Source organism: Scatophagus argus, chromosome 14, assembly GCF_020382885.2.
Source record: "Scatophagus argus isolate fScaArg1 chromosome 14, fScaArg1.pri, whole genome shotgun sequence".
Taxonomy (NCBI): domain Eukaryota; kingdom Metazoa; phylum Chordata; class Actinopteri; family Scatophagidae; genus Scatophagus; species Scatophagus argus.
In genome coordinates, this window is record NC_058506.1 from 2,559,504 (window position 1) to 2,834,947 (window position 275,444).

Sequence of the window (275,444 nt, forward strand, 5' to 3'; positions counted from 1 at the left end):
GGTCTTTCTTTAATTCCTAAATTTATTGTCAATTACATTTTCTTTGTCTTTGCTGTCCGTTTAATCTTCACTTTTCAACCTTTCATATTTATTGTTAACTACCTGTCTATTTTTCTTTACCTTGTGGTGTGTATATTTTGTTGGCTTTGTTTTTAATTGTTAAGCACTTTGGAAACCTGATTTTTGAAAGGTGCTATATAAATAAAGTTATTATTATTATTATTGTTATATATTATATTGTTTGTATTATTGTTATATATTATATTGTCAGTCAGTCCGCCTGCCAGTTCTGCTTCTTTTTTTTACTTGCCTGCTTCATAATGAGTGTCGTCATCTCACACTGACATTGTAGATGATTTTGAAATTATTTATGATCTTTTAACTATGATATTAACAACCTTAAACTGGTATTGTGTTATTTGCCAAGGACATAAATAAAAGAGCAGTTTTTTTGACTGAATGAACTACATCGCTTCCTGAAGCAATCTGTTCACTTCTCTGTCAGTTCAGTTGAGCTCTCGGCAAACAAAAGAGCCCTCACTCACTGAGATCCTTTCACTATGAGGGAGCCATGCATACTCAGTGATTCGGCTACTGAACATACACAGTGAACCCTGAGTGACAGACAGCCCCTGTGTCCCTCAAGTCCACCTGTCTCTCTCTCTCTGTCCATCTTGTCTTGAAGTCTTGAAGTAGAAAGAAGTACTAAATATTTTATTTAATAATTAGGTGTTATTAAATTATATGTGTTATACATAATAGGGTAGGACACAGCCACGTTCCAGTTCAGTGAGTGGGACTACACATTCAGAGCTCAGGCACTGAACGATTCGGTAGGCAAATCTTTTTCATTGGCTTATTCTGATGATTCAGTACATTGAAAAGAACTGCTTTGCTCATCACTACTGTAAGCTGAACTGACAGGAATTCAATTATGAATACAGCAGGTATCCAGATTCTTCCAAATCTGATAAATTTGTCAAAAATATCTTAGATGAATGAGCTGTTACTATTTTTTTTTCAATAAATTCAATATTGTCCCATCATTATACAAAGACAACAGCCAACTCCTGTGGAATTTCACTTTTATCTGAATATTTTGGTCCAAGAGCCCATAGGCCAGACTTTGAAACCACTCAAGGTCGGGATTGGAAGGAATAATATGTCTGTGCTTATGGTATTTGGAAATTTCACATGACAAAGCTACTTTTAACTTTGAGAACTACTCTTCTCAAGTATCTCTAGTAGTTCCATTATGAGCTTCAGCCTTTCTGAAAGTGCTCCAACTTTAGCGTGAAATAGGTTTAGTTGCTTAACAGTGTGAAGATCCATTGCAGACATAAATTCAGGCCCCAGGTGCACAGTGGTTATTCTCTGAAATTCTGTGCTGATCTGGAATATTTTATTTTGTGTCAACATAAGAGACATCAGTATCATCAGATTTAAATACCTTTTGCCAGTAGTACCAAGACAATTCGACAAAATTATTTGGAAGTAGTCCCTTACAGAGGAACAAAGACAACAGTGACCCAACATACGGACGCTATGCACTATTCAGGAAAGATTTGTCACCTTACACGCTGTGTCATCCTGACAGAAAACAGAAAACAAACCTTGATTAACGTTAATGTCAGTCTGTAGACGAATATGTAGATAATTTGTATATTGCTTCATCATGTCCCATGTCTTTACAGAAGATGAAAGGTAAATTTTATTAACAATTACATATAATAAAAAAAAAACCTTGTAGCTCATTATGCTGCAGTCATGGTTAAAAAAAATTGATTATAAAGTTTTAGTAGATTTAGTTTTACATTTTAGATAATGGTGGGGTTGCTGTAAGATCATATTGCGTTCCCAATGAAATCTTTGAACTGGGGAGATCAATAAGTAATAAAGTTATATGTTACAAAAAACTACTGTGAACTACAGCAGATGTTGAAGTGGAGTTTACAAAACGTAGTATTCTCACCTGAATTTGAGTTTTGTCCGAGAAAAAGGTTTCTCAAAAGTATTGATAATTATTCTCAATTTTCCTTATAAATTTTTCATGTAAGTCAGCAGTAGAAGTGAGATGCTGATAAAATATCCCAACAGAACTATATTTTGTTTTCCATCTCCACAAATACAGGCATCAGCAGAACTATCCTACGTGATGGGATCCCTCAAACATGTTCTTTTTACAGCTTGTTTGTTTTTTGTTTTTTTTACTAATATTGACTGAAATACAACTCAGGATACTCTAGAAAAATGAAACAATATAGGAATGACTCGTTTTTATTCATAACATGAGTAATGAAGTTAACAGAAGACCTAGCATTCATTTGGAACCAAAACACTTGAAGTGTCAGGACAAACAGCATTATGTATGTCTTTATTCCCAGACTTTCTGTCCATACTTAAGTATGAAACTTCAATGTCAATATAAATAATAACAACAATAATAATAAAATAAAAGTCCAATAAAAAAAATGGAAGCATGAAGATGTATATCGACAACATTTACATTTATTACACCTTCCCTTCCAAACGTACTGACTCTCATAACAAGGTTGGAAAAATAACTCTGTGGAAACACACTTGTTTGTTTGTTTGTTTGTTTGTTTGTTTGCCTTCCACGAGCCGCCTTTGAAACTCTTCTAGGATCCACGCCGTATTTTTCTCCATGCCTTCAAGCGTAAAGTCCCACACGTCACCTTTCCTCCGCCTCCCCTTAGCAACAGAGGCAACATGGCGGCGTCCAGTAACGCGGAGCATTCTCCCGAGATATCTAGGCCGTTAAAGATACCGAAAACCGAGGTGCCATCTCCCGAGTCGGAGGACTTGAGTGACAGCAATCAATACCACTCCAATCCCTCGACACCTAACCGCTTCTCGCCTTTGAACGTGGGCTCAGGGACCGCGGGCCGAACGGCGGCCTCATCCTCCTCCAACAGCTTCACGGCTTGCCGAGGGATGTCGTGGACTCCGTCCGAGACAAACGCCCTCATCGCGGTCTGGGGCAACGAGAGGCTGACAGAGGCGAGAATGCAGCAGCTGGAGGTCGCAGGCACCGTGTTCTCCGGTAAGGCCCCCGGTCCTGCCATGTACGAGCGTGTTTCCAGAGCCTTGTCGGAGCTGGGTTATGAGAGGACGCCGTCCCAGTGCAGGGAGAGGATGAAGGTAAATAAGGTTATGAGGACGTAACCATGGCTGTAACGTAACATATTCATCCTCCATCACCAGAAACGTCTACCTGTAGCTTTCAGACCGAGCTTGCTAACAGTAGCTGTCATTGCAGCGGATGTGGCTTGCAATGTCACATGTTAAAAACCTATGCTAAGTTGTTGACATTCGCCTAACTACAACACAATAATGACAGCTAATACTCAACTACTTAAAAGTCAGTTGTCAGTTTGTTTGAGGAATGTAAATTTGTTGTCTCTACACATCAAATGAAATAATGGCCAAGTATCGCAATATGACAGGTACGGAAGCCCCGAGGAACAGATGGGGAAAAATAAAATCTGATGATCCATTTTCACAGTCTCATCTAAATTGTTTTCTCTGCTGTATTTATGACTTAAGAAGGGGTGAAAAAAAAGAGCTTTGCAAGGATATTACACATATTACATCCTTTAAACAGGTGCAAATAAGTCAAGCGTGGAGTAGGTTTTAATGGCCCCATGTGCACCATTTTTCACATTTTGTTATATCGGCATTTTTATGTTATATCACAGTTTACAGGTAAAATGCTTACTGTCAGTTGCAGCAGTTTGGAATACAGTAATTGCATATTGACTGAAAAAAGAACATTCATAATGTGATGGGCAAAGACCACAGAAATGATGTACTATTCAGGAAATATTCACCATCATACACACTGTGTCGTTGTGACAGAAACTTTCTTTGAAGTTAATTGTTAGCGTGTAGATGAATGTGTAGATAATGTGCATACAGTATCGCTTCGTTTTGCCCCACATTTTTACGGAAGAGGAGAGAGAGATTTGTTCAATAATTGCTTATAGTAATAGCATGTAGCTCAGCATGTTACAGTCATGGAACAATATTTTCCGTGTCAATGGAAAGCCGGGTGAAGTTTCTTTGTCCACAAAACATTTCTGGAGGTCACAGCAAAACACTGCCTATTCAGATTAATTTGTAATCTCAGTGCTACTTGGATTATGTTGGCCTAACCACAGGAAGCCATTTTATTTTATCATGTTTTGAGACAAGGCCCCAGCTTCCTCAGTTGTTGAGGAGAACACTGCAATGCTGATTTGCTGGGAAGCTCCAGAAATGTGCAAAGAAAGAAGAAACTTCATCTGACTTTCCAGTTGCATGGGCTTGAGCAGATAATGACTGAATTTTCACTTTTGGGTGAACTCTTCCCTTAAATTGACACAATATCATTCCTCTTTGTCACCATGGTGATTACCAACAACAGAGTAAATCATTTATATATCATCCAATCACATGCAGACACTGCGGCGCTGCTACAGCCGTGTGAAGGAGCATGGCATCGGCAAAAGGAAGAGCAGCTACACTATTGAACAGCTGGAGAAGGTGTTTGGTCAGGGAGGCTGGGACTCCCAGAGCTGCGCCCCGGTGCTGATCAACAGCAGTGGGCTGTATCAGGAGATGGAATCTGATGGCAGCACCCTGGAAGACTTCTCCCAGGAGGACTGGTGCAACCAGGTGCTTGACTCAGCTTTCCAGGAGGGAGACATGGAAACTGGTGAGTAAGCAGAGGACCGATAGCACCGACAAACACAGAATAACAGATAAACACAGAACTAATATGTGTGTTTGTTTTCTCCCCAGAAGAAATCCAGGTGCCTAAAAACAGGGCTCTGCAGATTCAAGCAGAGCTGTCAGAACAAATCCAGTAAGTGAACTAGAACAATGGCTGACTTCATTTTGTAAATTGAATGTGTCTGAATGATTGAATGTGTCTGTAAAGTTCGTGTTGTGAAGTTGTGAATTAGCCTAGTCATTACTGTTGAGAAATCAACATTCTACAACCCTGATTCCTTAAGAGTTTGGACTCTGTGTAAAAAGCAAATAAAAACGGAATGCACACACAGACACATGCATGATCGTTTCCAGGGCCCTTTAGTCCAATAGCACCTTAAAGGATGATAAACATATACGTACAATAGAACAAAGATCTCAGCTTTAAGATCCTTATAGGAAATGTATTCCATTTTGGTAATTTTCAGCTCTGTAACCATTTACAGTGATGTTTGCCAGAGTGTATTTTTTGATACTGCCACTAGGAGCCGCCAAAGATAAAATCGAGTTTCAAGGAATCTCCACATCAGGCTTTGGTGTTCTTTTTTCTTAAAATTGTTTAAAAGATATCACAGGAGACGGCGAGATCATTTGGTAGTTTATAATTTTCACATAAGCTGATACAATCTGTTGCAGTATTGATGTACAAATATTATCAGGGGATATTCATCTTAGAACCATCTGGTGGCTCACCTAACAAAAATGAAAACCAATACACTGGGCAAAGTTAACAGAAATATTTTAAGACTAACAGCGTGCCATGTACTTTTTTTGCCTGCCGAGTCATTGCTTGTACCACACTTTCTAAAATGGACAATGTGTTGTATTAGTTTGTCATTATTATGCATTTTTTGATTCTCTGCAGAAAAAGGGACATGATGCAGACTGTGATACGTATCCTTGAGTCAGTGCAGCTGAAGTGGGAGCACTTCCAGACGTGGACTGAGTTCTCACGGATGCATCTCTCCAACAAACTGGCCATCTTTGGTGTGGGCTACAACACACGCTGGCGTGAGGACGTGCGCTACCACTATGCTGAAATCAGCTCACAGGTGCCACTAGGCAAGAGGCTTCGTGAGTACTTCAACCCAGAGAAGCCCGAGGGCCGCATCATCATGACCAAAGTTCAGAAGATGAACTGGAAGAATGTCTATTACAAGTTCCTGGACATAACCATCAGTGAGGCGCGCTGCCTTGAGCTGCACATGGAGGTGGACTGGATCCCTGTATCCCAGTCCAAAGCAGCAGGCTGCAGCAAAGGCTCATCCCACTACCTCCTTCCTGGGGACATCCCCAAGGCGTATGGACTCTACGCTATTGGCTATGAAGTGCTGTCGTCCTCTAACGACACCGCTCAGACCTCTCCCCAAGGTGACGGTGAAGACCATAGCATACCTCAGTGTGAGTCAGAGAATGGGGCACAGGCTGATGTAGAAGATGCAGGGAAAGGGGACAGGACTGGGGTTAAAGTCACTTACTGCTACCTAGGCATAGCTGAGGATAGAACTATACAGCAGTGTCTCTTCCAGCACTTTCAGGGTTCTGGCAAACACTATGCTCATGGTGAGCCCTCCGCTGTGACGCGTTTGCTGCAGGAGAACTGCCGTGCTGATGGAGGTGAAGACTCTTCTCAGCGTTTTGCCATTTACATAAAATTCATTGAGGTGGAGCTGGACTTCCTCTCAGCAGGCTCCCTGGTGGAGTGCCTCGAAACTGCTGTTGGTTATTCCTTGAAATACAACAACAAAGAAACATCGTAACTACGCTCAGTGTTTCAGGATTAAATTGACTGAAGATATAATTAACAAGCGTTACAGCCAGTGAGGCAACATGAAATGTGACCAATTCTGTCTGTTACAAAGCATGGATGTGTGCAAGAGTCTGGCATATTTTTGAGGCCTATCAAGCTCTATTCAACTGATCTTAATTATACTCTCATTAAGTCAAAGAAGAATGACTATACACAATATAGAAAGTGTATTGTGTCGAAATATGGGCTTAAGTACGGCGCTGCAGCATCCAAGAAGTATGTACTTATTATTTTAGGCTAATGTGCACTACAAAGGTTTCTGCTGCTTGTTTAGTGTAGATTAATATTGCCTCATCAGGGAGTGTGGGGTTGGCAAGGTGACTACTGCAGTATGCATCTGTCTACCTCAGTAGGATGTAGCAAACAAGGCAGCAAGGGGACCATAATATGTATTTATTCTAAAACTGCCTTTACTTTGATTGTCAGGGTCTGGACCTGAATTCACAAAGCATCTGAGAGTACGTGATGGCTGATTTATGCCTTATGTTTTGCATGTGAGACGGGGCTGCAGCTAAGGATGCTTCAATGCAAAGGAGAAAAAAAAAATCAAAGAATTAATATTTACCATAGATATTCAGATGGTACTGGTCAGTGTGGATATGTGTTTGTCCAGCAGGGAGAAAACTGGGCTCAGCACACAAAACAACACATTTCTGCTTATGTCGACTTGTAATGACATCTCTGTGCACCAAGGGCGTTGTAAATTATAGGGACGAATGAAAATATGTTTGCCATAGCTTACCATCGCTGAATCCAAATACAAAAGGTTCTGTAGTGTTTTTGCAACACTTAGAAGTCATAATAAGTATATCAGTGAACTTCTACCACCTGCTGCTGTTTGATTATCAGCTGAGAAAGCTTCAGTGTCATACCTGCTACGGTGCCTGCACTCCATCTAACCTGAGTCCCCCGCTTCAGCACAAACAAATGGAACATTTGAAACATTGCTTAAATCAGATGTTTTCAAAGTGGGTGGCAGGGGCTGCAAACATTTGTAAGGGAGGCTCAGAAAGTGGAAGTGAAAATGTATTACGTTAGTTGCCAAAACGAGATCGCGTAGGATAGCCTAAATCAGGTAATTCAGGTACACGGTAGTTTTGGGAAATGTTACATGTTTTCCCACTTGCCCAGAGTCACAGACTAATATGCCTTAGGACAGACCTTTTTATGTGTTTGGTATAGTCTGAAGTTATGTCAAACAGCAGTATTAGGCTATATTTGCTTGTTGAGCATCTGTGGCATCAGATAATATAACTAAGTTCCCATGGGCATTAAGGAAGTGAGCAAAACCGAGCAAATGTACTAAGGGGTGAAAAAAGGGGGATCTTTTTCTAATCTTTGTCTGAGAGGAGGTCCACTGTCTTAGCTATCTTGATCATCTCTTAAGCTCAGTTTCTGACTCTGTTGTATGGTCTGTTAACACTTGAATGCATATATAAATGCTTGACTAGGTTGGTGGCGTTGTTCAGGGTTTTTCCTCCCGCGCAAACAAAATCTGTTGTACACAACGCTGACGTTTGGCTTTGCTTGATATTCTGAAATACTCCAATGACAAATTTTGTGTGCCATAGTATCAGCCAATATGAGAAATCATTGATATTACTGAGTACAGATATGCAAAGCATGCTAATATGTGTTGGTGGCCAGTACTTTTGAGCATCTCTAGCTGCAGCTGTGGCGTTGGGTGTTTCATTCAACCGACACCACAGAAGTTGTGTTAATGAGTTATCAGCACCTCCCACATATGTGTATTTTAAATGCAGTCGTGCAGATACCACATAACCGTGCCAATGGTTGTGATAATGTACTTGCTTACAGGTTTAAACCAGACCAGAGCACTGATCTACAACTTCTAGTCAGGCTAAGACTATAAGCTGCAGAGGTTAACTCATCTTTGACCAACAATCAAAGTGAATTCTCTATGAACACGATACCTGAGGTTATGTGCAATGTGCCAGGAAAGGACTGTGTAGAGAAGACTCATGGATAAGTCCATATTAAATCTATGTATATGAAATCTACCTTATATATCTATAATATATATTTAAGAATATCGATGTTCTTGAGCATTCCGGCTTTAGCAGACTTGCAATGTTCATTTGTTTGGGTATACAGTATAGAAAGATAAATATGATCTTTTATATTTTGTCGGTTGACACCATGTCTTGTATGTGATTGTTTGGAAGTCACCGTCTTGTATGTTTACATGTTTGAAAACAATAAATGGGGCACTCACTGTCATTTGCCATACAGTGAAAATGGGTTTAGTCTGTTTGCTGTAGGTTTGCTAAAGTGCTGTGGAAAGCCCTTTTAAGATGTAGCATAGCATTTGGAAATATCAACATTTTGCTTTTTGACCAGTTAGAATTCCAAACTTCTTTCTCTCCCTGTATATATACCCATACACACACACATATATATGGGTTTGAAAATGTTAATGAAACTACAACTACAACTGTATAACTACAATTACATTTTGTAGTTTGTAAGTGAATTAACCTCAGATTTCACCTCTGGGATTATCTTCTTCTATCTTATCTTCTCTTAAATATCTAAAATTCTGTTTTGAATAGTCAAAAGTAAATTATTGATATGTCGCCTTGTAACTACCAAGAATTGAAATCCTACTAGCAAGAATTGAAAGTTGCATTTCACTATGGTGAGCCACTTTAACATTTAATCACCTCATGCCTAGAATTAAAAATAAATCAATTTTGACTAGTCTACATGTGAAAACATATTGATCAAAAGAGGTGGAAATGTCAGTGCAAATTAAACTGTTACCCATCAGTTCTTCTGATTAAATGTTAAAAGGACTTTCTGTGTGAGTACAGTACTGTACACTGTTAGGTGTCATATGTGCTTTTAGAAAGTCAGAAATCCTGATGAGTCTTTCATAACGTATTATATTAAAATGTGTATATTTATCTGAAAAAGTGCAGCAATTTAAAACCAATGCCAACTTAGCAATATTTAGGTGGGTGGTGTGCGTCAAAGAACATCCAGATGGCCAGAACCCAAGACCTCCCCGCAGAACATTGCATTGTAAACATATGATTAATTTTATTCACGTCACCTGTCAATAGATTTAATGTTGTGGCTGATCGGTGTATATAGAAATAATAACTTATTTCAAATGGGTAGAAATTCAGGATGTGTGTTGAGACTTGGAAGATGTAATTCACCAATGCAGCCAGGAGATGGCGATATATAGCTGATATCGAAAATCCCCACGTGGAAGAGAAGAAATGTCTTAAATTTCACTGTCAGTGATATTGTCTCTCTCCACTTCCATCACTGACACTGTGTCACATCCAAACACAGCATCACGAGACAGAAGAAATATGTCACATTATAACAAATAAGTGGAATCATTGACTCTATTCATTGAGACGCCAAGACAAAGGGAAAGGCCTCTGCTGTATACGCCATTTAATTAATAATTAATGCTCTATTTTGCCATTCATGTATCCACATTGTATGTGCACAATATTTCTGATTTAAGTATTCCATTATGCCTTGATGTCGTATTTGATAGGTCTGTTTGCCTTTGTTCACAATGAATGCTTAACATAAATCATCTACTATAATATTTATCACTCAAAACATGGGATTCATAGATCAAACATATTCTGTGTTGTTTCTGAGCTTCAGAGAGTATTAAATTTGATAAAAGCATTTTTTTTTACTTATTTTCTAGTGCAGAATGAAGAGGTGCACCTTTTGAGAAATGAATGAGCTTGCTAGGAACATGTTCTACTCCATACCCAGATTTGAAATATGAAAACATCACCTGTGGCCAAATCAAACAAAACCTGAACCGAACAAAATGTTTTTTTACTGTATCCCATATACTGTCTAAATCCCTCTGGATCTGTATACAGCACGCTCAGAAGGAAGGCAGAGGTTTGATAGAATATAATCTGAGATAATCTGATCATGAAACCAACAGAATCTGAAATTGTGGTCTTGATACTGTTTCTTCATCTGCTTTATTGTTATTCTATCACTTCCACCACACATAAATTACACATAGTTGCAATGCATTTCAGAAACAATTCAGAAATGCTTGTATTAAATAACCAAACATCTACACATGACCAGTGAAATTCCACTGCACATCCAGCCTCTGCTGCAGGGAGTGCCAGTCTGGAAAACAGTGTCAACTACATATTTATGGTTTCTTCCATTGTATATGAGACCTGAATATGAATGGAGTTCCTCAGTGTAGGACGTTACACAGATATAATAATCTAGCACCAAAAGTTTATCATATTTAGAAAAATATCTTTAATTCTAAATGTTTAATGTGCCCCCCTTGTCTTGTGTCTTTCATGAGTCATTAGATAGATAATTAATTAGCTCGAGCAGGATGCTTGACCTGCAGGTGTCAGGTTTGCTCATTATGTGACTAGACTTTGTTTTGTGTTTGAAATAGCAGCGTAGTCCAGAATCCAGTATTAACCTTTCTCAATTTATTTTTGCCGAAAAATAAAAACAGGCCTGTTTTGACAGCTTTCCCCTGAATGCTGTGGATTTCATCTAGTGGCCCAGATGCAAGTTACAACAACACAACAAAATCCTCTTCCCATAAGGCTTGGACTCTGCTTCTTTGGATTTAATCACAGGAATAACCCTTGCTCACCTCTCATAATTGAGCAGTCCTCCTGCATTAGCCTCACCCTTGTTGCTGAGGCAACTGGGCAACCTTAGAAAATGAAATAAAGGGGTTTGACCACCTCATAGAGCACAGGTCAGTCCATATTTTTACATCAAGGGGGGGTGAGCTCACCTTGGGAATTCACGTCAAGCTGAGTCCAGTCTGTTTCTCGGCTTTCAGACCCACGCCTCTTCACACATGACAGAACAGGAGCTGAAGATTTTCAAGGGGAGAGTAGGGAAAAGGATGGAGCTTTAGTTGTGTGGGTTTGGAAATAGGCTTATTGCTGAAAAAGCTTGAGCCAGGGTGTTCGAAATTGGCAAGCTGCACGTCAGTAGGATGCCTGCCTAGAATTTGATGAAACACCCTTGATCTCTGTTTTATTAAAAGGTAATTTTAGGTCAGTCGATGCCATTTGAACTGGGACGTTTATGGGACTTGAGGAAATTGACTTTGAATAAATGCATATATTTTCTGTTGCTTATGAAATGTAGGTTTGTTTGTTTAGAAAAATGCAGGCCTAGCTAACCTTCACACCTCACACCTTCTCACACTCCCGCAAAGAAACGTGATTATTCGTATATTCCTCCCACTGCCACTATGTTTGACATCGTTTTTAATCTATTTTCTGTTCTGAGGAACACTGGGGATGAACAAAATAATTGGATTTAACCCAGTAATCATATTACTCATTTTGCAGCCAATGTATCACATGCTTTTTGCTTGTGACAATTAGGCATTGTTCTTATGGTGAACTATATTTATGGTGAATTTTGTCCAAAAATTGTTCACGAAAAGTAGTTTTTACACCTGCACACAACGACGCGAACCGGAAGATAGGTGTACCTGCGTTATCAAGTTATAAAACACATGCAGAAAAATAACAGATGTCAGTCAATTTTCTTTTCACAATAAGAGCAAACGGCCAAGCAAAGCATTCAGAAAGAATACATACGTAGATACTGGCTTTTATTTTCCAGCTCGACGCCGGAACCTGTCGTTAATGTTGAGGCAGACGCGACGCCAGCTCGTTGAGGTGGCACGACTCTCTCTCTCCACTGTCGCTTTAGGTCCCTCTCTCACCCTCTCCCCCTCCTCTCTCCCCCTCCTCTCTTTCTCTCTCTCCCTCTCTCCCCCTCCTCTCTCTTTCCCTCTCTCTCTCTCTCCCCCTCTCTCTCTCTCCCCTCCCCCCCCTCTCTCTCTCTATCAGGAAAAGACACAGGATGACAACTTGCAGAGTTGTCATCCTGCAAGTGTCGATAAGGACGAAATTGCAGATGCGGCCGAGCGTTAAGAGGAGGGCAGAAGGAGTCGCGATAGATCTTGAGTGTCGAAGGTGGTGATCCAACTGACACATCACTTTATTAGCACCTCACCGCAAAGTCAGAGAAGAGGATTCCTGAGGCGGTGGGAATAGACTGCCTCCGCATTTTCTCACCTGAGGTGTCCCTTACCTTCTCAGACTAACGTCTCTGCCGGCAGATTGAAGGGGAAACCACCTGACAGACTTTGAGGAGCTTTGCCTGAGGCGAAACAGAGCTCATATATAAAGCTGGGTGAAGGACATTGACACACTGACAAGTGGAAACTGGCAACATCCACTATGGAGGTCTACACCGCTTCGAGGAAACTTGCTTTGCTTTCCTTTACCTTTCTGTTGGGGCTCTCAGGTCAGTGAACAAGTTGTTTTCACACATTTTCTTATTTAATCATTCATTGTTTTTCCTAAGATTTAACGTACATGTCAGTTATTTGTATAATAATGCACACATTGGACCTAAAATTGGATTTGTCCCAAGGTGACATCCATTCAACACTTTAGACTAATTCTGACACCGAATCTAGATTTTCTTCAATCAGCAAAGCAAAACAATGTCTCATGTGGGTGCTGTCAACAAGTGCATTTTTCTTCATTTTTAGCCAAAATATCTCCACATTCTGTTCTTCAGTGTCTGAGGTGTATTTCTCAGCTGAACAACATTGAAATCCTACAACATCCTGTTACTCATTGCAGCCTAATATCTCATGAGGAAAAAACAGAAAAAGGTCTTTTTCTGGGGGTTCTCTCTTGTATGTGTGCCAAGGGATGAAGGGGCGGATTTAAAGCTGAAACACCTGTTTGTTTTTCACAGGATTTGAAACAGGTGTGTTACACATGATTATGTCTTCCAGGGAAGAATAATCCCTTTATAGCTGTTGCAACACTGGCTCTGCCATCACTCTCTCTAGCAATGTATTAAACCCCTACTTCCACTGATAGCTGTACAGCACATGCAGCCTACTTTTCCCATCTCTTTGATTTGGAAATTGGGACACGATACAGCTGCTGGAGTATTTTGCAAATGTTTTAAGGAATGAGAAGTTTAAATGATTAATTCAGGTAAAGTGTTATCTAAGGGGGAGCGTCATTTTACACTTTGCAGGGTGAGGTCATTATGATTTGTCGTGATCGTTCAAAAGATATGTGAGTTGTTTTCTTGAGAGAAGTTTTGATTGGCTCTGACCTTTTATTCTCCATCAGCCTTTGTGACTGGAGGTCATGTAAAGGGATAACTGGCATAGAAATTCATCCTCTTTAAATAGCAGCATGGAATTTCTGTACGTATACATACATGCATGCATGTATATTCATCTGGTCATGAATTTGAATCATCATTTTATCGTCCCCTTTGTGTCAACTGAATTCTCAACATCAACAGAATCTGCACAGCGGTTGATGGCCGCCACTCTAACATTCACTTTTAACTTGGCCATAGTCTCCTTTCATGAACCACCCTGCTCTCACATGGAAGAACAGGAGATATCTGTTTAAGTTAGGCGGCTTCATCTATTTCAGGTGAGTGTGTATTAGTTCCAGCAGACAGGCTGGTGACTTTCATTTTGCCTGTGAGACATGAAAGCAAGCAGGAGCTTTACATTTTGCTTGATTTTGCTCCTGGCTCCCCGAAGCCCGTGTGTGCTTTTTTTTTTTTCTGTTGCCAAAACAATCACATGTGCTGACACAGGTAATCTCAGGCTTGCTTGTTACACCCACAGGGAGGGGTATTTACCTGAGAAATCCTACCATTTTAGACCCCTGTGATTACATTAAGGTTTGGACACCTTTAAGCCATTTCAAGGAGTGATTCGGTGCCAGAGACTAATCTGGAGTTTTAACAGCCGGCTGTGATTCAGTGTCACAGTACAACAGGACAATAGAAACTGACCTTGACCTCAGCATTTGACTCACCATCAATCGCCCTGCAGGTGTGTCCTGAAAACACTGAGTGGTCAAGATACAGAGAGGAAATGTTCATGAATAGCCTGTGGCAACAGGAAAGCTGAGCGCTCCTTGAGTCCCTGATGTAGCTGAGTGTGTTAGAGCAGGAAGTGAGCAAACGTCCTTCGACAAACAAGACCTCATTTGAGTCAAAAAATCAGAGTGGTTGAGGATATTACCACCGTCAGTGTCACCGTCAGAGTCTGATGAGTTAAGAAAAATTCTGTACGTGGAATTTCTAATTAAGAGCTTGACTTACTTTTGACAGCTTGTCTCACTTGTTTGCATACTCAGTATTTACTTGCCCATTGTCAGCTGGGATCAGCTCCAGGCCCACCTTCAACTCTCTAAACGATACATGGGTGAAGCTAGTGGATTGCTGGATATATATATATATATATATATATACCGTATATAATACATCCGCCCAGTATTTGTCATTTGTCAACTGATTATTTTGGCCGTTTTGGGAGGACAAAAGGACAAAACTGGATCACACTTTTGGAAATTGTGATTTGAATTATTCATTGTTTTCTGAAGTTATACAAACCAAACAATTAACCCCCCCGGAAGAGATGAAAACATTCGGTATTGTGAGTTCTACCTCAAGTTCACTGTTTGTTACCTTTCTTAATTGAGTTTGACACCAAATTCCTTTGCTTACTCCCAGTAGTTGTGTCTTTTTTGAATTAAGCCTTTCTTGCATCTTAGTTAACTTTGCTTCGAAATTGTATAAACCCATTAAGACTGTCTCACTAAAGTCGTGTTTGGATCAGCTAATTTGATTACATTAGCTTAGGTTCAATAGGTGGTGTGCCTAATTAAGTGCTGTATTCTAAATGATTAAATGAATTTGCCATTCTGTCCTATTCTCAGGCAAATCAAGTCACTCAAGAATCATATACATGGAGAATTTAATCCTTTTGTGATGTTATTTCACTCGTGCCAGTAAATCCTTGTCATTTCATTTAGGGTTTTATTCTGGTATCTGGTTCAGGCTCATTCATGTTATGTGGACAGCGTGATTAGGAACCCTGACATATTAGTCACTAAATTGTTCTAAGACAGGTCAAATTATATGAGCTTGTATTATTTTTACATGTCTCCAGTTCCAATAAAATGAACAGGGTGCAATAGAAAGGTCTTCTTTTTTTGTTCCTTTGACATTAGCCCCGTTTTAAGGAGTGAATGTGTATGTGTGTGTGCGTGATATGAAAATGCATTTACATGAACACATGCAGTGATCTTGAAGTTAGATGTCCCTTATCAAAGGCCATGGCAATGATGTATAAGCCATACCTTATCTCTCAGCTGGCCGTTGTGCAATCACTCTTGTATTCTGGACACACCATCTGGCAAAAGAACATCTTCATTTGTTTTCCAGGTGGGTCCCACAATGGACTTTACTTATTTAACAAGGTCAATCCATACGAGCTTCAAAGGCTCCATTGGGATAGGGGGTGGGGGTGGGCAAGCTGCACTGCCACTGCTGATTTTCAGTGATTTAGAATAGTGAATGAAAGGGTTGTAAGCATTATTTTTAGCTACATGTATTATTTTAACGAGGGGCCACTTAGGGCACTGATTCCTCACACATTATAACACAGTCCGTCTTGAAGCTTGGCATACTGACATACTCTATATATTACAATATTATAACATTGGTTTGTTTCCTGTTTCACTCCCTATTGTTGCCATGACTACATTTCAACTCAAAATATATTATATGTCCCTTAAGACTGCCAAAGAGAGGGCCATGGAATGCAGTTCACCCAACACACTGCTGTGGCCTTATCTCTAATTGCCTATTTCTTAGAATAATACCAAATGGATGTGCGGCAAAGCCCTTTTCCACTTTGAGCTGGGATTACAGCAGTTAGAAAGCTACAGTTCTCATGTATGTGTCCCCAGCAACTGGTGCAATTTTGATTTGAGGAAGAAGATTGAGGGATTTATCAGTACATACGTAATGACACAGAAATACAACAGCACACTTTTCCTCTCTGGCAAGGCAGTTGCTGTCCAATCATCAGTTCATACAAGTGTGCCAATGGCTTTTGTAATCCCATGTATTTACACCCATCGGCACTCCGTACAAGGTCCAAGAGAACAAGAACCTGAGGAGAGATTAGTGAGGGTTCAACCACAAACTGATCAGTAAAGAGAGAGCCCTCAGTGTAGGAGAGACATCATACATAGCTGAAAATTACAGTTTTGCTCAGCCATTTCAGTGTTTTTCCTCACGTCCTGTGAAACTTCCCCCTTTTGCCCTTTTGTCATGTTAAGTTTTTTCATTAATTTGCTTATATAGCCCTCCTACCTAGGAGAAAAATGACAGTCACGAAAATGACTGACAGGGGCAGCCATGGCCTAGAGGTTGGAGAAGCGGCTTGTGAACCCCCCCCCCCCCCCCCCCCCCCCCCCCCATTAGCTGGCTGGCTCAGTTTATTTACTTAATAAAGTAAATAAACTGTTGTCATTTTGCATCCTTTGTTGTCATTTTGTGTTTCCTCATAGTCATTTTATGGTTCTTTGTAGTTATTAACATCTCTTTCTCACCTTTTTGTTTCTTTGCAGTCATTTTGTGGTTCTTTCTAGTAATTGCGTTTTACTTTGTTGTCATTTTGCATCCCTTTTTGCTGATTTGGGTCAGTTTCTGTCTCTTTGTCGTCATTTTGCACCTCTTTGTGTCTCATTTTGTTGTCACCATAGCTATTTGTGTTTCTTTATGGTCATTTTTGTATCTCTTTGTGCTTGTTTGGTTGAATTTCCACCAAAAAAACAATCACTTCAAACAGAGGCTCTGGCACGTACACTGATACTTCAATCTTAGTTTGATTCCAAAAAGACTGCAATTAAGTTTGGTCCCATGTAAACACCTTAACGTAATTATATTACCTTAATTAAAATCACATTCACAGGATTAATGCTGTGATTAAAGAATCTGGAGCACTGCAGCATTAGCTGCATATTTTAAAGGCTGCTTTGACCTCTAAAGACCATACTGGGGCCAGCCATTAGAAATCTGACAAGTTGCAACTCCTGCCCCACATTCACTGAGTTACTACTATTTTTAAGTGCACACAAACATTCATATCTTTAGTCTCAACATGAGATAAACTGTGGGAAAGCAGCACTGGAGTAACAGTAATGAGTTGCTGCTTAGAAATGTATACATGTGTTGCTGTCACTTGTAAATGCACGAGAAGTAGGACTTTGTGAATTATTGTCACCGTATAGATGCTAGCAAAAATGTTTGCGTGTGCAGGCAAACTAAGACAATTAAAAGCAGTGAGAGCTATGACATGCGTGTTGGGTTGTGTGGATATGTTGCTTGTCCTTTTCCTGTACTTCCTCTGATGTCACATCTCCATCCATGGACCCAGAAGGAAAAAGGCCTCCCCTTAGGGGTCATGAGAATGGCACTGGGCGACTTTCCCAACATTCGGTCCTGGCCTGGGGACTCTTAAAGGCACAGACACACATACTTCCTTACCTCATCTTTCTATTCTTCTTCCCTCTGCCTCTCTTTTTGTCCCTCCTCATCTTCCTCTCTTGAAAATTCTGAGTCCAACATCAGCCTAAATGGGCAAAGTGACTGTATATGAGTATTTATATGTTTCCCTCATGAGTGATTGATGCCCGAGGGTCTGATAGAAATCTCTGCTGGACAGTAAAACATGTTTTGTGTATTGTTTTGCATACAGGCTTTATAAATAGAGTTATTCCCAGCTGACGGTTGCTTCTAGCAATTCACGAACAATAGTAGTTTCCCTCAATATAACATTATTTATATAAATAAATACAAGACACATCTTGTATTTATTATACATTAACCTCAATTCGGTTGGGTTTGTCCCACAGAATAATAATAGCATGTGGTGCTGAATTGCACATAATAAAAACTGCAGTGTTGGTCATATCCCAGGCTCCTAATGTAGGGCTGCTTGCTTTGACAGTACAGTGGCTAATGATTGTTTACCAAGAGAGCCACAGGAGCCTTATCAGGTGGTTCTTAAGGCCAGTCTGGTTACTTTGCTAGGTACCCCCCCCCCCCCCCCCCCCACACACACACACACACTCCCACCCTCACCTCCACCACCTGTGGACTGAGTTTAATAAGAACCATTATTAATATGTAATAATTGGTCACTAACCTGTTTCTCAGCACAGCTACTGATGTCAAGCACTGTAGATCCCAATTATATGACATACTTAATTTAACTTTTATATTTCATTGATTGATAAATTTACATTTGGTGCAGTGGTTAGCACTGTCGCCTCATAGCAAGAGGGTTTCAGGTTCGAATCCCGGTCTGGGCCCTTCTATGTGGAGTTTGCATGTTCTCCCTGTGCCTGCGTGGGTTTTCTCCGGGTACTCCGGCTTCCTCCCACAATACCAAAAACATGCACATTAGGTTAATTGGCTACTCTACATTGCCCCTAGGTGTGAGTGTGAGAGTGTGTGGTTGTCTGTCTTTGTGTGTTGGCCCTGCGATTGACTGGCGACCAGTCCAGGGTGAACCCCGCCTCTCGCCCGTAGTCAGCTGGGATAGGCTCCAGAAAAAGGATGGATGGATGGATAAATTTACTTTACCTTTGTTTAAAGCACCCATAATAATTTTTATGAGACAAATGTTGCTCACTTGTAATGATGAGCTTTTGAGAACAGGAAGAAAGCAGAAAGTAGAACATTTCTTGTAAAAAACATCCTGCTTGTTGAAAATCATTTCAAAATGTTTGCTTGTAAAAAAAATAATAGTAATACTAAAAAAAATGTCCTCAGGGAAGCACAGTTATTAATACTGGGGTTAGAAGAGTACTGATATTGCTAAAGTCTACATAGCAGTCTGGCCTCCCAGTTAGCTATGACACCACTGCTGTGAGCAAACGCAAGCTTGCTTCTAGTGCTGCTGACAGATGTTGCACGCAGAAGTCAACAACAACCTCAACCATATATCCTTCTGACCTGTGCTTCAAAAAAAAAAAAAAAAAGTTAATAAAGCTGTGGACAGACGGGAATTGAGGGCATTGGTTGAGCTTAGATAACACAGTCTTAAATTATCCTTACTTGGAGGTGCTTAGGTGGGGGTGGGGGTTAGAGCCTGATGCACTTGTGACTTCAGGGACACTGACACGATCCTGTTTTTTTTCTTTTTTTTTCTTGAAGTGTTTGGGCACTTCAGAATCAAGCTCTGCCAATAAAGTATCCATTTGTAACCTGCTGTGCTGTTTTATTTCTATTTCTGCTCCTTTTTCATTGAAAACCTATGGAAAGAAAATAATCTCATGTGTATTACAGGATACATAAATGAAAAATACAGTTTGCGAATAACTTTGGGTAGTCACAAATGCATGTTCTGACCCAGAGGCAATTTGAACGCATGTAAAACGGTTCTGCAGATGAACACATCTCCACCAACGTGCAACATTTGCATACACGAGAAGCTCCACAAAAGTGAAAATGATCAGATCTGTGAAGTTGAAGTAAAATATCTGTTCATAAAATATTAATATTTATTCAGTTTGCTATACATGTGTTCAAATAGCTTTGTATATGTGTGTAGATTAGAACATACATTTGTGAGTATCTAAAATTCTCCACATAATTATTACATCCACAAATTATTGAATCAAAAATTTGTCCCCATTAGTAAATCTTATTTTTCATTTGTAGATCATGTGATACACATTTCTGACCCTTTTGAGGCTAATGTCTCTCTTTAAAAAACTGTTCTACAATTAAAACATCCGGCTGATCATGGAAATGGATGTGACTGTGTTTTTGATTGTTGTCCTACCATATAGAGCAGCCACTAAATTTGACCTGTTGTGCCTCATGCTTATTAATATACATATAGAGCAGTTTCAATAATGGGCTTACTGTTATTGTATGTCACTGAAACCAAATGGAAAAGTTTTCATTGTATTCCCTTCCTGCTCTTACGGTTGGATGGGGGTGCTTATCCAGTGACATTGATTTGTGATGTTGTTGTGTTGAGACATGTCCATTACCTGCAAGGTTTACTTCAGAAAAAACTATTCAGTGGAGGGTATATGCTCCCTCCCCGTTTTTTTTTTTTTTTTTTAATTTCATGCAAGTAAGTGTAGCCAAATCTCTGATTCTTCAGTCAGTTCAGTTTTCTGATATGCAACTGTTATAAATGTATAAATGAGTATAAGTTGTCATAAAGCATTATAAGCTGCATCAGTTAACATACAGGTTATAATCAATCAAGAGCATCCACAAGATACCTGAACTTGTAATTCATTATAAGTCACATCTGTGATGTTTTATGAGTCTTGATATAGTACATTAGAAAGCATTATGTGTGTTTGTAATTCATGTAGTCACAAAGCATTATGAATGCATTATAATGCACTATGAATGCCTGCATAATGCACCACAGATGTGATCTTCATAGAAAGTGTTGCCAAGTGGAGTTTCTTCCCTTATCTTTGAGAAATAGAGAGAACATATGTAAGATTTGCTATTGGCATTCACTGAATCATTGTACTTTAGCAATCCTGATGCTCACATTCATGCCCCTAAATTTTTTTATTTAGATTTAGATTTAGATTTATACACTCTAGTTCTTATTTGGACAGCAGAGTCCAGCTGTTGTGAAGCAAAGCAGATTTGCAGCAGCAGGCTGTGGTGGGCAAGACACAAGTCCAGTAAATAAAGGATCTGTGTCTTTTCAGAAAGAAATTCCATATAAAAAATTCTTCATATGTTAGCTGCTCTTGGTTGCAGGTGAGGCAGGGTGCCCCCACTATAAGACACTGAAGAAAAATGGCCATGCCAAAAGCCAAGTATGCTATTCTTTTTAACACAGCAAGTGACACCTGTGTGTGGGGAAAATTTCTTTGACATTAGAAAAAGTATAATTACAGTGGCCCAGTGAAAGCCAGATGGAGTAATTGTGCATGAGGTGACACTAGCAGCAGGCAGCTATGTGGAAAAAGTCATTATAGTCATGCTATTAAGCTGAGGCTTGTGGGGCATCAGAGCTGTATTGGTGTTCTCAGCAAGGCAGAACAAATGAAGAAGTGCCTTTAGAAAGACCGTAGGAGACACAAGTAAGGTTTATGCCACTTTAGACACCACTAGAAAAACATTCTTCCTTTGATACTCTGACACTGTTAAAAATCATTCATATGTAGTATAATGCTTATTGCTCTCTTTAGAGATGTGTGGCACCAAAACCTATTTTTTTTCTATTGATTAGCTCGACTACTGCGTCATTACCTGGTCTCCCAGAAATCTATACATCAAATGTATACATCTGGCTTGTTGTACGTATATATTGTTGTGCACATTTGAGAAAGAGATTAGCACTGAGGTAGCAAGTAAAGTAGAGAGCTCTGTCTTGCTCCATCTGAGAAATGCGTTCTCATGAAAAACTGGACTGTTACACACTGTAATGAGCATGATGTGCCAAGCTTAAGGGAAGGTTGATCGAACGAAAGGCCTGGTGACACTGTAGACCCTATTTTCACCCTGTGTATGCCACATGATGGTAATTTCTGCCATGTTCATGGAGCATGCATTGACATCCGTTTGTGTATTTTGTTGTACTTGACAGCGCTAAAGTGGGAGGAAAGGTGTATTCAGGAGGATGTCAGTAATGATCAAGCAGTACAGTGCAATTTAGCGTCAAGGATTACTGAGATTTGCCCCCCTACTCAAAAAAGGCCAAGGGCACTCAGACTAAGGAGTAATCAAATAGTCTGATCTATTTTGGTGGTTTTCAAGCACAAATATCACATTCAAGTGCTTAGCAAAACTTTTTTTGAGATGATATGTCTTCAAATTACACATCTGCACCATCAGGTCAATGTAAAAGTTATTTAACAGTTATTTAACTCACAATCCAACCAGTCAAGATAGATGGCCACCCATCTAGAGCCAGGGTCTGCTCCGAGGTTTCTACCTTATAAAAGGAAGTTATTCCTCACCGCTGTCTTTTTGTAAAGTGTCATGAGATAACTTTTGTTGGGATTTGGTGCTATATATATAAATAGATTGAACTGAATAAAGTTTAATTATAAGTAAAGCTAAATGTAATTATTAGTAAATGCAACAATATAAAACAAACAGATCAGGTTTATTTAATGGACAAATACAATTCATTTCATACATCACCCACTACTCACAGATGGACTCCAAGCTGGACCAAATGCACATAAGTAGTCAAGTTAAATAAGAAAACATAAAATACAATAGATACAGTATCTTACAGTGTTGAGGCACATTAAACATGCTGCATAGAAATGGTAATTTATTTATTTAAAAAAAGATTTGGGTGTAAATCCCTTAAGCTCCCTTTGTGGAAATTCTGCCCCTCCTGCACAAGGACACTTATTTCCCCTTGGGATAAAGTCTTGTAGTGCCTCTGCTTCAGATTGTTCTTTCCATTGCAAAAGCAGTTTGCTGGCATTTAAGGAGAACAGGTGATTTCCCTATAATTTGTCATGAGCAAAGCTCTGCTGAAAATATTTTCTTGCACACTTCCAAATGCAGCAGGGGTAGGACTTTTGGCCATGAAATTATTACCCTCATCCTGAGCACTCCCTCTGTGTGCAGCAAATAGAAAATAGAGCTGCTCCCATTTGGTCTGTCACCATGTCCCAAAAACAGAGGTGTCATTCACACAGTCCAGGATCAGAGTCACCATCTGCCAGCATGATAAATGATTGTACTATTGATCCAGTCAATTTAAAAGGATCATCTCGAGGCAGTCAGTCCAAGGTGAAATACTTCTAAGGGAGAGTCCCACTCTCTTTAGATGATCAACCAGACCAACCTCGCATATAAAAGTACACCACTTTTAAGGACATTCTATGTGTTAGTTCACACATCTTTAAGGATTTCATGTGTCATTTAACTCTGTATTTATTTCATCAGTTTTAGACCTGCAGGAAAGGATGAAGCCAGATGACTTTCATGTGACCTTTGCTGTCTTATCCACACAACCTAAGTTTGGCATAAAAGCATAAAAACTACTCAGTTAGATTGAGGGCGGAAAAAAGTTTATTTACATTATGTATCTCATGTAGTTCAGTAAATTTCCTTATGTTACTTGAACTCTAGCATCTCTAGTGTCACAGGTCCTGTGTTTGTTTGACCCATTCATCATCCAGAGCTGTGGAGATGGTGAAACCAGGTTGACCAGACATTCACAGACATTAGCAATGCTTTTCATGAAGGACTGGGGTAAGCCAAGGTTTCCTGCTGTTTCAGTCCTTAGTCCTATGCCCACCAGTATGGAACAGTAGCCGCTCTATTGATCACATTATTTCACTAGCTTCTGTCTGTGATGGGTTAGAGGGCAGCACCTCCTGTCATCTCAGCACGTATTGCATTAAATGTTCTCTCTACGGCACTGCAAACCATTTCATAAAAAAAAAATGCTGTCATTATTTAATGATTGAGAGAGACTAAATTATCAGTTGAGAATATCTGTTTTTCATTCATACAGTATACCTCCTCTCCCTTTGTGCTTCTTTCCTTTTCTCACAAACATCATCCTGTGTCTTTTATCAGCATTATTACATCTTTATCTCCCCCTCCTCTTCCTGCCTGTCGTCTTCTTCTTTAACTCTTCATCCTGTTCTCCAACCTCCCTCCTCCTCTTCCTCTCCTTCATCTCATCTCTCCTGAGGGCTGCAGCTCCAGCATCTCATCAGCATCACAGTCTCGGGTCAGCCAGGAGGGTTAGAGCATGGGGGCTTTGTTACACCAGCATATATATTTGTGTGTGTGTGTTGTTGATGTCTGCACATTTTATGTATTATACATTTTCAAGTATGCATGTGCATTGTGAATATATATCTGTATGTGTCCTTCATCTTCACTCCTTGACCCCTGACTTTTATGTGTTTATTTTTCAATATTTCACATAATTTCTCCCTCTATCTCTCTTCTCTCTTCACTGGTCCTTGCCTCCCTGGGCGGTGTATGTAATTATAAGCTCTTATCTATTTTTCTGTCACACACAACTACACTCCAGAGAGAGCTCAGTTGATGTCATTATCTCCGATAATGGCTCCGAGGTGCAGCCCCCCCCCCCCAACCCTCATTCCCCCCTGCTCACCACGCTCCACCATATACAGTATAATTGCTATTTATTGAAAATATCTCCCACATTGCCACCCTTCCCTGTTTCCTCTTTTGGCTAATACACCCTCTCCCACAGACAGTGATGAGAGTGGAGATTTTAATATGCTGCTAATATGCTCCTTTTTTCAATATGCAGGGGGATCTGCGCCAACACTGTCATAATTGGATTTTGCTTTCTTCATTTTCAGTCCAAGTGACAACAGCCCTCAGAGAAAACGTGTTTTCATCAGATTAAGCACCGAAGTGCTTTTAAGAAACTCCGTCACACAAACGAGCAGTAATTTGCACAAGTCCTCCAAATTAAATGACAAAACAAGCTGTTAGTCAACGTTTGCTTGAACGACATGGAGGTGTTTAGGCGAGGACATCATTTCTCTCTGCCTTACAAGCTGTGAATCACAGTTGAAAAATATGGAGCATATCCATCCTGCCTGACACATGTGACACAGATTACTGGGAAAGTGTGCAGACCCGCTGTAAAGTTTCAGCTACAAAAGTGACTTTTTTTTAGGTTTTTATGGAAGCATCGTGGTTTGGCTTAAAATGAAGGTTGAGTGAGTACTCGGCTGAGATGAGCATCCGGTACAGATAATGTACTTTTTACGACAAGCACTAAAGTAAAATGTGTCAATATGCGTACTTATGATACATTTAAAAATCTGTAAATAGTTCTTTTACTCATGTGATCAAAAACATTCACCTGAAGCTCGTTTCTGAGGCTGCTCTTTAAAGTAGTTTGCTCATACATAATAAGTATAGCAACTTCTGATCAACTTCAGGTTTAAATTAACAACTTAAGAAACGTTAAGAACTGCCCATTCCAGTTTACGCCCTGCCCACCTCAAATATACAGATAATTTATGTTAGACATTACATAATTATTTAGATACAAACAGATTATGGTGTACTTGCTCACCCTATTTAAAACATATTGTTAAAGTTAGGGGACCTTCATGGTGGTTCATGGTTACAATCAAGGTCATGTTTTAACCAGTATTGACTGTTGGTTGGAAATGGGACAAACAGTAGTCCCCATTGTTAAAGTCTGATGTTTTGTTGATCCAGTGCAGTGAATATCTGACGCAAGCTCTATTTTCTGATTCTTCGGCCAAGAACAATGGCATATAAACTTTCACGTAACTACAACGAAGTCAGGAAAGTACACAGGAAATACTAATGTTGACAGAATGCTTTATGCTGTGTTGAATACTAGCCTCCTCCAAAATGTCAATGTTGCCATTTCTCCTCCTTCTTTCATCTCTCTTCTGGTGTATCCGTATGCAGCAGCACTACTGTACATAGGCTCTGATGTACAGTACAGCAGTAGCACAGAAAGCCCCCTTAATCTCCTCTGCACATGTGTTTGAAGAGGTGGAAGTCTTTCAAGTGAATGTTAAACAGGATCTATTAGGATTAAGTCCAGGTTTGAGGCAGTTTATTGCTGACTCTGTTTCAGAACTGGGAATGTAGAAATTCTCACCACTTGAACCACAAAGCGACAGATTTCTCTAATGTCGCACGCTGAGTCCTGCTGAGCAACTCACAAACCTGGGCCTTTTTGTTTTTAGAAAGTGCCAACAGACAGAAAGCCTTTCAGCTGAGTATCACCATTGATGTTTTGAACATTCATTAGTAACTGGTCATTATGTTCACTGATTTCCTGAGGCCAGCCGTCCGTAAGAGCCCATTAACCCCAGACATTAAGAGTAATTAGGCAAAGTGCTCACTTTTTGTGCAGATATCTTCACTCTGTGGATTGTTTATGTGGATGTGTCTATGATGTCCTGAAGGCAATTGGCAATCTACAGACGACTGACCTCTTCGAGCTCTATTTCTGTATTCCCAAGAAACTTGAATTCCTATTTGCAGTGATGTAGGTTTGAAGAAAAGGATATTAAAGGGGAAATGGATGAAACATCCGTGGTTGTGGTAGTGCTAGCAGAGATCCTGTCAAATGTTGTAGGCTACACCCACTTGCATATATATACTGTATGTACTTATGCACGCAAAGGCCTTATTAAATGTCTTCATCACACTGTCATATGAAATGAAAATCCTCATTTCGATGCAACATGTTTTTTGCCCCTCTTGGAGACCTTATACAGCAGCCACTTCATTCTTCCTTACTCTTATCATACACCCTCATACCGTTTCCACGACACTCCCGCCAATTCCCTCAATGGGAACACTTTAATCATGATGACAGATCCATATATCCCCACCCCCTCCATCCACAGGCTCACACACACACACACACACACACGCACTCATTCACTCAGTCCCTCATCTTAACACACGTCCTCCGGGAGGACAAAAGGTAAGCCTTGTCTGATCCGTAATCGTTCTCTCGAGTCCTCCCAAGTGCCTCCTCCGCCATCACGATCATCAGGAAAATAACTTTATAGATTCTGTTTAATAACAGCGTAGGCACAAACACGGAACCCACAGAGGAATACTAGTTTCTGTCTCATCTTCCCTCCTGACAACACCTGTCAGCGAGAAGACATCACACAGCGAGGCACAGGAGAAGCCATCAGAACTCCCCTTAACCACCGAAACTTGTCGCTCATCTGTCTTTTACCTCCTCCCTGTGTTAAAAATAGACCCAAGCTGTCACTTGCCGCTACATTTTTTTTTCCTATTTGTCTCCCTCTCTTTCTCCCTCTTTTACTCACTTTCTTCAGTTATTCTTAAGTCGCTGGCTACAGCAGTTTTCTTGGTCACTACAGGCCACGTGACAGAACCATTTCCTATTTCCCTCCACGTCAGTCACCGCTAATACAGTAGTATGTCTGCTTGTCAAGACAGCGTAAATACAAGATGAAAAATGACTTCAAATATGAGGCAACTGTCAGCAAAGTGTCAGCTTTAAACAAGGTCTCATGTACAGTATGATATATGAGTCATCAAGGCAACGGGAGGAGATACAAACATCACCGAAATTAGTGCTGGGGTCCATAGGGGGAAGTTCTGGGATGGCTGAAATCTGTCAGAAAAAGATGTTAGTATTGACGTTATTTCATGTTTTTTATGTAAAAGTGAACTCACTTCTACAGCATACTTGCATGTGTGGTATTGCCAGTACTATCTGTGTACACCTATGTGCTATGTGTGGTTTCCTACCTAGTACTGACGTCACTGCATGCCTTCACCTCAGCTAAAAGTTCAGAACACAACTGGCAATAGGAAATGAATGATGGGGGAAATAACATAAAACAGTATATTTGTTTAGTTCACAGTCAACCAAAATATAAGCTCTAGTTGTCATCTGTACAGCCACAGGAGCATTTATGCAGAATTGATACTCTTTTTTTTACGCCGCCTTGAACCTTTGATCCTGTAAATTCAGTGCTTTCCCATTTTGTTGAAGCAGAATATAGAAGATAAAAACAAAGGCTCATGCTCAGTACTGACAGCTTATTTAGAGATTCTTGATGGACGTTTACAGTACATGACACTAATAACATGTCAAATAAAACACCGTACTGCAACTAGTAATCAGTCCATGTGTGTTAACATTGTCTAAGATTTTAATAAACATTTACATATAAACACACTTGAAAGAGATATTTTTTTTCCTGATGTTTTGGTCTGTATATGTTTTATTTAGCGTGGACCGATGACAGCTGTGGTACATGTGCAGCTCCTTAAGAATACAAAGCTGAGAATCAAAGTGAGGAAGGAATGTCCGCTTCTTTCATGAGGAGGGACGCCGATTAGGCTGTTGTCCTTCATCGGACTTTTGTTTATGTTTCTCCATCAAAGTTTCGACCAGGAGTTACGCAATCAATTACTGGCAAAAGAAACATGCACAGTATGATAAGACTGGAGATGTGTTCACTCTGATGTGCTTGTGAAGACACCCCAGTGTGCAGATACACACTTGTACAAACCCACATACAAAGACATACACAGAATTTTAATCTTTGATTTTTATCATTAATGGATAGCTCATTTGTCTTCCCTTCAGTGTTTGATGAATGGGTTATGTAAATACGTGGTGTCTGCGCGTCCGGACAGATGCATGTAATTAATCTGAACGTGGCTTCAGACATGAACCCTTTTTAGAGCAACACAAGAGCAACACGACTCCCTGTTTTCTAGTGTACAAAGAGTTTTAGCTGCTAAAGGTGAGATTTAGGCATTTAGTCAGGTGATAATGAGAAGATGCCAACACAAGTATTCTTTTACTGCTTACTTTGCAAGGTTTGCAAAGGATTCTTGCAATGAGCTGAAAAAGTTTTTACCCTAAACAGATTAATAGGATGCATCAAATTAAAATGACACGCTATGTCTGAAATTTGTGTAGTTTCCTGAAATTACTTCAAATTTCCGTCTCGTTCGTATCCTCAGAATATCCTTTCACTGTTCCTGTCCTTGTTAGTAGATGGACTGAACCTTCAAAAGAGTAAGAATCCTATGTTTGTTCCTGTGCTCCACATTCTCATTATCAGCTGACTAAATGAGAGTGGAGTGACACTGAGTGCACTGAGGTTGATTTGTCCCAGTTTGCCTAGTTTAACTTGTACTCAGTGGGGTGATGTCAGCCTAAGGTTATGCACACCGAGGTAGTGCGTGACACCTCCAGATGCTTTTCAATAAATCATAAACCCACAGAGAAGAGAAAGGCTGGTAGTGCGATGCACAAAACACGACTACATTTAACCTTGGTATATGGCTGTACTGTCAGTGTGTTCAGGACTGGACCGGACGAGGCCAAAAGTGACCTCATTGCACCTTTTCCATTGAGTGAATAAGTTTGTCAGCAGAATCAAATTGTTTATAGGTTATTCAGCTATCATCTCACCAGAGTGTGCAGTCATGTTTGGTTTTTGCCTTTCTTTTCCCAACTCTAGCTGATTTCTTGCTTCTGTTTTTTCTTCTGTTTGTGTGCTCCCTGGTGTTTCTGAGAATAACGCACGTTGAGGATAAACGTTTCTGTGTTTGTACCTCATATGCCACCTGTGGAGGCCCACAGCACAACGTCTCATGCGAAAGGCAAGAGATGAGGTGGAACACAGTGAATGGTTCATGTTTTTGTCTCTTGATCCAGCACATGGACTTGCAGGTGGAGGTCACTCGTCATGTCGGACCATACTGGTCATTTTAATGCTGAGAGCTGCACTTCACATATCACCTTATAGGTGCAGCTGCTTGTGTTGAATTCTTGTTTGACAAAAGGATCTTTTTGCAAGGCTTTTAAATGCACCCAATGGTTTTCCTAGGCAGATGGAGTTGTCATGGAGATGATTAGAATTTGATGTGATAACAGATGGTCATACAATGGGGAGATGGCCAAAGGTGATCTCTGACATTGTCCTCCTGGATCATGCAGACTCCTACTCAGTGACCTTTGAGCCCTTCCTTGATGATGCTGAGAGCAGTTGTGGTCTGGTATTCACAGACAGTGGCCGGTTTCTGGTGCCCATTCAGTCACTTGTCCAAGAAAAATATTAAGTCTTCATAATTAAATGACAAAATACATAGAACATACCCACACACAGAAGGATTTTCTGTTTGACACCACTGTAAGCAGGACAATCTCATTTGTCTGTCCTAAAACTGTTGCAGTTCACTGTTGTAGCTCACTCTGGTTAAGGTTTGTTTGGGTGTAGGGAAATACCATAATCTGGGTAATGATACAGAACACTAAAAAAACCAAAACAGAACAGCTCTCTCGCATGTTAAAGTCCAGTGTTTTCTTGACCCATCCATCCTCCTCAATCTCACTCCTACACAGACTTTATCACTCCACTAAACGTCTTCCTCCTTTGCTCCTGACATGTAAGAGTCAGAATTCCTGTGACTGCTAGGGGGATTTCTTGCTTGAACATAAATACATGTCCTTTTGCCATCAAATGATTACAAACTGTGATGGGGAAACTCTTCATAGTTCTTTTCTTGACTGCATGGCTTTCTGTTTTATTTCGAGAAGACATGACTCCTTATTTTGAGGATACTGCACATATTACTATTAAATTCCAAAACCTATGAAGTAGGATTTTTCTTAAAGAACATTTTTGAAAATATGAAGGAATTTAAAGTCTACTTTTTCCTATGTACTGCACAATTTCCAATAAATAAGGACTTCATAAAGAACCGTGTTTTTTACCAATAGAACTTCACACTGCTCGACCAAAGATCCATACCACTTCGAAAGCCCATAGACTGAGGTACATCAAGAGTTTTGGACCTAGTTTGCAAAAAGTATCTGAAGGTGACCTCGTGGTCAAGACAGAAGAAGGATGTGACAGAAGCATCTTGGGGATGCTGAGACAGTATGCGTGAGAGTTACAAGAACACAGTGGAGACTCAGTGAGAGAGCGGCTGAAAGAGAAGGAGGCAGACAATGCGAAGAAGATAAAGAAGATTTTGTTGAGAGTCAAGGGGTGGAGGAGAGGGCATGGAAAGAGAGAGGAAGGAAGGGCGGGGAGAAAGTGGAGGGGAGCGAGTACAAACGAAGAGTGTGGTAGATAAAGCCAGATACTGAGCTGGAGATTTGGCTGTTTAATCGAGTCGGTGAGGATTAGAACCGGATTATGTAGGAATTGCGACGTAGCAGCAAATTAGCCCGGTAGCTTTAATCTGAGAGGCGGACAAAGCCAAAGTACTTGACCAGACAGCAGCGTATGTGTGTCTCTGCATGTGCGATAAGTAATAAAGTGACGTGGTTTATGATGTTTGTCACAGAGGATGCACTGACAGACACACACATGCTACACTCGGAAACAGCATCATAAGCATGACATTACAGCTTACTCTTTCAAACAAAATCTTTTTTCTGTTACACCCTCAGAAAGCCCTGTAAATGGAAGTCCTCCCTTTTTACATATGTAGCTTCAGGTTTCCACACTGTCTTTGTATTGGAGTTGCAACAGTTGGCTAATTTCACCAATTAGTTTATCAAAAGAAAATGAATGAAGCTAGTTTCATACTGTTTCAAACAGAAGTATCAAACTGTGAAGTTGGACAAAATAAGTCATTGAATGAGTGAGTTTCCAGACATATGTTGTGTGTGTGTGTGTGTGTGTTTACATGTGTTTTATATGTCCAATATTCTGTATTTTTTATAGACCATGTAATTAATCCAGCAATGAAACACACTGACAGATTAATCAATACTGAAAATAATTACTAGTTGCAATGATTAAATTAAGTCAGTTACAGCACAGTGGTTAAATTAGAGATATTGCACAGACAGAACCAGAAAACCTGTATTCTGACTTGTAATTCTAATTTACTAAAATCTGTTTATACCTTTAAAAACAGAGATGCTCCGTATAAATACCGTTTTATTTTTCCAGTACACCTTTTCTGAGTGCTTTGTTTGTGCACGCCTAAAAGAAGTGTTTTTTGGCATCTTTTCATAACCACTGAGCTATAAATACGCTGGGACAGCAGGAATTACCATCCAGTAAAGGCCTAAAATGAAGTGAGTAGTTCCAGTTCTGTGAGCAGTCCAGCCCTGATGAAACCTGATCAGAGCAGGTAGCTCAGGCACCTATGAAGGCAGAAACAGTTCAGTGAGTCCTCCATACACAGTGTAATCAGTATTGGCATGCCATGCACATATGCACAGAAGTTCACACCCGCAGTAAACACACCCTTTCATGATACACACACACACACACCTCTGTTATACTGTAGGAGGTTTGAAAAATAAAAATTGCCTGCCACTCACCTCAGCTTAACTAAGTCTGTAAATGAGGATAGATGGGGTGTAGAGGAGCGCAAAACATCTGAGTTATGACTTATTAATGCTTTAAAGATGGGTATGTGTGTGTGTGTGCAGATGTGGGGATGGGGATTACAGAGGGCATGATGAAGTTGCTTACATAAGAGCTCATTTCCAGCCTACAGTAGTACCTTGGACTGCTTTTCCCTCGTCTTAGCTTTAGCGGAGGCCCTCGCAGGCTGTGGTGGTGGCCGCCGCGTGTCCCTTTGAATCAAAGTTGCTCACTAGGACCCGGCATGTTCCTTTCCTGCCTCGGCGCCTGGCTGCACTTGCAAACAGGCTGCAGACATCGTCTTGTATTTGCACATGCCACACCACACATACTTCACCACAGGGCTTGTGGGTAGTTGTTTTCCCAAGACGATGCCAGCACAACCTATTCATCGCTCAACAAATGCTCCTGTTTGTTTGCTCTTCTCACCCATTTTTCATTTTCTGTGGTGAGGTGAGAAGTGACAAAAATTGGCAAAGCTGCAAGAGCAAAGCGAGCAGCTCTTCATTAATTCGCTTTAGCCTCCGTTAGGATGAGACCAGTGGGATGTACTGAGTGTGTCAACAGATGATGTGATGGAGGCGCTTCTCTGACCACAAATATTATGTGGTTCATTGGAATTGTTTCTCTCTATGTCAAGCCAGAGATTGTATTGCTTGTATGTCAAGCCAGAGAAATGGTTTCATCCCACAATATAAAAGGTTATTTTCCCTTTTGCATATTCGGTTTAAAATGATCAACTTAAACAAGCTCACTTGTTTATGGTCTGGTAGCAACATATCTCACAAGCAAAGACTTAATAAAGAAATATGAAATGTTTTTAAAGACAGACTGAATTTTTTTGGCAGAAGTCTGTCATTCAATGCTCACATGTCATGTGTATGTTTAGAGAATTATTGGTCACTGTAATAATTTCCCCTGTTCAAACTGGCCACAGAGTAAACCTACTGTTGTGTGATTATACTCTAAGTAATGGTATATGATATACATTGTCTCCATTCTGTGCAAAGCTGAAGTTTAGTCTAAGCTATTGTGACGCAGCTAAACGGACGTATCCCTCCGCCCCAGCTCAGCGAGGAAACACAAGGGAGTAAATTTGTGATTGTGATTTAATTCCAAGTGAAATGTGAATATGTGTATGAGATACCCCAGGGATAATATATGTAGTGTGTGTATCATGTTGGTGTTGGAGGATTCTTTTGTTGCCTTTATGTAGATACTGCGTCCAAGGTTTGTCTACTCTGGTTACACATTGATAATGCAATCAGCATATCGTCTTACCTTCATTTCACTGCTGTCATGTATACATGCTGGACACACAGCCTGCCCTGCGTTCTATTCCCCACACATCCCCACAGACATACCTGGCAGAGATCTGCTCTCTAGTGAGTGCAGTGCGGTTTTATTATTCCTGTTGACACTAGTATCAATTATCATTCAGTGGTAGCACTGTTACTTTCGGATTGCAGTTGGAGATGCGCCAGAAACACTCAAGAAGATTTTTTTTTAAATATTATCATTGACTGCATCTAAGAGAAATGAACAATGAGCACAGGGACAGAGGATAAGAACTGTTTGTATTTTTTACTGTGTGCCATGAGTGTAGCTGTCTAACAGAAAGCACAGGATCCTGTCTCCTATCTGCCATGACCAAACCTCTACCTCCCGTCTTTTGCTGCTAATATGTTTGATTAACAGTTAAACAACATGACAGGATAATTCCTGCCACCCTTGGGACCCACTGGGCAGATCAAGTGCAAACTATCACCACTCCCCATCACATAATTACAACCCCCTCTCCCAAAGGACGTCATTGGACGATCATTGTCTATGAAGGGAGACGCACAAACTACAAGCCCCCAATGGTGAATAGCTTTTTAGGTGGGACAGCAGTGTCCTGGCGAGTCCAGAGTGCTTGGTTCAGTGGAAGAAGAGTGTCTTGCATTATGCATGGTAGTTGTTATTTTCATCACATGGTGCTGTCAGGCGTCATTGTCGTTCCTGCCCCGTCAGCACAAATTGCACTGTGTTCACAGATTGTTGTTTCGGTTTCTGCTTTAACCCCCTGTCCCTCTATCCATTTTTCCCCCCTCTTAACTTTATTTCACTGTGTTATGGAAATGGAGTTAGAGGACCCAGTGGGCTCCATTAACTGGTCCTGTCTCCAGAGTGGTGTGGTTTGAGAAGGGCTCTATAAGTCGAGGCGGTTGTTGCGACAAAGCTAGCCCTCGCTGTCAGGCCACTCAGGAGAATGAGAGGGAGAAAGTGGCCCTGCACTGGAGCCCATGCATTATTTCACACAGCAAGTGACAGCCCAGCACACAGGCACAAATGCCAACAGACGCCGGGGTGTCAGCGAGAGGTGTGTGTGTGTGTGTTGATGTGTGGATGTTTGTGTGCGTGTGCATGTACACAGCCCCCTGAATGTGTGTGTGTGTTTTTCAGGCTTTATGTCATTGCTATCATGAAAGCTTCCAGCATACAGTATCCTTCGCAGCTAAATAACACAGATTAAGGCTGGACAGGATTTAGTGAAGTTGTTAGAAGAAATCTCCAAGAGCCATGTCTGGTAAAAGCTGTTGAAATGTCTCAAAGAACTCTTTAACAAAGTGTAGTGCACCTGAAAACACAAGGCAAGATGCAAGTTTAAGCCTACTCCTAATCACTCACCTCCAGTGTAGTTTGTTGTATTTTAGATTTTTGTTTATTTTCTATGAAGAGTATTTTATGATAAAAGCTTTGTTCAAAGCACTCTAGAAATGACCTTGATAGTCTGAGCTATCTGTTCCTGCATTGGTCTATAAACGTCCATTTCCTGGAAGAGTAACTCACTCATTTGAAATGGGAATATGATGCATCATTAGTTTGTAGCTGCAGTGGCAATTTACCCTGAACCTGAGGATGAAACAGCCATGTCAGTGACTTAACTAAACTAATTATTCTCCTTCTTTATTTTCTTTAATTGCTATTTAGATACTTAGTTATTAATTTCTTTATGGAGTTGCCATTGCCAATGAAAAATCCATTTGATATGTCTCACGCACAAATGTTCAAGGATAAGGTAATGTTTTAAAGTTTTATTCATGTTACATTTAATCATGTTCACTCAGTTTCCTCCTCACCCCCTGACTCTCCTGAAATCAACAGGCAACCAGATGAAATGCACTGATCCTGCATGATGGAGTAAATTTACTGATTTACTCTTGGTTTGAACATTGTTGGAAACATTTGGGATAATGTAAGTACACAGCTGAACACAATCTAAAACAAAGCTCCAGCCATTTAGATGGAAACCTGCCAAGTGGTTCCTGACCACTATACTATACCAAATAACCAAACCTGGTTTATTGGGTGTAATGAATGCTTGACTTGGACATAAGGACATACTAGCATGTACGCACTGTTCTCGTTTTGACCCTATTGTATCCAGTTCTGTCAACCTGTGTTGGTTTGATATTCAGCAGTCCTCGAGCATTATGCTGAAATTTCCATTTTTGTCTCACTATTCAATTTATTCTGTTCCTGATAAAGGCACAGGGAAATAGAAAGTGGCGAAAGAGATAAAAAAAAATGGGAGATAGAGGAAATAAAACTGAAATCACAGAGACAGAAGAAAGATGGGAGTTGTCTGTAGCACTAGGACTGCTGATTAGGCAGGAAAGACTATGTGTTTGTGTGTGTGCTTGCTCTGATGTGTGTGTATTTGCACGTGTCTGATGATATGTGTGTATTTGTGTGCTACATCCTACTTCCTCTTTCCCCTCTTGACATTCCACTTCCCGTCACAGCGGCCTGGCGCTTCCAGATAAGGCCTTTCAGTACATTCCTTCTTCCTGCCGTCCCTCTCCCCTCCATCCAACACCGATTCCAACCCACAGCGATCAATCCCACCGATAACGGTTAGCCGCCAAAATAAATACATTCTGTCTTCTCCGCATCTCAATGCAAAAGGCATGAGGGTGCTGGTAAATAACAGCGTCTATTGTAGTAGCAGGGTGGGGGGAAAAAACAAAGCTCTCCAGGAGAAGACATGATAGGTAAAGAATGACATATGGAGAAGAGAATGTGGAGTATGCTGCTCATGTCACGTCTGAGTGGCAGAGACCTCGGCTGCTCAGCAGTAGCTGATCAATATTTTGTAACCTTTTGTGGGTGATGGGTATGTGTCAGACAGTACTGAGCAGGGATTGTTAGTGTAGCCAGTGTAAGAGAGGCACCACGCCCATCCTTCCTGCAACTGGATCCTTGCTGTGGTAGCCAGAGAAGGGACAGAGGGGGTCTGAACTCATGGGGAGAGTGTGTGTGACTTTCTGTCTCCTGTTTCTGCTCATGTGCATTAGCGTACAGGTGCTTGGTAACTGGAGTCGGTCCCCATTGTCCATTGTCCTGAGGGATTCAGGGTAGTGGGGCAGGCTGCAGTACACACAAAGACTTGATTTAGAAAACAGAGGCTCGTACCTGGAAAGAAATAGTATTGAAGTCTTTTACTTCTGCTCCTGCACTGGATCAAACAGCAGCTGCTTCTCTTCTCAAACGGAGAAGTGAAGAGAGTGTTACTGTTTGGGGAAGCAACCTGTGTGATGGCTCTTCCTTTAAAGACGAGAGGACGATCATTATCTAGCGGACTACTGAAATGGATTGAGCTCACTATGCTCATTACCTGCATGTAGGACATTTCAAACCATGAAAATACTTGCCTGACATTTAAATTAGCATTTCTCTTTCCTTCATTATTCATTTCACAAATGGCACAGAGGAGTGTGTATAAGAGGACAAGAAATGAATGTTATGGAATCAGATTTGAGAAGTAATTAGATTCTAAAGAGCAAAGAATTCATACAGAATCAAATATATCTGAAAACCCACATTATGCGAAAAAAATACCACCTATTATGACTCTAAACTGACAGCCAAAAGAGTTTGTTTGATGTTCTACCAGTTTTTTTTCCTTTTCAGACCGTTTTCCTTGTTCCTCTCAGAGTGTCCACTCAAAATGGATTACCCCCAGTTACTGATCCTTCCCTCATTCTAGATATTTCAATTGTAATGTCAACGTGTGTGAACATCCTGCCTTATTATCAAATGCATGTGTTACTTTAAAAGCCCAAATGGCTGCAGTGTAATTGCAGTCGGTTTGTAATCTCTGTAAGTCACATGTATTATAGTTATACAGTTATTGTAGTGCATTAACATCTTGATGTGTGTTTATGAGCGTAAGCATAAAGCATTATGAAAGCATTATAACACATTTTAATTGTAGGCATAAGGCAAGTGTAAAGTGTGAAAGTATAACCCAGCTTTCTTACTCATTAACTTTGTGGAAACTTTGTATAAACCAGCACTCTGACCAAACTGCTATTTTAATAATGCATTTTAAAGACATTTTCTGACAGCTGTAGTTTTTTCTTAATCTATTATTGACAAAAAGATTACAAAATCATGAATACCATAATGCAAAATGAACCTTCAGCTCCTCAGTGAATAATAACCGAGAACTTTGCCAGAACTTTGTCCGGTTCTGCTGTATGATGTCATGGTAAAGAGAGTTATAGAGTCTTGTTTCATTCACAAATCATCTTCTCATTTATTGATGTTGGGAAAGTCAGTCAGTTCTTACTTCACTCATCGTCTGTGAGTTCAGGACACTGCAGCTAGGACGTCTGCTCATGCTGACAGAACAGATCACATCAGACCAGTTCTCTCATGACCTCATGGGTTACCTGTTGGTCAGAGTTTACTTGATGATGTTAAAGCACCTGTTTTATGTCTGAGCTTTTAACCCTTTGTGCCAAAGTGTGACCTTGGACACCTACCTTTTTAGAAAGGTTCCATGCATGGAAAATCATGACATTTGTTCAATGTAATGTTTTTCCATATTTGTTTCTGTGTTTCAGTGTCCTCTTTTGTGTATGACCTTTTTTCTCTTCTTTTTTGTTGAGTGTTGACACATAGTCTGCTGTTGTTTCCCACTGCCCTCGCCTTCTCCTGTGAAACCTTGTTTATGTCTTTTGATTTTGAAGCACATTTTAACTTTACCTCAGAAAAGTGGCGTTAAAAAAACACCTAAAATTGCTGAATGATCACACAAGGACAGGGTACAATTACAGTCAAAATGTGAAGCTGATGTTGAACTTAATGTGCACTACTGCTACTTTTTGGACTTTGTTTTGTGCACTGGGACACAGTCATGCAGGAATTGAAATGGGCGTTCCTCAGACTGTTGCCACAAAATTGGAAGCGTTGCATTGTCCAAAATATCTTCGGAATGCTGAAGCACTAAGATTTTCCCTCAGCTTTTCCAACAGCCCAACAGCCACCACAACTAAATTCACTTCATTCCCATAAATTCAAATGTTCATTTTTCTGATATGTTTGGTTTTAATTAGTTATTTGGTGTTATCAAACAAGGGTGAAATGTCATGTTTGACAGCAGAGCACTGCCTGTGATTGGTGGAGATGGGTGCATTGGCAGAAGCTCGATCCCGCCGCTCCACCACCATCACTAATGCACAGTCGCTGGCTTCAAATAATGTCACCAGTGCGAAATAGTCTTAACTGTGGCAGTAGCAATTTCTCATCATGAGTTTGATTTCCATCAATGACGTGTTTACTGTCACTGGCTTTTATTTAAAATTGGTAGAAAAGTCTTGTCGGTTACATGTGTTAGCAGGTGGATGTCGGTGCACGGTTCAGTGTCACTGCATGTATGTGTCTGACTCCGCATCCGTCTGCTGCTACCATCCCTCCACCCCAGCACCAGATGTGCTTGTCTCTTTGGGGAGCCTTACCTTTAGCACTGCCTTTGAACACTGATAGGATTAGCAGTGTCGAGGCTTAGCACAGAGTCCTCGCCGCTTTGCCATCTAACCCAATCAACTCTGAGTGCAGCAGAGATGAGAGGAAGAGCTACCATGCCAACATCTCTGTCCACACACTTTTATGTTGTATCCACTCACACACACACACGCACACACACACACACACACACACACACACACACACTGTATGATATGCAATCACACTGAGCATGCTCAGAGTACAGTGTTTTTTCCTCTGTGAAATCAATTGTAATCACATCTTTGCTTCATCTAGACATAATGACTAAAACGAGACATGTCCCAGACATGTGTTTAAGCTGATTTACTGTATAAACATGACTATAAACTTAAGCCTAAAGCTTTTTGATTTTTGTGGCATATTTCATTATTTAATTCTACATATAACTGTCAACGTGCCCAAAGTGAAGAGAAATTCATACTTCAGTGCTGAACCATTAAACATTTTCCATTTTATCAGCATTGTACCTCTCTTTGCACCCCAAAGAAAAGATTGTTCTTTACTAATTCAGTGTGATTATGATGGAATTTGTGGTGTTGCAAAACAAAACAAACAAACAAACAAAAAATGCATATCTTCCGGTCGGATATTGCACAATTGTTGTGGTAACAGACTTCCGGTAATTCAGCATTTTAGCTTGGAAGCTGAATTCATGCCACCTCTGTTGAATTTTCCAAGCAGTGCTCTACATTTATCAAGTAAAAAATGACATACACAGCTAAAGGGGGGGGTTGTACAACAGAAGCCTCTATCAGACTGCAGACACTCAGCTACCATAGCAAAGGTCGCAGCTGACATTCATTTGCACTCAGCCGGTATACAGAACAGATATATCTCTGATTTATCTCTTGTAATGGCAGTCTTGTAGTAGCGTAATCAAAAAGTACTAATTAGACAGGATACTCATGTACACAAAATAACGCATATTGATATATCTTGAATTTACCTCTTGGGGATCAATAAAGGGTTATCTTATCAGTGGTATATGTGTGCTGCACAGCAATTACAATAATAAACACCACACACATCTTTTGGAGAAATATGTTGAATATGCTGGAGAAAGAATGTTGGAATCAACAAGTCATTCAAACAGTTTAGTCACTGACAGATTTTTGAAAAGTGGCTCATCCCTTAATATCTACTTTTCAATTCTGAGTGTTTCAACTTTGTCAATAAGCAGTTCCAGCAAATGTTACTAAAGACACAATATGTAGCATTTCCACATTGTTTAACAATGAAAACAGCAGCTCTCATGAGACATGCTACTTACGTCCTTTGTTTTGTTTTGATTCTCATGTTGCATAAAGTACATACTGTGTGTTTAAAAGTGTGGATTATGCCATGATCTTGGTTTGTGATAAGGAGCTATAATAACATTGGTCATTACAGATTAAAATTCTGCTTTCCCATACAGGACTTATCTTAGTATTGGCCTTAAAAAGAAATCACTCACTTTGTGTGAAAAAAGTGTTTATAGTCTCTTAGCCTTAACAAAGTTTCTTGCATGTCACTCATTCTATAGCCCTGAGCTTGATTTATGCTGTCTATAATATACTTCATTATACTGTCTTACACTGTACTGAGAACAAGACAACTGAACTGCTGCTGAAAGCCACCCATCTAGGCAACAATAAATAGTGACAATAATGACAGTGGTATATATGAAAATATTATTACTGAGAGTAGCAAAGATAAAAGTGGATAATAAAGTCTTGTCTATTGTGTATATTTCCATTTGTGTGGTAATGTCTGACTTTATGTTAGTGATAGGGGCTGTAGTAGGATAATTATAATCTCCCCAGGAACAACAATAATTACTGTTTAAATATAGGTTTCATTCTTTACTGTAGTCAGTTATGGCTATCAAGGCCACATTGACCCAAACCCAGAGTGCCACACCAACTACATGCAACCATATAATTACATAGCACAATTGCTATTATTATAATATATTTTTCATACATTATGCCAGGGCCAATCTTTATATGATCCACACCTCGAGCTCGAACTCAGTCGCTGAAAGACAAACAGTGTTTTGGCTCTTGGCTTGACAGTTAAGCTTTATGTGTACTGAGAAAATTATTCGTGGCAACCGCAAAATCTGCTGGACACAGTGATAACATCAATTAGCTGTAGACAGACTGAGCCAGAGGCCAACAGCAGTGAACTTAGAGTGTGTTAGGATTTTTATGAGTATATTTTATTGTTTTGAAACAAGACTGGCAGGTTAAGCATGGTATCATGAAGGTCATGTTTGCTGTATGAGCAGGCTTATAGATTGAAGGCTTATCTTTTAGCTCTAACTGTCACTTGCAAAGCCATGGTTACATTAAAATGTAAATAAAAAGTACTTTTATCCCAATTTCAGTAGACTATACCACAGAAATATCTTTACTGGAAGAATACGAAACAAAATGAGGTCAGAGCCAACCACACACTATGACTGGACCATGTATAGTCAATGTGCAAAATGTTGGCAATGTTCCAGATGTTTGTGTTTGTGTCTGGAATATGGATTCCTAGATATTAAATATTAATTTGTAATTTTCTGTTGCGCTCTCAGTAATATTTGTTGTTAAAGTGCAAGTTGAAGTTGCATGAACAATACTTTTCACTAATGTCTTGGGATGTTTGATTTGAAGGAAAACATTTTAATGATAATTATAACTATTCCAATTATCATTTAACCCACCCTGCATTTCCATCTGTTGAGATTGACTTTTTTGATCTCTTGAGGTTGCTGTAGCACGTAGTAGCACTCTAGCAGACTGAATTACCAAAGTAAAATGTGAATAACTATTCATCTGTTTCAACAGAGCACAGAAAACACATGCCTGCAAGTATGAGCATGTTAAGTGGGTTAGATTTATGGTTAATTTTCACTAGTGTGCTAATGGCAATTCACATTATGTGTTAGCACTTAGCTAACCAACTAGGTAAACCATTTTAAACCTGTATTCAAACTGCAATTTAAAAGCAGATCTTTGTGAAAAGAGTACCATAAACCTAAGATTTGCATATTTCTTTCATATAGCCCATCTGACGTTTCTGTCTTTGGTCTAGTCATCACTCCTGGCCCTCTGCCAACAGAGAGCTGACACTGAGCAAATTGGTATTTTTCCGTAAACAATTCCTCACAGTCTCAAGATTTAGCTTTATCGGAGACGGATGTCCGTCTGCATAATAATCCATCCACAAGTCGTTCTTTGATAGCTTGTCATAAATACTCAAGGGACTATTTCTCTTCTGTGTTTTTTTTTTTTTTTTTTTTTTTTTTTTTTTTTTTTGGTCTCTTGAGGGTAATACTCAGCAAATGTCCCAGCCAAGCTGATTTAATAGCTCATTTTACAGGTGTTTTATTTATTTATTTTTTTTATTTTCAACTCAGATCCACTGTAGGCCGAAAAGAGGACATTCTCCATTGCTCTGAGGCTGGAGGGGATATCAGAGACCAAACAGCAAAATAACCCTTTCCTCTGGAGACAGTGAACTTTGCTTGTCACTTCCCGCCTCCAAGAGCTCTTTTGTTTGTTTTTGATACCCCCTCCCCCACATGCATGTGAACTCACTAATTAGGATATGCATGTCTTCTCTAAGAAGGATAGACAGGATGTTATCAGAGGATGCTGAGGGTGCCCTAGTAAGGCATGGTGACGTGATAGATGTAAGCTCTTCTGAGTTTATCCTTGGCCTTTTTTCCACCTCTCAAAGATCGGGCCAGTGAATGTCTCATGTCACAGAAAGTAGAAAGCATCGTGACAGAGGGAAATGTGAGCCAATCATCTATGTTTAAAATAGGTTTACATGGTTTCAAAAGGTAATTTTTTGAGAAATGAAATGAATCTTTTGTATTCTCATGAGAACTTTTTCTTAATATTAACTTAAACTGAAAACAGTGAGAGAAGTATGGTAATTTGCCTTCTTGCCGAGCGTTAGATGAAAAGATGTTTGCATCTCACTTAAACCCTCACAAAACTACAATACGGTTAATCATTTTTCCACTTTCTTGGATTGATGAAACAAAAGCAATAGAACACATTAATTACTGAGCCTTAGAGATGTTGGTTGACAGATTTTGTTGCCAAGGGAAACAGCAAGGTGGTGCAGTGGTACGGCTTCAGATCTGGATCTGGGCCCTTCTGTGCGGAGTTTGCATGTTCTCCCTGTGCCTGTGTGGGTTTTCTCTTCTCTTCTTTTCTTCTCTTCCTCCCATAACCCCCAAAACATGCACATTAGGTTAATTGGCTACTCTCCATTGTCCCTAGGTGTGAGTGTGAGAGTGTGTGGTTGTCTGTCTTTGTGTGTTGGCCCTGTGATTGACTGGCGACCAGTCCAGGGTGAACCCCGCCTCTCTCCCGTTGTCAGCCAGAATAGCTGTTTCCTCTGGTTTCCATTCTCTGTGCTAAGCTAAGGTAACTAATTCCATGCACCAGCTCTGACTGTGCATGAATTTTCCATTTTGTCAAAAATATTCCAAGCTTCAGTTTCACTAAAAACATAACAGCTTTCAATTTTTTGACCTTGACTGAGCTGCGCCATTTTCAGAATTAGGGCAGTTTTTCTCAATTAATAAACATTAAAGTTATAATGGAAATATAATGAAAAAAAATATATTAAAAATCAATAATAATAAATAATAAAATCCTCTGTAACGGGCTTGATTCTTTTGCAAAGATTGCAGTTTGTGTGTGTGTGTGTGTGTGTGTGTGTGTGTGTGTGTGTGTGAGTGTGTGTGTGTGTGTCTGTTTATTATGTGCAGTGCAGACATGTTTACTATAGCATCACCAAAGTGTTGTGACAGTGTGGGAAAACCACTACACTATCTGAGAACGTGATGTAGTCCAGCTGCTCATTCAGGCCTGTCTCACACTCACGGTCATGGTGGTTCTCATTTTCCATCTCCATCTGCTGTTTACTACTATACTGCCTAGAAAATGCTTGGTCATGTGTCTTTTATTGGTGGGTGCTGTCATCAGATACTGTCACATAGCAATATATAATCACATTCCAACCAAAGAGAGAGAAACTTCTCCCCACATTCTATCATTACTGGCATTTCAGGTGAAATTAGCATGTTAAGCTGTTGTACACCTTCAATTAGCATCGCTACACTGCAGACAACCTCTTACACCCCCACACCCCCCAACACTATACATTATCAGTTTTTGTGTCAAAACAAGATGAATGCCTCACTGCAGACTCCTTATCTTTGATTTCAAGCACCTCCTCCCCTCTCGTTCCTCGTCTTTTTCAAGGTTGTGCAAGACTAGGCTCTTAATTATGGAGAAACTAATTTTCAACACCAAAGAGTTACATCTTAAAAGATATGTAAAACCTAATAATGCACTTAAAATAAGACTGAAGCTATAAATCTTAATGAGGGGAAGCTGTCAGATGAAGATCCTTTGGGAAATTAACTGAACTTTGGGGAAAATGCCAATCAAGATTGTTATACTCGGACTATGATGAGGAACATGTGTCTTTTCTCTAATTTCACACCTGATTACGGAGGTCTTTCTCCCTAATGAGGCATTTGGGTTTGTTCTTTGCACTTTGAGCTAACCATGCCACCATCAGCATCTGTTCTTGCCAGTTCTGAGAGAAATGAGGCGGGCCAAACGCAGGGTGTGCGTTGCACCATGGGAGGACCAAATAACATCACTGTGGACCTTGTCCCCTCCTTCAGTGTAGGCAAGCAAAGTTTATTTAGCATCTTTCACAGACATCAGTCACAAATTGCTTCATAGTCAAAGAAATAAAATCTGTTAAAAACAGATCGAAGCAAACAAATAAAACATAGATAAAACTCCAGAAAAAATATACAAGTGGAACAGACATAACACAAAAAAATATAAAATGTACCACATGTACCTAAATGTCTGTCCAAACAGATGGGTTTTTGGCTTTTTTATTTAAAAAGAGTTCAAACAGCTCAAGCACTTTGGGAGACTATTTTCAAAGCTTGGGGACTGCCAGCTGGAAAGCACAATCTCCACGTGTCTTCAAACACGTCCAAGGTACAAAGAGGACCAAAGAGCTCGGCTCATGATGGGACAGCTTTTAAATGGCGCAAGGAAGCTTCGTTTAGGCAGGTAAATAAAGGATTAAAGTAGTTTGGACATGCTGACATTAAAGCATGTATTATCCATTTAATTTCTTTGCACTACAGACTCAAGTTTCACTATGTTTCTTTGGTAAAAGGAACATGATTGAGTGCGTCTTAATGTGAGCGCTGAAACTCAGGGATTGGTCATAAATCACACCAAGATTAGGCAGACAGGACAGAGAGGATGAGGATAAGGTGCTGAGATTCTACACGATCACTGACTGAAGGTTATCAACCAAGACTCTGGTTTTATCTGCGTTTAACTGCATTCGCCATTCAGTTCCTAATTGCATTTACACAGTTGTTCAGTACAGAAGGTTTTTGAGGCTCATTGGATTTAAATGAAAAATACGAGTGGATTTTGTCAGTGCCAAAAAGTCCTCCTTCAACTCTTGTGTCTTTAAAGCGTGGCACTGCTCCCGGGGGGTTGACTGAATCCCTGCTCCTCTCTCGGCTTTTTGTGATGAAAGCATTTTGTTAGAGGACTGTTCAAGTTAAAATGGAAGTTTATGTTGATGATCACCGCATCTAATCAATTTTTACCTCAGCCCGGCTTTGTGTTTGCTCAGAGCTCTGCGCTCAGCTGGCAGCAGCACAAATGCATTATGGATCAAGTGTGATGATGTGATAACACAGCCACTAAAAACACACAGACACACACACAAACAAACACAACACATGCCCTTTATGATCAGAAATACCCAACATGTTGAAGTGCACATGGCTGTTTACTAGTAATCTGTTTATGTAGCTGATCATGTAGCTGTCCTCCCTTCACTCGTCTCCAGCAGAATCCCATCTCTCCTGGTTTCACTCAAGCACCTGTCGACCTCCAACCATGCCACCACATCTCTTTAATGGCTTCCACTAACACACACACACACACACACACACACACACACACATACACATACGCTGTCAGCCACTGGAGACAACCCATCTCCGTCCATCTTCTCTGACAACAACAGTCATGTCATACCATAATGTTTCCTATCTTTTGATTGAAGTACAGAAATGATACCCAGTTTCTCAGATTGAATGCTGGCCAGTTTCTGTGTCACTCATTTCTCTTTCTGTGTGTCACACACATACACACATTCATTTAAGGTCATACTCATAGTAGTAGAGGAAGGGGAGCGTAGCAGAAAACCCCTGGTCTGAATCACTATGATCCAATGGTGCTCTGGCAAATCATCATCCCACCGTCACCTGTCATCTCCCTGTATCATCCAGATTCATCTCCACAGCTGTCAGTGGATAAATCAAATGTGTGTTCTGTATCTGTGCACATATGTGTGTGTGTGTGTGAAATGCTCTCTGATATGACACTATACAGTCACATCCAGCCATCTCACCCGACAGTTAACAGTGTTTTTGTCTTTGTGTGTGCTGATGACAGTTCTGTGCTCCTGCTGCCCGGATTTTGAATAAATACAGGAAGTGCTGCCTCACGCTTGTGTGTAATTATAAATGACACTGATTAACCCAGGGATCTACAGGTCAAATCAAAGTGAGCATTTTTATCACTCTCCGAGCCAGATGGTGGCTTTTGTTGTGGATGACATGTTGACTTTTGAATACCAGATTTCAGATTTTCAGATATTTATTTACTCCAAACGACACATCATGGTATGGATTGCAAACACAGAACAAAACAATAGTGCAGTGGTAAACAAGGGGAAAAGATCTTTAGTTCATGATAAGTAATTTAAAGACAAGCAGAACTTTACTGTAGTTTACCTACTATCTTTGGTTTTCAGTCTGAAGTTGTAATACAAATTTATGAATAGACAGACAACTGGCAGGTACTTCTTTCTGTTCTCAGTGTTTTTATACTCAAACAAAACATGATATTTGTCCCCAGGTAGTTGTCATTATATAAATTATAATTCCGAATGTATTTATTTTTAATTAATGGTTTACACGTTTTGCTTAAACCCCAGACAGCTAGAAGACATTGTTCTGTCTAATCTATGTTGAGATTCTCCACAGAGATGGGAAGAAGTAAGCACATGTCACTACTGTAAAAAAAAAACATAAAGAACACAGGTCTGAGAAACAATATATTGCATTGTTTACAATATCTCAATATACTGTATCATAACCCCTGTCTCGTGATACATTTTGTATCTCCATATTCCCTTTTTTTTCCTTTGCAAATGCCACAGCGATAAGTGAAGGTCATTGAGTCAGTATTTAAATGTGGCAGCAGTCAGCCAGCAGAGAGTCTGTTAAACACTGTTTGTACCTCGACTTCCTGCCTGAGCTAACTACTGGACTTGACTTTAACACTGCCTACCAAGACAAACAGGCTAATCCTGGAATAAGGCTTCATCACAGTGCTATCAGGAGGCCCAGCTTTTTCCTCCTTGTTACTATCCACACAATGCAGAGGAAGTGTGTATGTGCATGTGCAAAGGGGGTGTGAGGCTGTCTTTGATTTTTTTTGCAGATGTTATGAACTCCTCCCCCCACCCCACCCCCCCTTTTTTTGTCCACTTCCACTTCTAATCACCAGAAGCAGAACAGATTTCGGACTTTTGCTGTTAGTGCCGTGGCTGCAGGCGGGAATTCTCTAAAGCTGGATTGGAACTGAGGTGCCATTGTTCCTGTCACCTGATAAGACTGATCATTTTGGGTGGACGAGGCTGGCTTTTTATCAGTGGTGTTCAATACGAGCACCATGCTCTGTCTGTCAATTGTCAGATTTTCAGTAATTTCTCCTTTTACAGCAGTTCCCATGGTGTCTTGATCAGATGGAAGGCAACTTCAATTAACCAAAAAGTTCCATTCTTGCTTAAGGCTCAACTGCTATCCGAAACATCACACTGGCACATAAATACTGCCGCATGAGAATCCGAGAAGAGATAAAAGCAGTGTTGCCGGAGCTATAGTATCATCTTTCAAAGCACTGATGAACGTTTTTGTCACAGAAAACGTCACTGTAATGTAATTACTACAAAGTGCAAGGCAGACAGGGTTCATTTGAAGGCTATAATATGATTATATTTGTCTATTAACATCACATAAAAGATCAGTGTTGATATGTGCTACTCTTGTGTACTGCTCATGTTATGTTTGTGTATTGCTTCTCAGCAGACTCATTATGTGGTGTTTGTTGTGTAGATATTGCAGGATTCCACTGAAGAGGAGTGAGGGAGTTAGCATTTTTTCAGAGCATACCATCAACCACAACACTGGATTTGAGTGCTTAACTATTGTTTCCAAGACATGTATTCCTGTGTTGGCTGATCACAGACAAATAGTGTAAATATTTTATGTTTTGTAGGAGACAAATGAAAAACTCTTTGAAAAAGATTTACAATATTCTACACACTTTCAGCACATTAGTTGGTAGTATTTGATAGCGTTAAGAAGTTTTGCAGGAGGAGGGAAAGCAGCTGGTCAGCCTACGTGAGATGCTTTCAAATAGCACACCAGTGGGCATGGATTGCTTAACTGGGAACACAGATTTCAGCTAGGCAAAGTGCAGTCTCATCAGAAGTTAATTAGTAGAAGATGTAAGGGTCGTGAACCAGAAACAAAACCAGTGTTTTGGCAACTGTTAATAAAACTTGAAGAAGAAGAAGTAGGATGGATGAGACCAAGGAATAATTTGTTCTACTACTGCAAGGCATGTTTTAATACATTATGGGAGTATTCTGTTGGATGGCAACGGTAGAAACGACTTTTTCTTCTTCTAATCTCAGAAAAGTAACAGCTGATCAGTCAAGTGAATTCATTGTTTCCTATATCAGAACTTATTTAGGAAAGTATTTCCATCTCTTGTTCAGCACATTAACTGTTTTGAAAAAGGCAAAAACACAAACTTTTTTTTATTCTTTTTTTTAAAACTTTTGACATTTCCATCAGTCCTTTTTCTAAAGCACTACTTAAAAATATGCCAAGAATATCTTAATGGAAAACATGACTTCAGCACTGGATATACTGCATGTATCACAGATGGAAAGGCATATAAACCGTGCTTGAACACACACAGACTTCTACAGCTACAAACACTCCACTGACCCTCCTGGCCTCATACTATCTCTGTTCTCCCAATTAAGCAGATGCTTCCCGCCTAGTCCCTTTCTAACGCTCTCTCAGCGTATCCAGCTGATGAGTGGCTGGTAGTTTCACAGCTCGAGGACAGAGGCGACGCGTTCTTCTCTCCAAGAGTCCCACCGCTGTGTCTCTCCTTTAATTATACTGGAAAGAACGGCACTCACACAGTTATCAGAAGATGAGCGCTGCCTCTGTCCCTCGCCCTGAGCCTTCTTGGTGAACGAGAAGTTGTGTGTGTGTGTTTGTGTCTGTGTGTGTTTGAGTACCGCTACACTTCTATCTTTGTGCGGACCAAATGTCTTCATAACAGTAGTGAGATTCAGACGAACATCTGAAGTAAGCTCTTTTTTATTCTCACTGTAATGGGATTACTTCTGCATTATTGCTGTCCTTATGAGGAGTGAGTAGAGCGTAGAAATACAGCTCAGTTTTCCCCAGAGCCCTCTAGTGGGTTAACCCAACCTTGTTCTGTGTCAAAAATACCTTTACTTTATAGGATAGCTGGGTATTTTGATTTTGAGTTTTGTTTTTAATACTTATCCTTCCTCCCCTCCGAGAGATATAAAAGCTTCTGCCCAAAGCGGAACTTCAGGAACTGTTTGCTGTGAAAGATTTTAAAACAGATGTTTGGACTTGATTTGATTGCATGTGGACTGTGCCTCTGTTTCAGCCGTGCATATTTTTCCTCTTCTCTCAGTTTTGTCTCATCTATTATTCATGATGAAATGCTTTTGTTTTGTCTGTGTGTAAATGTGCTGCTAATGCTGCACATGACAAAAAAAAAAAAAGTCCCCTGATCTCAGTAGAGCTAACCTGCACTACACTTAAATCTAAAATCTCATCTTTTCCGCTTCAGCAGACAAGAGCCAAACTCTTGAAACCAGGCAGAATAATGCAGGTCACTCAACAAATTATTGTGATTTCCACTAAAAGAAATTCAATTTATTTAAGGGGAACTTTTTTAGGGCTTGTTACCAAAATAAACTGTAGCCTCCAGCATACAGTATTCCCATCTTTTTGAAGTGGATCTGTGCATTTGTACTATATGCTGCCTGTCTTATTTATCTGTTCATTGAACCATATCTATAGGCAACACTTTTTGGTTAATTTATACTTAATCTGTGCTATTAAATAATCATACACGCACACCTATATAGTAAAGGGCAAAAGTGAAAGCATTTAGCTGTGTTATGTTAGGTGCGCAATTAAATAATACAGAACTGAATAGAAAAGCGATTTCTGTTAATGTCAGTACATTAAAGAACTGTTGAACTTTATATGTTAAGAATATGTGGGTCAAAAATTGCAAGTAGTGCATCTTTGAGTTGGAAAAATCAAATCATAACTTCAGTCATTGGGCACAATTCAGTACCAAGAAGTGCAGATGTAAATAAATGCACTGCATTGTTCATATTTGAACAGATAATTTGCTCTTAAGATGCATACTATTGCAAATTTTTGTAGTATTTAATACTTTACACTGAAACCAGCATTTCTGAATACCTTCACCCTGGACTGAGTTTTCCAAAAGGTTTGCCCTCAGTGACCTAAAACGCCATTTAGATGTGTACAGAAGGCCCAAACACAGGGAAAAAGCCATGTTTTAAGAAATATGTGTGTGGACAAGGTCTAGAGTTTATTTATAAAAGATGTTCCTTATAACTTCAGATCTTGTCTCACACTCGACCGATCCTTTTTCTTCAGTTTTTCTTCAACATTAAAGTAATCCAACTAATTGCTGTCTGCACTGCATGAACAGGAAGGAAAGAAGGACAAAATCTCAACTCTTCAAAGTTCAATAATCAGACGTTCAGGAGGTTAATATTTCAGCAGTTTCACCAGATTACTTCAGTAAAGTGCAATAAAGCTTGAGTGCCTGAGTTGTTATTTTTACTTCATGATGTGATATCGGGCGGCACGGTGGTGCAGCGGTTAGCACTGTTGCCTCACAGCAAGAGGGTTCTGGGTCCAAGTCCGCATCTGGGCCCTTCTGTGTGGAGTTTGCATGTTCTCCCTGTGACTGCTTGGGTTTTTCGGTTTCCTCCCACAGTCCCAACAATGTGCACATTAGGTTAATTGGCTACTCCACAAAATCATAACACCTCAGAGTATTGTCAGCTTCTTCATGTAGAGCCAAACATGAAACTGCTATATGCATCCATTCATCTAAATATTAACAATATGGCATGCTTTTGATGGAATCCCTGATAGATACTCACATATATTTTCCCCTACTTTGATGACAGAAGAACCACCAATCCAAAGTGAGATCTTGAGAAACTGGGATAAGCTGTCCCATGAGTTGGTTCAGGAGTTTATCTTCATGAGAGAGCATGGCATCACATCTCCACCCAGCCTCCAGAGGGAGGACTCCTCCATCTTACAAACACTGAACTACTTCTCACTGCTGATCATCCAGATTATTTCGTTTTCCCCCTTCTCTCCTCTCCCCTCTCCCTTTTATTGCTGCTGTTCTCATCCTGTCACCCTCTAGTTTCTTCACTCTCATACTTTCATATGGCTGTTGGAGATTTTATTCTTCCCTAAATGGCCTTCTTCACTAACGACTTCATGAAGCAATGATTTGAATGAGAATGTAGAAAGAAGCCTCCTGACATGTTAGCTCTGGCATTTTCGTCGTCCATCTCTTTCTCCCCTTCACTCACTTTCGTGTTCACGAGTTTACTCGAAGTAGCTGATAACGCTCTCAGAGGAAGTGACATTCCCACTCCACCCATCTTTTTTAGCATGAAAGACACTAGTTAAGGTCTCCCTCATCAAAGGCTGCTTGGCTTCTCCTTTATCTTCAGCAAGACCTGTAGAAGTAAACATGCTCCATCTGAAGTGTTTCCTGTAATTAGGGGATTTGCACATACAGAAACAAACAGCAAACCATTTTTATCAAGCGAAAAAAAACATGTCCCTGTTGTGCCTCCATAGTGCCCAGTCATGTGTACAGTACAGTGTACACTTGCCTCTGACGTTTGTACGGTGAACCGGGGGATTAGATCAGTTTCATCAGATTGTTTTCAGCTCTGATATATTGACTCATATAATACATCATAAACACATTCACTAAACACCTCCACATACTGATGCATGAGTAACGAGAAAATGTATTATTAACAATATATTATTACAATATTAACAATATTATTGTTGTGCTTCAAGGGAAGAGTTGCCCTGAGTAAATAACATTGTAGTAAATGGAACTGTGTGTGATACCCTCGTCTGTTAAACAGAATTGTTTTAGATACCACTGTCCCAGCAGCCTCCATAAATTCCAGCATACAGAATCACAGAAAAGAATTAATCATTTTGTTGAACTTGTAGATGAAAATGAGGTTATTACATGATATCCAGCCATACAAAACACTAGAGCAACAGTCACTGCATTACATTATTTAGATAACAGTATTCAAGGATTCAAGGATTCAAGGATTCAAGGAGCTTTATTGTCATTTCACACACGTAAAACATGAGTGGAACGAAATTAGTTTCCCCGGTCCCAGTATCAGCCCAGTTTCTTAACAAAATAAATATAAATATAAACAATGCTATATAGTATAAAAACAGTGTAATATAAGTGAAAAACAGTAGATGATATAAACACCAGTGTAAACAGTATAAACAGTAGTGCAAAATGGCTGACAGGGTAGTGCAAAATGACCGTAGTGCAATGAACATGAGCAGTTTGAGTTTTGTGCAAATGCTGCATTGTGCAAAGTGTTCCATGGGTGGTTGTTTGTGTATTTGTTGGTGTGTGAGGTGTGAGTTGTATATGTATTTTTGTATGCAATGTTGTATAGTTTCCAACACAAAGACATTTTCCAGTACAGCCCCTGGTTTTATCAGTAGTTATACTCACACTTTGCTGATGTCACAGACTGGCAGTAAGATCCAGTAAGTCGTGAGAACTTGTGTTTTTTTCTGGCACAAGCAGTATGAGTATGCCAGCCAGTGTGTTGATCCTCATGTGGGTCTGCTCTGAATATTTCCCCCTTTCTTTTTACCTTTGTTTAATATAATAACAAGCAGACAGATCTGTGCTTCTGCACAGGACACAGTATATATATAGTATATATATATATATATATATATAGTATCCTGAGGAAAAAGTATATCTTATTCCTTATAAGATACGAGAAATTCATACCAAAACTGGGTTGTATAAGTCAAAAATGTAATACAGATAACACACATATACATATATACTTACTATACTTACATATACTATACTTACATACATATGTGTCATATATATTATGCTTACTCTTAGAAATGACAACAATATACAGTATGTTATAACCTCAATGTATACACAAATTTTACCCAAACTGTTTAAAGTCCCAACATGGGTAATAAGAATATTATCCAATCCTTGTAATAATTTAGTAAGTGAAGAAATGTGCATTAGTACCATTAGTGCTTTGCTCAACTTCATATTGGTTTTAATATTCCCATTAAGTCCATGAAGTCCTCATTTTGTCTGAGTGTGCGTGTTTTCCAGTCAAACTGGCATTGTTTTATTCATTTGAAGAGTGAGTTCTATCTGTTTTTGCAAATAAAGTCTTCAAATATGTGTGGTGTTCTAAGAAATTTGGTAACCACTGTCTGTTTCCTAATATGCACCAAACTACTGGCCCTACACAAAGTCAAGTCCACACAATCTTCCATACCTGGTGACAGGCCCAGCCTCTGAGCCTCTTTTTTTATACCTAAATTTGGCCCCTCCTCCTTCTCCTGACTTACATAGCTTCTCTCTCTCTCTCTCCACCTGGCCATGCATCTTGTCATGTACATGTTGCTATTACCAGATTACTTAAACCATTTTTCCAATACACATTAATTCAAATCATAACACACCAACGTTGGTATTATGACACAAGTGATCTTCATCTTACTCCAGCACATGAATATTATACACTAATTTAATCAATCAAAGTCATCAATAAACTTTTCCTTATGTGATAACATTCTGAGCTCATTCAGTGCTTCAGTTATATTGATTACTTCCCTTATGCATGCCCATCTGTGAGGAGGACACCTCCTGCGATCTCTATTCTTCTTGACAGTCACCATGGAATATTTAAACCCAATTGTCATGAAGCCTGCAGAGTGGATTTCAGACCTGCCACAGTGGGAAAGATTAAGCCTCCCTGACCAAATTAAGAGTGAGGAATGAATGTTATGATGAATATGAGCAAGGTGGCCTTGTTCATTTCCCTATTTATCCCTCTATTTTCCATCTCTCCATACAGTCATTCATCTTTTCCTCCAGTGGGATGCACTCTCATTGGAATCAGGGAGGATTTTTGTCAGGAAATCTTCTTAAAGCAGCACTTGGCAAGATTTTTATGGAAAAAACACCCGTCTGATCAGGCTAAATCATGAAGAGCAGCACATTCACACTAATGAGGAGCTCAAGATTTGTCCCATTTTCCCCAGTGAAATGTCAGTGACTGGATGATGCCTGCTGGGAAGTATTGTGTGCACACTAAAAGCAGCTCAAATTGCAGTTTTAGAACAAAATGATATATTTTCTTTTTTGCAATAATGAGTAATCCATTGTATTGTATTATTACTGTATTTAACTGGATGAATCTTCTGAGTCCTAACCTGCATTCTTTCTGATGGCCAGCAGGGGGCAACTGCACTGGTTTCAAGAAGAAATCTTGTTTTACATAATCTTATGAGAAAATGAATATACTTCCCACTTGATTTATTACCTCAGAAATCAGTTTATGGTATCTGTCTCTAGTTTAAAGTCTACTCCATTATGTCCATTTTGTAAATCATTGTCCCATTTAGAGTAAAAGACATTTAAGGAGGGTATGGTTTAGGGCATGGCTACCTCTTGATTGACAAGTTATTTTTCATGTCTGCAGGTTCTCAGTCAGATCCAGTCACGTTAGAGGTGTAGCAATTTACACTTGGTCTCATCGTCGATAACTGAACCTCATAGGTCGCTCCGACCCCCAAAAGACGCTTAAAGGAATAGTTTGACAATTTGAGAAATGTGCATTTTTGCTGTCTTGCCAAGGTTTAGACGAGAATATTGATGCTTCATTGTCTCTCCATGAAGCTACGGTCAAGTGATAGTGAGCTTAGCATGTCATTTTATAGTTTAAATTAAAAGATATAGTGTATTGTATAGTGAGCTGCTGGTAGATTCAGACAGATTTCGTTTCCCTTAGACAGGAAATAAATGTTTTCCAAAATGTCAAGCCTGTTAGTCTTAAGCCTGATCTTGGATTGCATTCATACTAATAACACAAGTTCAAATATTCAAACACCACTCACTGTTGCTTTAGGAATGCAGGTCTATGATGTCTTGACTGTCACAGTGTTCTTGTCCCAGAGATTTTTGTTATATGTCAGTACCATTCCTTCAGCCGTCCATCCTCTTCCCTCAGAATTCAGGAGCTTCTCAGTGGAATCTTTTACAAGCTTACGGTAATCATCAGAGAGCTGCTCTACAGTGACTCATTATGTTTATGTTTAAGCCTCTTTCCATCATCTCCTCTACTTGTCCACTGATCCGGCCAACCATCCATCCATCCATCAGTCAACACCTATCCAGACCAGAGGTCTGCTTATCACTGCTGCAGCAAATCTTAAGGTCTAAAGAGCAATTGACACAATGAATCTCTTCTTCTTGTTCTTCCTTTCTCCCCCTTTTAGCACGTTGCCTTCTTCACTTCTGTCTATATCATAATGTTGTCATTGGCATGGCTTTTTAATAGACACAATATTTTTAAGCCTACATCTCTGCAGCCTAGAACCTGATACATACCCCCCTTCCCTATAGAGATCTCCTTACATGGTGCTTTGTTTAGCTCTAATTTGAGCTGTGTTCATTAGAACTAATGTGAGATCATTTGTTTAATATTGAATCTTTCAGCTTAATGTTTCTTCAAAACAGGAAAAAACAGACTGTAATACTGGCTCCAAAGAAAATTATATTGGAGCCAAGTTTTTTTTATATATATTTCCTGGAACCAGACAAAATCTTGTGATGTCTTTTAGAATGTATATTCTAGTTAAATATGATTAACCAGCAAGGAATCATCTGCAATTCCCTTTAGCATGTGTATAGAGTTTTACAGTGAGTTTCAGCACGTTGTTTAGTTATCTGGCCACAGCTTCACTGTTTTGGTTCATTCTAACTGCTCTCATAGCATTATTTCCAGCCTCTGGGGATTGCAGAAAACCCCCCAACAACTCATAGTAGAGGACCTACTCAGCACCAAACAGCAGATTGACACAATTGGTGGGCGTCTGGTAAATATAATATCAGAAGAAGAGCCAGATATTTCTCACAGGAGTTGGTTGAGACCAAAGAGAGCTAAAAGAGAGACAATACTTCCCTTACATTTATCAGTTGGAAAAAACCCTGACTTGAAATGAATATGAATGTATAAAGAACCTAATGTTTGCCACCAAGTTCACTGTATCATCTGAAAAGAAGATGATATGCCGAATTCAGTCATCAGAGATTTAATATTAAAAGAAATATAATGTGCAACTGGATGCTACTGAAACATGGTTTCTTTGTGACTTAAACTTTACAAGTTGGTATCCCCAGATGGCAGCAAGCCTGAGGCAACTCTCTGAATACACTGGACTTCAATACCCAGAAGTCATGTACCATGACATTAGTAGACCAAGTTTCTTCTTTGTAGTGTCTAGCTGGTGCAGAGGTAGTAAAGAGGTTCAGCTGCTGATGATGAGTCTGGACAGAACACCACTTCACACTTCTGAGTTGGACTTTGCACTTGCATTTCATTGCATCACTTCCTGTGCATGAAGAAATATTCTTGTAAGTGACAATTGCGGCATCCGAACAGTGGTACTCATTAGTAGGAATGACTTGCTTCTCCCTGTTGCTGTTCAGTGAATTAGGCTGATACATGCATGTATGGGTAAAATGTGCGGGTAAAAACAGCAGTTTTAAAAGAACAATTTTTGTTCACTATGTTTAATGCAGTGTTGTGGATGGAGAGTGTTTGTGCATGTATGTGGATATCATCAGCTACATATCCATCTTTTTGCATTAGCATTAATATGAAGGTCATGTCAATAAATCTAAATGTCATAGAATAGAAATTCCATCAGTTTTTCAAAACGTGCATACACCTGCCACATGTCTATATTGCATGCTCTCTGATGAGCACACACATGCTCACTTAGTGAGATTGATCAAAAGTGACTCGGATACACCTTCTCTCAATGTTGGATATGTTAAAAGGAATACTATTTGAGGGAAGAGTGTGAATAACAGAAAAAAACCTGTCTAAAGGAGAGTTGGAGAAGTTAAAGATGAGAGAGAGAAGGAGTAGACAAGGGAGAGGCTGTGAAGGAAGAATGATGAAGGAAAAAAGGATTAAAATACTATGGTGAAAGTCACCAATCTCCTGTATTCATCATCTTTTTATTATCTCTGTCTGATTAGGATCGTACAAGGAAGTAAAAGCCCAGATGCACTCTTTCTGTTCACTGAGAAGGGAGAGAAAGGAATGGCATTCATTTAGCAATCATTTTCATCAGTGTCAAAACCCTGTAAGCATAAATAAAGCACAGTAAGCCACAGAACATTTATGAACACTGTATCAGTCAAACATGTAATGTCACACAGTTAGTGTCATTCTGTTTTCAGCAGATGCGCTCTGGCTCTCTGCTCCCCTCTCTGGCCATTAACGCACATTACCCTGCCAATGAGCACCTGAGTACAGTCGTTAACTTCTGTCACTCCAGATAAATCAGCTGTTGTAGTGCGTGAAGCTGTGTCACTTGTTCTACACTGAGGTGTTGCTTGGTTGGTCTGTAGCTAAGATGTGAACTATATAAATATGAAGTGTTAACTGTTGTCAGTAGGAGCAGCATTTGTAATGATTTCTGTCATGATGAATATACTCTCTAGCTGATCCTTCAAAATATATGATGAAAAGATGCTGGATGCAAATTAATGAGATTTATATTTTGATATTCCTGTTGTATAGACTTATGACGTTGTTTATGACTGTCTTATGACGAGATTGTTGGTGCTGAGCTGAAAGTTCAGTCTGGATAGGAATGTTGCTGTTGTTATGATTGCTTGCATATCTCCGCATTTCATTTTTTGTGATTGTTATGAAAAATGTGAGATCAGATCACAGCTCACCTAAATATAACATTTTTACATGACATGTAAAGGTCTAGCTGTATTGAAAGTCCCAGCTGAACAAGGGATGACCTGATACAAAATAAAATGCAAAACTTTTTATTTCAGCTTCGCAAGTTTTCGGTGCTTCTAAAAATACAGATTTGTTTAGCAGTTTAGTATGGATGGAAAAACTGATCACTTCATCCTTTCTCCTTCCTCCATCCAGGCACAGGGGCCCAAATCCACATGCCTCAAACCAGTATAAATGTGATCAAGGGTGAGATGGTAGTGCTGAAGGCCTCATACAGCACAGCCCAAGACATCGATCTGGACACCAACACCATCCTCTGGAACTTTGTCTCTAACAGCACCCAGCTGGTAAGGACGCAAAAGGGAGACCCTACAAGTAGTCTCATAAGGAATATAAGAGATGCAAACCAGCAGTAAAATCTTTTGTGCTTTCCCTTGTGTGGTTATAATATCTGGGATTACAGAAGGGTGTTTGCTTGCACTCATACTGTTAATCTGGCAAAGCTCTTCCTTTGTAAACCCTTAGAAATTAATCCAAGAGAGAAAAAAGGTTACAACATTCATGCATTCATAAGCACTGTATTAATTTTTATTGCTTGTATGTGTATGTGTGTGTGTGTGTGTGTGAATTTCTCCGGTAGGAAAAACACACACTAAAAAATGCGAACAAAAACACACACACACATTTAAAAACCACATTTATTTAATTAGAATAAATGAGTTTTTCAAAATTAGATTATTTATGAAGTCACTCTTGTGGTGAAATATGACTTGAAGCAGAGGGAGTTTGCGTAACAAGCCCAGCTGAGCAGCACCCCTCCTCATGCTTGTATTGTTTTTTTTTACACATTATCTAGAGACCTGGCTCTGGCTCAGTTTCTGTATCTGTAGGGGTCAGATTATTGGGCTGCACAGATGGACAAGCCAAAGGAGGATAACAATCAAAAAGAAAACAGGGGTAAAGAGAGCTCAGAGAGCTGGGAAAGACAGCTGATTAAAAGTAACACTTTTGTTTCCACATGCCTGAACAGCCATCCAGGGTCTCACTCTGCTTCACTGTCATTTGTAGCCAAAAAAATAAATGAAAAGTACAAATGCTTACTGCCTCAAAGCCAAACCTAGATCCCACAATCTCTGTAGAGAGTTTTGGTTGTGCATCAGCATTACAGTGATGCATAGTCAAAGAGTTAATGTGAGGTCATTATTTTTAACAAACTAACTAGTAATATGAAATTGTGAAACTTGTTTAGCCCAGTTTGTGAGTTCATATCTCATCTAATTGGCCTCCACCAACAATGTGGTAGGCATTCAATCAGCACTGAAGTTTAAGAGTAAAGCACAACTATAAATCCAGCTTTATTCAAATTCAGTTCAATTCAGTTTATTTATATAACACAAATTCACACCAAAATTTAGCTCATGACAATTTCCAGACCAAACTCTTTAATTAAATTTTGTAATACAGAGAACCCCACATTCCCCCTTGAGCAAGCACTTGGCAGTGACAAGGAAAAACTGTCTGGAAGGCAGAAACCTCGGAGCAGACCACTGGCTGTAGGTGGGCGACCATCTGCCTTGACCGGTTGGGTTGAGAGAGAGAGAGAGAGAGAGAGAGAGAGAGGGAGAGAGTAGGAAGGGGGGGTGGAGGGTGAGAGAAGGTGCACACAAGCAGAGATGCATAGCAACAGAATATAATAGAATAGAATAGAATGCCTTTATTGTCACTATACACATGTACAATGAGATTAAAAGCCAACTCCGCAGTGCAAACAGTAAATAAAGTAAGAATAAACAAAACAATATAAGAATATATATGGTGCTATTTACAGTGTTATGTGTAGGTATTGCACAGGAGGTAAAAGACTGGTGGTTGAGGTGAATGGACTATGGAATAAGCAAGATAATGATGATGATGAAGTATAAAGAAGGCACTATGGCGATTATGATAACAATGGTAGGAACATTAATACTGGTAGCTGTACAGAGTAGTAAGAGAATTAACATAAACTATGACTAAACAGTAGTAATCGCAGTACATGCATCATGGGAGAGCCTATAGCAACATAACTTGGGGCTAACCTAGGCCAGCCCTATCAATTATAAGCTTACTCTTAAACATAGAGAGGACGTTCGCCTCCCTGACCGAAACTGGAAGATGGTTTCACAGTAGAGGAGCTTGATAGCTAAAGGCTCTGGTTTTATAAAAAATAATAAAATAATGAATTATATATTGTTCGCAGATATATCACAGATGGGGAACATATAAAGGGTGAATAGTTGCCTGACCTTGGGGAACTCCATAACTAACATTTGAGTATGGACGATGTATCATTGACATGAACAAATGGGGATCGATCTGATAAATACGACTGAAACCAGCTTGATGCAGTTCCTTTAATGCCAATTAGGTGTTCCAATCTGTGCAATACGATGGAATGGTCAGTGGTGTCAAATGCAGCACTAAGGTCTAACAGTACAAGGACAGTCCCTTGACAGAAAAGTCCCTTGTCTGATGCCAATAGAAGGTCATTTGTGATTTTGACCAATGCTGTTTCTGTGCTCTGATGAGCTCTGAAGTCAGATTGAAAATCCTCAAATAAATTGTTCCTATGTAGAAAGTCCCGTAGCTGATTGGCTGTTCTCTCAAGGATCTTGGAGAGAAATTGAAGGTTAGATATCAGTCTATAGTTGCTAAAACCTCTGGGTCAAGTGTGTGCTTTTTAAGGTGAGGTTTGACTACAGCTACTTTAAAGGACTGGGGTACATTAAGAAGAATTAAGAATTGGTCAATATTATAATATGTCATATCATATAATATGTCAGAATTTATTAGATGTTTTCTGTATTAATGCTATGCAAAGTAACAAATAATTTCTAAATCATTCCCCAATCAACCAACCAACCAACCAAAAGTGTCCACTACATTGTAGTAATGAAGGATGGATGGATGGATGGATGGATGGATGGATGGAGGATGATGGATGGATGGATGGATGGATGGATAGATAGATAGATAGATAGATAGATAGATAGATAGATAGATAGATAGATAGATAGATAGATAGATAGATAGATAGATATCCTTTATTCATCCCAGCCTGGGAAATTTCACAATTGCAGCAGCCATGTACATTCACACCACAGGAACATTTCACCCAGTGCAACAGTGTGGCTCTTAAATGTGTTTTTAATAGTTTTTGAACATCAATTTATACATAATGAGGAAAAAATAAACTTATATGATAAGTTATAGCTTATATTTATTTCAGAAATCACTCCCTGTCTCTGTTTCTTATGTGAAACCTTGAACACATGTAAGTAGATAGATAGATAGTGTTTTAAATTTACGCAAAAATTAGTTTAATCTAATTATTTGGCCGAACCAGTGCCTCCATGGCCCACTGGACAATACCCTGATGATCACTGATTGAGTACAATTCTGTAAAGCTGAGTTTTGTTGACGCTGCAGTGTGTACTACTTTAACTCTTCAAATTCAGACATTTTCAGACAGTTTGTGTCCAGTCCCACATGTCACATTTTGTCACATCCAATTTTGGAAAAATCCATCTTAAACCTGGTAATACAGTAAAAGTCCTTTAAACCCCAGGTTTAAATGGGCCACAAATGTGCAGTACATGATTCTATGAGAAGACTTCATCAGTGGAGTACAAATTGTGTTCCATGTAACTCGCTTTACTCTGAAATGCATTCCACCAAATGTTCACGTAATGCCAAACAATCACGATTTTCTGGACAGAGATGTTAAGATTAAAAATCCCTCTGATTCTTCTGACCCAGGATAACCACCAAATGCATGCACAAATCATGTTAACATGGATCTCAATAAAACTGGTTCCTCTGATATATATGGACGAATGCTTGTACCTGTTTCTTTACATCTGACATTGGCTCTCTGTTCCATCGTCCAGATCATTGCCTACACCAAAGGCTCCATGAGCAGGGGCAACTCCCAGTTTAAGGACCGCGTTGGTTTCACCAGCACCATGCCATCAAACAACGTGTCGCTGTACATCAACAACACCCAGGAGTCTGACTCAGGACGTTACCTCTGTCAGATCATCATTCCTGAAAATCCTGGCCTCACTGCTGAGCTCAGTCTGGACGTGAAGGGTAAGAGTCTGACTCATCTTGAAAAAACATATTTACTCACCTGCATTGTAGTTGTACTAGCTACACTGAAGGCAAAAAAGGATAGCAATTGTTGTATAATCTAACAAAATAAAAAAAACAAAAAAAACATTTCATAATCCTCTCGTCCTAGTACCTCCTGCTGTCCCGAAGTGCTCTCTATCGGGGAAGCCGGTGCTGAAAGGAAATGTGACTCTGAACTGCAAATCCAGCTCTGGGAAGCCCATTCCTATGTACAAGTGGAGGAAAACTAGTCCCACCTCTGAGGTCTTCTTCTCACCTGTGCTCAGTGAGTGGATAATCAGTAATTGAATCTCTTGAGTTTTTGCTTTTCTTTTGTTTTTTGTTTTTTTTTTTTTTATATCTGCATGATGTGTTCATTTCAGTGACAGCAATGCTGGTAAGAGCAAGTGTCCCTTTGTAGAACCTTTGTTTTGTCAGATACTGTTTGGTGTTTTTGTAACTTTGGTATTTAAAAGCAACTTCAACATCTACATATTTACTTTCTTGCCAAAAGTTGGATGAGTGTTTAGCCTTTGGACAGAGCCAGTTTATTTACTTCCAGTCTTTATGCAAAGCTATGCTAACCACATGTTGGTCTTAATTTCAACTTTAAACAACAAATGTGAGTGTAGTATAGATCTTCCAGTCTCCGTCTCCCTGCAGGAAAGTGAATGAGTTTGAAATAATTTCCCTTTTTTCGGTTTATTTACTGAGTTGTTTCTAGACTTCATGTTGCTTTCATTTTTTATGCAGCGCTGTATTCATGCACACAGAATTAGAATTGGTGAAATGAGTAAATGTATAATATATATTGGTTAAATAAATAAAAGCTGAACTATCCCTTGGTTGCATTCAGCAGCATTCTCTATAACTGACAAAACTGGATGTTGGGTTATTAAAGGACTGAAATGATAGAAATTATAATAAATCCAACATGTCAGAGTAATAGGTGCATATGATTTTGTGTTGTTGTGTGTGTTTGTATGTCCATGTGCATGCAATACACAATAATGTGTATGCATGCATGCCTGACCATAGTCCTCCATGTTCTACTATTTTAGATGAGAAGATGGGCACTCTGAAGCTTAGCAACCTGAGCAGTAACATGTCGGGCAAATATGTGTGCACAGCCAGCAACTCAGCCGGATCAGAGAGCTGCACCATCAACCTGGAGATCGTCGCCTGTATGTAACCCACAACAACACAAGCAAAAAACACAGATTATGATTATGTTCTTTGCTGTTGAGGTGATATTTGGATATTTATACTATAACAAATCCTATGTTAGATACTCATGTAAGACATTTGTCTAATTGTGTGTGTCATTGTGTGTTTCATGACTCTTCCTCTAGCCACTAATGTGGGTATGATTGCTGGCGCCACAGTGGGATCAGTGGTCGGCTTCATCTTCCTCCTCCTAGTCTGCCTTGTTTTCCTGGTGAAGAAGCGGAGAGACAACGAGGATGACATGGCCAATGAAATCAAGTGAGTTTACATGGCTTACATCCACGTGGCCTTTATCACTGGCTATGTATACATTTGCAGAATATTCTATAATTATTTTATTTGTACATTTATTGGGTTCAGATATCATTTATTTGTATGTATAAACCTCTTCACTTACATGGCAATAAAGTCTTTTCTGATTCTGATTCTGATTTGGCCCCAAGACCAAAAGGATGGTGTTTACCTTTCTTGGAGCTCATGCAGTTCACATGCAGTTCAGTCCCAGTCTTTATGTTTGTTGCATATGGGATGGACAGCTGGCTGTCGCTGTGCATACAAGTGACAGCTGTAGGGTAAAAAGCATTTTTAAAATGTTGTGTAATTAAAGCACAGGTTGAAAACATCAAAATCATATCATTGAAATCATATCTGGTGTGCTGCAATGTCTTCTTATTATGTTCACCCAAGTAAGCTATCACTAGCCAACATAAGCTTCTGATCTCACCAGAGAAAGCAAAACCATGGAGTGTTTTGACTTTAACAACAGTGAATTATTTGCTTATGAAGACAACTTTTTTTCTAAAGCTTAAGCTACTTCTATGGCTTTAAGTTCTTAAACAGTGTAAACAGTTCATTGACTATGTGTGCTGTCCACCTCCAGGGAGGATGCTCAGGCTCCCAAACGTGTTTCCTGGGCTAAGAGTGGCATGGGTTCAGATATCATCTCCAAGAATGGCACTCTGTCCTCCATCGCCTCCAGCCCGCACCACAAAGAGCCCTCCCACCACCACAACAGCCACCACCACCACCTGCAGCAGTACCCCCAGCGCCCCCCCTCAGACACAGCCTCCATTATCACTGCCACAGGCAGCACAGCTGGGTACCGACCATCCCACCACCACGGAGCCTCCACTCCCACCCACTACAGCTACAACAACAACACCACCCTGCCACGCAGACAGCCCATTTCCTCTGAGGCGAGTAGCAATGGGAACTCACTACCCAAGCCAGAGCGCTACACCCAGCTGCCTCAGGCTCAGGCGTTGCCGCAGACCTACAGCCATCCTCAGCCTCAGCTCCAGGCTGCTCCCGCCCCACCACCACTGCCCTCTTCCACAGTCACAGCCTCCAACATCGCCCGCATGGGAGGGGTGCCCATTATGGTGCCTGCACAGAACCAGGCCGGATCGCTAGTCTAACACCTGCCAGCGCTGACACAGTGCTGCTGACAAAAGCTGTGGAATACTGTCCTTTTACTCTTTCAAAAGGGTCAACTGCTGATTTATTTTAAAAGGGAACACTTAAGTTACTATTTAGCAAAAAAATAACTGTAGTTGAAAAGGTCAAATTCACTTCCAGAAGCTTCATGGCAAGACTCTCAGATACAGACTGTTTACTTTCTTTAAGTATACTTATGTGTTTTTTATTCTGTATGCACTGTATACATTGCAAACTATGTATAGACATGATTTTCATACATTTATTCTCTTTTCTACTTTATTTCTTATTTCTAATTTAGTTTTGAAACGTTTTATTATATTTTTTCGAAATCTACCATGCTAATTCCACAAAGTGAACCGCAATGTGTGCACAAGTCTCACACATGAATATACAGATGGATTAAGAAGAGGGATTTGTAGGTGTACTGTGCTTCATCTATCACCTTTACTTATAAACTGCCCAAGGAGGAATGATCAAAACCTAAACAGATTTAAGCACATTATATCAGTACTGTTCAGTAAGTGAGTACATTAGCACAGCAGACTTATGGACAGGAAGATGAGACAATATTACACATAATCCTTTTTTGGCTTTACTTCTGTCAGTGGTTCAGCTTCTAAAATGCTCTTAGACTCAATTCTTTGAACACAGATTAGCAAAAGCGTCTTATAATATTGAGCACTATTCAGAACTGTAGTATGGTGACTTTGCTAATAGTCCACACTTGAGTTGTAATAATTTTAAGTTGCCTGCAGCACTGAAATTGTAAATATGATATTTATTTTCTGTTCAATGTGTGACATACAGCATAGCATATTGTTGGCCACAGCCTGTATTGGAGGATATAATATAGATAATACACCTGCCTGCAACACTGGATACTGAACCAAAGATATGCAGGTTGTAACGCTTCATATATGTCAACACGCTCTCTTTATGTGCTGTCTTTTATTTTGCAGTTTATCTTAACTGTCTAAGAAACAGTTTAAATTAACATGACATTTTAATTGACTGCCAAACAATAAAGGCTATAGATTTTTTTAGATAATGTTCTTTCCGCCATTTGGGTCACACGTGGCAGATATGAGTTTGTCTAAATCAAAAACACTAATGTGAAAGTGTTAACATGACTCTGAAGGTGCCTAATTCGAGACTGTCTATACCATTTCCTATTATGAGAAGATGAGGAAGTTACACAACATGCAGAATATTGAGTCAAATACATCTTAATACTGAACCAGATAAGCCCTAAGATTCTGACCGTGTTAACAATGTCACCTTTACTTTTACATTCAAAACATCAGAGTCACAGTGTGCCCAAAAAGTTACACATTTAATAGTCTTAGCACATTTACACTAAATGGCTCAAGAATGTAACATGATCTGTGGGACCAAATCAGTTTTTCTATAAAACCTGAGCAGGGAAAGTCTTTAAACGTAGCTTTCTCACCATGCCTTTTTAAATATCATATCTGGAAAAGAAGAGCAAAATATAATACTAATACTGCTATGTATAATGATAGTGGTCTTACTATCTATTCTGCTGTATTGCCACTACACTGGAGCACATTTGTTGTTTTACATTTTGTCCACAGGATGTCAGAATGACACAAGTGATAGGTGTATTTTGAAGCTTTGTTCAGGTTTGTATTGTTTTTAATATGTTGGATGAAAAAGGAAAGATTTCCTTTGGGGAGGTGAAAGTGGGGAGAAAATCATTTTGATGGACAGAACTTAACAACCACATTTCCAATAATGTTGAGGGCTGAGTAAAACATAAATAAAAACACAATATATTTATTTGCTAACGGACTGTTACCAGTTTTACAAAGCGCTCCTAAGTCCCATCCCAACTTGTTTGAGAAGTGTTGCTGCTTCAAATTCCGAATATGCATATATTTACAAAAATCAATTGAGTTTTTGAGGTAAAACAACAATTATTGTCTTTCTACTATATGTCAGAAAGGATGAGTAGATTATCACATGCTGTTTTAATTATGCTTTACCCAGTGTCCCCGCTTTTTTGGAATCAAGCTTATACTACAGTCTTTACAGCTATTGTTCATAGAATCAGTGTTTTAACTTGCAAATGGGTCATTTAAAAAGTGTACATTATGAACATTAAAATGTATTTGAGACAAGCTTTTATTTTTATACAGTATATGTGTATGCATAAGAGCACATGAGCAGAGTTTATAAATAGTAAATATTTCCTGAACTAAACAAGTCCACGCTGTCAGTCAGATATAAACCGTGATGGATTGTATAACTACTGTGGCCAAACTTGTGCTCATGCATAGGCCTAAACTGGACGTCAATGTGCAGTGTCCTCCATATTTATGTTCATGGAAAATCTTTGTATAATATTTTCAATTAAAAGGGAAATTATTTACTTTGTGTGTGTGTGTGTGCATGCAGGTGCAATTACTAATTTACAGTCTTACTTGGGATTTTTTTCTAGAAAAAAAGCTTCGTTGGAGGTGAAAGAAGAAATATGATTCCACCAGGAAATGTAACTTTGATATCTTTCAGCAGAACAAACTGCACCAGAAATGAATTCTCGAGTGTATAATCAGTGCCTATTGATCCAAAATTAAACTGCAGCTCAGCCAAACATTCATACATTTGGTGATCTGCCCTCCATTGGCCACGATAAGCCAGTAAGATTGTTTTACATCCTCAACATTTATTTTCACAAAGACTATATATATATATATATATATATATATATATAATGCACAATCTTAGCACTCCAATGGTTGTACTGATTCAGACACCAATAATTACTTTTAAAAATAGTTCATATCTTAAAGTACTATTCTAAATAATTTCAGATAGTAACGGTAGTGTGTTGTTGTGGATTTGTTGCACATTCCCATTCACAATGAGATTTAAAGATAACCACCAGAGGGCAGCCCATTAAATCTATTTGGGGAAGACGTGAGAAATAGTACAGGAAGAATACTAATGTACATGGTCATCTAAATGCTAAACTCTGCACTTCAATATAACTTGTTGGAAAAAATAAATGTCCATTAATCTTCATATTAGGCAGTTAGGGCAATATTCACCAAGCTTATTTATGATGGAGACTCATTATGGTGTGGGATGACCATGGTTGTGGTTTTATTATCTCCTATATATATACTATCAATAATGGACATGGGCAGTACACTATGTAACCTGAATCTGATTCAGTGGAGAGTGTGATTCAGTTCAGTTCAACAAAAGTTATCTCCTGACACTTTCCAATAAGAGCAGGTCGAGACCAAACTCTTTAATTAAACTTTGTAATACAGAGATCCCAACATTCCCTCATGAGCAAGCAGGGGGATGTGGGTGTGAGGTGAGAGAAGGAGCACGCGAACAGAGATGCGTAGCAACAGCAATAATACCGGTAGTATTGGAACTGTAGATAATGATGATGATGAAGTATAGATAGATAGATATACTTTATTGATCCCAGGCTGGGAAATTACAGTGCAGCTTTAGACACAGTGACAATACAGTAAAAAGAAAAAGAATAACCTATACAAATTATGTACAAATAGCTATATATAAAGCAATATAAAAGTGTATATACAACAAATAAGCAGTATTGACTGTTGCAAAATAAAAACATAAAACATAAATGTGTAGTGACTGTATGTTATGACCAGAGTTTTAGCTGTTATTGTACAGTGTGATGGCATGTGACAGGAAAGATTTCCTGGAGCTGTATCAGCCTGTGGGAGAAGGTGCTCCGCTGTCTGTCTACTGTGTGATGGAGGGGGTGCTGATCATTGTCCATGATGGATTACAGTTTATTCAGCGTCGTCCTCTTCACCGCGGTCTCAAAACACTCCAGCTTGAGACCAAGTACAGAGCCAGCCTTCTTGATGATCTTATCAAGTTTGTTAGTGGCGCTTGCTCTGATGCTGCTGCCCCAACACACAACAGCAAAGAAAATAGCGCTGGCAACAACAGGTGAAAGATCTCCAACATCTTGCCGCAGTTGTGCACAACCTCGGTGTGTACTTCGGTCTTGGCCTTTGGTCTTGTTGACATTCAGTCTCAGGTTATTCTGAGGAGGCCATTCTTCAAAGTTGTCCACTACTGTCCTGTACTCGCCCTCCTCTCCCTCTCTTATACCCCTGACAACAGCTGAGTCATCAGAAACCTTCTGACATGACTCAGAGTTGTACTGAAAGACATTGGTGTATAAAGTGAAGCAGAAGGGAAAAAGCACAGTTCCCTGTGGAGCTCCTACATCACTGACGACCACATCAGACAGGACGTTGCCCAGACGTAGTCAGTAATCCAGGAGATCCTTGCGTCGTCAACACCCAACACCTGCAGCTTCTCACCCAGTAGCAAGGTTGAATGGTGTCGAAAGCACTGGAGAAATCAAAGAATGTGATCCTCACAGTGCCTCCCCCACCGTCCAGATGCAAATGGGTTCGTTGCAGCAGGTAGATGACAGCATCATCGACTCCTAAATGGGGCTGGTAGGCAAACTGCAAAGGGTCCAGAAACATCCTCACCTGTGGCCTCAGCTGAGCTAAGACCAGTCTCTCCAGGACCTTCATTACATGAGATGTGAGGGCGACTGGTCTGTAGTTTGCCGGGTCAGATGGTCTCAGCTTCTTGGGGACTGGAACCAGGCAAGACATCTTGTTGAGACTTTCTCCTGACTCAGACTCAGGTTGTACAGTTGTCGCAGTACAGGAGAGAGCTGGTTGGCATACAGGTATGGTATACAGAAGGTACTATGGTGATTATGATAACAATAGTAGTAGTAGCTGTAGTAGAATAGAACAGAATTAAAATAGATTATGACTAAACAGTAGTAATTGCAGTAGGTTTCAAGCAGGACCGCAGCAGGAGGTCCAACCACGATCCATGGGAACCTGAGAGACGAGAAAGCACAGGGACTCCAGGGAAGAAGTTCAGTTAGTAACATGAATTAATGGGACATGAATATGTGTGGAAGCAGAATTAAAAAGCGAGAGGGAGAAGCTCAGTGCATCATGGGAGATCCCCCAGCAGTCTAAGCCTATAGCAGCATAACTAGGGACCAATCTAGGCCTAACTAAGCATTATCAAAAAAGAAAGTTTTAAGTCTACCCTTAAACGTAGAGAGGGACTGAAACTGGAAGATGATTCCACAGTAGAGGAGCTTGATAACTAAAGACTCTGGTTCCCAATCTACTTATGAAGACTCCAGGAACCACAAGTAGCCCTGCATTTTGGGAATGTAAAGCTCTGGTGGGATACTAGGGAACTATCAACTCTTTAAGATAGGATGGTGCCTGGCTCTTCAGGGCTTTATATGTGAGGAGAAGAATTTTAAGCTTTATCCTGGATTTTACATGCAGCCAATTTAGAGAAGCCAGTACGGGGGAAATATGCTCATATCTGTTTCATACTAGTATGCTAATATGCACACCTTTACTGAAATGAGCTCATCTCAAATGCATATTCATAAATGCATTTGTTCAGTATTTTTCAGAGAGTAAATGTACTTTTTAAGAATTGTTAACAACATCATTAAATGTTTTATCTACAAACCAAATTAGACAAATAATTATTCAAAGCAGAGTGTATCTATGTGTGGAGTAGATGTTAGTTTTGAAAAAATACTTAATTCCTTGGTGTCTCGCACTCTCTCTGTGTCTTCACAGACTTCTCCAGAGCTCCATCCACCGGCACCAACCTCCACCTGCAACACCTCCTTCCCTGTGCTTCTACCCTGCCGGCCGTCCCTGCTCTTCAACCAATCTGCTGCTCCTGCTTTCCCTGTTCAAGGCCCAGCCTGCCTCCATCAGTCTCCATCATCCTCCATCAGTTCTCCCCTGACTGAACATTCCCCATCTATCCCATATCTCATGTTGTTAATTGCTTTCCTGCCTGTACAACATCCATTGCACGTCTGCCCGTCCTGGGTGAGGGATCCCTCCTCTGTTGCTCACCCTGAGGTTTCTTCCATTTTTTCCTGTTAAAGGTTTTTCTGGGAGTTTTTCCTTAGTCGATGTGAGGGTCGAAGGGCAGAGGATGTTGCTGATGTTATGTTAAGCCCTTTGAGACAAACTGCTTGTAAAAATGGGCTATACAAAGAAAGCTGACTTGTCGAAAATTTTTATTTGTTTGTTTGTTCAGGTGTTGGCACCAAATGACACAATGCCATTCTTTCTTGACAAATTATCAGATGACACAAGGTGGGGACAGAAAGAAGCAAATGGACACAGCATTAGGGTAGAATGTTTATTAGAGTTTGCAATTAGCGATGTAACATTCACCTACATGGCGCAAAGGAAGTCATAAATATGCTAATATGCACGCCTTTACTGAAATGAGCTCATCTCATCAGGGGATGATATATCCAAGGAAAACCCACTGATACACCTCCACTTGGCTGAACGGGGTGGAATGCACAGAAGCCTGTCACTCTGATGATACAGTAAATAAAAGTAAAAAATTAGCAACAGAGTTCATTTCAAATATTTAGTTATAAATTAAAAGAAATTTCAAAAAAGTCAGAAGAGCACTGGATGTTCAGATAGTGAAGCAACAAAAAAAAAAAAAAAAAAAGCTCTCCAATGCACTGCACTGCACCCGTAATAGTTGTGTGTTTTTCGTTCACATGGAGCTACAGTACTAAGTGCACTAAAGGTGCATGATGGCTTTTGTATTCAGATGAAAAATACAGGGAAATGATGACTTTTGGGTGCAGTATGGCATTTCATTTGTAGTCCTTTTGAATCAGTGAATAAAACAGAACCCAGTGGTTAAGAGGTCAGTTTATGAATAAATGTCAAAACTTGGCAACATTGAAATTCTGTTAGAGGAAACTAAAAAAAAGTAAAAAAGAAATCAGAAGGAAATGAAGGGAAATAAGACAATATTAACATATCCCTGTACCAAACTGGTGCATTTATTAGGACGTCATGCTCCATTAGTGAAGTCCTTTTAAAGTGTAATTAGCTGTCCCAGTCGTTTAACTATTCAGATGGCGGCCATTTTGGGTCTGGCCTGAGCTTAATGTGCAGTATAGGAGAAGGTGAGCTCAGCGAAAGGCAGTAGTCATAGTTGAGGTGAATACAATAATGTCGATGGTGAGGATCCATGGTTGATAATGGGAAAAGGAGGGAAGTCATGCAGCTCGGGCCAGAGGCAAGGAGGGCTGGAAAAGATTTCTCCGTCAAGTTGCAGCCTCTGGCCTGGCGGTGCTTTAAGTAGGACACAGGACTAGAGAGAAAAACAATGGCTCATCATGTTAAGTCTGATGGGGAAAAGTTACTTTGGTGTTGTGATTCTTCTTGTAAAATGTGGAAGTTCATTTTCACAATAAATGAATTTATTTGACAGCTTTCCAATCAGCTTTCCTATGTATTTATTCTTTTCGAATGCTCATCTTTCCCTTATTCTTGCATGCTTTGCACTCTCTATATCCTGTTTGCTGCTGTAACACTGTAATTTCCCAGTAATGGGACTAATAAAGGATTATCTTATCTTATCTTATCTTAATCAGAGAAAATACTGTGGTAGGCTGTACGAGTCAATAAAACTGAGGATTTTTAGCAGTATTCAAGTTAAAAGTATACCATCTTTACCTTTCAATATGTAGTCAGTTAACAGCGTAGGCACCTTCTCACTGTCCTCCTTCATGGCATAAAGAACTAGGTGGAAGAAATAAAAAGTGGATCAGCTCTTGGTATACATTTTTACCCCAGCAAGTAATTATTATTTTCAGTTGACTGGTTTATTTTGATACTTACTTTTTGTGAGCATCTGCAGGTCATCAACAGATGGAGGGGTGCCTTTCTTCTCATATGGTATGACTGTGTTTAGATACTGAAAACAGAGTCAAGATTTAATTCAGTTCCGATATTAACCAACTGGTATATTCAACAGCCAGGCCAAAATGTAATGATCAGATCATTTTAGGTTCTACATTATCAGAGACAGGTAGCTTTCTAGGATTAGTGTCAACACAGAAGATGTGAGCACTAAAATCAAGCTTCATAAAGACATGGTTGGATGAGTTTGATGTTACTGGCCCACACAGAGCCCTGACCTCAACCCCACTGAACACCTTTAGGATGAACTGGAATGAAGATTGCGAGCCAGGCCTTTTGGTCCAACATCAGTGCCTGACCTAACAAATGCTCTACTGCATGAATGGGCTGTGGAAAGCCGTCACAGAAGAGCGAAAGCTGTTATAGCTAGCTGTTGCATCTCTAAGTCAATGTCACTATAAAACACAGTGTTGCATGTATTTTATAGCCACAGTCATGGCTATAAAATACATACAGGTATACAGTATGTGTTGTAATCAAATGAAGCTGAATAATTTTGAATAACATTGTTTTCTTATTTACTTGATCATATACAGCGATTACTGGGTCCAGTGTCTGTTTGCATTTGACCAGAAACCACACTTGACAGATGACATTGGACCTTACCTGTTTCTCATTCCCTGTGCTTCCAAAAGTCTGTCTGATGCCAGTCTGCAGGATGTTAGAGAGTCCCTCCATGCTGAAACGCTGCGGGTCACAACCAGGACACACACACACACACACATACAGGGACCATCATTACAAGCCTTGATCAAAATTGAAAGCTGATGGGTGGATGATGGAGTAATTTTTATCCAAGCACAATATTTTATCCAATACAGACCTTTCAGCATCTCATCCAAACCATACTGCAGACAAACATGAAATCACGGTGAGATACGATAGCCTTCTTTGTTTATTATACCTTTGTGTCACTAAGCCATCTGTACGTTCACATTACTGCGACTACAGTAATGCAGGCTCAGGAAGCCAGCAGTCATCATATAAAAACACTGCTGCTGCAATGTACGGAGGGAAAATCCATTAGGCTGTTTCTCTGTTACTGGACAGTACTGGACTGGATTGAACAGTTACTGTATGAAGACACTTCCAGGATCTTTCCTGGAAGATACTTTAGAGGCTAATGGATCTGAGATCCATTATGCTAACAGTCACAGGGAGGGAAGGAGGAGAGCTGTCAGACACTGTGGCTTCACCTTTCTCCCACGCACACTGGAAGCATTAAACATGGAAGCTGCACATTTGCAATTTCCAAAAAATCTGATAAAGGTGGAAATATAAATTGGATGGCTGATTAAACATGATAAATTTGCCCTTTACAGTGACCCAGTGGGCAAGAAAATGCAATGCAGTGCCCTGAAGGCTGACATACTTTAAATCTGAGTCACATCATGAAACAATTTTAATCTTGTCTAGGTTTTGAAAGTGTTTCACCTTAACTACAGCACATCTTTCTGCACGCTGGTGTCCTTTATATTTTTACCACCGCTTTTGTTTTTCAGGCTGCACCAAACAAACAAGATCTGTTCATCAGTCAGACACAACAGGCTGGAATTGGCATTTTGGAGCAACATTTAAGGAAGAATTGTACAAAGAACTGGAGGAGAAACATTAACAGAAATTTATCATGCATTCTGCTGGGTTTAGTGTCGTCACACAATTTGTGACAGTCAGTTTTCTCCATTGCAAAAGTTGGGGTAAATACAGCGCATATGGGGTTTACAAAAAACTATTAAACTGACTGTTTCAAACAAAAAAGTTTTGGCATTTATTAATAAGTCAACATGATTAATGTAAAGTGGACAGATCTTGAATTTGAACTTGACCATCACAAGCAAGTCTTTGGACACATTTACATTAGCATTAACATCCATATAACACCATCTCCTCCTCCACCTGCCACATCTGTTTCTCTCTCTCTCCAGTGGTTGTGGTGCTGTGTTATGTGTTTGCAAGATTATAAGATCATATTTTATGAGCAGTATTCTAATAGTAATAGTAATAACTTTTGAACTGTCTGTGAGTTCATCACTTTAATTATTTATATAGTGTGTATGTGTGTGCCATAATTTAGACCCATTCACATGAGAGTTCACACACACACACACACACACACACACACACACACACGATGTGTGTAAAGCATTCAATGCCAACCCCTTCCTGCTTCTCACCTTGATAGGCATGCTCCCCGTCTTCTCCGTGGAGCCCGTATTCCCTCCATTCACAGCTGCCATCCCTCCGCCCTGCAGGCTCAGGGCCTTGTCTCGACGTCGGCGTTTGCCACTGTCTCGTTGCTCCTTCTGTCTGTTCTGCACCTCCATCAGGGCAGTGATGAACGTATTCTTCACCTCTTTCTCAAACTCCAGCTCTTCACGCCGAGCCAACTGGCTGACCAGTTCCTCTGAGTACTCGCGGATGGCAGCCTCTACCCGGTGCAGCAGTTCGACAAGCGCTGAGCTGGGCATCAGACTCAGGCCTGCAGATTAGATGAAGGGGAAGAGAGGGACAGTGGAGATTTATTTTGGCAAAAATATTGTTTGTCAGTCACCCAAGGTTTCAGAGAAAATGCGAAAACAATCAACTATGTGAATATGAGCAAAATCGGTGGTGGGAAGTTCAAGGGAACAAAAGATAGAGCAGGACTGTATCAAAAATCTCAAAAACTGTGTAACAAATAAGACTTTATTTTAACACTATTTGGTTTCTGAGACACTGTAACAATATCTTTAAATAAAAAGAAATCAAGAAACATGTTAACAGCTGACCGTTTTTCATACAATCAGTGGTTCCCAACCCTGCTGCTTGTTACCCATTAATACAAAGTAGTTGCCACATATTGTTTGCAGTTCAGTCAATTTGAACAACATTCAGAGGCATTGTAAGGTAAACAGAACAGTACTGCATTTTATAATTTTCATCTCACAACCAGTTTTCTTTTTCTCCTTGGAGAATCAATCCCCAAACTGAGAGTTACTGAAAGTATGCAGTGCTGACAATTTTGCTGTATATTTTTTTCATACAGCCAAGTTTATGCCAATTAATTATTCACATTTGATCCTACAATTCTTATCACTGCCCTATGATATTGATGATTTATAAGTCTATCCAAATATTATAAAAAAGATTTCAAGCCAGTTGTGTGTTAGAAAGAAAACTTTTTAAATTATTTATTTATATATTTTAATATATTTTAAACATATTTTAAAATATTTGTTGCCACCATGTCACCTTTGAAAAGTTCCAAATATCCCCACAGCTCATTTGATCTTACATTAAGAAAGTCGGTCAGTAAGTAATTTCTGTAGCATCTTTCAAACCAGGAGCTAAGGTGTTTCATAGATACACATAAACTACAACAATTTCAGGGAATGATCAGACAATGAGAAGAAAACTAAAAAAAAAACAAAACACCCATATAATCTAGTTTTACCTCAAATATCGATGTCAAAACAAACGCTATTACTATTATTACAAAGTGTATGAACGGCGCTCTGTTTAACTCCCATTCCCACACGGATCAGGCCAATTTATTGTAATGAGACACAGGGACTGCTTGGCTCTCCAATATGTTGGGCCACAGGACGCCTTATGGTGGAGAATACCTTGTCCTCTTGAGCTCTCTACCTATAGACCTACTGAAGTGAGATGACTAGTCTAACCGTGCAGTTCACTAAATCAAATCCTGACTTTCGGGGAGCTGAAGTGAATGTATCCACTCATGCATATCTCTTCAATCTCCACCCAAAAAAATAACTTAGATAAGGTGTATACATATATATTGCAGTATGTGCATGCTTGTCCCTGACCATGGTGTCCATGCATTCATCATAATTGACCTCCATGTTAGATCTTGTATGAAGAAGGGTGATGATACTTTTCATGCTCAGGACAATGATTCATTTGAGGGGATCTCGTCTTGTGTTTTATTGATATTTTTGTTTGCATCATGAGGAAATATTAATTATAACCTAAAGGGTGTGTGAGTACATGCGAAAGACTGATCACTATGCTTTCTTTGACCAGAAAAGATTTTACATGAGCAGGACTGTTCACATCCCTGCCTATTATAAGTGTCTATTAAAGAGTTGCATTAACCAAAAAAATGTAACATGAATTACTTCCGGTTTTACCTTCATAAGAGCAGTTGTTGTTGGAGGCCTGCGAAAGCTGTCTGATCTCCTCCAGCAGGGAGGGGTTGGTCCTGGAGGAGCAGTGGCTGCTCTCCTCTTCATCCTCCTCCTCAGTTTCACCGGGATCCGGAGAGTTCTCCATCATCTCGACTATCTCCTCAATGACCTTGAAGAGAGAAAGTGAGAGAGATAGTGATGGGGTACAAAAGATTGAAGGATACAGGGAGATGAGTGAATGGACAGGAAAGAGATGAGGAGAGAGGGTTAAGTACACACACATGTATGACCATCCATTTGTTCATAGAGTGAGGCCACTAAAATACCTCCTTTGTAAGTGTACACATTCTACTTAAATCCATTATTAATGTCTACACAGGCTTCTGCAATGATGTTTATCTAAACTCTTGTACCAGCATGATAAAGTTCAACTCTTCACACTGCACACACTAGTATTTCCAAAAGAGTATGCCTATTAAAAATGGTGCAGAAACATAGTTTCAAAGGTAGTAAATACACGCATATTCACATGGATTACCTGGGTAAAAAGAACTATCAACCATCAACCATAACCATCTGTTAACCATCAAAATGGTAATACCACATTCAGCAATACAAAGATTTTCTCTGGGGTTCCTCAGGGATCTATTCTTGGTCCTTTACTGTATTCAGTCTCAGTTTCTTATGCTGACAATACTATACTGTCCACACTCAAAAGAGTTAAAGCAAGGCGTTTCGCTGCTCATCCAAGCAGCTTCATGAAGCGAAACGTCTTCAAGCCTATCTTCACAAGTCCAGACGCCTTGCTTTAACTCTTTTGAGTAAATATGACCTGGATGACTGAGAACCTCCACAGATATACTGTCCACACATTCATCAGACAAAAAGCTAGAAATCTGATCCTCTGAATTCAGGATCAGAGACTACCCCTGGTCAAACTTCAGAGCTTCATCATTCTGTGATGGACAAATTCTTACACATGCCTTGATGACCAGCCACCCTGAATTCCTTATTGCTGAATCCAGCCGTGGCCTAGAGGTTGGAGAAGCGGCTTGTGATCGGAGGGTCACCGGTTCGATTCCCCCACCAGATGGGCAGGAAAAATTTGTGTGGTGGATTGATAAATGCTCCCCCCCTCCATTAGCCGGCTGATGTACCCTTGAGCAAGGCACTTAACCCCCCAATATGCTCCTCATGCGCTTGACGCTGCCCACTGCTCCTGTGTGTGTTTCACTGCATGTAATTTGCCAGGTGTTGCATGTGTGTGTTCAACTAAGGATGGGACAAATGCAGAAGATGAATTCAGTGTGTGTGTATGTAAAAATATATATACTGTCAATAAAGCTGATTCTTCTTCTTTATAACTGCATCACTTACCAGGCCAAGAAAATTTAAACACCTTAAATCCTAGCCTTGGTTGGTGTGTTTTCATTTGAGGTCACTTAAGTCACTCTTAAATTCTTGACCTTTTTATTCCATAAAACCCCATCTGCAGTGTGGTCCAAACAAAAATAACGAGTTTGAATGAATACCTAAAAAAATATGTTAATTACGACAAATGGGGTTATTGTAAACAAAAATGCATGACGTTTGAAAAGCGGCAGGCAAGAGATAAAAGGACTCAAGCTGTCTCATTTCACATCCTGCTTTTTATCCCATTATCAAAAACAGGACTCAGACAAGGTGCTGTTTGATCTTAAACACACATGCGCACACACATACACACACACACTGTAAATTACTCACACTCACCTGATCAGCTGTGATGAGAGGCTCTTCGTTCAAGCAGCTGGCATTGTCATTCTTCTCGTTCATCTCCTCCTCCTCTTTTTCGTGGATCTGCAGAATGTGAGATGAAACATGAGAACCAAGCAACAAACAGGCAGCTGCTACAGTACATTTTGGATTGTCATGAAATTTCATAAATGTTATCATCAGGCCAAAATTGTAATTTACCCATCACCAAACAGTTTATGACCAAATACCTGCAAAACATTCCATCAGCCATCAGATGATCAACATCAAGTGTTAAACTGAGGTGGTGAATATGGTAAACATTACACCAGCATAACATTATCCTTTTGAACATATTAGCATTAAGCTCAAAGTACTGCTGTTGTAAAGTACAGCTCTGTGTACTCAGCTTTGTGTTGTGCTGTAGAAGAACCAGGTTAAAAGCAGCCCTTGAGGACAATGCAGCAGAATAAGCAATGAACTGTACACAATATAATATCCACAAAAAAAAAATTGCTTGATCTGACTGCCCTACAGAGGAACTGTTATGTGTGAAATGGTTACTTGTGGCCTGTTTTGGTATAACAACAACTCGACTGAAGGCAGGACCCAGTACATGAACAATCCTCTCCCCCTGGGGCGTAAACGTCTGCTCTGGCCTTGACCAGCTAAAACATGGCCTAGACTGCTAAGTGCCTGCTTCCCACTTGTTTGTGACAGCCAATTAAGGAAGAAGAGGCCTCTGCTGAATGGCAGACCAGCCAAGGTTGGTCAAGCATGTCTTCAAGTGTCAGCATGAGATTAAGCCTCAGAAAGAATGTAGCAGTTAACTGCTCAGTTTGGCACATCAAAATGAAAAATAATGTAATGTAATGTCCTTTTATTATTTAAATTATCTAAAATTTGCATTTACGCTATTTCAAAGCATAAATGCAAATTTTCATAAGGACAACTTATTCCTCCTCAACTGGAAAAAGTGAGTGAGTGAGTGTGAGAACAATTTTCTGGGGTTGTGAGCATCTTTTCTGGGTCCGACCTCTTAGCAATTTTAATAAAACAGTTCATTTGAGCATAAAATGGGCAAAGATGTATTACAGTTAATCACAGAATCAGTTGTTCATTTGTGATTTACACTTCTGATGCAGTTTCATACCATGCACTTAACAGGATGCTAGTACAGACAACATTAATATGGGTTGTCTAGCAATTGTATTAAGCCCCTAGACGTACAGACCTGACGTAAATGTAAGCCAAACACAAGACAAGAAAGACAGAAAAATAAATAAACAGGAAAGGACAATAAATTTAGGTAAGAAGGATTTTGAAACACTGTTTGCCAGAAAGTCACGTTTACCTATACTAAAGGTTTCTATAAATTCACCTTTTCAAAACAAAGAATGATGCTTACTTATTATTTACAGGCCTTATAGCACATGGACCTAAACCAAAGATAAAGATGTGGTGAGACACGTACCTCTTGGTCAGAAAGATTTCCGTTGAGTCCCTCTGAGTCCGCGCCGTCCCAGGTGGAGATGTAGTTGTCAGTTAGAGCATCCCATACGCTGTAGAACACACAGACACATACATGCTCACATGTCAGCAGGGGGGGGGGGGGGGGGGGGGCTTTGAAGAACCACAAAAGAACAAGCATCAAAACACTATTTTTGCCTTGCTCTGAAGGATGTCTACTATTTTCAGCTAGTATATGTAATGTTTCAGCTTATATAACAAACATTAAACTAGAGTTTGTATTTTATCTCCCTGGTTGTAAGGCAGTCTCAGTCTTCAGCAGCCTGCAACTCAGTAAGTATTTCAGTGTGCCAAGTCAATGATGGTGGTCAATATGCAGAGCCAAGGCAGCAGAAGAACAATGCACAACAGAAGAAAACACAGCTTACTACTCAGTAAAAGGTATCCTTAGCAGAGAGTTAGATAAAGCTCCTCACATCATTGTGTCAGCGGTACTCTGAATGCAATCCGGTTGCAAGCGTCTGTCTGAGCAGAAATGACATCAAAACTGGGAGAGAAGTCTTCTTTGTGTTTGTTCCTCCTCCACTCGGAGGTTGGCTCAGGCCTGATGCCCTGCTCCCCGTGGCACTGCCCACACCCGGACACACAGTGGACGGCATTCAGCTAACAGCTTACCTCACCAGCCGTGCCTGCATGCCATGGCTGCATGCACCAGCACGTGAACAGGGATAAAGATTCCCAATGCCTCTCAATAAAATTCAGTAAGATTTTTTTTTCCTTTCTGGGAGTTAATTGTGCTCACAATTTGAAAGTGTTTCATTACACTGCAAAGTAGTTTGCATGAAACAGTACTGTAGAAATGAACCTGAACTTAAATTCAGAGTCATGTCAGAGTTTTTAATTGCTTTGAGTTTACCCTAGAATTTACCAAAAGATGAATGCACAGATAAATTTGTAACAAATAATCACAGTAGCTAAGCCATGCACAAACGTTGTTCTGTGATTACATCCCAAAGAAAAGAAACAGCATCCCAAAATTCTAAGAGTGCAAAAGTCGTCACGACTCGCTAAAACATTATAGCAATAGACCTTTTGAGTTTGATGTCCATGAGCTTAATATGAAGCTACAGCCAGCAGCCAGTTAGCTTAACTTAACTATAAGTGCTTTTGTTGCCTAAAGCTAACAGACCTGTCAGAGTCCTGCATTTTGTAGGCCCGCTATCCATCCTGACCACCTCCTTGCAACTCCAGTGCGGCACATGAATGTTGTTTCATTCAGTCAAATAAACATTGTCTCTGAACACAATACAGGCAGTGATTACGTTTCCTTTATAAATGCTTTGCTTAATACTTAAATATTTGTTGTTGCAAATCAGTTACCTAATTTTGTAGGGGGCAGGGTTAAGACAAAACATCTGCCTCTACCAGAACCAACTCACTATGTCTAGTTGCATTTGTTTGTTTATTCCATACAAAAACAGAAAATGTGTAGTTTTACAATGTGCTGTGGTTTGTTTTGCCTTTGAACAGAGCCAGGCTAGCTGTTCCTACTGTTCCTAGTCTTTATGCTAAGTTAAGTTAAAAGGCTGCTGGCTGTAACTTCCCAAGCTGCATAACAGACATTTCGTATTGTTTTTTCAAATGTCAAACTTTTCCCTTAAATGAATCTGGACACATTAAATGAAATACAACTCGCTTCATTAAAAGAATCTAATCAGGAACAACCACAGTCCAAAGCACAACAACACGTGAGCATCACATACTGCATACACAACACAAGGACACAGTTTGGTCATCTGGCCAGCAGGAACTGGAACTCCATGTTACAAAGCTGTCATGCTGGGTTTGCTGGCCCGCAGCCAGTGAAGAGAAATCATTCCGTTTAATATTCTACTTCTCCATCAGCTTGTTGGCCTCTCATATCTGCCTTTCTAATCAGGCAGCTGCAGGGATTATGCCAAAATGTACGACAGACTGTTTTCAACCAAACAGCAGATTTATATGCGTCACGATTATTTCTGTGAGTCTGTAAGACACTCCAGTTTTAAATGAGTCACTTTATATTTTTTCTAAATGCTATAACACAAGGTCCTGTTATGAATGTCAGTACTGTCTAATTTCTATCAATAGTTTTCTATATCTTAAGTGTCACTTCTCTGAACAAGACGTATTTGATTTAAAATCACAGCATTGATTTTTTTTTTTTCATTTGCAAGAATTGGCATGAAAACAGGAGGAGGAACAATGAGACATTGTTAATGGGACACAATCTCCAGTTCTCCAGTTGTGTATATCTGATCTCACCTTTTCTACGCTGGGTTCCTTCTCTGTCCCACAACAAATCAGTGCATGGCATTAAGCTTGTCTCTTGGTCCTAAGATGCAGATTAGTACAGAACGAACATCCACTCACAATCTTGTCCTCTGCGCTCAACAATCAGTCAAAGCGTTATTCATTCCTACTCATTTTAATAGCAATTTATTGTTGTTTGAAAAATCATGTGATTCCTTTCCAAAAATTCCCCTCTCACACCTACAGTCAGACTATTTTTAGCCCAGTTCATATCCACACAGAGTGAGGATGTGTGTGTTTCCACCTCAGAGGCTGCAAGCAAAGGAAGGAGGATCTGGCAGTCAGCTGGTGAGAAGGCAGAGACACAGACAGACCAACAGAGCCAAAGCCAACTGAGGCGAACAACGCTGCACATTGAATAATTCAGCATGCAGTCCGACTGTGGTGCTGAGGAGGGTGGGGTCAGGCTGCTGATTGACTGGGTGTTTGGGATGTTGTGGTCTGTGTGTGTGGAAATATTTTGGCTGCTGTCATGTGTGACATACTGTGCTGCTGAGCCTCTGTTTTGGCCTTGAGAGAGGTCATTTCTTACTGTAGTATATTCCTGATGGGGTGCATGACCAAGCCCAAATGCAATCAAACGTAGGAACTGCTAAATTCAAATATCTATTTTATATAATATATAAAATCTAAAATTATCTTTCTATATATTGACGGTGTTGTAACAGATGATTTCTGCATAGGGATGCTGTATGGAATGTAATGTTATCTCTATTTTTAATACAAATTGCTTTTCAATGGACTCTAAGTGCCACTTAACATGTGTTATTTAGAAGACTAAACTGTGTCAGACCTATTAAGATCTGAGACGTGCACACTGCAGGTTTTAGAATAACAGATGAACGGGCTGATGAATGCCACAAGGCGTGACTGAACATCGCATCATATTCAGTAAGTGGACAGTGACATGAGTATTCTGTTAGATTATTTAACTGTGTCTCTGATCACTCACTCTTCATCCTGCAGCCTCTCCTCATCCTCCTGGTTGTGTGACTGGTTGCGTATAGGTGCCAGGCCCTCCGTCTTGGTGTTGTAATTGTGGAAGCAGACATTGAGCTTCTCGTCAAACTCATTGACCAGGTCCTCCATGGACTTGAAGCTCATCATCTCAGAAAAATTCTCCAGCTCAGAGAAGTCCTCACGGGTGATGGAGGCCAGAGGGATGGTGGTGGTCGTGGAGTAAGAGGAGTGGCTGAGTGCTGGGTGGTCCATCTCATCCATGCGGCATGGTCGCAGGTCGTCAAACTCCTCATCCAAACACACAAGAGGGGCTTCCATGGTGTCCCCTGTCTGTCAATCGGTGAGCCCTGTACAAACAGAGTGGTGGTGGTGGTAATGTTTAATGCACTGAGTTTGCAAAATCAGCACAGTGTTTTAAGTTTCATCAGCATTCTTTTAATGAGGCAAGGCTACTGCTGCAGGAAATGTGTCAAAAAAGAGAGACAGGATCGGACAAAGCAAAAGAGTCAGAATCTGTCCCCATCTGGTAAACTTACCAATATCCCAGAAGGATTTATCTGGCACCTCCTAAATCATGCCTGACTCACCTCATGTGGAATGGCACCATGTTGTCTAGACAAAGAGGGGATGGAGGTAGATGTGCCAGAAGGGGACCAGGTCCCAAAGGGAACCAACCAGTTGGCTTCACTGGTAAACCATAGTTAATTAAGTGCCTCTGCTGGGATTTAACTAATGAGGACATGAAATTGTAGGAACATTTATCATGGTATATTAAAGTAGGAGCTATTTTTAGTGCTTTCTTTAAGCTAAACAAAAATAGGTGTAAAAATGTGTTCTTCACTTAATTATGTCACCTAATCCTAATGCTGCTCTCAGAATGATTCAGATTTAGTAAAATGGACTCATCAATCTCAGTCTCACTTCAAGCATGTATTTCAGTTATGAAAATTACTTCTATAGATCTATTTTTACAGCACCACATAACTTTTGAGTTTATGGGAACAGCTTCAAAAATTACTTCAGAAAATATCTGAAAAGGTAAGAAAACTAAATGTGGCTTACAAAGAGACCGAGAATCAGGAGGCCTGGGAGCTGCAATTTTTCACTTTTATTTTCAAAACCTCCCTTATGTATTTGCTTGGAATGTGATATAAGGCAGGTTGGCACACCATTGATGAAAATACTCTTAAACCTTGATGCTTAGAAGATGTGGTATATTCAGATGTTCCCTTCAAAATTATTTATTTATTATTAAAATTCAGTGGAGTTTTGAGAGTTTGTCTTTCTCATGTTCTTCTTTTCATTAAGAAACTTGCTAAGTAGCTGGTGGAACTGAGGGCTTTTTGCTCCCCACAGTGAAGTGACAATGGAGTTCATGCTCAGATATGTTTAAAGAGGACATCTAAGAAATAGTTTGCGTTTACCAGGTCCTTTCTTGTTTCACTGTGTCTTCATAGAATGTATATGCTATCCCATAGCAGAGTGAATTACTATTAAAAGAAACTGTATCATTTCTTGTTGAACAATTCTTAGAAAGAGTCAACACAGTTGACTTACTACCTTTTTATATTTTTCCAGTGGTAGTTATCACATGTTTTAGGAATGCCAATAACTCCCTAAGTTTTGAAAGCAAAGACATGTATCATGCGATAGGTAGGAATATGTTTCTCCCAAATTATGATTCCTTGTTTAAGGTTTTGATAGTTTCTTTCTAGAATTAATTATATTATCATGCAGCAATGGCATAAACTCAGAGAAAGTAGCTAACAGTGACTGTAGAAAATGATGCGGTTAGTGATGCTAATGTTTATGCTAATGGAATTTTTACTTTACTCTCATAATAGAAGTTGGACTGTACATGCTGTAAATGAATTAAATAATATTCTGAAAAATAGGGGCCATCAAATAATTGAAAAATAGTGAAATCGAACTCCATATCATTATTTAGTTTCATTTAATCAATTAATGAAAGGGTTTAAACCTGAAAGAAGCAGCAGCATTCATTGGGAAGATCGTAATGCTGCAGTCAGACTAATAGAAAAGTTGAGGCTAGATCAGGCTGGCAGATGCAGTGTAATTACAGTAGTGAGGCCAAAATCATTTGTGCTTTGCTGGACAGTGACCTGGCCTAATTGGGTGAGTACAGCACAGGAGTCCATTTAAAAACAAGCTTGTGCAAGCCTCTTCCTCCTCATCACACCACTCAGCAAAGTGCTGCTCCATCAACATCCGGATACTGTTTCTCAGAATCCCATCTGCCCTCTCTTTAGCTCTGTCCTCTCTGCAATACTGTGGTCTTTATTTATTTGGCCTTACACTTATTTCTTATTTCTCTGCTGAGAAAATGACTCCATGTTGAATAAATCTTAAAGGTCATTTGGACTGCTAAAATAAGCAGGGAGGGAAATCAGTAGCTTACTCTAACCTTGGCACAGTGATTCTTCGCTGAAAATGTGGCAGTGCACGTGATCACAAACTGTATTTCCAAAGAGCACTTCCCAATTATGCTGTAGCCTCTGGAGTATTAGGTTCTAACAAAAGGCATGAAATCATAGCATCCATAGCATCAATTATAGCATCAGCTGGAGTTGAGAGCAGTATGGACTGTGTAGAGGTGGTTGAGATGGGCAGGAGTTGAATGTCTGCATAGTGTGTGTTTGAGATGTGTGTCAGCCTTTTTTGTATGTGACCTTCACAGAGAGCAGTGGTGGTCTCAGGTGTGTCTCTGTGTTCCACAAGCAAGCAGGTATGACAAGAACCAATCACAAGAGCTCATCAGGAGCCACTGAATGCAATAGAGCCAAATCACTCTCCTCATTGTACCGTGGGCGCGGTGTCCACAACTACATGACTACACAACAATTCCACTGCTGAATTTTTAAAGCTTTTTATTCTATGCTGTAATTCCAAGCAGCAACATAATACTATTTCTAGTAAAAAAAAATAAATAAATAAAATAAAAAATACCTGTTCAGTTGTTCTGATTTCTCATAAATATAAGTGAAATAGATTCCACATCAAATCAATTGTCAGGTGGCAGAGCAGAAATGGAACTCGAGCATGTGCATGTCATCAGCTCATCAGATGGAGAAAAAAGAGGAGAGTGGGGGAGGGAGAGAGAAGCAGAGAGGAAGGAGAGATGGAGGAAACCATGGTTACAAGGTAAGGATGGAGGAAAGATAATGCACAGAGAGGACATCAGAGATGTCAGGATTGGAAGAAAGAACAGCAGGGTGGCAGGTACAGTAGAAGACGTATTACCTGCAGTCGATGTGCCGCTGTTGGTATGGCTTAATGTGTAGGCAGGATCTTCTCAGACAAGGAGAATCTGTGCCTAAGCCTCCCTCTGCTACAAAACCCACCAATCAGTAGCAGCAGTTACATTCATTCCAGAGCGAAAGAGAGAGAGGAAAAAAAGACAGGGACGTAAAGATGGCAGCGTGGTCTGAGCTTTGGTCTGTATCCCGTCCCTCACCCGTTAGCCCACAGCCAGCCTTATCTGTCCTCCCACGGCCCGTTGTTTTCCAATCAATAGGCAGCCAGCCCAGCATACACAGAGCCTGCGCACTGCCAGACCTCTGACGATATCAGCTCACCCCCTCCCTTTCTTCCCTCACTATCCTCTCCTCTCTTTCTCTCTTTGTCCCTGCCTCCTCCCTCCCTCTCTCTCCCTGCACACATTAATTCCCTAATATTCATGAGGAGAAAAGGAGGAGGAGGAGCAGGAGGATTTGGGGGAAGGAGATGTTTCTGTAGGAAGGTAGCATATGTTTTTCTCTCTACCTTGCATATCAAATCCCATTTACTTCATCATCGGCTTTCTCCTTTTGCCTACTCACTCACTCAGATCTGAGTGGATGGCATGCAGAAGAGAATGTGGTGAATCTGCTTCATGTTTGCACACAAAACTGCAAAGGGACAAAAATTTGGACTGACATAAAAGCCCAATACATTTTACATCAATTTCAATCAAGCTTGTTTTGTTTCCAAATTCAGTGTTGTTTTTTTAACTTTCTTATTCTGTGACAAGTAAGCAATCTTATTCTTATTCTGTGACAAGTAAGCAATCTTATTCTTATTCTGTGACAAATAAGCAAGTAACAATAAATATATATGCAATACATACAGTCAACCAGGTAAACACTAATAATTGTATCCCAGTACAATAAGAATCACCAAGAAATTGCAAATTGATTTATGTAAATGTGATAAACTCAGCAATAAACAGCAAACCATCCAATCAGGCTCCTTGCAATACATTGGCTAATCTCTTCAAATGAGCTTTCATACCACGCTGATCAAGTAGAAGAGCATATGTGGAGCCCAACAGGACTGAAATGAAACTGAGAAATCTTTATTTATGAGACAAGGACCAAGAACAAAGACAAAACATAGTTTTGAATGCACTCATATTATAATGCCAAGAAAGACCATTAGGTTGCACACAAGAGAACACCAGTCATCCTGTCTCCTATGTATTTAGTTGCAAGTAATTTTTTTGTGATTTTTATGTTGCGATTTGTATAATTTGACTGATCTAGTGATTTTTCTCAGATATTTTGCAAAACTTTGTCCACAGTAGTTGTATATGTAGATCATCACTTTGTGCTATGTGCACCTGAATACTCTTTTTATGCATTCCCATAATGCTCTTGGCCTTCCAAATCTCTAAATGCCACATCTATGCAATTATATTCAAAGTAAGGGTTATTGGCAAAAGCTTTACACATATATGAGTTATGAAGAAATGAGCACTGATTGCTTTACAGGCAGTAAAGTGAAATTATAATGCTAAAGCCAATGCTGAACATTTGAAAATAAAAACCACAGTAAAAATAGGATACTCTTGAAATTAATTCAGTCAATACAGAAACATAGATGATACTGAATAATGTTTAATCATCACGAACTTGATATTGACCCCCTCCCTCCTTCACAGCCGTGCTTTAAAATCTGCATAATCCCTGGTTTCAATCTGTGGTTGGGAGTTTAGACCTCATGTCTGAAAGCCTCAGCTGTAGTACAAGTACAAACACATGCACTCACATCACATAACAGCTCACATGTTATTATCACACGCAGAGTGCACTCAGACTGTGAGATGTTATAATATGGCTGCCTCTGAGGTCCCGAAACATCCAGCTCTCACATATGAGCAGATTTGACAGATTAAGCTTTTTACAGCCTGACGGGTTTGAGAGAATTGAGAAAATAAGCAGAGTTCAGCGATGACTTGTTCACGGTGCACACATTTCCCTAACATATTTCACACAGTGATCTATGATGTATTTTTGACTTTTTAACTGTGACTCTACTGATAAAAATGTGGGACACTCCAAGCTGGTCATTTAGGCAAAACTGAAAGTCAGTGAAAACAGTGTTTTTTTTTTCCCTTCCAAAATAGATAGCATAATTTTAGGAATTGGCAAGAAGATCCAACAAGCGAAGACAAAGAGAGAATCTGCAGACTGATTCACTGAACACATGACGTCAGTACGCAGGAGGTGCTGTGCCTTGGCTAAACATGCTGTACACTGTAAAAAAAAAATCACATCACACAACGTGTGTGTACTCACCTACACACACACAGGCAGGCACTTCATGCTTGAGCGCTCAACATGCCATATGTGTACACATTTCATTATCGTCAGTGTGAAACACTTCCACACCAACTAGCCAACACCAACTTCATTAGTTTCCTTAAGCAGCTGCTTCTTCCCCACACAACAAGAAAAAGGGAAGAAAAGGAAGAAAGGCGATCTGGCCTGTCAGAGGCCTCCCATTATACGGCAACAGACCTCACACAGCCCAGCGTTGCATAGATGCTGGTTGCCATGGTTATGATGTAATTGTATCGGCAAAGGAATTACTCTACATGCAACAGAGGGGAACTCTGAGGCAGCTCTCACTTTGTAAACACCACCAGTGAGTTGTATGTATACTGGCTTTGTTTGATCAGGTGGGACACAGTGTACAGACTGATTTTGATTATTTTAGTTTAACAAGAACAAAGTATACACAAGAAATAACTTCTGTAAATACATAGAAATGATCATTTTTGTGATCTGCAGCAGCACAGTTGGCATGGAGCAGCATCATATTGTTCAAATTTGTTGTCAGATGTCAAATTATGTGAACATCTGAAGCATTTTACGACTGACGTTAGGTTACAGTGAAGTGGTTGCAGAGCAGACATTTTGACATGTCATAGCAGGACACTCACAGGTGTAATTAATGATTGCTGCTATTGTGCATACTGGTTTACTGTCAGTTACTGGGACATTTAATTGAACTGAGCTGTCATTACCTGTTTTGCCTGCTGTGACAAGTCAAAACGTCTGCTGTGCAACCAGTTCACTGGATAGAAACAGATGTGTTCAGCAGCTGATTCCACTGATTAGCACAGCCTCATCCCGCCAGTGAGCTTCAACCAGGCCTGAACAATGGATCAGACGTCAGAGGCTCCTGTACCCTGCCACCCTGAATTCAGTCTGTAAGGAAAATCTTTTGCAAATACAAATTCAACACTTCATAGGATTAGGAAACCCAGTTCTCAGCTATGGTTTTAATGTAAAGTAAAAATAAAATTTCCCTTAACTCAGGGCAGAATTTCTTGTGTGGAATCCACAGCACTACAGGAATGACAGTGGTTTTGGTGTGTTTGTCTGTGTGTCATGTGCTGTCAAAGGGAAATGAAAGGAGATATAAAACCATAAATAACATATCCTCAAAGCAGTATATTGCAGCTTTCAAACAACTTCTAACATCACCAGGAACATGATGATAACAGTTAGCTTTTGCAGCTAATTGGGTGCCACATGTAGACAATACATACATATACAACACCGGATGTGATGATTATGTGATTATTTTAGTGAATATTCTAAGATAATATAAATGTAAATGTAGAAATATGTTGTTTTCCCCATCCATTTATTTCAGAGGAATAGCAGGACATGGAATGCTTTTTTGTTTTGCGAGTCAGTCAGTATTTTGCTGACATCTAGAGGTGATCAAAGGGACATCATGTAAATAACCTGCTCAAGAGACAAGGAGTGTAATTGAATATTTGCCACATAATATGTCACTTTATATGATATGATTGTATTATTAGAGGAATACGGCATTAATACTTGACCATTGGGTGCTCTACTATGTATGATCCTGTTGGACTGTGCACATGCATCACTAGTGGCTAAACAGCAGAGGGTGCTGGTGGTGTTGCTTTTAGTCTGTTCCTAGCTTTTGCTTTAGAATCTGTAATATAATTTTAACGAAAACATCACGTTTTGTCCCTGCATACGACATAAACTCCCTGCAAGGGGTTTTACAAGTCCTACAGCTCATTATTCTAACTTCTCCATCACTTAAGTGTCTTAGGACATTGTTTTCTGGGTCATGTGTCTCAATGGTTCCTCCATATTATTATTCTATTATTACTTATAACAAAGGAATAATTTAGGGGACACATTCCAATAAAGGAATATTTAATGTGATCTTGAACCCTTCTGCGTAAGTTACCTTATTTGTTATTCATATCCTATTTTTTTTTCTAGCTTCATTCAGAGCAGCCTGAGAATACACTCATTCTTTCTATTTTGATCTTAATAAAGATCAAAGTTAAAGTCAGAGAATTGCTGGTCGTCACTTAAATCTAAAAAATGTTTTGAAAAATGTGTTGTTTAGACTGGGGCCGGATGGATTTTCCCATGTTAACTGATGGCAGGTGGTAATATGATGTTTCTATAAGCTCTGGTGCAGACACTGTCACAGATAGTATTTAAACTCTTCAGTGAATAAAGAGCCGTTAAGAGTTTCTGATTTTAATTCAATATCAAGATTCAAGATTCAAAGATTCAAGCCACATTTGTATGCATTTATTGTCAAAAGAAAAGGAAAATTAATTTGAAGAAGACCTTTGTGATGCAGTGCTTTCCAAGTAGACAGAAACAAAGCAACAAAATGTCTAATGAAGGAGGGTTTGACCAAGGGACAACAGCAGACTGTTGTTAGATGGCCCTCTACTTTTGCCTTTATTGTACAGCGTCAAAAATTCACCAATGGAACCTTAAGTCTTTGAACTGTTGCTCTCCAAGAAGGACAAGTGTCAATCAACAGGTCACAATCTATCAGTGGAACAGTTATGGAGGAAACTGGCATCTTAACAGTATCTTTATTTAACCCGGCATTGGACAGAACCCTATGAAGAAACAACAGTGCAGCTTTTTATACTGAGAAGGATGAGAGATTCTCTTTCCAGTGTATCTGTAGCTGTATCCTCTCTTTTTTCACCCTATTTTTCTTCAGATTTTCTCTTTCCCTTTCACTGTAAATTCAGTGATTATGTGACATTTGTTGTTTTTGCACTTAAGTGAAGAAATCTAATGTTTGAATATTGATCTGAAATGTAGGGTTTGGTCAAATGAAGAGGCAACTCAAGCCACAGATTTGTGCTGATGTGGCTTTGTACTGGGGAACAGAAGAAATCTCCTTCTATTGCCTTATTTCAACAGCTGGTATACTAGTAAGCTGTATGTTTCAGATGACACTTTCATTAGAGCAAACAGAAGTGAAACCACTTTATTTGCAGTTTTACCCTCGACACAGCATCCAACATGATTACAATACTGAGTAGTCAGGCTATCATCAGTATTTCTAGCAATCCTCACTTCTCAAAACAGTGTAAATGGTTTATTAGCCCCCTTAACACAATATCCCAGTGATATGCTTAATATGGCTAATTATACATTCTGTTTGTACCGTGACTGTTTGATGAAGATGCACCGTGTGCCAACACATTGTAACGTGAAAGAAAATAAATGCTGGAGAGAAGAAGAACATGATAGGGACCTGATGTCAGGATTTAATATTTATATACTGATGAAAAATATCTCCTTTAGAACATGATCTGGTATGGACTGAAAGCAGTCCTGTGTGGTGAGAGGGATGAATGCTCTGAACGCTCAAATGAAATTCTGAATTTCTTTAAGAAGTCGTTATTAAATGGTCATTTTTAAAGTCTTGATTGAGGTCATGAGTGCTTATTGGTAAAATACAGATTGACTTGGTTTTCCAAAAACCTGTTGGTTTATAATAGCCATCATCTTCTCACAGGGTTGTCGATCCTGAAGCCTCCTCCAGTGAAGTGAGGTTTGCTGCTCAGCTGAGGCAGAGGTTCCAGCTGCTGCACCTTGGTCTTGATCCTTTGCTCACTGGTGAGACACATAGAGCGCCAAGACATCAGAGAGTTAACACAGCAAATACTACATGCTACAGTGTACATGTGCCCTGCAAAAACTAAACTCTGCATTTTGGACCCATCTGTAATACCCTGTTAAAATGTCGGAAATGAGATAGGATGTGAAACAAAGATCAAAGATCGACCTCACCTGTAGAGTTTTTTCTGACTGAGGTATTTCTTCTTGATGTTTGCTAGCTCATTAGCTAAACTTTGATTTTCACTTTTGTACTCATTCATCTTGGAGTCCAGCATTCTCAGCTCTGCTATCAGTGCCTGTGGAATCGGGGAAATAAAAAAAGAATTTTGTCACTGCATGTAGAGAATCAAAAGGGTATGTGTGTGTGTGTGTGTGTGTGTGTGTTTAAACACATATGGACAGTTAAACTGAATTGTATAAGTGATAATCATTTGAAAAACATGTTGCTAAAAAGACACAAAGTGTTTTTTATTGAATCATATATGAGAACAAACTGACATAGATCTTATAAAGTTTACTAGAAGTAGGAAGCAGTTTCTTCTTCATAATTAAAACCAACATTTCATGAAGAGCCTTCATCAGATCAGAAACACTGTATACTGAAGCTTACGTTCCAAAGAAGGTTGGACTACACTTAGTAAATAGTGTACATTTATGCTAAGTAAGAAAAAAATAGGTGACAATAGGTTGATGTGGAGAAACTGGACTCTGGTTGGGTCAAATACAAAAATAAGACAAGATGAAGGAAAGGCGTACAACAACATGAAATAAGAAAAGGACAAAAGGAGAGATATGCTGCATGTCAAGAACAGGATGTGTGGGATGACCTTCAGCTTTTTGGTTCTCTCTCTGATCGTCCACTGGCACTGCTGGAGCTGCTCAGCTGCCTCTGGGCCAGGCTGCCGGGCCAGAATGTGTTTCAGCTCCACATACAGCTTCTCTTTTTCCTTGATGGGCAAGCACGGGGAAAGTAAGTAAGTTCAATACATGAGAATGAGTGAGTGAGCCTGATATGCTATATAGACAAAAGTATTGGGCCACCTGATCATTACACTTTAATGGCATTGTATTCTAAATACATAGATAGCTTTCAAAAAGAAATTATTTATTTGTGACCCAACTATATGCTTTCACTGACTTACATATTGATAGCATTGGTCTTTTCATGACTGCAACAAAAAGGAAGAGTATCACTCGCCTTAATCCTTAATAATCATATAGGGAAGGAACGAGACAGTTTTCAGTCATGGTTCTTACATGGTAGGCAATATCTTAAGTGAACTAAGCATGTAATAATTAATGTGTTGCAAAATACATGACTGATGCAACAGTCATCAGAGGTATCAAATATTTGGAATAAGTTTAAAATCAAACTCATCTCTTGTTCAACACTGAGATCGTTTTAGCTAAACACTACAACAGTGATTAATTTTGTGTTCTCAATAGGTCCAGCGTCCTTTGCTGTGGCAGAATTAAAATAAATTCCATTCATCCATCCATTTCCTTCTGCTTATCCACGATCAGGTCACTAAGGCAGTAGGTTAAAGAGGGTATATCATTCCACCCCAGCTGTGCTCTGAGATCCCAATCATGAACATCACAGAAACAAAGACAAGGGGAAACATGTACTGAAAATGTGTCTGACTTTGTGCCAAGAATATGGCAGATTCTGTCTGTCAAACTAGCTCCTTTTCAAATAAGCCACACCACTCCCTGACAAAAACTAGACTAATTAACTCATAGAGGCATATAATGTGAGAAATGTTCTTGTGTGTACATACCAGGGAGAAAGCTTCAGGTGTTTACCTGTAATAGAAGTTCACGTTCCTCAAGTTCTTGGGTCTTGGCAATAAGTCGTTTTTGTAAAGACTGAATCTTTTGGATGAGTTCGTATTTGCTGGGGTCACTGCCCTGTGGGTGAGAGTCATTTACGAAATATTAATGACCAGAGGGTTTACTATGCTTAAAGAGTATGAGCGATCTCTCACATAAACCTGAAGTGAAAATGTTGACATCACTGTGAGGCAGTGAAAAACAAATGCAACAGGCTGGGAATGTAATGGTTACTTAAATAAGTCCACCTCCAGTCGTCTCCATCTGTGAATATTTATGGGCTTCAGCTGCTCTTCGAGGACGCTGTTCCTGGTCCTCTCTCTAAGCAGCTCCCGCTGAAGGTGGAACAGCTCTCGCCTGCAACACACCTCAGTGGTATTTCACACAGTTCTCACAATAAGTGTGTTCCCTACTTGGAAGGAAATTTTAGTCAGATGCAGTAGATAAAAAAAACAGACACAAGAAAATACTAGCAAAAACAATATGATGTCTTCAAATCCACTTCAAATCCAATTAAACTGACCTTATTCCAAAAGGGTAACACTTTTTATGAAGACCATATCTATATAGGGGCATTTATTGAGAATTGCAATGACTCTGCAAATGCACTAGAACACACTTTTAATGCCCTAACAATGTGCTATAAAAATGGTGCTCATTGAAAGAGTTTCTCTTCATTTTCTTTAATCTACATGATGATGTGATTTAAAACCTATACACAACTTCTAGTTTTTGTATCTTAAACATGGATCCACTTTTTCTATCTTTTGAAAAAGTCTCCCATCCTCTATGGTTGGGGAGATGGCCAAGTCCCTCTGCCCCCCATGTTTTCTAAAAAATGTCTTCTGAAGACGCGAGGGACATGTTCTAATTGAATTATACTTTGATACTGCCAAAGGAAGTCATTCCTACATCTGACTCTTGATCTCTCTCCACCTCCATCCTTCTTTGATCTGTATACTTCTTCTTTAAGTACTGGACTTCGAAGGTCACCTCACTCTCATCCTCATCCTGCCTTCCTTCTCTACACCAAATTCTTCTCTTAGAGTAATTATTGCTCACTGTCTTTGTTCAAACTTCAGTACGTCATTTTCTCCACAGGCACCTCTTCCCTTTTTTACCTCAGGTCCTCGGTGTTGGGTACAGCCTTGTCCAGGATGCTCTTTTTGCGCTGAAGCCTCTTGATCTCTAGCTTGAGCAGGCGGATGTCTTCCATCCTCTGGTTATAGTGAAAGTCTCCCTTGCTGAGGATAGATTGCTGGATCCTGATCTTCTCATACAGCAGTACACGCTCATCGTTGCGGCGTAAAAGCTGTTTGCCTAGGTTGTCCCGTTCTCTGATCACCTTGAGAGAAGTTCATCCAACAGATAACCAGATGCAAGATTCTGTTAGTCACTCTCTTTCTCTACTTCATCCTGCCTCTTTCTCTTTCTTTACCTGTTCTAGCTGATTCTTCTGTTGGATCTGCTCAGCATCAGCGTCAGCTATAATCTTTTGCAGCTTTTGCTGTTCTGCTTTCTGACTGTCAACACGCTGCTTTGTTTCTTCAAGCTGGAGCTTCATCAACTGCAACTCCGCCTGGAGCAGGACATGGGTGCACACATTCAAACAAATAAGGCATGAAACAACTTGGCAATTTACAGTGAAAAACCACTCTGAATGGCTAAACAACCTAAATGATACTGATGAGCTCAAAACCACACCACATTAACAACTAGTGATACAGGCGGCTGTACCTTGAGAGCCTCGTTATCCTTCTCTAAGCGCTTGTGTTCGTGCTGATCCTTGGCAAGGGCCAACTCCTTCCCAGTGATCTCATCTCTCAATCGGGTGACCTGGTTGTTCATCATCTTCATCTTCCTCTTTATTTCTGCAATCTCTTCCTGAGGCAGAGAGACGCACGGTGATAGGATGGCAAAGAAAGAAAGACAAAAAAGGAACAGAGAATTATTACAACTACATCTTATATACAAAAACAATAAACAAACTCCTGACTAGATTACTGACTAATAAATCGAAGTTCAGCTGTGCATGACACCATGTTATTATTAGTACCTGAGCCTCGATGAGGCTTTTGCTGTAGAGGTTCCTCTCAGACACGACAGACTCCAGCAGGTTCTCTTGCTGCTTGAGCTTGCACTCTGCCTCTGTGACCTTCTTCCTCCAATCAAATATCTCCGTCTCTCTCACTTCAACTTCACTCATTTTTTGTTGCACCTGCAGAAGAGAGCAAAGTTCTCCCAAGGTTGATGGCAGATTCCAACAGCTTAAACAACTTAAATTAATAACTTAAAATTGTTCTGCAATATTAAAATAATCCACATATAATAATCCTGCCTTCTGCATGAGGTTGCTGGTCTCATTGATGTAGCGGTCACGTTCTTTTTCCAGCTGCTGGATGATCTTGCGCTGCTTTTGGGCCTCCTGGCGGTACCCATTAATTTCATGTTCCAGGGTCTTCTTGTCCTGCTCAAGGAGCTTCACGATGTTCTTCTCTTTCTCAGTCGACTGTGCAGCTTTGATCATGTTCTGTGAAATGGGATGGTTAACTTGTGCGCAAGCTTCTGCTCGTCTTCACTGTCTGTGATTTTGACATTTCTAATGACATAACATATATACATAATAGAGTAAAGTGCATCACAAATTACTTTTGTTTGCAAGTACTAAGGGCACACTACAACACTTACCTTATTTAAGATGTCTCTCTCTCTGATCAGCTCATCTATGGCTTTCCTGTCAGCTTCAACGTGCTTTTGAGAAGATTCAAGATCTGTAGAAATAGCTCGAATTAATGGTCAGAGTCAGTAGTGTTGGCTGGACAAAATAAGTAATCTGAAGATGTCACTGTGGGCTCTGGGAAATCTTGATGAGCATTTTATCAATCAGTTAACAGTGAAAATGCAGATTAATCGATAACAATTTGGAGTAATCTTATCAAAATGTCAGATGATAGAATAAACATGTTCATGTTGTGTAAATTACACTGATCTCCATGGGTAAAACAACTTTCATCAAAGGTGGAATCAGAAGTGGTTATGCTGTATATCTACAGGAATATTTTTTGTTCAGTTGGACACTCAGAGATTATCCCCTGCATATATTTCAGCATATATGTTTATGTGATAATCCAATACTTCAAGACTTTTACTCAAATCTGAATTTGAACTTTTACTTTTTGTCCAGGATAAAGCATAGTAAGCTCCTCTACCTTTCTCCAGACCAGCAATCTGAGCCCTCAGTGTCTCTCTCTGCACATCCACATCAGCTTTCTGATCTTCCATCTGATGGAGCTTCTTCTGGATGACTTCTCTCATTTTTGTTTGTTTGGCAATCTCCTGACGCATCTGACTCACCTCTTCTTCTCTCATCTGACAGGTGGGAGGGGAAGAGTCGTATGAAGCATTAGGCAGAAGTAGAGTGGATAACAGATGTTACTGAGCTAAGAGCTGTTAACTCAAATTCTCTCTATCTCACTGACCACAGCACTAATACAACTGTTTGAAAGTAGAACTGTTTCTCTTACTGGGTCTGTTCCACAACAGTAGATTTGAGACAATACTGACAAAATCTGAGGTGTCTCTATTAGTCAGGTTTGCACGTGTGTCAGTGGAACAACATGTACCTTGAGCTCATTTACGTTCTGCTGATTTTCCAAGGACAGATGTTCTTTGACTGATGAGAGCTGCCCACACTCCTGCTGCAGCTTGGTGTTCTTCACTTGCATCTGCTCCAGCTCCTTGGTGGACTGTTCATTCAAGATCTGTCATAGCCATGAAAGGTTTTGACATTTATTACATGCATTACTGCAGTATAGTAATAATCTGATATTTGCCACACAACTAAATGTACATTGGTTTTACAGCATTATTGTTAACTATGCTAAATGATAAAAAATACACTTACAATAATATTTGGATAATATATGGTGGTTTTTGAATGCGTTTGGCTTAATACACAAATTTTCTTATGTTCTTATGTTATGTTTTCTTATGTTACTGACCTACACTTTTAATTTACATATGTTTATTTATATACAACTTTGTTGACAAATGAAATGTCTGCACAGAACACAAGAGGTTGTTAAATGGTTTGATGAGTATGCTTTCTCTATCACTTTCTTTTTCTCTGTGCATGAGGTTGCCCCAGATACGTCTTTTCTCGACACTAAAAGCAAAAAAACTTCAAAACCTTGATTTTTTTTTCTCTGAAATTCACCATCTTTCAAGGACGTCATGGACCCATGGGACCCTTGTAGTATGATAAATATTATCAAAGTTGGTCTCCTAAAAAGTAGACCATAAAGAGTATGTGTCACTCCACTTACCTTCAGCTCTTTCAGCTGCTGCTCCAGCCTCTGCTGCTCTTCTTTGGCTCTTTGGCCTTGCAAATTCAGAGCTTTGATGTTCCCCATCTTGGCCTCCATGTCCATGTGGAGCTGCTTCACTTCCTTGTCCAGCTTTTCCTTCAACCTCATCTCCCGGGAAATCTCATTCTGCTGTACCTGGAGTTCCTGTTGAAGCTGGATGGAGACAAACAGAACAGCTACAAGATGAGATCAGAGACACTATTTATTTTCAATTTGTCTGTGAGGACTCCCTTTGACTTCAGAACAGCAGTTTGTATTCCTGCAAGGGTTCACCGCTGAACCCCCAGCTATGGAGCTAAACATGCCAATAGTGGCCAAAAGAACTAAATCCTACTGGAACAAGTATACAGAACATATACAGCACCAGCAAAGATTTACCTTCCTAGTTCAGCAAAAAGGCTAGTGTGCTATTGTACTGTTTATGCATACATAATTTTTGTTGCCTCAAGTACATATGCATTTATAAATTATACACATTTGCAGACTCATTGGCAAAATAAGAGTTACATTAGATGTCAGCCTACTGTCTATGAGCATGTGCCGCTTATTTACCTGAGAAATATTCTCTAGTGAAGTATCTCGTTGGGCTTCTATTTCCTGCTGGGTTGCAGCGGCCTTGTTCAGTTTTTCTCTCAGACCCTCCACATCTGTCAGCAGCTGATCCCTCTCCTTTGTCAGCTCCTCATTTATTTTCAGTAGATCACTAAAAAACAAAACAAAACAATAAAACCTATGCTACCTACACAATAATTTATTAAGAGCCTGTAGAAGAGTACAAATGGCTCACCTCTGCTCTTGGTCCATGGAGAAGCCAGTTTGTTTTTCATCCATTTTGATTAGGTTGGAAACTTCTTCTTTTAAACTTCTGATGGTCTCTTTGTCCCTCTTCTCTTTATCATGAGCAGCATCAACCATTTTCCAAGCTTTATCCAGCTCCTACAGCAAAATCAAAGGAAAACGTTAGTAAAACCTTGGGTCCAGAGGCAAAAATGATAAATGATAAAACATCATCCAAATCATAAAATAGGTAGAACTTTATAACATGGCATAATCCAAGAATTTGTATTTATCGTTTACTTAACACAAGTCTAGCATGACCTTCTTATTTGAAATCAAGGCCATTAACCTAAAAAAAAAAAAGATACCCTCTTAAGTGAATTAATTGTTGTCTCATCTTCCTGGGACAGTTTCAGGGCAGCTGCGACTTTAGTCGACGTGGACACAATCTCTGCATTCAGCTCCCTGCATTTAGACATTAGCCTCTTCTCATTCTCCCGGGACTTCTTCAGTGCATGGATGAGCTTCTCGTATTCCACCCGGACCTTGTCCATACTCTTGTCCCCAACTAGCTCATTGAGGACCATCTGGAATTCCTCCAAGGACTCAAACATGTCCTCCCCTAATGGTCCTGTCTCCTAAAAATACAGAAGAGCCAAAGACTGAAAGTGAAAATGTGTGAAGGCTTATTGAGAATGAGCTCAAGAGGCAAGACCTGGCTCCGAGTACTGTCCTAATGAAAAGGGAAGCTCCACAGATAAATAGACAGACAAGACAGGTATGTTCTGCCAAAGTTATTACACCTTAAATTACTTAACTTGGGCAGACTCTTACTCCCATGATGCACCACAGAGCGACACAGGAAATCATTCCTGCCTGTCGCCATCAAACTGCTAAACTCTGCACTGTGACGGACACACTTACTTACTTTTATATATACAATGTATATATTGTTTCACACATGTAAATACCTGTATTTTTAAATTTTAAGTTTTTAACACATGTAAATACCTATATTTTTAGATTTATATTTATCTTGCTTTTGTTTATCCTATTTTTATATCTTTCAATTTTCTTTCTTGGTCGGGAAAACTGCAAGTGCAATGTCTGTACGAAAAAGAATTTCCCTTCGGGGATAAATAAAGGAATTCTGATTTTGATTTAACTCAAATGGTATTTTTTTAAGTCTTAACTTTATAGTTGTATGTCACTATTAGTTAAACCTGATACAGGATAGTGAAATTAACGTTAGCTGACATGCTGTTAGTTCACTTTCCAGACTCGCTAGACGTCAGATTTGCTAAACTTGAAGCATATTGAGACACTTGCTACACTTCAACCAGCGTTATTTTAAATGTATGCTACTCAATTTACATAAAGCTGTTTTATAAGCCATTTGAGAGCAAGCCCTTATGAAGAACACTTACCTCCATTATATGAACAGAAAAGCCAATATAGGACTAATTCGTCAATCCTTACTAACGTAGCACTGGTGTTACTCGTATCAACAGAGCTGTTGACATCGGCTGCTAAGCAACCGCTGATCTCGCGAGAGAAGGACCCATTGGTCTCCAACCCGGGTTATTGCGGCCGCCCACTGACCTAATCAGGGGTGTAGGGAGTCTAAAAAATTAAATACATTTGACATCTGACCATTAATGTGTAGCAGGTATTTAATGCGTATTGTAATATTACGAAATTCTGCTTGGCAACGTTTCAATACGACACTGAGCTGACAGACAGCAGTAGGTGTGTCTGTCGTTCATGCTATTCAGTTTGATAACACAGAAAGTACATTTAAAACCAACCACTTCTGTCGTAAAGTAAACATTCAAGCTAATGGTGTGGGCTCAGAGTGGTCTGTATTTAACTCACTGACTGTTTTCTGAAGAATGTTCACACTCTGGAGTCTGACGAGGAGAAAGAAGACGAGCCAGACTACTTTCATGTCGTGTGGACATGGCTGATGTAACATTTCAAACACAGGTGGTCTTTTTCAATTTGAAGTAAGGAAATGATCATACCAGTGTTTGTTAGACAAAGATGAAACATCACAGCATCATCTCCTAATGATTAGCCTAAGTGAGTCATCTGATATGACTTTCTCAGAAAATTAAAATAGACGGATTGCCTATTCATATCGCCTTCAAGTGATCAGAGCTGGATGTGCGGGATTTATTTGACAGATTATAATATAAGATAGGAGATCATAAGCAAAGAATGCAGATAAATACTTGTGTATTCAATAGAGTGTTATATTATTGTAATATTTTATAATTACATTTGAGAGAGACTGGAAATATTGTCCTGGTATATACAGTATGTGGCGGGCCATCACAGGTAAGTAGTGATGTAAGCCTATGTCCACTTCTTTACCTGAGTACTACCAAAAATCTAAACTCCAGTAGTTGTTTTAATGACTACTTCTACTTCACTTGTTTTTGCAAAGTAACAGCACTTTTACTTGAATTTGCTTTTTGGCTACACCACAACTTTCTTTTTTCATATTAAGGCACACATGCAATTGATTAGTTTCAGCAAATAGGAGCTGCACTAATTCACAACTTTACCATGATTGTCCTGGCTTTCAGTTAGCTTGATAACAGCATGAAGAAGTGAGGTAAGTTTCCTCCTCCTCCTGATTCACTGGCTAAGCTTCTGACTTTGCAGACTACAGTGGCTAGCTAGCCACATCATGCTCCACTTTGTAGCAGCTTCCCTCCAACTTAAGGCCAAATTACTTCTGACTTTACAGCCATGCTAGCAGCTCTATGACACTGTAGTTAGGAACAGCTATAGTGAAATAAATGTTGATGTTTAATAGGTTAGCATGCTAACATTTCTAATTTGAAAATTAGCAAACATATCTGGTTTATGACCAAATATTTGCAGGTTTTTGGTTCTAAGCCAAGTCATTTAACCTTTAAACAACTTTATGACCTCATGAAGATGCTAGACAACTTATTAATGTAATCATAACAGGACTAGTCCTGTTAGTTTTGCTTTCACCCAATCTAAATGTTTATGGACATTGTTTTAAAGGACCCATCAGTGACTCTGCATGCTTTATTACATTAACTATGAATTGCATATTTTACAAACCTGCTTTGCAGATCGTGAAGTTTTGCAGATCTATTCTTTCCAACCATTTTTCTATAATAATCAACTAGCAGATACTTTTGGTATTTCTTCAAATATTTCTTCACAGACTGGTCCTATGAGGCTATACGGTCGACTAATTTATTATTGTATGTACAGAAATAAAAACAATGCAGCTCAATAGCTGTCTGATACATTGGATAAGATACTTGCAAAAATATTAATATGGCCCTTTAAAACATTGTAGAAAAAATAACTCCACACCATTAAATGTAAAGTGCACAAATAATAGAAGAACCATAATTCTGAATAACACTAAAAGTCATCTTAGAAAATTTAAACATTTTAATAAATAAAAACTGATGTAATATACACCATTATGAATATACAACTACAACAAGCATACCAAGACATTTGAAATACAAAAAACTGACAGTTCAATTTAGTTGCTTGAAAAGCTTCAATTTTTAGGAAGAGTGGGGGGTGAGCAGAAAGTACAATAGCCATACATTCTTGTTAGTGTTTGTGCCAACAAATATAAAAAGCATCATGAGTACTGACTTCTCAGAGGTGGTGAACATAAATTAATTGAGTAGTTACATATCTGGACCAAAGATTTCCATGAAGAAACATTTTGAGGTACTGAGTTGTCTACGCCTGTAACTAACAGTGAACACACTCACATGTTCTTGTTGTTTTCCAGGAGGTTGTGATAACAAAACCCATTAAAAATAAAGTCCAGTTTGTTCTTCTTCCACTTGTATTGCATTTTATGATGGAAAAAAAGAGAGATAATAAGATAATCAGCCTCATGTGACTTGTATATTAACTTAAAGTTTTCATTCTCCAAAAAGTTAAGTGTTTGCAGCAGTTTTTTTTTTATTATTATTTTAACTAGTTTCAAACAACATCTTTGTAACACAGTATTTCAATGCTTTCTCTGGTCTTGAAACATACTAACACCACAGCCCCCTTATAAGCAACAACCTCCATCTAGTGGTGGGTTTTGGAGTAGTTTGGATGCATAATAACCAGTCCTATCCACTTGGAGGTGAGCAGAAGTATTAATTCAATCCCTCCTGTCAGCATGTTGATGTTGCTTACACTGCACAATAAAAGGGTACCTGCAGGCGGAGTTAGTATGTTTGCTTGACCCGACAGAAAGACTGTAGAGGGATGTGAATGTCTAAGATGAATACCGTATCAAAAGTCATGGTGAGCATGTCTGTTCACTCAGCACCAAACACAATGTGTGGACACTATTTTGAAACCACCAATACATTAGACTTTGAAGCACTGTGGAGTTCAGACCAAAATGAACAAGAAAATTGTAAACTCAATTCCAAGAAAATCATTATGACATGTGTATTAAACTGAATGTCCCATTAATTTTCCTTGCTTTAAAATCTGCCTCTCAGAATATTAGTCCTATCTGACCTGTGTATTCCCTGAAACAACAGCAGCCGAAGAAAACCATTGAAACATATGACCAAACCAGGTCACATGATGACTGGCCAACCTACAGTACAGTACAGGATTGTGTAGCTACATTTTGTCTTAAGCAGGAAACAACTAACTTAAAAAAAAGCACCACAGATGTTTTTAAATAGCACCAGTTGTCAGAATGTGTATGATGTGTTGTTTTGTTTGTTTGTTTTGGTGTTTTGTTTTGTTGTTTTTTTGGCAATGTACAGCACTGAATTGAATATCACCAATGTCTGGAGTAACTTTTAGCAGCTGCTGCAATGCTCAACTTCCACCTTTGAACAAAAGGCAACAGAACGTTCATGAACTTGCACATGCTTCTGTTTATAACCAAAAAAGAAACCTAAAGCAAAAATTCGGATTCCCTTACGTCAGTTCAAAGCAGCATCATGAAGCACTGTTTCTGATACATACAAATGATAAATAACATTGTGAAACATTTCTATCTGCACAGTTTGTGAATTAGATGGTTAGTTATATTTATGTGCTCTGGTGTGATGCAGATAGCAAGAGAGCACCATAGTAGTGAAAAAAAAAAGATTATCACTATTCTTTCATGCCAAAGAATATATAGAAAAGATAAATGTGTGACTACAGATTCCAGCCTGGTGACGATTGCAGCCTGGTGATGATAAATATAAAATAAATAATGACAATAATAATAATAAACTTGTGAAAAGCTAAATCACTGTCTCCAACATAACATACGATAAGTGTGGTAAGATGATGGCATACAAATAATTCAACAATCACATTTGTTATTCACACCAAATGGACTTTGCTATAATAACTACTTTGCTGTATCCTTCTCTGAGAGCCTCTGTGTAATAGAAAGTGAGATATACAGTACAGTGACAGCCATTTTGGTGCACCATTCTTTTTTTGTTTTGTACACAAGTGACACCCTCAGACAGACGTCATATTTCTCTACTTCGTCTAAGATTCTGCATTGCTACAGTATAAAGCAACAAATGGATATAAAAATAATAGAATATAGACTTATACATTCTTGAAAACAAGTACTGTCCCCAAATATAGATACTCATATAACCATTTTGGTTCCATGACAATATATAGATGTGTGTATAATTATATATCATTTTTTTTCTCTATATTTCCTGGCTCTATAATATTAAATTCTTAAACTAATTTCTAGTGTTTAGAAGATCTCCATCACCCACATATAGACTCTGGTCTGTTACATCATGTTATAATGTGTCACTGAAGCAGACCCTACACTACTCAGTTCCCACTCAGTCTTCAATAAAGTTGATGTGCATCATATTTTTTTTCTTCTACAAAAAATATATATATGACAAGGTATGCTTATTTGAAATATTATTTACATGGTGTAACGAAACTTCTTTTTTTTTTATCTTAAATCTGTAATGCCTTTTCGTACACTCAAGTTTGGACAAATATTGACACATTATCTTATCACTTTCCTCCATGTTGTTATATTGATACACTGATGGCAAGTATCTGCAGTGTTTTGCATTACACAAAGACTAATTTTAAGTGAGCTTGGCTATGTCTCAAGTTTAGTTCAGTGTGTCCTTCCTGTCAGTAAGAGATAATATTTTTGCCATTAGCTCGTGTTTTGGTTTTTCATGTAATTCGTCTACGATTCAGCCAATAGTCCATGGAAGAATATCTTTTACAATATCCCCACTTCTTCTAAAAGATGCTCTTGACTTTGAAAAAACTCTTGCAAAGTCTGACAGCTCAAACTTTGATCATGTCATTTATTCACAGTCTTGTACTCGTTATAAAGAAAGCTAATTGTAATGTTTTGTTGGCCTGTGAGCAATTATTTAATTTGATTACAATGCAAATTATCATTGTGTCAGGTTACAGTTTGGAGCCAAAATTTCAAGATAATGTGTCGACCAAGATGTCTGTTGTGACTGTAGGTCAAAAATCAGTATATTCATCAACAGAAATCTCACTGACATGATTAAACTCTGTATCACAGCACACATCTAAATTTCTCATTTGGGCTACAATTCTCTCAGTATTTTTTTTTTTTTTCCTTTTTTTTTTGAGGAAATAAGGAAGATGACATGGCAGTTTTAGGTGTCAGGTACAGTGAGCTCAGAGGGCAGAGCGGTGCATTTCCAGAGCAACTAAACACGGCCCATTCAGTAAAAAAAAAAAAAAAAAAAAAAAAAAAAAAAAAAAAAAAAAAGAAAAACAACAAAATCGTTTTACTCCGCGGCATGTATTAGCACCAGAGAATCTCCACTCTTAAATGGGTTAAAAGCCTGTTCAACATGTCAAAAATGTGAACGTCCTCAGCGATACGATAAGTCTTTTAATGCATCTTTAAAATGTGTAAAGCCAGAGCACATCAAAGCCACTCTCTTGTTCTCCTCAGCTCAAGAGTGATACAGTACTGAGATTTTCTTTACAAGTTGTCTTTCAATAAGTGATAAAACAGTGGGCGATGCTTTTTCTTCACCACAAACATAGCTTGACTAAACTTTTTCAGAGTCTCGTACTGTACCATCAAAAATGTGTAGCACTACTGGGGGCTTATATGGCAAATTACAGTATATATGTAAATCAGATTTACCCTCATCGTGGTTGATAATCCACAATAATTGTGAGCTCGGGTACTTCACAAATAATCAGTCATTTTCTAAATTTATATCTATGTACTGTACGTAACACAAGTCAGACTGCAGCTTGACTAACAGAGCATCAAAACTGACTCATTTCTTTTTACACCAGACTACAGTTTGTGAGGTAACGTTCACCTAATATGTACTATAAAAAAATAGCAGTTTATAGACATCACAGAAGAAGTAAAGAGCAAATCTACGTGCCCTAATTACATCCAGAAATATCTGTGGGTGTTGTAACAGCTTCATATCCACTGAGCTCATCTAACTGTTTGGCATGTGCTTTTAGTACATCTCAATGCTACTGTGACAAAACTGCCTGTGGGGTCAAAATTAGAGTTTTTAAATTCAAATTAAGTTTCATTATTAGCCAGCATACATGAACAGCAGCAGTATTTTGCTCAGAGTAGTAGGATTGCATTTTATAGTCACTTTACTTTTACCTTTCAGGTAAGAATAGCTGTTTGTTTTGCTTTTTATTTTCCATTTTGCTTCAAAAGTTGAGTCTAAACACATCACTGTTGTCATGTTTCTTTCAAATAACAGCTGCACGATATTTGCTCTGGTCATTCCCCACGTTTGTCAGTAGCATTCAAATGAGTATACCATGCAAATAAATCTTTCACTATACACTATGTACATGGACACATTTCTCAGTGGCACATTGAGAGGTATACAGTACTTCGTCGTTGAGGCAGATCTGACCTCGCCTTCAGCCTTGTTGAGATGCCTCACCCATCCAGCTCACACTGCCCTCACCTCACATAAGTCTCATTAAAGCCCTTGGTGATGATGAAACAACTGCACTGTCACACAAAGCTACAATTTTCCCACCACCGCTGGTCTGAAGAGCAGACTTGGACTTTTCATGGTTTTCTCTATGTTGGTGTACTCAAGTTTTCATGGGATTCATTCCCTCTGTGGGCAATCGAAATGTATAAAAACAAAATCATACTGCTGAGCCTTCATTCACCATCTACAGACCAGTGTACATTTCAGCGACTTAGATTATTTAATCGATCATTTTGGATGAGATGTCACCCTGTTTAGAAGCACACCTCCACTGTGCTCCAAGGGAGACTCAAACTGTAACATGGAAAATATATAGTGGCTTTGTGAACACATTCACAGCAGCATCTACATAAAAACTACTTCCTAACTGAAACAAAAAAAAAGGCAATATATTTTATGTTAATTTATGTAACTGCATGCATATTATTGACCAATTCTAATAAAATATGCAATTTCTTATTTTACATTTCACAATATATAGACTAATTATATCTACAAATTTCAATAAAGAATCCTCTGTGTATTTTAGGTATTTTTCCACGTCTGTCTGTCAGCATTTTGGTTTCTTTTTAATGTGGGACAATTACAACATGGAATAACATGTTCAAGTTGGCAAAGTGCATCAGTTATGATTTCGCACATACAAAAGATGCAGTTTATTGAAAAGTTATCTCTTCAATAGAACCAATATGATAGGTAGGTATACTGGGAAAATATATAGGAACAATCTGTTCATTACAAGCAGTTAGCTTTCTTTTAAATACTTAATTTAAAGTCTTTAAATGAAGTTGTATTAAATGTATTAAATTATATCTAATATTGGTTCCATTCCAAAACCTTGTATCGATGGTTGAAATTTGTCTTGTCACAAATGCTCTGCCAGTATTGGGATTGTCAGATTAACAAACTAATTTCTGAGTAATGCAAATATAATCATTATAATAGTGAAATGAATTGCTAATTGATGGCAATCATAATGTACCTTTAGTGCTTACATTGTCTTTTCATACACCCTGTTATGTGCAACGACTTCTGTCATGCAGGCTTAGAAAGTGCAAACACCGAATCCCAGTGCCTGCATTCATTCTTCCCTCCAGAGCTCTGCTAAGAGGACCCACAGCAACGCAAGCATCAGGAGGTCTGCAGTGAAACTTTCAATGAACCAAAATGTTCTTTTGAAAGGAAACTATGGCCCTCTTCTTCTTATGTCTCACAAACACCTTTGAATAAATGGCATAAAAACAATGATATTCAACAGCAACACGGTACATTTACACATTTGACTTGTACAACATCATGCGTCAGAGGGCCTACAGTTTTTGAAATGTCATTGCAGGTATGCCATAATAAGGCTGTTATGGAAGAAGAGGTCATTTTTTTCTCTTTCAATGTGATTTTGAGTCCAACCATTACTTCAACAAGCACCATCTAGCCACAAATTCTTTTACACAAAGGCAACAGTGCTGCCTTTTCTCCTCTATATAAAAATGTTCCTAACATACAATAGTACAGCAATTAGAGTTGAGAAAATGAAAGTGGCAGCACTGCATTACTTCACTGCTGAGGCTGAGAGGAGAGCCTCTGTTTGACATCCCAGCTCAAGCACCTGTGTTGGGATGGATTCATTTCATCAGTTGGTGTCTTACAAAGAACTCAAAAAAAATGTTGATGTCACATGGTAGTTCCTTATTCCCTCTCATCTGTCCTCCGCCACATTCACAGAGCTTGGCAGTAGCTCTCATTAAGAAAACACTGCAGCTGGTTGTACAGATTTGTCAGAGATCAGTCATACAGGCGTGCATCATGCCACTTCATTTTCACGGACTTCGTAATCTTTCAAAGGGCAGACTGTTTCATGTTAGTTACAGATGGTAACATTACAGTTATTTCCACAATAAGTGCATTTTATTCAACCATTAACCAACATTGGATATAAAAAAATTCCATCACGAATAAAGGCACTGGCTTCTTTACTACAAATAGCTGCTTTTTTTAATTACTAAAGCAACACATTTACACGATACATTTATCGTGTAACCAACTAAATTTTTAGTTGGTAAGATATGATTGTGAGTCAAACCTCTTTTGCTTGTCTATTTATGTACGATAATTTCTATCAGGAAACCTCATTCGTATTCCTTGTTTAATTAAGTAAATGTAAATGAAAAAGAAAAATAACATCTCTTGTTCACATTAACTGAGTTGTCAGAGCAATATTTTTGAAACTTTGAAGCAGCTTCTTTTGCAAGCATTTATTGTGGAAATCTGTGGAACTTTATCATGTCACTTAGAATGTGGCTGACTTTGGAACTCTGTTGGAGCTCAAAATCACAAAAAAAATTGACACAAATGAATACATAAAAAGTGCACGTCAGCCTTAAACATACATGAGCGACAACACTCCAAACACAGCAGAACATGGACACCGCTTTCTTGTTGTATTAGGAGCCCAAGGTATCAGATGTTACCACAACATCTACATGGGAATACAACGCCTGAAGAAACTGAGCACCTTTTGAGCAAAACTGGAAAACTGCAACAAAGGCTTGAACTGTTACAGTACACACTCGTCCAAATATAAAATGTGAGTGGGCTGATGTTATGGCACTTCCTTTACTTGTCCAATAAAAAGACATTTTCATTTTAGACCCGCAGTATGCACATCTGCATATCGGTGGCACAGGCAACTATAATCAAAACTTCTTACCCAAGCTTACAGGTTTACATACCACAACGTCTGGTTCACTTTGTGTTGCCTTCAATGCCACACATTATTTTCTTAAGGGATGACTGTACTCTCAGTGTTTCCAGTTCAAATAATAAGCACATAAAGAGACAGAATACAACAACCATGAATAGAAAATGGCAAAAAGATGCAGATACTTAGACACAGTCATGCATACAGACACAAATAAAAAAATTGCAATAGAAATAAAAATTAGACACAAGTAAAGCAGGCCATCAACCAGAAGCTCCATTAAGGCCAAACAATGCCATTGTTTTTTGAAGCCCTCTAAGATGTATGAAAAAAATACTATCATATACTATGGCACAAAATCTCATCCTCCACTATGTGTGGTTGTTGTTGCTTTTTTAACTGAATTGTTTTTTGGTTTTTTTTGGCATACTATAGTTCTTACCCCATAGGATTTTGAACCCTCTACACGACCTAAAGTAGGAAAACCGGAGGAGATGTACAGGAACAGACAAGGAAATGGACAAGATTTTGCTCCAGTGCAAATGGTTATGAAATATAAGAAGCTAAAGATGGAGCAGTTAATTGGAGCAATTAAATGCCACAATCCATATATGTGAAGTGACGTGATAATGAATTGAACATTCCTTAAACAAGCCCACGTCCTGATCATTTAGAGCAAAAAAGATGAGTGGATAAGCAAAAGTGAAATTCTTCATTTATGTGACAGAATTAATTTTCTGCAAGACAAATGAAGTGAATGCACAATTAACAAAGTAGAAGTAGATATAAGAATGGAAAGCTAGAATGTGTCATTTAAGAAAAGCAAGTGGAACAGTAATGTCTAAAGAGATGAAAAAGATTAGTTGGTTCTGCTGGCTGATCCTGGTAGTTGTGTGGTCTCGTGTCCTGTGCTCTGAGGTATACTTGGTAGGAAGTGAGAACACCCATATTTATGAGGTGAGTTTCTCGGCAGATAAAAGACGGTGCTGGCAGAGAGGATCCCGTGGAAGGTGCTGTAAACGGAGATCTGCAGGGCTTTTTTTAGCGGGGGAACTGGCTCAGCACAAGACACTTGACCCAAGCCTGAAGTACAGTAACACTGGAGTAGGAAAACTGGGATTAAAAAAACAAAACAAAAGAAATAGGAAAAACTCGGAATCATGGACTGACTCCTTTTGTATCCATCGTTTTGCACTGGAGTAAAATGTTAGAAAACTGTGGCAGCTATCATTTTGATCTGCGTCGCTAAATTTAAATTTATTCACACATTTTTTTTAAAGGGAATACTACTTGTTTTAAGTGTACACAGACAATTCTTGTGCATTTGGGCATCACAATCACTAGTAAAAATAATCTAAAACTTTTCCAGAGGGGAAACATGAGAACTAGGACTTAAATTTGTGATGTCATTCCAATCACCAATGCTCCTGTTTCACTGACAACGTTACCGACACACTCATTTATCTGTACTTTTTAAATGGAAAAATAAGTTTGGTCTCTGAAAAGAATTCTTTTTTTTTTTTTTGGTTCTTGATCTGATTCATTCAAAGTACATTTGTTGCAATCACAGGTTAGCTTGTGAACATGGCAGAATGCTTACTAATGCAGATTGAACTGACCAAGGGCGTAGCTACAGAGTATACCAAATCTGAATGCTGAAATTTAATGCTATTCCCCTTCATAGATAATAAACTGCAAACATTTTTAAATGATAGTGTTGTTTTTTCCATCTGGTGTGTAGCTAATGTTACTTTTGGAATGGGGGCGTATTGGCATGGTTGTGACCTTGTCCTCAAGGGCTTTTAGAGGAGGGTGGCATGGTCTAGGTCTATGTTGTCCATACTAGCCAAAATAGCCTTCTGGTCCTCTCGGAGTGGGCGGCGGTACAGCAGGGCAGAAAAGCGAGTGTATGGGTCATGGAGGATGGGCCGTTTCTTCTTCTTGCGGAGGTAGAGAGCTTCTTCGGGCTGGAGTACCTGAGAGGTGTAGGCCTGCTGGGTCTGAGAGGTGGAGACACCTGGTGGAGGGGGGATAAAAAGACAAGTCGCAGTAGCGTTTTACAGGCAGTTCTGCTCAATAATGCCACTGATATGACTGTAGTAGTCATTTCCTGACCAACTATCTTTTATTTATACGATTATATGTGAAATCAATGCTTCCATCAATATCAAAACCAATAACGATATCTATTGCAATTAAAAATAAATTTGATAAGTCAAATCAAGTCCTCTGTGTCTGTGTGTATCTGTGTAAAGCATGTTGTTTAAAAGTACTGTATGTGTTAAGTACACACAAATCTTTTATACAGAGTCTTCAAGCCAAACTGACTGAAACACCGTTGTCACTGAACAAATCAGTGGAACTCCTCACTGGTGACTGAAAGCACCACTGCAAACTTAGCCGTAATACACAGTACATTACTTCCTGATTATAGCTTAATAAAACACAGCCAAAGCACAGAAAGAGTCTTTATGTGAAAACACTTGAACAGCTCCATTACAGTGGTGGCAGTCCAGCATGAGGTTTTTTTTTTGTTTGTTTGTTTTTTTTTAACAAGTTTAATGAATAAGCACTGTGTGTCCAAGTCCGTTTCAAATTTTTACCTATAATCTGATTTACTAGCATTGTTTTCATTTGTCCAAACTGAGTCAGCACAGCACAAGTTAATCTGAACAAAAGTGTGGATCACCATTGATTTCTTTCACACAAAATCCATTCACTGACCACATCTTTCAAATGTCATGAATTATTTTCTTACAAACTCAACTGCCAAAACTCTCTGTATTCCTGGTTACATAGTGTTGTCCGAACTGTTAAATTTACAATCCTGATTCCAAAAAAGTCACGATACTGTCCCCATTGCTGCTGCTGTGGCCTGTCGACAGCTGCTCCACCAGTCCCTTTTTCACCTGGACAGGGGGAGTGCTGCTGTGAGGATCATGGTTTTTGATTTCTCCAGCACCTTCAACATCCAGCCCCTGCTGCCAAGAGACAAGCTGACAGGGATGGGAGTCACACCTTGTGTCATGGATTACAAACTATCTCACCGGGAGCCCACAGTACGTCAGGCTGACGGACTGCACCTCTGGGAGTGTTGTCAGCAGCACAGGAGCACCACAGGGGACAGTGCTGTCCCCTATCCCGATCACCCTGTACACCTTGGACTTCAAATACAACTTGGAGTCATGTCACATGCAGAGGTTTTCAGATGACACTGCAATCGTTGGGTGTAACAGGGATGGACAAGAGGAGGACTACAGGAATCTGGTGAAGGATTTTGTGACGTGATGTAGGTCTAGCCACCTACACATCAACACCTCCAAAATCAAGAAGATGGTGGACTTCCAGAGGCCCAGGCCCCACCTGCAAGTGGTAACCATCGATGGGGACTGTGTGGAGTTTGTTCAGACCTTCAAGTACCCAGAACTGCGACTAGATCACGGACTGGAATGGTGAGCTAACACGGACGCACTGTACAAGAAAGGACAAAGCCAGCTTTATTTCCTGAAGAGGATGAGGTCCTTCAGTGTCTGCTGGAAGCTGCTGCAGATGTTTAACCAGACTGTTGTAGCCAGTCTCCCCTTCTATGCTGTGGTGAGCTGGGGAAGCAGTGCTAAGAAGAGGGACGCCTCGTGGCTGAACAAGCTGGTGAGGAAGGCTGGCTCTGTCGTGGGAGCAGAGCTGGAGTCCCTAACATCTGTAGCAGAGGAGAGGACTCCAAACAAACTCATGTCTAATGAACAAGCACCCTAAATAGGCAGAGGAGCATATTCAATGACAGGCTGCTGTCCTTGTCATGCTTCATGGACAGGCTGAGGAGGTCATTTGGCCCTCAGGCCATCCGGCTCTTCAACTCCTCCCTGTGAGGACAGAACTGGGTTGTGTTGCTGGATGTTTCTCAATGCACATTTCCTTCTCACTCAGTAATCGTCTGTACCCCTTGGACTCACTCAGTAATATTTTGCACGCCACTTGGACTGTTTTTATCCTATTATTTTTTTTATATCTTTTATATTAGTAGCTTTATTACTGTCATCTAAAATAATAATAATAATAATAATAATAATAAAAACAGAATTCAGTCATTTGCAAACAAACTGTGTTCACCATCATCAGTTTTACAAAGTGTTGCTGAGCCCATAGAGTAAAATCACGTGTTTGACAAAGTGGTGAACCTCGACTCATCCTTCCTTTTGAATAAAAGTCTTTCCAGGATGCTCTTTTCATACTGACTCATGATCCTATCACCTGTTACCAAAGAACCTGTTTACGTGTGGAATATTCCAAACGGGTTTTTTTGAGCAGTATACAGCTTTTCTAGTCTTTCGTTATCTTGTTCCAACTGGTTTGAAACATGTTGTCGGTATCAAATTCAGAACAAGCAGATATTTAGAAAAATCAATGAAGCTGATGAAGTAAAACATCAAAGGTGTTGCCTTTGTGCTCTTTTCGAGTATGTGTCAATGAGGATTTTTATTTAAGTGTTTTCCTAATGTATCAGAAGGGAAGACATGAGGTGTGCTGTGGATGAGGTCTTGTGGCCAAATGCAATGGTCTAGGAAGACAGGGCTGTCTAGTGATGCTGTACCTAGTATGGATGTAACAGTACATGTATTCATACTGAGTTGTTTGGTAAAGGACTTTCAGTTCTGTCAGACCCAAAGAATTACTGTTGAAATGGTCAATTGTTGGCTAATACTTGCAGATGCAGAACAGAAACTGAAGAGAATGAGTTTTACCAGGAAAGCTGCACCAGCTGTAGCATGCTAGTCAACTTAGCCAGGTTAGTCAAGCTCTTCAAATGTAGCTGCCAACTTAATGGGAAGCACAAATAAGAGACCAGCGCTGGAGGATACTCTCATGACATTTTGATCCAGGTCAGAGGAGCAAGGTGAAATAGATTAGAATAAAGTTCTTTTCATTGTAAATTTGGACATTGCCAAAGCAATAATTAATGCTATAGGGGTAGAGAATTCATGAGCCACTGTTGAATATTTACTTTTTTAAAAATAAATAAATTTTTTTTCACAATTGTTGTTTTCCCTGCTGTGCAGAAAGCTGACTCCAGACTCTAACAACTGTGAATTCTGTGTACTGTTACACTATTATACCATTTGATTATTCTTGATGTAATGGAATCTTGGTAACAATAATGCCAATGTTGTAGTGTTGTTTTTATGTTCATTGTATATTGTAATGAGCGTCAAAGTATGCCAGTGTTCTGGAACAAGAGTTGATTCTGTACTGAGATGCACGTTGTTAAAGAGGACTCACTACATGTAGCAACTGTTAATAACTGTGAACAGATAAACTTTGCTGCTTAGTGTTTCCAAAGATTAGTCTGAGACCATATTTATTTTACCTTGTGATAAAATAATCAAAGGACAACATTAATAAATTGATAAATTCAGATTACTAAATAGAATAATACATACATTTTGATGTGGCAGCTTGTGGCAGAGCTGTTGCTTTTGCGTCTTAAAAGCACAGATGGTAATGCACACATTTTTATAAATTCAAATTGATTCAAATGACAATACCTGCGTTTACTTCCAACTCGAGTAAATCCAATGTAACTTCAGTAAACGCAAATTAGGCAAAGAAACAAGATGAAGGAACAAAAGCTATCGCCTCGGCCATCTAAGAGCAAATGTTGAAATTAATCAGGGAATGAGAATTTTATGAGTATCCAGGAAGCAGCAACAGCAGACGTAGGTTCTTTTTACTTGCTCTGAGCAGTTACAGCTGATCATGTGAGTTCAGTTTTCACTACATTAAAGCTGATTTGGAAAAGGTACTTCCTTTCCCCATTAAGCACATTAACTCTTTTCTAATGAGGGTAAAAACCACCTCAAGCAAGCATAAAAACGTTTTTGCAAAATTGAGGACATTTTTTTGAGATGTTGACACTGTTTCCATTAACCTTTTATAATATGATACTTCATAAACAGTGTGTTTGAGATGTCAGGTACACAGACATGCAGAGGGGCAATAAATGTAACATACGGAAACTGATCACAAAGACATCACGCACTTTCCGCCAGGGATCAATAAAGTGTTCTGCTGCTGATTCTGAAATGTAATGCGTCCTTTGCATGTCACAAAAACAGAGAATATATCTTTGGGAAGCAACAGAAAAGAGCATTTTACCTGTGGTCAAAATGAAGTGACCAGTTTTTAAAAATATCACTGTGTAAAAAGGGAGAACAGACAGGAACAGCGCTCACACCTGCTTTCTTTCTGGTCTTGGAGTTATTGTTGTTCATCGTCATCTTCTTGGCCTTTTTAATACGTTGGTATCTCAGTGCATCAATCCTCTCAGACCCCGAAAGGGCACTCGGCGCACCTCGACGTTTTCTGGATGAAGAACAGAGAGATGGGAAAACGGGTAACTCCAGATCAAACATAGTTAGTGGACTGTGTTTCTGCACTACGGAGTGCAACAAAACCAGAAACCCACATGGTCTCAAAACAGCACTGCTCGTGCTAAGCAAGAGGTGCAGCACATTGCCAAAGGATCAATGTGAGACACCTAAGGAGCTGTACTGTGAAATCCAGCAAAAAAAAAAAAAAAATTCTCAAAGATTGGAAGAACAAAGTGATTAGTTCTACTCTCAACCCTGTACATCATCTGGAATAACAACTAACAACAACTAGTCAGTTTAGGTTCATTCGGATTATGTTTAAATGGTGGTACCAGGTGGTAAATTGAGCACTTTTGCGAAATTTCATTGCCCTTCAGGGACATCTAAGATATTTTGCTCAAATTGATCCACACAGCCTTTGTTCAAAGAAAAGCAAAGTGTTACATGATCCCTGAAACAATCTATTTACCTCATGATGTAGATTAGAAGAGAGAGTAGAGATTTTTGAGAAGATACAACATTTAAAAAGACTTGCACTGTTGGTTTCAGAGGAAAATTCTACAAAAATTAAGAATAGTTTCACTTTTCAGTTGATGTTATATTTGCAGATTGTAAAATTCTTTTAAAAAATGATCTATCACACTCTGAAAATAACAGGTGCAAATGTTTCCTTGGTGTGGAGTGTATATTTCTCAGCTGCTCATGATGGCATCTACAGACCTCCTTCCCATTCATGGAGGCACTTATGACTTGGCAGCCCATAGATTTCTGCCACAAACACACACTTGGTTCTCTCAAGGCACAGAAAACAATTAGCATTACAGAGAGGCCATCTTCCCACCGCGGCTGCAGAGAGAAACTGATGGTCGTTAGTAGAGGGGGAGAATCACAGCTGAGCAACAAAGCATCATCAATATGTATTTATAGACATGGATACTGTCTACAATGGGCTTCACCATGCTGACAGGGGGAGAGATGGCGGGAGGGGAAAATGACTACTCGGGAACAGTCACATAATGAAAAATAAGCCAAAGAAAAGCGAAGCACTAGGACAACAAATGTAACAAGAATTTATCCATATAATTGTTTCTTTTTTGAAACGGAGTAGCAATATTTAGCGATGGCATGCATGGCAGTTTGCACATGGAACACGACTTTAAAGGGGAATACATTCAAAAGGACTTCATTGGGCAGTTCACTCAAACATCGGGGTCCTCAAAGCCCCCTGTGTGTCCCCCCTCTGCAAGCAAAATATTTGTTCCTTAGGATAAAAAGAAGTGCATAAGCTGTTGGCAGGACACTTGCTTCACATGGTAGTGAGAACTGTTCTGCAGTCCAAACTTACAAGTGCAATTGTATACTTATAGTACATGGTTTGATTCATGCTTATACAGATGCTTTCTACAGGGGATTAAGGCCATGTGTCCACCAGGAATCTGCACTTATGTATGTAACCTAAAGATATGCTTGCGGGAAGTGCTGGTTAAAGCTCCTGCTATTGCTTCGTTGCTAGCTGCTGCTAAAACTGGTGCACATATCATAAAAGCTTGAAAATTCCTACTTGAAACTACTGTGCTGAGAACTTTACACATGCTAAGCTTTCATCACTGCCAGAATCATGCAACAGTTTTTCCGCTTTATTGTTAAAGCCAAACCCCCCACGCACCCCACCACCCCCAAAAAAACAAACAAAAACAAAGCCTTCCAGTGGACACACAGCTTAATGTGACATCATAACGCCAATCTTTCAAAATATTTCTTGGAGATTGGGTTCCAAAATATTTTCAATTGGTGTCATAGAAGCATCTGTAAAGTATAAATGGCAGAATGTGTCAAGCTTGAGGAGAATGCTAAGAAAGTTTTTAGAAAGTGGTCATGTGAGATTAAAGGATGTCTCGGTATACCCCCCTCCTTTCTTAAAGACACAGCATGCCACACCCTGTAATAATCTATATAGCACCAAAAGACACAAGGGAGGAGGAGGAGGAGGCCAGGACTACCTGGATCCTTCCTAGGGTCCAAATAGTGACTTGTGGGAATAGCATGTTGAGGACTGCTCACCCACAGGTGTCTTCATAGGACCTACTGTATGTAATGCTTATGGTTCTCTCAGTTGTGTTCAAAGACCAGGGATCCAAAGTAAGGCTGCAATCTAAATGTGGGCATCACTGTAATCCACAGCAACCACCTCTGCGTCCAGTCTGGTCTTGCAGTTTGTAAGACAGGCAAGGGAGTCTGCCAAGATGACTTGGCTAGAGCTGCACCCTGAGCAGCATTAGCATACGGGTAACTGTGCAGGACTAAGCGGAAAGCTGATTCCGTCCTGGACATGATGGCAAAAAGGGAGGGATTACTCAATTTACCACTGGGCTTAAGGGAGGAAAAGGGAAGTGGGCACACATTGACCATATTCCTGACGTGCGTTCGCTTTGTGTGATTGCTGCGCCTTCCCTAGAGAGCAGAGTTACCTGGGAGAATGCGCATGCCCTCCAGTGCTCGCCAAGCAGAAACTGTCTTGCATGATGTTGTTGCTTTGCGTGCTTGCGTCTTACTTCCAACATTCTTTGCCTCTCTCTACATTTTGTTTCTCATTTGTGGCTGTTTGAGCATGTTTGTGCACTTATATTGTACAGGTGGCAGTTAATATATGTGCATGTGATATAACCAACTTTGCTTGAGAACATATCCCGCTTGTGGGATATAAACACTAATCTGGCATACCATAGTCTCCATTGCGTACGTGTGCCTGCAGTGCCATTACTGTGCCTTTTTTCACTTTATTGAATACAACAGTTTGAAAAGTCATCTGTACAACATGACATTTCATAACAATATAACAGAGAACTTTACCGCCGCAAGTAGCTAACATAAAAATTAAAATAATGAACAAATTAATTTTGGGCTAATTTGTTGCAAAAAAGGAAGCAATCTCAAAAACATAGATTTTTTGTCAATAATATTTTGTAATATTTCAATATATTTGGAATCCTATTTTGTTTGATATTCAACCTTTCAACCTTGGTATCATAAGAATACATTTGTTGTTGCAAACTGAAAAATATGACTAAAACATTTCCAGTAGCAAGACTTGTTTGTGAAATAAGTTTCCTAGGTAATTTCACAACATCAAAATTTTGTCTTTCTTTACAGGGATATTGTGTAAAGCTGATAGTATGACCATGAATACATATTAGTTTACAATTAATTATTAAAGTGTTAATTAAGTTTACAATTCTTCCTCTCCACTGGTGAGCTGTATAGCTGAGCGTGCAGCCACGTTTGGTGAATAGCTTTCTTCTGGTTCACTTTTTGCTTCTTCACGTTTGCTTGGTGTATCAGAGGACACCGCAACAGATAACACACCGAACATAAAAGCCTCTTTGCATACTCACGGCTCACATACCATCTACAGAGGTTGACGCCAAAGTATCACACACAAATATAAACAAAGCTTTAGCTAACTCCAACTGTGCGTTTTAAGGAGCAGAAAGAGCAGGTCTTATCCATAATGATACTGCATCCTGTTGGATGTGGCTCTTCACATTGATTCAAGGTGAGTTGGGAGAAAAACATTTTCTCACTCAGTTATGTCACACTACAAAATAACTGGATCTCAAGTGAACTGATCTGTCTCAGAGTGGGTCCTCATTTACCTCATTCAGGTAAACTGATAGTGATGTTAGGAAACACCTGGGATTGTGCAAAGTATGATAAAGCTACAGCACAGTCAACGCTTTATCAAATTATATGAATCATTTTAGGAGTTTGCTTCATTTAATCTACCAGAGGGTCACTGGTTCGACACCAGGAACCAGAGAAGAATTCAGGTGCATGTAGAAATATACTGTCAAATGAAGTTTGAAGTTTTTTTGTTTTTTTTTAAGTTGAAGATTAACCTTTGGCCATGACATACAGCACACAACTTATGTGTGGTTCAATCTCTGAAATAAAGATGTTTGTGCACAGAAACATGTCTGAAGCTTGGAATCATCCAGTTGGAGTATATTCCAGTGTGGTCAGGTACAGATGTGTTCTATGGCTTTTTCAACAAATGCTATCCTCAAACATATTACATATCCACTGGTGACCTTTATCTAATTTTCAGAATAGTGAATCAAGTGATCAATAAATTCCTGAGTAAATGTTTAAATTTGAAGTTTGTGACTGACAACGTTACTATTATATTACTCACTGGCAGGCAGATGAGGTAGATTTTTTTGTAGTGAGGTATTGGTATTGACAGATAAAAAATTTCCATTGAATATGGTCAGTTAGCAAACCACTCAAGCATGAAATCATATGATATGATACATCTCTGACCTAATCTATTATTTTAGCTAACAGATGGCATATGCATATCAGTCAGAATGCATAATGTACTGAAGACTGCAGAACTTAAAATGCACAGCTACTTTGAGAAAAAGAAAAAGGAACTGAAATAAATTACACGTGTTGACTGAGGAAAGGAACAAATCAAACAAAGACTCAAAGTCTTGTATTCCCCTTTAAAGGACGAGGTGATCAAAAAAGTCCCACCTGCTAACCCCCCCCTTTCAGACATGGATCCAACCCTTACCTATTGCGGTGTAGAGGACCTGGTCACAACAACGCTGCCCAGATAGCTGAGATCAATCAAAAACAAAGCAGGTAAGACTCCAGGAGCCATCAAGAACCACCATACTGCCCCTAATTCATAATGATGGAAACATTGCAGTACATGAGAAGCGGACAGGCCCTGTGACACACTTTGCCCGACAACCTCTCCTTGGTAGTCAGACCTGAGAGTGTCCTAGGGGCATTTAAAGGGGTTGGGGAGAGGAGGGTTACAGAAAGGGAAGGGGAAGTAGAGTAGGAAAAAGTCTGATAGGTTGGAAGTTAAGGGAGAATTGATCATGCAGTCAGGTTACTAAGGCCGAGGATGGGCCGCAGGGCCTGCCGAGATGAATTCTTCTTAAAGCATCCCTCCGCATGATAAAGGCATCTTCAAAGGCTTGGAGCTAGACATACAACAATGGGTGTGTGTTTTGTCTGGGGAATCAATTTGATGAATATTATGGGATTCCTCCTGTTAGGTGAAAGCAGGGTAACGCATGATACAAATGGGAAAACAAGGGTCCTGTGGTGATGTCTGCAAATTCCCAGGCTTTTAGGGGCTTGTTCCAAACAAATTACACAGTTTAATGGTGATAGTATTTTTCATCCAGAAGGACTGTAGCCCCAAAAGGTCTGAAATGTAATCTGTGAAGCAAATGCATTTTCTTATCAATTAAAAAAAAATAGTTTGACAATTCAAATGTTTTGATCTTTTCGCTGGAAAATGTAATGTATTCTTCAAGTTGATAACTTAACAATGCTTCACAGATTCAATGGGTGAGTTTCTTACTTGATGTCTGACATGAAAAGCAGCATTGACCAAATTGACTGAACTGAAAACTTCTCATCAATGAGCTCATCAAAAGAATCATCACAATGACTTTGCTTCAATTCATTACCATTTTCACATTAAAGTTTTAAAATATAAAAAAAATAATAAAAAATAAAAATAAACTAAACTATAAAACTAATTTGCCACAAAGATGATATAAAAACTGATGGATATTAGAGAGCGGCTGAGTTACCAAAAATGTTGAGCAACACATTAAAGCATTATGGGTTGGGGCAGATGACTCAAATGGTAGCCCTCTCTGCATGCCTAATTCACCTACCCTGAAGCTGACAACTGGGGTGGAGAGGGCTCAGATGGAAGGATCTCCTCATCAGTCCTCCTCTGAGATGGCATCTGCCCAAATATGTTGCTGCTTTCCATGGGGGGTGACGGGGACTGGGAAGCTGGGTAGCTGGCTGCAGAGGTGGCAAAGGCCATGTGGGAACGGTAGCTGGGACTTGCTCTCCTGCTACCCTGGCCTTGGGCAGGTGAAGAGGAGGGGGAAGATCTCCTTGAGAAGCTGGCTGTGGAAGGAGGGAGGAGTGTAATCTCAGACATCTCTGGGGGTATGGGAGGTTGGGCAATGCTGGGACGTGGTCGAGGACGTACTACAATCTCTGGTGAGCCCTCATGGGAACTAAGGGGGCTTTGAGTGAGGGGGGAGAGTCGAGAGGGCTGGAGAACCACCTGATGCCTGCTGAAATCCATCCTACGAGCCTGTCTGGGACTGAAACGAGGGGTGGTTTCAAACCATCGTGTGTCCAGGCTACTGAATGTGCTAGGGACAATATGGGCCATTGGATCGGTGTAAGGCAAAACCGGCACACCCATACCGTGGCTTGTGTGTCTTAGCTGCCCTAAATGTGCCTCTTGCATAGCTAAATGCTTGGCTGGGGAGCCATGAGGCTTGGCCTTGCTGGGAGACTTGCTTGAGTGGCTCTTTGGGGCTTCCAGTGGCAGGACAGCTGGGTAAGTGGGCATTGAAAGGGAGGATGGCTGGAAAGCACTAAGGGGAAGAACATGAGGTGGAGGAGGATAGGGGGAGTCATGGCGGAGATGCAAAGGGTGATGTGGTGGAAAAATGAACTGAGGCCCCTCCAGACTTGCAAAGGTGAAATCCAGTCCCTGCCAAATCTCCGGTGAATGAGAGGAAGAGCTGAGTGTCAGAGGAAGAGGGAAACCAGAGACCGCATACTGTGGGAAATCACCTTCCCCTATTTCTTCAGGAATCATGGGGTGACCAAAAGGACCTTCAGCAAGATACGGAGGAGAGGACATGACAGAGCTGAGTGGGCTGGTGTCAGGCATGTAAAAAGGAGGTGGGGGATCATGATCCCCAGGGGGCCCTAGATAGCCATAGAAAGCCCTGTGATGGAGAGAACCTCGAATCTGCCCAGTGGCCTGCAGCCGACTGCTCTCCATGATGGTCATACCTTCGAAGGGCCTCTGGAAACGAGGGCTGTAAGCCGGAGGTTGCAGGTAGGATTCCTGACTGGAGATAGGGGAAATCTGGTGAGGCCGAAGGGGGGCCATAACTGGTGGCAGAGGCCTGGGATCATCATTCTCTTCGTCTGATTGCCGGAATTCAGGGTAAAGGTCTGACTCTTCCACAAAGGGGAAGCCCTCAATTCGCCGGGGCTTAACAGACATTTCTGCATCAGTGGGATCTATGACAAAACGTCCATCTGGGCCACGGCTGATGAGTTCAATGGGTGTTGTTGCTTCAGCTTCATGCTTGGAGATGCTGTACTTCTTGCTTGTTATTGCTCTTTTGGTCTTCATGTATAAAGACAATTCCTCCTTCTTCCCTGGACTTGGGGGTGGTTTCTTCCCACGCTGGTCATGACTATCTTCAGATGATTCTGATGGGGATGCCTTTGAGCGAATGCTCTCTGGGCTCACCTTTCCTGACGATGACCTACAGAAAAGAATGCAGAAGAACTTAAGTATGTTAATAACTGAATATACATGAAAACCAAAACTCTGCAGGTCTGCACAAAGCAAAACTTCTCTTGTGGTTCTGAAGGTGAATCCAGCTACAATAAAACAAATATCACAATATACCTCACATAAAGAGATGAGCATGAAAACAAGAGTAGCATTAAACAACATCAATGATGACTGAGCTACATTTGCAGGATTCTGACCTTTCTTTAAAACACCTGTAGATAATGAGTCATTTGTGAACAAAGCCATATGTGCCATATTTGCTACTACACCATCTAATCCTTTGTCAATCTTTAATATACTTCTGACGGAACTAAACATGGGAAAAGAACACATCATGTGCTTCTCTTACTCACTGTTAAGCCACAAACACACTTGGTAACTTAACTTGGACACATTTGCCTGTACACATACCTCTGTCAAACTGAGTGTTAATAGAATGTAAATGCAGAGGTTTTGTGACACAAAAAAGTGTTATTTTTAATGCTGTGTTTGGAGTAGTTAGAAAGGTGCACATGAAGGAAGGGATATCACAAACTACATTAAATGGACAAGTGTGAATCTCAACATATATAGTGTATCAATTTCATGCATAATTCCAAGTGAGAAAAACTGACAACAACAAACTGGTGTGATAGTACAAACATAGAGCCTTTTACCTTTGCTATTTGAAACAAAAACTATTTGTACTCCCACATATAATAACAAAGAAATGAAAGCCCCTGAGAACTTTCTATCAGATCTTAAGTATTTCTCATTAAATAAACATTAAATCTTCATGACTAAAAGAAGCAACAAAGTAAAAAAAAAAATACTGACTGCAATGGTGACTCTTCTTCATTCTGGTCAAAATTTGAATTTCTTTATAATGACAATAAATATGAATTATGAATGAGCAATCATAATTCATGTTTTCATCCAATTACTTTTGCGTGACTTCTGAGAAAAACTAATTTCAAACGAGGGAACACAGCTTTTGCCATTTAAGTTCTGCCAAATAAGAAACGAGAAATAACTGTATTTAATAACCAAAGCTTTCACATTGAGATTGGAGGAACATAAGATAAAGGTTCGCTGTCAGTGGGGTAAATGAATCAGGTCACAGTTATTACTAATGAACAGCTTAACTTGTTAGCTGATGGCCAGCCGCTTGCAAGCCCTCACACCAGTAGAAAAGCTGTGCAACAGGAGCAGGAGTTGTCACAGAGTGTTGTGGAGAGCACTATAGAGCCAATAGGACATCAGGTCACCTTCAGTGACTCTGGAGCAGGAAAGTGCCTGGGTGTTGAGTCATTTCCCAGCTCGTGTATAGATTTAATTTGTTGCAGGTATTTTTTTTTTTTCTTTTAGTGTGCTGAGGTTAATCTGTCACCTACTTGGTTGTCTAAGCACTAAGCTACTAGCGATTAGCATCTAAGACTCAAGATAGGTCAAATTAATCTTGCGTGTTCTATGGTGGGCTGAGTGGACATATATTTATTTGACATAATGTCTTTAGTGTCATTTATAAACTAATTTTAACTGGTAGTTTTCTGTTGGTTTTGTTTTGTATTGCTAATTATTATTTAGCATTATTAATATAAGCATATTGAGAGCGTTATTTGTTTTTCCCCAGGAAGAGGCAGGCACATATTGCCTTTCTGATATATTAACACTCAAACCTGATTCATCAGGACTGGATCAGGGTGGTTTCATTAACAACAAACAAACACAAACTACCAGCAGATTCTGCTTCAAAAATTGCAAAATTTTGATTGGTAGACTGTAACATTACATTTTTTCCAAGTGAGCCCAAAGCATTTCAAAGCAATGAGAATAAGAAGAGGAGGAGAAGACGCCAGATGAAACAAGATATATAGTCTACAAATGAAATAACTAAAATTGTTCAATGTGCTAATGTGGGATCCTAACACTCAGTATGAGAAAATGGATTTTGGGGGACTTTGAGGCATTTTTGGGTAAACAGTGCAGGATTTGTATCTCTTTTTCATAGGTAGTCCCCCTCACGTTTGGACGATGTAAAACAATGGTATTTGGACATAACACCTTCCAATTTTAGCTGAAAGTAAGCAATATTGTCTTTTTCTTTTAACAATGTCTATAAAATGAATTGTCTTCTATGCATGTGACACACATTTCACTAAATATTTAAAAATGCCTACATTTTGCTGTGTTGTAAAAATTTATAGTGTAAATAAATTTACACTGAGAGCTACTTGCAAGGGGGAAAAGTCCCTTTTAGTGCCACGTGCACAGATTTGGGCACAGATTTAGGAGTCAAGTTTGGAAGAATCAGCTTCAAAACCACTTTATGGTGAAAACCATAACCATGTCAATATCAAAAGAGGAAAGAGGTGGCCTTTGCACTAGATCTGAGCAACACTGGAGCAGTACGGTTGAGTTAGCTGTCATCAACAGCAATATAATGCTCTGGTATGGAAGACATGTATATCTGACAGGTGAAGGAGAGACTCTGATCCAAGACACGACAGAAGAATAAAAATGTCACCAAATAATAGCTTGGAGTGACACTGACTGCCAAAATTGGTCTAAACCAGGTAAATGGTCAGTTTAAACTAAAGCTGGTTAAGATAGCGATGAAGAACTGAATTTTTCTGTAACCAGCGCTGAGGATGAGAATTCTGCATGGTAAGAAGATGACGGAGAGTTATATGAATTGTATTTAAGAATACAACAGTATCCAACACAAAAAGTGCATTTCGTTAATGACTATAGCATGTCTTCTTACAGCAAGGAGGAAATGAAACCCATGATTTGTTCTGAAGCACAATTACTTTATTTACTGAAAAATTAAACATATAGCCAATCCTCAGTGGGATAACAAAAGTCTGTGCTTATAATAACCATGTTATAAATAAAGTCTTTGAGGCAACTGCTAATGAAAACACTGTTACATTTGATAGTTGTTCCATTTCGTTTCCAAGGTGCAATGCCTTCTCTTCTAGATATGGTTTCGGTCGAAAATCTTTTTTCTTTATACTACAGAGACAAATAATACTGCAATATCTAGCAACTTGTCATAAACTATAGTGACAATATGTACACACGATATAGCAGAGGCTCATGCATCACAATAACTATACTTGCCTTAAAAGGTAAAGTGCTGCATTGTGCTTTCACATAAAATTTGGTTATTTTTGTAGATTTGACCATTATTCCGATTGGTAACAATTATATATTAATCATCAACTTCATGAATTAGTTTAGAAAACAGGATAAAACTGGGCTAGCTTAAAAGCATTTGTGAAATCATGTAATATGTCATTAAGTTGTCTGTGATGATGGCATTTTGTCATAGTTGTGTCTATGACTACAACCAAAAGGAATAGTGGCCAAAATGATAAAATATAGGCTGCACAAAATCTGAATTTTTCCTTCATGTGTTTAGTACACATTATAGTAAGAAATACTGCTGATGCTCTTCAAACTGGCAGCGTTATGACAAAAAAACAGCAATCATTTCTGGCCACTGAACAAATATGCAGTGATTACGACTGATGCTTCAAAAGTGTAGGTCCTAAAATTCACCGGATCCTCATACTGTTAAAATACTAAGCATCTTTATTTCATAAGCTTACAGATGTTGTCATGAGCAATAATTGGCACTGATGTTGAAATCTTCATGAGCTAAAAATGCAGAACGAAAAAACACTTCACGTTCCACTTAATTTAACAAGGCATATCGATAGGTGAAGTGAGGATGTGACTGTGACCTCATCTGGGATGGAAAAGGAAAAGCAGTGAAGATTATCAATTCAGAAGTGTCAAAAAAAGTGTTTCACTTCATCTGGAGGTGAAGCAGTGATTTAAAGAAGTGAGTCACATATAGCTCAAACCACAGACTCCACATACTCACAAAGCGTACGCACAACGCTGTGCACAATGCAGAAAACAGGGATTTGATAAAACTTGAATCTTTATCTTTCATTTCATCATCAGCCTTGGACTTGTTGATGTTTCAATTAATGGATCACCATACAGAAAATGGTCAATATACTGTAGTTGACCACGTTAGATGAAAAGCTCAAGACCACTCGTACAGGGCCAGGGCACAGTTATCTTAGCTTACTATTAAGACTGGAAACAGGGGAAAACAGCTAGCCTGGTTCACTCCAAAGGATAAAAGCTCACTAATAAACATGTTATTCATCATTCATTAAAGCAATACAAAAACTGAGATTGTAAAATGACAATTTGTGGTTTTATTGAAGGTCATCATCCAGGCAACCAGCAGAGAAGCAGGCTGCCGGTTTCTTTCAGTTTTCAGGTCTTCTGCTAAGCTGCACTGTCCCCTGGCCGTGGCATCATATTAATCATATAAAATGAGGGTTGTATCAATTCTGATTAAACTCTGAGCAACAAAGAAAATGAGCTTATTTTACTTTTACTTTAAATAATCAAAATTTAATTCTGTCAGGCACCAAGATCCTCTTGGTGGACTACATGCAGTATAATGACCAATCAAGATTCAACATTAATTTTTAATAATTGTCATTATACAACACAAGATTGTAAAACAAAACTTAAGCTGCAGTTGCCTATGCTACACAAAAAAATAACTATATAAACTAATGAACAAATAATCAAATCACAAAAATACTTCAGGGTGGCATATGAAAGGTGAGTTCAAGAATGTCCCAGCATGAGGAAAAAAGTTGCTCTGCAGTCAGGTGGTTCGACCCTGGATACTTCTGTGGCTCTTGGCAGCAGGTGAACAGGCTGTGGCTGGGATGGGGAATGGTGATTTATCCGCATCAACAAGTCCAGACATCATTAAATTAAAGTGAAGATTCTATGACCCATTATGCTGTCCTGAAAAGGGATTTGTGGGAAGTGTTAAGCTGAGAGAAACAAACAAAATGATTTTGTCATCCTTCCCTGGGTCTTTTTTGTTCCACATGGCAAGATGGATTTTTAATTCCTAACTGGTTTAAGGCTAGGGTTTGGCCTGAACTTCTTATGATGAATACCAGTATTGTTGTTGCCTTGTGGGGACATTTGGCCATAAGCATGCAGCCAGGTCAGAACTCTGGGGAGCAGGGATTAAACCAAGGTGCAAAAGGATGTATAACGTGTGCAAGAACACATGGACAGTGGTTGGCACACTCACTGAGGACTGGAAAGTTTGGGCCTGTACCTGCTTGCGTCCAGCCCCTCCCAGTAGGGCTCAATGCTGGGAATGAGGCTAAGTGGACTCCTGTAGAAGTGGGGAAATCACACAGTAAGAAGTAGGGAGAATATGGGGGTAAACAGGAAGCTTGTCAGTGAGAGGTATGTTTGAAAAGGCAACGGAAAATTAGAGAAAATGGCTTAATGTTATTATCAAATGGGACAAAAAATACATAGATGGGAAGACCCATTAGTAAGTCACAGAGAAAAAATTGTCAGGAGAAAAGTCTGAAGACAAGAACTGCTGTCATGGAGCACCTTGAGTGAGATTAAGAAGAAAGAAATGAAATATGTAATAAAAATGTGACCACTGCACTTCAAAGCAGTTTTCCATTTATTGACTCTGAGGATAATGAATTAGGTCATTAGTGAACCAATGCAATTCAAATTCCTCTTGGTGTATCACATTGTGATTTTTCACCCTCGTATCTTAGTTCCTCCCACAGGAGATACAAAAAGTAGAAGAGGGCCAAGGAAGGAGAAATCAAAGAACATGCATGATTCCCAGTCATGTGCCATATGAGATGACCTGATTTGCTGATGATGGGCACACTGCTTTGGCACCACTAATTTGCATCTTGTTGCCTTGGGCTTCTGAAACATTGGCTTGTGCATGATGTCATACACTTTGGCAAACACCCCTACAAAGCAAACATGTAATTTAACTGTTCGGCTCAGTCAAACCAAGCAAGTGCTCTAAAGCAGCGATTCCCGACCGGTGTGCCATGGCAGTTGTTGGTTGTGCGGGGGCATCTGGCTTCACCCAATCGGCACTCTGGGTGGACGCCGTGTGGTTGCGGGCGGCGCAGCCAACTGATCCTAAAATTTTTGCCCGACAGCACGCCACTCCATCCTTCTAAAGTTAGAGATGTGCCGCAGCTCAAAAAAGGTTGGGAAACGCTGCTCTAAAGTGTGAAGTTGAGTTAAGGAGCCTAGCTAAAATTTTCAGGCGGTGTCTTAAAAATTCTTTAAAATTGGTGCTGTTTGTGTTTCTTTCAACACTGTACCCACTGTCAGATTTTAAAGAGACATATTTTGTCATTGGAGGGAACTCACTCCAACGAAATTTGTTCTCTGCATTTAACCCACCCAAGTGACGTGCACACACACACAGCAAACCCGGGGCAGTGGGCGACCGCGTGCAGCGCCCGGGGAGCAGTGGGGGTTAGGTACCTTGCTCAAGGGTACCTCAGCCATGGACACCGGGACGGGGAATCGAACCAGCGATCCACCGGTTACGGGTCCGACACCCTAACCGCTGATCCACGACTGCTGGGAGTTAGCTTTCTTTGTAGACAGTTATTTGTTGTTGTTATACTGCATCTGGAAATTCCAAATACTAAACATATATGCTTTCTATCCACATAAATCTACAAAAAGGGTTGTTTTTTAGGGTATTTTGTTTATTCAATATTTCCAAATTTTACAAATGCCATGGAAAGACCAAAACCAAAAATGTGTTAGTCCATCTCTCTGCGGCACTCAGACCCAAGCTGGGAACTGCAGTTAACAGATGTAAAAAGTGCATTTGTTGAGGGCTTTTTTTCACCCAAGACAGTATTTGATTTCAATTTGAATTGATGTGTCTGTAATAGATTTTTGATAATAAATTAGCTCTATTGCACACAGGATGAAGATATATCAGGCTTTAGATATACATACAATACTTGTTAAGAAAATACATTCATTGTTTGTTGTGGTCTGTCTCTGGGATTTGCGGGTTAACATGAAAATATAAGATGACTACAGACTTAATGCTTGACACATATCCAGTAAGTTCAAAGGTATAATATGCTGCAAATTCCTAATAAAACAATACATAGACTCATACAAATGTAATTTCTCTCAATCATCACAAATCAGCTGGAAGTTGTGTGGTGTCTAGCTCTGCAGTGACTCTGCCTTCTGTCTTTATTCCCTTATTTTCTTAGCACTTCGCCATGTTGGAACAGTTCTGGGCAGCATTCTTTGAGCAGTACTGTGTATTTCAGGGTCACACAATGTAAGCAGATTAAAAAAATACAATAAACAATGGGATGCAGCTTTGGTCAGCTGCTGTCTTGGTGTCATTATATGCACAGTACTACCCAGTAACATGTGACACATACAGTAGACCTGTTCTGTTGGGCTGAATTTACAATGGCTTAGATCTCATAAATATGCCCTCTGTTTCAAGCTTTCTGTTTTGATTACAACTTTTTGTTAAAACATAGAAGAAATGTACTTTTATATCACATGTGAATTAGGACTGTTTTCAAGCTGAAGAAACAAGACAACAAAGGTTCAGTTGCACATTCAATGCAAATTCTATTTTTATAGCAGGAGATGTTCCTGGAAGCAGGAGTCATATATTATATAATGGAAACATAGCTCTTGGCTCGGGTAGGCCAGCCTTTTAGGATATAATTGTCTATCTTGCATTACACTGGTCTAAAAGCAAAAGGTTGTGAACTACTAAGAAGTATGTCCTGAAGGAAATGAAAAACATAATGTGAAATAATTTGAAAGTGGTTTTCTCTTTCTGTTTTCCAACAGCAAGAAGTGGGCATCAAGTTCAAGTTACAACACTAATACAAGCCCCTGACAGCCAGTCAGTGGGTCCTGTTAGATCTTTACTTCATGATACTTACACTATATAGACAAAAGTATTGGGCGACCTGATCATTACACCAACAGGGACTTAAATGTCATTGCATCCTAAATACATAGACAGCTTTGCAGCTATAACAGCTTCCACTCTTCTGGGAAGGTGTTTCTGTAGGAATCATTGTCCATTCATGCAAATGAACATTTGTGAGATCAAGCACTGATGTTGGATGAAAAGGCCTGGCTCGCTATCTCCACTCCAGTTCCCAAAGTGTTGGTGGGGTTGAGATCAGGCCTCTGTGCAGTGTAGTCAAGTTCTTCCGCATCAGACTCATCCCCAAACTTCCCCAAACTGTTGCCACAAAGTCGGTAACGTAGCATTGTTGAAAATGAAATGAATTTTCGAATTTTCGAAAATTGAATGAAATGGCATGGTGAAGAATTAATATTTCCCTTCACCGGAAGTCAAGGGACAAGCCCAACCCCCCAAAAATAGCCCCATCGCAATACTTATGTCTATATAGTGTATCTAGGTTCACACACATTCACACAATAGCCTTTAAATACACTTTTCAAGAGGGTGAGCAGTTTTAACTGGAATGAATCAGCAACGACACAATGGATTATACTGTACTCAACACATTACTTTGTCTGACCTTTTTCAGTGCACATATATTTTATTTTAGATGAAAGTAAAGCAGAGTATAAATTCAAAAATTAATTGGAGATAGCGTGTGTGAAGTCTTTACCACCTTCTATTGTTTTCAATACTGGATGTATACCTAAAAATTCAGTAACAGTATTAATGATGATGATCATAATATTAATAATAATAAAAATGATAGGAAAAAAGAAGAGAGGACTCTATGAACCACAATAAACAACCGTGAATTGTGAATTCCATGCAATGCTGTTTGTTCATTTGTTACATCACAAAGCGACACCGCTGCCCACACTCACACAACTCTGATGTAAACGTCAGCTCGCTGCAGAGCTCATTAGCCTGCTAGTTAGCCTTTAGTTTGAGGCAAGCTTTGAGGCAACACAACTCACTACAACACAAAAGACTTCAACTGAAAAAAAAAAAGCCCCCAGCGTTTTCTTTACTTGAATTTTTACCCATATGAACACAACATTCAAGACTGACTTCATATCAATCCATGTACTCTTTGTACTTTCAATATTTCAGTCATTATTTGGTTTTGTCATTGTCAAGATAAAAACGTAATAATGACAAAATCAGAAAATGGGCTTGTTTTGTTATTTCGTTTTCCCGTTAATCCATTTTAGTCAGAGCCAGTCAAGTTATGTACCAAGAAGAAAACACTGGCGGAGATTTGACGAAGACGAAGTTTGACAGTGTGTTCAAAGAAACTCTAATATAGGAAGAATTCCCACTCTCTTAATATTTAAATTATGGGGATGCTCGCGACATAGTCCAAAATGAATGGGGGTTTAGGGAGCCATAGCCCCAAAATGCAACTTATATGGTGTAAAAAAAAAATTCTGCCAATGTCCTTTCTGTTTTCAGTATAAGTGGTAGAGAATAGATGTAGTTTGATTAGGTTAGATTAGATTTTTGCATTTTTTTGTGATGAAATATCTTTCTGTATTATTATTTAAGTATTTGACACATCAATCACAGCACTAGGTTTGTCTTTTGTTTTAACCACGCTTCGAACGTTTGCTGTACCTATCGTTAGGAAAACGCATAAGGACTATAGTACACAAAACCAAAATGATATTATTGTGGTTATGTACACATAATGATAATTGAAGTTAGCCTACTGTGACATAATGTTTCTAGTTGTAAATCTTTAATCGACTAATCAGCATATATTAGCAGAATGCTAGCGCTTTATGGGCAAAACTGTCTGCCCAAAAACGAACAGGCTTTAGTGTTTCTCTTTTCAATTCTGATATATAATTGATAGTATATTTGCAAAAACTGAAATAATATTTGTGTGTTTTTGTCCAGAAGTAGGTGTAAATATTTATTTTAGCCACTTAGCTCCATTCAATCTCGTTCATTGAGGACTACCTTGTGTTGAATTGAAGTCAACTTTTGGTACAATGGGATTAATAGGGAGTGGACAGGCTGTTCAGGGCTGTGGGTGTGTTGCACCTGCTTGAACTGTTGTGTTGTTCATGTTTAGTTCTATGGATGCACTGGAAGGGTACAAGGAATTAGTCACTTAATTATTACAAAGTGCAGTCTCATGCAGTTAAATAACAGATCTAATCTACAGTACTTTTCCCAGGGCAGAGAACAGAACAAAGATAGTTCAAGAAATTTATTTTAATTTAAAAACTGTCAGGGTATCACTCATTCAATAAACAACCCAACAATTTTACCAAGTGCAACACACACCATCAAATTCCATCTTCATCAAGTCCCCGCCAATGTTCTCTTCTTGGTATGCAATTTCTGGCTCTGACTAAAACAGCTAAACAGGAAAATGAAAAAACAAAACTAGCCTGTTTTCTGGTTTTGTCATTATTCTGTTTTAATGATGACAACGGCAAAACCAAATAATGTTCAGTTTTTTGTTTTAAAGTGAAATATTGAAAGAACGAAGAGTACACGGCTTCATATCCAGCAGTAATGATGTAAAGTTGTGATTTGGGCATGAACAGGGAAACATTTCTGTGAAGCCCCTTAAACAGTTTTTTTTTTCATAGAACAATATCTGTTCTGTGTGATAGATGTTGCTATATATTTGTAAGTGAATTTAATGACAGCAATAATTTTTATTAAATGATATGAATAAATTTACTGTTCACAGTATGCATTTTTGCTTACTATGTAAGTCTTAGGTTTAAAGTATCTGCTTCACTTTGATGAATGCCATTCCATGTGGATGACAGAATACTGTTTGTTCTTGAAGGTCTGATAGCTGGTCAGCGATTAATTAATCCTACTGTAAAACAGTGCAGTGTGCCATGTAGTTACTTACGGAGTTTCCATGCTTTTTCTGCAGTGGGTTATGGAAAGGGGAGGGTCTGGAGGAAGGGAGAAACACAGAAAAGACCATTACTGCATTACTGATCAGTTTAAAGTGTTTGTACTTTTTATGTTTGCATGATAATTACAGCAGAGCTGTCTCTCATTTTAAAACTATTCAGTTAAAGCAGTAGAGGATGAGTACAAAATACATCTTTCCTGACAATGAAGCAGACAGTAAACACAAAAGTCAGAGGTATTGTACAAGGAGAAATGTCTTTTTGGTATTTATGATAAACAACACTGATCCAAGACATTTAGGTATAAGGTTCATAAAAACATGAGTCCTCAGAGATAACATTAGTGGTGCTGCTGCAGAGCCTGGAGTAATGACAGTAAAATGCAGAGGACACTTAAATACAAACTGTAAAACATAATGACCAACTATAGCCATGGCTGCTCTTTGAAGTGCCATTGAGACATTTTTAGTTTGCATTCTAAGTTAAAGAATTATGGGTTTTTCCTGTTTCAACATGCCTTTAAAGCCGAGCGTTGAGTCAGATAAGGCAACATGAGGTTGCTGCTCAAGTACATGAATCAGTGAAGTACTGGTGGGGTAATGTGTGGTAAATTTTTTAAAGCTAAAGTTCCAGTGTGTAGGATTTAGGGGCAAAAACAGATAACAATAATAATCAAGTTTTCATTAGTGTATAATCAACTGAAATAAGAATTGTGTGTTTTTTCATCAAAATACTACTGTACAATATGAGGGAATCTCATCTGATTTTTGTGATATTATAAAAGCTACATGAAACTGACCCAGTAATTGTGAAGAAAAGAGCTAATGGGCAGGACTTTTGCCTCACCTCTCTTCCTCTTAAGCTTCCGCCGGCGCTGCTTGTTGACGAAGCAGGCAGCCATCGTACTAAAAAGGACAGCTGCTGCCAGGAAACAGATGGTGGCCACAATTCCAGCCACCACAGGTCTTGCAAGTCCACGTTCCTCCACCATCTCTGGAGGAGGGAAGAAGTCTGTGAGGCAAGGCCAGAAGTAGATGTAAAATTGGTTGAAGTCCCAGTATAACAACAAAATGATGACGTGGTTAAAAAAGAAGGACCTGCCAGTTTGCAGGTGGACATACACTATATTGCCAAAAGTATTCGCTCATCTGTCTTTACGTGCATATGAACTTAAGTGACATCCCATTCTTAATCCATAGGGTTGAATATGACATCAGCCCACCATTTGCAGCTATAACAGCTTCAACCCTTCTGGGAAGGCTTTCCACAAGGTTTAGGAGTGTGTTTATGGGAATTTTTGACCTTTCTTCCAGAAGCGCATTTGTGAGGTCAGACACTGATGTTGAACAAGAAGGCCTGGCTTCACTCTATTTAATCCCAAAGGTGTTCTATCGGGTTAAGGTCAGGTCTCTGTTCAGGCCAGTCAAGTTCTTCCGCACAAATCCTTCAGATTGCCAGATGGAGAAGTGTGATTCGTCACTCCAGAGAACGCATCTCCACTGCTCTAGAGCCCAGTGGTGGCATGCTTTACACCACTGCATCTGACTCTTTGCATTGCACTTGATGATGTACGACTTGGATGCAGCTGCTTGGCCATGGAAATCCATTCAATGAAGCTCTCTATGCACTGTTCATGAGCTAATCTGAAGGCCACATGAAGTCTGGAGGTCTGTAGTAATTGGCTGACCTCTGTGCACTATGCGCTTCAGCATCCACTGACCCCACTCTGTCATTTTACGTGGCCTACCACTTCGTGGCTGAGTTGCTGTCATTCCCAATCACTTCCACTTTGTTATAATACGCCTTATAGTTGACTGTGGAATATTTAATAGCGAGGAAATTCCACGACTGGACTTGTTGCACAGGTGGCATCCTATCACAGTACCACGCTGGAATTCACTGAGCTCCTGAGAGCGGCCCATTCTTTCACCAATGTTTGTAGAAGCAGTCTGCATGTCTATGTGCTTGATTTTATACCCCTGTGGCAACAGAAGTGATTGAAACACCTAAATTCAATTATTTGGATGGGTGAGTGAATACTTTTGGCAATATAGTGTGTGTAGGCCTATGTAGAAGTTGAGGAAATGACAGATGAATGAGGAAACATTTGTTACACAGCCAAGAGTAAAGAAAAAAATGTGAAACTTTGCTCACAGGACCTCACCTCCACAACATAATGCTAATGTCAACTTTCATTTTCTGGCTCTGAATTAGTGGCTGATATTTACTGTGAGATTACAGAGAAGATGTGAGTCCACTGAAAAAGAGCACAGAGTCTCTTGTGAGAACACACTGTGCCCTGATCAGGCAGCTAACAGCATCAGAAACTGAATCAGGATTCAGGATTTTGTTTGTTTTTTATACAGGGTATGCATATAAGCCCCTTTACCATTTCCTCATTACCCTGTGTGTGTGTGTGTATACACATACATGTGCTGGTCCACTGTCAAACATACACTTCTGATTGTGAAATCATCTAACCTAAAGTGAAAGTAGTGTCATTAAGTTATTGTCTTGAACATTCATGACAGAAAGCATCACTGTTTAGTATAATTTTGCTGGAATTGAGATTGCCAAACAAATTCTGCCATATGGTACCGTATTGTAATGCTGCAATCCTTCCTTATTTCCTGATGCTTTGTTCAACATGACTGGCTGCACTCTTCAGGTTGTTACACTCTACGATGCCTTAAACCCCAAATTAGCACAGTTGTGCTTTAACAATATCATTTTGACAATTAAAGCCCAGTCAGTGTACTAGGATAATGTGCTGTGCAGCTATTTAACTCCTTCTACTGAGCTACCAACTTTTTGAACTATCCAGTTATTAATGCTGAAGTTATTGTAGTGACCTACATGCTATTGAATTGATCACCAAGGACTAGGGTGGAAATGTGTCAATGTTTGAACTTGTCAGAATGGTTTTTGGGCTGCAGTGAAGCATGACACAGCAAAATGCAGTGCATGACATATTGCATATGACTAACATTATTAATACTTAAAACACCTACTGATCAGGTAAAGAACACCTTAGCCATCTTTGGAAGGACAGCGTGTATCTATCATTTTGAGTATGATTGTACACAAAGAAAAAAACAATATCAAAAGAGGAAAGAGCAGGAGCCTTTCATAAGCATGTTGCATAGCTGTCCACCCGCAGGGGGCAGCAGAGTACTTCCAGTGATACAAAGTGCAGCTGCTTTTACCGAGTGATGTGTACTCAGTGACCTCTGCAGGGGAGCGACATCACATTTTGAGAGGTTTAATTTCAGATTCAAAACAGACTTTGAGTATTGAGGCCAAAAAAAGACTGGCTTTAATGAACCTTTTTTTAGTACAAAGCAGCCAATACAATCTGTGGCAGACAGCACAACAATGATGTCATACTCTTCAGAATGGTACAAAGGAGTGTGCATGTAAAGCAAGCTTAAATTTAATAGTGCTGACAGAGCAAAATATAAAGTTGGAGTTGCTGCTTGTGCAATACATCTACCACCCCTCCACAGCTCAGAAATGTTAAGGTAGCCTGAGGTTACAGATGGAGATTATTGCCAGAGGTTGTCGGGTTGAATCCTAGCATTAACAAGAAAGCTCCTCTGAATTCAAGGCACTCAGCAGAGTCTCAAAAAGATATATATATATATATGTAGATAGATATATACATACATACATACATTTGATATTTGTACCTTTATGTTACGCATTCGTTAGTGATGACCAAGAGTGAAATTATTATTCATTTAGTGATGTAGGGCTCACCTGTGCTGGACACTCCTACGACATTGCTTGGCTCACTGATCATGTCATCCATGACGGCCATGACACGGAACTCATACCATGCCTCCTAGGACGAGGAGAACAGAGAGATCAGCTTTCAGAAGGTCAACCATCCGGATCTCATGTCCAGCATCAGAAAGTTTCTGTCTCCAAAGAATATTGAAAATAAGAAGTGCTCAGTCACTAATAGTTACCATTTAGCTTTTTGGCAATCAAATAAATAAATAATCAGATCAAAAACCATCACTCTCATATGAATGCCACAACGGACCCTTAAAGTAATGTATTGAAGTGGCACAGCTGTCATGAATGTACAGAGAGGACAGGAGAAAAAGAAAACAGAGACATCTTTGCCTGCTTGATGTCTTGTGGCTAATGTACTGAACGGTATTCTCGCTGTTTGGGGTGAACAAACAAGCACAAGTAAAGCGCATAAAAATAAATAATCCCAGATTTTGACCATTTGACAGAAATATATCACAAACTTAAATCTGTGAACACTAAATTAAGATAAATTTGAATAATATAGTTTTTCAGTTGTGTTTTTATTCAGCAGAATGGTGTAAACTATAACAAATGAGCTTTAAGTGGCTTTTCAAATTGCTTTAAAATCAGTACCATATAATCATATCACAAAATGTGAAGTAACAGTAACACCATGTGTAAGCCAATGCAGTAAGAAATTAGTAGCAAAAAAGTTATACAAGGTAGGTGCATAGTGTGTGGTGAGAGTTGAAGAGATGTGTGTGGGTGTTTGCTGTGCACTGAAAGAAGAGATAAAAGCATCTGCATGAAGCTGAAAGTGGAGGTTAGATTAAAGAAAGAACCTCAAACAATTAGCTGTCATGAGAAAGACATGAAATGCTGAAAAAGAAACATTGTTAGGACTCATAAACCAGTAAAGATGCATCAATTTTCTTTAGCTGTAGAGAAAAAAAGCTCTAGGAAATTGACTGTCCGCGATAAAAGCATAATGTACTCAAAATTTATACTGTTATAAACTGTTATGTTTCAGTTGCTGTAGGACATGGTCAATACAGGCCACTTGCAGACCTGCAGAAATAAAGGCCTGTGTGTGCTCTGATGTTAGGTATAACATATGTGAAGGAGTAAAAACAAGATATGCAACACAGTACAGAGATGGTCAGAAAGTGAACCCAGCAAGCTGTGCATACCTGAATTGTTACTATGACGACTGAGGCATATATGGCAGCACATTGCTATACAGATGCAGAATCCGAGCTGGGCCCTTGTTATTTAGAGCATAGCATGAAGATCAAATCAACTTTGCCTGCAGTCTGAGCATAGCCTCAGTGTTAAGCTCTGTACGGAAGCTGTTCATACTTGTAAGTTCATTAAACAAGGCATTTTTCAGCAATTGTTAAACAATCATCTTCTGAGTGACCAACCAGCTAAATCAGTGGTAAAGGAAGAAGAAACTTACATACTTGACAACTGACAAAACATTTTTATGCCAGACTGATAATTTGATTTTTAGATTTCAATGCACTTATTTACTTGACAACTGAGGGCTGAGTTAAAGTTTTCTGCCCTGTGAAATTAAGCAGACCTTAAAGTCCTCTTTTCATTCTTACCATCAGAACCATGCAGTGGAAATCTACTAAATCCATACAAATAGACACAATTAACCACTAGATGCTGTAGCATTTAGTAACCAAAGAGCCAGCTATTTCCCTCAGAAGTTGGTTGAGACCAAAACAGAGCTAAACCAAAATTACCACCTCAAGGTTTTAAACCTCCAAGCACCAGTTAAGTTGCAGTTTGCATCTATCATTCCAGACTCGTATAACGTTGTGGACTACAATGCTTAAAGTACCTTTGACCAGCCTTATCGACTCAGTTTATTCTCAAAACAAGTGGACATTTGTACCAAATCTAAAGAGAGACCAGATGAACAGTAGACCCCAATAACATAATGTCTTCAGCCATGGTTGAAGTCATAAAGTCATAAAAATCATAAAAGATTAAACTATTAACAAATGAAAATAAAGACAGCAATTAGCCCACTGGATTAGTTATTGTGCCTAACTGAATGGGGTTCTACTTAAGGAGCAACCAGCTGAGTAACCGAACAGCTTTCTGTTCATCTGTAATTGTGAGTCAGTTTATTTCTGATCCTGTAATAGTCGCCCAGATTTTATTTTAGTTTTTGCCAATGTAGTATTGACTATATATCAGAATCAAGAACACAAGCACACAATTTTGCCTATAAAGCGTTAGCATTCTGCTAAGGTATGCTGATTGGTCAATTAAAGATTTATGACTAGCAGCGCTACACTACGGTAGGCTAACCTCAATTATCATTACGTGAACATGACCACATTGATACAGCTTCGGTTTTGAGTATAATAGTCCCTATGTATTTTCCTAGCAATAGCTATAGGAGAGGTTAGAAGCGTGGTTAAAACAAAAGACAAATCAAGCCACACCAAAATGGTGAATCCCATAAACTGGCGTGTATGCCGCAAATACTTAAATAATGACTGAAAAAGATATTTTCTCACAAAAAATCCACGAAAATGTAACCTAATAGAACAGTGTCTATTGTCTCTACAGCTCACACCAAAACATAAAGAAAAGTAGCAGAAAATTCGTTTTGCACCATAAAAGTTACATTTTGAGACTACAGCTTCATAAGCAACCATTCATTTTGGACTATCTCGCAAGTTAAAGGTAACAGTTAAAGGTAACAACAAGTAAACACTTTTAAAGGTAACAACAAGTAAACACATCTAGCTGTCTGATCCAGTATACAGTTTCATATATTTCTGTGTATCATATAATATTCTCTGCAAGTTGACAGATGTGTTTAACCCTCCACTGCATCCCAGATATCTCTTTACCCTGGACCTGGCAGATGTAGCTCTTGCATAATACTAAGTACTGCAAAGTCTACAGTGCAAGTCCTGTCTTTTACCTGGATGAGGTCTCGGGCAAGCAACTCCGTTTCCCCAGCAGGAATGCTGTCGTCCAAGACTTCCCACCGTTCCCCCAGGCGAAACTCCATGACATAATGCTGGATAGGTGCTGTGTGATTGGCAGGCGGGATCCAGGTGAGCAGGACGCCCTGCTGCGTGCGATTGGCTGTGAGGCACCGTGGTGGGGTAAGCAGCACCAATGGTTCAGGGGTACTTGTAGGAAATACTGGAAGAGTGTGGAGTGACTCAGTGATTCAGACCAGCATTACACTTTGACACTTCATTTCTGAATTCATGCATCCTTTGACATCACATCATAAATACCTATCTGGCTAGCTCACACGTCATCCACAACTGTCCTACAGTCCATCTTGTCAGAATGCCGCTATTCAATCTACTCATTTTCCTGAACAGATCTTTATGCTAAAGATTATTCCCATTTTCACTGTAATAAACTCACTCAGCATTCACAGGTCTCTCACACACACAAACACACAGACTGAGCTTTCCTCTGACCACCTACAGACATGACTTGTTTGAAAGATTTTCAAAGCCTTGCCATTCCTCTAACTAAATCTTGGTCATCTTCATTAAAAAAAAAATCCAAAAAGTTCAGTGGTAGATGATTTACAGCATCAGCAACAGATATTTTGCTTTAGTAAAGACAGCTAAGTGCTAAGAGATGTGTCAGGATATCTGACTTATAAACAAATGGAGGAAGAATTTGTTAAAACGGTTTTGAAAGGAGAAAAAGCACAAAAAGCAGACCTTGGTCTGTATGCTTTGTCTTCTTTGTTTCTGTTTCCTGGCTGACACAGAAGGTGATGATGAGTGAATAATTATCCCAATTTTCAGCATGTCACTTATCTTTAAGTGATATTCTGTGACGGCTTCATTTCTACTAAATAAATGTCCCTTTCCTCACTACTGTAAGGAATGACACACTGCACAATGAATCAAACAAAGTTGAATTAAAAAAAAAAAAAATTGATTGTTGTCTGGTTAATAGATTCTTTCCCTGCACATTTGAGTCTGCACATTTGAAGATAAGGACTGGGCTTGACCAACAGAGTGACATGTACATAAATTATACGTCAAGAAGGTAGCTCAGCCTTTGTGGTATACAGTAAATGGTCAACAATCAGTATAAGGTAACTATTCAATCTCCTGTAAAAGTAGTAAATCTTTTTGAGTAATTTCAGATACAAGGAGGTACAATACAAGGTACAATGAGCTTTAAATTCACTATTTTCAACAGACGTCGACCACACTGTGTCAGACTTGCTGGATGTGCTCTGATAAATTAGTGGTTACTGTTTCCATGTTGGTTTCCTTTTATAGCTTTGTCACAGTGTTACAAATTGTTCATCCAAAACAGGAACAAAAAAATTAGACTTAAGTTAATGAAACTTTCTAAAAGTAAAATTAACTTCATAATCCAATCAATTTTTTAAGACTTTTCAAAACTGGGCCCAAAATTCAGAAAGTTTAAGGACCTACAGAAACCATGTCTGTCTGACTTCTTATGTGCAATCTGATTCATCTGATCATTTTTAGAGAAATGAGATTAAGTTTGTGATATTAGTTGCTACAGTTATAATTACACTTTAAATGGCAATACTGGTCAGAAAAATTTGAATGAGATATTTGCTTTAAAAAGCTAACCTTTCAGAGGAAGCAACGTATGAGTGTCAGAAAATAACATGTTCACTCTCTTACTCAGTGACGGTCCCATAGTGGTTATTGGCTGAAATGATAAGTACTCCTCAGCTATGTAGTATGTTTTAGATTCTTTTAAAGTTTCTGACTAAACACCTGTAGAAATGAAGCCAAGGTGAAAATGAAAGCATCAGCATGATCCTCAGCATCACATGACCAAGCTCTCACGCTAAGAGTGCTGGTTAGATTTTCCAGCGCTGACACATGGAATACTAACCTGTCAGACTTTTTTACAGCACAGAACTTCTTAAATTACTGCTCTACCACTGCAGCTCTCTCTCTCTCTTTGGAATGTTACATTAGTCGAAAGAAGTGGGCATTTTTTGTGAACTGGCCTACTTCTACATTTAGTAACCTGAGCACTTGAGTTATTTAACATTCTTCTTTTTATAGATACATTATTCATATTGGAAAAGGTTCAGTGTTCACGAACGTGTTTACATATTGTCTCAAACTGAATGTGATGATACAGAAAAATGCTTAAAAAAAGACATTAGATATGAAAAAGATACAGAAATAAAAAATAATTCTGAATGTTGAGGCTTTCTTTTCATTTTAGTTGCACGCCTGCCATTTCATTATTGGATCCCCCTCTTCCAGTCAAGCAGTAGTGAGTATAATCACCTAGTGTGTTCACAGTGACAACCTCGCTGAAGGGGCCTGTGCCAAGCTTGTTTTGTGCCAGGACGCTGAATTGGTAAGTTGTCTCTGGCTCCAAGCCGGGCACCACCATCCAGTCGTGGCCTCCAGGCACAGGTATGGAAAGCCAGTCATGTGGACCTAAATGCTCCCTCTTCAGCCTGTACAGGAGTCAGGGTGAGAGGTGAGCAGACAGACAAGAAAGGACTCAAAAGAGAAAAATCACATGAGTGCTGTCACTTTTCTTTTGTACAAGTCGACTGCTTGTTGTACAAATATATAATCTGAAATTCACCCTGAAGTCTTATCTCAGCATCACTGTCTTCACACAGTTAGAGGATTACAATATAACATAATGTAATATTATTTCTGCAACATTTCTACTTCCATTACGGATCCAACATTCCATTACTGTCAAATGAGTTACTTCTTCCATGGACTTTTGACCATTCACTTTAGTCACGACACTTGATGGTAATAAGCCCATGCTGCGCCCAGCTTTGCAGTTTGCCCATGCCATACATTCAGCATCGACTGAACCTTGATTAAATAAAGCAGAACACTGTGCACACAGCTGCAGCAACAGTCCTACTGTAAATATACTGTAATAGTAAAAAAAAAATCTTTATATTTACACAGCATTCATGTTGGAGGGAATGTTTGATCTGTCATGCAACACATCACTTTCAGAGATTATTTGTCCTACAATAAGAATCTGCTGACAGTCTTAAGGCTCTTTGTGTTTGTTCCCTACATGATACACAGTGATACAGCGCACATTAGGTCTAAAGTAGCACAAAGAAAGTTTAGCATGTGTCACACTTCACTGTCACATTTGGAAGATTACACTGTAGTATAATAAGAAGAAAAACAAAAGTGTCTGTGTGCCTCTGCAGCAGGTTGTGGACAGGATTTGGAAAGCTGCTTTTCATCTCCAGCATGAACAAAGTGCTGACTTTCAAATGCATCTTTTAACCAAAAGCAGGACTTTAGAGTCATAGGCCACCTGAGAAATGTCAATGAGATGGATGTTTTAGAGCTGATGTTGATCCAGAGAGCTATTGTTGTTCAGATGAGGTGCGTGTTTATTTCCTTTGCAAAGGAAAAAGAACTGTAAAAAAGCATTTTTTCAAATTAGTTTGGGATCTCAGTGCTTCAAGACACTTTGTAATGTCCCAATAGACTGGTTGACTCACAGACTTGGATTAAGCTGGATGGCCTCTATGGAGCCATTTATTTCTTTCACAAATTTAAATCAAAATCCTCCAATTGTTTATGAAAATCCTGAAATAAGGTTTTGCTGTGAAACTGTATAAATGTTTTATGGATCAGCATGGGGATGAGTAGATAATGACTAAATTTTAATTTTTGGGTTGCTTCTTTAAGGAAGAGACTAGAACTTGAACTGAACTGTTAACGGCAAAAGCCAACTGTAGTCAATACTGTACTTCTCTTGCAGCTCTTGCAAACAAGATGCCTAGCACTGTTTTTATCTCATTACAGCACTAACCTGCTAAAATTGCACAGGTATGTTCAGTATTTGTGAAATACTTAAAAACAAATCAAATATTACACAGTCTGCAACAGAAAGTCTGCAATAGTGATTGCTGTCAGCAGTACCTTTATCACAACATGTGTTACTTAGATAAACAGCACGACAACGTCCTACGTGTTCTGTTTTAATGATTGTAATGACATTAGGTTGGTTTCCCTGTTTCCAATTGTATGGTAGGAAATTAAAGTCGACCAAACTTATTTGGGGGGTGGAGGTAGGGGGCTCACACATCCATCAGCCAAAATGCAGATGGCTAACTTGGCTTGACCTGGGTTAAAACTGTAATTTCCATTCAACACTTTGATATGTATTTGATAAATCCTTTCTATCCCAACCCAAGATTAAAGAAACACCTACATTTTATGCCAGACTTTTTTAACATATTTTTGACTTCTTAACAAGTGAAAAATCACTTCAGTATGATTGAGATTATACAGTTACAGTCATCGTTAAAACCTCAAGTAATTAAATAAATGAAACATTTCAACCCAGGCCTTTTCTCCAGACAAGCAGCAGCAAAGCAGCAGCAGCAACAGCACTAGGACAGAGACCTTTGGGTCATGTTCAGTTCAGTTGCAACTCTTTTTCTGTACCTCCAAAAATTTCAAGGTTAGAGATGAAAACACACACTGGATTCCCATGTATTTCCATCTCTACATTTTCACAACTGTTCTGAACACAACCCTGGAAAAGACATTTGGAGAAATAACAGAGGAATATTGCAAGAAGAAAAAGCAGGAAGCAAAGCATGCTGGGATGACTCACACATGGCCGTACCAGACTGAGAATGTCTGCTGGAAGCCTCCATCATAGCCCGCCTCCCAGGACACATTGGCCCAGGTGGAGGACGCCACCACATGGACTCTGGTGGGGGCATGTGGGCTTGTGCCTGCAGGGAGGGAAAGCAGTGAGAAAGGTGTTGTTAAAAGGGCACCTGAGTCACTGAGTAGACGCAGTACATTCATTTTATTTGCCTTAATACACTTATGTGGGCTGAAGCAAGTATTGTGTTTAAGCAGCCAGCAATCCAACATAATGTCTAACTGAAAAACAAGAATAAGAAAAAAACATGTTGTAACGTAATGTAATCTTGAAAACAGTCCAGAATTATTTTTTGTAAGTCTTACCTTTCAAACATAAATAATCTTGAATTGTGAAGAACAATTTTTCAGCCAAAATTCTTAATACATTATATTTTTGCTAATTTCCTGTTTCATTGTATGGGTAATGCACTGGAGCCACAGCAACAGGAAACCAATTAGGAGCCAGTTCAATCCAGTCATTGTAATGCTCTGATTTGACTGACTCACACACAGAGAGAAAGCGCATTGTTCAGCAAGAACAGAGATAGACAGCAGGGCAATGACACCGTTCACCAGAGACACTGAAGTAGTTTAGAAATTCAATATTTCCTAACTAATTCTGAAGCAAAATCATTTTTGTGTTGTGGTTGAGCGGATGACTGGCCTTAAAACTATGAAAGAGTTGCAGGATGCAAAATCTCCAGTCCTGTCAGTACTGCACATGCTTACCTGTGTAAGCATTAGTTCCAAACAGGTTTACGTTTCAGGAAAGGTCTACGTTATTAGGATATTTTTGCCCTGCAGACAATCAAACAACAGTAATGATTGTTATTATTAATAATTTCAATTTGACTCCACTTTTGGGAACACCTTAATAAACTGTCTGGTCTGGAATTGCTGTGTCTATAACTGTGTCTGCTCTGCAGGTCGAAGATAGACTATATAAACAAGATCCATAAACACATGGTTGGATAAGGTTGGTGTGGAAGAACTTGACTGGCCCACACAGAGCCCTGACCTCAACCCCACCAAACACCTTTGGGATGAACTGGAACAGAGAGTGTGAGCCAGGCCTTTTGGTCCAACATCAGTGTCTGACCTCATAAATGCTCTACTGTATGAAAGGGCAAATAAATAAAAAAAAAAATCCCAGAGAAAAATCTTGTGGAAAGCTTTCTCAGAAGAGTGGAAGCCATTGTAGCTGCAAAGGGGGTACCAACTCAGTATTAATCTCTGTCTATTTAGAATGCCTGAGAAAGCTGCAAGCAGTAAGACAGGAGGTCAGGCAATCAGCCAGTTTGGACAGACATGTTTTGAACAGGCACTGGACTATTTACTGACAACAGAAATGCTCTGAAGATCTGAAAGGCGATTCAACAGTAATAATGAGGCAAGGCTTAGTGCGCAGTCAATTACTAGACCTGTTAAAGAAAGTAAGTGTCTGCATGTACAGTATAAGTATGTTTGTGCATTTGTTTACACATTTTTGGTACCTATGACTTGGACGTGCGTGCTGGCAGTGATGCTCGTGGCAACGTTGGTGGCGACACACTCCCACTCCCCGTGGTCCTCCTTTGTGAGCGACTTGAACTGTAAGCTGCCTCGGGGCAGAACATTGTGCTTGCTTTTACTGGGCTTCCCTACCTGCAGTCCACCAGCCAAGCAAAAACACAGTCAGCCAGTGGAAGAGAGACAGAGAATATGTCCAATAGGTTGGAACATGCAATTCAAAATTTACAACTTTGAAAAAGCATACAGGCTACACATAAAAAAATTCATAAGTGGGAAACAAGCTAATTACAGAGTCATCAATATGCAAGACTGAACATGCTTCATAATTAAGCAAACAGTTGAGAGAATCCAATATGTTCTCTTGAGTGCACATTTTATAGACATCATTAAAATGAGATTAAAAACACTAAAATGACACAGTAGTTAGAGTAAACAAAATCTGAGCACCCACTACAGGCACGGGTTGTAGAAATGAAGATTTCTCCAGTGAAAGCACTGAATGTGTTGTAAAACGACATGAAGTAGTGATTAAAAACAGTCTCACAAAGACAACCTGGTAGCCAAATTATACACACAGACAGAGGGCGCTGTAGAGTGTCCGTGCTGTCTTACCTTCCTCCATGTGATGTTGGGAAAGGGGTCTCCCTCTGCTTCACAGGGGATGACCAGTTCTCTCCCAGCCTCCTGCCTGTACTCCCCACCAGGAACCACTGAGAATTTGGGAGGGTCCTGGCCAGGGGTCGACAGCAGAAACAGGTAAGTGAAAACAATGCCCCTCGGATGTATCAGAGCTGCTGAGCTATTCTGGGATCATCTAAATGTACAGTGACAATGGGAGCACCTTTAGCACCAGGGGAGCAGGAGGGGACCATCCCATGGAACCCAGGGCATTGTAAGGCATGCAGGTATAGGTGCCGAGAGAGTCCTCTGTCACCTCTGCCACATGGATGCTGCCATCTTCCATTTGGCTCCAACCAGGGTACTGTGGATGGACAAATCATAGATTGTGTGTAAGGGAGAGTAATGTTTTGTCATACACCAAAAATAACTGACAGTTCCTGTCAATAACTCAGGGTAATTTAATCTTTTCACACAAATAAGAGACAGAGACACACTGAGAAAGGCAGATGAAGTGAGAATTGGAATCACATTAAGCTTTAACCGAAGAAATCACGAACTCATTTCCAGTCTGGGGTAAAGTGAGCAGAACCAAAAGCTGACCTTATCTATCCGCAGAGGGAGCCCATCTTTCTTCCACTTAACCAGAGTTACAGGGGGGTTGGCATCTACAGGACAGCGTATGTAGCCAGGGAGGCTAATGGCCACGTAGATGACAGATGGCATATTTACCACACGGGCAGGATCTGATAAAAAACAAAAAAAAATACACAGCGTAAACCAAGTGGTAAAACATCTTTTTGTAAGTTGGAAAACCTGGTGCCTTGTGACTGTGATTGTAATAGCTGTGTGGAAAAGACTGGGAAATCAGACCATTCTAATACACACACACACACACACACACACAGATGAGAGCGGTATAATATGAAAGTTTTCTGCAATATTCCGTGGGTTTTAAAAATAGAGAGAGCATCAAATCCATAAATACGCAACCTTGATGCCTTCATTAAGCTGAATTGGCTAAAAAATAGCTAAAAACACACTAATCTACAGTGAAGAAAAATGTAGTAATTAAAATAACAGTGCTTCTTCCACATAAATCTTATGTTCAATATTGTAAAAAAAATTCGGTCCCATTTGCTTTTAAAGTAGCAACCAGGGACCTCAAGGGCTTTCTTTTGGTATTATGTCATACAACATGATTTCTTTTAGAAACTCTGTGTGTCCCTGTAAAGATACTTAAGCCTGTTACTATTTAATATTATCTAAACAAAGTAGTATTACAGCAAATCAAATCAAAACACAAAGCAAGCTTAATGCATAATCATAAATATGCATTACCATTTATACATTTTATTATTTATGCTACTTTTTAAACCCAATAAAACATAGACAGCATATAAAAAGTGCATTAAATCACCTGACTCCCCTCAATCAGTCTAATCAGATCAGCTCTGATATGTTTGACTTTTATTGCTAGATTTGCTCGGCATTAGTGGCTATCCTTAGACATCCCTCTGTGTTTCATGTCTTTAAAAATTGTAATGTGATATGGTTCAGCTATACCCTTTGGGCAAAGAAAAGCATGTGAGTTGGAAGGGAGTCCACCTGGTAGAAAAAGGGGTATAAGACGAGGAAAAGGAGAGCAGGAAAAAAAAAGGAGAATCTAAAAGTTCTCCTTCCTAAATCCTGAATTCTGACGATGGTGTGGTGCTCAAATGAGGTCAAAGAGGAGAGCTTCAAAGTAGGCACTGGGTGATAAGGAGGAGAAATGGTGTGAGTGAGAGGAGATGAAGGAGGAGCGGGTGAAGAGGAGGGGTTAATGCTATCAGTGGAGCGATAGAGGGAAGATGAGCGAGGCTGAGCACAAGCGTGGGAAAGAGAACAGGTGAGAGAGAGAGAGAGAGAGATGTGGATGGATGACGTAAGGTAGAGAGGAGCTGGCGGAAGAGAGGAGGAAGAGGTGGTGTGACTGTGAACACAGTAAAGCTGGCAAAAGGCATTGCAAAAGGGGAGGAGATGAGAGAGTGAGCAAGTGAATGAGTGAGGGAATGAGTGTGTGACATGGTGAGATAGATGGCTTGAACTACTGTGAGAGATCAATTTACCACACTGTTGCCAGAACAACTTTGTACTACAAGAGATGTCCTCCAAAGTCCTAACCGCTGGCCCGGCAGCGCTCTGCCACAAAAAGCCCAGAGGAGCACCGCCATCAGCACCACAGACACGAATATCAGCCAAGTGTCTAAATATAGCCCTCAGACAGTGCTATCGCTCATGAAACGCTGGTTCCCACTGCAAGATGCTGTAGGAAAGTCATTCACTGGCAGGCATTTCAGGGAGAAAGACAGAAATGGAGAGGGGCTTAAACAGAATGAAGCAGAGGAGGAGAGAAAAATGGCATTAAACTAATGGAGAAGAGCAGCTGTTGAGGATTGAGAGAGAGAGGGAGATAAAGAGAGGAAGGGGGAACAAAAGGAAAAAGATGAGAATGAGAGGAAAGAATAGGACAGAGAGACACAGAGAGAGAGCCCTCTGCAGTCTGACAGAGAAAAGTCCCTGATCTTACAGCGATGATGTAATCCCCCTCTCTCTTCTCCCTCCCTCTCACAACTGGTGTTGCCTCTGCTTGTCGCACGCACACACACACACACACACACACCACAATGTAATGTACAGCCATCAAAGGAGGCAGGAGAGCGAGGGAATGCAAAATGTCTGTTGCCTTGACTACTGCCAGTGGCCGGTGACCGGTCGACAAGGCTAAAATCTCAGAGCTCGTCCTGCCTCTCACTGTCTGCTCCAAATAAGAGCCAGATGCTTTCCCAAAGTGACAAATTCACCAGGCGTCATCTTTCTACAGCTCACAGTGACTGATGGACTGAGCGAGTGTTTTATGGGAGAAGAGAATAAGCCGGCGGCAACCAATGATGAAGACAGAGGGGAGGGAGAGATAGAGATGTGTCGGTGTGCATATGAATATATATGCATAAATGAGTGCAAATAAGAAATGAAGTAAGAGAGAAGGGAGAGGCAACAGGAGGGAGAGGCAGACAGTAAACACATGCAAAACAGAAAAGGGGTTAGGGTTAGCTAGCTAACCCTAGTATTTGAGAAAGCCAATGGGTGTTTAGGTAGGGCTAGGTGTTTGGCTGAGAGGTGGAAGTGTGTTAGCTTGCAAACTGCTTGTGTGAGTGTTCAAATTGAGTCCACAGCACAGAGAATGCACCAAGAGCATTTCCCACCAAAATACATAATTTATAAAAAAAAATATATAAAAAATATATAATAATATGGTTTCTGGACATGCTGCTCTGTGATTTGATAGCCCTGCTACAGACTGGAAATTTCCAGTGATGAATAAGCACTTGATTAGCATTAGGGTTCCTTCTCAACAAAGTGTAAAGATTAGTCATCTCAAACATTATACTGTTGGGATACCACTCTATTAAAGCTAAAACTGCTCATGAGTCAGTCAGTTCATTCTGTTGTCTATTTTACCTCTGAAGGCATACTTTGTAAAGACATCCTGTGCGACGCTAATGTTTCACTGGGCAATTAAACTGATAATCAAGATACCAACATTTTCACTAAAATTACTTTTTCAGCTAAAGTCTAAAGGCAAGGCCAAATGGAAAATGCTTTTTGTCACTGGCCTGTCTCGCAGAACAGACACGCTTCCATTTTATCAGGTGTATCAATCTGCACTGACTCTGAGACATTCATGTTATCAAACAAATTTCCCTCCCCTGCTGCACATATTAAAGCATGCTCTTCACAGGCAGCTGCTTAAATCACACAAATCTGTTGTCAGCTTGCAGTATAAAAGGCAGTTGCAATGACTGAACAAAGTGCTTTCTGGTTTCATTGCAGGGAAATTAATTTAATTTAACTTTATTCCCCTCTGGCTAGTATAGTGGAGGAAAAAAAAAGAATTCATTATAATGTAGACTGTGTATACTGACATGCATTTTCAGAATTACACTGATATTACTGCGTGTAATGACAAAACTGATTACAGCATAACAAAATACTTTCAGCTAAATGAGGTCTTTTCAAACCAGTTTGGGTTTGTGATCTTGGAGCTTCTTGGATTTAGACTTGGATTACACTGAATGAGCTGTATGAAGCTGAGCTGGGGGATGCTTTTTTAATGTTATAAAATGTTACACGGTGTACAGAAAGGGCCAGAGGCGACTGAGGTCCTTCAACATCTGCAGGACGATGCTAACAATCTCATATTAGAGTTACAGTGGCTTGCAAAAGTATTCATCATTCTCTACATTTTGTCAGGTTACAACCACAAACATAAATAAATTTTATTGGCCTTTTATTGGTCTTTCACATAAAATGCAAATAAAATTTATTTATGTTTGTGGTTGTAACCTGACAAAACGTGGAAAAGTTCCAGGAGTATGAATACGATTCTGAAAACATTAGAGGACAAACATGCAGTGCAGTAACAGAATCTTGGTTCACATTTGATGAGCACTGTCTCCTTTAATGATATTACTATTTAATGTTGGACACAAAAAGGTCAAAGTTTACAGATGCTTACTAGCCATGTTGGTTATCCATGTTCATGCAGTGGACAGCGCCTCTTTCTCTACATCTGCTGCCAGGTTTTTTTCCTTTGGACTTTAAGCAAGATTAGCCATTGGATTTGGGTATTAATAGTAGGGAGCTGAGCTGGCTTTGGCTTTGACCTGAACAAATGGGCATAAAGAGGAGCCCTTGATGATGTACCAGAACAGGCTCTAAAGTTTAGCCCATATCGGAAATGAAAAGTCAAATTAAAAAATGAAAATAAGAAACGAAAAAGCAGGACACTCACATTGCACTGTTAGGTAGGCAGAGGCAGTCGGTGGTCGGCCCAGGCTGTTGCTAGGTGCACAGGTGTATTTCCCAGCATCCTCCGGCTTGACTTGAGCGATGATGAGGGAACCGTCGATAAGAATACTGACTCTGCGCTTTAGGTCACTGTATAAATGAACAGCAGGGAACAATTAATACTAGGTGCAAATCAGCCAGCTCGGTGTGTTTTATCTGACATTATGAAGGACGGGTAGAAAAAACAAGACTTTGGCCACCATAACTCAAAATAAAAGTCATAAACATGAAACACAAAATAAGAGCCATCTTCCACAATGAAAGCATTTACTTAATAATATTTATGGATAGATTCACATGGTTACTGTCACTGATGTACAATGTAAGACTTAAAGATGATGACAGTGTGTTTGCCAAGTGCTACATTTTCTTGTCCTTTTTGCTCATATCCCAGAGGACGAGTAGCTCTGACTTTCATATAAGTGATATTCTGCACACAGTTTGATTCGTGATTCGCAGCAGAACGGTTGGCTGCAGAGGAACTGTAAGTCTAAGGCTTCAAAGGTAGCTGAAAAACACAGAAAAATGTATTCTCTTGCTTCTTAGCTACTGTCCATTCGCACAAAAATCAGTATATAATAATATACCAGTGTGAGGTTGATAGATTCATTGGTACCAAAAACCATAATAACTGTTTCAGATGCAATAGTTTTATGAGTTTGAGACTGTAGACTGTAGGTTTTGCGCTGAAACAAAAGAAGGGGATCACAGAGATCTTGGTTCATGCTTGACTTGCTTAAGCGTCACACTCAGTGCCCACAGTTTGTTCAGCAGCACGTTCACTCCACAAATCCTATTTTTCTCATGCCAAAGGTGGCTTACTATTGTCAGATCTGGTGTGTGTGTGTGTGTGTGTGTGTGTGCATATCTGGAGAACTACCCTAAAGTCACAGTCGTGTTTGTGAGAGTAACTTCAGGTTCAACATAATATCCCTTTAAAGAAGATTTGATTGGGGCTATGAAGAGATTTTCCCTAGTAACACAGAACGTATATACAACATTAGCCTATGGTTCTCTGAAGGTTGGATGGAACCTAACCAAGAACTGACGTTAAGTGAATGTTCCTAATGAAGTCTAACGTTCCCTAAACATCGAGGGAACCAAACATGTACCAACAATGTTAGGGGAACGTTCAGGGAACATGACTGCAACCTGAAGAACCTACGTTCTCAAAACGTTCTTGGTACCAAAATGTGCTACTAGGATTGCTTTTAATCCCTGCTTTAGGTGATTCTGACTAATAACATCAGTGGCATAAAATAGAATTGTAACGACGCAATGCTCAATATTTACTAGCCAATCCAGCTCCAAAGTTACTGGATTCTACACTCAGACAAATTATTTGCAGGATAAATCTTTTGAGATGCATCATCTTTTCGTCAACATGGAGTCAAGACATAAAATAAAAATGACAGATTTAAAATTAATTAAAAACCCCCCAGTAGGTAACATCTTCAAGGGGAGCATAAAAAGGAGTGCATCAGAAATGCCACACTGCACCTGTTTAAAGACAGGGTGGCATGAGAGACACCTTAAAAAAGAAACCTCTGGATCTCTGGATCATACACAACCTGTGAGCTCACTCCTCTCCGACAGCTGACATCCATCCTACATCACCTTCTTTTACTTTTGCACCTTCAACACCACCACCACAGCACATCACACACCCATGCATTGCATTGATTTTAACAACACTGTTGATTTTGTTCTTTGATATCTTAACTTTAAAAATGATGTTAAGTCAGTATTATGTTTAGTGCAAGGAGGCACACTATAGAATTTCTCATTCTGCAATCAAAGGCCATAACCATGGAATGAACCTACACTCCCAGTTTGTAACACAGGCTTTCTGGTAGAAACTGTCATCGTCAGACATAAACTAACCCTGAGAAAACCATGATGACATCATCATCACCATCAAACCTCTCTCACAGAAGACATATAACTACATTTTCCTGCCTACTCCTCATATGATGACCTAACTGACCTTTACATGTAAAACCAATGATTAAATGCTCTTAAAATGCAATATTAAAGTATTACGCAAAAGGGCAAACTGTGGTGAGGTTTTCAAGATGGTGCATCCATATTTTTATTTGGAAAGAGAGAGCTGGGATGGTCCTGAGATTTGGGTCCACTCACTGGTGACCAGCCACTTGCAGTAGTCATGGCAACAGATATTTAGCATTCCTTGTCTTTGCTCCCTCCACTGCCCATTCCAAATCAGACTGTAAGAGTGCAACAAGCACAGGAGGGATCTGAGCAAAGAAATGACATCATAGCTCATGGAGGCAACACATTTGGTGACTGCTGTTGTTGTAACACTTTACCTTAACGTTTTTTACAAAGCAGTCTTTCTGCTGACTGAACATATTTAGCATATGACCGCCTTGAAATCAAAAACATCCTGCTGGAACGTGGATTTTAAAAAGAGAAATACTGAACTGAATTTCACAGAGCTGTCAGGGCTGCTCTGATTGAAACACGAGCGGGGGAAGCCGTTATCAGGAGGCACTCGAGATGAGAAAAAACCTTCATTCATTCAAATCATACTTGTATGCCATTCTTTTAAATATACCAGTTAAAACATATAAAACGCTGTTGTAGTATAAGCCATTTTGAGGACAGAATATCTCATGAAGCGGTGGTTCAGGATAAAGGTGACACAGAACTCAAAGCCAGTGGTCACGGGTCAAACGGGGCCAAGTCCTCTTTGCCAGGCTGATATACGGTCTCTGTGAGTCATTTCAAATACAATTTGAAGGCCTTACTGATCGTTTGATCCTCGTTGTTGTCATTTGTCTGAATATGCACTGCAGATTCACCAGCACAGGACAGTAGTTGTTTGTGTTCACCACCTCCGCTAACTGACACTGATAAGCATTAAGAATCAATGACTAGCCTCAATGAATACATGTTAATATTTGGTGGGTCTCCCATCCACAGGATATACACTCTATAGTGTCAGTGGGCATCTTTAAAGAAACAATGAAAGACATTTAGTTCATCCCTTTAGCCTTAGCTTTACTTAGGATGACATTTTTATCTACAGATCTGAAGATAGATCTATAGGTCTATAAAGATAGATAGATAGGCTGATACAGCCATATGCATTCTTTTGTGCTTTCTCCCCTCCCTTCTTTTCTACCTCTCACCAAGTGTTCTATATTCTAACTGTTCAAAGAGGTGCACCTGGCCTGGGAGGGTAGTGTTTAAAAACACCTTTGCGTGGAGTGGAGGCTTCTGAAGTGGGAACTGCTGGCATTAATGCCTCTCAGCCTGGAATTTGTCACTGTTGTGTTTGAACTTCCATCCATCCATTTTCTATAATGCTTATCCATCAGTGTTGCAGGGGTGCTGGAGCCTATCCCAGCTGACTACAGGCGAGAGGCGGGATACAACCCACCCCATAAGGTCACCTGAAGTGTGGGGAGTAACAACACAAATACCCCTGGCAATTGTACTCAGTCTAATCATTGAGCCGTTAATCTTAGCTTCTGTGTAAATTATCATGTGTCACATAGTGCAACAGAGATGATACAATAGTGTTTCAGTGGAGGTGAAGATCTCATTAAAAGTTTCACCAAAGGATGTCTACTTTGTCACCTTGATGTAGGGCTCGGTTCCTACAACCAGTTCCATTTTGAAACTGGTTACAAGGTGGGAAAAAATGGTTAAGGTTGGCAGCGAGTGAATCCCTTATTGGATGTTTAATTCACAACTGCAAAGAAAAAAAACTTGTGACTTACACCAACATGTGCTATGTGCAATACAGTTGTTAATAAGACTGGTGGACTTGGTAATTTCACCAAAATCAACAATCTTGACAAATGCAATATCTGCTGGAGAATACTCATAATAAGAAGGAAGCAACAAACACCTTCTTCAATATTTATGTGCTGTCCATCATGTTGAAGAATTTGTGTTGAGTGCTCAGCCTGTGCAGCCGTAACGTGAAGTGCATGCAGAAACATCTGCCCTTTATTTAGCTGATAACGCGTTAACAAATTTGACAGACCAGTGACTAAATCTGTAGTAAAAGTCCTACACCCTTTGTGCAGAACAGAATCTCTAACTAAGAGATGCCTTGATTTCCCCCCAAACTACCTATCCAAAAGATTCAATAAGGGATTTAAAAGGATTTGGATTGGTAAGCAGATTTTGAACTGGACTCAATATAATGTTATTGAACCCCATCCCCTGATGATACTGCAGGTCTCAGAGATGATGAAGTGGCCTTAAGATGAAGGGGCCAAAGCAGCAGCAGCAGTTTCATTATAGCTTTCCAGGCTTTGCTCCTTTCCTGCATGCGCATGTATAATACAGAGGAATTTATAGTATAGCTTTTAAAGGCCACGAGTTTTCTTTATCTCAGCGTTTGCCAGATTTTATTCCACTTATGCATTAGAGTTGTCAACTTCTCCAAAAACAATGTAATGTATAAGATGTTAATGTACTATGATGCACTGTGAATGTGCATTTTAAATCTTAAAAGAGTAAGCAGAATGGGCAAAATGGGATAAACTCCTGGTCTCTTCATAAGGTGCATGCCAGGTAAACAGGTAGAGAGCAAAAGAGATGCTAATTTATTGCACTGATCTTGATAAAGTGAAGAACATTTTGATGCCAGTTTCTCTCTGTACTTCTTTAACCTTGTGCTCCAGCTTTTACATTGATCTAACAACAATTAACTGCAATTTTGAGTTTTACAGAAAAGTTAAATGGACCTCGTAAGACTGCTGTACTACCCTATAAATAAAAGTGTCTCTGCGCTCATTAAAACATGAGGCCGACATACTAAATTGCCAGAGCACTTATTTAAGGCCTGACTGTCTGAAAGGGACAGTACAGCCTGTTGTTTTACTTCTGGGACACATTGCCTACCTCCACCAATGTGTGACGCTACCTCATTTAACTGCTGCAGCTTGCACACCTGTCTGACCACAGAGACAGCTGTGGGGCTGCCACAGCCGACTCACGCAGGGAGCGGCTGCAATGGAGGAGCAAGAACCAGAACAATACTGCTAACCAAAGGTGAAAGAAGTACTCAGGTCTTGTACCACAGTGTAGTAATGCTCTGTTACAAGAAAAGTACAAAAGAATTAGTTTGACTACTTAAAGTATCAAAAGTAAAAGTATGCATTATGGGGAAAGGCCTATTTCAGTATAATGTACATTATATTATTGGATTATTGTTATTGATGCATTCATGTGTACATCACTTTAATTATCAAGCTGGTAAAGGTTTTTAATCTTCATTTAAATAGTTTATCTGCTGAGGAGTTGTGAATCTATCTTTGGGGATCAATAAAACACATTAATACATAATATTACATCGTAATTTATTTGCTGATCATACATTGTACTATTAAACTAAATCTGTAAAGTAACTCTTACTAAAGATTACAAACAAATGTAATGAAGTAAACAAAATACAGTACTCTGAATTGTAGTGACGTGGAAGTAATTTCAAAATAGTACTGAAGTAGCTGCTTAAACGTATTTTGTTACTTTCCACCACTGCTGCTAACCCTGATTCGAGTAATTTGGGAATTAACAAAAGAGGTTCTACTGAAGTCAGTTAAGTTCAGAATGTTAAACTTAACAATATTATCTTGACTTTGGGACTCATGTATTTCTTTTATAACTTTCCTGCTGGTATGTGTGTGGCGCCTCCACAAAAAAACAGATTCTTCATGCCTCAGCAATTGTAAGACAGAAATGGACAGGCTAATCTCCCCCCTAAGCAGAACAAATACATGACTTGGATCAGTAACACTCTCAGTGCTGCAGTCCTCTATTGCCTATTCTTTCATTATGTATTGCCACTGCTGTCTGTTTTAATGTTGTTTTTATATTCTGGGTTTTTGTGTGTGTGTGTGTGTGTGTGTATGTGCGTGTGTGTTCAGCATACATCCAGAATGTGACATTATTCTCAAAACCCAGTTCATAGAGATTGTACATAACATTCAGTGACTACTAGAAATTATTTAAAAATATAATATCATGCATTTTTTAATTTATAAAGAGAGGGATATAGGTTTTAGCACTGTGAGTATCAAGAAAGTGACATGAGAAAGTGAGAGCGAGAGAGGCTGGCTTGAATTGAAATGGCTATGCGGCATGTGCTGTAACCGCCTATCGGCTGCTAAAATTATTATTTATTATCATTTTTATTTATTTATTTATTATTAATTAAGTTTAAGCATGTACTGATAAGGACTTTTAGGGCCGATCACCAGTATCAGACGATGCCGATCGCTGCTCAGCAATCGGCAATGTTGTTTTATTATCAATAGTAACAATAATAATAATGAATAATATAATAAACAATTATAGTGTTGAAAAACACATATCTATGTTACTCTATCCAAAACAATAAGTTTAAAACAACATGAAATGTTATCTGTTTATTGTAAAAAACAGAAAATAAATAGGACACAGTTGTCTCCTTCGTTGTACTGAGGTCACTGCTCCACCACTTAGGCAATTCTTGTATGTGATTACTTTCATCTACGACAGAAGTTTGCTGCTGTGTGTTAAGCTTAGCTGTTAGCTCCCTCAGTCAAACACACACCCTGGGACTCAGCTGTTAACAGCTAACAGCTAATTAGCTCTCTTTCCGCTGATTGCAATACTCAGTTTTAACCTGCATAACACATCAGAAATGTCCTGCTACCAAGCCTCTTGTGACCAAGGGGATAGATGGTCCACATTTCACCATCTTCACATTTTCGTAGGCCTCAAACTGTAACCAGCCAGTCGTCATCATCACACAGTTCAGTTTGTCATCTGTTAAGTGATGGTCTGTTCATCCCACATTTTCTTTAACCTGGTTGGCTAAGGATTCTGCCAGGGACGACAGGATGCCATTTGTAGTACGCTATGGCATTTTAATGATATTTAGAGAAACTGTCTCATGTGTCTTGTGTGAAGGGTAGAAAGAAGCTATTGAGGGTTAAAAAAACAGCATGAAAAGACTCAAGAGCTTGTGCTCAAGTCCCAAGATTCATGCTGAGGAGATAACATGGGGTAAAGAGATTGATTGAAGCTAAGACCAGAAAGTGAAAGGGGGAAAGAGCTGATGTTCAGAAACTGCTGAGTTCAGTACTTTTTTGACCTGTCCATTTTAATCTGTTCAGTAAAGTAAAATCATGGTGCAGTACTACGTGCTCTCTGACTGTGACTCATTGCCCAAGTCAGATTCACTAAGGTCCCACTGTCATTTATCTTGTATCTGGACAAAATCCAGATGACATTCATGAAACTATGTGCTTAGACTTAACTATGACGGACACATTCACCTTGCTCCTTCACCCACACATATCATTCAGCAGGAGAACTGATCAGGGTTTGGATAAACTCCAAACAGCTGCGTGCCTCGCATTTGATCATTTCTTCACTGCTTCAAGGAGACATAAAACAATTCCTAATTTTAGTGTACTTTTTTTTTTTGCAACTTTAGACCATGGATATATTAAAATTAAAATCATATGTCTGATCAGCTCTTCTGAAACCACCAATCATTCCTTTTTTTGTGAACATTCACCATGAAAACAACATCACAACACGGGACTCTTAACAGTGGCTAGTGAAGAGTAGATGCAGACACGTGAGGTGATATGGTGCACAATAATGGACCCGATCATAACTTTACTTCTTGAAGAAGACATTGTCCTCCTCCCAGAACCAGGTGTAGGTCAGGTTGCGAGGGTAGGCCTCTGCTTGGCAGGTGAAGAAGGCGTCCTGCGAGATGTTCACTGTGATGTTCTCTGGTGGTGATACAATAAACGGAGGGCCTGTGGAAGAAAAACATAATTAATTCAAACAATCTTGAAAGACATATACTGAGTAGAACACTTCATTAGAAAGGAATGAGACTAAATGTACTTTTGTCACAATGAAATTAAACAGAATTTAAACAGTTAAATTCCCATCAAATAGATTGACTTTTGCTTAGAAGGAAATCCACTTTTGCTGGTAGGGAATCTGAAATTTGAAAAATAAGGAACAGGGCTGTCACTTTTTATTCAAACTAAACTGAACCCTGATCCCGACCAAAAAAAAAGTACAGAAGTAAGGCTGAAATTTGCTCTTTAATGGAACCATGTAAAAAAGTCATATAGTATAGAGCACATACATGAGATCCTTTTACTGTCCACAACATGAAACTACTCTGTATGAAGCCATACTATCCTATGATCTAAATGACTGCATTGTCCATATAGGGAGCGCGGGTCAGTGTGAGGACATCATACAGACATTACTCAGCCACATCACATCCAATACAAACACAACAAGGGTGACTGTGTATACTGTACAGACACACAGGGATTTGCCCTCAGTAAAGGATTATGAGAACTTATTGAGTGATCCTTGCTCTACCAGATGGATCATCCTCCTTGCACGCATGGATATATTTATACCATGATTCTTGATTTATTCCCCAACTGTCACCATAACTACATCCATAACCATGCTGAGATTGGTATGAAAGCTAAATCAACTTATTCTACTTTCATCTACTTCAGCTACTAGCACACACTAATTTTACATGAGAGCACTACTCAACACTTCAGTGTGTGTCTATGTGGCATTTCACCCAAAATAGGACATACTACACATAAACACTGTTTAGAAAGACTGGACCAATGCATGTGAAATATCTCATGTGAACTAGACTAGTTCAGCAGGCATCATGCCAAAGATTTTCTATTGTGTTGATTTAATCCTTTCAAATCAACTGTCATACAGAATAGAGACAGATGAAGCCAAAAGAATGATCTGAAGTGTCAAAGAGATCCTTCTCTAAACTTTTCATTGACTAGAAGAGTACAAAAAAGGTATTGAGTGTTAAAAAACAGCATGAAAAAAAGTCAAAAGCTTGTGCTCAAGACCCAAGACTCATGCTGAGGAGATAATTGGGAGTAAAGAGATTGATCGAAGCCCAGACCAGAAAATGAATGAATGATAAATGATGTTAAAGAACTGCTGAGTTCAGTGAGTATTGTTTTTGACTTGACCTGTTTGTTCAGTTGAATAATATCATGGTGCAGTACTACGTGCTTTCTGATTGTGGCACGTTGCCCAAGTCTGAGGCCTCACTGTCATTTGTCTCGTATTTGGATAAAATCCACATGGCATTTATGACGGTTTTGTTTACACTGAACTAAAACAAACACACTCACTTTATTCCTTCACCCACACAGATCATAAATTGATCAGGGTTTAGATAAATTCCACACAGCTTTGAGCCTTGCGTATGTGTAGAAATGGCTAGAAATGTTTCCTTAATGCTTAAACTTTTATTTAACCTGACTACCTATTTTTCTTTATTTGTGGAAAGCTTTGATTAGAAAAATGTCACACAAAAGTAAAAAAAAAAAAAAAAAACTAGTGTAGAGCAAGTTCAAGACTTCAAGTCCTCCTGCCAGAAACCAGCCAGCGGAATAAACAGCAATCTGAGCGCATTTAGTAGTCCTATTAAGAGACCTGGAAAATATTAATACTGTCAGGATGCCAACAATAGTGGAGAATTTTATAGCGACTACTGACAGGGATCAGTTGCCATGCCAATGCATGCCAGTAATCTCAAAAGAAAGAGAGAGAGGAAGAGAGAAAGAAAAGAACCTCTTGCTGATGAACCTCTCATTAAACTAAATTATAGTTAATCTGATTACATTTTTATTTTATAAATATTAGCTTTAGTAACATATTTAAGCTCAACAATTAAGGCAACATAATTCTTAAATCAAACAAGTTCGGACAAAGGCAGATATCTGTATGTGAACTGTAAAGATGGGAAAAAAAACTACTGGCTGGTTTTCTTGACTGATGCAATCCAACAGTGACGAGGACATTGTTAACATTGCAACACTACACTGAACCATTTGTATCGCAGTTTAAATTCAACATGATCGACCACTTGTTTAACAAAAGAATACTAAAATTTGTAAAAATATGAGAAATACTCAATGGGATTCACCACTGTGTCAGTGTTTGTTTCTGTATATGATCTCAAACACACACATACATACACACTTTTGCTATTTTTTTGTAAACACTGTTCACATGAGCGAAATCTATAGTGAATATAGAGATATACTCGAGAGTGTTTTATCCTTTATGTAGGGGACAAACGGAATTGCTTTGAAACTTCAAATGGTCAGTATCTTGTCAGTGACTTAGCCCTTTCCTTGGGCATTCATTTCATCTGAAACCTCTCAACATCAGTCAGTGAATATTACCCATACTGCCAAGTATGAACACCCACATGTGCAGCATTCACAAGACCTTTGAACGTTTTCTCTTGATTGATCTCTTGATTCTCTTGCACAAATACACACATTTAGGGTTCATACATATTCCAATTTGTTCATAACACAAAAGGACAAACAAAAACAATACATTCACACACACAATCTGATGCACACATGCAGCTGAGTTGAGTCAGTGTTGCAACTAAAAACTGCTAATCCCATATGTTAGTTCTGATCTGTAGCCCATGGCCTGATCCTTTAACAGGCAGAGCATTTCCATCTGCCAGCCCCTTAGCAGGACAACCAGGACTAGGCCTGTGACTGTGTTGCTGGTGTTTGAGTGTTTGAGTGTTTGAGTGTGTGTGTGTGTGTGTGTGTGTGTGTGTGTGTGTGTGTGTGTGTGTGTGTGTGTGTGTGTGTGTGTGTGTGTGTGTGTGTCCCAAACCGTCCTATTTGGAACCAACTGAGTGCTGGAGATTTGTTGGCACTGTAGTCTCTTAGCTGATCTGCAGCTCAGTGGCTTTCCAGGATGGCCTCAATTAATCCATCTCTCCCGAAAATTTTACTGCACGGGTCAGAGAGCTGCTCTGGCTCAGACCTGGCGTTGCACTCAGTTTCTGTTCTCTTATGAATGAATGCAAGAAACGTCTTTTAGCATTCAAATGATGACAGCAAGCAGACATATTCATACTTAAGAATAAACCAATAGGCTGTTGTGCATAACTGTATTAGTGACTGTACCAATGATTCAGTACACCTGTGAGACAGTACCTGTCAGCGCCTGTACTGGCTGACCGATCCGTTTTACATAGGCATGAAAGCGATCCTGTCATTTACAGAAGGTTAAAAATGTGCCTCTTGAAAAGTTAATTTAAAGTTTAATTATGTGTTCATTCATTATGCAGTATTTCATTTAATATATGAAACATACATGTGTTTCACACAATTCATGTTGAAGTTCATCTAACTGTGGGGGAGTGTCATCCCCTAATGTCCCCTGATGTCTGAAATACATCTGAAATAGATTCTGCCTTTTTGATGATTTATTTTTTGCTAATTCCATGCTAATTTAAATTTAATTTTTAAGCCATTGTTATTGTTAGAAATTGCAAATTTCCTGTCTAATACAGTATTTTAGAACTTCAGTAAATTCAATTTTATGTAATAATGAACTATAACATTTCCCTGATTAAAACAATTTTGTTATCTTTGTGTCATTGTGTCTGTGTAAGATTTTCTTTTTAACATCACGTCATTTACATTATAAATTTTGAATATGCACATTTGCACAAACCTTTTATAATTGACAGGACCACTTTCACACCTGTGTAGGATGATTCTGGCACTGACACTACCTGTTAAAATAGTAATGTCAGCATCGCCAATGTGCTCATAATGGCAATGTTAAAATGCTGGAGTATAACAGGGATAAGGTTTAACATGTTCAAAATTTTAGCATAGCATGTTCACAGGCTAACATTCGTTCAGCTAAAGACAGGAGTGTCAGTAGCAAATTTTGTGGCTAACAACACAATAAACTTCACTTAAATCCACTGCAGCTCCTGGGTGATTCTGTGGCGTTTCCAGACCAGATGGGATATACACCAATCAGTCATAACATTATGACAACTGACAGGTGAAGTGAATAACACTGAGTATCTAATTGCAATGGCACATTTGTCCTTTAGGTTGATGTGCTGGAAGCAGAAAGAACTTTTGAACTTGAACAGAAAGAACTTTCAAATTGTGATCGCTAGATAATTGGGTCAGCGCATCTCCAAAACTTCTGGTGGGCAGTGGTCAGGACCTACCAAAAGTTGGTCAAGGGAGGAAAACTGGAGAACCAGTAACACAGTCATGGGCGGCCAAGGCTCATTGATGTGGGAAGCGATGGTGGGTCCTGCCATTCATAAGGATTTTACTATGACATGTACCACCTACCTAAACGATGTTGCTGACCAAGTAGACTCCATCATGTAAAAAGTATTCCCTGATGGCAGTGGTCTATTTCAGCAGGATAATGCAGCCACACTGCAAAATAGTTCAAGAATGGTTTGAGGACACAATAACAACTTACAGTGTTGACTTGGCCACCAAATTCTCCAGATCTCAATCCAATCGAGAATCTGTGGGATGTGCTGGAAAAACAAGTCCTATCCATGGAGTTAAAAGACCTGCTCTGGCGGTCTGGTGCCAGATACTACTGCATAACTTCAGAGATCTAATGGGGTCCGTGCCTCAATGGGTAAAGGCAGTTTTGGTGGCAAAAGAGAGACTTACTCAAAATTAGGCAGGTTGTTATAAAGTTATGGCTAATCGTTGTATAGTTCCTCCAGTAGATTCTAGGTCTGCCCACAGGATCTTCTGCCAGAAGGACATGGACAAAAACCTCAAAGAGAGGCAATAGGGATCTTAATCAGATGCACAAACCACCTCAGCTGACTTCTTTTGAGGCGAAGGAGCTGCTAATCTACTGCTCCCTCCCTCCCTTTATCCAGGCTCCTCCCCCTACCTCTAAAGTTGAGCACCGCCCTGCAGAGAAAACTCATTCCAGCCATTTGTATTCACCGTCTTATCTATTCAGTCACTAAGCAGAGCTCATGACCTTATGTGAGGGTTGAAGCGTAGACTGACAGGTAAATCTAAAGCTTTGCTTTCATTCTAAACTTCTTCTTCACCAAAACAGTCGAGTACAACTCTCACATTACTGCTAACACCGCACAAATCTTCTTGTCATCCTCTCACGCCATGAGTCTTGAACAAGGTCCTGAGACTCTTCAACTTCTTCGCTTGGCAAAGCAACACCCTCTCAACCCTTTTTTCCAGACCCAGACTATGGCCTCACACTTGGAGGTGCTGACTCTTTTCCCAGCTGTTTCACACTCAGTTGCAAACTAGCCCAGTGCAGGTCACAGTCCGAAGAGACTAACAGAAACACACCACCTACAAAAAGTCTCGGTTCTGAGATTCCAAACCCAGGCACTCCCCTCAACCCTTGATTTCCTATCAAAGTCACGGGGTAAATCATAATTGTGTGAGGGGCATACTGAATTGTGACTGGCTTGATGTCACAAATTCCTCAGATACCTAAGCGTGTTACCTGCCCTTTAGGACGAGCATACAGAAACTTTTCTTGTTCAACACAAGAATGTGAAAATGGACTTCTAGTGCCACACTCTACATCCTTTATTCCACACAGTGAAGCTCAAACATCAGAGTGAAGTAACTATCTGCAACATGCATGTTAAGGAGGGGAACTTAGATTGAATGATAGTGATCATCCATCCATCTATCTATCCATCCACTTTATATACCACTTAACCATCAGGGTCATGGGAGGGCTGGAGGCTATCCTAGCTGAGACAGGGTATACCTTGGACTGATCACCAGTAAATCGCAGGGCTGACACACTAAGACAGACAACCACACATGCACACACTCACACCTAGGGACAATGTAGAATAGCCAATTAGCCAACCTAATGTGCATGTTTTTGAGATCGTGAGAGGAAGCCGGAGTACCCGGAGAAAACCCACGCAGGCACAGGGAGAACATACAAACTCTGCACAGAAGGGCCCAGACCGGGAACCCTCTTGCTGTGAGGTGACAGTGCTAACCACTGCACCACCGTGCCGCCTGATAGTAGTCAATCTGGTAAAAACTGAGTGAAAGCGTTTTGGTTAGAGATCGTAATTCAGTTCAGATGAGATCATTGCCACTCAGGTGTGTTCATGCGGGGTATCATTTATCCTTTTTGGTGAGGTGTGTCTAACATCTAAGGCATTGGACACTGTGTTTACTTTCAATTTCTGGGAAAAACAATTAGTGCACTAAAGCGTGCCAGTGATCTGGCACATCATAGACAATAAATGATTCATTTGCTAAGTGTGTGTTGATTTTGTGGTGGACCATGGACTGATACAGACAGATCGTTTTACTTACACAAGCTGACATTTCATTTAGAGCTGGAGGCAAAAAAGCTCTCCCATCCTCTGATTCTTTATTCTCTGTTGGCCTCTATAAATAATAAACGGCTCAGATGTATGAATACAATTGTTATGCTCCATCTAGTATTAAATGTTCCTGTTGCAAAATGCAGCTGTTAGACGCCCCATACTAATTTCAGTGCAGTCTGGTCCCACTCCTAAACATACTACTGCATCATACACTATTTAAATTCTACTCAGTCTGTAATATTCATACGGACGTGATAGCACGCTTGAGAGATCAACTAGCTGATATTACAAAGTTTGTAATGTTTTATACCAGCAAAGATAAGATATATTTAGCTTTAACACATTTTAAATTTAGCTAAAACTTTTCCTTTTAGCCATGTTACAGGTGTCGCTCAGTGGAGGATGTCAGTATACTGGTTCACCACCTTGGTCCAGACTGACTTTGGTCCCCTCATTTTTCTCCTATCACCACCATAAGGTTGGTTATTGTCATCCTGTCTTTTCAGTGCCTGCAGTGGCCATGTTAGGATGAAATGGTTGAGCTGGGGAGTATATGCTACACCTCTATCCCGCTTGGATCTGCCTGGGAAACCAAGGTCTTGTCAATCACAAGGTAGCCATGTTCTCAAACATACCCTGATTAAAATTGGACCAACAATAAACTCATCAGGACTTCAACAGACATCTTTTTGAAACCAGTGAAGTCACCACCCGCTAGCCTTTAGAAAGCTTTATTTTAGCTTTATTTTTCAGAACAGAAAGCTCCATCCATATTTTATACATTAGTGGTACAGACGTTCAAGCACCACTGTTCTAAGTACAATCTAAAAAAGCTAATATTTTTTATTATTTTTTTCATTCCAATTTCTACATATGTTAAACAAGATGATACCTACTGTGTAGTACACATTAAACATTAACTTAAACCAAGTTGTCATTGTGAGTATATTAGAATACTGATATTAACCTTTAGATATCTCAAAACACTACTGTCGCTAAGAAGTCTACAGCCAGAGGTGCTAGCAGTTTCATTACACTGCAAAAAATGTACACTTCTGACTATAAACTTTTTTAGTTGTAGCCTAATGAAAATACTGGAAATATCATTGATTTATGAATGCACTTCAAATAAATTAAATGTAAATTAAACTCAAAAATATGTATTATGGAAATTCCCATACAACACTTGTTGCTGTGTATTTGCCTTGCAACACGTCTTCAGTGAAGCAACCAAAGACTGTCCTCGTGGCTCATTGAAAAAGTTTTAAAAGTGATGAGAGGAGCTGATGTTATTGACTGCTACTGAGTTCTGACCAAAAGTCAACATTGCCCATAACGTGTCCCTTCCACATACCCGCAAGAAAGTTAATATACCACTTTATCTACCAAAGGGAACACCATAAAGGCATAAACAGATAGTAGCATGTTATTATTTCATCAGATCCTTGGGTTTTAATAGGGAAATCAATTTCTGTGTGACCACAGAAACTGATAGCACAAAAACTGGTGCAAAAGTTTATCAGGGTCTGTTTGTCAGTTTGTCATATGTTATGTTTTGCCTATGTACTCTACATATATACATACTGTATTTTGTGTATCTTGGGATTACATGACTATTGCCAGTACCTGCTGTTGGAATGCCATGTGTCATGCTCTCTAGCTGGCACATAAGGCTTACATGGAAAACAGTTTTGGGAATTATCGGACAAGTGTAGGGTACAAAATCACCTCTAAAAGGGAATTTTACTGGTTTTCTGCAAAATGTTTCTGCTGTTGACTTCTGAATGGATGTTGCAATATGAATGCATATTGACATTGTGTTAATTATGCAAATAATACTGTGGGGGGGGGGGCGTCAAAGGGTTCTGCCAAGGCCAATAGTTCACTCTTCTATATGTCTGGATATATTTCCTAAATTATTAGAATTATGTCAAAATAAGGATGTGTGAAATTGAAGTGTCAGCATCACTTCTCACTCTCACTCACTCGCTTCATTGCTCTGTCTGTTTCTGCAGGTCTTTGTCTGTTTGATGTGAGCGTTACTTGAATCCTCAGATTTGGCATTCTATCGAGTTGTGTGGAGGTATGGTTGGATTTATTTTCTTATTTATTTGTTCAGAACGCAACTGCCATGAAATAATCAGTAAATCACTTTTTATTTCCCTGATTTTCTGCTTTGTTGCTGCTACCTGCACTCCCTCTCTTCATTCACTGTTTAGCTCGCTCAACCACCGCTCTCTCTAATCGGGGAGGAGGGGTCATCCCACAACTGAATCAGTGTGCCAAAAAGAAGCTAAACACAAAACAACAACAACAAAAAAAAAAAAAAAAACAAAGTTAAAGATCAATTAGACTGAAAGCCTTTTTTTGTTATTATTGTGTTATTTTGTTATTATCTATTTCTATAGATTGATTTCTAGAGATATATTGTTTATTACTTTGGCCACTTTAAGCATGCAGTGAAAATGTGTTATTGTGACAGCCCTAAGTGGATCAATGTGAGCAAATATATAAATCAATAATATCCAAAAACTTGTCCAACAATAAATCTGTCTCTTTGCAAGTTGTTGCTTAAAATCAGCTGACATGACCAATACTTCAGGCATGATGAAAAACACATTAAACATTGCTAGCAAAAATTCAATCACATGCTTTTTCATAGCTCCATATCTAATAACTTTCAGTTGAAGTGCCATAAGAACATGTAAAAATACTTCTCAGGACACAACAGCAAATACACATGTACTTACCTTGTACCAGCAGCCGTGTGGTGTGAATGGCCTCTCCCTGGGGGCTGAAAGCTCGACACGTATAGGCCCCACGATCCTCCCGGGTGATGGATAGCACCGTCAAACTCCCATCAGACACCTGAAGACAAACGATAAACTTTTAAATGTTTAAAATCTGCTGTTAAGGTGGATCTTAAAAGGGCACCGAACTGTGGTCTTCCAACCAAAAGAACATACTCTTTATCCCACTGTCACTGTGGACACATGCATTTACACATACAACTCTGATCTGGCAGCAAAAAATATATCTGGGCTCTCTGCTTTTTTTAGAGAAGTGTGTTTTTTAAAGGCAATAACTTAAGAAAGAACAGTGTGTGATGTTGAAAGCAACATGGTTGTATATCACTGAAGAACAGTTCTTGCTAAAGCAGAAGTTTCTTAATTACCCACTTACCCACAGTTACCCACTTAAGTTGTCTCACTCAGAATGCTGAAGCCTTTTAGCTTTGGCCTGTTAGCTTTTGCTAAATTTTGAATGCTTTTTCCCTTACAAGATGGCCATGGTTGTGGCTGAGTATTTTTGTGCCTAAACCTAATCAAACAAAACCAGATGGCCACCATTAGTGTCAAACAAGCTCCGTTCTTCTTGTGAAAGAAAGCAAGAATTTAATGTGCTGTTAACACAGTTACTGAAATTCAAGTCATGTTACCACCCAAATCTGTCTTTATATCTTTATATTTATTCACATACAAGAGATCACAGTGCAGACTTTTGTATCAACACCAAATGTTTTTTTTTGTTTGTTTTTTTTTTTTTAATTACAGCATCACCTAGATCCTCAGTCAGTGTAGAGCACAACCAGTCTATAGAAAAATTCAGTATAGTCTAGTGACTTGGGGAAAGCTGCTGTCTATTATAAATTTAGATATATAACTCTTCTATGAACAAAGCTCAGGCATGTGAATAATTGATCTAATATGGGGGAGGAATTTCCATTCCTACACCCAAGTTTTTGCCTGAAGACTCAGTTTCTTTTCACTGCGTGCATCAAGACCCTTGCTTTACACATGCAGTAGTCTCATTAAAACGCATGCGAAAGCTGCCTTTTTACACATAGCACTATTGCCAGTCTGAGCACAACCCGATTCAAAGATACCAGAGGACTATGGTCATTACTTGAAATGAAATATTCTGAAGATGAAATATAAAGACATTATATACCTTATACTTGGCACTGCTGACCATGAGGCTGCCTTCCCGCAGCCAGCTGACCGAGGGTTTGGGGTTGCCGAAGGCTGTGCAGGTCAAAGTGATGCTACCCCCCTCCTTGGCCTCGACGTACTGGGGTGGTGTGTCCGTGAACGTGGGGGGGGCTGGGGAGTCAAAGGATAGGGTGAAATTTAGAGAAGAATAAACAAGGACATGTTGAAAATATCTCAGGAAGACTGAGCACGAGGGGCAGAGGTTTTTCTGTAGAATTCTTGTTTTGACGCAATTGAAGCTGCATCAGTTTCATACTGTCAGGAGTGATTAACCACATTCAATGATAACTCCTCATAAAACAGCAGAGTTTTGAGAACATATATTTTGGTCATTGCAGATCTCAGTTCACCCAGCATTCACTGAGCCCTTGTACCATATTCTCTCATACGTTCTTATCAAAACATGATAATAGAATAAAATGAAACCAGTACTTGATCTTTAACATTAACGTTTGTGTGCTGCTCTGTGTATGATGACTGATTTGTCTCTGGTAAATCTTCCCAACAGTGTGCATGTTTAACTCGCAGAAAAAAAAAATCAAGAATTTTGACCAAAACAGGATCAAGAATGCCTCACTATGCAAACAGACGACTCCAGATGCTGTACAGAGCCATGACATCTACATGACTGCTGCTACTATTGAAGGCCATTTCTGTAACACCTTCTATGAAGACCACATCTATAATGTGTTATTGGGGCATTCATAGTGCATTATTGTGCATTCAAAACATTTTATGACAACATTCATAAGAACACACAATGTTTTCTGATGCATTACATCAACAGTCAGCTAGAGGTTGACTGATGGGGCTTATAAGGCATTAAGACCACCTATACTCACCTATACACACCTCAACAGTGAACTATACTAAGAACTTATAGAATACTATTATGCATGCAGTATCAGTACTAATCACTCATGAAGCAGCAAATGCATCACACTTTACTTACCACCAATAATGAAACATCATGATAAAACATGGATTATTATAGATGCATCAATATGTATTTTGCTTGTATTTTACTCAACAGATATTATAGCATTTCAAGTCTCTAATATAGTTGATTATTGGGTGTGAGTTTAGGTAGTCATAATGTATTTAACGTCTATAATGTTTTATGACTGTTGATATAATGCATGTTTTGTTGCATGTAGTCATAAAGCATTATGAATGTATTACAGTTACAAGTAAGATTGCCCCCATAACCCGTGACAGTTGTAGTCTTCATAGAAAATACATCTAGACTAGGTATAACTAAAAGGTCAAGATAGATTTTTGTTTAGGAGAACATGGTTACATTCTGATGGGTCAGCTGTATTTAATGACCCAATTAAAATATTACATTTCTGTTTTGCTGGCTCAGTCTAGTTATAAGTTCAAAACCTTGTGGTATTTTCTTGCAGTCTCATGTTTATTGTTGAGCATTTATTACCTGCTGCCACTGCAACCATACTGCACCGTGAGAGAGCATTACTCGCTGCTTGCTAAGCACTGGGAACGATTCCATAAATGAAGACAGAGCTGCAGTGGTAGCTCCATCTAGCAGGATTAACATATCTGATTAACATAATGGCAAAAATAAAATAAAAAAATAAATAAAATATATATATATATATGTATATATATATATATTTTTTATTTTATTTTTTTTTATACACTGCAGTTCCATTAATTGGTTTTCACTGTATTGCATTGGTATTTTCATGTCTTTTCTCCCCAGTGCAAAAAGAATTTATCTCTTGTCAAAAAAGTAAGCAAGTGATCAAGTCATTTGCTTAACATTACTTTCTGTATTATTTGATAAAATAATCTTTTCTAGAACATATGTGTATAATTATCTCACCAATCTTGACATGAGAATATAGCAGGACTCTATTTTACAGTTTTCCTTCCATTTTCTATGAATTCAATGGTCATGCATACAGCACAGATGTTTCACTCTCACTGTTTACATTGTCATTACAATAACTTGAAATTGTTCACGCTTGTCAGTTGAAGGAGTTTTGAGGTGAAATATAACAGTGATGTGCAGCAGGAAATTTAATCAAATAGGACGGGGGCTCTGAGCTGAAGCAACGCTGTAATTCCATAGGAAATATTAAAAAAGACACTGAAAACTTTAAAGGTAAATTCTTGGTATCAGAGACGTTCTCTCTTCCCCTTTGAGGGACAAGCCGAGTGTACATAATAGCAGGAGAGTGGCCAATCAAACAAATCACCAAGTGACCACTTAATAATACATGTGTGTGAATCTTTACCTGGCCTTGCCTTTATTATCCGGTTGGTTTAACATGTCTCAGAGTCTGCAATTTTAGATTTGTGCCAATGCAAAAAACGAGACGTGAAAGCCAGGAAGAAATGCAAAGCTTGTGATATAAGTGAACAGGAATAAGTGCTGAGGAATATATATGAATGCTTTAACCCCTGGTGCTGTGAGTGCACGTACACCAACAGCACATGCTCACGCATTTATATGGAAAACACACTTGTAAACAGTTCAGGAAATGTTTTCTGTTTTAGATACTAATGCGCAGGCACATCTGTCCCCAGAAAATATCTTCTGTGCTGACATTTGCTGTCACAACAATGTTTTGTTTTTGGTTTTTGTAGGGTTTTTTTTCGCATATTTATTGAGAACTTGTTTTTTGTTCTTCATCAAGGACATGAGTTCACTGAAGTTGCGGTTGCAAAATTTTGGTGTGACTCCATCTTCCAAATGTCTCCATTTATAAAGTCAGCTCTTTGTAGAAATAAACACATACAACAGAGCGAAGGGTGGAAAATTAATATTTCAATATACTGAAACAACATTAAACAACATTAAAAGTGAACACTGAAAACTGAAGAAGATAAACAGTTTTGGTACCATGCCTTTCAGGGCGTTTTTTTTTTTTTTTTCATCAGTCAAATGATACCTAGTGATGTGCCAGGGATGTTGCATTTCGTGAAAACATTTTTCTAAATCCTCTTTAGCTCAGACATCAGAGGAGGGATGATCACACAAGACAACTGGCATGTCTTCCTACCAAAACATACTTAAACTGTGTTTCCTAACTATCCCACCTAAACCTACTCTGGTCAATGCACAACACATTCTGACATTATTCTCAGCGATTCAGTACAGATTTTGTTCAGTCATAATTCCTGTTTTGATATTCTCAATCTAATCACTTTAGGCCTGAAGCTGATCTGCTTACATGTGTAATCCTGTAGTCTCTCAATTGCTAACATGTCATTCCATCTGCAGCCATAAGCCCAGCCATAGTGCTAATTCCATGGCGCAGCCGTTGCCACGCCACAGAGGTTGTGACAATAACAGCACTTCGACCATGACACTACAGTATCTCAATTAACTCATTTATGATTTTGAGAAAAAAGAAAGTAAGAAAATTTGTAAAGTTATTTCCCGCTTTCAAACCAAATTCCAGTCAAAACAATACTGTGGCTAAAAATCTGCTTATTATTATTATTAGCTTTTTTATTTTTCCATTTGATCATTTTGTGTAAGTGTGCATGAGTCAACACGTGTGCAGTCTGTTACAGACCTGCTATCTTTAAAAATTTTCTGATGACTCCGCAGTGGTTGGTGAGTACAGGACTGTAGTGGACAACTTTGTCACTTGGAGTGGGAAAAAGCACCTACAGCTCACTCTGACAAAGACTAAGGAACTGGTGGTGGACCTGAGAAGGACTAAGGCTCCAGTGACCCCTACCAACATCAAGGGGGCCACTGTGGAGGTGGTGGAAGAGTACAAGTACTTAGGGGTGTACTTGGATCACAAATTGGACTGGTGCAAGAACGTGGACACTGTACAGAAAGGGCCAGAGTCGCCTCTATTTTCTAAGGCGACTGAAGTCCTTCAACATCTGCAGGACGATGCTGAGGATGTTCTATGAGTCTGTGGTGTCCAGTGCCATCACATATGCTGTTGCCTGCTGGGGCAGCTGCCTGAGGGTGAGGGACACTAACAGACTCAATAGAATCATCAAGAAGGCCAGCCATGTTGTGGGAGAGGAACTGGACTCTCTGACAGTGGTGTCTGAGAGGAGGATGTTGTCCAAAATAAGGACTATACTGGACTTTCCCTCTCACCCTACTGAACTCTGTACTGCAATGGACTCACGGACATACATTTACCCATATATATATGTACATTATATATCTTATATTTTACTTTATTTCATATTTATTCTATTTGTTCCTATATTTTCATTTTCTTGGTCAGGAAAATTGCAACATCTGAAAGAAAGAGGAATTTCCCCTCAGGGAAAAATAAAGGAACCCTGGACTGGTCACCAGTCAATCGCAGGGCCAACACACAAAGACAAACAACCACACACTCTTACACTCACACCTAGGGGCAATTTAGAGTAGCCAATTAACCTAATGTGCATGTTTTTGGTATTGTGGGAGGAAGCCGGAGTACCCGGAGAAAACCCACGCAGACACAGGGAGAACATGCAAACTCCACATAGAAGGGCCCAGACCGGGATTTGAATCTGGAACCCTCTTGCTATGAGGCGACAGTGCTAACCACTGCACCACCGTGCCGCCCATGTAAATATCAATCCAATTTATTAAAATTATCAAATCACATATTGGACAGTACAACAAAGGTATACTGAATGTATTAGTATCTACCACAACCTCAGAATACAGCAGAAATCCTTTCAAATTATTTTACAATATATTTTATATAGTTAGATTTTGTATAGCTTTCCTTCTTTTTAAATGGTGGTACTTCATTTTATATAAAATAATAATCATTTTAGTGAACTATGAAAATCACTTTTAAAGTTTCTCATCTTACCATATGCCAAAGTTACATTATTGCTATGTGAACTGCAGCTTTCCTCAGTGGTGCCTTCACGGACACTTTCACTTCCAATAAATCAGAATAGGTTTCACAACAAAGCATTGCATTCAGACATAACATTTTTACTTAATGCAAAAGTTGATGCTGTGAAAGCTAGTGTGAATATACATATATAGTGTGATGGATTTCCTGAACATTTTTTCAAGTTTTTCAGTTTGGTTGTTTCCTGTTTTAATTGTTTTAATATTTTTCTCCTCATGTGTCTTGTTTTGCATTACATTCCCTTTGTCCTATTTTTTCAAGATTTTATGGTCACCATGAAGATCTGCATGTTACTTGTTAGTTTTCCCTCACAAGGTCATGTAGTCTTTGTGCTCCCTTCTGTTTGCCAGTTCATCCCAGTACCATGTGTGTCTAACGTCCCTTTTTCAGGACCTTGTCTGTTTACTGCATTTTTGACTCTAACCTGCTCCATATCAGATTTCTTTGCCTGTGTGGAGTGTCCTCCTTGGTTTTGACCTGCCTCACCATCCCATAAGCCTTGTGTTCATTACCTTTTTGTATTAAATGAATGATTGAACTGCACCAGCTCTATCCCATGTGTCTGATATATATAAGAAGAAACTGTAACAGTGTGACATACAAACCATAAAGGGTCATTTATAATGGTCTGAACAGTCAGCAGTACTTTTCTGTTCTACAAGCTTATTGTTGTTGTTGTTGTTATTGTTGAGCAAACCATTGATGTGATTTGTCTGTCTGATGCACAATGTTAGATTGTCAGATAGTAAAAGATCTTGGTATTCTCTTTGGCCATGTTTTGATAAGGCTGGGAATACTCATGCTGAGCTGAGCTGAGCTGTGACCAACTTGCTTGCATGGAGCAAGCATTCACAGCATGGTGACAGCTCCTTCCATGTCACCACAGTCAGCACCACACCAAGCCACTGAAATATGAATGCACATAACATTAAGAAAACTCAAAGGTGAAGTGAATAACATTGATTATCTTGTTACAATGGCTTCTGGCAGTGCGTGGGAAAAATTAGGCTGCAAATGAACATTTTGTTCTTGAAGATGACGTGTTGAAAGCAAAGAAAATGGGCAAGCATAAAGATCTGAGTAAATTTGACAAGGGCCAAATTGTGGTGGCTAGACAACTGGGTCAGAGCATCTCCAAAACTGCAGCTCTTGGAAGGATGTTCCAGATCTGCTGTGGCCAAGATCCACCATAAGTGGGCCAAGGAAGGTAAACCAGTGAACTGGTGACTGGGTCATGGGCGGCCAAGGCTGACCTTTGTTGTCTGATCCAACAGAAGAGCTACTGTGCATCACAGTTTGTTGCGTATAGGGCTGCGTAGCGCAGGCCAATCAAGGTGACAGTGATGGCCTGCTCTGATGGATCACGTCTTCTTTTTCATCGTGTGCATGGTCGGGTATGTGTGTGTCGCTTATATGGGGAAATCATGGCACCAGAATGCCGTATGGGAAGAAGGCAAGCCAGTTGAGGCAGTGTGATGCTTTGGGCAGTGTTCTGTTGAGAAAATGTTGGGTCGTGCCATTAATGGGGATTTTACTTGGACATGTACCACCTACCTAAACATTGTTGCTGACCAAGTACATCCCTTCATGGAAATGGTATTCCCTAATAGTCGTGGCTTCTTTCAGCAGGATAATGTGCCCTACAACAGCGCAAAAATGGCTCAAGAGTGGTTTGAGGAACACAACAACAAGTTTGAGGTGTTGACGAGGCCAATCAAGAATCTGTGGGATGTACTGGAAAAATAAGTCCAATCCATGGAGGTCTTATCTCACAATTCACAACAGGACATAAAAGATCTGCTTCTGACGTCTCGGTGCCAGATATCGCAGCATTCCCTCAGAGGCCTAGAGAAATCCATGCCTTGATGGATCAAGAGATGTTTTGGTGGCAAAAGGGGGACCTACTTGATATTAGGCAATGGGCAGTGGCAATAATATTATGTCTGGTTGGTGTATATGACTATGGGTCATAACAAATCTGTAATATGTTAGAATTTACTGTAGAATGTATTTTTTAATGGTAATCAAACCTGTATGCAAAATCTTTGTTTATTTCTAAAAGGAGTATTAACTTGGTAGATCTGAAGTATTAGGATGATAATTTTCTTAATGCAGCATGTTGTGCTGGTGGACATGCCTTTCAGGGCTATGTTTGTTAATCTGACACTTTGTGAGATAAGCAATGCACAGTGGTCAACATCAAATCTGTTTTTAGACCAGGAAAAGGAGGGAGGACAATGACATTTTTACCCCCCTTTCCTCCAAGACCTCAACCTGTTCGGTGCTGTTTATGCGTATGTTTGCAAGTGCCAAAAACAGCGCATGAGAGAGAAACGAAAATGAAATGAAATAGGGAAGGGGGGTTGATCGAGATAGCGATAGATAGAAAGGCAAAACTAGAGAGGGGGAAAGAATAATAGAAATAGGGAAAGATTAAGAAAGGGGCTGTTGTGAAGCATGCAGCACTGCAGAGTTCTCCTGCAGAATACGGGGATGGCAGGCAGGAGGATGTGCTGCAGCTATTTTAGGGGAAGCAGTTGAAGACTAACCCTGGGAGATATGAACCATGGTCCTTTGGCATCACCTCATGCTGGATTGGGGCCTGCACTGTGAGGGAAAGCGAGGAAGACAGTGGGAGTCTAAATCATTTTAGAAGGGAGTAGAAGAGTGCAGATCTCTCACAGGCTTGCAGTAAAGATGGCGACTAAGGCACCAAAAGCCAGGATTTATTAATCTCGTATTCTATCTAACTTTACTAGATCATAACATATCAGGTATAGAAAATATTTGCAGATGCTCTGGTTCAAGATGAGACCTAAATTTTCTATAGAAGTCAGCTTCTAAGCTACAACAATAGCTTAAATGTCATGCAACAGATTGGGTGAGCCTGGCCAGAAATCCCTTTGGCAAAACGCTGACACATTATCTGAAATTATCTGAGCTCAAACCTCATTCCATGCAATAACTATGCTGACTTTCCACTCATTGAAGCAAATAGCTTGTACAATAATAACACTATTCTTATAAACACATCCTCTTTTCCCACTCATCCTGTTCTCCACTCTGACAGTGACATAAGTTCACAGGAATGAAGCACCTTTAAGATTGGTATAGGAAAAGCATGAGCGCTTTATAGCACACTCAGCCCCAATTGAAATGCATCTCACCCAAAATCTACATGCATCACTTCTTCAGTGCCAACAAGGCTAAGAGCTAAAGTGCTCAGAGTAATCACTGACAAGCACTGATGTTTGACAATGATAGGAAGAGGTGGATTGCAAATGGAGGTTTAAAAATAGAAGTGCTGCTTGAGCTTCACGCAGCATGCTCAGGGCCTTGAACCTTAAAGATTCTGTCACTGCAATCCCTAAAAATACCAGTCACACTGAAACATATGGTGCTGGAACGCCTAGTTCAACATTCAATACATTCATAATATTACTGCCCAGATGATGAGGTATTCACACACATAATAGGAGTCAGAGGTAGTACATCTTACCACTGAAAAACGTACAACAATGCGCTAAGAACCCACTGTAAACAATTGGTTGCTTATTATTTACAGCCTGCCAGACTCACGTTCTTTAAGATTAAAAGCTACTTAAAACTCTTATTTTAGAGCTCTCCAAAGTATGGGAGTCAAGAACAGATGCAGTTTACATGTTTAACGCTGTTATCTTTGATAGCAGCTGAATTTCTCCAGATACTGAGATAATTTGTCATGAGAAAATGATTTTATAAGATTTATAACAAGAACATGACAATCAATAAATCAGTCATCATTTAAACAATTCAAATGCTATTCAATTTCCATGACTGTTATTGACAAAAATGAAGAAAGCTAAAATGGACTCAGAAACTGCAAAAAAAAAAAGTCTAAGTAAAAGTAAAGTCTAAAACAACACCAGTATTGTTATATGGTGCTTGTTTCCACACAGTCTTGTTAGACTGAGGTACTTGTAAGGAGCTAAAGGCTAAAGTGTTCGTTATGTCCAGTATGTAAATCTGTGGCAGATTTATCAATAGTGTAAATAGAAATGCTTTAATTGTCCATTCTCTATAGTGTGGAGTCAGGGCACAATGAAACTGTAGGCTCAAATGAGGTGCTCGACCTAAAGCTGATGTGTTACTGTCCAGTATGCTACAGCCAACAGAATTCTCATTGGCATAAGGGGAAGAGACTACCCTCATTGGTAGATGTTTGAATGGTGTAATAAAAAATGTATTAGTGTTGTCTTTTTTTTTTACCAGCATCCAAGCCAACCTGAGAGCCAATAAGCACCTCCTGACCTGCAAAATATTCACTAATTAACCACCCAATCCAGACCTGACCCGGGCACCACTGTCAGAACTGAGGAGTGAGACAAGGCAACATAGCTGAGCACCATGGTGCTCTCCAAGGTGCTGGTCCTGCTGCTGAGTGAACTGAAGTGCTTCCTTCCATTTTGCCTTTCTGTTATTTCTTCCCCATCCACAGCAGCATGAATATTGAGACTAAATAAACAGACTAAATCGTAAAAGTGCACCAATTGCAATTTTCTTGGCCATTCCGATTTCCGCCTTTATTTGAAGTGTGACCTGCGGAAAGCGATTATTGCTGATTTCGATTTTCTTTCTAAGAATTATAATTGACAGCAAACACATACAAAAATCAACTTTTCTTCAATGCAAAATTTTACCTTCATAATAAAAAAAAATTTAAACTTTACAACTTCCTCTCAAAATAAAGCAACTGACAGAGCTACAAATAATTAACTGAAAATGAGCTGTACATCCAACCCAACAATATTTGACTTAACAAAAGCAGGTGCAACAGATTTATACAGCAAAACTTCTTTCATTCTACAGTATGCTTATGACTGCTTGACTTATTTATTTATTTACTGGCTGTGACTTGCACTGGACATTTACAGTCAACTCAAATTCAACTCTGCGTTCACTTCTTCTTCGTTGCACGTTGTTACTCGCTCGCTCTCGCTTCACCACTCGCTCACTCACATACGTACTGCTTTATTTCTTAAGCTACTCTGGCAACACTATCCTCAACTGTGGAGAACGGCTGATCAAACAGGGTCGTGAATTTCATCATAACCGCTTCGGTCTTTTCAATGCTCATTTCGAGGAAAGACAGGAGAGACTGCTGGCTTGTGTCTGGCACTGAGCTCTAGCTAGCTTTAGCTTTAGCCACTTTTCCTAACTTGTTAAAGAACTGAAAGACTTTAAGAACTTGCAAGTCTTAAAGTTTTAAAGTCACTGCCTGCGCACAATGGACGTAAAATGGACCAGCTTGGGGAGACTATTTGACCAGCTTCCGGTCCCGGCTGAGAACACAAAACCTGCCGATTCAGGTCCCTGGCCAGTCGATCAGTGCATTTCTATTTTATTTTCGAACAGCAGCAAAAGAGGTGATACTTCATTAAACACATGAACTCTGTGTATGTTTGAGAGAGAGAGAGAGAAGCAGAGAGAAAGTGGAAAAGAAGGTCAAAGGTGGACTACTGCACGCAATCTTTCTTCAAGTTATCAGTAGTTTACACACTAGCTAACTTGAACCTGAACTCACCTGATCCACATGTGGATCCCACAGGTCTGTATGTTCCTAGAGCATAAATCAGTTGTGAAGTCACTATGCATGGCACTGCTGATTTCTGATCAACGTAAGTAAGAAGAGGAAAGAACTTTTTGTTTCATTATCAGGTTGATTATCGCATTACCTCAAAAAACAAGGATGCTTTTCCCAGAAATAACAAGATAAGTTAACCGTTATCAAAAGAAAATGAGCTGTGTTATCACAAAATAATGGAATAATTAATTCTTGTTTTCAAGATAAGACGACCGTTCTCTGCTGCCGTATAAAATGTCTGTGTACTAATACAATTTGATGAGGTGGATACTAGGGCATCTGAAGTTTTGCAATAACTTTTCCTTCATGTCTGCACCCATGAATGTGGACCTCAGTCTTGTTTTTAACCCCTATACATTTATACATGATACTGATTTCAATGAAGTACAGAGAAAGTTCTTGCTTCTGTTCTTGATATGATCACACATGTAATTAATCATATGATTACTTGAGAATGCAGACGCGGTCACACCAGACCATCCCCCCATTCGGTTCTTTGGTTAACAAGGTGAGGTCACGAAATGATTTGCTTCACGCAGAGTCTAATCATTGAGAACTTTGACACATGAAATCATGGCACTCTCACCTGTGCAGCCAGTTTGAGAGAGGGGGGTGTGACTGACCTCTCATTCAGATTATTCGTTGTTTATATTAAGTTAAGTTTATCGAGCTGAACTGAAAAATAACACAAGAAGCAGAGAAGGAGGGATCCTGCTTAGCTGCAGTAAGTGCAAGGACAGCAAAAGAGGTAAATGACAATGAAGTATCTGATGTGATGTTGTATAATGCACATCTTTGAGGATCACTGTTGTTAGTCCGCTGGCGATGCTAGCTCCTGTAGTTTATGTTTTCATTCAAGCCCTGATTGTTTTCTCTTCCCTCTGCTTTTTCCAACACCACACCAGTCAAGTTCAACAAGCCTACTCTGACTTTAAGACAGTGTAGCTTTACTCACATACATCTACAGATCCTTTGATTCTGTACATCCATGCTACAGTCAATCTGAAGACTGGACAGCCTGTATGAACTGCTTTTTGCCAAGCAGAGGTGGGAACATTTCCTGTAGAGATGTGGATGACATCAGCAGTCAGTAAAGGGACAGGGACTCCCCAGAGTCCTGGTGCACTGACCCTGCCACTTCTTTACTGTTCTATGTCTCTCCATCAAAGGACCTCTATTTCACCGAGCATTTCACCAAGCAAATCTCCTTGGCTTCAGCAACCTTGACTGGCTTGTCAGCATAGCACTCATATGTTTTGCTCCCAACCTCTTGCCCTCCATGTGAACTTTAATCTCCTTGGAGACATTTAAAATTTGAAGATAGTGGAGAATGTAGGATGAGGCTACACTGGGCCACCGTGACAGGAACATAGGCAGGATGGAGAGGGTGGCTGCCACTGCCTGACTGCTGAGAGTCGCCACCTAGCTCAAATCTATATGTATGCAAATATTCATTGCAACGGCTGTCCTCTAGCTGCTATTATCAAGCAACAAAATGCAGTCATCTTTTTCCCAATAAGCAGTTTGACGACACATAGCATGGAGCAAGCAAGCTGTCAGTTTTACCGGTTTCTTCTCATATTGACCTCCACCTAACTGTGTCTTCTCTTCTTCCTCAGTCTGCGGTCGGTCTCAAATTCAAAAGTGTAATTTCACAACACAAAAAGAAAACACAATGATTGCTATCCCCATTTCTATTTCTATTCCGATTCCTATTTATTAGAAACAGTTCTTCCCAGCAGCACCTCATACATAGCTCAGGATGCTCTGATCACGATTTTTTGGTACCATTCACTGATCCAAATGTTGTTTCTTTACTTAATTATCTTCAATAGTCATTATATGTGACATACTGAAAACACTGTTAAAAGTTGAAAAATAAATAATTGCATTTATTATGCTTGAAGAAATGAGTTTAAAACAACATGAAAAATGATCAGTTATTTTAAATTCCCAGTGTTGCTGTAACATTTCACAATCTTCATATTTTCCGCATGCCTTGTACAGAAGAGCCTGGGGTGACAGCTATAGAAAGAGCATGAGAAGATGCAAAACATTTTCTGTAAACTGGTTGGCTAAGGTCTCTGTCAGGTTGCCAGGACATCATTTGAGCTCTGCAGTCTTCTGTGATGTTTCTGCGGCACACACAGAAACTGTCTTGCGTGTCTATCTGATTGGCTTCTCAGATATTCCTTTACAGCTGATCAAATTATTTCCCGCCACTACAAAATCCTCACACAGTGTGCCTTAGATATATTGAAAATAATTTTTTTGGTTGGACATCTCTAAATACATAAACTCCAAATCATCATCTGACCACAGTTTTATTTGAGCCCCATTAGAGTCAGTTTAAAAAACATTTGCTTTTTGCCACATCTCTGACCAGAACAATTTGGTAGAACTACCAAGCAAGTCAGCTGTGTCATACCCAACATAACTGACTGTTCACTGGCTGCAACTGATGAAAGTGCTGTGGGTCAGAACTGATGTGGCAGCAAGACACTAGAAACAGCAAAGGCGTGATAGACATAAAGAGATAAAGGGGAAAAAAGGCAGACAAGGAAGCCTGAGGCCTTTTGGGAGAGACAGAGCAAAGGGAAGGCGAAGTCAAACAGAACAAGAGCAACACTGACGAAACTGAGCTAATGTGCCGTGACCAAGTGGGTGGGGTGTGTGTGTGTGTGGGGGGGGGGGGTTACGGGACCATATCTGGTGTGTCTGTTACCACAGCAACTAGCATCATCATATGCTGTCTGATGAAGTGTCTCGACAAATGCTTGAGCTGCCAAGTGAAGGCAATAATACTCTTAGTTTCAGTAGGAGAGTCCCGCGAGTTTTTACACTTGTGTGGATTCTTCATTTTACACACAAGTGTTTGTCTAGTGCCCTTCTCCAGAGACACTATCTGTGACAGAGTATGCAGTGTTTCGTTTCAGGGACAACTTTGTCAGTCCACCAGGAGGCTAGTTAGACACCACAAATAATGAACATCGGTGTCAAGTATACTGGATCTGTGACCACACTGTGAAAAAGGACATTTATGCCCAGAAAAAAATGTTTATCTTCTGAAAACAGTGAACAGTATGAATGATGTATACCAAAAGTACTCACCGTTGACAGTTAGATGCACCCAGCTGCCATTGTGGAAGGTGTCATACTGCTGCTCCAGCATCAGCACCTTACACTCATACCAGCCCTGGTCGTCTGAACGCACATTCTCTATCCGCAGGGAGGACTTGCCGTGCAGACTGGCCCGGCCTGGTTGACAGAGATGGAGATGAGGTGACAGCAGAAAGGGACACAGAGAGGTGAGAGGGATTGAATTTAATGATGGAAAAGAAGGGAGAGCGGGAACGGGTGAGAGGGGAAGAGAGAAGAGAAACGGCAGATGAATAAAGGGTTCAGATATAAATATGCACTAGAGTTCACTGGTGTTTCGCTGTAACATCACAGTCTATAAGACCTGTTTCTAAACACAGTCACTGCTCATGTGCAACACAACATCAAAGTGGGATAGCAACTGCAGCTGTTTATGCGCAGTGAAATCTGTCACTAAAGTCTCAGTGATGTCCTCATCTCCATGTGTATGGCGGCCTATTTTGGAGATGCACTGAGGCAAGGACAGGTCATTAGTTCCTTTGAGGAGTGGGAAGTGGCCAGCTTGACAACAGAAGAGCCTCAGGGTGACACAGGAGTCACAGGCCGTCAGAACAGATATCGGTTTTTGACTTGGTGAGTACAGAGTCAGGCTGCATTTTACACTGCATTATACTTTTACAGATCAAAAGCTGAAAGAGTGGGGGATTGATGATGTTGCTCCCAGCAATCTGGCAACTGAATCATAACAGATGGTAACTGGCAATAAGGGCTATACAAAGGGCTTTCACGGAGCACAGGACAGCTCAAACCGTGAGCATTATCAAAGCCTGGCTAGCCCTCATTAATCCCCACACTCGGCCACCTCCTCTCCACTTGGTGGGTATTCTTCCAGACTAATTTTTGTTTGGCTTCCTAAATCCCCTCTGTAGCATGACACACCAAGTAAATATATCAGTTGCAATGGCAGCTGTCTCTGTGAGTTAAGGTAGACAGTCAAAGTGATGTTTGTTCTCTAGCCTCTGTGTGCGTTTGTGTGGATGTGTGTGTGTGTGTCCTGGTTAGGCTATTTTTATATCAGATTATATTTGTCCAGCTTCCAACCATGTCTGTCTCTTCTCTGGTCGACTGGAAGGAGCTGAGAATGTTACTGAGTGGTGAGGTACGTATCTGACATACTGTATACAGTTTCCGTCACTATACGCTACTGTGTTTGTTCTTTCACTACCTGTCCTTTGATTCCACTTCCATTTCTCTTTGTCAGAGGGTAAACAATATGTCCAAACAATACTCAATGTCCTTTTGGACTTGATGTATTCAGGCATAAAATTTAATGAACAAGAAATCATGCATGAGAGTGTCAGTATAAACTGACAACATAGCGGTTCTTAATTCTCACTTTGCCCAAAGCAAAACTGGAAGAACCCTGTGAAGGTTAACATAATTTAAATTTTACATTTAAAAAGAGCAAAAAAGTACAGTAATGAAAGAAAAGTACATTTTAAAGTTGACTGATAATCTGTGATAACAGTGTATTCATCGCACATGATGTAAAACTTTGTCGTTGTGTAGACTCTCACATTTGATTTGATTTGGCTGATTAGAGCTGGAGCCAGGTGGACAGTTGGGTTCAGCTGGGGACATTCACGTGACTAAAGTCAAGTGGACTAACATGGATGACAGAGGTGTGCTGTCCTGCCCTAACAGATATATCAAATGGGAGTGAAGAAGAAAGATCCTGAGCATTGTAAACCTTAAGCAGGTTCTAAGAATGCCATTTGTAACTTAATGCACCTGTGGTCTATAAATCTCAAATCAACTTAAACTGATGGTACCTGCCTTGGGATTTCCCCTCATATAATAGCACAAAGCATGGTTTAGTGAGGAATAGTTGCGGACCAAAAGGGAAAATCAAACTTTTTGCAAGATGAGATCACAGTGACAGTAGAGAATATTGAAGCCAGGCAAATAGTGGGTTGGCAGACAAAGTCAAATGCACAGCTTGGCAATATGTTATACGCTGCAGTGAACGTGGAGGGGCAGAAAGACACAGCTGTTGCTATGAAAAAGAAAACGATTCAATATGAAAAGACGGAATTGTGCAGAGTGTCCAAAAATAATGACTGTAGGTCTGCTAATTCTTCACAGTTAACTGATATTTCTATCAAACTGTTCAGAGAGCTCACCACAGGCCTGTGTGTCCAGAACTTCACTGCCTCTACATACACTCTTTAGATATAAGATCATTTCCATGTCAAAGTGAGGTCTTGTAAATAACTACGTCTATGTGGTTTTCTGCCTAAGTCATACTTAAGATCAGAAATGGCTGTAAGTCTGTCCCTGCTTGGCTGCTAGCAGTGTGTTTAATGTCTGTGTGCTTGAATCTGACAAAGTAATTTGACATTTGCAGTATAAAAAAGTATTCTGACAAAAATTAATTTGCTGTTCTTATCTGTTCAGAGTTCATTATCTTCATATCCAAACCATGTATTTGTTTTTGTTTAGGATTTCATCTTGTCAGTCACAGATTTCCTGTTAAATTACAGCATTTGTACTTCATCTCTCTACAAAACAAAGATTTGTCCTGTAAATTAAGTGGTTCAGGTTGGTTAACAAAAAGCAGATGCACGTACAGTATGTGCTGTATGACTTCAGATCAGCAGCAATCATTAATGAGCAAATTGTGACTGCTTTTTAAGAAATGCATATTGCATTAGGTGGCTTTCTGTTTGTTCTGTTCACTGAAGCTCTATATATTTTCACCCATGTCAAGCCATTCTGGAAAACATATGAGTTTCACTCTTGTTTTCGCATCAGTAAGTCATCACGTGTGACAGGCTATACTCAAGCTAAAAGATATCGCCGCAAAGATGTTTTAAGGTAAGTAAATACAGGTTGGACAAAAAAATGGTTCAGGACCCTTTGAGCACAGCAGGCAGGATGCTGAGTGAATAAAAACAGCACTTTTTTTTAATAACTAAGAGATGTGTTCATTCCCTACCAAATAAACTAGCGAAAAAGATTCCATAGTTTGGAACTGGATTCAGAGTCAGTACAATTCAATTGAACTCCATCCCTTCTTGTTAGCACGATTAATTTATTGTTGGATTTGGTCTTTAGGGATTGTTGACGATAAGAAAAATAAAGACATTATCCTTTAAACTTGTAATGTGATTTGATGATTCCTGTGTTCAGAAACAAGGATTCCCACTCTGTTATAAACATACAAAAGGAAAAAATCACCTTGAAAATATTGTAATTTTATACTTTTATAATTTTATACTTTATAATATTCACCCACCAGTAAACAACACCTCCTAAACCTCCCACCATATAATATCCTCTTCCATACCTTTTCCTTCATCTACTATTGTGTGAATCCTAATTGAGTACTTGACGATGGGTCTCATTACAGAAACTTCCATAGTCTGAAGTCTTATCTCAGTTTAAGGATTTTTGGTATCAGAGAAACATTTTTGCCAACTGCATCTTGTCTTACAATAGGAATGCAGCCGGAGAAAAAATAAAGAATTTCAAATTTCAACAACATTGTCCAGCTCTTTAGAGTTATACAAGGAGGCATTCTTATCCTTTACAGCAAGTTAACTCGCCAGCAACAAGTGGAGTGAGAGAGATGTTGATATTTACGTTCTAATCAAGAATACAGGCAGTCTCATGTTCTGAACAGAGACAGTAGCGTGAAACAATGAGTGCCCATTAGGATAAGTCATGAGTTTAAGAATTGCTTCTGCAATAGGAAGGTAGGGTTTGTCCATGTCTTTTGGAAATTCTTCTGTACTTGATTTGATCTGATACATAATGACTGCTCAACTTCAACTAATAAGAAGATCTCTGAGTACATTTTTTATAAGCACTTCTGAGCATGAAGCTTAACAGAAATATGTACAAATGTCATTTCAATCCACAATGAAAAATACAATGTCCACTTTGTTCTTTTGTCCGTCTGCACAGTAAAATAGAGGATTTGTTTCTCATAAAGTGTTACTCTACATGCCACAGATGCACAGGACATCAGAACAGGCTGACTACATTATGGCAGCAGTTTACAGGAATCCCCACTTGTCTGTTTGGAAGAAAATAAAGCTGTCATGCAGATGGCTAGTATATTCTCATCAAAATCGTCCTTGTACCAGCCTTTTAGATTTGAAGAATGGATGATGTCATCACTGTGCAATCTAGTCCTTGCAGAATATCTTTTGGATCTATAGCAGGGAAGGAGAAGCCTACACAGAGTCCCATTCACTGCCATGGCACTCACAAGTCTTTCTTATTTACACTGACTATCTCTTGTGCCAATTAGATCTATACTTTTTCTTTTCTAATCTGACGAGCAGTGGCAGTGTGTCAGCAGAGGTATTTTCCTGTTAAATCTGTAATAACACACAATTTATTGGCAGGGTTGCTTCTCAGGCACACACAAACGCTTTGGGGAGGAGCCCAATTTGTCACAGGTCAACAATCTTCTGTAACCTTTGACTGTGTATCACAAGTCATAACCACCAAGAGAGATGTGGGACATTCAGCAGTAACTGTGTCAGCATGGTTGCCAGATAGGTTAAGGTGTTGAGATACTTCAGTCTGGAACAACCAACCTACCAACCACAAACTACAGCATTCTAGTATCACACAGGTTTTTACCAACACACAAACTGCCAGGAAGCTTTAGTTGGGCAATCACAGCTGTAATGCTTATACATAAGCTCCTGCAATTTGCAAATGTTCCTGCTGGTGTCCTTTGTACCTATAATGTAAAACCAAGAGGTTTTAATGGTCCACACCTAACTTTATTTGCCTCCTACTTGCCCATACTGTACATGTAAATACTGCACATTTTCACATTTTTAATTTTATTATTTTTATAAGCTTTCTATTTTACAATATTCAATTTTTACTTACCTATTTTTTGGTAGCAGGGACATAAAGAATTTCACTGCACATTGTACTGTGTATGATTGTGTGTGTGACAAATAAACCTATCTTGTATCTTGTATCTCTTATATCTACTTATGGCAGTTGTATGCACTCAACTTAAAGGACTGCAAGTGTGAGCAAAAAGAACGTTTTCAGTAGTGACGATGGTGCTCGGCAGTCACACCTCACAGAGCTTCAAAGTACTGTCTCACCAGTTCATGTGTTTTAGGATGCAGAAGTGTTTTATTTTAAAATTGAAACAAGCAGAAAAATGGCACTTAGAGCTTTAGGCAAATTTTACAGTTAAGGAAGAGCTATTAACTGAGATGGGACTCACTAAAATACTTTGGTAGCATTTAAAATAACACTCCACGCTTTCTATGGCCTTGTTTTGTATTTGTTCTTCAACAACTGCTTTCAGCAGCGATTATGTAATTATTACACACAAAGCCCATTGTGAGTAAACTTCATGGAAGTCAAAAGCAATCTTCTCTACTGTGAAAATTAAGGAAAGCAAAACCCCACAACAGTAATTAATCAGTTCAAACAGCATCCGGCTACTTCTTCTTGCAAGGAATACGTCCCTATTCAATCTAACATGTCAAGATACATGAGAGCTTTTTGTACATGTGACTGAAATGAGAGAAGAGAAAGGGATTTCACTTAAAGACTGTACAACTAGAGGTCGATAGGTAGTGGATGGTGACAAGAAAAGGCTAACAGCCAAGATTTAAGAACCAGTGAACCAGATAACAGAAACACTGACTCATGTATTCCGTTCATAAGCTTCTTCTCACTCCCAGGAACTCAGCCATCCATGTCTGGCAAGTGTCTTGCTGCAAGCTCCACTGCTAGCCAAAAAAATGAAAATATTGGCAAGAAGCACACAGCAAGTTCTGTGCAGGTAACTAGTCAATATATAGGAAACAACCATAATGATGCCAAAATGACTGTGGTGGTATGGATGAGATAAATGAAGACACAGCTGTGGTTACATTAGCTGTGGAATTGGAAATGATGATGTTGGTGATGATCACGGAAATAATGATGGTAGACCTTTGAAAACTGTTGCTGAGGTGAGGGCACAATGTTTTTGGTATTCACTTTTGTCACTAATCATTGATCAAAATGTCATGGATCAACCAGGCAAAATGAACACAGCCATGTTATTTATTAAAGGTGGTGAAGTTATTTGTGATTGTTATCCAGAACAGGTGCCACCCAGCACAGAACAGAAATATTTTTAATTATGCCAAAGCATGCAGAGCATCTCTTTGTATTTTATATGCACTGTGTCACTACATACACCATACATATAAATATAACAATGTTCTGTTACATACATCATTATGCGTAAGCTTTAAAACCTAGAAGATATATTGGTTAGTGTTAAAGAATCAATTAAAAAAAAATCTAATCTACTGCCTGTAACAGATGAGCATGTAGATTTCATAAGAGATCATAATTCTCTTAACTCTCTGTTTAATTTAAGTTGGATAACACAGTGTATAACTTCCCATCCTGAACTGTGTCCATGCAGTAATTTTAAAAGTGAAAAGAACAGCATCCCTAAGGCAGCAGAAGCAGCAGTCAGCAAGACATATGTTTACATAAGTCCAGCTGTTCCTCCACTCTTGCTCATTTCAGTCAGTCAGCCCCACTTCTTGTGTCTTTTAACAGCTTCCTGCAGTCAACACATGGCAGTCTGTCACAGATCTCCACTCCTCATGACTGGCGTTAACTGTGATAACATAAAAGGACCACCCTTGGGGGAATATGAGGCTTCACGTGAGATTGCTTTCGGTGCTGCTGGCTTACCAGTGTTACCAATGCGATGGCATTCATCAAAGGGAACGCCACTGATATACTGTAGTCTGCACAGATTTTCATATAGTATATTCTCATATACGTCCTACTTAATTGTCCAAGAATGTCCATTAGTTTTCAACTAAGCTAGCCAAATTTAAATCTGAGCCCCAACTACTCTGCATAACTTTAACAGAGGAAGGGCAAAGCAGCTTTATTAGCTTCAAGAAATGTCTTCTGGGGCAAGTCATTTTAAAATGTCACCATTATTCTGGACCAGCTTGGAGATGTTCCATGACGATAGGCAGCATTCACAATGCAATCTAGGGCCACATCCTGCTATTTTTTTTTTCCTGTCACCCCATTTCCAATTTCATCTTCAATTTATATTGCTTTCTTCCTGCATGGCTATCACTTAATGTCCATCTCCTCCTCTCTCTACTTTCTCATGGAAATGTTTTGTATTTGCTCTGCCTCTTTAACTTTCACGGATGTTTGTCCCACTTCCTCTCTATAAAAGACTACGACAAGGGCTTGTTTGAGACCAAGGGCAGACGAGTGTCTGGAAAACAGTGGCCCTGTGGTTGGCTCCACTCATTACCCTTTGACATCAACCCCATCTAAAGTGGGCACAATGTAAGCCTCTATGTTTCTCCACCGGTCTGACTTGACCTGTGACTTCATTCCATGATGCATTATGGTCACATTGAAGCAGGGTGGGGGTTGAGGGGGTGGCGTTCGAGCACATCAGACTATGGAGCTTATAGAGCAATGATATTTCAGTGTTTCACTTTGAAACAAAGGGATGAGTTGATGACTCGCTAAAGGCTAAGGCCAGTGATGGATGTCTTAGGACTGAAAATGTAAAATGTACCAAGTTATGAAAACAAGAGGGCTTTTAAAACAACACAGACCAAGCAAGTGGAATTACTGTGCATTGCTCCTCAAAACCACTCAAATTGATGTTTAATAACAGCAGTTACTTTATATCACCATTTCAAATCTTTAATTTGGCTGTGGTTCAGGAGATACAGTAGCTCATCCATTAATCACAAGTTGCTTGGTTCCATTCCCATCTCCACTATCCACATGTGAACCATGAACCCAAGTGCTTTTGATGGGACCAGTGCACTGCGGGGTAGCAACATAGCAAAGCACTTTCCTTGTGCAAGGCAGAAAAGCATTATATAAATGCAATCCATTTACCATTTAATACCATCCAGCAAAACTGAAACCTCAAATGTTGGTTGTGGTCTTTCAATGAACTGGTGAGTTGGTTCCAGAAGTGCGTTTCTTTTTGATGCTGTTTCCGATTTTTATCAGAAAATTAAGTGTCATCAGCAAGCTTGTTTGAGCCTGAATCGGCAGCATTTTTAACCTGGCATGTCGTCACACCAGTTAAAATGACAAATGTCACCGACTGCTGTGCGCAGTGTGTGTAGAATTGAAAAGATTTGTTATGCGTAAGTAGAAAATGTTACAAATGATGAGCAATAGGATGTTTAAGTACAGAAAGCCACATCTGTTATGTCAGTGGGTGAGATACATCAATTAAACATTTCATACATTGTGCGGTTTATCTCATTTTCTAGTGTAGCTATGGTGAAAGTTCCTCAGTTTTGCAGTCTTTGTGTTTGTGTTTCCGAATCTACTATGGACTTCAGTTGGACATGGAGTTGCTTCACTTGGTTGATCTGCAACTCAATGCTAGATGCTACTAAATTCCACACAGTGGACCTTTGAGGGTGTGATTTTTGCAGTGTTAAGGGACTTTTGGGTTATATATGCTGTTGCTCTTTGTGCTGCAGTCAGGATTCTGTAACTTCAACCTTAAGCTCTATAACTCAGGAGGCTTTCCTGTCAGATATTTGCGCTCAGTGATCTAATCAATGAAGACAAAGCGTGTGAGGATGCAGAAAGATTATACAGAGCTTCTACATTTTTGCCACTAACCTCTACTCTGTTTGACTATTTTTTTCCTGCTGTAGCAGGCAGGTGGAATATAAAGGATGCTTCAAAAAGAAACCTTTTCCTGTATCCGATGCAGACGGTGGTCAATCAATAAGCTGCCTTTCAAACAGATGTGGAGATTAGTGTCTGCCATGGTGATGGTGTTTCTAATTAGGATGATCCTCTGGCACACTGTTACCAAAAAATATTTAATTTTTGTAGGTTCAGGTAATTGGAACTTGTGGATAATGTTGTATTTGAAACAATGAGACACAAAAGAACTACCTGTGAGAGCAAATCACAGCTATTAAATGAATATTTCATGGACTAACGGGTAAAAGTTGAAGAAAATGATTGGCACTGGTCTTCAAAGGTTTAGGTCCTTACTAAAAGATAGGAAGTTCTGTGAATGAAGCTATGAGGTTAGCCAAAATGAATGCTTGTGAGAATTTTCCTCCACTAAACAGCAATAAGAAAATGACACTAATCATAGGTCCACACAGTGCACAGGTAGAGTACCTCATTCCTGACTGACCCTGGCGTCCATGCTGTGGCTAGACACAAATGCAAGTCAAGATTGATGCATGACAAAATACTCCTATCCATCAAAAAATACAAAAAATACACCTCCAAGTCAAGCAAATGTCAATATGTTTTTCTTAATAATGGCATATTGCAAGACTACGATGTCAAACTCATGCATCCACATTGTTGGAAACTTGTAGAAGAAGTAGGAATGGCAGAGAGGAAGAAATAGTCCAAAGCATGGCATTATTAACATTATTACATGGGAAATCTCGAAAAGAGTCTCATTATTTCACAATTCAACTGTATCAGGCAGGTTTGCAGTTCTGATGAGGATTTTTGTAGAAGAAATCAGCTGATCTCAAGAACAGCTTCAGAAAAAAGGAGAAGAATGACACCAGTATACTGACTCACTGGTTGGAAGGGATATTAAGGAGATTCTAAGAAAACATTGGGTACATTTTAGACACAGACCCTTCACTGAAAGGATGCTTCAATAAACATATCTGTGTCATGTATCCAAGAAGATTACAGATTACATCACATGTTGTAAAGTGAAAAATGTAATATATATGCTGAAATGTCCCTGAGATCTCCACGTATCGAGAAATCCTTAAAACCAGGATCACTGAACACAGGAGTGCCATTTAGTAATCTTGATGCATCTGGTCCAGTAGCCACCCACTTTGCTAAAGGCCAACACAGCACATCCACTCTCAGATATATCAGCACTGAGGCTATTAAAAGCCCTCGCAGAAGGGTGACACTGACTCTTTGCTCCTGAGCAGAAAACTATTTTGGATATCTACACTGAATACCTTTGCGCCGAGGGTTCTGAATGTGGATTTTAATGTCATACCATTCTAGTGATGATTTGTGTGGGATTATACGAGAGACTCTATGGACTTGGACGTGCCATTATTACAATATTGGACACTTTAGACCGTCACCATGATGACGGTGGATGATTTTTATGCACTGATGCAGAAGACATCATGATGTATCACTATGAGCTGTGTTTTTGATTTATTCTAGCTATATGTATTGTTCTTATCTGCATGGGCCAGATATTAAAAATTCACATTCCTCATAATTTGTATTATAGGGACATCCTGCTTATAATATAGAGGTGAATAGATCAAAGCATTATGAACCTGGCTTCAAGTTATTCATTTGTACTGTAAGGAGCTGATCTATATTTACATGTACTGTATGTATCTATATGCTCTTTTACTTGTAGTTGTATTTAATTTATTGTTATGTTTGGGTTTTGCATGTATATCACCATGTGACCATCATATGACCAGCGTGTCTGTATTTAGAGGAACTCTCTGTTAATAACTAAATCTGAAGACAAGCGTGAACTCAAAACGCCACTTGGGGATGTGCTAATAAATTATACTTAAGGGAGCCACTGTGTGTGTGTTTTCATGTTTTTCATAAGCCTCGCTTTGTCTTTGCTGTCAGGTGGCTTTGTGTTAATGAAAGGTACAACAACATGCAGCTTATTATTATGTTTCAGTGGTGGTATAAGCTACCACCACTGAAACATTTGTGCAAACTTTTGTATTCCTTTATTTTCCAGTGGTCATTGAACTTTGAAGTGGATATCTGCATGTCTGTCTGAAGCTGTATGCATGTGACAGCTATCACTACTAATTTCTTGAAGCGTACATCAAGGCAAGACTTAAAATAAAACAGTATTATCTCCCATGACCATTAAATTGTTATTTCTATATAAGGCTCAGAAGGGAAATACAGTTTAACTCTTTATATTATCCCAAATGTGGAAGCTCACAGAAACTCACACATTCAAGACATGAATGAATGCATGATAAAAGCTCTTCGAATCAAACTCGTACAGGAAGCGGGGATTATTTCCAAAATTTAATGATCAGAGGGAAGGAAATCAAAAGCAGGTAAGGGAAAACTCTCTCTCACCTCCCTGGCAAATTTCACCTTGAGTACAACACATAAATAGTCTGAAATGGAAAGAGCTGCTGCCTCCAAAGAAAATGTCATCTAATTAAAGCTGTCCAAACTAGTTAGTGAATATATTTATTACAGTCTGCACTGGTAAGCACACTGCTGATCAAAGACAGCACAGTCAAGAAGGTGATGATGATTTAATGTCTTTGTTTAAACCAAGAAAACAAACAAATCAGACAATGGAAGAAAAAAAAACAACTACAAGAGTGGCAAAAATCTGATTCCATAAATCATGCTGGATGAACAGTAAATCACTAAGTTTGATACTGCAGTTTCACGAAGACAAATATCGTAAATAAAATCCATATGTATTTTATAAAATTTTGTCTCTTCTTCTAATCATTATTATTATTACTACTACTATTTGTGTTGTTGCTGCTGTATATAACATGTAATACATACATGTATACACACACACACAGAGACACACATGTATATAGAATAAAATTTTGTGGGTTTTCCCATAAAATTCTTGTTCAAAACTCAGTTGAAAAATCTCTGAACATGGAAGAATCTCCATTTCAAGAGCTGAAATACTGCATACAAAGTGTCTCCTGCTTCACTGTAAATTCTATTCTCAGTGTCTGGGTAGTGGAGGCTTTAATTTTTATTGATTTGTTTCAGCTGCATGCATGTTACATGTGTTAAAAGATTTAAAGTGAGCACAGAGAAATGTTCCTATTTGAATGTGCAAGACGTCCTCTAGCGAACTGAAGATGAAGATCAAAAATCTTACTGAAGTGACGATAAGAAAAACACATTTTTAGTGGAAGAGCAACCACAAAACCAGCTAAAAGAGTTCCTTTTACTGAGCTCCAGTGGTTTAATTTCCTCTTACTTCAGTGATGCAGAGGTGTACTCCAGTGAATGTAAGTACACCGTGACATCACTATTTAGTGTAATTACAGGTGCAACAGAGCACACTTTTTGACCACTGCAGTTATCTGCAGCCATCAGTTCTGCTTGTTGTCAACAGGCCTGACATTTTTAACCAGAGAGGGTCAATGAAATGTGGTTTATCAACCTGCCGTTGGGTCACTGTTTAAGCCTGAATGTGACTGTTTTCACCATCTTACCAGCGTATTCCGGGTCCACATGAGGAGGGTAGAAGCGAAAGTTGATGAAAAAGGGGATGGGCATTCCATACTTGAACCACTCCACCACATAGGGCTGGCCATTCAAGGGGTGGGACACGTCGCATCCCAGGATGACGTTCTCTCCTGCACGTGCCGTCACAAACTGGGGCTCCTCTCGCACTCCGTGGGCACCTGGGGTGACAGCATTCACAGCTTAGCCACTCTGAGCCCACACACTTAAGGCCCAGCTTACAGAAATAAAACCACTTCTTCAATATTTCCACATTCCATGTTTAAAAGTCCAATCGCTTTTCAGTATTTTGCACAATTCCATTTAATTTTTAATTAGCAAGTACAGTAAGTGCTTTAATCAAAAGTATTTGATTTTTTATTTAAACATTTTTTTCAGCACTGACAGCAATGCCTTTGTTGACACATCTGGATTTGTAAAGATTCTTCTTTAAAAAGATAGACGTATTTTACAACAACAGCTTGACTGATGTCCTGGTGGTGAAAATCAAATCAAATTGTGGATTCGGAGAATGGTGACACAGCTACTTAATTAACATTGACTTGGCAGGGAGACTGGTAAAGACCGGTTGGTGCAACTCATCCCAGGACAGCAAACTGTTGGCTTTACATTTTGATTTTTGTACAGATCAAACAAATGAGGTATAAAGTTATAATTAGTGAGCATGAGGGGTGCTATAGTATACAAGCAGTCTCCTTTCCAGTCTTTATGCACATTTAAAAGACAGGAAAGGAAACAGGAGTATTTTTCAAAATGTTGATAGAGGACACTTTAAGGACACTCCAAAGCATGTCTAGTATTTGAGGGGAAAAAAAAGACCTGCTCAGGTCAAGTGTTATATTTTTTGAGCCAGTGATGAGGCTTACTTCTCGAATCTTCAGCCTATTGTGCCATCAGTCAGTATAAAGTAAACAACACGGGTAAGCTGATTCCCCTAGTTTAACACAAATGCCAGAGCACACATTCAAGATGGTTCAGATTAAAAAGAAATGTAGCAAGAGGGTCTTCAGAAAGCAACAGTGTTTCATTGAGTGTTTGTGTGTGATAACACAAGCATGCGCCATCAGTTCCATCACTCAGGACACCAAAGACAGCCAGTTATAAATCCAATACAGAGCCAAGGCCAAAGGGTTGGAAAAAGCAGGATTAACAACACGTGCAGACACGTGAATGTGATTTATGCTAACAGAATCATCTAATTCATGTGACAGAGGGCAGACAAAAACAGAGCCAATGCGTCAGTAGTGCACCTGATGGTCAATAACACTTGGACCTTTAACCTTCCACAAAACAATTCACTCTGTTAGCTCAGCGGCGGAGCAGTCCCAGTGAAACTGTGTCTGTGGGCTAGCTGCTGAATGGCCACATCGATCCCAGGCTAATTACTATGTAGCTTGGCTTTATGAGCGGAAACCCGGTGTGGTAGCATTTTACCAGTCGATACGGCTAATCAGATGTACTCACTGCTTGCTCCTCTGTGGCCTGTAAGGAAGCCAGGCAGGCAGCTAACATCTGCACAGAGATGATGGCCTACTGCCTGTACACCCCTCAATAGGAAAAACAGAGCAAGGTGAACCAAAAGGACTTCATCTATTACATCTGCAAAATATCTGTGGCAGCAAAGCAAGGCATGAATTGGCAATAAATGGGAGATGTCACGTGGTGTTTTCCAATGCCTGTGGAGATTGTTGAGAGCGAAGACAACGTGAATCAAGCTTCTTCTTTTCTGTAACACACATACAATGAAGCCATCTCCACTGCAAATCTTTCACTCGCTGTGGTCATCACTCTCTGTCACAGCAAACGCAGCATAAATGCAACGACAGCATCATGCTGTTGTTATTACATACCATGCTGATCGTGTATGGAAAAAAAATGGGACGATGCAATAACACGTGACCCAGAAGTGCCGGGAGAAGGAGGAAGACAAACTTACACAACATGTAGTCGATTCTGCCTAAAAGGACTCCAACTGAACTTAAATACATAAATTCTGTTTAGTTGTGTACTTACATTATCCCAAAAGTTTCAGAGTAATTTTAGTCAAGCTAGCAATATGTTTGATTTGGTCACCTGTCACTATAAGGTCCAGGAGAGAGTCAGAGTGAGGAAGGAAGTCAGCAAAACTGACAAAACGTAACATGAACAAGTCTTTCAAACAAAACCTGATGGTTGCCAACAACAACTTCACTCCCAACACTTGATGTTCCTCCATTTTGCAATTACCAGAACGTGCTTGTTGTGTTATCCGTCTTGACTTGACAGCTTAAGCTTTCAAATGCATATTAAGACTGCTGTAGAAAAGCCTCCAAAGTTACCTTGAACTGAGGTCAATGTGAAAAACAAATAATTGTCAGGGTTTTGCACTAACCAGATGATGTTAATCTGATAATTATGTGTGATGTGAACGTCTCACTGATGGAATAAAAAAAACACTCGCATATTCAAGGTTAATGCAAATCAACAAACATCAGGAGAGATGCGTTTCCTCAAATCCAGGCTTTACAGGTACAGCACGCATTAACTATTTTAACACTTTTTACAACACTGCAACATAACAACTTTGTTTTACAACATCTTGTAAAATACAGTGCACAACATGGAATGTCTTGGGATACGTCATTACCATCACAGCCCTATAACTGCCACACACCATACAGAATACAGCACCCCTGTGTAGCATATACAGAGTTCATTACATCAGTGAGAGGCTGAGTGCATCAGAGAAAGCCTGTGGATTTGTGATTTGATGTGTGTTCATGTGTGTTCTCATGCTTGCTGGCAGAACCAGATAATAACTGAGCAAGTGTGCTTTTCCCAGTGGTGCCCACCCCCCACCAACCCAGCCCATCCCCTTGCTCACACATTCACACCCACTCTACCTCAAGCAGCACTGCGCGTTGATTGGCTGCTGGTGACATCATGGTAGATAACACAAAAACAAGCCCGTTGGAAGGTATGACTTCACTGTTTATAACTCATGAGACAGAGAGGGAGCAAGAAGACATGGAGAGGAGAAACAGAGCTGATGTGCTCATCCTCTGCTCCACCCATAAGGGTTAAACTCATTTACAATCAAAGACCCAGGGGAGGGCGCCATCACAGGTATAACCACTGAGGTGCACTCTCTCTCTCTCTCTCTTCCTCGCACGCACACACACACAGAACCAAGAGTGTCAGCGAGGTGGAAGAGAACAGGAGTTTATGTTTGACGGGTTTGTAATTGTTGCCAGGTAACACCTGTGGAAGGTATAGAGAAAAACAAACATATAGCCATGCCTCAACACTGTTTGCAATACTTTCAACATATTCACTTTGACAATGCAAAAATGTTATTTGCTGCCATTAAATAACCATTTTTAGAGGTCCATGAACACAGTACAGTGTTTCTGGCATTACTGGCAGGAAGCGGCTTTCTAATGGTCAAACAATGTGGATACAGCATGAGAAGCAGGACCCTGGTCATTCCCACGAAAGCTGCTAAGTTACGCAAAAAAGTTCAACTACCCAGATATAAAAAACTGAACAGATGTTCCACATTGTTCAGCCCCTAGAGCATGTGTGCAGGAGACTTCCACTGCCAAGCAGCTAACTTCTCGTGTTGCCCTGTGCTAACTTGAATGGAAATAAAATTATTATTGTGCTGCTCTTCTAGATTTTTTAAGTGTCACACCAAAAGAGCAAATGCAAATTGCAAATACACTCAAATGACAGCCAGAGATGTGACAAGTAGGGCAAAGTTAGGATGATCGTTGGTTGACAGAAAAGCTCTGATCTTAGCTTAATTCTCACATTAGTAAGAAAAAAAATATATAAATATGATATTTGTGTGCTCAAATTCTGTGTGGTTTAAGAGTGATATTTGTTTCCTGGTCCTAAGAATGTCAAAGATAAACTGTTCTCCTCTCTTATGTGACAGAATAACAGAAGATGTGTGCCAGTATAATCCTATGCGACAGTACAGTTAGGCCTATTTTCACACTGAGGCCTGACAGGAAACTGCATTTCTATATTTATTCAAGGCAACAAACACAATTGTGCATGAAAATTCAGTGAGATGCAATAAATAAACAATACAAGTATGACACACCACCACAAACACAACACAATCTAACATACTATTCCAGCTGAGGCCCCGTGTTAGCGCTCACAAAACACTGAATGTTCTGAAACTTCCCTCATTCCTGTCTCAACTATACTCTCAGCTCAATCCTGGCCCACTCTGCTAAGTGCCAACAAAAAATGAAAAATAAATGAGTTTTACACAATCCAACATAAATTATTGATGAGTATAGCAAGGTCGGTGCATTATCATACAGCCTATTATTCTTGCACCTGCACTTAGTCTTCTTGTATCTTATTTCTCAGTTGAACTCTGCGATGGTGCTAACAAAAACAGCAGCCTTTCAAAATATAATGAAGGCATTAATAACGTTGCCTGTGTGAGCCCACTAAGCTAATGCAACGGGGGCATAACGACACTTTTCTTTGGACTACATTCCTCACACATGGGCTTTCCCTGTTCAACACAACACATGAGGGAGTAGCCTGTTTGCACCAGAGACAGTTAATAAAAGCTTGTTCAGGCCTGTGCATAAACGCAGTCTAGCTCGCAGAAATTTAATTTCTTCCTTACTGGCACTTTGCCTATAAAGTCCATCACCATCTGTTGCTAAAATCTAGAGATTTAAACCCTGGGGCTCAAAGTTATGCAGAAGCTATGATGTTCAGAAATTTACAGCACAAATTGCAAATATTGCATATCAAACAGCGGTTGAGTTTGAGATGAAAAGTTATATTTGCTTTGTTTGATATTAGTTTAGTGGGTTATAACGATAACATTTGACAATTAGCACTGATCACACAGTACAGCTGAGGCTGACACAAATGTCACTAGTTTTGCAGGTATTTGGTCGTGCTAGGGAAAATGCAAGGGATCACCAAAGAGATTACAATACATGCGGTGAAGAATATCAATGTGTAAACAAAAAGTTTCCCTCCAAACCACAGATGCTTTTGCTATGGTGGTGCTTGAAGAACAGTCAGACAATCACAAAATTCAGAGGGATTCATCCTTTGGAGACCATGAATGTCTGTGCAAAATTTCAAAGTGATCCATCCCAACAGTCTGGACCAAAGCAGTGGGACTGACCAACAAATGCCATCACTTGAGCCATGCAACTAGCACGGCTCACTAGTACACATACAGTACAAGCAAACTAATCCACAGAGAATGTCTACTGTAGAGCATTTCCTCTTTCATACTGTCATTTGGCCTCTAAACGCATCACCATCTGTTACCAAAATCTGGATGCTTAAATCTTGGGGCTCAAAGTTATGCAGTGGCTGTAAAGGCAGTCCTTCATGGCACACATTATAAAAGTCAAATAGCAAATAAAGGTACCGTTTTAGTTGAAACTAAGGTGCATTTTCTTTATTTGAAATAATGCACCATTTGCATGTGTGTCACCAGTCAAACCATTCACCATTCAAATAGCAGTGGCAGCAGATAGGATACAATCCACACTGGTACTGTATATCACAACATGATACATTAAGTGTTGCTTAAAGTCCCCCTCTTCAAAAATGTGTTTTTCTTCTATTTATTAAAGTTTTATGTGGCCGTTATACTCATTATACGTCATAACACGTCAGAAGTTTTTGTATGTGTGGTGGGATCTTTACACAGAGTACTAATGAGATGAATGAGCACAACAAAAAGTCTCTGCATTTCTAAGCCCAAAGAAAAAACAAAAAAAAATACATCATCAAAATAGTTTCCTAACCTAAAAGCATTAGAAGAGGCCATAAAGAGCTTCTATTCTCTTCCCTGAGATCAAAGACAAGTACAGTTTTAGATCAATAAAGCAAAATGTGCAAAACCATGTAAACAACACTACAGTCATTGTGCAAATACCTCTTGCAGGAAGAAGGGATACATTTGGGATAGCAGCGAGTGAGAATAAATTGTGAAAACCGATGTGTTTGAAGCTCTGGCTGAGTTTAAATTAGGTAGAAAAACAGAAATCAAAACAGTTTGCTTCAAAGCTTAGAGAAATTGCACTGCTCATTTGTGTTTGTCAGTGCGCTACAACCCTCAGATATATCAGGGTGGTTTAAAACACTAATTCTCTACCAAAGGGTGGGAGACTTGACCTAATTCCAGTCTCCTACTCTCAAGCTAGCATCCCTCATCATTTGGAATTCAAAGATCTTTTTGGGGTGCAGAGGCATTGAATCCCTCCTGCATCACATGCGGGGTAAAGCAAACAAAAGCTATATGTTATGTTGGTGCATGGTAGCCTTAAATATGGTAAAACTGCAAACATTTGCGAACAGACAGCGAGACAACAGGGTTGACTTTCAAAGGCCTTTAATCCTGGATGCAATTTCCATTTGTTGTTAGTTCATGCAAACAGCCAAACCCACCAGTCAAGGTGACTCTGTCTGGTTTCTGTCAGACAACAACTTTTAAATACAAATTTCAGGTCTGGTGCTTATAATCGGTGGGCTGACAAATTCCTGAACGAAATTAAGACTTAAGTGTTAAAGATCTGGCTAGTAGCCAAAGTAATAAGTGCAGATGAGAAAATACAGTAGAGCCTTCAAAAGTAATCCCAACAGTTCCACCAAACATCTGGTGCCACTTTAAAGTTGTAAAAATCCTTGTTCAAAACATTCATAAATCAAATTGTAAATGCTACAAGGACTGTACTTATATAGTTTTTCTGGTCGCACTGACCACTCAAAGCACCTTACACTACCGTCGCATTCACCCATCCACTCACACATTTACACACTGACGGCAGAGGCTGCCATCAGAAGCCATGATCTAACCATTAGATCATGGTTAGAGTCTAACCATTTACACACAATCAACTAAAAATATCTGCAGAACATGAAGATATAACAGTTTAAATTAAAAAAAACCTGTGCTGTTGAAGACATCTGTATATTGTGCTGAAGCTAGCATACTAACCAGTTAGCCTCGGCCCATCTTGTTTCATAATACCACTTCGTCCCTCAAGATACTACAGTATAACTCGCTTCACACCTCTTCTTCAGTTCACGGTCCCTGACACTCTGCCCCTAATTTGATGGAAGTAGGCCGCTACCACAATATTAGACTTTAACTGCATCATTATCATTTCCTAAAGAATTCACAATAACAATATCATTGCAATATCTTTAAAAAAAATGAAGAAAAAAATGATGCTATCAATCAAATTCATTTTTGGAAAATTAATTACACTCAAAATGCAAGTGAAGGGAAGTGGAGAGAGAGAGTCTGTAACTGCATAGCAAGGACTACGCCTGCATGGGACTCTGCACAGTATTATCATATGTGTATCATCAGCAGTGATATCAATATTTAATTTTTTAAATATCGTGGTTATCATTACCAGTGTACCGCAGCACCCCTAGTCTGGAGCATGAATGCGACAGATGGCCAGTTTCTACATATTGTGCCTTTAAATGTGCTGATGAGTCACCTTAACCTGTACACCACCTGTGCAAGCAGTTCTGTCTAACAGATATCGCTGCTGACAGCTCTTTTAAAGGCAACTCCTTGGCTCTCTGCCCTTTGGGTCTACCCTGTGGTCCCCTCTGTTTGCTGCCTTCCCCCACCAGAAATGTCCTACCATTGAAACTCATCGCTTGTGACACTCCTTGTGTTGGCCAGAAATTCCGATATATCGGATGGTTCAGTCAGGAATAGGTTAAAACAGGCAGGGCCGAACTGAAAAGGCCATATATCAAAGCTGCTTTTGCTGTGGTGTTTCAATTATTTTTCGTTGCTGTTACCTTGTTTTTCTGCATCTTAACAACTACCTTTAACTGGGAGCCACTAACATCAGTGGGGATAGTTGTCCTTGTTGTCATATTATATTTTCTCCTGTTCTTCTGTGTTGGCAGGAAATTAGGTGTAGAATTTACTTTAATGTGATTTCTTTTTCGGGGGCAGTTTATTTGCTGTTGTGACTTCATTTCTTCTCCCAGCTGGCCGGTTTGTTATTTTGGCCAGGGCTCTACCTGATGTTACACCAAAGCTTCCATGTCAATGACAGATCAAAATATTGAACAAATGCACCTCATATTCTTCATCTAATTGTATGTTATTCACCCTCAGCTAGACCACTTTGGAGTTGTAATAAGTGCTATACAGCAGTATTTTTAAGAGTATTTTGTTTGTTAGTATCTTTATGTGTGCATGCAGACGCGCAAGAGTTTTGGTGAGAAAAACTGAATGTAAACAAATGTATGTTTACATTCAGATTAATGAATTGTGTTAACTACGGATGTGAATAATGCATAATGCATCAGCAAGAGCGTTTCAATCAGACACTCTTCAATTCCTTTAACTTCTGCATTAACATTTAAAAAGGTGTCTCACTGAAATATTGTTCCATATACACTGCATTTACACATTACTGTAATTTGACTATTTCTTTTCATCTAGTGGGTATTTCCACACCATTTTTCTTTTTCTGGCATATGAACCCATGATGTAGCTCTGTTATGCAAGGAGCACATAGAATTAGCAAAATCCAAATAAAATAAATATGAATAAATGAATACAAAAATGTATTAGAAAGACATATCATTCACATGTCCTGGAAACTGCTGGAGAGGATGTGTTTAAAATTCTTTTTGGAAAAGTGGCGCCTTCACTTTGGAACTTGTTGCAAGAATAAGAGTCTCAGACTTTGACATGGAGCGTCTGTGAGAGGACAAAGAAGTGTTTTTGAGCCTCTTACCTCCTGTTGACTGGGGGGAATTAAGGCCAGATGGCTGAGATTGGATCAGCAGACACTCAAGTTCAGGAATGCTCACAAAGACTAAAATGAAACTAATATGTCTCTGTACAATGTGAGTATTTGCAAGCCTCTATTTAACAAGCCACAGACACAAAAAGACAATTATGTATTATTACCATAATACATAATGCACACCCTATAAAGTTCTAAAAACATCTTTTGAACTTTCACATTAAAAAACAGTGATGTTACTGTGTTTAGCTTTCACTGGTATTCTTGCTGCTGATCAGATAAAGGTTCTGTCTTCTGTTCTGCGTGAAAGCACCTGTCATGGCGCAACTGAACCAAACTCTGGCACATCTACACCCTTGGTACAATTCGTATGGGATGGTGAGAACGCTCGAAAGAAACTCTGAGAGCTAATGTTGGAGCACTTCCAAGTGAAGCCTGGAATCTTATGAGAGAGAAAACTAATAGGAATAATCGCAGCACATAATGGGCTGACTATGTAGAGATGCATTCTTGTCAGGAATGGTGTCCACAGACATTTTGCATCTGCCCAGCTGTCAGCATACATTACAAGCTTCAGACTGCCTCACTTGTTTTCCTTGTTAAGAAACTGGGAAGTGTGTCATGATAACACTGAATCACTCCCACTATTCTTTGTGAGCGACAGCAGCACATTTTTTAGAACACAGGTATAAATACACACTGACCTTCACAACTGCAACATCTTGCAGATGCTCTTAGCCGGCGAGACTAAGTTCACTGTTAAGTTCACAGTTGAGAGACAGCAAAATATTTCATTTGAAAAGGTATGTTTGAATACAACCCTGCTGTATGTCATCTTGGTAGAAGGACTCCATTGTGAACAAGAGGAACCAGAAACACAACTTGCACTACCCTCCAGAGCTACCTGTTATTATTCTTCCATAGGGTATAGTAAACACCTTTTGTCTATCTATCTCTACTTCCACCCCTGACCTCACAGAACGAGTGTTGGAAATACATGCAGCTCAGAAACAGTTTAGAAGTATCACTTGATGCACAAATTATAAACTATTTTCATGAAGTGAAGGTTGTTTTCATGACATGGATCCATCAGTCGATGAGCATGAGTCATTTTATTCACTTTTTGGTCACCTTTTTGCTCTACCCCTACAACATCTGCTGTTGTGCAACACAACTGTCAGCCATGTCCCCAAAATACACAGGTTTTTTAACAAAAGAGCTATTGACATGTTGAGATTTCACAAATATGTGATTTTAATGCATTACTATTAAACTATGTAATCCTGCTACACTGTCCTGTTGTGCTGTATTTTATTCAAGTTCTATGTTTGCTGTGTGCTCCAGACTGCTCAAAGACATTACTGATGCCAGCCTTTTCTCTTTCTCTCTTCTCTGACTAGTTATTTAAAAGCCAAATCTTAAAATTACAGGCTTATCTCTCAGTTGGCTTTGTTGCGAAAATTGAGTATTATTTCAATAAAGACATCTTTGCTGATTAAAAAATATAGCGTCTCTATTATCTGGTTCCTTATGCCTGTATGAATAAGAAAGATAAGTGTGTTATCTTTGGGTTTAACTCAGCTGGCTTAGTTTTAACCAGGATAGATTACCATGGTAACCTATGCTGCAGGGGTAACATACTACTGAGAAGGATCAGTTCAGATGATCAGATCAGGAAAAGTCAACAACCTGCCAGCTGACCAATCAGATCACTGGAAAATGGAGTCACTGTACTGACATGGACAAAAGTGTTTTGCTTTTAAAATAAACTAATGAGAAATACGAAGGCACACAGTGACATTTGAATAAATCAGTAGAATCACATTGATTACCATGTGAATCATATCAGAGACATAAAAATCACTTCCTAACCGCTTTGTCCTCTGTGTGATAAAAAAAACAAAAAAAAAACAAGATTTCTAACAAAATAGATGACCACCTTAACAACCCACTGAATGGTGATTTTGAGCTGCATATTAGCTGTGCCAATTTTCTTTTGTTCCAAAGAGGGTTCCTGACAGGACAGATAACTTTCCCTTTTATTCTGTAACTGCAGCTCAGCATAACACGAGGTATGTTGTACTACAATACAAATCCCTGTATCAGTTTAATTTTTGACGTTATTGAAAAATCACTCTTTCAGGATTTCTAAAGACTCTGGTATCCTGTCATCCGGTACTCAGACTGATCAACCACACACTGTTATTAGGCTGGTATTTATTCTAAATAATAATTTGATCAGTGGTCTATGTAAAGGCCGATCAGATAAACACACAAGTTTCTCTGTGAAAGCCTAAAATGTCATAGCGTACTGTAGAGCTTGAAAGGCGTCCTCAATCCTTGACCAATCAGGCTACAGCAAATGTGTGTGGGATGAACATATTATCCCTTGACAAATGACGAACTGAACATAGTGCTGACCACAGAGTGTGTCTTCTCACGCGGTTACTACAGTTTCTATCAGTGACTGGCTTATGAGGCTTACGAAAAATACAAGGATTGTGAAATGTTCCCAAAGTACCAGTCCATCTTTTCCCATTGTCACAAACAGCTTACAGCAGGTACTAGCCAATAATGTTGCGCTGGTTAAACCAAGAGGGCACAGCACATCTGGATGGGAATCAGCAGGAGGAGAGCGAGTTAGCTGTTAGCTGTTAGCCGACAGTGAGCAGCAGACTCCGGCAGAGCTTTCTACTGAGGGAGCTAACAGTTTACAATGAGTACGTTAGAGGTTAGAGATTAAGTGAGGTAGAAAGTTTATCAAAAAAAAGTCAAGTGGCTGGAGATGTGAATAGAAACCTACCTCAGCAGCCTCCTTCTACATTATTTCAGTGTGTAGTTAAGTATGTGTAAGTACTTATTTCTCCTTCATTAATATGCCTTGTCTACTGTGCTTCCTGAAACAGACCGGATTGTCTTTGTGGACCACAAGGTGCTGCTTCTTTTGCTGATCCCCAGCATCATTCTGGGAGAAATCATTAGAGTAAATTTTCTGTAGGACCAGCAGGGCATTCACCACACACATGCACACACACACACACACACACACACACACACACACACACACACACACACACACACACATCTACAGTCAACACTACTACTACTACTACTACACTACTAATAACATTGGTAGTTTTTCTTATATTTCTCTTAAAACACTCCTTGTGTAGCCCTGTTTAATAAAAACATTCAGGGACGCCTCTGTGCACTGCATTTTAACAGAGTTGAAGTCTTTTCGCTTTCAAAACCAAAAAATCCTTCTAATAATGTAGAAATGTCATATTTGTTTCACTCGTCAAAAGTTGTTTTGCATCAAGGCAAAGACACCAGACTCAAAACAGACTCGGATAAGACACACAAAGGTGCAATTTATGCTTTCTTTCAAGTGCGTCACTGTCAATATGACTCTATTGTTTTTGTAACAGATCAAACACATTTTATCAAGACACACACCACCATGCACACACCTAGCACTCAGAACATCTTGTTAGTTTTGGCATCTTTCTGATTTTCTTCAATGTAATCTGTGAGTTCTTGCAAAATGTAAAAACCAACCATCTGACATGAAGTTAAGAAAAGACAATGGTGTGCTAAACAGCTGTTTGGCTTCCTTTTGGTACTGTTCAGGTAGAAGGTTAAACCGTGTTGTACCACAGCACTGCATTAGGGAAGGACAGGTCTGTCCAAAAAGTCGTGATTTTTCACATAAAATTGCGAGTTTCTACATAAAGAATCTGTGGAGGTCTAAACACAACACGTAGTGCTGGTGAATGTGGTGAGACTTCTGCACTGGGTCTCTACATTGAGTCTGGCTCAGACTTGTGCAAACCTAACAAAAAGAAACAAGCCTATGACTCAGCAAAAAATCAAAAGATACGCTAAAATTACACCATGTCAGGTGATTTGTTCTTAAAGCACAATAAGGAGTATTGTGGAAATACTCTCCTGCTCCACAGAGTAGCCTTCAAGCAGGGCAAATTTCAGTAAGCAGGTTCATACTTGGAGAATATAGCTAGGTTGAAGAATATGACAGCAGTCAATATTCATTTGGTTCCAACAGACACAAATATCATACATTTTATCATCATATAATATAAGAGTTCAGGTCAAGCAATCTGACATGATGACGTCTCACAATTCTTCCACATGGAAGTAGCTCTGCTTACTTCTTTCGTGTCTTGGCAACACATAAGATATTTACAGGTACAGATAATTTAAGATAAGATATTTACAGATATCTACAAGTACATGTCACAGTTTTGATTGTCACACGTGCTACAAAATGGAAATGTTTTGATCAAAATTACATGCCAGTGTGCATCTCCAGGAGAAAAATCCCTTGCTGCTGAACCTACAAGCAGTTTTCATCATCCTACTTACCCTAGACAGTTCTATAATGGCTACACAATAAATAGCAACATACAAATTAATGTAAATACACAGGTAAATGATTAAACTGATCTTTCTTTAGTCTTCAGTGCCCACCCCAATAAATGCATTTATATATATTTTCAATTATTTTGTAAACCAATGGAGAGACCCTTCAGACAGATATATCCATCTCAATTTTTCACACCGCTGATCCACAGCCCCATTGTGTTTTACTTCAGAAGATGTACAGAAGTTATCCTGTCTGATTACACCTGAGAAATAAACTTGATTAAATAACTGATAACACAGGACAGGAGGTCAGGTTGACTGCAATTACAAAACTGAACTGGTAGGCTAGGCTAGGTTAAGCTAACAGGGCAGCAGGAGGCCAAGTTACATCTCTATGGTAATGTGCTGCATAGCAACAGCATTCCATCATGTGCAGCCATACACAAGGACGTATGTCTTTGTAAGAACGACACTTAATGGATTACGGTTTAAATTTGAATGTGTGTGTAACGTTCATATTGCCCAACATGGTAAACGCCCCAACAAACAACAGCCCTTAGCTGTGATATTATCCCAACAGACACAGGTACAGTTGCAACACTTCTCGCCTTCAACCTAAAATTTAGGAACAGCCTTCAAACAAGAAATTCAAACAAGCCAGGACCTTCAGCTGACATCTGGCAGAAACCAGAAGGAAACACTTGCTTTGAAATAAATCTCAAGTTATATGAGCTATCACTCCAATTAGTCACCAAATGTCTTCTCAAACCTGACTTGTGTTTTCCAACCACAATCAATAAACAAACGTCCGACTGAGATTTGAGTCAGGAAAAGGCTGAGGAGACAAGTGCCATCCTGAAGACCGGCTCTCCCAGGGACTGATAATGGGAAACCAGATGACGGGAATACCTAAGAAACCACAGCACTGCATCCTCTAAATTTAAATAGGAAAGGAGATAATAAAATAATTATCTAACTTCCTCTTTTTATTCATTCTTTATTTTGTCTTGGAACAAAGTGACTCTTGTTTGTCCTGCCGTTTTACTCACAATTACATATGAATGGATGTCTCATTTAGGAAGAAAGTGCAGGCATTACAACGGTATCAAATACTGAACAACAGCATGCTGTGATGTGATAATACAGTAAGATATATGGCAGATACATAGGACACAAATTGCATATTGTGTGCAAAATGCTGTCGTCCAACCTTCACAGTAAGCACATTTTCCATGGTGGCAGAGGAGAAACAATGCCAGCTCCCCTAATATGTCTCCATTTAGACATGACAGCTATTCCCTACCCACCTCATGTCCACAGTGCACTCTACCTGCTCTGAACAGAGATACTGTTCCCCTTTCCATAAAGCTTACTGTTTTCATTCTCATAGTATTCACATGCAGAAGCACAAAATATTTGTTCCTATACATTCTGTCCGAGCTGCTCAGTGATATTTGCTGTATACTACACTGATGCCTCATGTGTCTGCATTGTTTCTTAGCTGGACAACGGTGACCTGACCTTTTGATGGAAAGATTAAGAACAGTTCATGTCAGCAATACGCTAAGTAAGTTGTTACTTGACACCTTAAAACCAGCCATACAGACTAGCGGGCTGATCCATCTGCCTCACCCTGTAGGGGTGATGGAAAGTCACAGATGCTGCTATGGGCACACAGCTGAAACTACTGCACATACAGTTCTTTGTTTGTCTTCGACAGAGTACAGATACTTTAAAGGCCCTGAAAATCTTCTCAATTAAATTTTTACCATGAGTAACGGGATACTGCATATACTTTTTATCTATTATTCACATTACAGACATCTGTGTTTCTGTTTTTACCTGTGTTCTCATCAGTAGTTTAAAGTGGGTCAGGCTCAAAGACAGGTGATGTCGAGAATTTAATTAAAGAGTCTGGTCTGGACCTGCTCTAATTGGAAAGTGTTATGAGATAACTTTTGTGGTCAATTGGTGCCAAATAAATAAACTGAAATGAATTGAACTGAATGTCACATATGCACCTATGGGCACCAACCAGTGTTGAGCAACATAGAGTTAGAGCCCAAGCCATCCTGAACTTTTGGGTCAATGTCAATACCATATTAAGGAGTATATATAAAAAAAGTTTAGATATATCGGCCAATATTCTTGACATACACTGTGTGTGTATATATATATATATATATGTATATATATTTAATTTATTGTCCAAAATGACAGTACACTGTTAAAAAAAAATCTGTAAAAAAAAAATCAACACATGTTGGACAACATTTACACCAAAACCAATATGCAACTATTTAACTTTGCTCAGCCAAAATGAGCAATATATCAGGCTCTACATAAAATAATCCCTCACTGCTTCATCCAGAGACATATGCAGACTGAACTGGCAGTCTGATTCTTTAATAGCATAAAAAGCTACTGCTAGTTGACCACCAAAGTGTTTGCTTGTAGCAGTGAGCAAACATACAGCAGTTTGGCTCTTGTCAACAAACTAGAGTATGAACAGATGCTCATTATAAGTAGACTTGGTATATAAAGGTGTGAATTTAAATGTGGTGATATGATGGATTTGGTGATTAGATGTGACATTTTCTCTTAGACCTCCTTTCACATGAAAAGCTGCTCTTAATATTTCGGGCAAAATTACAAATAACAACAACATTCATTTTCCGTGGTATCTGCAGCAACTTGCATCAATCCAAAAATGTTGCCACATAGCAGTGAAGGGATCATGTGTCACATACTGTGCCACAAAGGCCAGACACCAACATCATCAATCAGTTTGACTGTTGCATGCACTTTCTACTGCTTCTCTCAAACCCATATGCAACTTTGCCTATAGAATTTGCCTCTGGGCTTGCTTTAACAAGGTTAAGGAAGCTCAGATCGTGGGCTGAATTTACTGTAGCACAACAGAGGCCATGGTGAGGTATCTTATGGCCCTATCCAATGAATGTTTAATGGATCTGGAGAAGTCGGTATGGAGGAAGCTGACTGTGCTGCATCAGTAGGCCAGGCTGTAAAATGAGACAGGGGAGGAAGCCAGCCAGCTCGGGGTGGTGGGAGGAGAGGGGAGGGAGAGTGGAGTGCAGCATTCAGAGAAATTACACAGAACAGGACAGCAACCAAGATGTATGTTAGCAGGAAACCATTATCAAAAACCACACTGATGCACTAAAAACCCTCCAAATGAAAATGGTATGGGTATGAATCTTGTATTTTAGTAATGCTCTTTTCAAAACCTGCACAAAATCAGCTTCATTTTAGGGGAACAGACTACACATGACAGTGATGTGAACTTCTTTACAAGACCAACTGCAAATGAGGCACACTGCTGCATCTGGTAAACCGAACACACATTATCCACTCCTGTTTCTCTGCCTGACGGTGCAAGTGCTCATGTGTCCATGTCTATAAAAATGGCAGTGGGTGAGCGATAACAAAGGAGTGCACTGTGGACACTGGGATCACTGAGCAGCTCAGGAATAAACTGTCAGTTCAATGGAAGGCTTTCCTTTGGACACCTTTGGTTGAATCTGACTGCAAATACAAACTGGAGGCTGGATGCATTACCACTGACTATAAACAAAGTCTGGATCATTTCAAAACTTTATTGTAATGTCATAATAGTAAAGTCACAAGGCTGAAGCAAATGACAAGCCTCATGAGAGACCCCAGAGCTACCATGCAATAGTTCAATGGCTGCAAGGAATCAGGATTGTTCAACAGGATGAGAGCTGCCACATCACAGTAACATCAGAGCAAATTCTTGACCCAAACTCTTGGAACACTGAGATGTGCCCACAAGACCAGGAAGAAGCATCATTAAAATGTCGCATGCAACCGAACAGGGTCCGTCACAGTCCCTCCCTTCTCAGTGATTAGAATGACGCTTTCTCTGCCCATCGGGAACAGCGTTACTGTGTACATCTGTCTACCCATATGCCCAACTGCAAGCAACACGCAACTGTGAACAATGTGCTAATGAGGCCTGTAATCTTCAGAAAATATCGAGAAAAAGAAAATTATTTCACCTCACAAAAACACACCTTCAAGAATAACACTAAGCGATACTGCAAAGAGTAAAGTTAGGAGCAAACCTAATCCCCAGTTTATATCTTAAATATCTATTTACTGCAGAGAAAAGCGTGCATATTGTCTCATCTATATGTTTATCATCATGTGTATCATATGCTGAACGAAACCCTCAAAACAAAACAAAACTGGACTCAGCTTATCTCAGTCACCTGTCATTTATAATTCAGATCAGATCAGAATTCCTTTATTTGTCCCTGAGGGGAAAGTCTTTAATTAAAGCAAAACTTGCAATTTGATGCCAACTGTGCATGGAAAAGGAATTGGAGCTGAAGAATATTGCAAGCAGTCATATTTGTGCTTATTATACTGCTGTAGTGACCTTTATTGTGTCGCACAATTAAATGTGTTGTCTTAAGAATGCTTGCCAAATTAGTGATATGACATTTAACACTAGCATTAGCCAGTTAAAAACAAAAACATAGATTTGTGAATCTTTCTGTGCACTTTCATTAATATCAACATCCATCTGATTCCATACCAGTCAAAGGAATGCAAGCAAAATAGAAGCTTTAATACTACCCAATGTAAACTGAACAGTACCATTAAGTCATCAATGCCACATGGCAATTTTTTGATGATGTTCTCATTCTGTGTACTCTTACTGCTGCAGCGCTACAGCAATTACTGTCTGAACAGCTTTAAGATGAGTCAGCTGAGGGACACTGGTACAGTATAGTCAGAACAAATAACAGAAAGCAATACCTTCCACAAATGCTCTGCTGCAAGGGCTGCTCAAAGCCAAATACTTCATTGCGATCAGAATAATGCAGTCTATTGTAGCCCCTCACAGATCTGAGGAGTAGCTGTGAGGGAGTTAGAAGGGAATAAGTTTCATATAAAACAGAGCTGTTGTCTTTATGTGAGCCAAGATACATCTAGAGAGATAGGGTCTTAATCCATGCTGAACTACACCAGTGGACCCAAACATTCTTCTCGGGTCCTTTCAGCAGTGATGTATAATTGAAGTTAAACAAGAAGGCAATACTAGATAAGCAGCTCACTTCTCCCCTGCATAGAATTCAGTGACAACCCCAGGACGCTGAGTGATGGTGCAGACAAATCGAAATGCACAACACTTGCAACTGGTAACTGAAAGCCTGAGGCAAAATCAGCTGTTGAGTTTACAGTTTCTCTGCCATAAAACTATTCCAAGCTTAATGAAGCTACTAAGGGTGGAAATTTCAAAGCAGACAACGGTACGTACAGTTCCATCAAAGCATCTTATTTTATTTATGATACCAACAGTTCATCCAGCCAAGCAAAGCCAAAGCAAACCCCATAGATCACTGAACCAAAATGGTGACTGCTGGGAGCTCAAGGGCCCTGATAGTAGCTGCCAGTCACTGCTCATTGGCCCAAATACCAGCTTGATTGACATCTAAAGGTTGGTGACTTTTATGAAGTGTGCTATTTGCCTCAGGCTACAAGGGTGCTACTTTTCATTAAGCTCAGTGGGAGCGAAGGTTTCTCCTGTACATTAAGCACCGACCATCCACAGCAAATTATACTGCACAGCCATACATGAATAATGCACAAGTGAAATAGGTGAACGCATGCCGCAACATCATTCAAACCGATTTTTCTGAAGAAAATTTTAAGCAACTACAAAGAACTTTGAGCATTTATTGTTGCTTCTGACAGACCCCAGAGACAAAAGTGAGCACTATGATAAAGGTCTTGATCAGGCTAGCACATGCACTTGTTTTGGACGCGAGTGAAAGAAAGATGTATTTTTACATATTTGTTAAATTACTTTTCTTTTTAAAAACAGCTCTTTGTAGGATGCATAGCGATGAAGAAATATATCTATGTGTAGCTATGAAAGTCCTGTAACATCAGGGTGTCTGCCAGTATAGTACAATCCCGACAGCCGGCTGGGCCTAAGTTGACCCCACCAGACCCAAGCATCAAAAATTACTGGAAAATTCACTTTCTTAATGTTAGTTAATAGTTACCTGAATCAAATCAGCAAAGTAAAGCAACAGTATTTTAGTAGGGATAAGCATATGTCCCAGGCCTAATTTATAACATGTTTTTTGAACTACAGTTACAAAAGGGAAACTCATGGTTGAAACCACCACCAGCCACATCTGTTGGTTAAGTCCGCACCGGGTTCTCAACCATGGTCGAGGGGGAACCCCTAAAGATGATGACAGTGAAACAAAGCAAACTTTGTTTTGTTCCTGGGTTACCTTACTTGCAAGCCTACAATTACATTACATTCAACTGTGCTACAATAGTAATTTTGTTGACCAAATTGCAAATTGTCAACATTCCCGAGTCATGTTATGGCTTCATAATAATAACCCAACAGCAAGATAGCGCTTGGTAGCGAGGCCAATATAAAATGTTATAATCAAGTTGTTGTGCTGCCGTCTGGCAAACGATACAGAAGTATCTTCTGCCATACAATCAAACTACAGAGCATTCCGTAAAAAAAGTATAGGGAAGCCAACAGATATCAAGAATACCTCTTCGTCTTTTTACTGATGGTCTTGATTGCTTAAACAAATAAAAACTAATCTTCCACATCTGTTAACCAATCAAATTGCCCCACTTCAGTGAACAATGTCAGCTCTACATGAAGCTGAGAGTGGCAATATTAAATCTAAAAATAACAGCTAACAACTGCCAACTTAAAATGTTGAAAGTTTTTTTTTTTTCTTCTTTTTTCTTCTTCAGAAAGCACTGGCCACTGGCTCAGTGTGCTAGAGGCTTTAGGCTGTGATGCATCAACTGATTTTAACAGAATGTGTGACCTCAATCCAGGAAGTTAAATGTTGGAATTAGAGAAACACTTTATCTGAAGCCGTGGGGCTCAGTGCAGGCTGCCTCACCCTGATTCAAGTCTAAACTCAAGTTTGTAATCGGTCGGCAGTGAGAAGAATTGTGCACACAAAGATACACAGACGTTCGGACAAATGAAAAAGACTGAACTTTAAAGAGTATGTACCCCACAGAAAAGAAAAGAGGCTTAGCTGGACGAGTCCTGAAGAACATCCCCAAAAATATGAGTGAACTGGTGACATACTGACAATTTCTGTCATTAGTAACACCAGCGATTGATATCAGATCAAAAAAAGGCTCGATCAGAGCATTCCTAATGAAAACTAAATGTCTCACAGGCAACACACAAGTCTGCCAGAGAGGAAACACTGAAACCAACAGCATTTAAATCCACAGAGTGAATAAGACACGCGTCTCCCTTTTCGTGGTCAGCAGCTTTGATTTTGCCAAGCAGCCACCCACTTACAGGGAGGACACTCATTAAGTGACCATAGTGTAGGGATCATCAAAAAACAGGGATACCCGCAAAGTTTCTGGGAGTAAAATTAATTAGGCACCAGTGCTCCTTGCCAACTCTATTGACACACACCCAAAAATACATTCGCTGACGCAGGAAACACTAAATCACATACACAAGTACAAAAGTTTTTTCGGGCACTCCAGAACTCCAGCTGAATTTCACTTCACCCAAACAAACAGAGTCTTAATGATATGCACTGTGAAAAAATCACATTGTAATCACAGCGAAAACATAATCAGGTGTAAACACAAAGCATTCAGGAACCCATCCTTCACCTACAGAGGTGGTCAGGTTTTTTTTTTGGTTGTTTTCTTTGTTTGTTTGTTTTGTTTTAGGGGGATCTTTAGGAATTAATGCATTGTTTTGCACCATGGTGATTCATATCACATCAGATCAACTCACACAACTGTGAGTAGGCTAAAGAACATGAACGACAAACTTTGTATTTAGTTCATGGATGGTTGAGGTGGTTACTATGTTTACTACAAAATGAGTAAATAAGTGTAAAAAATGCACAATACAAACTAAATCAAAAAATGATTTGTCTCTCCCCATGAACTACTGCACAGATTTTTCACAAAGCAAGGGTCTCATGGGGAACACCAGAAGGGGAGGACTACACAGACTGACAGGTAAGTTATTGGTTAGTTTTTGGTCAACCTTCATCATCGGTTCTACATGTCCCACAAAGCCTGGACAGTGACAGCCACTCACGCAGGACTTCACTGTGCCCTATGGCTTTATTTACCGTGCCACAGAAAGCTCACCAAGAAATAACAGATTCACACCGCAAATCACTGGGTTGAAAGTGACCCGGCATGGGGTCAATACGGCACCAATGCAATAATGGGTTCACTTTCCCCTGTGAAGAAATCCAGTAACCCAATAGTAACATAAAACAACAGTATATCAGCAGGTCAAAACAATCCATTGGAGTAAAATGAATCTAGTATTACTTCTGTGCTATACTGACCCACAGTAAGACCATTTTTAACCCTGTGGTTTAATTGAAACTGCAGCTGGACCTCGTCTATCATATCCTATAAAAACAGGAAATGCAACAAAAAAGTCATGCATGTGGTCGGTCACTACCTTTCACTTGTTCCTTATTGAGAAACCACTAAAAAAAATGCAAACTAAACACAACTCTGGTTTAACTCATTCTCACTCAGTGGAAAGAGATATAAAAGCTTTCAGTGCTTTTCAAATGTCAAACTTTGATAACACAAAATGCTGTTCGTGTTTTTATTTTTATTTTTTTACATTGTTTCTATCCACTATAACATCCCCTTTACACAAACACCTCCACTCACCCGCTCTTCCTCCATCCCCACCAGCCCCCAGCCCTCTTGGCATGTTGCAGCGTATGTATTTATTGAGCAACCGAGTGGCATTAATCTAACAGCTTAGTCATAACGAGTCCAACTAAGTCTAAGGCAGACAGCCTGTTAGCGGGCATATGTTCAGATCCTGGTTAAAGACACATTATTCCCCCGAGGGGAAGCTTCCACATTGACACGTGTGTGTGTGTGTGTGCGTGTTTACATGTAAGTAGCAGCAACAAGTGGGTGCAGCAGACGGCTGCTGTGGCGCACACCCAGAGCCTCCATTAACACAACCCACCATGTTCCCTTCCCCTGGCCACCCACCCATGCTGAGAGAGGCCACTTGAAACCTGGAGGGAAGCAAGTTCGCCCGTGTGTACTGAGGAGGAAGACGACAGGATGTGGCAGCAGAGATGAGACGAGGAAGGGAGGGCGACAAGGACCTGAGTCACATGGGAAAAGTGAGAGGCGGGAGAGAAAGAGAGGGAGGGAGGGATGAAACAAGGTGAGGAAGAGAGGAAAGCAGAGAGGAGGGGAGAACAGGCAGAAAGGGAGCTAGCCTGGCTAAGGTCCAGGGTTATCACTGGCAAAAGTCGAGGCATTTGCCAGCTGCCAGCTGGAGACAGCAGCACTCGGCCAGAAGGATGCTGCCCTGCACAGCTTCTGTCGGCTGGTGTGTTCGTCTCTGTTTGTGTGTCTGTCCGTGTGCACAGCGTGGATGCTGCAGAGCGCTGAGAGCTCTGTTGATGTGTTAAAACACGGGACAAGGACCATATGCATAACCAGTTACACTGGCTGAATGGACGGTCTTTACAAAACACAAACAAGAGCAGTAACAGCAGCTCCTCTTTCTGCCCAGCTGCCCACACCCCAAAAGTGAAAGAGACAAGGGAAGGCGCTTAATAACATCTCCCTAAGTCTACCTCTTTTAACAAGTGATGCTTAAGTGTATCTTCTTTATTTTTGTGATGGGGGGCACATTATACAACTGTTTGCTGTGTAGCCAGCCAAGCACAGTCGCATGCCGGAATGATGTCAGCAAAACTAAATACATATAAACCTGCAAGAACCTGGACAGAAAGTTGAACACACCATCACAGGATATCATCAAGTATTCCTTTGGTCATCATCTAATCAGTGATACTGAGGCGCAGACTTTATCCCAATTGTTCCCGTCTCTCTTCTCTCTTGAAGATGAATGATAGAGAGGGAAGACAGCAAGGGAGAAAAAGTAGTAGAAGGGATTCAGTTTTCAAGGGTAAAGTGTGATGCTGCTGCAGCTGTATGCTCTCCACATCAATGTGAGACAAGCTCACATGCGCACAACACACACTGTCAGGCAGCCTGATCTTTCTAGTGGTTATAGTATAATTAAATCAACAATTAAGATTAAATTTTGAAGTTCTATTCAGTAACATTTCAAAGCGCAAATCCCAAAACTTCACTGATGTCACCGTCTCAAATGCGAGTATTCCGTGACAGCAGCCTGAACCTTTAGGTTTTAGATTCGTGGTTTCTCTGTCGCCACTCTACAGGGAGGTCAGCTGCAGGTTGGAAGACCTTTTACCAGTGAAGGCACCTTGTCATACAACACCTTTTATTTTTCCTACAAGGGTCAATAGTGGAAACACTTTTTAGTTCACGTGAAGTCAAGCATACATGTGAGCAAAGTTGCATCAGGCACGAGTGACTGAAAAGCTGTTTAAATTCACCTTGCTGGTGTGCTGCCTCGGGAAGCGCTCCGTCTAGCGGACAAAGCCGGTATGACACAGTTTCAGCAGGAACACCTTCCCAGGAAGAGGTTAATCCACTCATAGCATTTTAATGACATCTACACCAGCGCACCATACTAATCACATTTGCCTTCACATTTCACGAAATACAGACAGCCGGTGTTGAGCTCAGTGAAACCGGCTGCTGCAGTCCAGCGGCTGCCCGAAAAATGTCCTACCGCTCCGGGAGAGAAAACTCACACATCTTGGGTGGAATATGTCAGCTCAAATAGGCTGCAAAATCCATCACTCTGAAAGCCAAAAACGTCACAACTCCCATATAGCCATTTATCACTGCAAACCACGCATCTCAACGGTGTATCGCAGAGGGAATAGGCAGGTCGTCCTCTTTTAAAACAGGTTCAACTGAAGGAGTTCCTTGCCCTCCGTAGTAAAGCTATGATATAATTCATTTGACGGTGGAGCGGTCCGTTTCCCTCATCATATGCCGGCCGGGCTCCACTCAGGTGCGGTGATGAACACACATGAACTTCATGACGTAAAGTGTGACATTTTTGACATACAAGCGACATATTCAAAGTTAGCTTAAAGACGAGCACGGCTGTTTTTTGTTTTGTTTTGTTTTTGTTTTTTTTTTAAAGAAAATAAGCTACGTTAAAACTTGAGCAATATGCGCTGGTGGATACAGATATACTGCACTTCAACTCACCTTGAGCGGCCGTTCCTCGGGTGCTGAATACACTTGCTATCAAAGTGGCCACATACCAAATCATAGTACTATTGCCGACCAGAAATAAACCTCATCATATCTCAAAGTGCCCCTTTCGGTGAATCTCTCATCGCCGAGTGGTCCAGGACAAACTGAAGCGGGCCGGTATCCGATTTTCTTGTTAACCGAGCCCTGGACACTTTTCCATCGGCGCTTTCCCCTCTCTCTTCCCCTCTCCTCCGCTCTCCTCTCGCATCCTGAGACGGATCACCTGCGCCAATGGGACGAGAGCAGACGAGGCAGTGAAACCAAGCGCCAGCTTTTAGATAACCGCGGTCCCGCCTCTGCACTTGTTTCATTGTTAGGCGTGGGAGAAATTCGATCACTGATTGGTTACCTGGACCGTCGGTTTCCCAGCTGGATTGTTGCGTTCAGTAATACTCCGAGGTTCCAATTTTCGGTTCAAATAGACGACCTCTGCGCTCACGACAGCCAAAGAGAAAGCCTGATTTTTCAGTATTGGCCTTTTGCATCCTTAATACACTTATATGTACAATTACAACACTAATACCATAGTATAACTTTTCATAACAGTAGCGTGCTATAATGGAATTATAGTCAAAAACATCATAGCCAACCAGAAAAACATGAATAGGCAGGCTTAGATAAATAAACATCAAAGAGAATGGAAAAATAAGCACATAAAACCCGTTATGTTAGCCTAAATTTGTATCTTTGAAAAGGTTTTATAAATATATTAAAGACTGGGTAAGGCAAAATTTCCTTTTAGAAACCAACAGTTGCATCACGGTTTTAATTAAATAACTTCATCCTCATTTGATAGGACAGACGCAATATCACAACTACAGCCAATCACAGAAGACAAAGGGAATCCAACAGGTGGTTGGCCTGTGGAGTCTGATAAATGCCATGAAAAATGTTCTTTCTTCTTTAAAAGAAAGTAATACTGCCAATGCTTGACTGTGGGTATTTTTTTTTAAATCAAGAATAAGGAGCCACGGACAAAACTACAAGTTTCTAACTTATATGTCATAAAAGAAGGAGTGCAGCCTCCGGTTTTCAGCGGAGGCCCTGAACGCTGCACCAGAGGGAACCGATTCAAGGTGGGTTGGAGTGTGAAGCCGTAGCGAAGCTGCGGCATCATCCTGCGCAATTAGACGGGAGGAATCCTCCAGCCTGTACATCGTCAGACCTCACTGCCATTCATGCATTCAAATCCACGCTGAACTGTGAGGTGTTGTGTCTGTAACAGTGAATGAAATCAGCCACGCTCGGGTTGTTATAGCGCTTCATCAAAAAGAAGTAAAGACCTCGAATATTGACTACAACAGCACTTATAACAAATAACTTGTCCGAGTCAAGCATGATTCATCCTCATTGATAGAGTGATTCAGTCGAGGATAATTTCAAATTCAGCTGACTCAGTCTACCTTGCTCATGCAACATCTTGTCGTGCCTCAGAACCAGTTCTGCACCACCTCCGAGTTTGAGGACCCCTACTGCTCCTTCAGGAGGAGGCTCCAGTTGAGCTACCAGCATCTAGCAAGATGATCAAAAATCAGTTTCAAGTTATTTGAGGTCATTCTGTCATCTTGGTCTCATTCTCAGCTAGTATATTATGTTTAATCCTGATCCAGAAATCAAAATAATTTGCCCTCATAACAGAAAAGGTTATGATTTCTTGTTAAAATATCAGAAATACTGTTCAGATGAAGTCGTCTGCGGCTCGGTGTTATAAACTGGCTAAATAAATCACTGAAAACATGGTCAGGTGATGTGTCTTTCCTCAGACACTTAAACTGGGACTGCTTTATTAAAAACGTAGTCAAACGTTCTTCTCAACAGTCCTGTCCATTGATTGTAATTTTTGATCAGTGCTATTTCACTGGAGAGAAACTTAGCAGTTTTAAAATCACATACTTTATATTAGGTACCTTTATTAAGACCTCGTGAGACTTATGCGATTAGACGCAGCACTTTGTCCTGTGCTTGTATGAGGCAGCATTTCCATAGCACTGTTGTTCTCTCTGTGATTGATTAGTCATTTAACTTTAAAACAAAAAGGGCCAGGAAGCTTTCAGTGTTATACACACACACACTTCCAAGAACAATTTACAGCAAGATAAAAATAGACATGTAGCTTAAAATAATGCCAACAAAGCTGAACAAAGACTGGTATCTGAACAGGTATGTGAAAATACATACAGCAATGTGCAGCTGATGAAGCATATGGAACAGGGCAGGAACGGCAGGAGTTATGAGATGTTTTTTTAGGCACTTCTTGATTGTGATTTGCTTCAGTGTTGTACAGAATAGTAGCCAACATGTCTTCTGGAGTTCAACTACTTGTTTCGGCCATATTGTATCTTTTTATTGTGGATTATCTCAGGGTAGTCACTATGGGACATGTAATAAGTCATTGACATTATTTGTCTTTGTTGGTTTTTCTTGTTTTTTTTATTTTTTTTTTGTTAATTCGTACTTGGTATTTTGTTTGATGTTTAAATCAGGATTCTGTAAGGATGGGTTGGATCAATATTTGTCAGCTTTACATTGGGTCTGAAAGTGTTGTGGGTGGGACAGAGATTACTTGAGAGGGTGAAAAATGAGAGAGAAGCATTTTGGCTAGAGGAATTCTTCTTTATTCACTAAATAACAGAGAGGCTGTGAAGAATGCCAATGAAAAGATTTCAGCATAATGGTTTGAGTGGTGTCCCTGATGTAGGCCCCACACACACACACACACACACACACACACACTGTCAGAAACTCCATTTTGAGAATGTTTTAGCCGGGGATGGCAGTGTCGGTCTGACTGTCTGTCCGTTATTGGATGGATTGACATGAAATTTGGTATAGATTTTGCACAAATGTCTAATAGGATAAAACTATCAAGGGATGACCTTTTACATTCCAAAGGTCAAACATCAACTACACTGTAACATCATAATGTTTTCTGTCCATTGTTCAACACACTAACTCAGGAAGTGAAGGGCAGATTGTGGTCATATTTCTCATCCTGGTCAGATTTTGAATTGGTGACACTAATCTTGGGTGTCCACCATGAAACTGTGCTGACTGTATGGATCTTCTGTTCTCCTGGGTTGAAAATGTGTGTGTGTGAAGCATCAACGTTTTCAAATTTGCAGCTTGGTTGCAGCAACATCCGCATTCGAAGCGCTGTATAGTCCGTATTCAGCTTCAGATGTCCAATCATTACATATGTTACCTGACAGACCTAATGGAAAGTACAGGTTTACTGGTGTGAACAGCAAGGCAGTAATTCTAGTAAAGACTCAACATGATGTACCATGTTGTTCTTGTTTTGTAAATCAGTCTGCATTATGATGGAGAAATTAAAGGAGTAAATGACTGGGAGGAACACAGCTAAAGGGAAGTGATCAGTCAACATGATTGAGAAGATTTTGACTGGACTCTCCAGGACCGAACATCCAGGTACAAAACATCTCACTCTCTGTCACACTTTGCCTCTCTTTCCCAGAGCTGCCTCGATATTCTCCTCTATCACACTGTGCCTCTGAGGCCTCACTTACTCGACTTGGCTCCTCTGCAAGAAGCAGCCGGGAGAGTGTGACATGTCAAGCCCCAGCATGTCAGCATCCCTGACAGGAACATCATTGGCTACAGATGCAGCTGGAGGCCCTTATCCTGATGCTCAACAGCCACTGCAGCCAGCGTGGCAACGGGAGCACAGCCACGTCTCACAGTGGACTGTCACATCGAGCGGCGCGCTTTAAAAGAGCTGTATGAAGTGCAAATAATATATTTAAATTCAGCTTTCACGGTGTTCTGTGATCTACTCTACGCTCCACTCAGGTTTTTTGTTCCTCCCTGGTGATTAATGTTACGTGTTAGTTTAAGATGGAAGCTGCACTGAAAAGCTGAAACGAGTAGCCCAGAAATTCATTTTGACAAAAATAACTAACCAGCAACAACTTTTTATAAATGATTTTTTGAAGTTAAAGCAATTAGGATAAAACTAGGTAACCAAATTAAACACACTCTTTCATTGAAAATAAATAACAGATTTCTCCATGTGTGAACATTGTTGGAAACCTTTGAGATAATGTAAGTACTCAACTCAGTAAAATACATATTTCTGGTCATTTTAAGAGATTTGAATGTGACGTGTTGTGCCTTTAATTTAGCCTTGAAAACTTGTAACTTTTCATTGTTTTCTGATATTTTATGCACCACATGATGAAGAAATGGATCCAGAAAGTAACACAGAATGCTCAACAACATAATGTTACAGTTATATATAATATATATTATATTTGTTGCTTCTCCCATGGTCAAAACAGTAAGGTTAAACTAAAATACTGTTAAAACACGATCACCACAAACCAGATTCATGTTTTTCAAAATAATCAAATAATAAGAAATAATAACCATGTATGCTGAATGAAAGTCATCATTACAACTTCAACATTCTCTCAAAAGGGCCCTTTATTATATGCAAAATGGCAGTGACGTGACCATGTCAACACACCAGTAAGTGATTTTGGAGCAGCCTCATTCTCAGGTCTTCAAATCGCCACCAAACCAAAATGTCAGTATCTGATGACATGATGGCATGGGATTCAAAAATCAGCTATCATCAGCTAAGCATTTAATATTGCTGTCTCAGTTAGCCATGACAGTGAGACTGTGCACAACAGCAGGACCCTGACACCAGAAACTAAATGGAATTCAGCCATCACTCATTTGTGTCACACTCTCATGCGCTGTTACGTTTCTGTCACTGTGCAACATAGAAATACAAAGTGTGCATTCCATCTGAAGTCCATCATGTGCCATGTTACTGTGGAGGGCAATGGGGAAATCTGACAGGAAAAGCACACTCATTATAGTCTCACATAAAGTCTCAAGGAGGCAGTGATATTTTACAGTTTACAGCTTGGAAGCTGCACTGCGTTTCTGTTATCAGGGAAGACAATGAAACACAAATACACTCACACACTGTTTTCACTTTCATGGTGTGTTGTGAGTGGGTTTAGGGGTTTTCCACAAAACTGTGTGCTAGTTAACATGAAAACAGGTTTATCATGTGCCCAGGAGCACTGGATGGGGGAGAGGATCAATGCCCCCCCTTGAAGCTCTTTGTCAATATGGCTCCATATGGCAACAATCCTGCACAGTGAGACTCTAGTTTTAACTACCTGTAATACCTCTGTTTCTAGTTTGAATATGTTGGATTTTGGTCATATAAAAAGCAGTTTAACATTAAAATAACAACTACTCAATGGGAATATTAGTCTGAAATTGCTTTTTAGCCATGCTAGCAGTTCATGTGCAATGTAAGTCTGTCGGTCCACCATTTTGGTCTGCACTGAAACAGCTCTGAGACTATTTGATGGATTGCAATTTTTGGTCACGCAATTGCAATTTTTTTGGGAAAATGAAGCCTAGTGACTTTTCACCTACTATAGCACCATCAGCAGTTCAAAACACCCACTTGTTCTCTTAATATATACATCTACACAATGAATTTGAACAATATTTGGTGCCGATTGTCATGATTCCCAGAGGATTAACCCTACTGCTGTTGGTAATCTCCTGACTTTTCTTTTAGCACTGCCACGAGTTGACATATGTGGTTTTGAGTGCAATGTTTCAACAGCTTGTAAACTTTAAAGATGCCGTCATATGGCCAAATCTGCAATGTGTTCAATATTTTGGTCCCAGCAGCTCAAGCAGTGGTGTGTGTAGTGTTAGCCTTCTCCACACAGAAATATTGTTCCTTAAATATTGCTTGAGTAGACTTAAAACCATCCCTTCTGATAAAGTTTACAGTTAGGGCCGGCCTAGGCCCCTATTTTATGCTGCTGTATGTTGTGCTTATTGCATTTCCCTTGGGATTTATTGAATTTTACCTCAGGCTCAATAAAGTATCTATCTATCTATATCTATCTATCGGTTTAGACTGCCGCTGGAAAATCTTAGTCCTGTCTCACAAATGACACAGTGGAAATTTTATTAATTTCCAAGTTAATCGTGGAATGCGACAGAAAGATTTGAATGAATATGCTGTAGTCAGTTTAGGACAGTCTACAATGAGAACTTGACAGCAGGTGGTATGATGATGATTCAAGCCTGATTCAGAGAATGGATGTGGGTCTGTTTACAGCCACTGCTGATGAAACAGCTCTGGGAGGGAGGCATGACATTGCCCCATACTGCCTGATAATGTACTTTCATCCAAACACAATCATCCAACTGTTTTGGGTTTTTTTTGTTTGTTTGTTTTTTTGCTTGTTTGTTTGTTTTCTGTATTGTTTTTTACTCCACCATTTCAAAACAAGCAAAATGATGGAACAACATGAAATGGTCTCAAAGGATTATTGCTGTCAACTCACTGGCACAGCAGCTTTGTAAAGCAAAACAGCTGCAGGCTGGTCCTGGAGAGGATGTCAGCTCGCCACTTTGATGACTCTGAGGCGGTGTAGGAAGACAGCCTTGGTACCAACAGCTGTTTTGGAGAATAACAAACAAAACTATATTTACAAAGGTGCATGCATATTTACTGAAGTACAGTATGTACTTTCTGCTGTCTTGAGTCTCTTAATGAAAACAAAAGATGTATGTAGTGAGGCATCATGGGAGTTGTTACCATCACTGTTGAAGAACAAACACCACTGCCAGTGAAAATGTATCTGAAGTGTGTTACACAGAAATATTCACAGACGAGGTAACGATTCAAGTTTTAGTCACATTACATTTAGACACACTTGCCCACTTCCTTCCTCTCTCCTGGAAGTTATACTGACAGGCAACCAAACAAATGGAAAGATTTCTCTGGTTTTGAACATTGTTGAAAACGCTTGGGATAAAGGAAGTTTAGCAAAGGTTGAGCTGTTTTTTGAGATTTTAAAGAGGATCAAGTGAGTATTTGATTGAAGTGAGTATCCAGTACAAATAATGAGTATGAGTATGAACAAGAGCATGAGTATCATCCAAATAAAATGTGTCAATATGTCTGTACTGGTAATAAAGGAAAATCTTCATTGGGTAGCTAATTGAAGCTTAATAATTAATAATAATTAAGTTTTTGATCAAAAACATTGATCTGAAGCTCTTTTTGGAGACTATTATGTAAATTTTTTCAACAGATGAATCAATATAGCAACTTCTGATCAACCTTTATCAATTTCGGACTGAAATGAACAACTTCTGATTAGCCTCCCCCCAGTTCCAGTTAAAGCACAACCCACTTCCTGTTCAAGCCTCATCCATTCTGAGTACAAATGTGGACTAGATTAGGTTGTTGAACAGACACAGATACAGATGGACTCACTAATCTCTCATTCGAATGTGGAAATGCTACATAATAAATCTTAATGTACAATTTAATTCTCATTTCATCGTAGTTTAACTTTCTGCTAGTCCACAAGTGAACAAACTCTAGCTCGTTCAAGTTGGAGCGGCTGGCTGAAGTGGGCGGTAGCCACAATGCCTAAAGCTGCTAGAGGAAATATTTCTATATTGCTACAATGGATCCAGCAAGTATGTATATGTGAAATGTGTCACTTGTGGTGACGAACATACAGATGGTTATAACATTGATCTTTTGGATTCTCATAGAAACAGAACCTGAGCAGGTTCACATGAGTTTATTGATTAACAGACGGCATGTACATGCAACTGAAAACACTTGCTTTATCAAGCAACAATTGATAATGTTAATAACCTCTGCTGTGGTCATTTAAATTAAGATTACTTGGAGTTTAGAATGATTACTTCTTTCTCTCCAATTCACAACTTTCTTTGATGTCCTTGTCTCTAATAGCCCCTTGGTTCTGAACGTGGAAATCCCATCCCTAGTGTTTCCTGGTGAAATTATTGTTGGTGCCTTTGTGACAAAGATACCAGGATTGCTTACTATTTTCCTAGGAGTAGGAACTACCATCAACATTGGACAAATGGGCAAATTTATTCATTTATTTAGCATAAAAATATACATTAAAGCAGATATAAATGATGCCATAATGCCAGGCTGACTGCACCACCAGTCAGCTCTCATTTTGGCAGGAGCAGTTTGCAACATCTCACCTCTGGGAAGATTTCAGAGTGAGACTTCTCCCTGAGCAAAACTTGTGTTTCTGCTTATACAAAAAGGATTTAATTCTTTAACAGAAACTCAAAGTCTGTGAGTGACAAAAAAAAAGGCACTTTCAGTTGATGTAACTTTGACAGCTGGAGTTGCCCTAAAGGATTATGTTGCAGCGACTGCAACAGCGTCGTGACAGCCAGCTGAGAAGATCTACTGGACCAGCTCCAAAAACTTTTGATAAGTATGAATCATTTACACACCGAAATATGCAAATATAGGGTTCAGGGTTAAAAATATTAAAATTCTTTTTTAAATCAGCAGTGTAGTCTCATACTTCTTAAAAGTTATACTTATATTTCATTGCCTGCATCAGCCCACAGATACCTATTACAATATGGTTGAGACTATCAGTGTGACAAACACAAACAAAGTCGATTTGCCTGAATTAGTACATGTGGCAATCCCCAGTGGGGAGCACGACACAAACGGACCTATGGCGTTACTGCATAGGCAGGTCCTCCCCGCTGAGACTGAGAAGTAGCAACAGAAAGAGAGGTTGGGCATTGGGGAGCCTTGATTGTGTTTGTGGTGCTGGCGGATGTTTTTGTGTTCCCCTGAGATGCCGGAGAGTGCAGACCCGTGAGAGCTGTAATAGGGAAAATGTGGAGCGCTGCAGCTTCAGGAACAGAGGCAACAAAGCAGGCTGAGGTGGGATGGCGAGGCTGCCTGCTGTTTGGGCAGTTTTAAGCACTATTATCACGCACTTGACATTTTAACTTTTTCCCCATGATTTATTCTTTTGGCTGGAGCTAGTTTGAATCTTGTGTTTTTATAAAGCCCCTGTCTTTTCTTGTAGTACCTGGGAATGCAGCTCTGTACAATGCAGAATACCTGTGTGCAAGACGGATTGGTGGCTGGTGACACTAGAATTAATCATTTATTTATGGAATAAGATCACTGTATCTGTTTTGATTTTATGAATGTGTGCCATACTTGAATCTCACAAAGGCTGGATCACTGATGAGCTTGCCTTGAAGCTTTCTTCATGTATCCACACATAACCTTGGATACCTTAATGACTTTGCCATTTTAAGCCATAAGATGCGCCTGGGACTGAAAGCAGTAGCTCAGGTTACACCCCCAGCAAGACTAAGCCAACCATAATGGCTTCTACTTTAAGTCTTACAAGTTTATTACAGTACAGTCAGGCACCCAAATAATGCAGGTTCAGCACCATCGTTACTCTGGACATTCACTCTGGAGATTCCAGCCATAGCTCGGGCTACATTTGAAGGCTGTCATGAATACAGATACCACATTCTCTGTCCTGTGGGTCTGCCATGCACATGACTGGGATACAATGGAAACTGGGATGGAGGAGATCAATTAGGGTTGTTTGATGGCCTCTTCCCCCTCTTTCTCTCTCTCACACACACACACATTCTGTCTATTTCTAACCCAACCTTTTCCCTAAAACCCAGGAGAACTGAACGTCCAGCTGGCACATAGCCCAGGCCGTGCCTCCTCCCCCTCAGACCACCACCACCATGGGGAGTGAACCAAAAACCACAAACACAATATCCAGGTCACCACACAACTGTGGCAAGATATGAAAGGAGCACACTGATGGATATAATGAAACTGTAATTTTAATCTCAAACTGGGACAAAATTTGGCACTATTGACGCTAATGTTTGGCATTTAAAATTGTTACTAACTGGAAGCTATAAACCGGCAAGCACAGTGCAATAAAGATTTTAGTTAAAAAATGTAATTAGTGTTACAAAACTGAATTTAAAAAGCTCACAGGAACCATCAGGCCGGTGACAAGGAATATGTCACATCAAACAACTGAAGGTGCATATCTAATTCTAAAAGTGATCAAAGACGTGAAGTGCAAGATTAAAATGGGAATTGGTTCAAAAGGGACAGTTACAAGGCTTTTCAAGACAAAAGAAAAAAAACATCCATCCATCCATTTTCTATACCGCTTATCCGTCAGGGTCGCGGGGGAGCTGGAGCCTATCCCAGCTGACTACGGGCGAGAGGCGGGGTACACCCTGGACTGGTCGCCAGTCAATCGCAGGGCCAACACACAAAGACAAACAACCACACACTCTCACCTAGGGGCAATTTAGAGTAGCCAATTAATCTAATGTGCATGTTTTTGGTATTGTGGGAGGAAGCTGGAGTACTCACGCAGGTGAACATGCAAACTCCACATAGAAGGGCCCAGACCGGGATTCAAACCTGGAACCCTCTTGCTATGAGGCGACAGTGCTAACCACTGCACCACCGTGCCACCCAAGAAAAAAACAACACTTGAAAAAATAGCTGATTGGTAATTACTATCATCATTTCCATACATACAGCAGTGAGGTCTCTGTGGGACTTCAAACAATGAGGAAGTAATGGGGATGTCAGTACAACACAAGGTATAAATGAAGCTCATTGTTGCCACAAAATCAGAGAAATGAATGAATGAAGATGAATGAATGATTACTTTTCTGATCATGTCCTTCTCTGTGTAGACAGCTGAGCACCTTCTTGTTAATTCTATTTAAATGAATGACCGGTACATTAATTCAGTAGACGTTTAGCAACAAAATTTAAGCATGTTTATTCATAATCTGCGAAGTCTGATTTGCTCGTTGAAATTCCATAATCACACAGAGCATGTGTGCTTTATGTCTGCAGAGCAGCGCAGCAGCCAAGAAGCTAATCCTGTGTTGACAGAATTAGATTAACTTCAGTTGACAAGTGTTAAAAATGCACACATTAGTCTGTTTGACGATGGTAAAAATACAGGAAGGTGAGAAAGCTTTGATCCCAGTGTTTTCTCCGAATTTTCATCCTCTCAAGGCATCACCCTATTTTCACATCTTTAATCAAACGTGATCATGACTGACTGATTATTTTGGGTGTCACCATTAGTCAAGAAAGAAATCCATAGACTAGCAGAGCAAGTCCTTAATTACTGTTGTTAGGTTAGGTTAGGTTAGGTTATGCTAGGTTAGGTTAGGTTAGGTGAAGGTGAAGTGAAGTTTTTAGTGTTCAGATTTCCAAGTACAAATATCAACAACAAAATGACTCGACATATTATCAAAATGATATCACATCACAGTATACAACATATGGTGGCGTTTTTCAGACGAAATGATCCTTTTTAAAAACATACTGTGATGTACCATGGGGAGTTTGTCTCTAAATTAAAAGGTATTGTGACTGACAAATACCAAACATTCTTAGAACATTGTCAGTGTCGCTGCAAAGGTGACTCAGAATACATTATGTCTCATATAATAAATAGCTGAGGGTGGTTGCATGGTGTGAGGAGGTCAGTCTGTGCTTTTTTGATTTCCATTCAGTCTCAGACAAATCTGTTACCTCTTCCATCTACTCACATGTAGACCTCACTCAGAGAAGCAGACGTGCTATTCATGTTTTTCATCGGACATTCAATGTGTTATGATTTTATGAAGAAAAAAAAAACCTCACCTCTTCAAATTAAATGCTTCAGTATTCTAAACAGTTTGAATGAAGTTAAAAGTAATTTTGCAGTGGGAGCCTTCAGACACTCAGGCAGAGTCACACAGAGAAAAAGGTGTAACGCATCCACTCAAGGCCAAAGGGTGGCCAAATCTATTTTCTTTGTTGCTTTAACTGAAAACACATGCTTACAAAAGCTATAGAGATGGTTTAAAGTTACTGTTGTATTGTGTGTGTGAACACATGCACACACAAAGAATAGAAAATACAGATACACAGCCAAAGTCCCGTTTCCCAAACAAGGCAATGGGATTTTGGATTTGTATAGTTTTTGTATAGCTTTTAAGGACACCATGCAGTCGTGTCTCTGCCTTTTTTCTGCTGCCAAATAAAGCTCTTATTTTGGTCCATGTTGCTGTTGTTTTTGATTTTTGTTTTTTTACTTGTTTCTTTTTTTGTTTCCTTTCTTGTTAAATGCGAGGCTAATGTTCTTCCCATATATAGGAGGATTGTGGGAGAGGCAAATCCTTCCAAATGTCGAAGCATAACTCAGCTCCTCCAAATAGCTCAATCTAATTCCACTTTTCTACTTAATGAAGGCGTTCTGCTTTCACACACCTCTGACTCAGGCTGCTCAACACGACACCACAGCTCCACATTTACACGTTCTCAGTTTCACAGCACCTGTTTGCAGCATCTGTTAAAGTTCAGACTGTACAAAGATGCCACAGCGACCTTTAACTGCAATTGACTTCAGGTGCCAGCAGCTGCCTGGACTTATTTTTTTTATTTTTTTTTTTAATCAAAATTTAAAAGTCCTGAAGATGACGTTTGTTTGAGCATGTTTGTTCTCTCCTCTCGTGAGGCATCTTGTGTGGTACAGATCTATTCTGACAGAGCTCTGACTGGCTCTGCGTGACTGATCGGACATGTCATCTGTGATGTGCTGCTATATTTTAATCTGATCTATGTAGAGGAAAGAATTCAAATTTCATTTCTGAGTTGTTGTTCAGAGAAAGATCTCACCCCTCAAACAGCTTTTAAGCCTCATTAATCTTCGAGTAGCAAGATGCATGGAGTTCTGTATGTTTTCCACTGGAGCAATTTGCAGTTTCGCGCATTCATGAAAAGTCTCTTTGTTTTTAATAACGCTCATGTATTTAATAGAAAGATAGGGTTATACACTCAGCACTCCTTTGAAAGCTTAAGTGGAGGACAACAACCATCTTTCATATCATTTAAATGTCTCTGTATATGGCCTGAATCTGTATTATTTATTGGCTACCAAAGTCCATTTCAATCTTTCAACAAAGGTAGCCAGACCACTCTGGAAAACAACACTATACTGAACAACACCAAGATTAAAAAATAATCTGAAGAAAGAATAAAATGTATTCATATAGGCCAGCAACAGTAAGTGTAGGAGGTGTGACAACATTCCTCTTTCATTATGTCCTCATCAGTCATCCTATTTTTTGTAAGGTGTCCTTTATTAAACAGTGCAAAGAGGGAAGGAAAGGCAGTTGATTGTGACATAAGTCCCTGTCCAGATTTGAGTCTGGGATACAGTATGACACTTCAGTGGCACAATGTGTGTTTCTGCCCCCACGACGCCTATATGTCTGCTGTTCATGCCAATACGACAAATAAAAGTGACAGACAGGAGACTGCAGAGCAAGTCTCTGGGAGATATGAAAGGAGAACCAGTTTGCCATCACCACTCCCACCCTGATGGTGGGAAGAGTTTCGAGATAGCTGCTGTTCCATGAGTTGCTTGGAAGCACAACCCGTTTGCCTCTGCTTTTCAGCTGGTATGTTGTTCACCAAAGTGTAGAGATGATTTTGAAGAAAAGTTGATTAAATATATATAGTTCAGAATAGACAACATGGACCTTATTTCCTCTGGGTCTGTATTTATCAAGCTTCTAAGAATTACACAACACAACATGAAGACGTCCATCTAGCGAAGCACTCCTACTTGGAGTGGAGTAAATAAAGATCTTTTAAGAGTAGCTCTCAAGTGACCGCAATTCAGACTGAGGCCATAAACTCATCAGGAAATTGTTTATTGAGGTAATAAATCAAGTAAGAAGTAAGACATTTTCTCATAAACTGATATAGACTACAATTAGACTTCTTTTTGAAAACTGATGAGAAAGAAATGTAGGAATTATTCTATTATTATTATTCTGGTTGCTTCAATTTTCAGACATGGAAGTTCCATCCACTTATTATACTGTCCATGGTTTATGCTGCTTTTGTGTAAAAACATATTCATGTGTTAAAAGCACTTAATCTTTAATATCTTTAGTAACAATAGTAGCAGAAATCCTAATTTTTTTCCCTATATGTAGAGATAGATAAAGGATTAAATAGAAATTAGCTGAATCTGAAACAAAATGAAAAGCCAATAACATGAAAGACATTTTGCTGCTGGATAAACACAAACAGACAATAGCATTCCACACTGAAAAGTGGCTCTCTTCAATTTAGAAGCATTTTTAACTCAAAAGAAAGAAAGATGATAAATGTTTTGAAAATTTGCAAGAGCATTGGTAAATGTGAGGACCTTCCATCTTTCACTAAAGTCCTAAATTCTACTCCTTGCAGTTTGATCAGTTTGACTAAGTGTTAAGCTACAACACTCATCAACATGCCTTCTGCAATGTGCCTTGGAAACAGATTTATGTGGCCATAAATGTCACTGTAGTAATTGGCAGTAAAATATACACATACATCAAATAGTGGGTGAACTACTTGGGCAGTTTTAGGTTTGATTTTTAGGTTATTTCATATGGTGCAACTTTTTTTTTTTTTTTAATTTAACAAAACTAAAGATAACAAAATGAATTGTATCTAAATGTGTGAGATGCAGAAATAACAGACAGAAAAAGACAGTTAAAGAGATACAGCTCGTTTCATGTTTTTTCAAGGCGCTCCAACAGTCCCCATAGCCATGACCTGTACATGCCAGCAGTGCATGGCGTTTACCCAACAACCACAATACAATCCTTATGCAACGGAATACTACAGTGATAGCAGATTGTCTCATTTTAAATTAATAAACTGACGCCAGAGAGCAATGCAATCAAGGCATGAAGTGTCATCCTGGTGTACAATGTAAGAACCATTCCAGTCCTCCAGAGGGAACTCTGACTTCCCATGCTGAATCTTATATCTCTTAGCACTTAGGAGGAGCAGTGTAATAAACCTGCAGCAGCTATTAATTATCTTGTGTTCTCCTACATGGCCTGATTTCATAGCCGCTGGCATTCCTGTGAGAGCGCTGTTGGGCATGGTTAATCTATAACTCTTGAAAGAACTGAAGGTTTTACAGAGACATAGTTAGCATGGTGTGTCCTGCACCTCGATCCAAACAAAGGAGGAGAAAAGTAATCTTCTTAATGGGGAATGTGCAGTCCTGCAATCACAAGAGCAACTCTACCTGACAGTCCAGAAGCAGAAGCAGATAGATATATAGATATAGATATTCAGAATATAAATATAGACACAAGGGATCCCATTCAAAGTCAAGAATCATATCTGTGGTGCAGCCAGGAGCACCTCATTTTCAAGACCCACAGTGTGTAGGACACAGGAAGGCTTTGCAGAAAAGCATGCTGTGTAGCAGACATTTCAGCCAAGGAAGACCGTGGTTTCAGTTAAATATTAGCAAAGTAAACCGGTACACAATAATATTGCCTTAGAAATGAATGAGTTTTCACTGAAACTTTTGCAAATGGAAAAAAAAGAATCGACGAAGTTGGCAGATATGTTGACAGAAAATGTTTCCTCATTATTTTGATAACTGAACATAACTGGGGCAGATTTTGTATTTCTCCCAAGGCGTATGAGTTGTCATAAATTGGTAGGCCTATAACAGTCCCAAGAGACAGGGGTGATTACTTGTACTTTCAGGACAAAACTGTAGAAATAAACCTGCCTGTGATGATGAGGACTAAGACTGAATAACTTGAATAACAAGACTTGAATAACACGTGTGCTTAAGTTAAACTTCAGAGTGCATTTCATGGCGACAGTCCCTTTTCATTTATGGTGTAGCTGCGCTTCAAAGTGACTCTTCACTCTCTGTGCATATGTATGGCATGTGGGTGTAAAGACAGACTTGAAAAAAAAAATCGGAATATTTTAAAGTGGTAGTTCAAAAATATAATTTCTAGAGTTAGACAATAGTATAATAATATTTGTATCACTCACCTGTGTGTACATAAAACATAAGGCTACAGCTCACTAATTAACATGTTATATCTTGTTTGTTTAATCGGTACAAAACTTTACGGTTTTCACATTTGTGCCTCCGGCATCAATCTCACTAAACCTGCTCAGTTCACCCTCGAGTGGTTACAGCAAGCAGCCAAGGTCAAGGACAAATGTTTTAAGGTAAATTATCTGGTGGTTAAAAAATTCCCACCCTATGTCAAGGTAAATTTGAAATGCTTTCTTTGTACTCTATGGCCATTGCGCGTATTTTTCAAAATCATGCTGAAAGCAGTGGAGCTCAAACAGTATTATTGCTTTAGGAAACTATTGCCATGTTTGAATTAGAAAGACTTTAGCTACTTCAGTCCATAACAGAAATCCTTCTGGCTTTACAGTGAATAAGAATAGAGCCTGAATGATCGGAGTGGGGGGCCTGATGTTTACATCCATCTGTCACAGTTCTGTTATCTAGGTTTTATCATACATCTTCCTCCAAAAATACCTTAGTGGAAAGAATTTCTTTCTTTTCATATACAGAAACTTGCCTTTAAGACATTAAAGCTCATTTCAGGACGTTTCAGGAGAGCAAGCATGGATTTCCCCAGAGTGCTTTAACAATGACACATTCAATCACGTCCTGATGAACCAGGCTGACTAAGAAAGAAAGGGTTAAATGTATCTGACCCCACTTGGGAATCGTTGAATGGCGATGAGATGATTAAATCTCAAAAGCTGTTAAGTGGAGTCAAATAGGGTGCAGAGCAGATATCCTTCAATAATATCACTTAAAACAATGCCCACGGGACAGGTGTTTTTCTTGTGGAATGAGACGAACAGCAGTGGAAATAATCGTTCACCTCTGCAGCAGAAAAAGCCTGTATAATCCAAGGGGGCTGGGGATTTATCTTTAACATTGGCAGAATATGCCAACACCTGGTTGCATGTTAGAAAAGTCTGAGTTCATGCCAAAGATGTAAACTGTATTTAGGGGAACTCTGATGCTTTTCCTCTTTCCTTTATTATCAGCAAAGCAATCCAACACAAATGGCCAAGTTTATGAGTTAGAGCATCTGAAGTTATTAGGTTTATAATATTCAGTTTTGGTGATATTCTCAGAAATGTGTGAACCAACTTATATTTATTAAGTGCTGGTGGTGGACTGCAATATATTAAGAAATATTTCTATTTCTTTGTCTTTCTTATTCACATGAGGCAGAGCATGCATCTGAATATAATATAGTCCAGCACAACATCATCGCTATGACCTTAAAGCTAAAACGTAGTTGAATTACCACCTTTAGTGTGTTACTGTGTCAAATATCTGCACATTATAGACTTCATAAAGATAAATTTTATGGCTTTGCTTAGGATTGGCCTTGTCAGCCTTGTCACAAACTTAACATTATTGCACAGCAACTTTAATTAACGTTGCAGTTAAACAGTAAACTAAATACAATGCTATATACAGTAATTATTTTATTTTATTCGCATAGTCAAGGTATCCATCACATTTTGAGGGTATGAACTGTACTGTACTGTTTTTGCCACACCAAGTTGTAGGAGGGTAGTCTAGAAGATGTCTTCATGTGTATCGTATATGGCACTTCTGTGGTCTAAATACAGCTTTCCCTGGTCCTCCTTGCATGACTACTGTATAGTCTTGACATGACATGCAGTGCTCATGCCCATCTGCCAGTGAAATCATAATACACCTACTGCACTGCTTCTCTGGTGTCAGGAGAACCAAGAAGCTCCCTCACGTATATGGTATGTGTTTTTATACCTTTGCTGCCAACATGAGAACTCTCCTGTGCTTTATAGTTTGTCACACAAGAAGCAGCATCAACAGAAACAGATGGGGTGGAGAAAATGTTTTTCCACTAAAACTTAATTTGGTGATGCTTGGAAATGGTTTCAAGCAATGATGAGTGCTATCTTCTCCATTTGGAGCCAAGATCTTCCAAATAGCTGGTGTGGGATGTTATACTTTACTCTCTGGAAACATGTTCCGCCTCCTCAGACTGCTAGCTACCAAGCCACAAATAGTTACTTCTTCCCATAAAATTTCACAGGTGAGTGAAATAATGTTGATATATAAATTTACCACAAGCTGAAGTAATGTAAGAAAGGTAATTCTGCTAATCTTAGCTAAAGGTTTTAAGAGAACTTTAGTGGGAAGTTTTGGCTTGTAAACAGCAAGCTAATGCTTATTATCTGAACAATTTAATCACTGATGATACTTTAATGATGACAGTTTGAATTAAATCATTTATCAACACTGACTCTGTATCACTCACATTCAATAATCAACACATATTGTCACTATTTTGAATGAATTAGTACAAGCACCCTTTGAGTTGTCTAAAAAAAATAAATCACCTAAAAATCATCTAAAAATCACCATGACTGTGTCTCTAGTTCCCCCTCACTTTGGGGTACACTTTTCTTTTCCAACCCAAAAGCAGCAGCACTTAGGAACCTCAAAACTCCTCTCTGCATTAAAGTTCTCATCACTAAGGTGGGGGGATTTACAGAGCACAGCTTTGCTCCGATTCCTCCTCTGGAGCCCAACCTGATAACCTATTCTGAAGCAAGACAGGCAGCCAATAATATTTTGTTAATGGCTTTTTTCACTGCACTGATGAAGCTGGCTGCTCAGTCATCTATTCTACCTCCTGAACAAGTGTCAAAGATACCAGCACAATCCACACCCTGTGTGCTTTCATTGCTGTGTCCCAAGCACAGACTGCAGCTTGGCAGACTATGATTCACAGACACCTCTGGCTACAGCACTCTGAGACAGAGGATGAGTGCATGAAAAGGTGGAGAACATCAGACAGCATGTCTCTTAGGCACAGCCTGCTCTGAACCTACAGCACCCCCCCAGTCACCAGTGATTACTGCCAACAATAGAGATGGCCATGGCTGCCTCTCACCCTCACCTCCTGCACCTCCTCTGCCTCCACAGCCACCTCAGCTGACTTTCTTTGCTGCACAACCCAAGCCTTGAAGAGTTGTCAGGAGCTGCCAAGTGGCCAGAGCCTGATCTAATCCTCACCAGGAACCGCAGAGGAAACTAAGTCAGAGACATTACCAGGTTGATGGGATTGTGTGTTTCAATGTTACTGTTCACAAACTGTTTTGATATTACAAGAACATCACCCTATAAAGAGCAGTTTTCCTATGGGAAAATCAGTCCGCCCCAGCATCTTAAAATTCACTCATAGCTGTCAAGCACACATCCACCGCACTGTGAGCACCAGCCTTTAAGCTTTCAGTTAAATAGGCAGACACTTGCTGACTATGAGTCAATTGGAAAATACAGACTTTTATCTCACAGCAGTTCAGAGGCACTGAAGGTACTTCCAAAATGGCTTCAGGCGCCAATCTTGCAAGTTGCCAATTGTTTTAGCTTTGTCTTTAGTCTCTACTAACTCCCTACAAAAATATCTGGCTATTAGAGCGCTAAATGCTCTCTGGGTTCACCAGATAATTTCATTTATTTGCTATTTGGTGCTGGACAGAATGTGGGTTTTTAGAGCTTTTTTACTGAACAGCTGCCTACTGCAGCTAACAACAAGGTCGGTGACAGCAGTGAGAGTGAACCTGAAAATCAAAAGTTTTGGGCTGTAAAACAAAAACTGAAACTGAAAACTCTCCAAAGAGCTGAGATTAAGGGCAGAAGATGTTAATTCTCTGGGTATTTGACACTACAAGCAACTCCATAATATTACACATACTCATCTGATCCATTCCAACACGTTCTCATTCTTTGTCAACACCTTGTGCAACCTCATCCACACACGTTAGCATCTGTGGTATATGTATAGTCTTCCCTTTGACATGTGTTCCTGGTATTAACTGACTCTTCATTCTCAATTCAAAAATTTTGATTAGTGCACCTTTAAACTGCAAAGTTGCCAACATTTTAATTGTATAATCTTGTACTTCTATAAACCAAATTCAAAGTCAGGCTTATACACTGGACATAATATGCAACTACTACATCAGTTTGCAGGTTGGACTTGATCTAGTAGATATATACATGTAGCAAATATCTAACTTCATGAAGTGATTCTTTTAGTGCAGCAGAGAACCCAAAATGGCAACAAGCGCTCACAAAACATGGACAAAACACACTCATTAAACAGTCTCTTGTCGTGCTGCTGTTGGCAGCACTCCTTTGTCACTTTCAACATGCGGGGCTGAAATGCATCCTCTCACCTCTCTATTTGTAATGAAGGTCCTCTTTCATTACTGATTTTCCTAGCATTTCCTCTCTTTTTGTGGGTATTGAAAATGTTTGGTTTGGTGATGTGGGAGGTGCTTCTCAGTTGAGGTGGAATTGAGTCCTGGCCTGCAATGATAAGAGGAGACAAAGCAAAATTAATGGGGCTAATCAAACATTTGGTCTTAGTAGTGTTACCACTTCAACAGTGATGCCTTAATTATATAATATTGTGTGGAAGATCACTCACCTGTTAGCTTTGTTCCAGGGTGTTCAGGCCAAAAGAGTCCCTGGGAAAACTGAATGCCATTTTAAGGTTCTGGGAGATACCATATTGTTAATAGGAAAGGGGGTGACAATGTATTGCATGTTTTCTTTCCGGATTTCTGTCACATTATTCTATAGTAGTATATAAATTAAGAGCATGTCGGCTGTGGGCGACAAATATAGGGGATATGCATTTTAATTCTGTTTGTAAATTGTTCTAATGTTTGATGTTAGGGGAGGGGTATATTTCCCTATGTTTGGTAGTGGCTAAGGTCCTAATCAGTGGCAGAGTATAAAAGGCTGCCAGTAGTTAGGAGGGCTGGCTGTCAATACTACATGCTGCTCAGGGTCTGTGATGTTTGGTCAATGTTCTCCTGTTATGTCTTTGTGTGGGTGAAATAAACACCTGGTTAGCCTGTGCCTAACCTCTGCCTCAAGCCTCATGTTTTTAAGTTCATCCACTACATGGCCATCCTAACAACGACCAACCAAGAGACCAAAAAACTGCATTGTCAGGTGAGTGAGAAAACAAAAAAAGAAAAGCTAGATGGTCAGGGAGCAGGACAAATTATAGAGATGATGACTGGCTGAGATGAATCTGATAGCATGATGTATCTACCCATAGCATGGCCCTGAAAGGCCTCTGTTTACACACATATCAAAGAATATATTACTGTGGTACAAGCAGGATTTAGTTTCTGTGGTGGTGTTGACAATTTCACCTAGGTATCACTCTAGAGACATGATACCGAACATAGATAAAAAGAAGATGGCCAGAGATAATGTCAGGGCCAGGGCTCTTACTATTCTCACTTTTATGGAGTATGCATCTGACACATTGTACATCAAGTTTTAATTGTGGAGTGATGGAGGTCTTCAGTCTTATCTGATCTTGTTACTTAAAATCATTTGTATCAAACCTTAGATTAACTTTAGTATTAACCTTATCAACCAGCTCTGTGTCTGATTAAAGCCAACCAGGTATATATATTTAATACTTTACTTTACTTTTACCATTTGACTGTGTAAATACTGACAAGTCCACTCCAGAGTGCCTTGTACAGTTGTAGTTGTACTAGTTGTGACAGTTGCAGACATTTGATACCATCCTTTGACCACACTTTTGCAGATCTGGTGTTGATGTCTTCCCTTTTTAATACAGTCCTGGAGATTACATCCACATGTAAGGTGTTGTGATCTGATTATTGATCCGATGAGAGACATCATAGATGACCTGTACGCTCTTTTGATGGACCACAACAGAGATCAAGAGTGTATTCTTCTTAGTGTATTCTTCTTGCACACTCACTCAGTTTTTAAGGAAGACTTGTTCTAGGCAGATTTATAGCTCTGTGGATTATTTAACCGAAATAATAATTTTAAAAGTTATTTCAATAATGTCAACAGTTAATTTCAACAGTTACTTTCAAGAGTTAATTTCAGGATTATATATGTCTATCTATCTGTTGGCACAACATCGTACAACAGTACACAACAGTGTCGCAATTTGATCAAACTTCAAAGGAAGTATCTATATGTATAGAAGTACATATACAAATTAAATATTTATGCATGTTTTTCTTTTCCTGATGTGTGTATACATTATTTTATAATAATGTATACACATATACACATAATAATATATAAATAATATATATATATATATATATATAATATATAATATATATATATATATATATATATATATATATATATATATATTATATATATATATATATATATATATATATATATATATATATATATATATATATATATATATATATATATATATATATATATATATATATATGGGGCGGCACGGTGGTGCAGTGGTTAGCACTGTCGCCTCATAGCAAGAGGGTTCCAGGTTCGAATCCCGGTCTGGGCCCTTCTATGTGGAGTTTGCATGTTCTCCCTGTGCCTGCGTGGGTTTTCTCCGGGTACTCCGGCTTCCTCCCACAATACCAAAAACATGCACATTAGGTTAATTACTCTAAATTGCCCCTAGGTGTGAGTGTGAGAGTGTGTGGTTGTCTGTCTTTGTGTGTTGGCCCTGCGATTGACTGGCGACCAGTCCAGGGTGAACCCCGCCTCTCGCCCGTAGTCAGCTGGGATAGGCTCCAGCTCCCCCGCGACCCTGACGGATAAGCGGTATAGAAAATGGATGGATATATATATATATATATATATTACACTTAAGTACAGCACTTTCAACATTCTTTTACATATGACTTAGTAAAAGGGATTGTAGATCTGTTTTTTGTTTGACATTTAAGATTATTCTTTTGTTAATCAGTGCAATTAAATCTCCTTTGATTCAATATTGTAAAACTGACAAAATTAAAACTCCCAAGGGAGGAGGGTGAATATTTTTATAGATTCTGTAATTACAGGGATCTGATTGGAACAAGTATATTAGGCAGTGACTCTGCAATGCACTAATGAGCCTAATGATCTACTTCACAATAAAGCTCATTTGCTCATAGATGTACTAGACACAACCTGTAAACATATCAGCTAAATACGCTATCAGAACACAGTGAATTGAACACAGGGTGCAGTGTACACTGAAGCCAGATGGCAACTGCTGGTTAATTGCTAAATAATCTTCCCAAACACTGGATTGTGTGGTTTTTTTTTTTTAGGTCTAAGCTAGTATTTCCAGACTGCCTGCTGGGAGATCAAATTTAAGTCTCATCTGGAAGGGAAATTTCCCAATAGGGGTTCTACTGTTTTAAAGCAGATTACAGCTGTGAGAACTTTGTCAGACTGGTGCTGATTTGAACTGTCTCCTCACCCATGTTTGGCTATCATTTACAAAAAAGAGTTATGTATGAAACAATGGTAGAGAGTTACAAGAGGCTATTACAGTACTATAGTTCCAATTGACTTGGTGATTAGTGATACAAATAGATCCTTATGTTAAGAAGTATGATGAATTACAACAGATTAAAGTCCCTGCTTTGCTGTTCTGCAATACTCAGGTTTACATACTAACAAGAATGATAAAGGTGTACCTTGTTCTGAAACAAAACTAACATTAGAATGAGGGCGATATCAAGCCCAGGCTGTAGGCCTGTACACCCACACACTCCTTGAGAAAAGGTCAAATAAGGCAAAATAACTCACGACATCTGTGGGGGTGGACCATGAATGTGCAGATGCTTTAAACGACTGGATAGTGTACAAGATAATTAATTGGCTTAACATTCTGCTTACACATCAGTAATAATAAATCACTAGTGTAATATATTTAATATAGAAAAATACAGCCCCAGGAGGCTGTACTTCAGCAAAGCACTGTTTTGAGATACATTCTGACAAAAGTCTGCTAACATGCTCACAGTAACAATGCTAATATACTAATGTTATGCAGGTATAATGTTTACTAAGCTCACTATCATATTTTAGTTTACTAGCATGGTGACATTTACTGCTGAGCAAATACAGGTGATTCAAATGTCATTAGTTGTAAAGGATTTTGGTCATAAACCAAAATTTGAAAATGCCAAATGAAAAGTCAGATTTCACTATATCCTGAGAGGGATGTGAATGTTTGAAGCAAATTTCAAAGCAATCAGTCCAACAATTGTTGCAACGTCTTTCTGAGACCCACACATGTAAACGAAAAAAAGAAAAGTCAGGGGTAACCACTGATGTGTGCAATTTGGTGCCAATTATTAGGACAATATTTTAGTGGATGAGTGAAAATATTTGATTGCCAGTGATGGTAGAAGATTCATCCTCTGGGGACCAGGACTGTTCGGACAAATCTGAAAACAATCCAGATAATAGCTGCTGAGATGTGCAAGGCAGGTTAACAGTTCAACATAACCATCTGGAGCCTCACTGGATTGAAATATCATACATTATAGGGGATTTTAGGTGTTCTATGATTAAACATCAGGAAAGTACATTCCTTCTTTTTCTTTCTAACATTCTAACATCCGTTGGTAAGACTTTTGCTCTAAATGCTATATTTTGTTTGAATATTGATCTTGCTGATAATATTTGAAATAGAATATTTTTAACATTGTGATATTGCTGCTTTTACTTAAGTCAAAGTTCTGAGTACTTCCTAGTACCAAAATGATTACTGCTGGAGTAGCTGTGAATAGAGTTAAAAATTAAACATTTGCGGGATTTAATGATTGTGGTTATTTTTGTCAACTTTAATAGATGAATTACTCTAAACTTACTTTTGTGTCTTTGCCATTTATAGCACCTTATATCATTTTGCTTGCAAGGCTTATATGGACTACAAATACCTTTATAACTTAAAATGCAGATGCTGTTTGACACTCACTTCAGGTAAAGGTGCCCCTCCAGACTGATACTTTAACTGTACGCATCCATAAGAAGCCTCTCAAGACAAAACATTGATTTATCGACTCCCTCGGCTTCCCCACTCATACTAATGACACCAGCTGGATTAAGTCTTGAAGGGCACTGATGAATAGCAAGCTGGGTGGGAGAAATACGTCAACCTGACCCACTACCACGCAGCACTGTGACTCACTACTATGACTGTACTCCCCCCGTCCATTCAGACCTGTTATTACATCTTGATTTCATTCAGTATCATCCAGATACCTTGCTAAGCAGCAGAGGGGGTAGATAGTGTGGGTGAATGAAGGATTATGAAGCAGGTTGAGGAGTTTTCTTAACTTTTTTCATTTTACAGCATTACTACATTAAAAAAAACAACTTGCATTTTGTTTGTGACTTTAAACTTACAATGAATTTTGAATTTGGAGATATTCTGGATGCTCATATTGCTGTACTGTTTGCCAGTTTGCCAGTTCTAAAGTGCTCACCATAGTGTACTCTATGGTGCAACTACACTGCTGAAAAGCTTTGCTTTAAAGCGGGTGCAGTATAATCATAGTGATGTAATGTAAAATAATTGATAACTAGATACGGTATGCTTGTTTGATCTCTGCTCTAATTAGATAAGTTAACTTAGGCTAATAGGACAACAGAGACTTAGATTCACTGTTGAAGAGGAGTCCCCAAAGTATTATGTCTGGATTATAATCATTAATTATGATAAATCTGCAGTTACTTCTTTAGGCTTTTACTTTTGGATTGAATTTACAATCTCCACTTTCTACCTTTAAGAGATTTACAATACAGTTTTGGTGACATTACTGAAAATGTGTCAATTAAATTATTTGTTTATTACATCATAGTCAAAGGTGGAGTTGTGCAGGACCACATTATATCGAGAGGTGCACCCTATTTGCTTACATGAAGAGGTAGAAGTATTAGAAACACCTCTCAGTATGAAAAAACAAGACAAAAAAATAACATTATAGGCATCATTTAAATAGAATTGGTGGTAGAATGAGACTTGGATTAGCCTGTACAGGTACACCTAATAAAGTATACTGACCACTGAGTGGAGCATCAGTCCAACATGTCTGTGGAGTCCTGGGCTTACAAGCTTACAAGCTTGTAAAAAAACAAAACTATTGGTGTGTTAGAAAGTGTGTGTATTTATGTCCATGGTAGAGACCAAAAAGGAGCTTAAAGCAATTTTGCAATTTATTTTATTTATATAGCACCTTATACATTCAGAATTGTCTCTAGATGCTTTACAGAGACCCAGAGCCTGAACCCCCAAGCAAGCAGACAGTGGTAAGGAAAAACTCCCTTTTAACAGGAAGAAACCTTGAGCAGGACCCGACTAAAAGCAAGTGAATATTGGACATTCATGAAGAGGCCCTCAACACCACACCAAGTGGATGCTGATGTTGCTCTGCAACTGCCGGATGGGTAAATAGGTTTGCTAATAATAGGTTTTGCCAAAACGGTGTATTCACTACATCAGCTTATATGATAGCCTGTCAGTGTTGTGTTTACAGCTTGTTGCACTGCCACTCTGAAAGAACTGAGTGAATGAATGAATTAAATAGACATAGTCATGTTTTGTCACTCATAAAAATATCACATCTTACATGCTTTCTGTTTGAGATTGGTACATTCCATCACAATGGAATATTGGGGATCTTTATTTCTTTAACAGCCCTTCAATACTGCTGTTAAACCCTTCAGAGTATGGACTCGTGTTCTGGTGGTGCATTCATTGCCTGTTGGAAGGTTCCCACTTCCGATTTGGCAGGTAGTGCTGAACAGAAACCCTTTTAAATTGATTGATAGTGAAACTTTTGCAATATTGTTTTCAGCACTTGTCTCTCAGTCTTACGTATACAACTTCCTCTTGTACTTAAATGTGTCACCAACCAGGCGTGTCTTTCAAACCCCTCCTTACACCTGTAGTACCACACTCCCTTTACACATGCTGCTCACTAATGGAATGCAAGTTTCATCTAAACCATTTAAGAGTATCTGTGAACTGATTTTCATACTGTGCAATGAATTCAGAGGCTGTCAGGTAGGTTAAAAACAAGAGGTGCACCGACTGCAACTGGCTGATTCTAATTTCCGATTTTTTTGGAAGTGTGACCTGCTGATTCCAATTTTCTTTCTAAGAATTTAAATTGACTGCATATACAAGCAAATGTCAGCTTTTCTTCAATTAAATAGTTTACTTTCATAATAAAAGAGATTATTAATTACAATCTCCTCTCAAAATAAAGCAACTAAAAATGAATGAATGAAAAATGAACTACCAGCCGCTCTCTGGCCCTGGGTGGGCAACAGTTAAAACTATGGTATGGTCTTTTAATGACCAAGAAAATATATAAATATATTCCATTCTAACAAACCTCTAACTAATCAATTTATGTGTAAATGTACCATAGATAAAATGCAGATTCTGAAACCTTCTTGTGCTTCCAAATTTTTGTATATAAAATCCCCAGGACACATACATCCATCCTCCATGCTGACTTTCAGCCAGCGTGAAACTTAACTGACTCAGTGGCTGATATTTCCATGTGTGGGCACTAACTATGAATAATCATGACTAACATTGATGACCTTTCTGGTTCAGCCAACGCCACATACTGTATGGCCTGAGCAGGCATTGTTCCCTATGACATCATCTGGTCAGCAGCCACCCACCAACACCTGATGCAAGTGAACGGTCTATCACCGCGATGTCCTTCGAGCATTGTCATCAAGATACTGCCTCTTGCTGGCTGTGTCTGCCATGTGTGTGGTGAACAGGGGAGAACACGAGTGAGTCACCCACCTCTCTGTCGCCCCTCATCTGCTCCCACATGATGTTTTTTTCATATCTTTTGACGCTGTGAGTGAAAGGGAGCCGGGTTTCTCAGGGTGACTCACCAGAACTCCAGGTTCCATTTCCCACTGTGCTTCTGAGTGAGAACAGTCAGTCAGCATTTGTGAACTAAGGCTCATTTAAGTGCACAGAAGGCCACTTTCACAACACAAAAAAGATACATCTTGATTAAACTCGCAGACTTTTAAATTAAATTATTTATTTCCTGTATCATGAAATATTACATTTATGCGAACATCAATTCATCAAAAACTCCTAAGAAATACTATGTTCACATTATTATGTATATATATGGTCCATTTTCCCTTCCTTCTGTTCCTTAAAAATGAATCCATCAGTGAGCTTTTGCTTTTTTTTATTGCTCATAGTAGATTTTTGGGAGCAGAGTGGTAATGTGCACAAAGAGCAATGCCGTAAGAGTAATTTTTATCACCTGATGTTGCTATGGTTTCCTGCCTTAGGGTGATGTTAAGGACTCCCCAAATTCTGTTCCTTTGCCTACATCAGCTCACATCAGCATGCACTGTAAGTTCAACCTAAACCTGCAGTGACAGCAGAAGGAGCTTAAGAGTGTAGTGCAACTCTGCGACAAACTGAGGTATTACACGTGGTGGAAATAGTATATATGTCAAATAAAGTTGCAGCAGAATACCTCTGTCTCTAGCCAAGTCTCAGCTCAGCGTTGAAGTGTTTCAGTCAAGCCATACCCAACACACACTAATATAAAAGTGCAAATTAGTGAGTTAATCACCTTGGGTGTAGTTTTTAAATTTGACCACTATTCATTATCTAATCTAAGTGAATGGACTTTCAATTAATTGACTCAAACAGTTTACTAGTTTATAATTGGATGGTGGAGCATAATTTAGTGTTGCAATACTATTTTGGACCAAGCCAGCTGAGCTTGGATTGTCCCTCATATTAATTCATTAGTTCTTGTAGGCGGCATTGACCGCAGGCTTCTACCTTCCCGAAAGCCAGAGACAACTTGCAGAGGAAAGGCTGTAAAAACACATGGGAACATTAAACTCCCCATTAGGAAAGAAGCAGAGACTGCATCTGTTTTGGTTTCTGCATCGGTATAGTCGCCAGGTGGTCATGGTCAGTGTTTTGACACCAAGGTAAAGGTGTTGCCAGTGTGAGCATGTGTTCACAGCTTCAGTACCTACGCACTTTGGCTCATGGTAGGTGAGGAATGATGCAGAAAGCACGCACTCTGTCATCACATCACAGTTTAGCTAATTGGTCTGACGTCCTTTCAGTGTGTGAGCTTTTACATTGCTGGAGTCACTCTGCTGCACTCCGGCGCAGAGTGACAGGTTTTTAAAGCTCAGATAAAACCAGGTAGTGGTAATTAAACAGAAAGATGTATGCTGGTAACGGAGCTAGGTCAGGCTGATGTGCAATCAGTACGGGAATAACAAACCAGGCTTGAGATCATTTAGAGACAGTATAAACATGACAGTTTGCCAACCAGAGAGCAAATAAATCTAGTCCACCAAATGTGACTAGATATGCATCTTAGTCACAACAAAAAATACCTCAGTAACAAGATTGTTTTATGTTTTATTTTTGTTTGATTTTATCTTTCTTGGGCGACACGGAGTGGTTAGCACTGTCACCTCACACCAAGAGGGTTCCAGGTTCGAATCCCGGTCTGGGTCCTTCTGTGTGGAGTTTGCATGTTCTCCCTGTTCTCGTGAGTTTTCTCTGGGTACTCTGGCTTTCTCCCACAATACCAAAAACATGCACACTAGGTTAACTGGCTACTCTACTTTGCACCTAGACTGACTGGCGACCAGTCCAGGGTGTACCCCTCCTCTCGCCCATAGTCAGCTGGGATAGGCTCCAGCCCCACTGCGACCCTGATGGATAAAATGGTATAGAAGATGGATGGATGGATTATCTTTCTTTGATCTTTCCTAAGCTCAAGAAATATCAGTAACATTACTTCATGCTGTTTACAGTATTGTGGGTGTGCAAGCCTTACATGGGCTACTTGTAAAATATGGCCAAAGTTTAAAAATCTACATATTAGTATATATAGTATATAGTAGTTGTCTTTGGTTGAAGCTGTAACATTAGCTACTGTTAGCTCAGTTAGCTGTGGAGAGTGCTCCTATGGCTTTCTACTGCACAGTTTTTCTGTTTAGTCTGCAAAATAGGTGTGACAGTATTTGCTTTGTTGACATTTTGTGAGTTTAGTGTGTTTACTTGTAAGACCAAATGAGAGTTTGTGAAACATAGCATACTTGCTGCTTGTATACATCTCCCAGCTGAATCTAATGGACCACTATTGCACTACCTGGAGAATGAGGTAATTATTCTCTGTGGGTTTACCATTTAAAGCAACCCCTTTCACGTTCAGCCACTAAAATATTGATTATAGACACTTTAACTTTGATGAGATAATAAGACCATTCACATGCAATGATTTGAAATGTTTTGATCAATCATTGAAAACATCGGCATTTTTGAATACGGCATTTACAATTCAGAGTGACTCTGGAGGGAAAGTGCATCAACAGGTTCATAAATGATGAAAAATATTTTTAATGTTGATTTTAAAGAAGTGGTGCTTCACTGACCTGTTCTCAGCTCATCAGACAGGTCATTTCATATTCTGCAATCATTACAACTGAGAGCAACGTCACCTGCTTTTCATATCTACAGTGTGAATCACAAGATGGCTGCCGACAGATTACCTGATGAACATAGCATTTATTCAGAGGTTTAGACAATCATCCTAGCACTGTAAAGTCAGGCTCAGATGGGTCCACAGTGGAACAGGGGTTAGCTGTGAGAGAGTCAGAGCTGTGGGCTGTCTCAGGTGAATCTGTTGTGATGCAGAATGCCCACCTCCTTGTAAATGTAACTTAGTTAGTTAGTAAGAGAAAAACACAATTTTACTTTATCTTCACTACATTAGTTCATCTTTACTGACTTTTTCAGGGACATCTGCAACATGAATAAACTAAACTGTCTGGCTCATACTTACAAATATTTAAAATAGTCTGCTTTGCAAATGCTTATTTCATTAAGTTTCTATTAGCAGCTTCATGATTAACATAGTGCTGCAAATAATTTATTTAAAGAATCCATATTAGATGGTGAGTAAGTTAGAGAGGGATGCTTTTCATTTGCAAACCATCTGACCTCATTAAGCCACTGGACTGTGTACACTGCAGGAGCGGCAATTTATGCAACTTTATTTTTGTAAGCTGATCAGACGAGACGTGAAAATGTGTACAGTGTGTGACGCATGTATTAAATTAGCTCATAGATTCCAACAAATGGTCATAATTATGAACCACTGGCAGCAGCCCAGGGCAAAGGAATCAAGATTCAATCAGCAGCAAGAGCATAGCATAAAGATGAACATATAGCATAAAAATGTATGCTTTGGAGATTTCTTTTTGACTCTCAGAAACCACAGTACTAGTGAGGCCTGTATTGATCATTTATCATGGTAATTCTACAGCCTATATACATAATCCAAACTTAAAATAGCATCAGAATGAAATAATCTAACGTATGGCTCTAAACTTGCAGGGAGAGTAATTTAATTGAAACAAATGAAAAATGTGACTTGTTTCCACTTTAACAAAATCCACCTTTTGGTCAAAGTGATGCAGGTTTTCTGACAGGGGGGAGCTCTGTTATGAAGGTGTTGCATTGTCACAAGATGGCGCCATTGCTTCTTTGTCTCATAGGGTGGATCTTTGTTTTCCCCCATTGTGGAGGCATACTGATATGAAATGAACTGTCCACCTCTAAAATCAAAATGTTGCATTTATGTTTTATCCTGGGGGAGTTTAAACTGAAGGTGGAATGAAGAAGTTGTTTTGTCTAACCTGCGTAGTCACCATCCAACTCCTGGAGGTCAGAGCTCAAGCCCCAAGTGATATTTTTAGACATACGGTATCTTATTTTATCTATTCTCATATTATATTATGCTTCGTTAGCTTTATAGTGTAGCTGTTATAATAGTTCAATAACTACCATCCATTTGTCATCTGTTTTTTTTTTTTCATTTTTGCATTCATTGCTTACATTGTCAACCTAAAATCACTACATACACCAATATTGTGCTTGTGCTCGTATCATTACAACTCATTTAAAAAGAAGATTCAGACAAGCAGACAATATAAATATATCTGAAAAGGACTTTGAGCTCTGAAAATACTTTTATACTGTGGATTTGTTTACCTATTTCGAAGGCATTGATTTTAATTAAGGTCCAAAAAAGTCTTTTTCTTTGATTCTAAGCAGCAGGATTCTAATTTGTAAGTTGCTCTAGTTTTCAACTTCATTACAATTATCTGTAAGTATTAAGTAACAGCCAACTTTATGTCTGGACTTACATTCCATTCTCTATGCATGAAAATGTCTCTTTCATTAAGATATTATTACCATCTGTGCAACAGCAGGAAATAGAATTAATCTGAAGTGGACATTATATAAAGTAATACCACAATCCCCCTGCTGGTCCTTCATCTGCTGTATCTGGGATATCGCACGATTTAATTGCAGATGTTGAGTGACCACAAGAGGGCAGTATTTCACCACAAACAAACCTCTGCACCCTGTGGGCAGCTGGAAACGTTGGGAAACATTCATCTCCGAAAAGTTCACCTCTGTTATTCTTTTGGAGAAACTTGAAAACCGTTTGTAGAATATAATAACAATGTATACCTGATACTTTGCAGAAATTTGAAAATGAGTATAGTCTGTGCTGTCTTCATAAAAGCATTGAGGACGCAGGTTTTGCTGGATTTTATGACAGATTTTCTCATCCTTCTAAATGGGAGCGCATGATCTTACAGGAGTGTGGTGTGAGCTATCCTAATAATACATATCATTCACCTGCAGCTTTAAAGTAAGGCATTGCTTTATGGGACCAGTAGCAATAACATTAAAGAGGTAAAAAGAGAGAGAAAGAGAGAGAGAGAGAGAGAGAGAGGCAGTAAATCTGGAGGGATATAACACTGTGTCAAATGCTGGCTGCCAGTAAACTGCAGCCTCGCTCTTTTCTTGGATGATTCTTCCCACTGTCAGGGCCAATTTACACGGACCCCCGTGCCCCCGTTTCATTTCATAGAGGACTGACTGCCAGTGATTTGGCTGTGGGCAGGTGTATTGCACTAACAGGTAGCCTGTGAGCTTCCACTGACCTGACAGAGCAATTAAATCACTTTCACAGTGTTTGCTGCATGCAACCCGTGGGCTAAAACTGTCATTTGAGCATTTAGCAAAAGGAGAGTGTGTATTCTCTGTTGAGAGGGAAGGGGAGTGGGGTGGGGTGGGAGGATGCTGCGGCATGGTTTTGCTCTCTGGAGTTCAGGCTGCGAGTGGCTGAAAACGGTGGATTAAGGGAAGGGTCATGGCCTTGCTGATGGGATTTTTCTGAAAATATAACCATGCCCCGCAGCAGTGTTTTCCTTTAAAATATATAAATAATGTTTGACATCATGGGTCCGTTATTAACAGGGGAGGAAGGCACTGTTTGAAACACATTAAAACATGCTTAAAAGAAAATGCTTCTTCTGTTCCATCACAGCTCCAAGTGTTTTCTGGATCTTTGTCAGGATCAAATCTAAAGCCTAGGTTGAGAACAGAGAATCAAGTTTGCAAATAAAAAAAAAATAAGAAGAAATGAATTACATAGAAACCAAATCAAAATGAAAAGTCAGGGTTGACATTTTGTCATGGGAAAATTAAAAAAAACAATTCAAAAAATATAGGAAATTATATCCAGTGCAGGACAAGACATAACCACTCAGTGGGACTCAGTCTATGCTAAACACTGGCAAAAAACAAATGAGCGTGTGTATGTCAAAAGACAAATAAAGAACCAACACTATCAACAACAGTATTTTCAAAGCAGTCCTGGTTTAACCTTCTTGTCCATAGAAAACACTCAAAACTTACATTTCCAGGCTTTATGTCAGCCTGGAAACGGTGAGTAAATGTGACTCAAAAAGGTAAACTGAGATGAATGTTTCCTTTGTAATTTATTATGTTTATTGCATGTATATTTCTCTCTCTCTCTCTCTCTCTCTCTCTCTCTCTCTTTCATCCTCTCTGTCCTGTCTACCTCTTCTTCCTTCCCTTCACCCAGCCGACTATCAGCAGGATGGTTCTCCCTTGCAAGCCGGGTCCTGCTCAGGGTTTCTTCCTGTTAAAAGGGAGTTTTTCCTTGCCACTGTCTGTTTGCTCAGGGGTTCAGGCTCTGGGTCTCTGTAAAGCATCTAGAGACAATTTTGATTGTATAAGGTGCTATAGAAATAAAATTGAATTGAACTTAATTGAATTGAATGTTTGAGTCCAGCAGAGCTTTAACCTCAATCACATCTCTTCACCCCTTGATCTATAGTATATATTTAATACTGTTGTACTGGAACATGGTACTACGTGATGCAGATAATCCATGGATCCTATAGATTTGTTCACATGGAAACTGCTAGAAAGCTGACTGAATCCTCCTGTTACTTATCCTCATATCATGGGCTGATTTCATGATTGAGTGATCGAGACATCAAGAACCTGACTTCAACTGTGCAACAAAAAATTAAATAAGAAAAAAAATCTTTTTGGACATGCCTTACATAAAACCATATTGTATATGACCACATACTTAAAGTAGTAACTTGTAAAGCAGCTCTAAGCTACAGTAGTTAGCTGTAGTTAGTTAGTTAGTTTGTGTTGGAGTACCAGGACCGTGCCCTTGGTTCATGGGGGGCTCATCTCAACCACCAGTGAACACAGCTGGACAGTGGATTGGGACTGGACCAGTGGAGTCCAGTTTGATGACAGAGATGAATTACAGCAGCTCCAACAATAAACACGACTCTAGGGATGACACAGCACGTGAACTGAGAGAGAGTTATTTCACAGCAAGTGAATTTGCCGCTCAGATACATCTCACAGCTGTCACCTCTAGAGGTACAAAGTGGTATTACGAGACAGCACGGATCAGTGCTTGGTGGCTAGCCTGCCAACTCCGCAGCACAAGACATAGATGTCTTTGACATAACTTCAGGACACTTCTTTGACAAATCTTCTCTTGGCCATATGCCTCAAACTGCACCTTTAAATAAAGTTTTGAGGTGATAGATGATTCCATTTTATGGTACATATTTCTGCGTTACTGCATTTCAAAGGGAAATGTTTTGTCTTTTATTGCACCATGTTTACATTACTTTGCTGATAAGTATAAATAAAATACGATCCAGTATTATGCATTAAACTACCCAATAATAGTAGTTACAATCAGCTCCACCTTGACAACATAAAAATAACAACAACATACAAATGCACAAAAAATAATATATTCCAATCATATATATGACAAATTTCATACACAAATTAGTCCCAATTAATGGCACTCTGTTTTTACTAATGATACACTGAGTACATTTTGCTTCCAACTGTATTATATCAGCTTCTAAAACATATCGTTTTGAATAAATTACTCACAATTACTACTATCCAACAGTATGTAAACAAGTTAAAAATTAGCTCCATCATGACCAGATGCATGCCATAACAAATTGCTACTTACATGTTAATACATCAGTAATAATAATCCATTACAGTATTAATAGCCCCAAATTGAAAGGTGCCATTTTGCTCATTTCAGTATTTTACTTAAGTAACAAGTAACTTTTTTTTAATGCAGGGCTTTAACTTATGGACTATTCAAATGTTATATTTTTATTTATCAAGTGCAGTAAGTAAATTCAGCCATTCTCTGCCACAGCTGCCCCTCTTGTTTTGTAAAATGTCAGTCGTAGCAGCTTGTAGGAGCAGGAATGTGTGAAATATAATTCAAATAGAAAATGAATAGTTCAGTATTAAATCCCTTCATGAACAGCATTTTTCACTGTCAACGTAAGCCACATTTATATATGATATTAAATTATGATTATCATTGTAAAATTGGGCACACTTTTTAAAATTTAATGCAATTGGTGCAATTTAATACAATTTTTGATTTAATGAAATTTCAGAAACAGAAGTAACTGAAATCACTGACAAAAAGTTTGCATCATCTCAAAACGCAAATGCAGCTCATATGGTACATGCTGGACGTGGCTTCAAATAGAAGAAAAGACAGGGAATGTGTAGTTGCATGTTGATCACAGAGCTTCTGTTCGAATTGTCTGGAGCTAAAAATTGTGCGGAAAATCCTCTCAAGATCCGTAATGGAGACTGGCCTGGACTGCTGGCATTCCTGCATAATCTCAACCCTGCACACACCCTCAACATTTGTTCACATTCACTCTTCCTTTCTTCTCCTATCACACATCTCTAACCTCACCATCCTCTCCAGTAATATCCAGTCAAATAAACCAGCTGGGCGCTGTTGCTGCTTCAGGTTAGTGCTCTTTAAAAGATGTTATATGTTGTGATAGATTTAAAAAAAAAAAAAAAAAAGCAAAAACAAGTTATGGCGTGATTGTGAAGGGGGCAAATATCTGTGCACAGAAATAGAAAGGAATGGAGGAGGTTGGTGGTGAAGAAAGAAAGCCTGAAGAAATGTCTAAATTTTCACAATACCAATGAGATATCAATGAAAAGAACTATAACAATTCAGTATTAACCCTATAAAGCCCAAACCATTAAATAATTGACAGAACTATTCCAATTCTTTCAAACAAGCAAAAAAAATTTCAAATATCATATATGTGTACTGCATGTATCTGATTGTATACATCAGGTTTTTCAGGGAAAAAAATACTTCACTACTCATGTGGAGGGCTGAAAAACTCATGTGTCAAATATGATACGTTTGGCCTTAAAGGGTTGAAATGTTTTTAAAAAACAGGCTTCATATTGTTGTTTTCCTTTTCTACAATTCAAAGTCAAGCTGTTCTCTCGGGCTACTATCTGAAAATCTGTGATTTTTGTGAATTTAACTAATAACTCTTTCTACCCAGATAAGTTGTATCTCTTCTTACTGTTAAGTGTTTTTTTAATCTGCTAACAGAAATGTGACACGAAACTAAACTTATTGTGAGGAGCTCAATGCGCATAACCTCACGTATACTAATTTGTACACAAAGTACTAAATAAAATGAATTCACTGAGAATTTTGCACAAAATGTTTACACCATTCTTCACAAATTAGTCAGTTTTTGTGCAAATATTTCCCCTCTATAAACCATGATGCAAAGATGAAAAAATAAGCAGAATAACCATGCTAAAGCAAGCTAGCTAATAGCTAGTTAAAAATCTATTATAACGTCAGTGAAATAATTTTGACAGGGTAAGGGATTTTATCACCTCAGACATGGTCGGTTAAACCCATAAGAACAAAAGGGGAATAACAAGGCTGATTCATCTAGAGCTTGTAAATAGAAATAAGGCAGTTTTAACAATGGCCTACTGACCAGGTTGAGGTTTGCCAAGCCTGGGGAAATTTAAGGGATGACAATAAAGGTGCATGGCACGTACACACAGCAGACAACACTCAACCATGCAGTGAAAGGAGTGTTAGAGTCAGCTTGACCAGGAACGAAACCCCTTTTCCGGATTAAGCGCTGGTCTATAGGACAAAGAGAAAGACATGTCAGTTTTGACAGATGGCGAGTATATGCACAAGTCCAAACCAACAAGCCTCTTAAAAACCAGCAATGAGAATAAAATACATGCAGATAAAATCTAGGCATAACGGTAGTCAGCACTGAAAGAAAAGAAAAACAAAACAGACTGTGGCAGATTTATCTCAACATCTACCTAAGCGTCCAAACTAATTATATTGGTATCTTTCATCTTACAATTAAGATGCAAATGAACATGAGGTCACACCAGTTGTAGCCCATTAGATCCGTCACTGCAGTATATGTGTTGTAAGTCAAAAGATGTACTTTAGTTTGAAAAGAGAAAACCTTCTCAGTGGGTATATTATTGTCTTATGTATGTATTTCTTATTTCAAATAACTAATGAGCACCTGTAAGATTAAGGGAGTTTTTAAGCAGCAAGCAGCAGTTTAAATTACAACTGGTTTGGAGTCTGACTGGGTGGTTGACGATGCTTCTTTATAATAAATGACTTAGATTTACAACATCTATGGCATACTAATACAAAGTATCTGAGGTCTGAGAATGTGAGTAGTTGTCCTGATAGGTTTTCATTATTTTGCGCCTTCAGTCAAAATGGTGACTGCAAAAAGACCCACAGTATTCTAGAAACTAAATTAAAATACTGAACTGGTACTTGATTGGTACTTGAACAGTGGTGCGATGGTTAGCACTGTCACCTCAGTGGTTTTCAGTTATGAATCCTGGTCTGGGCCCTTCTGTGTTTGCATGCTCTCCCTGTGGATGAGTGGGCTGTTCTCTGCTGGTACGCCGCCGTCCTCCCACAGTCCCAAAAACATGCACATTAGGTTAATTGGCTACTCTACATTGCCCCTCGGTGTGTGTGTGTGTGTGTGTGTGTGTGGTTGTCTGTCTTTGTGTGTCAGTCCTGCAACTGACTGCCGACCAGTCCAGGGTGTACCCCTGTCTCTCGCCCGTAGTCAGCACCGGCTCCAGCCCACCCCCCCCACAACCCTGACAGATGAGCGGTACAGAAGATGGATGGATGGTACTTTAATGGTCATAAAATGTATATGTCAAAGTATCATAGGAGATGTTCTACAAAAGAAGGCTTCATTTTACTTCAAAATAAAGAAATGAATTTAATGCAAATGTGACTTTTCACACTTATGTCTGTGTCATAAGATACAGCTCAAAGTATTTAAATATCCAGCAGATGGTGTGAAGAATATGAAGTCCCTAAGGGGCAATTCAAAAAAGCTGTTCACATACGGTAGCATTAACTCCACTCTCGGCAGAAAGCTTAATATAACACTAGCTTTTGGTCCAAAAACACTTGAGTAGCTTGTGGACATTTGCTTTCACAACATTTGCCATCACAGTTTAAGAGCTGAAGGACGCATGCAGCATGTTAAATGTAAACTCATATGCTTTTGCTTTTGAAATGACTTGTTCTTATGATCCTAAGTAACCTCATTAAATATGAACTTTCATGATGGTTCATCTCTATGAGAGACATACAGTACAGAGTGCTCCAGGCCTGAAGAATAAATGAAATTTGAACACATGCATGCCGACAGAAAAAGAGAGAGAGAGACAGACAGAGAGAGAGAGCTTTCACTTGAAGCATTTCAAATGTCGGTGGCTTTTAATTAGGCTGGTAATTACTTGTGTTGTTTGATTATTTATTTTTACACAGGGGCATATCATTTCCATCTTTAGTAAACGTGAAACTAGAGATGAGCCACACACTTACCCTGTTTAGTTACAGATTTTCATATGACCTTGGATAGCTTTATGTCTCATTATTGTTAACGTTCATGTTAAAAAAAAATCTTTCTGCTGTGCTTTTATTTAATGGAACGTTCAGATTCAGTTCAAACTCAGAGGGAGATCTCGCCAAGAACCCAGCAGACAGAAGAAGAGAGAAGCTTTGTCACAATGTCTGCTTTATTAACATGCAAGTATTGTGATTTTATAAAAGTATAAGAAAAGCAATTATATACTATAAAAATACAATATTACAGGTATATTATTTCTGACATACTAACGTGAAAGCAACAATTCACTGTTGTCAAGGTGATGCTGGTTTTGACTGCTCTGTACTGTATACCTTATTAAACTAGCCAAAGGTAGTTTAACAGTCAGTTATATTTCATAGCCTGATATTATGTGTTTGAAGGCTGAAATAATAAATTTGCATTTGAAATCACTAAATTACGTCCTTAACTCTAACAATCTTTAATTTAATTGTAATTTCAAACTTGAAATTACTCAACTTTTTGCTTCAAGGTCTCTCTTAAAGTATGCAGAGACAGACACATTGCCCACAAACCCATTTTGTAGATCACTATCAGCTTCCATATCAGCACACCATGTCTCATTTATCATTAAAACAGCATGATGAGATTGCAGGGGAAATCAAGAAATACCTCAAAGAATTATCTGTTTAGATCACCTTGGTGGAGAAGGTGAGCTTACCTAATGAAATAAAGAACAGCAGCACAAGCCAGATGCAATCGAATCCCAATCCATGTTAATTAGCATTAGCTCAGTGAGCATCTCATCTCATCAGGGGTAAACAGAGGGGGACAGAGCCGACGCGGTGGAGCACATCGAGGTGATACTGAGTCTTGCATGCTGTGGCAAAGCATCTGGAAGGATGGCACAGGGCCAGTTGTTCTTTTTCCATCCGTGTTTGAGGCTGTTTTTGTACAGATGTTGGCACATGAGAAATACGTTAAGTGAGGTCAACAGGCAGAAGTAGGGGACCAAATCAGTCCTGAATTTGGCCTGGATCCACATCGAAGGTGCCAAGGGAGCACTCCATCGCTGAGACGTGCTCGATCAGACTCAACCAACCAGGCAATTTGTTGGCCTGATCATTGTGTGTACCATGCATGCCAGGCATGCGGGGATTTGTGACAGCTGTGGGCACAGGGCAGAGACATTCGGTCAGTCTTGGCAACTGGAAAGGAAGGACAGGTGGAGCACAGCTCATCCGATTGAGTCTTGCATGCGAGAGAGGTTTGAGTCAGCCAAAGTCTCATATTATCATCATAATGCAGAAATCCAGTACATGACCCCTAACAGTGCTACATGTTGATGCCTGAAGAGAGTAAACGCGCTGGAAAAACACTGACCAATGAGAAGACACTTGACATGACACAGTTTATTGCCCAGCCCATTTCTCAAGGAAATACAATGACTACTATCTGTCTCTAGGAAAGAAAATAAAAGCTTTAAGGACATTTGTAGATTTCATATTAAAAAGGATACATTTTTATGACCATTGAAGCATTAAACCACTTTTGCCAGGCTTGAATCACATGTACAGAGTGCATGGTAGATGTATTTGTATTCCAACCTGCTGCATATCTGATTAATTCCGACCTTGGGTGGTGCATCAGAAGTGTTTAATTAATCCATTTCCATTTCACTAAACCCTGGGGGTGCCGAGTTTCATCATCAGAAAAGTTGAGAAACAATTAGTCTTTTAATGTCTTTTCTGCATATCCTTTAATTAAGCATTTGACTGTAACCCAACAGAAGCTGCATTTAGAGTAGGCTGCTTCTAGCTTTCAAAGGAAGAGTGTATGTGCTGATGAGTTACAAAACTTGTATTTTATGTACAACATTAAAATTAGTGAATGAGTGAATATGCCAGTGCTGTTTGCAAATTATTGCCATAAAATAAATTATTACAATTGAAGTGGCAAATTCCGAATTTTCACTATTTTTCATATATTATTTATATATTATATATTTATATAAAAGATGCTTGTACTGCTGAGCATTACTGTAACATGAGCCTCCAGTGTATTGTATCATATTGTCAAGTTTGATGATTTTATTTATTCATTTATTTTTGAGTACGTTTAAGGATTATATAGGCCTACTCCTTTCAAGTCTGTTAGTTCAAGAAATGTAGACCTAGACATTTTCAGTATTGCCCCACACTGTTTTTCAAATCAAGTCAAGTGGACAACAAATGTAGCTAGATTGACAAATAAAGTTGTAAAAGGTCTAATATGGAGGATTTAGTGGCATCTAGTGGCATAACTGCAGATTGCAACCAGCTGAACACTCCTTGTCTCAACTCCACCTACAGTGGGCACTAAAAACAAAAACCGCTGGATTAGCTGATTAGCATTAGCTCTTTATTCCGTCCTCACAATCACTGGCTTATTAAGGATCTGTGCGGTTACCAGCTGATTTTGCTGAACCTTGGCCGATATCTGAACTAGTCTTTAGATAGCAATGTGTACATTCCTGTTTATATGATTACAGTTATGGTTGTACTTAATTCATCCCTAATCCGTGCCATTACATACAATGATTAAATAAAAAGAAAAAAAATTATCAAGACACACTATTTAAAAAGACTGTTTTAAAAAATTCAACGTTTTGATTTACCACCAGCAAGTATTTCACAGTGCTTTTAACAGGCTTAACCTTGTTAATAATGATGACATATTCCAGCAACATAACAAGTCAGAATTGACATGGTACTGTTGGTGGAGGACAAACGCTGAGAGGAACTTACGTATTGCACTGACGCACTGTACTATGACTGTTGAGTTACCAGTCTCAGTACTGAAGAAGAGGAAAATATTTACCAGCATTATGCAAACAGATTGGACAAGATGCAGAGATGACAGATGTGCAAAATTCGGCTAGCCTGAATGACTTAAATTATGAGCAGATTAGTAGGGTTCATTCAGTCTGTCAGTTCAGGGTTATGCATGGTATTGTGTGTGTCTGTGCGTGTGTGTGTGTGTGAGAGAGAGAGAGAGAGAGAGAGAAAGAGGGAGGGAGGGAGAGAAAGAGGGAGAGAGAGGGAAAGAGAGAGGGGGAGAGCTTGACTCGTTTGGTTGTGCAGAATGACTGAGACTTTATCGATGACACTAAATTTAAAACATATAACAGCATGTTTGCAGCTGGTGTTGTTTTGACACCTTTATGAATTGAAGCTGGACTGCAGCCACATTCATCTTCAACTAGACCTAAACTGAACTTTGATGGTGTGTGCCCTTCTGTGGTTAAATCTTGTTAAATAAAAGATGGAAAAAACCAACTTGCCTTGCCATCCGTGCGCCAACAATCAGTTTTCTTCCAGTTTCCTTCCTTCTACTGACATCGCCACCATTAATTTTTGATTTTGGTGCCTTCAACCTGCCTTCAACTCCCAGATCCTGGTTCAAGGAGCCTCTGAAATGCAGCTTGTAAAGATCCATCCATCCCTCCGCCCTGGCTCTGAATCCACGTGTGGCTCACTCATGCCTGCTGTCAGCTCCCATTACCTAATTGGAATTGAGATGCATCTGGCCTGCGTTTTTGTCTGCACTGCACTCCTAGTGGAGATACCCTCCCAACCCCCCACCCCACGTCTGTGGGACTCTTATTCATGCTGTCCCGCCGGGAGAGGCTTTATTTCCCCTTATGTGTGGACAAACAGTCCCTTACATGGCTAAAAGAATGAAAGATGGCACAAAACAGATCACAGCCAAATACAGGAAGGCAACTCCTGTGGTTCACTGCAGTTAATAAGAGCACTGTTTAATTCATGAGATCTGTCATGCTACAGTAGCTTCATCTTCACTGATGGTAGAAATTATAGCACCTTCTGTACTTCAAACTCTTTATCTGTCACGATCAGTGACCTTGCATGCAGGTCTAAGATCCATGACGACATTTCTACAGCTGCATTTGCATCCACACAACATTGAGCCTCATGAAACTGGATGTACTATATCACCAGGAATTTAAAAAAAAAAAAAAGCTGAATCACATTATAAATAGTGATTTTCTCATCTGCATAGCCTAGGAAGAATGATTCATCCTCCATGGGGGAAAATATATGTACATCAAATGGATTATAGCTCATTAATATCCATTAACTTAGCAGAAAAACTACTGCCAAATGACCCAAATTTGAAAGTGTTTGAGGACAGCTTTTGTAAGAAAATGAGAGCTCTGAAACAAAGGGGGGAGTGTTAATTGTAAGAGATAACTTTGTTCCACTCTTTAGCATGTCCCTCACATTCAGTATACTGGTGCTTTTATCAGTCTGCGTGTTTTTCACTGGAATGCAAATGATGGTAAATGTGAAAGAGATTCATTAACAGCTAAAAGGAAATGATTTATTGGCTCAAAGTCCTTGTTACTTCAGAAGTGATGGAGGAAATGTGATTGTCCTCTCCTAGTGGCTTTTCTAACAGGCAAATCTTCTCTGACTGAACCATCTGAGATGGTTCAAAGTAAATGTGGTGTAGAAGCAGATCTTTCCACATCTTAAATTGGTAAATTTAAAAATTGCTCTTAATATGACAGAGACTGAAATAGTTTCACGATGAAAATGACAAAACTGTCAGCTTTAGTGAGATTTACAGCCCAGCCTTGAATAGTGAAAGGTCTTCAGTCCTGAGAGTGATATCCTGAAACAGAGAGGGATAGCAGATATCTGACTTTCGTTTTCACTGAGGACAAATGTGTAGCCCTTCTGTGATGAAACCAAAAGACCGGCGTAATTTATCCAACACAAAAGGCTGAATGGATTTCAGTTAGGCCCTTAGAAAATCTGAAAACGCCTCTCAGTCTGCAGCAGCAGCTTTTTGGACTAATCTGTGGAGATAACACACATTGAAGCTTGACTGAGACTCTGACACACATCACAGTACCTCCACAGGAACAAATGATTTTAAAATTACCATAATGCTTTGGCCTTGCTGGTGCTGTCCTTCTTTATTAATAGCATATGAAAACCCCAAAGTGCAGTTATGGGGTGTGTGAAACAGATTTCCAACTGAAGAACATGTACAAAGTTTGACAATCATATTTAAAGCTGAACGCCACAGCGTATTCTCGTTGGACATTACACACCATCAACCAATTATTGCCACAAACTTGTTTAGCAATTCAAAATCATCTAAAAATATTTTATTGTTGTCATACACCAATAATAATTCTCAGTAATCAGTAATCATTTTCAAATGTATTACAGCATTCAGTAAGGAGGCAATGAGACATCACATAATTCATCATTATGTGATTATGATTCATCAATCATGGGTAAATTATTGGCAAACAGTATGATTGGGTATGCTTTCAGCTTTTCCAGTGCAGCTCAGTGTACAAGCTTAAATAGGTTCAGTTTCATGGAACCTGACAGAGGAAGGTGCCAAAAGCGACTAGCATGCGGCTAAGAGTTAGTTAGCATTAGCCCCAAGTCAGCAGGTTAACTCAATGCCAAAGCGTGTTACGATTGTTGACAAATGCGCCCACAGTGCCGCTTCATTAATCTATCATCATTCACAAGACTTTTTCAACAATGAGGAGTTGGTGGACGTTACGCAGTCTGACATTGTGTTACACATTTCAATATATCAGTCCAGTCTGGTATGCATGTTTCTTTTGTTTGTTTGTTGTTGTCTTTTAGGGTTTTTTGCTGTGCTTGTACTTCACAGTATAAGCAGAAGTTAGCCACCAGCTAAGCACACAGTTGTGTTGAAAATATAATGGGCAGATTGTATTTCTGTCCACCATTTTGTCCACCAAGTTAATTTACCTTTCAAGATGTGTTAACATTAGAAAGTCCAGAATTTGTTGCTGACTGATGTTTATCCCTAAACTAATATTATCGGTATGACATTAATGACAATAGATGGTGCTTTGCGTTTTGTATATTTTCCTGCTTTTTTGTCCTTTGCCACTGCCATTTCTGTAGTTTGTGTTAGCCTTCCTGTGGTCTGTTACTTCACTTAAGCTAGTATCAGTTCAGAATTTTCAAATCGGTCTTGACACAATACTGACATGCCCATAAGTACACTGAAAAAATTGTTAGTTGCGATAATGTTTCCAACTGGCCCTACAGGATATACCTTACAGATGCTATCCCAGTGAGATGGGAGAAACAATCCAGTTCTCTTTTCATGCAAAAACAACATACAGTTAGATGTCAAAGGTTATCATTATGGTCCATACATGCCAGTTGTTTACACTTTGATTTGTAATTGCTGTATGCTGTACAAGTTGATTAATGTTATTAATTACACTTGTGCCTTTCCCCCTTTGACATATTAAAATGTTTATGGCTAAAATGTGTATTAATATCCTAAGTGGCACGGTTTAAAGGATGAAAACCAACAAAACGCAAACACTGAGGATGAGTGGACTGCAGTTTTAACTTCTTTATTCAAAGACTGTTTAATATACCCATACCTCCTCTCAGTGTGTGCGAAACATTGCCACTGTGTGTCATGGAACAGTGAGGTTTATTACTGACACTGAACATCTCAACTGTCATTGTGTTTTACAAACTTGTTGATTTGTTCACTGGAACATGAGTCTGTCTGTTTACTGCCAGTAGTCTTGTTTGGGAAATATGGAGGAAAATAGCTGTGTGTGATCATGGAAGGTTTTCTCTCTCTCTCTCTCTCTCTCTCTCTCTCTCTCTCTCTCTCTCTCTCTCTCTCTCGCTCGCTCCTTTTCTCTCCCCCCTTTTCTCTCTCTCTCTGTCTCCATCTCTCTTCTTGTTGAGGCAAACAGAATTAGACCAAAGGGCTTTCATGTACTCTGCTCCCACAGCCCATGGGGATATGATGTAAAACTGAAAGAGCTGCGATCTCTGTGTGAGTTTAAAGTGATTATGAAGGATTTCAAAGCAGATTCAATAAGTAACTGATTATTCTTTGTTTAACTTAAATCTATTTCAGCTTGTTTCCTGCTCCTGCTGACGTGCTGTTGCACTACTGCTTGGATAATGACTTTTGACTTGGCATTTACCTGTATGCGCCGTTAATCGTGCTTTTCCTTATGAATATTTATGTAATTATGCTAAGTGTGCACAGCTGCAGCGTTTGTCATGATGCTTATTTCTTAGCCAATCTTTCCTAAACAGTTAAAGAGGCTAAGTAGAGTTCTTGAATCCCTAAGAATCTACCTAGTTAAAACACAGAACAATGCATTTGGATCTCTGTGACACACTGAAATATTAACATCCAGATTGAAAGAAGAGCCACAAGCGAAGGCAAACAGGACATCCGGTTGCCTTCGCTTCTAGCACTTCAACAACCATGACCCAGACGCCTGAGAACTGACAGTACATCAACACCCAGATTGAAAATGTCATCAATCAAATGTTGTGTCTGCAGTGATTTTTGCATGGCCATTTTTCTGTTCTTTTTTCATCTATTTAGCTGTACCTAAATAGATGTATGTACCTCTTTGCACAGAGACAGTCAACCATGGATCAAGCAGCCAGATGGTAATGTCTAATGGCATCCCAATGGACTTGAATTGCTGTTTTTAATTGCTGTCATGCCAAGTTCCTTTCTCCTGCAAGATGAACAAGGCATAGTGGTACCTGTTTTTTTTGTCTTCCTGCATAGAAAAGGTATACTTCTAAAGCATGAACTCCCTTAGGTTATTGTTGCGCAAATTAAGAAGAAGAAGAAGAAGAAGAAGAAGAAGAATCAACTTTATTGGCAGTATATATATTTTTACATACACACACTGAATTCGTCTTCTGCATTTGACCCATCCTTAGTTGAACACACACATGCAACACCCGGCAAATTACATGCAGTGAAACACACACAGGAGCAGTGGGCAGCATCAGGCGCCCGGGGAGCATATTGGGGGGTTAAGTGCCTTGCTCAAGGGCACATCAGCCGGCTAATGGAGGGGGGGAGTATTTTTCGCATTAATCACTCCACCACACCCAAATTTTTCCTGCCCGTCCGGTGGGGGAATCGAACCGGTGACCCTCCGATCACAAGCCGCTTCTCCAACCTCTAGGCCAGCTTTATTGACAGTATATATATATTTTTTACACACACACACTGAATTCGTCTTCTGCATTTGACCCATACTTAGTTGAACACACACATGCAACACCCGGCAAATTACAATCGAACCGGTGACCCTCCGATCACAAGCCGCTTCTCCAACCTCTAGGCCACGGCTAAAGTTAAAGATGGCTAAAAGTCAAAAGAGACAGCTCTTCAGAATGGCTGCTGTCACTGCTGCCACATGCAGACATCACTGCCATCAAGTCAGACAGGTAAAGGGCTGTGCATGCTTAATATTTTTCTTTCAATGGGTAAAGACTAAAATGTTTTAGTAGTAAGGTCTTGTTTTAGAAATGAACAAGGGATTTGATAACCATATAGCAAAATTATTTAAAAAATGACAGTTGGGCATCAAATATTTAAAATTCAAAACATCAAAAAAAAATCAATATCCAGTGCTTCACATTTTCCAAATTCCTGTGAAATAAAATGGTAATTCTTCACATATCAGTAACATTATTTAGTAATAAATTGTCTGTTTAAAGACTGTCCCGCTTCCCACAGCCTCTTCAGTACATCATAATTGGATTGTAGCATGCACTTGTAGCAGTATGGAAATCATGTCACATGTGTCAGCCCTACGCTCCATTCTGGAAATGAATATATTACCAAATGCCAATTACTCTTTAGTAAGTCATATAATTAGTAAATTAAAGCAATCTATTTGTTTCTTAAATGTAACTGTACTGCAACATCACAGCACTTCCCACGTCACATGTCAGTAAGCTTTGGATGCTCTTTTAATGTCTTCTGTCTCGGATTTTCCTTTGATAGACGATGAAGTAGGGTGGTGCTCTTTTCTTTGTCTGTCAGGACTAGTGGCAATACTTGTCAGCTGCTGACATGTCCCTGTGTGTCCTCAGTCCTTCTCCTTCCATGTTAATTCTGTAATATCTCTGTAAAGCAGGCATGATTACACTGAATACACTATGAACATTAGAATGCTGGTTCAGAGAGGAAACTTCTATGTTTATTTATTTATTTATTTTTGTAGGGGTTTTTGGTATGAGTCTCAATATATTTAAGTTGAAAGCACTCTGTAGCTGCAGTTGCTTATTGTGTCTGTCAGCCTCTCTCTTTAACTCTTCCTACAGACATAGATACTGGTCCTAAATATATTTGAGTTCTCTGTACTACCCTAGGTGAGCTACACAAGGAATTTCCTAATTCGTTGACAAATTCGCTGTGTAGCCTCTGTCTTGTTGCAAGACTAGTTTGAGTCCAATCTTAATACCATATGGCTCCAAGCATCTAGTCATGGCAGGCTTTAATAAGGTAATGCCGTTTCAGTGAAATTCTCAGGTATGAAAACTGGGCGAGGGATTGAGGTGTCACCATTCCCTACACTGGTTCTCAACGAAGGATGACTTCAGAGCTTGATGTCCAGCCCACAAGGGGATGGTGTGTTTTTCTAACATTTTCCTTATTTACTTCATTGCACAGAGAAACACACTGCTTGTACCTGCAACTAAATTCCATTTATGAAAGAGTGTAGCATATCCCACCACTGCCACGTTGCCACTAGTGTGTTTGTGTATAAATATACTATATACCCCCACCAGTAAACCAAACAAGCCCACACAGGTGACCACGCTGTACTGCTCTATTCCTATGGTGGCACGTTTACAAAGTTTACATTCTCAACTGTAACTGACCCCATGATCAGATCTTGACTGACATTACACTGAATATTACGCAGCAATATCGTAACTGAGTAGTATTAGGCAATACCATGAATGTAGTGTGTTGTAGTTGGTGTGGCATTAAGCAATATGAGTGAATGAGCGCAACCAGCTTGTTTAATGACTGATTTCATACTCATTACTGGGTGGGTGAAACCTTTGAGGAGGAAAATCAGTAAGATTCATCTACCAAGGAACATGAATGCAAGTACAAAATTTTAGAGCAATCCACTCAGTAGTTGTTGAAATATTTACAGTCTAGACTGAGGTGGTCAAACCAGTTGGTTGCAACAGCTAACGTTAATGAAAACCCAAAGAAAAGACTTTGCTGAACTTATTATAAATGAAAACAGATTAAAACAGTACTAAGACAAAGTCATTATCAGTCAAATATCCTTCGCTCTCACTTCTGGTTCTAAGGTCTGATGGAAGATTTGTTTGCAAAGATATGGCAGAAGTGGATACTTTACCAAAAGAAAATGTAAGAACATTGGGCAACAATTTGGGGTTGCACCTAAGGGTAATGCAACTACTGTTTTCTCTGTCACCACCTTCTCCTACAGGCTCAGTTTGTCTGTTTGTTTCCTTTACTTTCTTTCTATTTTTACATTATTATACACTATTTTTTTTATTTTTACCTGTACTGTTTAATTTGTATAATTTTTTGTTTTGATGATGAGGTTATTTCTTTAAAAAATAAAAAAAAAAACAAAAGCAAAAATATATATCTCCTTGGATCAATATTTAGATTTTGGCAAAAAAAATCTTCAGCATTTGTCTTCAAGTCTTTGAACTAATTATAAGGCAAAACAGAGCATGCCAGTAGCCGAGGGGGAACTACAATAGCCTGTGTAGTCGTGGGAACAGGTAGAACATGAGGCATCTACCGAGCAAGTAACATATCTGCACATGTACTTCTTACAGTTCAGTTATCTCCACAGAACAATGATGTCACATCCCACAGAGTGTAGACAGATACAACACAGCTAAATTATGCACAAAACGCATCTGGCTTTCCAGCATGATGTGGATGGGAAGAAGTAGAACCCTGCAACACACACATATCTGAATGCATGTCCGTACACACTACATTGCCTCTTTTGTTTTCATTGTGTTCCTCGTGTCTTTTGAATAATAGAAGTGCCTAGAGACTTATTGAATTCTCAGATTTACTTCCAGCACTTAGAACAACACTCCTCCTTTCTCTATTCACTCAAAACTCAAGATGCTGGCACTAAGCCTGCATTGTATTTGCAAACCTTTTTTTTTCTTTTGACTTATCCAAGGTTACTTTCACCACACTTGTTGAAAATTGGACAGGCACGGGGAAGAGATGTCAAGCAATGCATTAAACCCAGGATTGAATAAAACAACAGAGAGGGTTCTTGAGGGTCATCTCTAGCTTCTTTTCAACAGCCATTACAATAATAATATGTTCTGTTAAAATCAAAAATACATATTTCTCCTCTTACCTGTACTGCTATTTATCCAGTTAGACTGTTTTGGTGTGAGCTGCCCAGTGTTGGAGATATCATCTGTAGAGATATCTGCCTCCTCTTAAAAATAATGGAACAAGATGGAACTTCAATTGCGATGCTCACTCTAAGCAAAAATAAAGAAATCATGAGGCAGTTATTCAAGATAATCCATAGACCTTGCTGAGAGTATTTCATGTAAGAACTGTTTTCTTTCCATATCACTGCACAGAAGGAAGAGCGCATGTATTCATGGATGAGAGGCAAGCTAAGTAGGCTAAGCTAGCTAACATAACAGCTCAGCTGAGGACACATTATTGTTTAAACTGCGTGAAAATGAGTCGATACATGTTTTGGATGAACTGTCCCTTTTGTACACCCTGTCTGACCATTTTAAAATAATGGTATTCTGCATCCACAAGATACAAGATACAAGATAGGTTTATTTGTCACACACACACAATCATACACGGTACAATGTGCAGTGAAATTCTTTATGTCCCTGCTTGTAAACAAAATAATAAAATTAAAATTAAAAAAGTGAAAATGTATTTCACACAGTATTTACATTAATAGTGTTTACACCATAACAATTTTTCTTATTTTTGCTACTATTACAGAATGCAGATAAACAAATTTTCTATAAATATAATGATAATATTGTTGTAGTGATTTTTTTATTATTACAATCATGCAGCAAAAATCTGACAACTCTACTTTGGTTTATACCACTAAATACTTACAAGCCTGATAAAATTCCCATCAGCCTTCGCTCTGGACTGGGCTAATTAATTGCTGCTAGCATGTTAAGGTGGTGCTAGCTGCATGCATTATCACCAGCATGCTATTATGAGCACGTCAGCATTTAGCCCAAAGCAACACCTTCTCACAGAGTCTCTTTAGTAATCCATATCAGCATATGAGAATTAAAAGGCACAGTCATGGTCATGTCAGCATCCAAATTCATTAACTATTTGGCCAGTCATGTCATTTGTCAGCCTGTAATTGGAAGCAACACACAGCCCTTCTTACTACATGAAGTAGTAGGGCTCGATAAAGTGAGCCTAATTATTTAGTTACAGAAATTGCGATTTCGTTGCACAGACTGCTTATATAACTGATGACTTGGTGTATATCACTGATGTAAATGTGAGAAGATGAAGCCAAAGTGCTTATTTCTGAATGAACTTTCAATTGTCTGCCTCAGCTCTGACTCACCTTGAGGTGTCCTCATTACCGCCAAACCCACACATGTGTACCACCAGACTGCTCACAAGCAAAGCCTTCTGCTGCTCTCCCACCCCAGGCGAGCCATTTGTTTCTCCTCTCATACTAGCCTACATCTTGCGTCTCCACTTGGAATTTCCCACAGTAATCGAACACACTGCAATATTGTGACTGGACTCACAGCTCGGATGTGTGGCTCTTCAACTACCAGATGGACATGTTGGCCCATTTGCAGGGAGAGGAAGAGAAATCCCCTCGGCTTGCTTGGCTGGAACGAGAGTCAACATTTACCAGCACTGTTAGTATCCGCAGCAAACGTTTATATTTCCAAAAGATTCGGGAGCTTAAGGTCATCCTCAGGTCACAATGCAGTGATCTGAGGATATTTCGTTGAGTTTTTATGATACAAAAGCTGAAGTACATCTATCCATTTTCTATCCGGGTCAGGGTCGCGGGGGGAGCTGGAGCCTATCCCAGCTGACTATGGGCGAGAGGCGGGGTTCACCCTGGACTGGTCGCCAGTCAATCGCAGGGCCGACACACAAAGACAAACAACCACACCCTCACACTCACACCTAGGGACAATGTAGAGTAGCCAGCTAACCTAATGTACATGTTTTTGGTATTGTGGGAGGAAGCCGGAGAATCCGGAGAAAACCCACGCAGGCACAGGGAGAACATGCAAACTCCACATAGAAGGGCCCAGACCGGGATTCGAACCTGGAACCCTCTTGCTATGAGGCAACAGCGCTAACCACTGCACCACTGTGCCGCCTAGCTGAAGTACATAAATAAATATCTCAAAAACTCTTTCATTTTTACAGATTCAAATTAATAACTTCAAATGTGGCCTTTACATCAGTAGTACCATTATGCCAGATACATGAACTAACTTAAAGGGCAGTTGGAATCCGGCAAAGTAACACCCTCCTCTGGAGCTTTATGGAAGTGTTGGTGTGTTTATTTGTGTATCAAAACTAACCACTGTGAAACAATAACTTTTTATTTCTCTGATTCTCTGCTTTGTTGTCCTTAACACCTCTCCCTCTCTTCTTTCCCTGTCTTCCAAATTTGACCTCCACTGCACACATGCAATCTTTCCCCCACTGGCACCTGCAGCCAAATTGCTACTCATTCTATGAAAGTGAAAAATAATTTGCGTATCCGTCCCTTTGATTCAGATCTGCTCCAATATGATACACTCCTCCACCAAGTTTCATGAAAATCGAGTTAGTAGTTTTCCTGTAACAGTGCTGACAAACAGAAAAACAAACCAGATCAAAAACTTTAACTTCCTAATATTTTTTTAATAAAAAAACTTAACTAACTTTTGTTTAAAAATGTATTTTGTGCTGCAAATTAATTGTATATGGACAGAGTCTATGGAAGATAGGGATGTGTCTACAACAAGAAAACCTTTTCACAGCAGGCATTTTGACTTGTCAAAGCAGGAAAATCATAGGTGTTAGTAATAGTATTAACAATGGCCCTGTTCCAGTAAGTTCCCGTAAGCCATGTCAGTGAGTGAGAATGCACAGAGCCATAAAACTGACTCACTAAAATGGAATGCAGTCATTATTAATGTTATTAATTCCTCCTGTGCATTTCCTGCTTCGAAAAGTCAAAACGACTGGTGATAAGGGTCTATGCATGTTGGCAACAGTTTCAGTTCATGTGAAAACATCTCTAACAGCGTAGAAAAGTTCAACATGATGATGTCATGACATCACACTCTGCAACACACAGTAAAATGATGCGTCTCTCTAGAAACAATGCAAAGTAAGTGTACACAGGACATGTACTTCTACAGACATAAACAGCATTGTGATGAGCAAAGCTGAGGAGGAGTTTAAGCAATACATGACTCTAAAGTTTAGCTATCATTGAGAGGTGCTGATGCGAAGCCACTATTGTGCTAGTAAAGGCACAGACAGCAGCAGCAGCAGCAGCAGTCAAAGCCCTTTGGACTTTGCTGATGCAGCTCCTCACACAGATAGTTCCCCTGATTGATAAAGATTGAACAGATGAGTGATTGAGTCATATGTTAAGCCAGGCTG

General features: G+C 39.5%; 5 protein-coding genes and 1 long non-coding RNA gene across 13 annotated transcripts; 2 read left to right on the forward strand and 4 right to left on the reverse strand.

Moving 5' to 3' along the window:
* Positions 1-2,581: 2,581 nt before the first annotated feature.
* LOC124071020 (myb/SANT-like DNA-binding domain-containing protein 2) lies at positions 2,582-8,842 on the forward strand. 2 transcript variants are annotated; one of them, XM_046411440.1, is made up of 4 exons: positions 2,582-3,162; positions 4,462-4,717; positions 4,804-4,867; positions 5,639-8,842. In XM_046411440.1, exons 1-4 carry the CDS (start codon positions 2,731-2,733, stop codon positions 6,531-6,533), a joined length of 1,647 nt encoding a protein of 548 aa, XP_046267396.1. In that variant the 5' UTR covers positions 2,582-2,730; the 3' UTR covers positions 6,534-8,842. The 2 variants fall into 2 exon arrangements, with proteins under 2 accessions (XP_046267396.1, XP_046267397.1); XM_046411441.1 differs by having other exon boundaries at positions 2,945-3,064.
* Positions 8,843-12,464: 3,622 nt separating this feature from the next.
* esama (endothelial cell adhesion molecule a) lies at positions 12,465-67,750 on the forward strand. The gene is made up of 7 exons (XM_046410598.1): positions 12,465-12,913; positions 58,735-58,886; positions 62,469-62,670; positions 62,822-62,977; positions 63,753-63,875; positions 64,044-64,176; positions 64,799-67,750. Exons 1-7 carry the CDS (start codon positions 12,847-12,849, stop codon positions 65,334-65,336), a joined length of 1,371 nt encoding a protein of 456 aa, XP_046266554.1. The 5' UTR covers positions 12,465-12,846; the 3' UTR covers positions 65,337-67,750.
* A 3,742-nt stretch (positions 67,751-71,492) lies between these two features.
* On the reverse strand, positions 71,493-81,092 carry fez1 (fasciculation and elongation protein zeta 1 (zygin I)). 2 transcript variants are annotated; one of them, XM_046410118.1, is made up of 9 exons: positions 81,007-81,092; positions 80,535-80,622; positions 79,079-79,165; positions 77,330-77,495; positions 75,371-75,675; positions 73,803-73,883; positions 73,116-73,191; positions 72,951-73,016; positions 71,493-72,585 (listed from the first exon to the last, which is right to left on the reverse strand). In XM_046410118.1, the coding sequence occupies exons 1-9, from the start codon at positions 81,009-81,011 to the stop codon at positions 72,569-72,571; spliced, it is 891 nt and encodes a 296-aa protein (XP_046266074.1). In that variant the 5' UTR covers positions 81,012-81,092; the 3' UTR covers positions 71,493-72,568. The 2 variants fall into 2 exon arrangements, with proteins under 2 accessions (XP_046266074.1, XP_046266075.1); XM_046410119.1 differs by having other exon boundaries at positions 80,959-81,056.
* A 2,748-nt stretch (positions 81,093-83,840) lies between these two features.
* On the reverse strand, positions 83,841-102,063 carry cfap58 (cilia and flagella associated protein 58). 3 transcript variants are annotated; one of them, XM_046410117.1, is made up of 19 exons: positions 101,913-102,063; positions 100,406-100,675; positions 100,048-100,196; positions 99,813-99,963; positions 99,219-99,413; positions 98,517-98,654; positions 98,103-98,262; positions 97,582-97,664; positions 97,232-97,423; positions 96,950-97,111; positions 96,631-96,777; positions 96,332-96,472; positions 96,015-96,238; positions 95,142-95,250; positions 94,867-94,971; positions 93,888-94,007; positions 93,232-93,356; positions 92,955-93,054; positions 83,841-84,189 (listed from the first exon to the last, which is right to left on the reverse strand). In XM_046410117.1, exons 2-19 carry the CDS (start codon positions 100,649-100,651, stop codon positions 83,986-83,988), a joined length of 2,751 nt encoding a protein of 916 aa, XP_046266073.1. In that variant the 5' UTR covers positions 100,652-100,675; positions 101,913-102,063; the 3' UTR covers positions 83,841-83,985. The 3 variants fall into 3 exon arrangements, 2 of the variants coding, with proteins under 2 accessions (XP_046266073.1, XP_046266072.1); XM_046410116.1 differs by lacking the exon at positions 101,913-102,063 and adding an exon at positions 101,465-101,642; XR_006845170.1 differs by lacking the exons at positions 83,841-84,189; positions 92,955-93,054; positions 93,232-93,356; positions 101,913-102,063 and adding exons at positions 94,203-94,265; positions 101,465-101,634.
* Positions 102,064-103,330: 1,267 nt separating this feature from the next.
* On the reverse strand, positions 103,331-222,415 carry LOC124070318 (protein turtle homolog B-like). Of its 4 annotated transcripts, none has more exons than XM_046410122.1 (20): positions 222,094-222,415; positions 197,731-197,922; positions 185,468-185,614; positions 171,831-171,982; positions 170,630-170,747; positions 161,322-161,463; positions 153,609-153,754; positions 149,378-149,520; positions 148,998-149,138; positions 148,769-148,885; positions 148,138-148,288; positions 146,619-146,730; positions 144,272-144,447; positions 141,928-142,154; positions 138,972-139,056; positions 136,059-136,223; positions 135,206-135,251; positions 122,806-124,443; positions 116,965-117,092; positions 103,331-112,752 (listed from the first exon to the last, which is right to left on the reverse strand). In XM_046410122.1, exons 1-20 carry the CDS (start codon positions 222,155-222,157, stop codon positions 112,538-112,540), a joined length of 4,305 nt encoding a protein of 1,434 aa, XP_046266078.1. In that variant the 5' UTR covers positions 222,158-222,415; the 3' UTR covers positions 103,331-112,537. The 4 variants fall into 4 exon arrangements, with proteins under 4 accessions (XP_046266078.1, XP_046266079.1, XP_046266077.1 ...); XM_046410123.1 differs by having other exon boundaries at positions 136,059-136,205; positions 146,607-146,730; XM_046410121.1 differs by having other exon boundaries at positions 146,607-146,730.
* A 304-nt stretch (positions 222,416-222,719) lies between these two features.
* On the reverse strand, positions 222,720-242,143 carry LOC124070319. Its single transcript, XR_006845171.1, has 4 exons — positions 242,123-242,143; positions 228,495-228,607; positions 223,545-223,653; positions 222,720-223,357 (listed from the first exon to the last, which is right to left on the reverse strand). It is a non-coding gene; the product is annotated as an uncharacterized LOC124070319 (long non-coding RNA).
* Positions 242,144-275,444: the final 33,301 nt, after the last annotated feature.

Excerpts from the sequence above, each read along its gene's own strand:
- cfap58 (XM_046410116.1), bottom strand. Across the intron at positions 99,964-100,047 it reads TCCATGGACCAAGAGCAGAG|TGATCTACTGAAAATAAATG; the intron begins GTGAGCCATTTG and ends TTTGTTTTTTAG. Across the intron at positions 96,239-96,331 it reads AGAAGAATCAGCTAGAACAG|GTGATCAGAGAACGGGACAA; the intron begins GTAAAGAAAGAG and ends ACTTCTCTCAAG.
- LOC124070318 (XM_046410121.1), bottom strand. The coding sequence starts at position 222,157 with ATGATTTGGTATGTGGCCACTTTGATAGCAAGTGTATTCAGCACCCGA. Across the intron at positions 144,448-146,606 it reads TCAGTCTGGTACGGCCATGT|GCTGAAGAGGGAGCATTTAG; the intron begins GTGAGTCATCCC and ends ACTCCTGTACAG. Across the intron at positions 117,093-122,805 it reads CCCCAGTTGTCAGCTTCAGG|AAAACGTCGAGGTGCGCCGA; the intron begins GTAGGTGAATTA and ends TTCTTCATCCAG.
- fez1 (XM_046410118.1), bottom strand. Across the intron at positions 79,166-80,534 it reads GAAATCTTTCTGACCAAGAG|ATCCACGAAAAAGAGGAGGA; the intron begins GTACGTGTCTCA and ends CACATTCTGCAG. Across the intron at positions 75,676-77,329 it reads CAACAACTGCTCTTATGAAG|GCCTGAGTCTGATGCCCAGC; the intron begins GTAAAACCGGAA and ends TCTAATCTGCAG.
- LOC124071020 (XM_046411440.1), top strand. The coding sequence starts at position 2,731 with ATGGCGGCGTCCAGTAACGCGGAGCATTCTCCCGAGATATCTAGGCCG. Across the intron at positions 3,163-4,461 it reads AGTGCAGGGAGAGGATGAAG|ACACTGCGGCGCTGCTACAG; the intron begins GTAAATAAGGTT and ends AATCACATGCAG. Across the intron at positions 4,868-5,638 it reads GAGCTGTCAGAACAAATCCA|AAAAAGGGACATGATGCAGA; the intron begins GTAAGTGAACTA and ends GATTCTCTGCAG.
- esama (XM_046410598.1), top strand. The coding sequence starts at position 12,847 with ATGGAGGTCTACACCGCTTCGAGGAAACTTGCTTTGCTTTCCTTTACC. Across the intron at positions 12,914-58,734 it reads CTTTCTGTTGGGGCTCTCAG|GCACAGGGGCCCAAATCCAC; the intron begins GTCAGTGAACAA and ends TCCTCCATCCAG. Across the intron at positions 63,876-64,043 it reads CAACCTGGAGATCGTCGCCT|CCACTAATGTGGGTATGATT; the intron begins GTATGTAACCCA and ends CTCTTCCTCTAG.